Raw genomic sequence first — 267,207 nt, 5'->3', positions numbered from 1 at the left:
TGGGGCCTTCAGCTTAAAGAGGGACAGTTCAATGGTACTAATGGTTTAGTAAAAACATACAGCTCTGTCTGTAAAATATTTATATAAATATATCACATGGAAATGTATTTGTAAGTGGTTCTTACCACTATACATTGTAATTGCCAACGGCATGTTTCTGCCCAATGTACTTATCCAGCAGACTCTCTCTATTTATATATGATTCTGTTTGAGCATGTCACATGGTAAAACAATCTGCGAAGGCAGACAGACGTGTGGACAGATGTCCCACTCATCCACCTTGAAGGGGATCATGTGCAGAGTTTTCTCAGTATTGGGAAGTGGCCAGTGTGGATCGGAGGTTGACTATGCATTCCAGGGACTTCTTTTTTCACTGGGACCCCACATTACTTGCTGGCGGGGCCCACCATCCAGGGGACCCAGGTTGCCTGCAGGCTAATAATGTAGAAGTATGGGGCATCATAATTACTTAAGGTAGATCTGGCTTTAGGAAGCTAGGAGGACTGATCAGGTAGCTTTTACTGGTCTGCTGAGGATAGAAGCAAACAAAACAGTTGCTAGATACTACCAGACCTATAGCTGGGGACACACCTTGGTGCCCCATAAAAACATTTTTGGCTTAGACGATCAAGGAGTCATTGGGGCTCATTTATAAACACTTGGGCACCCATAGGAACCAATCTGTAAGTGGCTTTGTTCAGCCAGCTGCGCTAGAGCAATGAAAGCAGACCTCTGATTGGTTGCCATGGGTTACTGCCCAGGTGCAAATTTGCCCAGTGTAAATGAGCCCCATTGAGATTAATGGAAAGCTTACTGTAGCACAGTCTTATCCCTTCCATAAGCAAAACAGACCATAGAAGGGGAAGCCGTTTACCAAGGTCATCAAATGAACTGCTCTTTGCCTAGTTTGACAACCAATGCAATTGCACCAATACAGTGCCTGGTATAGACTGATCACATGGGTGACTTGTGCAGACCCATCATGCCCAATGCATTCTTTGCCTAATGGACTTTTAAAGCCTCCCCAAGAGATGTATGGCTTTGCCCCATTTAGATATAAATTGAAGAGGTCCATACAGGAGCTAATATTCCACCGCAGGGGAATGAACAAATAAATGCTCATGTGGGGTTTGGGCCATTATGGGCATTTTGATGCTGCACTGGAAAAAAAACATGGCGGCCAAAACAACAGAAACTAAGGAATACTCATTATCACCGTAAAAAGCTGTAAAAAAAGAATCTTTTTTTAAATGAAAAAAAAAGGTCAAATAGAAACATGCCCACAGTGTCGAGGAAATGATACAACAAAATTGGGTTCATAAAAATAGTAGTTGGCAAAAGACTTTGCTCAAATTGGAGAGATTTCCCTTATAAATAGGGCCTAGCGTGCCTTGCTTGTTTAATGGGCTTTTCCCAGAACAAAGGAATCTCTTCAATACAAAGTGAACTTGCCGTCAGCAAACAGCTGCTTGTTCCGTGGAACATCCGCAGACAGAAAATGCCATTAAAGATGGAAAGTTGGACCTGGGATCATCAATTCCATAGAAGGTCACGGGGTTGGGGAGGGTGAGCTTCTCAAGTGCTTAATCAGGGAAACAGAATCACGTACAGGCAACACTTTCCCTTGCCTTAATCACCGAATTAACCACATAATGAGGCAGAAATAATTACCCTCTGCAGTCAGGCCCATTAGTGCTGCAGATCTGCCCAAAGCAATGCGCTTGCATCCTATACAGCTACAGCCTTATACTGTATCTGCTCTCTGCTGGTGAATGGGTTAAATTTGTACCATTGATATTTCTCCCAGCCAGTGGCTCTATGGTGATGCTGGAATCTGAATGATTTTGCCTTTATTTGAGCACTGAGTGTTCCCAAGACTTGGCTGCACCGGCCCCTGCAGGAGAGAACCATTCTCCTCGAGTGCGGACAGTTTACAGCGTTTAATACCAGTGGGTTCAATTGGGAATTGGGCAGTTTGCAGTCTTTGTGCGTCCCCTAACAAGCGGGTCTCCTTTTGAGATAAGGCTCTCATTCATGAGTATTTCTCTGAATAAGTCCAATTAAGAATGCACGGCATTTAGACTGTAACATTTTTAGCCCGTTGCTCAGCAGGACAATTTTAGCTCAGTGCAAGCAGAAGTAAAAGAAATCTGATGCTTTTTTTGGGTCTCAGAGTTGCAGGAACTGGTATTGAACTGAATCAAATCGGGAAGCTGTTCACATGATAACTGTAGTAAGAATAGTCAGCATAGGGGCATAATGGCAGGAGGAATGATAAGTGTCAATAGCAGTGAGCAAGCAACAGTAGGGGGTGGTCTGTGCCAGCCAATCAGTTGAAGGGGGGGTGTCGTGCAGACCAAGCAGTGTGTGTGGGGGGTATCGTAGGTAGTATTGCCTTAAATTGTTACAAAACTATCCCAAGTGCACCTGTCACGTATTCTGGGCTCTCTGCCAAAAGCTAATTAAGTTTTAGAAAATTTGTATCTTTATCTGGCTGTTCAGTGGAGGAGATGAAAGAGAAAGTCGGGACATTTCAGTAACAACCCGGGACTGCGGGCTGAGCTGTCAAAACCGGGACTGTCCCATGAAAAATGGGACAGTTGTAAGGTATGCTTGTAATCCATGTGGACATGTCCCTATCAACTAAATATCTGGCACCATATCAGCCACTGGAGATAGTCTTGCAAACATGCAGTGCTACCGTGATGCTCAGATATGAGACTGAACTGTTAAAGTGGGACAAGATGAAGAAGGTAGGGCAGAACTGCCATCAGAAATCACAGGGCCCCGTAGGACATTTTTTGGGCCCCGTCCACCCAAGGCCCTGTCCCAGATCCTTCACACTCTATAGTAAAAAGGCCACAAAGACACAAAAGTCATAAAAAAGTAAAAACACTTTTGCCTAAAGGATTATCAAGCCTGCCACCACTTAAATGTAGACTAGGGACCTACTCTAACCTAAATTGCACTTAGTATTAGAATTTGTCTGCATTTCTAATGTACAAATAAGAGCCATTAGGTTTAATCCCTTGGTCCCCTAGGGCCCCCTGCACAAGTAACAAATCATTGGTTAAAAATAACCATAGTTTGTCTGTGTCTCCTACAGAAGCTAATAAAAATCATTGGTGTTCAGCCCCCCCCCCCCCCACGTGGTCAAACTGAGTGGCTGGCCCCTCTAAGGCTGCTCAGAGCTTTGTATGGGGATGGCCAGGCTGAAAGTCAATTAGAGACATGTTTAGGAAGAAGGTCCTGTCCTGTCTTAGATACTTCTAAATTGTCCAACTCAAAGGTCTATCAGAGCAAGACTATGGATGAGCACTTCTTTCATGTCGTAGATATTTTCAGGACTATGGTTGGATGGCCATAACCATTGTAACCTTTTTAAGAGCTAAGAGGGCTGTGGCCAAATGTTTGCCTCAAAGGGGGACATGAACTGAATAAGTCAGAAGACCCCTGCTTTGAGTGGTGCAATTGAGCACATGCAGACAATTGGAGACCAGTGCAAACCTGTATATAAGGAACCTAATAAGAGACAGTCTATTCTGCCTCAGTTTTCCATCACTGACTGAGTAAAGAGATTGCTCTGTCTGCTGTGCGCTTGGGTGGCATAATACTCATTTCATGATCGATTTCACAGAGTATAAATGGGATGTACGATATCTTTGAAAAATATGGTTTCACATGTGCTGATCTGTGACTTTCCCCAGTATTATTCCTGGGTTGTTCTGAAAGCCTTAATGAGGAAAATAGCAGAGAGAAATTACAGAGTAAGAATCATCGAAAACAGAGACATTCACCCATAGCTGGGTGTAGGAACTCAGCAAATGACAGGGGTGTGTGGGTTCCAAATTGCTTTTTTAGTGTAAGACCTGAATGGAAATTTTTATATCCATATATCACCCTCCCTATTTAAAGGCACAGTTCGGCCAATACCAGCTTTTCCCTTGGGTTTGATCCTTCCAGTATTCAGGTGTATTCAGGTATTCAGTAAGATGTTGTCTAGAAGATTGGAACTGGATGTGAAATTCAATCAAGCAGCACTTTTAAAGGCAAGATGATATCATAGCACATATGAAACAATATGCTGTAAAGGGCAACAAGGAACTTTAGCTGCATTACATCATAACAATATGGAATCCACTCCATAATGCGCACTGAGGGCTAAACCCTCAAACTGGTGTATTCAGTTCCAATAAAATGACTATATTTCATGACCCTGGTGGAGGGAGATATGGATTCTGCTCCCCAAAAGCTCAAAGAAGAAAATATATAGCAAAATGAATGGATAATACAGTGGGCATAATATGTGCCCAATTCTCGGAGGCATTAATAAATGTGCCCAAAAATTAACTATTAATCTTGCATTTTCTGCTTCATTCAAACATGGATCAAACTCGTTTTCATCATGTTGGTCATTAAGTACAGGGTGTAAGAAATTCTACTCACCCTGTCGGCGTCTCGGCTCCTTCCTGAATAGACCCCTTTGCCTGACCATTCTTTGACCATTCTTTTGCCTAAATCTTGGAAAAGAAGTCAGCACATCGATTATCTCTCCTGTAGAGAATTGGTGCACGTTCCTCAGTGGCCACTTTCCATTGATATCACGACAAACTTTGTTTGCAGAACAGCACCAGACTGTCAATCTTTTTGTTTAAAAAGCCTTTATTTCAGCTTTATGCATCACCGCAACGTTTCAGGCCATGCAGCCTTTTATCATTCTTTTGCCTAAACCCTATTGTTACTGTGTACTGAGTTGGACTAACTGCTTCGTCTTTGGTCCGCTACTCCAAACTGCACCTTCGGTCCTTACACAGGGTCCCTGTAAGGTCTGTAAACCTGGAGCCCTTTTATTGTTGGAGAACCTTCCATTGTGGGATTGGCAGCAAAGCTGAGACACCTCAGAGAAGATTACAATAGTGTGACAAGTTTTAGGCAAAGATGCAGTCAAGAACAGGCAACTGGTCAGGGCAGGTAGTGAGAAGCATAGTCAAGAACAGGCAGGAAACACAAAGACAAGGCATAGGTATGAACTGTAACACAGAACCATCTTGGGTGATGTTTGGGGAATGAAATGACCCAACACAGCAACATGGCATAAGAGCATCCAGGCACTTGCCAGCAACCGGATGTGCCATGCAAATATGCATACGCAGACATGCCCTAGGACCAGTGCACATGAGAATTCCATTTTAGCCTTTGCCTACTTGTACTCCCATGACTGATTGACTCAGAGATCTGCAGAGAGACCTACAGCAATTCTTCAACATACTGTGCAAGACAAAAGTACAAAAACATGGTGTATTTGTTCCCTGCCCTGCACATAGTAAATAACCTCTGCCTGTATTATTTTTTTGTTGTTTTTCATATATTTAAATTTTATTTATAAGTAATTTCCCTTAACCCAACCATTTTTTTTTTTCTGCAGCAAAAAATAAATGAAACTGTGAGTCCCAGACTAAAACCACAGCAGGAGCAATTGCTTGTGCCAAATGAAAATTGATAGAAGGAAGGAAGACTGAAATTGTGCTTGTCTAATAAACTGATTCAATTTACAATGCCTACCCAGGCCCGGACTAGCAATTCAGAAGCTATAGTAAATGCGAAGGGTCTGCAGTAAACTGTCATAGACTGATGCTTAATATTTCTCCTATGTGGAGCTGCCCGGGCCATTGTCATCACTTGTTATCTGGGGGGCAGGGAATACCATTGCACTGGGGGCAGTGGAGATGAGTGGGTGGCATGACAGATAGTTCTAGGGGTAAGGGGTCCAATGCAAAATTGGCTGTTTAGGTTAGGGAGCATCCTAATAAACCATTTAACATTTCAAAAACTATTAGAAAAAAATTGATTTTTTTACCAAATCCATTGCAGTCTGGATGCTTTCTCCTTTGAATACAGTAAAATATAAGACTGTCTAGTGTCCCAATCACCCTCTCTCTATATAACTGTACATTACTATAAAAAGAAAACACTCACCTTCCTACACAGTCCTGCTGACAATACCCTGGTGCCCTGTTGTGGGAGACGGACTTTATAACGCGTCGTTAAAGGAGTTTTTCACCTTCCAACACTTCCTTCAGTTCAATTGGTTTCAGATAGATCACCAGAAATAAAGACTTTTTCCAATTACTTTCTATTTTCTATGTCTGACCATTATAATATTGAACTATAGAGTCTATTTTTTCACCTTCTAAAAGCAGCTCTGGGAGGGGGGTCGCCGACCCTCTAAATTGATACATTTAGTTGATACATTTCTTATCTTAATTCCTGCCGAGCTGCATCCCTAGGTTTCATTACAGGAAGTTACTAGAATTGATACAATAGTTGCTGCTGAATAATATTCAACTAAATGTTGCAAAATTGTCACCGTTTAGTCGGCACCTGAGTTACTGAGCTGCCAGACTGAAACACCAGAGATAGGGACATTACAATTTAAACTTAGATTTTCAAAAAAACTGTAATTAATTTTAAAAAGTCTTTATTTCTGGAGAACTACCTGAAAACAATTGAACTGAAAATAGTGTTTTGGAAGATGAAAAAACCTTTTGAAAAGTTGTAATAAAAGGCCTGGCAAGGAAATAAATACATACACACACACACAATGAATGTGAAAGCTGAATAAATATTTAACACATCTGCAAGCCCTCTTCCTATAGAGAGGTAATGATCCAATAGTCAACAGTTTTGCAACTTCTTTATCTTTCCTACAGATTAAGCTCCGCAGGGGTGGTTCCCTTTATCGATTACGCCTATGGGGTTCCCAATAATTCCCTGGGGTCCTAGAGTCCTCTTTATTCTCATCAGATGCTTTGCAATAGTACCACCCTTGAGCCACATCTTTTTTATCCATACAGAAGTGAGAGACACATCTGCAACCTAGAATTAGCAGCTGCTGGGGGCCCAGAAGTATAAAGGACCCTACAGGGAGCCTACTGACTGTATTTTGACATACCCCAAAAAACAGTGCAACTTGATTAATGGTTCAGGAACCCCAAAAAATTATTTTGCTGTGGGCCCTAATGATTTCTACAGAAAAAAAGTAATACAAATATACTAGATTAGTTCCATGAGTGCTTAGAACTGTTAAATTTTTTTTGGATGATTAAAGGTCCTTTGTAAAATTGCCATCCCTTAAAAATAGCAGTCAGCTTATTTCCCCGGTGTAAGGGATGTGAGAACGCCTCGGATGATGTAGAACTTTTCATTGGAGTTTTGAAAGCTCTGTATATTAAGGCAGGTCTGTCGGCAATATCTTTATTTACCCAGGCTGGGGCCTCATGACAAGAAAAAAAAAATCTGTGCAAAATCTGAAAATCAGCAAAACTCAGTCGCCAGAAAAGTTTGTTCAGCTACATTCTGATTGGATTTATGCTAAAGATTTATATTGCTTTCATTTAAAGGGCAAAATAACCGTTTATTCAGTGTTAGCTAATGAGTATGTCTGTGCTAAGGATACTAGCTATTGTTCAAAGAAGAATGACATGCAAAAACGCTGTGGGTGCCTCCTTGTTGGGCCATGAACAATGAACCAACATGGCAGCACATCCCTCTGCAATAAAGTACCCTAAGGCTAAGGCCACACTAGGCGATAGCGCCGCGATTTGACTCGCGGCGACTTTTCGCCGCGACTTTTAAGCCGCAATCGCTGGGGAAACTTTTGCGCTGGCGTCTATGGGGAATCTCAAAAGATCGCCAGCGTAAAAACACACGCGGCGATCTTTTCTCTACTGTCGCTCGAAATTGCCTCGCTAGGCGATTTCGAGCGGCAAAAAACGTGCAATAAACTACCAGGTATTTATGGAAGTGGTTCCCCGGCCAGCAGTTCCCACTGGGGGATAAGGGGGTGAGCAACAAGTTGGCACTGATCAGTGATTTCATTATTTTATTCCTCCTTTATTTCAGAAATGTCTGTTTTTTGTTAAATCTTTACACTAAATGCAGAACAGTAAACTTGAAAGTATGTACTTGCATTTTCAAAGCAAGGCTTCTATATACAATTCATTTTGAACACAGATGTGCAATATACTGGGGTCCCCAGAAGAAAAGGGATTTAGAGAATAAGACAACAATGCAGTAAAAAGGTAGGCAAAGCAAATCCATAGTAGGCTGTATAGGGTGTTGGTAGAATAAAGGAATTTTAAAGGACACTGATGAGACCTCACTTTGAACATTACATTCAATCGAGGAATCCTGGTTTATAGGAAGGTATTATATAGAAGCTGTCCAGAGAATGTGACTGGATTACATGACAATGCTAATGAGAATAGCCTTAACACATATTAAAGGAGAACTCAAGCTTAATAAAGTAGTAGGCTAGAAATGTTACACACTGGGCCAGATTCAGTTCAGTGAGAAAAACATGAGTCATGGCTTAGCTCATGAAAACTTAACTGAAGTTTGAAATCGAATTAGGAGATAAGTATTTCTCATCTCATGGAATCTGGATTTTTTATGTTTTGTTCTTCTGTACCAGCCCAAGGTGACCAAGGCCTTTTAGCAGAACGATCTGTGCCTTAAAAGATGCCCCCAGTATCTTCCTCTTTTCCGCTGATTCTCATGACATTCCCTGGGCTGCTGCCAGACATCGATTGGAAAGATTTAAAAATCTTGTCAGGTCTGACCACCTGTATCTCTTTCATTGTGATCCGATCATTGGGTCCTAGGGCCTAACGATTGGATAAGCCCAATATCACCCAACTCAATGTGGGCATATCGGAGAAACTGCTGCTCATTTGGTGAAGATCTTCAAGTGTATGGCCAGTTTTAGAAGTCGGCCTAATAAAATCCAAGATGGTAGGTTCCTGTTGACACCTTTGAAGGCCTTAAACATTAAAGGGTTAATGAAGTCTGAAGCTCTGTGCTGTACAGTAGCTTTAATATATAAAATACAGCATTTGTAGCAATATTCCTTTTTAGGTTTTAGTTCTCCTTTCAGTTTTGCTTATGACCCTCCCTTTCTGACTTCATTGGCGGGGTGTTGCAGTGCAACCAAAAATTTGATTTTGAACCTCATTTTAATAAAGATATTTAATTGTAGAACTGTTTCATTGTATTCAGGGGAATCTTGGTGACCCACCTTAAAGGTGGGTCAGGAGCAAAGTTTGGGTGTCATGTGACTTATTAAAGTTATTCAGCTGACACTTTCCCTTAAAAACCTGAAAGATGCTTGTTTTAGAATAGGACCAGACGATAGTTACGATTTCAGACTCTGTGGATTTTGGGGCAAAATGTTGCGTTTTGTCGACAAAATCCACCGCGTATGCCTGCACCCAAAGCTTCTGGCTACAGGCAGGCTTCTCCGCAGTCGTCTGGCCCTAGCCTTATGGAGCATTTTGACTGCTTTTAAGGGATACTGCCATGGGGAAAAAAACGCACCAGTTAATAGTGCTACTCCAGCAGAATTCTGCACTGAAATCCATTTCTCAAAAGAGCAAACAGATTTTTCTATATTCAGTTTTGAAATCTGACATGGGGCTAGACATAATGTCAACTTCCCAGCTGCCCCAAGTCATGTGACTTGTGCTCTGATAAACTTCAATCACTCTTTACTGCTGTACTGCAAGTTGGAGTGATATCATCCCCCTCCCTTTCCCCCCCAGCAGCCAAACAAAAGAACAATAGGAGGGTAACCAGATAACAGCTCCCTAACACAAGATAACAGCTGCCTGGTAGATCTAAGAACAACACTCAATAGTAAAAACCCATGTCCCACTGAGATACATTCTGTTACATTGAGAAAGAAAAACAGCAGCCTGCCAGAAAGCATTTCTCTCCTAAAGTGCAGGCACAAGTCACATGACCAGGGGCAGCTGGGAAATTGACAAAATGTCTAGCCCCATGTCAGATTTCAAAATTGAATATAAAAAAATCTGTTTGCTCTTTTGAGAAATGGATTTCAGTGCACTATTAACTGATGCGTTTTGAAAAAAAACATGTTTTCCGATGACAGGATCCCTTTAATGTTTGCAGGAAAGCAAGGAAAGCTACATCACCAGTCACTGTGCCCCATATGCCATTAGCTTAATAGCATTCATTAGCTGACTGAGAGTAAAAGAAAAGCAAGGCAAAGTGTACAGCTCCATAGGCTTTATGTATTTTTTTTAATATGTGCTATTTACTATAAGAAATCTATTTTAAATGTATTCATAGTTGTATGCCTTTAAACAATAGCAATGATTTAATAGGCCGATAAGCTCAACCAACTGGTTCTTCTCTGCTGTCGGTTTTCGTGTTTCTCTGAGAAAAAAAAAATATATATAATCGCAGTTGGATGACATGAACAATTTATTGCAGGGGTCAGAGAGTACAGGCATGTTGATCCCGTGTTGTGTTCTGTTGTAGTTTATAAATCGCTGCGCATAGCATTTTGTTCCTTCTTTCAGACCCTCTGGGAATAAAATGGCCTTACAGGAAAAAACTGAAAATACAGACATATTTATCATATTTATCGTTAAAGAGACAGTGCCATTGTTTCGTTTTTAATGCAGGTATATAATTATACACATATAAGGGCTCTTTAAAGGGATACTGTCATGGATAACATGTTTTTTTTCAAAACACATCAGTTAACAGTGCTGCTCGTGCAGGTGTCTGCACTGAAATCCAATACTCAAAAGAGCAAACAGATTTTTTTCTATTCAATTTTGAAATCTGACATGGGGCTAGACTTATTGTCAGTTTCCCAGCTGCCCCCAGTCATGTGACTTGTGCCTGCACTTTAGGATGGAACTACTTCCTGGCAGGCTATCTCTCTACTTAATGTAACTGAATCGGTCTCAGTGGGACTTGGCTTTTGAGTGTTGTTCTTAGATCTCCCAGGCAGCTGTTATCTTGTGTTAGGGAGCTGTTATCTGGTTACCTTCCCATTGTTCTTTTGTTTGGCTGCTGAGGGGGGGGTAATATAACTCCAACTTGCAGTACAGCAGTAAAGAGTGACTAAAATTTATCAGAGCACAAGTCACATTAATTACACTAGACCCCTCGAAGGCCATTTCTGATTGGTTACATGGTAATTTAGATTGAAAAACCAAAAATTAAGCTTAGTTGATCCAGATGCAGGTAAGCCATAAACTCAGCTTCAGCATAAGGGTCAGATTGGTTGTTCTAGGGGTTCTGTTGGTTATATATTGTAAAATGCCCCTATTTACAGGACAGGTACCTGAGCCTTTAGGAATGTAAAACAAATATTAGAAAGCATTAAGATGTGACTTTTATTGATAAGGGAGCTTTTCTTGTTACACAGCTTACCATGTTGTGAAGACTCCGCTTCCTTTCTTATCTGTGGCTTGGGGAGCGCAGCCTGGGGAGCGCAGCCTGGGAGGCGACTTTCTCGGAGTTGGAGGCTGGAATGGATGTTGCAGTGAATCGGAACGCTGGGCTGTACGCTTGGGGAATATTGCTTCCTTATCAAAGAACTGCAGATGGTGCTGGCAGTTGGACAAGATTGCAGATAGCGAAGAACCTTCACCCAAGCCGAGAAGCAGAAATAAGATGAAATTATTTGGTTAATAAGTCTGAAAACTGCACACAATGTCCTTTTATTGAGTGGCAGAAAAGCAGCACAATGTAATGTGCCAAAAGGATTCTGTGTGCCTTGTGTATGTGTTTGTATAGAATGTGTGTCTAGAACATCTGTGCATTTGCTTGTACAGGTATGGGACCTGTTATCTAGAGTGATTTCCCTAATAAGGGGTCTTTCCACAATTTGGATCTCCATACATTATGTCTACTAATAAAATAATCAAAACATTAATTAAACCCAATAGCTCTGCCTCCTATAAGGATACATTTTGTCTTAGTTGGGATCAAGTACAAGGTGTTGTTTTATTATTACAAAGTAAAAGGAAATCCTTTTTAACAAATTTAATTATTATTTTAAAATAATGTCTATGGGAGATGGTCTTCTCGTAATTGGAGCATTCTGGATAACGGCTTTCCAGATAATGGACCTCATATCCATACATATTATATGTCCCTGTGCACAGATTATATTTATTGTGTGTGCAGGGCTGCCATCAGAAATCCCAGAGCCCCATATAACAACATTTTCTGGGCACTCTGGTCACTGCCGACCGCAGCGCAGCCCCCCAAGCCCAACTCCAGATCCCGCCCACTCCACACCACATTAAAAAGGCCACACAAACATCAGCGCTAAAAACGATAAACACACACACAGGTTATAAAAAGCCATTGGTGGTCAGGGCCCCCCTACAAGTTAATAAAAATCATAGGTGGTCAGGGCCCCCCTATAAATTAAAAAAAAAAAACTATTGGTACCAGGGCCCCCAATAAAAGTTTTTAAAAAACATTGGAGGTCAGGCCCCCCTACAAGTTAAAAAAAATAATTGGTGGTCAGGGCCCCCTATAAGTAAAAATAATTTTTCAGGCCAGGGTTTCCCATAAAAGTTTTTTAAAAACATTGGTGGCCAAGGTCCACCATAAAAGTTTAAAAAGACCAGCGGTGGCCAGGGTTTAAAAAAAATATGTAAAATTAAAAGACCATTGGTGTTCAGTGAAATTTACCTTTAAAGGTCTTCTTCATTCTCCTCTTCTTTGGGTCCAGTCGGAGGCTTTCGGCTCTATCCTTGGCTTTTGGCCACAATTGATGGTGTTTGGCTCCAATCTGTGACTTTCAGCTCTTTTTTTGGCTTTCGGTTCCAGTTGGAGGCTTTTGGCTGTTTTTGTGGCTTTTCTAGTTCTCCGTCTTACGGAAGCTTCGATGGGTTTTGGAGATACAAGGGCTTGGCTAATTCAGGAAGTTATGTGAGACCAGCCCCCCTTAAAGCACGGGGCCCGATACAGTTGTGCCCCTCTAATGATGGTGGCCCTGTGTGCATATAATATTTATGTTTTATAATAATTGTGTTTTGTATGCCAATATGTGTAATTGTATATGCTCTGTGCTGTAGGCATGTGTGCAAAGTTAAACATGCTTTTTACTAGGGATGCACCGAATCCACTTTTTTGGATTCGGCCGAATACCGAACCGAATCTGAACCCTAATTTGCATATGCAATTAGGGATGGGAAGGGGAAAACATTTTTTACTTCCTTGTTTTCTGACAAAAAGTCACGCAATTTCCCTCCTTGCTCCTAATTTGCATATGCAAATTAGGATTCGGATTCGGTTCGGCCGGACAGAAGGATTCGGCCGAATCCGAATCCTGCTGAAAAAGGCCGAATCCTGGCCGAATCCCGAACCGAATCCTGGATTCGGTGCATCCCTACTTTTTACACATTTCTTATCAGCATATTTACTTATTTATGACAAGACCATAGACACTGAACCTGTGCCTAGCTTTCCTTTTTATAGCCCTTGAGAGTTAAGCTGTATTGATCCCAGTCCTGGTAAAGTCGAAGAAGAATGTAAATCACTGCACCGCGACTGCACGAAAACCATATGAGGGAAATCCACACCTGTGCTCCCATTTAATCTCTGCCATAAAATTCCAGAGCCGGCTGCTGGTGAGCAGTTAACAAATCTGTATCAGTCATAAAAACCTACAAACCCAGAAGGACAAACGTTTGATGCACAGATTTCCCTCCCAACATTTTGGAAAAAGAAAGAGGGACAAAAAGATTTGCCGTGCGGCGATTTTTTGACCACGTCTATTTTTGTCTCCAGACCACCTAATTACCATGTCGATTTTCCAAAATCTGGCAGTTTATGAAAGTTTGAACACATTTCTGTGGTTTTTATGTGTCATTACAGTTTTGCTAAAGAAGGTGAATTGCCCTTTTAAGCTGCAAGTCAGAGTCTCCCCAAGAAACCTGCTTATCTTAAATAGTTACAATTGTTTCTTTGCTTATCTTAAATTGTTACAATTGCTTCTTTACTTTAGTTACTTGTTTTTATTTTTACAAAAGTATCCAAGTACACCTGCCACGTATTCGTTTTAGAAATTTTGTATCTTTTTTTGGCTGTTCAGTGCAGGAAATCAAAGAGAAAGTCGGGACATTTCAGTAAAGAAAAGCAGTTCACCAATGGCTTTGGTCTTCCAGGACAAGCTTCATTTTCCTTATGAAGAAATAAAAACGATAGAATCATTCTTTATTCAGGAGAGCAAGCAGGGATGGAAGAATAGGGGCAGCATTATCACCAGCTACAGGGGGAAGAAGGAAAATACAAAAATAAGCTCATATTTCAAAATGTATGTGCAAACAAAAACATCTCCATGGTTTCCCAAAAAAAGCCTCCATCCTGGACCCAGATTCCTTCATCTCCTAAATGAAACAGCTTTCTATATGCAGCATTTTATAAACCACATTTCCTTGTGCCTGATCCATTTGGAATTTGGGTGAATAATACCCACTGAGATTACCCTGAGCCAAAACAGGAGCATGAATTATCATTAAACATCTTCCCTCCGAATCCAATCACTTAGACCACACATCAGCACCGTGTCCTACACAGATCCTTATTAATTTTATCTGTCGTGCTGCACTGGGATTCAATGAGCCATGCGCTGAATTGTTTTTTACTTGCACACCAATACACTATTTCGATTTTCTCGCAGCTATTTATCTCAATATCCCTCCGTTTCTGTCTGTCCGTTTATTTTTTTCCCCTCCCTCCTCATCTTCCCGCATCTCACTGTAGATACAGGTTTGGCCCTGGCACCACATGTATAATTAGATCACAAGAAATGTTATAAAGAATGATGGACATTGCGATATTCCGCACTGTGCTACATCTGTGTTTTCCATAAATATTTTCAATTCACGTTCCTTTGGCCATGTGATGTAAAGTGAATCCGTCTGTGTATCCGTCTGTTATAGAATTGCTAATCCTAAGTAACTTTTTAATTTTTAAAAAAATATTTTTTTTATATAGTTTTTGAATTATTTGCCTTCTTCTGTTTCTTTTTTTTTTTTTAATTTGAAATTTTTTATTGATTTTCAGATAACAAAGAAAATTTCCAGTGGAGACTGGGGAGTTCTTCTGTTTCTTTCCAGCTTTCAAATGAGGGTCACTGACCCCATCTAAAAAAACAAATGCTCTACAAGGCTACACATTTATTGTCATTGCTACTTTTTATTACTCATCTTTATATTCAGGCCTCTCTTATTCATATTTCAGTCTATCATTAAAATCAGTGCATGGTTGCTAGGGTAATTTGGATCCTACCAACCAGATTGCTGAAATTTTAAACTGGAGAGCTGCTGAATAACTCAAACATAACAAATAATAAAAAATAACCAATTGCAAATTGTCTCAGAATATCACTCTCTACATCATATTAAAAGTGAATTTAATAAATTAATAATGATGATGAACAACCCCTTTAAAAAAAATTCTGATTAGGGTTCATTAAAGCCCACACTGATATAAAGATAAAGTCAGGAAGAATTCATGTGCTTTAATTTACCAGAGGAAATATTCCTGGAAATAATAACTGCTCCCATTTCGGCCTCAGGTTTCTGTCTGCTTACATGAGGGCCAGGCATCAAACATTTAATTTACCAGTATTTAGCCTTAAATTTTCTGATGAAATAAAATGTTTTGACAGCCACAGTGTCTCCTTGTAATGAGCCTGTTTGTAATGAAAACGATACAGTTATATTTTGCATACAGTACATACCAAGCAGTACATATTTAGAATGAGGAGTCTCCATTTAATGCAAAAATGAGAGATTTATTTTATTATTATTGCCCATATAAGTCTAGGGGGAATGTAATAAAAGTCGCAAAGAGCAAAACTATTTGCACAAATAAGAATAAAAATGAGCATTTCGCAATATAATACTCTTCCTGAAAGTGCTTGAAGGGGTCGTAATCTTTTGGAGCAAACATAACGTTTTCAGTAAGAAGTTTTATTACATTCACTGCGCACTGGTGCAAACGATATCATTTGCCAACCTGCTTCCCGTCAGAAGTGTTTGATAAACAGTTTCTGGGTATGTAAGTGCTAGATTAAATTCACTCAAAGGCAAATTTGTTTGCACAAAGGCATAACTTTTCGCATTACGAATATTTTTTCCGTTACCGCCTTTTATTACATTCCCCCATAATCTCCAACACACTTCAGCTTTATGCACAGGCATTCTTACTAACAAGATGCCCGTCCACGCAGGGTCGAACTGGGCCAGCGGGGCACCAGGAAAAAACCTGGTGGACCACCTGCTCTTGTGGGCAGGGTCGGACTTAACCATTGGAGGCCCACCGGGTTCCATACCCCCCAGTCCCACTGCGGCACGCGTGTGCACATGCACAGATGCCTGCTCGGATGCCAGGACGTATGCGCGCTTCTGCGCTGGCCTGCAATTTGTTTTTTTTTAAACAGGCCCAGCCAAGCGGGGAGCATGTCTGGGCCGGCGGGGGCCCATGAGGGCCGGGGCCCATCAGGTTTTTCCCAGTGTCCCGCCGGCCCAGTCAGACCCTGTTTGTGGGCCCTGCCGGCAACCTCCCATGGCAAACACAAAGAGCACACATGTGCATGTGTGGGGGGTGGCTCGGCAGGGGACCCATGGGGGGCCCTTTGAAAGCAGCCCTGGTGGGCCCCGGGCCACCCAATCCAAACCCTGCATACACAGGCTGATAGAAGCTTTCCCTAGGCTTCACTTAAGTCTGCAGCTTATTTATAAGTATACAGTTCCCTCTCAAAAGCCTGAACAATCAATTTCTGCCTGAAAATCATCCAGATATCTATTGGGCAGGTTAATATAGCCTCTATTGTTTTAATTAAGAAATATTTATGGTTGCTGTTAATTCTGACACTAAACAAGAAGCCAGTTTCACTTTTGTACTTGACACTTCTGGTCCAAAAAACTTCAGAGGAGTTGAAATAAACTAATTACCAGTCAACTAAGAAGCCACTGATAATGAGCTGCTAAAAGGATGCTACTTAGATAAGCAAGAGGTTTGTTTGTCAGGGAGCTCTGAACAAATTGCCCTGTTTATAAAGGAAGAGGGAGGTAAGTTTAGTCCAACATTCAGATTAAGCTTTATAATGGCAAATAATATGAAAATATGGATTTTTAAATTAAAACAATAGGCAGAATGTAGTTTAAACAAAAGTCATATTATTGTGCTAATTTTTAGCAAAGGTGTTTTAGGTGTATATTGTTCCTTCAAGCCCAATGTCATATTGCTAGAATTGAAATTGATCCGGCATGTTGGTGGCTTAAATCAGGTACTGATCCACACTCTACAATTTAAACTGGATTTTACCCAGAGTATTGTTGGACAAATAAGGTAAATTTGAGGACCTGGTTTGGTATTCCAATTCTAATTGCATATTTGTGTATTTGAGCAAATATCAAATCCACCACAAAAGATTTTGCTGAAGCACAAACTTAATAGATTCAGTGCATTCCTAAAAAGGAATTAGAATTGGAATTTGAACTGGATTTGGAACTGAATGACGAATTGATTTTAGAATTTGAATTAGATTTGGTGTGATTGAATTCCAAAACAATTTCTAATTTCACCTCAACAATTCCACGTCAAGATAAAATCCCAAAACAAATTCTCATTTGATCTCAACATCAAATTCTAAATTGAATTCTAATTCCACATCAACTTTGAATTGCAATTCCACATCAAGACTTAAAAAACAAATTCTAATTCCACATCAACATGGAATTTCAAATCAAACTCCACGTCAACATCGAATTCCAAACTGAGTTCCAAATCAACGTACACAAAGAAAGTCAAACCAAATCAGAATTCCATGTCAAAGTAGAATTACAAACTGAATTCCAGTTCAACATTGAATTGAATATCAAGATCAAATTCAAAGCAAATTCTAATTTAACGGTAACATTATGGCAGCATCCACTCTTGGTGCACAACCTACATTATATTACCGGTATATGCATTTGTTTTATTAAAAAGAATAATATGAATGTAAACCCCACTCATTTTTGGGAACACAAATGTTACAGTACAGCCGTAACAGGCAACCTGCACCCCTCTAGAAGTTTCGGGAGTAAAAACTCCCAGCAACCCCTTCCTTTAAGAGACTCCTGTAGAGGCACCTATTACTCTTGCCTGATGTACAGAGCCGGCCTCCATATTAGAACTAAAGGTGGCCATACACAGAGAGATCCGTACGTTTGACGATGTCGCCAAATTAGTGGATCTCTCCCCAATATGCCCACCTTGAGATGGGTGATATCGGGCTGATCCGATTGTGGACCCTAGGGCCCAACTATCGGATCATAATGAAGGGTAACGGGTGGTTGGATCACACGGCTGCATCAGCAAACAAATGCGCCGTGATCCGACGGGACTGTTAATCCTGTCCGATCGACATCTGTTCGACTTTCGGCCAGATATCAATCAGGGAAGCCCGTCGGTCATCGGCAGCTTTTATCGGCCTGTGTATGGACACCTTTAACAATAATAATTATACACCGAGTTCATTAAATACGCTGGTGTCACTGGAAAGAAGAAAAAGGGGTTCTGCAGTGAATCCAAACATTTATTTATTTATTTTGAATATACATTTATAGAGTATATTGTACAATGATATTTATTACATAGAAAATTATTACAATTTACAAGATAAATATATTACAAACTATTGGTTGTATGATATTATCCAGACAATGTGGATTTCAGTGGCTGAAGCAGGGAGTTGTGGGATTCCTCACCCCAGTTTCCCTCCCAGCTAAAAATCAACCAGTGATAGATGTGAATTTTCTGTTTATCCATAAGCAACTGAAATATATACTGAGTGGATATATTGAGTGATGTATTGTGTGTATCATGTTCAACCACTTACGACTTCTGTTGAAGTACAACTCCCAACCCCAATATACACACACGTGGGGCCTATTTATTATACCGTGTAAAACGAAATTCGCCCAAACAAAATTGGTAAAAAGCTGTGTAAAATAAATGGCGAATTTATCAAGGGGTGTTTTATTTTACGCCATGTGAACGCCAGATTTTTCACCATTCTGCACTGCTTCAGATCTATGTAAGTAAGTTCTGCCTTTTTTACACGCCGATGCCTGCCGTTTTTTTACACCACATAATAACTATGCCCCTGAGAGTTGTTGCGCCACTACAGAAGCACAGTTTGCAGGACATTGGGGTTTTCATGCATGTGCTGTATGAATTGAGTGGGACATTGTTGTGTCTAAATGTGCAAAGGTGCATAAGGACAGTGTATGCAGGCAGCAACATAAATAATTTGGAATAGATTGCCACAACCTGGCCTCCATGATTTATACTTGTTGCTTTGGTTATTAGGGAGACTCCCTAATTGTCCATTAGATATAGAGAATTCCCAGCACATAAGCTTCTTCCAGTGAGGACTGGCCCCTATGGGAATTCTCTATACCTAAGCAATATAAATAAGTCACATGCAGCTTTAAACCCATTTAAATAAGTAATGCATCTGCAGGATTCAAGGTTTACTGTTGTGATATGAATTCTAATATTTGTTCACTCTTATTTAACAAGTTTAAACGGTGTATAAATATAATATATGTTACACAGAAGATGTACTTTGACCTCCCTTATCTCATCCTCTCTTCTATACTGTTAAGACTTTTGCATGCTGCAGTGCTGCAAACTGTGTAATCCCTGTACCACTTATCTTATCCAGATTCAGCTTTCCTGACTCCTGCTTACGCATACACATATCTACCGCCTATGTCGCAAAGCATGACTGCAGTGCTGTGCTATTGACAGGAAGGAAGCAGGGGTTATTGTGACCAGGAAATAGGCTCAGTGCAATTAAAATAACTAGAAATAAAACATACATGGACTTCTTTTTTTACCATTGCTTTACTGTATTATAAGTAAGTAAAGGCAGCGGAATTGGAATTGAACCCATATTCTGTTTTTTTTTTTTAGAGTTGATGGCCCTAGCAACCAGCACTTCAAATTAGACGATTTACTAATTACTTATCATTCTGTTCAGGTCACCTCTTAAAGTACTTCTCTTCCAATGTAGAATACCAGCTGCTGCCTGGTTAAAAACCATTAAGCAAGGCATATGTTTGTCACGGGCAAACTTAAAGGCAGAGTGCAAACTGCAAATAATGGGTGCAATCCACTATTTTTGTCCACTTTGAACCATGCCTGCTTTCCTACATGAGGTACATCCCCTTGAATACAGCTCTTCCTGCATTTGGCAGCAATGTATTCATTAGAGGCAAGCTGGGGCGTCGCTGGTACCATAACAATGCTGTGTTCTGGAGAAGGCAGCCAGACATGGGCCAGAGCTGCTCCCTGCATAAGCCTTTTAGTGCTCTTTTCTGCCCCGTTTCTTAGTAAATGACCCCTGCAGATGTGCTGTAAAGTATATTTTTTTCTGCAGTGAAATATTCCAAATTCTACTATAGCCTGTCCTAGCGATCAGGCATTATTAAGATTCAAATCAAAAGTCTATGTGCAAAAGTCACAGTGTTGAGTAGATTAAACATGATAATATTACCGTATTAAAGTGCAGTTCTACTCGAAGAACATGATTTATTGTATGTCAGAAGCTCACAACCATTTCATGGTTGTGGCAGAACTCCCAGAATCTCCTTTCATTTCAGCAGGTAGTTTGTCAGGGCTATAGTATATGACTATAAATGATAAAGGTTGTCTATCCCTTGCCTTACAAATAAAGAGGTAGAGAAAATGTTACATATTCATTAGTTCATATATTCCATATGATCACATAGACAGGAAGCAGCCATATTCAATTTGACAGAAAACATTGGGAAAGTATAGATTAGCACAAAAAAAAACCGCATTCAAATACCGTAAAACATTAAATTATAATCAATGTCATTATAAATTATTCGAAATAATGGCTAATAAACAGATGATTTACAGACTTGAGGTCATAATGGCAGCTTGTAGAACCTGGAACTGTCGTGAACAAGAAGATGATACCTTCCAAGCTACACGTGGGGCTCATTTAGAAACACCGGGCAGATTGGCACCTAGGCAGTAACCCATAGCAACCAGTGATTTGTTCTATTTAAAACAGCTGCAAGTTTTGCACAGGTGCAAATTTGCCCAGTGTTTATAAGGACCAATGACCCCGTGGGGTTTAACAACCCATTCTCTAAACACAAACCTGATATTATATCCGTGAATAGTATAAAGAGTGATCATTTGTCCGTTGTGCTCAGATATGCATAGCATATACATTAACCATTGATGATCTTCTGACTGATGTATCCAGGCATGGTGTACAAAATAAGGACCAGGAACACAGACAAGATGGCTATGATTAACAGTGCGATGATATATTTCTTGTATTTCTTCCATATGAAAAAGACAAATGTCTTCAGTGGATTCACAAACCAATTAAATGAGGTTTTGGGACGACTGAAAGAAAAAAAAAGAGAGCAACATCAGATAGGGTGAGGATATTCTGAGATATACATAGGAAATCAAGTAGAAAAGTCCAGCCGTCTCTCTCAGCTTTCAATTAAGACTCTATGGCACTTCAGTTGTTGTACAGATTTACCAATACACAGTTGTGGTACTGTCACTATCCTGCCTCCTGATTGCAGTCGGTCCGCCATGACTACAGTTCCCTCTGCAAATAATCCCTCTCACCATGAGGGCCCACTGGCACCTGGGCCCACCGGGAGTTTTCCTAGTATCCAGGTGGGCCAGTCCAACACTGAGGAGATTATTTACTACACTCCGAATGCAAAAATCCCAAAAAATCACAAATTTTTCGGAATTTATTAAACCCCGAGGATGGAAAAGTCCGAATTAGAAATTCCGGCATCTTAGACCTGTCAAGATTGCATATAAGTCAATGGGAGAAATCCCAATGATTTTTTGATGTGCAATAGGTTTCGTGCAATGCCTCGAAGTTTTCAGGCAAAAAAGCTTAAAAAATCTGGTGAAAAATCTGAAAAATTGAGAAAATTAGTTTTTTCCTGCAAAGCTAATTTTCGGGAAAATTTAATAACAAATAAGCGCAAAAAACCCGAGTGGATTTGTTCAGAGTTTGTAGCAAAAAATACTGAGATAAATTCGGACTTTGATCCCCAGGGTACAACAGTTTCCTCCCTCCAAACACATACAGACAGGTTCATTGGCTCCTGATTAAACGGACCCTAAGGGTAGAACTATATGGACGATTTAGGTCCGATCCAATGCCACGCGACGAAACGCAGTCGTCAAGTCGGATGCGCCGGAAATAAGGTAAGAAATAGAAATGTTGGATGAAGTCAGGCAAAAAAGCTTAAAAAATTTGAGTTTTCGAATGAAAAATCCCAAAAATTTGTTTTTTCCCGCAAAGCAAATTTTCGGGAAAATGTAATAACAAATAAGCGCAAAAAACACGAGTGGATTTGATCAGAGTTTGTAGCAGAAAATGTTGAGATAAAATCAGACTTTGATCCCCAGGGTACAACAGTTTCCTCCCTCCAAACACATACAGACAGGTTCATTGGCTCCTGATTAAACGGACCCTAAGGGTAGAACTATATGGACGATTTAGGTCCGATCCAATGCCACGCGACGAAACGCAGTCGTCAAGTCGGATGCGCCGGAAATAAGGTAAGAAATAGAAATGTTGGATGAAGTCAGGCAAAAAAAGCTTAAAAAATTTGAGTTTTCGAATGAAAAATCCCAAAAAATTGGAAAATTTGTTTTTTCCCGCAAAGCAAATTTTCGGGAAAATGTAATAACAAATAAGCGCAAAAAACACGAGTGGATTTGATCAGAGTTTGTAGCAGAAAATGTTGAGATAAAATCAGACTTTGATCCCCAGGGTACAACAGTTTCCTCCCTCCAAACACATACAGACAGGTTCATTGGCTCCTGATTAAATGGACCCTAAGGGTAGAACTACATGGTCCAATCCAATGCCACGCGACGAAACGATGTCGTAAAGTCGGATGCGCCGGAAATAAAGTAAGAAATAGAAATGTTGGATGAAGTCGCAGCAGCAGCGTCTGCATCCGACAGTTGTGTGGTGTCAGAGGAACGCTGCGACTACATCCGATATTCCTACAACTAACCTTATCTTCGTCACATCCGGCTTGACGCCATCGTTTCGTGGCGTGGCATCGGATCGGACCTAAATCGCCAATTTAGTTCGACCCTAATGTGTGTGAATCTGACCTTAAATTGTAAGCTCCACTGCGACAGGGACTGACGTAAATGATAGTATTTGTATAATATTTATATTGTGCTGCAGAAAGGTGTCCTCCCTATATAAATACAGTGCCACCATACAATCCATGTGGACAGAAAAGTCAATCGATATCAGTTGGATAAAAATAAAAATAAATGGCAGCAAGTCTATGGAGGCCCTTCACTTACAAGCAAAAGGCCATATCCTCACTATCTAACCGTATGTATCATTGCTGTAGTAGCACAGAGTATAGGAAATCAGCTATTTGTGTTTCCCGATGTAGATCAAAACACTGTTATACACACAACAGATGGGATTAAATAAGCAATTAGATGCCAAACACTAATTGATGCAAGTACATGGGAAATAATTCAGAACACCTGACAGATAAATACAGCAGGGTAGAATAACAAAAGGCTTACTTGGAAACATTTCTCTTCATTGTGAGGACCACTAGGTGGGCTTTTGTAGGTCGAAAAGGTAAAAGTAGGACCCCAGAGCCCAATAAATCATGTGAGATGATCAGACACAGACTGCGGTTGGTGGCCCGGGCTGGCCTTGGATAATCGACAGTATTTTTAGGTATATGTAGCCGTGTGTGCCCTTACTCTGCCCATCTGTATGTTGCTGCATGCCAAGCTCGGAGTACCCTTTGGTTATGTTTACAAGATAGGCCTCACTAAGTGTTACAGTAATGTGCTTCCCCATTGCACCAGTACCTAAATAATCTGATGGTTTTGTTACTGATGTTGTTTCCCTTCCCCTTTCTCTTTGGTTGTTGCGCAGAAATTAAAAATAAATCTTTACAAAAACACAGACAGACATAAATAGGCAACAAGCTGACTAACTCATACGTTTTCGGCATGGAACAGGCTGACCCAGATACACACACCTGCACTTACACCGCTGGGGAACAGGCTGAGTTCCGTAAGCATAAGTAACACATAGTGCGTAATGCAAATACTCCATAATAGCCACTCATTACAACTCAAACATCATAATGTACTAATGTGTATTAAAGTGATAGTAAGCTATCAGGTGCATTATATTGATGCAAGGTAAATGCTACCTTGCTGATTGGTTGCTATGGATTAGTAAACCTAGGAATAATTTTGTGACTTTTATTACTCTCCATTGAATTGCAGGCACTACGCCAAGGCTTCACATTGTACTCACTTAGGTTTATCCAGAGGTTCTGGTTCCTTACGTGCCCGGCCAGCTGGGGTCTTCTCCGCCTCTTCAGTTGTGAGCAACTGAAATTCTGCCTCCACTTTCCCCTGAAGACAATAACATGAAGGGAACAGTAAAAAGATTATACAACCCTTGTGGAACTTCTTGTCTTTGCAAACGATAGAATCCCTAAGCCTCATGTGGGTTTGCTTTTGGGCTATAGGATCCATTTGGTTCCTGTTCTAAACATGAGAAATACACCTGAAGTTTGTTGATCAGGGTTTTGCTCCAAAACATTAACTTATATGGTCTCATAAAGTAGTCTATGAATATCTATACAAATAGAGAAATAGCCTAATTATACTGTATTTTGGTAGGTCCTATGTAGCAACTTAATGCTCAGGCTCTTGCTCCCCTACCGCTCGTTCAGAGAGTTGTGCTTCCTGCTTCTGGTATGTTCTTTCTAGTGTTAGAATGTGGACTGACAGGGGTTTTCATTGAAATGTTTTGTGGGACAGGGTAGACCATGCAAAAGTTTGGTGGAGCAGGAGCTCCCAGTAGTGGGTCAATATGTGATGTAATGTAAAATGATTAACTCAATGGAAAAAGTGCTCTGCTTGGCATCTAAGCTAAGAGAGCAACCTTAGGAAATACAGAGACTTAGAACTTTGTGCTGGTGTATTAAAGGAAAACTAAACCCCCCAATAAGAAAAGGCCCTACCTACTACCATAAATAGTCCCCCCCCCACCCTGCTTCCCCCCGCATAGTTCATTACCCCTGAAAGCATCCCAAATATATTGCTCACTTATCGGTGCAGAGTAAGTGCAGCGGAGCTCCTGGCTGCCATCTTCCGGATCTTTGGTCTTCTTCAGGTCCTCTTTCTTCCCTTCGGCAATTCACTGCCCTTTTGGCTCATGCACAGTTGCTATGAACTGGAAGACTGCTCCAACTGTACATGCGCCAATATGTCGTTCCTTACAGATGAAGACCGAAGATCCAGGAGATGGAGCCCATGGTCTCCTCTGCGCTTACTCTGCACCGATACATGTATTGGGGAGTGGGGACACTTTCAGAGGTAATGAACTATGGAGGGGGGACTATCTAGGGTAGCTGGTAGGGGCTTTTGTTATTGGGGTGTTTAGTTCTCGTTTAAGTATAAGCACCTGACAATTAGACAAACCGTGTGATAGAAAGTGTTAGGAAGACTTACCGCTAGTAAGTAAACATTCCCACTTGAATCTGTGTACTGCACGTCCTCTATTCTCACATTCTTCTTCTTCTTTTTCTTCTTTTTCTTTTTATCTTTGGCCTCCCGTTCCTCCCTCTCCTCGTCCTCCTCGGTTTTAAGTTTCACTAAGGGCCACCAACCCCGCATGCGCTTATTTCTAAAGATGGAGAAGCGAGGAGTGGCCCTGTCCTTGGCCATTTTTATGGTGCACTGTTGGGCGGTCTTTGCCCCTCGTACCATGTCACTTAATTTCAACTCTATGGCCCCTATGGAGAGAAAGGGATTTGTTTTACTGTTAAATTGATTTACAACGAAACCTTTTTTGCTTTCGTTTTTACAAATCTCACTGTGAGCGGTCACTAGCTGCAGCCAAACAATGGGCCAGATTCGGTGAGAAAATGGTTTATCATGTGAAAAGCCATGGACAAGATTTACTGTCATTTGAGATGCAATTCAATTCAGAAAAATCTCATGGTTTATCACGGAAAAACTCTATTGAAATCTATGGGAAAAAAACTAGAACTGAATTCGGAGAAAAGTTTTATCTCCTCGAATTGAATCTCGTCCGTGATTTTTCACGTGATAAACCATGAGATAGCTTTTTCTCACTGAATTAAATCTAGCCCAATATCTGGAACGTGAAAGCTTTTACATTACTGCCATAGATATTAGTGTATATATATTAATAAATACAAATATCTAAAAGGTCTGTCCTTAATTTGAATCATGGGGTGTGTGATGGCATTATTTTGTCCTTCATTTTTTTTCTGTTGAAGCTAAAAGCTTTGTGGGAGGAGTATACATTTTTGATCAATAACAAAAGTGATCAAAAAAGTTTATATCTAAACAAAGTTAGTAGCTTATTGGCTAGTGAGCAAACCATTGTCCTGCCTGATGGATATTTGGGTGAAATCAGTCAAATATCTATCGAGGGTTAAAAATCCCAGTTGGTGAGGACTCAACTGACCAGGGGCATTTCTGAGCTCCATGCCAAGCTGATGCCAATCCTACTTTCACCTGCAGGGAATGCATTGCTAGTTCAGAGTGCAATTGTTCTATGTGCACTAGAACAAAATTTGGGGTCTTAAAGGGGTGGCGTTTGGCCCCATAGGGCTCATGCACAGAGCATTTGCAGGTGCAGAGATCTTACCTTTGTGCCTTTGCGTTAACTCCAGCAGGACCTATTTTAGGGGTAGGCCCGGTAGCAGTTGCACCCCCTGCTTTCCAATTAGTTACACCACTGGTTTTACCACCCACCCCTACTGAATTTAGTGATGTATTAATAGCAAGCAGTTATTTATTGCACTATAACTTTATACATTATTTTCTGGGAATAAATGCATTATTTAATAAGCTTTCTTTAATTGAAGCTTTAGATAATAAGATATAAGATAATAAGATATAATTGGTATTAGGTTATTATTCAGCTTTTTTAATTACTTTTTTACATGATAATGCAAAGGGGCAAATTAACCAAAAAACGCTGGCGTGTTTTCTATATTAAGGGTGATAGGCTGAAAAAGATCAAAATTTTTTTGGGGCTCCCCTCCTTCCCCCCTACATTTCCTAACTCATGGCAACTTAACTATACAGTGGGCACATGTGTAGGGCAAAATAAAAAATTTTATTTGATGTTTTGAAGGTTTCCCAGGCATTTGTAGTGATTCTACGTATTCCTCCATTGAAATTTGAATTTGGCGCCGTATGCAAATTAACCATTGCTAGCGTAACTTTGCTTCGCTTAGCGAATCAACGCTAGCGCAACTTCGCAACCTTACGCTACCCCTGTGCGCAACTTCGGATTTTAGTGAATTTGCGGAGCGCTGGCGAAACTACGCCTGGTGAAGTGTGGCGAAGTGCGGCGAAGTTACGCCTGGCGCAACTACGAATCTTAGTGAATTTGCCCCAAAGTCTATTTCAGTTTCATAACTGCCCCATATTTGAAACCTATGCTATTCTGTGCTACCCACCAAGGAAGTCGTTTGCAGAAATTCGATCGTAATCCCAAACTTGCAGGGCCAGCACAGCCGGTTCTCGAAACTCCGATTCCTCCAAAGAGAAAATGGACTCCTTCTTCTTATACGTGATCTCTTTCTCGGTGGGCAGGTAGTCGAAATTGAAAATAAAGCGCCAGTTGAAATTGCCTTCTCCCGTGAGGGAGTTAAAATGTACGTCGGTCTCCTGCTTATCGCTGTCTATGCCCCTAATCCAGCTAAAAAAGAAATATTGATATTTGGTTTGGAAAAAGGGAATTTAATCGTTGCATTGAAAGGTTAATAAACCCAACATATCCAAGAAGTATTTGGACTACTGCAAAGACAGTAAAGTCAGATGATGTAGCTTTTTGTGTGCCCAGAACATTTCATCTCTAGATAACTGGATTTAGATGTATTGATGGGTGCTGCCATATTGTTTTCATTAGTTATAACTTGATATGCGCTTATCATGTGCATAGAACATCAGGCAATATTCACAGATATTAAGAAAGCACCAAGTTCATACTTCTTAGATTCAACTGAAAACTGAATCCTTCACTAAAGCTTAATTTGCATATTCAAAGACTTGAAGGTGTGATATTGGGCACAGCCGCACATGCGGCCATATGGCTGTAGTTAGGTAGGTGCTGCCATATTCTCTTAGGCTGCACAGGCTGTCCATGGGAATCAGTACAGCTGTCTGATGCATTAAATATAGAAAGTATTACATCATCTGGCCAGGCCATTCGTTTACCCCTAAAGGAAAAACAGTGGAAAATAAAGGCTTGCTAGCATCCAATGGTCCAGTTTGGGCCGCATGTGTATATTTCATTATCTGTATACGTGTTCAGCTGCAAACGCTTGATGGATTCTGCTAACAAATCCTCCATACAGTGGATGGATTATGTCATATGTTTCCAGGCTGGATTATAATAAAATGATGTCATACAAAGAAGCCTTCATCGCTCTTGGAAAGGCAGAGGGCCAACATAATCCCTTGGCGTTTTACTCCTGGCCTCAAGTTTGACAGCTGTGTTTTTATCTCAACTCTTAAGTCTAAGATCTGGTCACTTGACCGGGGTAAAAATCTCAATCACTTACCCCTTGACATAGATGTCACTTGAGGGCTCACCGGTAAACGGGTTGACGTCATCGAGAATAACATCATCGGTATTCCAAATGATGACACGCAGTTCATAGCTAGGAGAAAAAAATGAAGTAGAAGTCAGTCCCCGGCTATACAGACATGACAATCATTTCCGAGTTGGGAAGCTAAAGGGATACGGTCATGGGAAAACATTTTTTTCAAAATACATCAGTTAATAATGCTGCTCCAGCAGAATTCTGCACTGAAATCCATTTCTCATAAGAGCAAACAGATTTTTTTATATTCAATTTTGAAATCTGACATGGGGCTAGACATATTGTCAATTTCCCAGCTGCTACAAGTCATGTGACTTGTGCTCTGATAAACTTCACTCACTCTTTACAACTATAGTTTATATAAACAAACTGCTGTGTAGCCATGGGGGCAGCCATTCAACACAGGATACACAGTAGATAACAGATACGTTCTGAAGAATCCCATTGTATACTACAGAGCTTATTTGTTATCTGCTGTGTATCCTGTGCCTTTTCTCCTTTCTCAGCTTTGAATGGCTGCCCCATGGCTACACAGCTGTTAATATAAACTATTGTATTATACTATTGAGTATCTGAAGCAAACAGGTCAGTTTTACCAGTAAAGCACAACAGTATATTATATTTTCATTACGTTAAACAATTTATTTTCTTGGTCCTACTGCTCCTTTAAGTCTCCAATTCAATAGTAGCCTCAGTTCTTCACTAAGCGTATGAGAACCTCAATATGAAAGGGCCATATTTATTTATTAACTTCATATTTGGCATATATAGCGTTTCTATATCTAGTAACCCAATCAGATGTTTGCTTTTATATTGCAGACCAAGCAATGCAACCTGTTAATTCGATGTTATGGGTTACTAAACCAAAACAAACTTTGCAAACAATCTCTGTGTCCATATCTTTCATGCCTTAACCTTATATTTTCACATTAGATCCAAATTAATTCACATAAACATGTGCTCACGAATAGTGATAGCCAATTAATTTCCCCAGGCGCGAATTCCATGCAAATTTCCGAGTTTCACCGCCGGCGAATAAATTCGCGAAACTGTTGCAAAAATTCACTGGCGAAAATTTGCCGGCATCAAACAATTTTGGACGCGCATCGGAAAAGTCGCTCGCGTCGAAACTGTCACGCGTCAACATTATTCGGATGCCTATTGACTTTAACATCGGTGTCAAAATTGACGTGAGTGTCAGAGTTGACGCAGGCGGCGAAATTCAAGTTTTGCTGTTTTGTGAATTTCACATGAAATTCGCAAATTTTTCATTGAAGAAAAATGGGACAAATTCGCCCATTACTACTCACTAATGCTAGCATTTTGCTAGTATTGTCTAGAATCGATCATAAATGTAAAGTTCTGCTGATCTGACCAGGTCCCCAAATAAATGGATCTTCATCCAGTTACCTACATGGAGGGTGGAACCATGGAACCTTTATTTATGAAAACTGGTTGAGAGTAGACGTGGTCTTGCAATCAATATGGATGGATAATAGCTTTGCTGTCATAATGTACCAGGTACTCAATAATTGCTTGTTTAAATAGGACTCTGACTATGGTAAATGGCAATCCAGAGCTTTTTGTGTGACAGGTTTCCAGATAAAAGATCCCACACTTGACTGAAGACTCAGCAGCTTGCATTAGGCTTACCTTACTGGCTCCCGTGGTTTAATATTTACAGGGGGAGGAGCAGGAACATCTGTTGGAAACATGTCGATCCACATGTGCAGCTCACCCTAAAAAAATAAAAAAATACTAACATTAATCTTGTTAGAAAACAAAACAGCCACATTGTGCAAAGCAGGTCCGGACTGAGCATTAAAATAGGCCCTGGCATTTCAGGTACACAGAGGCCCAATTAGCCCACATAGAGGCCCAAACAGCCCCCACCAGCCCACTAAATACTGACTTTCTATGGCACCTTATAGCAGCCCCTCTGGCATTTGCCAGAACCCACAGATTGCCAGTCCGGGCCTGGTGCAAAGTATAACTAGTAAATGATAACCACGGTTCCATTAATGTTTTTCCTGTTTGTTAGGCCCAACAGAACTCAAGTCATATTCAGCCATATTTATAGAAGCACAGTGTCTTTGGGGTAATCATTTTAAATGAAAAGAAGGAACAAATATAGGATTGAGCCTCATCTATTGTCTAGGATCTAGACTCATCTATTGTCTAGTCTTGAGATGGGGTTGGTCTAAAACCTGCTAGACCCACAATTTAGCATGTGAATTGAGCAGGTTTGGACTGAAAGAAAAAGTTTATTGCGTGGGTTAGCGTGGGTTAAAATGGGTAGAGGGCCCATATAAGGTTCACCACCCAGTAACAGATAGTAGAAGTGATTTCTGTTGTATATATCATATATTACTTCTTGGGACGTCATTGTTAGTTTCAGGCTACAAGAATGGCTCCGACACACTTCCAACTGGTTTGAGTTTTGAATTGTGTATTAGTCTTATTTGGGTTACATTTTTGTACACAATCATCGCGAATAGAATTTAAAATCAATCTTTTACCGTACTCTGGCATCTCATCCCAGTGTTGGAGAACATACAGGGCTTTGTGTTCATCATATGCCGACAACCTCTCATCCAACTCTTTGTTCCTGTCCCTCTGGAAAGCCTCTGTAATACAAGTAAAGTGGAATTGCATAACCTGTAAAGCACATCCTTATAATTGAATCGCTTATGTAATGTGTATTATGTAACATAACAAACCCATACTGTATGTATATATATATATATATATATATATATATATATATATATATATATATATATATATATATATATATGGGTTTCTATTCCTTAAATCTACCAATAAACATTCTTTGCCACCAATATGGATTATGTTGCCATGAAGTACAAATAAAAGTCTTAGGGGCAAATTCACTAACCTGTGGAGTTGCGCTAGCGCAGCCTTCGCTGCACTTCGCCAGGGCACCACTAATTCACTAAAATCCGAAGTAGCGCCCAGGGAGGCGAAAGGTAGCGAAGTTGCGCTAGCGTTAATTCGTCAAGCAAATTGCAGTTACACTAGCGATGCCTAATTTGCATACGGCGCCAAGTTAAAGTACAATGGACATATATGTAGCAAATACATTACACTACACAAGCCTGGGAAAGGTTTATAAAGGTTTATAAAATAAAATAGAATTGTTATTTTGCCCTATACATGTGCCCACTGTATAGTTTAGGTGCCATATGTTAGGAAATGTAGGGGAGAAAGAGGGTACTCCCAAAAAAATTTATGATCTTTTTTAGCCTATCACTCTTAAACAAGGAAAAGAAGCCAGCGTTTTTTGGGACTTAGAAAAAATGTCAACTTTTTTTGAAGCAATCCCTATCTACACTATTGCACTTCGCCTGGTCTGAGGTGGCGAAGGCAAGTCTGGCGCAAGAGGTAACTGTCAGTAAAATGCGCAAGTTAGTGAATTAGTGTACTTATGTCCCTTCGCCACAGTGCAACTTCGCCTTGCGTAAGGGTTTGAAGTAGCGCTAGAGTAGGTCCACTTCGCTAGTGAATTTACGCCAGTGCCCGTTAGTAAATTGGCGAAGTAACGAAATGACATCACGCTGGTGAATTTGCGCTAGCGTTAGCTGCAGCGCGCTTTAGTGAATTTGCCCCTTATAATGTTAAAAAATAAATCATTTAAAAGCACTTACTTCCTGTGTAAAATGTACTTTTCTATATAATCTTCCTAAATAACTTGACCCTAACTTTTCGCCCCTATTTGGCCCCCTCCTGACTGCAGTTTCCCCTTGAATACAATGCTATTCAAGATGGGTGGTCTGCACCTAGCCAGTGGCATAACTAGATCATACTGGGCCCCACAGCAAATACATTTTAGGGCCCCCAACATATCCAGAGGTTGTCCTGTTTTACAAATATATGTTAAAATTGCTAATTAATTAGGGCCTCATGGCCCCCCCGGCAGCCACAGGGTCTGCTTCCTCTGTAGTTACACCCCTGCACCTAGGGGTGGATTTGCTTTATCTGGCACAAGGTGCACAAAGCAGCTATTCCCCAGACAGAAACGCTGCTGAATGAGCACTAAGGGGCATGCTCTTTCACTTCTGCACGGGGTGGGAAATGTACACGACCCCTTACCTTGACAAGATTTCTTACCTTCAGGGAATGCTTCATTCGGAATTTTAAAGAGCTTGTTGTTCACCTTGACCTCCTCCCTTCTGTATTCTGCAGCATCAAGAGAGTGCTTCTTACATAAAGAACTTAAAATCTGCGAGGGCTTGAAGGCATCTCTCCATGTATTGTACCCGTCTCTGTATAAAAAAAACGTAGCGCAGGGTAAAGCAACAGAAGAACTATCACAAACCCATCTTGTTAGCTGAATTGAATGAATTGCTTCCTATTGACCTGAATGGGAAGTGCCACAGGGCACAGCCAAGTTTAGCCAAAGCCTTTATATCAATAGCAAGCACTGTACAGCATTTGCACTGCATCTTATTTAACTGCCCGTGTAATTTTTATTAGGGATGCACCAAATCCAGGATTTCACTATTTTCAGCAGGATTTGGATTCGGCCAAATCCTTGTGCCTAGCCGAACCGAATACAAATTTGCATATGCAAATTAGGGCCGGGAAGGGAAATAACATAACTTTTTGCCATAAAACAAGGATGTAAAATACATTTTTTCCACTTTTTCTGTTCCTGTCCCTAATTTGCATATGCAAATTAGGATTTGGATTCGGTTTGGTTTTCGGCCAAATCTTTCATGAATGATTCGGGGATTCAGCCGAATCCCAAATAGTGAATTCGGTGCATCCATAATTTTTATACTAGTAGTGTGAGATGCCATATACCTCTGCTATGGATAAACAAGACATATGCCAATTAAACGTTGCCTCAAAAACCACGTGTCATAAAATAGTATGGAAGAATGCTTGCTTGGATTGCTGAGCATTAAGCAGCAATAACTAATCCCCTTTTGAGACCTGATATATATTCTAACAGAAAATATCTGTGAAACCTACGGGGTCATTTCTGTCCTTATCCCTGTAAAAAAAAATCATACATTGGTCATACGTATATTATTTTTGTTACATTGATTGTTTTATGGAGACTCCAACTCACACCATCCTTTATCTTAAAGGTACAGTAACACCAAAAAATAAAGTTTTTTCAAGTAATTAAAATATAATGTACTGTTTCCCTGTACTGGTATAACTGGTGTGTTTGCTTTAGAAACAGCTGCTGTGTAGCCATGGGGGCAGCCATTCAAGCACAGGTTACATAGCAGATAGATGCAATCTGTAGGATCCCTTTGTATTCTGTTCAAGAGATTATCTGTTATCTGCTAAGTAGCCTGTACTGATGGGCGAATTTCTCCCGAAAAGTTTGTGAAAAATCGTGAAATCAAAAAGTTCACGAAAAAATCGTGCAAATGGGACGTTTTCACGCAAAAATAGTGAAATTAGAAGGATTCCACTCAAATCGTGGAATTTGAAGGATTTCACTCAAAGATCGTGAAATTTGAAGGATTTCACAAAAAAATCGTGAAAATCGTACGTGTCACTCAAAAAACATGAAATTTTAAGGTTTTCACCAAAAAATCGTGAAATTTGAAGGATTTCACTCAAAAATGTGAAAGTGTTAAGGATTTCACTCAAAAATCGTGAAAATCGGAAATTGCCGCCAGTGAGAATTTTCATGGTAGAATTTATTCGCTGGCGGCGAAACGCGGAAATTCGCCACAAATTTGTGCCAGGCTAGTAGCCTGTGCCTTTTCTCCTTTTTTATCTTGAATGGCTGCCCCCATGGCTATAAAATAGTCTATTTACATAAACTATAGTTGTTTTTTACCAAAGCATAACAACACTACATTTTATTTTAATTATTTAAAGCACTTTTATTTTTTGGTGTTCCTTTAACAAGAAGCCTCATCTCCCTTGACTTACGTATCGTATTGGGACGCAAGCCCGCAGTTTGCCCGGTGATTGCTGTAGAAACGATTTTCCAGGTCCAGTTTTGTTTCCCCGATCAAATCGTTTGATCCCACCAGGTCATGGTCGAACACTTGGATGAGGAGCTCTGACTCGATGGGGAAGGAAATGGTCATTTCAAAAATCCTGCACAGCAAAAATATAAATAGAGCTAGTGAGGCTGCTGAGTGAGGAAGTGTTGCCGGGTTTGGCTGGGGATAGTTACTTCTTTATCTATTTGTTTCTCTTACATATGGTTCACATTCCCAAAGTTCCCCGGTGAATAGACAGAGCGAAGGAAAAGGCAGCTGGATGTCATTAGGGAAGTTTTATTGTGCTGGAAACGAGCTGAAGAAATAATAACGTTTATGTGTTTTCCATCATTTCTTGAGTCTCCAACTACTAAAACGTTGCTCCAAAATATTGATTGCATTCAGTGGCACAATTAACAATAAGAATAGTATACATGTTTACAACTAGGTGAGCAGCAAAGAGATTAAAGGACAAGTTACTGCCTAAACAATTGCTCCTGCCGGTCCAATCCTATAGCAGTTCTGTAGGACAGATCCATCAAATGTTTGTAGAAAGATTCTAATATGGCATGACGAGTAACAAATACCTATATTCAGGAAAGTATACGGGATCCAGAAGGCTATTATGCTATAATGGTGATGGTGCTTGTGTCCAAAAACTCCTAGAACATCAGTATATTAGGCGTCAGTATTTGGCAACAGATAAAGGTTAGTCATATGCTGCCATCTTCAGGCCATTGTTTACAGGGGATCTCTATAAATAACCACTGGATTGTTTCATGTTCATTGTAAGTTGCTTAGAATGACATTTTCTTTCATTGTGCAATAAACAGTTTTTTTGGTGGACTTCTCCTTTAATAAGGCACATTACAACGCATAAAGCCGTAGAATGCCCGTGGAGCTAATATGAGCTGTACACAAGGCCGGATTTGCCCTGAGGGCGCCCAGAGGCCGGCGTCCTCCGTCGCCCCCTCCCTCTCTAAAGATAGCGCGCATGCGCATCCGCTCAGAGGCCAGCGTCCTCCGTCACCCCTTCCCTCTCTAGAGATAGCGTGCATGCGCATCCTCTTAGCTTGGTTTCGGAGCATTAGCCGCTCAGCACTAGTGCTCCGACAAAAAACTGCTTGTGGGGCTGGGCAGCATGCCGCCCCTTAATTGATCCCGCCCTAGGCCCGGGCCTATGTGGCCTTGCCGCAAATCCGGGCCTGGCTGTACAACATTTAGTACCTGACTTCTTATTCAACATTTCTAAATGAATAAAACAACTGACTGCAGTGCAGAGAAAAGATTGTGAGACATGGTGGTACTGCCCTCTAGAGCTTGTTTTCTAAATTTGGGAATTGAACCCAGGTTACACTTGTCCTTTATGTGGCTACTGCTCCTCATCTAGACACCATACCTCTTCAGTATTTTCATGTTTCAGTGTGTTCAATTGCCACAGACAATATATTTCTATTACTCTAGAGCAGGAACACACCCAACTCCTTCTTTCCTTGTTCCTAAATAACTTACTCTCCAAACACTGGATTCAGTTGCTTGGGGATGTAACGGTCCTTGCTGTTTTTTTCTTGCTCCCCCACTTTCACCACCACATATGGATCTGCTTTTCCATTTGGGTCTGTCGGGGACAACTGTGTTGCCTACAAAAGGAAAAACATTTACCATAAGCAGTTAATCGTATTGGTATTCAGAGACCCTGTAATGCCATATGGTGCCATGGACTTTAGAGTTTGCCGCAAGTATTCAAGGAGACAATTCAGCAAATCGGATTTCTTTATCCAGGTGAATTCAGCTAAACCTCGCTCTTCTCCATGGACATTATAACTAAAAGCCCTTCTCTAATACATTCATAATGCTATTAATATTGTTGTCAAACATGCTCAGTTCAGTTGCTTGAAGAAAATGATTTATCTCCAGATTTCCCCATAGAATTCAAGAGTACATTCATGAGATAAAACACGACATTGTATACTTGTGAAGTGAAACCTAGGATTAATATTATATCTGACTCTTTTTCTGTCCTTAATTGCTCCTCTTGGACTGCTCTCCTCACATGGTTTTGGCAGTATTAACTCCAAGCTATAAAGAATTAGTAGGATAAATCAGTTTGATTAACTAAGTCTAGGAGGTTACTCGACTGGCCACAGTTGCAAACTATTCAATTTTAAACAACATGGCAGCATGAATGGTTATTCTCCCATGACTATCTTGCACTGTGTAAGTTGTGGTGTGTTCCAAGGCATTTACATACATGCCCTAAGGTTGCTAAACAAAGGACAAGTTCAGTGTATATAATCAGTGTAGTAGAGTGACTACCTACACCTAAGGAAGGACATTTGTCCATGTCTGTTGTGGGTGCTCATTATAACATACCAGAAAGCACCTCAGAGCTAATGGTTTAAAGGAGAAGGAAAGGCTTGGTGCACTTGGGGGTGCAAAATGTTAGGCACCCCGAAGTGATTGTATTGACTTACCTGAAATCCTGGGCTGGTGCTCCTATCAGCATTAAATTGCACTGGCCTGGGGTTACAGTGAGCACCATGGAGTGATCCACTTCTGCCTTCTTCTTTCTTCAAATTTGCCCGGTGCAAACGCAAGCGCAGTTGAACGAAATAGCCGACTTTTTAGTTAAAGCTCGGCTTTTCGTTCTACTGTGCATGCACGGCCGCACGAAGGAAAGAGGGAAGAGGATCACACTGTGGGGTTCACTGGTATTACTCCAGGCCGGTGCAGTTTTCTGCTGATAGGAGCACTGGCTCGCGGTTTCAGGTAAGTAAATACAATCACTTGGGGGTGCCTAACATTCCTTTCCTTCTCCTTTAACTTTATTTTCTACTTCAATAACAATACAAATTGGCTCACTTTAACAATGTAGATTCTAACAAGCACTTTGATCGGCCGGTTCCTTGGTACACCCTTCATTATCTGGTTTTCAGAGGTGGCCTCGGAAGTAGGGTAGATATAAAAGGATCCCTGAAAGAGACAATGATAACATTAATAATTTTTTAATTTTGATAAAGGCTTCCCTTTAAATGCCTAAAGACTGTAGCTGGTATCACGTGACAGAGGATGGACACCTTATATTTTCCCATATAGTTGTCGTCATCATCATCATCATCATCCAGTGCCTTTCCTCGGTGCAAGGGGAATATATACAGCCAATCTTGGAAGTCATCAAACTCTTTCTCCAGCTCTGACTTATAAATCTGCAATACAAAAACATGGGATTCTCTTTAGCATGATAAATATATATATATTTATATCTATATATCAAGATAGTAAATGCTGAGTTGTATTAAAGACAAGGGATACATGTAGAATGCAGATAGCAATACTGTTAAGTCAGGAGAGTATCAGGAATAAACACACATGGAGGAGATCTTTGAATAGAAACCAGGACCCTCGCAGGAACCATTTCCCAACCCTTCAATCCCAACCTCCCCTTGAAGTGATGGATTCTGGGATTCTAGGATTTCAGATCAATCCATAAGAAATTAGGAGGTGGTATATACGAGAAAATCAATTCATACTTACCGAGATTTTCTTTTCCTGGACTGTAACATGGCAGTGGGCACACTATGGGTTAATCCCCCCTGCCTCGTGATTGGACAGGTTTTCCTCAATAAAAACTTACTTCCGCCCCCTGGCCGCCATCTTTGACGTACTGGAGTCTCCCCCAAACAGGGTGGGAAGCTGTGCCCACTGCCATGTTACAGTCCAGGAAAAGAAAATCTCGGTAAGTATGAATTGATTTTCTCGTTTCCTGTTCCTTCCACATGGCAGTGGGCACACTATGGGATGTACAAAAGATCAACACAATTGCTGGGAGGGAATATTTTAATTATCAGGTAGAGCAGACTGCAGAACGGCTGAACCGAAAGCCGAGCATTTTTTCATGAAAACATCAAAGTGATAGTGTTTAGCAAACGTATGAAGGGAGGACCAGACTGCCGCCTTGCAGATGTCCTCCGCCGAATCCCTGGAATGGAATGCCCAGGACGCAGCCAATGCCCTCGTGGAGTGCGCTTTTACATTAGAGGGTACACTGTCTTGTTGAGAGTTATAAGCCAGATGTATGCATTGCTTGATCCAATTGGCTATTGTCGACTTGGAAGGCTGAGTTCCTGCTTTGTTCCCAGAGGGGATTGCCAGGAGGGATTCGGTCTTCCTGAAGGTCTTGACTCTATCTAAATAGATAGACAGGCATCTAATGACATCCAGAGTGTGTAGACGTATTTCCTCATCCGACTTCGGATCTTGGAAGAAGGATGGCAGTATGATATCTTGGGATGTATGAAAGTCGGAGAGTCTTTTAGGTCGAAACTCGTCTGTTGTTCTTAAGATAACTCTGTCTTGTAAGAAAGAAAGTTTGCCTTCTTGTATTGACAGGGCTTGCAGCTCGCACACTCGCCTTGCTGATGTAATCGCTAGAAGGAAGCACATCTTGAGTGTCAGAAACTTGAGGGGTACCGTGTCCAAAGGTTCGAAAGGTTCCTTAGTTAAGGAGTTTAGGACTAAGTTGAGGTCCCAAGGGGGAACGATTGAGCGGACTCTAGGTCTGAGTCTTCTTAACCCTTGGAAAAATCTTTTCACCAGGGCGTGTTGAGCCCAAGGAGTTTCGGAGAAATGAGATATAGCCGAGACCTGGCCTTTAATAGTGGAATTGCTGAGGCCTCTATCAACCCCTTGCTGAAGGAACTCTATTAGCTTGATTTCTGATAGGTTTTGGTGATTCAAGTCATTAGATTTTCCCCAGTCCAGAAATTTCTCCCATACCATGAAATACTTTTGGATGGTGGAAGATTTCCTAGCTGCTAAAAGTGTGGAAATGGAATTAGCAGATAACCCAGATGATCTCAGGTTCCTCCTTTCAAGAGCCATGCCGTCAAGTGTAGTCTCTCGGGATGAGGATGAAAGATTACCCCCTGGCTGAGGAGGTCCGGGATGACCGGAAGGGTGAGAGGTTGTTCGACTGCTAGTCGTAGGAGGAGAGGGAACCATGGTCTCCTTGGCCAGAGTGGGGCTACTAACACCACTTCCGATCGATCCTCTTTGATCTTGTCTAAGATCCGGGGAATCAGGGGAAATGGAGGGAAGATGTATGGTCTGTGGAAGTTCCATGTTATTGAGAATGCATCTTTGAAAGCTGCCCCTTTGTCTAGGCCCCAAGACACAAAGGTTGCCAGTTTCGTGTTTCTGCTCGTTGCCATTAGGTCTAGGGCAAAAGGACCCCATTTTGATTGGATGAGGAGGAATGCTTTTTGGTTTAGTTCCCATTCTCCCGGAATCACATGAGAGCGGCTCAATTTGTCTGCTAGAGAGTTCTGACAGCCTGGGACATGAACTGCTTTTAGGTCTGTCAGGTGGAGTTCCACCCAAGAGTACATATGAGTGGTCAAGGTTAATAGCTCTCGTGATTTTGTTCCACCTTGTTTGTTGACATAAGTCACCGCCGTCATGTTGTCTGACCTGATCTGTACCGCTTTTCCTTGGACAAGGTGTTGGAATTTGAGGAGACTAAGGAAGATGGCTTTCAATTCCTTCCAGTTGGACGATTTGCGTTTCTCTTCCTTGTTCCAGTTCCCCAGTACCCTGTGATTCCCTAGGTGTGCCCCCCATCCTGTCTTGCTGGCATCCGTTGTGATGGTGATCCAATTTTTTGGAAGAAGACAAATGGGTTGTAGGAGATTCACTTCCTGTAGCCACCAATTGAGAGATGCCATGGTAGCTGGGCTTAAACTGATGAGTTGATTGGGGTTCATATAGTCGTGGTCCCAATTCGAGAGAAACTCCTTCTGGAGTGCTCTGGTGTGCATTCTGGCCCACTTGACGCAATCTGATGTGGATCCTAGTTTCCCCAAGATTTGTTGGCATATTCGTGCTGTTGTCATGGGGAATCGAGTGAGGGCTAGGGCCGTTTCTCTGATCTCTGGAATCTTCCTTGTTGGGAGGCTTAAGGATAGAGTCCGAGTGTTTATTAGGACTCCCAGAAATTCTAATTCTTGGGTAGGTTGAGTGTGGCTCTTTTCCCAGTTGATCAACCAGCCCAGGCTCTGAAGATATGTAGAGGTTGTGAGAAGGTGGGCCCTCAGAAGATCCCTGTTGGGGCATATGATTAGGAGATCGTCGAGGTAAGCAAAAATTTGTATTCCTGCTAGTCTCAGATTGGCTATTACTGGTGCCAGGACCTTGGTGAATATTCTTGGGGCCGTCGCGAGTCCAAAAGGTAGGGCACGGTATTGAAAGTGTCGGTTTAGAATGTTGAACCTCAAGTATTTTCTGTGGCGCTTTGTTACTGGGATGTGTAAATAAGCGTCTTTCAGGTCCAGCTTTACTAGCCAGTCCCCTTGTTCTATGCAATGAGATATTAACTTTAGGGTCTCCATTCTGAATGAGGGGATGTGAAGATTGCGGTTGAGCAATTGTAGGTTCAGGATGACTCTGAATTCTCCGTTTGCTTTTCTCCGAAGAAACAAGTGGGAGTACAGACCTTGGTGTCTTTGGTCCCTGGGCACTACAGATATTATCTTTTTCTCTAGTAGTTCTCGTATAATGAAGGTTAGCACTTTCCTTCCTTCCGGGGACATGCGTCTGTCTGAGGACATAAAATTGGTAGGTGGGAAGCTTTTGAATTCCAAGTTGTATCCATTTGATACTATGTCTGTCACCCAAGTGTCTTTTATTTCCCGAGCCCACTCCGTCTTGAAAAGAGAGAGTCTGCCTCCTACAATGGACTGAGGGGCTCCAAGACCTTCATGCCCTTTTTTCCTGTTTTTGAACGCTTTTCCCAGGAAAGGACTGGTCTTTAGATTTCCATTGTCTGGAAAAAGGTTTGCCTGGTTTATATTGTTTGGCATCTTTGAAATTAGGTCTAGAGGTGAATCTGCCTCTGACCTGTCTCCCATCTCGCCTATCCTGAGGGAGAAAGGGTGATTTCCCTGCGGACATTTTGGATATAATTTGATCCAATTCTGGTCCGAACAGTAGGTTACCCCTAAAGGGTAGGGAGCAAAGGTTATGTTTGGATTGTGGATCCGCGTTCCAGTGTCTTAACCAAAGACCTCTCCTCGCGGTTACTGACAGACTCATGGATTTCCCTGCCAGTTTGACCATATCCATGGATGCTTCGGCTACAAAATCGTTTGCCACCTTGATATCTTGTAGCATGTAGGCCAGTTTGCTCCTGTCTTCGCCTTTTTTAATAGCTTCTTCCAGTTCTTGTAGCCAGATATTGTTGGCTCTGGTGACGGAGGTAATGGCCACGGCAGCTTTGCAAGTAGCTCCTCCTGCTACATAAGCTCTTTTGAGTGAGGCATCTTGCCTCCTTTCCATGGGGTCTCGAAGTGAGACCCCTTCGTCCACTGGAAGTGTGGTTCTTCTGGCCACGCGAGTGATCGCCGCGTCCACTTTGGGAGCGAATTCCCAGGCTTTGGATTGGTCTGATGGAAAGGGAAACATCTTTCTGAATCTTCTTGAAATAATGAATTTTCTATCTGGATTTTCCCATTCAGAGTCTACTGTCTTCTGAATAAATTCATGAATAGGAAACAAATGATTTTTCTTTGCTATAGATTTGAACATTTTGTCTTTTTTGGTTGGAGATTGTGATTTTTCTTCCAAATCCAAGGTTTTCCTTAAAGCTTTGATTAAGGGCTCTACTAGATCTGTGTTGAAAGCTGAATCTTCAATGGAACTGGTGGTTGATAGCTCTCCATCTGATTCTGGGCTATCCCTTCTTGGTTCAATACCTCGGCCTTCCAGACTGCTGCCTTGCAGATATCCTCCGCCGATGAATGCTACACCTTCTGGAGCTTCAATAGCACTAGGTGTTGTTTGGTCTAAGCCGCTGAGATGGGGGCTGATATTTTTAAGCACATTATCCGTCACTTGTGTAACCATATTAGCCATGGATTTGTTAAATGACTCCTTCATCCAAGACATGAACTCATTGAATTGGGCCGGATTCCCTTCCGGATTCTGTATGCATTTGGCACAGGAATTGCTGTCTGGCAAAGCTGGATTGTTGCAGGAAGCGCATTGTCTTCTATTGGATTTTCTTCTCTGACTTCCAGGGGAGCTCCTGTCAAGAGAAGAATACAATTAGCCCTGTTTAAGTTAAGCAATGTATATTCCCATGTGAAAAGACATCCAATCTTCGCCTCTCGTAATAACTCACCCCCTTGAGCCCGAATGAGAGCGTCTGGAACTCATGAGAATAATCCTAATTCTGACCCTGGAAGGAGAGGAACACATATATCCAGGGTGTCCTGCTCATTCATGTGGGCTTAACGTAATAAACAGAGGTGTACTTACAGTTGTACCCTCTGAACCGCACAAAGGCACTCAGGCAAACAGTTGTCTTACCAGTCTGGCAGCTTGAGGGGGAAATGGCGCCCAGAATTTAAATTTTTCGCGCCAATCTGCTTCCGTGCGTCATTTCCGCTCGTTTTCGCGCCTTGGCGTCAATATCGAGCGTGCGTCAGCGTCCGCGTCCATGCGGTCGCGCTCCCGCAAAAAAACGCTGGCGTCCGTCGCCATGTTGGCTGTGGAAGCAACGGTGTCTTATTGCGCATGCGCCATTTACACGGCATTGCGTCTGACCGCACCGGGGGCACAATTTGGCCATAAGCCCGTCGGCTTCTCCAAGAGCTCACACAAGGATAAAAAACCTCGGCTCAGGAGCTTCAGCAGGAGAGAGGCAGTCTGCTGGACATCAGGGGGGAGCGACAGGAGGAAAAAAGATGGCGGCCAGGGGGCGGAAGTAAGTTTTTATTGAGGAAAACCTGTCCAATCACGAGGCAGGGGGGATTAACCCATAGTGTGCCCACTGCCATGTGGAAGGAACAGGAAACACACAGACAGTAGGTACATTGCTAGAGTGCAAGTTTAAGGCAGAAAGTGGCAATATTGGTGGACAGCTATGTTTGTTTAAACAAGAATAATGCAGGTGTGCCATACATATTTTAAATATCCATAATGGGAAATGACTGGAAAGAACGCCACATGTCTGTCACCCTTTTACTTTAAAGGAATTGTTCAGTGTAAAAATAAAAACTAGGTAAATAGGCTGTGCAAAATAAAACATGTTTCTAATATAGTTAGTTAACCAAATATGTAATGTATAAAGGCTGAAGTGATTTGATGTATAACAAGTCAGTCAGAAGACTACTTCCTGCTTTTCAGCTCTCTTGGTTTACACTGACGGGTTACCCTGGCTACCAGACAGTGACCAATCAGAGACTTGAGGGGGGGCCACATGGGTCATATCTGTTGCTTTTGAATCTGAACTGAATGCCGAGGGTCAATTACAAACTCACTGAACAGAAATGTACCATGTGGCCCCCCTTCAAGTCGCTGACTAACTCAGAGTTATAGAGCTGAAAAGCAGGAAGTTGGATTCTGGCTGTTTTATTAGACATCTGTTCACTCCAGCCTTTATACATTACATTTTTGGCTAACTAACTATATTAGAAACATTTTTTATTTTGCACAGCCTATCTATTTACACAGTTTTTATTTTCACACTGAACTATTCCTTTAAAGAAAAATTGCAGTAACAAAATACTGGGAAATCTCCTTCAATGACAGCTGGTATTTGTCCCTAGCCTTGTAACTGTACTTATAACGGTACATACATGTTTGTTTTTAATGAAGAACACAATGGCTGCCCTTAGGGTTCATTCAGATGGCCATACCGTTAGAGTAGCAATAGGTTTCCGTTTTGGCTTGACGATCTCCACCACCATGGAAACATCATCACCGTCAGCATCTAAAGCAGCAATGTTTCCCTCTAGGAGCAAAGAATGAATCGGCATTAGGCATTCCAGACAGTGCATGTTTTAATTGGTTTTGTTTCTGTATTGAAATATAAAAAGGCTTACAATGTCAACAAAATCTCCCGTTGATCTAAGGGGCACAAATGAGTATAGGTTTGGGGTACTAAATACCTGTTGTCTTTGTTTTGGCTCTCTGACACTTTGTTTAAAAATTACCCTTGGGAACCATGGGTTAGGTTTATAAACAAATCGAGATAAAGGGGACCTCAGGTTGAAAGAGGATTAAATGGTGGATCCTTCTGAGTATAGATAGGAATGTCCTGGGGATGGGGTAAGCGAGTCGAGTAATAAAATTTGTAATTGGTCCAAGTAACCTTGAAGGTGTAGGAGATGGCCCGCGGGTGTAGCAAGTGAATTTCGGAAGCAAACAGCTACGAGATAGCTTGGGTCTTATATATTCTCAATCTACTCTATTTTATTCTCATTTTCTTTTCATCTTTCTATCTATTTATATCTGTGGTATTGTATTATTTTTGTAAAATCTGTTTAAAAATAAAATAAAATAATAATAATAAAAAAAAAAAAATTACCCTTTTTATCTGACAATTATTTCTCCTGCAGTTTAGTCCCCCTTCCTCCTAGGTTTCCTTTGTTCCGAATGTCTGGCCAGAGGCCCCCTTATCACCTCCCACAGCCCATACCATAGTGTCAAGTAGGGATGCACCGAATACACTATTTTGGATTCGGCCGAACCCCCGAATCCTCCACGAAAGATTTGGCCAAATACCGAACCGAATCCGAACCCTAATTTGCATATGCAAATTAGGGGTGGGAAGGGGAAATCATTTTTTACTTCCTTGTTTTCAGACAAAAAGTCACACAATTTCCCTCCCGCCCCTAATTTGCATATGCAAATTAGGTTTCGGATTCGGTTCGGCCAGGCAGAAGGATTCGGCAGAATCTGAATCCTGCTGAAAAAGGCCGAATCCTGGTCGAATCCAGAACCGAATCCTGGATTCGGTGCATCCCTACTTTTAAGAAGCTGTAAGTTGCTTGTAAATTCTCACCAGCTTGTTCTTCGTTTTCTGCTTCCTCTTCCTCTTCAGCAGCTGCTGCCTGCAAGTAGCATATTTAAACAAAACATTAGACTTAGAAAATACATGAACACTTAATTGGAAATAAAATACACTTTGGGCCAGATTCAATTCAGTGAGAGTTATCTCATGGTTTATCCTGTGAAAACTTGGACAAGATTCAATTCTAGGGAAAAAATCTTTTCTCCAAAATCAGTTCCAGTTTTTTCCCTTAGACTTCAATAAAGTTTCCAAGTGATAAACCATGAGATATGTTTTTCTGAATTGAATTGCATCTCAAATTGAATCTCGTCCATGACTTTTCACGTGATAAAGGTTTATCACGTGAAAAATAATGAACGAGATTCAATTTGAGATGCAATTCAATTCAGAAAAATTATTTCACTGTTTATCACATGAAAACTCTATTTAAGTCTATGGGAAAAAAACTGTAACTGAATTAGGAGAAAAGTTTTTTTCTCCTCAAATTGAATCTCGTCCATGAGTTTTCTTGTGAAAAACAATGAGATAACTTTTTATCAATTAATTGATTCTGGTCCAAAGTATCCATTATTCCCACTGTTACGATAGGTACTATCTCTCCCTATTATACCTGCTATCCCACAGCCACAGTCCCTTCCCAGAGACTATTATCCCACTGTTACTACAGGCACCATCTCTCCCTACTATACCTGCTATCCCACAGCCACAGTCCCTTCCCAGAGACTATTATCTCACTGTTACTATAGACACCATCTCTCCCTACTATACCTGCTATACCACAGTCACACTCCCTTCCCAGAGACTATTATCCCACTGTTACTATAGGCACCATCTCTCCCTACTATACCTGCTATCACACAGTCACAGTCCCTTCCCAGAGACTATTATCCCACTGTTACTATAGGCACCATCTCTCTCCCTACTATACCTGCTATCCCACAGTCACAGTCCCTACCCAGAGACTATTATCCCACTGTTACTATAGGCACCATCTCTCCCTACTATACCTGCTATCCCACAGCCACAGTCCCTTCCCAGAGTCTATTATCCCACTGTTACTCTAGGTACCATTTCTCCCTGCTATACCTGCTATACCACAGCCACAGTCCCTTCCCAGAGACTATTATCCCACTGTTACTATAGGTACCATCTCTCCCTACTATACCTGCTATCCCACAGTCCCTTCCCAGAGACTATTATCCCACTATTACTATAGGCACCATCTCTCCCTACTATACCTGCTATCCCACAGCCACAGTCCCTTCCCAGAGACTATTATCTCACTGTTACTATAGGCACCATCTCTCCCTACTATACCTGCTATCCCACAGCCACAGTCCCTTCCCAGAGACTATTATCCCACTGTTACTACAGGCACCATCTCTCCCTACTATACCTGCTATCCCACAGCCACAGTCCCTTCCCAGAGACTATTATCCCACTGTTACTATAGGCACCATCTCTCCCTACTATACCTGCTATCACACAGTCACAGTCCCTTCCCAGAGACTATTATCCCACTGTTACTATAGGCACCATCTCTCTCCCTACTATACCTGCTATCCCACAGTCACAGTCCCTACCCAGAGACTATTATCCCACTGTTACTATAGGCACCATCTCTCCCTACTATACCTGCTATCCCACAGCCACAGTCCCTTCCCAGAGTCTATTATCCCACTGTTACGCTAGGTACCATTTCTCCCTGCTATACCACAGCCACAGTCCCTTCCCAGAGACTATTATCCCACTGTTACTATAGGTACCATCTCTCCCTACTATACCTGCTATCCCACAGTCCCTTCCCAGAGACTATTATCCCACTATTACTATTGGCACCATCTCTCCCTACTATACCTGCTATCCCACAGTCACAGTCCCTTCCCAGAGACTATTATCACCACTCCTATTATAGGCACTAGGTCTCTCTTATATTCCTGCTATCCTACCGTGAAATTCAGTTCAGTACATAACATATAAATTCTACTGTATACAGATATACCACCCATATAACCCTTGAATTGAAAGCTAGTGATTGAGCTATGAAAGAACCCCTTCTTCTTGTCACAACATACTAGTTCATTTAATTCTCTCAGTGATTCGTAGTACTTTGACCACCAATCTAATTCCTCTTGATCAGGCCTTTCTTCTTCAAGCTCTTCTTCTTTCAATATTTTAGATGACAGCTTACTTAAAGGGTTCTAAAAAGGACAAAAATGTAAGAGGCAAATTTTATGCACTGAAAAAACAAGCAAGCTTTTATAACTCTGCAACCCAAAATACCCACCAAGTGAAAATAAACTTAAAGTAGAACTAATGACCCCACACCGTTGGATCGCATTCACATCACTCACAAGTGCTAGAACTTAACTGTGCCCCTGTAGAGTGAAGGAAAATGGACACGTATTTAAGTTCTGGTGCTAGTAAGTGAGGCTGAGAAGTGGCTGGGATGGAGCACTATAATGGGGTTTATTTAATAAAAGCAAAAGTCTGGGAGGTCTTTCTTCCCCTTGAAAATGAATTTTATTCTGAATATATCACATACCTTTACAATATTGAGAGGGTTGAATTTGCTGTCAGTTCCCTTGTCTTCTGATTCAATGTTTATCACAGTTGACAATGGGTTGAAACGGGTAAGCATCTTCTTTTCTAAACAGAAAGGCAATCAATTTATCTGTAACTATAAGCATAACTGTGCCATCAATTTGTCAGTCAGGAGCCTCTTTATTATTATATCCATTATTATACTTCAGCTCTGTAACATTTCACTTTTCTGACAGCAGCCAGTTTATGCGCCTGGTAATTCTTAAAACACATTGTTTTTGAGTAAGTCTCCCCCCCCCATAATAGATGCCTTATTTAGCTGTACAATGACTTATCCTCCTACTCACTGTACAATGCCCACATAAAACTGACAGGGCTTTATTGGACTTTTCTTCCTTTATTAAAGCAATTAGTGCATGGAAACTAATTTTCAGTCCTTAAATGAGTATAGTTTAGCTGGCCCTATACATATATGTCTGGCTGTATATATCTGCAGGGATTGTTATTAAAAAGCTGTATTTGGCTTAATTGAGGGAGGGTGGGCTTGTTGTCAAGAAAGTAGCATAGCTGACAGGAACCACACATAGGAGTGTACTTAAAAGATAAACATATGGGGGGAAATTTACTAAAGGGCAAAGTGGCTAACGCTGGCGAAAATTCACCAGCGTGACGTCATTTTGACACTTCGCCGATTTACTAACGGTCGTAATTTCGCTGGAGTAATTTCGCCAAGGAGATAGACTCTGGCGCAACTTCGCACTCTAATGCCAGGCGAATTCTCGCAAATTCACTAAGTTTTTGATTTTACTGACTGTTACCTCTATCGCCAGACTCCAGGCGAAGTGCAATAGAGTAGATAGGAGTTCCTCAAAAAAAATTGAAAATTAAGCCTGGTGAAGTCTTGCAATGTGCGCGAAGCCATCGCTGGCGAATTTTCGCCGGTTAGTGAATTTGCACCATGGATGGTTGGTGATCGCTGCAGAGATATCACTCATATGTGAAACAATCTTTTTCACAAAGACTTATTACACATCCTTAAATCCATATGCCTCATCCTCCTCTGTGGATAACACAGCTTCTCGAGCACGGGATTAAACACCTTGGCGACCCCCTAACAAGTTTTCAAATGCTAACAAACCACCACCAGGTTCACCTCCCACCGGCAGAGTAGGGCAGGCAGAGCATGACACAAACAGGCAGAGTATGGCACACACAAGGAGCATAGGGCAGGCAGAGTATGACACACACAGGGAGCATAGGGCAGGCAGAGTATGGCACATACAGGGAGCATAGGGCAGGCAGAGTATGGTACACACAGGGAGCATAGGGCAGGCAGAGTATGGCACATACAGGGAGCATAGGGCAGGTAGAGTATGGCACACACAGGGAGCATAGGGCAGGCACAGCATGACACACACAGGGAGCATAGGGCAGGCAGAGTGACACACACACACACACAAAGCATAGGGCAGGCAGAAGTATGGTACACACAGCAAGCATAGGGCAGGCAGAGTATGGCACATACAGGGAGCATAGGGCAGGCAGAGTATGGTACACACAGGGAGCATAGGGCAGGCAGAGTATGACACACACACACACAAAGCATAGGGCAGGCAGAAGTATGGTACACACAGCAAGCATAGGGCAGGCAGAGTATGGCACATACGGGGAGCATAGGGCAGGCAGAGTATGGTACACACAGGGAGCATAGGGCAGGCAGAGTATGACACACACACACACACAAAGCATAGGGCAGGCAGAAGTATGGTACACACAGCAAGCATAGGGCAGGCAGAGTATGGCACATACAGGGAGCATAGGGCAGGCAGAGTATGGTACACACAGGGAGCATAGGGCAGGCAGAGTATGGCACATACAGGGAGCATAGGGCAGGCAGAGTATGGCACACAAAGAGAGAATAGGACAGGCAGAGTATGGCACACACAGGGAGCATAAAGCAGGCAGAGTATGGCACATACAGGGAGCATAGGGCAGGCAGAGTATGGTACACACAGGGAGCATAAGGCAGGCAGAGTATGGCACACACAGGGAGCATAGGGCAGGCAGAGTATGGGACACACAAAAGGCAGGAGACATTGAAACCTATCAGGACCACACTAAGATGAACAGTTCATATTGTGCTACATATAGTGACACAATGCTGGTGCCCCACCAGCAGTTTGTATAGGGTGTGAACAGATGAACAATATGGGCACTTTCAGTCCTGGTTTGAGGTGTTAAGAGTACAGCGATTTATGGGTGTGAACAATAGAAGTGGCACAGGTGTGAAAAATGCAGGGGTGATTACAGAAGTGAAACTTACATTCTGAATTTGAGGTGTAAACAATGCAGGGGCAAGTTAATATCAATACTGATACCTTTTAAAGCTTACACAAAGGTAACCAGTCACAGCAGGCAGATTTTCATGTACACAAGGTTGGGTCACGGGCTGGATGCCAGTTGTACAGAACTGCGCTAGCTGACAGAAAGAGATGGATTGCCATGGGCTAGCCTCTTGGTGGTCACTAGAACAGCAGGTAGGGCTGAGAAGCCAGAAGCCGATGTAGGCCTCTCTTATGTATTTAGCCAATGAACCAGCACCTCACAATATAGGATTTACCAGGTGATAGTTTAGACCTGGCCATGCCGCAAGGGTGTAAGACAGATCAGAGTTAGTGACTACAGGTAGTCAACACAAAACTGAAGTGTCCATCTGAATGAGGCGAACTCACGTTTTTGTTTAGCCTCATCTTCATTCTTCTCTTCCAGCTCCTTGGGAGAGAACTTCATGAGATGGGACACCACTGTGGAACCAACCATAACAGAGCGCCCAAAGGCCCGCTTTTCCACCACAAAGATGCTGAGGGGTGGGTGAAGGTACACTTGCTCTGGAAGCTCCTGAAATGACATAGGATGAAAAATGTAAATAATCCCCTGGAAATGGAATGTACTAATGACGAAATCTCATTGTAAACAAGCAATACATTTTGTTTGACAGTTAGTACATTTACGGGACCTGGTATTCAAAATGCCTAGGATAAGGGGTCTTTCTGTAATTTGGATCTCCATACCTTAATTCTGTTAAAAAATAATATAACCATTAATTAAACCCAGTAGGATTGTTTTGCCTCGAATAAGGAAATGTACTGTTTTGTTATCACAGAGAAAATGGGGGGATATGTCTTAAAAATTTTTATTATTTAACTAAAATGGAGTCTATGAGAAATGACATTCCTGTAATTTGGAGCTTTCTGGGTAATGGGTTTTTGGATTGAGGATCCACACTTGTACCAGTTTAGATCTTTGTGAGAATGTGGGGTTTGCGTTACTGCACGACTGTTTCAGAGATGATAACAGTGCCAGGAATAGTGATGGGTGAATTTATTCGGCAGGCGTAAATTCGCAGTGAATTTGCGCGTTTCGCCACTGGCAAAAACATTTTCGGTTCTGACGCAGGCTTCAAATTTTTTTCGATGCCAGCAACGGTTCTGTCGTCAACGCCAATTTTGACACCGGCAGAGATTAACGGATGTCCATTGATTTTAATGGGCACCGGCGTCAACTTTGATGCAGGCGCCCATTTCGACGTTTCACTAATTTTTCTGCCAGTTTTGCAAATTTTGTGGGAAATTTGCAAAATTCACGGCGAAGCAAAACGGGATAAATTCGCCCATCACTAGACAGGAACATGTGGAGTTGCTGCCAACTCATGTACTGGTTTTATGCATCCTACATTGATATTCACTGCTATTAGTGTTATCTGTGGGGTAACTATCCACTTACCACATCCACAAATTTAACCAGCTCTGTAAAATTAGGGAAATCTTTGCAGCTTAAAATAACTTCAGACTCCACTTTCTTGCCGGCGCACTCAATGTACACCTGAGGCTGCTCCACCTCGAACAGGTTTATTCTTTTAAGATCTCTCAAGCCCCAGAAAAGAATCTGCCAGGAGAAAACATTGCATAACTATGAATGAAGCAGAATAGAAGGAGGTACAGTATGTTAAGGACACCATGGAAGGCATGTATAGGCAGGCTTCCTCCTATTTGTATTTACGGTATTCTCTCAATATTACTTGGTGAGTGTCCATTTACTATAGCTTGGGGACTTGCTGTAGTGACTACTACCAATAATATCAGGCTTCATTATCTAGCACGCTCAAGAGTGCTCTGTTACTTTAAACTAGCAATGACTTTGAAATGGGGAACACCAAACCTTATCAATGCATATAATATTCTTTATTCATATGGGTGGAAACTGCCATATTCCTTGCTTCTCCCAAGACAACAGAGCTAGCTATTTATGAACTATGGGACTGCTGTTGCTTAGCGAGGCTGTCAAATGAGTGTCTCTGGGCTCAATTCAGCCACCCACATTGTCGGGCAAACCCGGCTGAATTGATCGTTGGTCTCATCCATTAGGGATCTACAGAGACCCCACGTCAAGGAGCCGAGCACTCCTCACCCAATGGGATTTTTAAACCTGCACAACCGATATCTGGTTGATTTTCAGGCAGATATCAATTAGGCAGGCCTCTTAGTGGGCCCTATACAAAGGCAGATAAGCTACCATCTTGGTCTGAAGGGGCCAAATGGGATCTTAAATCTGCTCATGTATTGCCCCTTTCCCTGACTGAATTTCCCTGAATTTAAAATGGAAAATAAAAAGAAGTCAAATCTACTTTTCATATATTTTTTCCATTAAAACCAAGCATGTGTTTTTGGCCAATGACTTAATTATGTGGGTAGGACATTGGAGATGAAGATGGTCCTGATTTGTACATATTTTAAAGACCAGACCATACAGTAACACAATTTTTCAGGGAGCTTTAGGATATTCACCAGCCAATGCAGGGAAATCCTGTGTGTGGATAATTGAGCATCATTAAATATTTACGGCATGCAATATTTATCTTTCTTATTGCATTTCTTTATTACTCTGTAGGCTCCATAAGGATTTACCTCGACTCTGAATTCCTTGAGAGTTGGACGGATCCCAGCAGGGATTATATAACGATCGCTTTCCTCATCCATATACTCTGGGTTGACTGGGTAGACATAATCTGGAATAGTCGGCTAAATAGAACAAATATTTATTCTGTTAGTTATTTCGTGTTCCTTGATGTCACAAACAAGGACAGTTGTGCCAAGAGAATCATCGGTAAATGTCATTTCAACTAAATGCAGTGTCTGTCTCTTGATATTCTCTGCTACGCTGTTCTTGACTTTTGAAACTATGTATCAGAAGCCAGACATTACATTCATTAACATTAATTAATTAACATTAATCATGCATTAACATTACAGTTTATAGAAATTTGGTTCCCTTTAATGAAGATCGTAGATGTCCACCATTTGTCTATCAGTTCTCGTACAAGAGTCTGTGAGTTGCAGCTGGAGTTCCATGATCCATACATTTCTGTCATGTATATGTCCCCTCATCTACATGGTACCTTGTGGCAAATTCCCTAATCTAGATAGTCCCCTGTGGCACGTTCTTAGTTCAATTATTCACTTGTTCTGTTCTATTTAGTCCTGATGTGTTGAGTTCACTGATCTAGATATTGTGACTAGTTCCCTGGTCTAGATGGACCCTCATGGTGAGTTCTCAAATATAGATAGTCCCCTGTGGCAGGTTTTTGATCCAGATATTCACTTTCCTACTTAGTCCCTTGTTTTGAGTTCACCGATTTAGCTATTTTGTGGCAAGTTCATTCATCTAGATCAGTGATCTCCAACCAGTGGATAATGAGCAGGTTGCAGGGCCGGATTAGCCCTGAGGGCGCCAAGAGGTCAGCGTCCTCCGTTGCCCCATCTCACTCTCTAGATAGCGCGCATCCACTAAGAGGCTGGCGTCCTCCGTCACCCCTTCCTTCTCTCAAGATAGCGCACATGCGCATCCTCTTAGCTTGGTTTCGGAGCACTAGCCGATCGGCGCTAGTGCTCCGACAAAAAACTGCTTGTGCGGCTGGGCGGCACGCCGCCCCTTAATTGATGCCGCCCTAGGCCCGGGCCAATGCGGCCTTGCCGCAAATCCGGGCCTGGCAGGTTGCTCTCCACTCCTATTGATGCTGCTCCCAGTAACCTCATAGTAAGTGTCCATTTTGGAATTCCTGTCTTAAATTCAAGTTTTGGAGCCATGAAGACACAGATTTACTCCAACAGATTCTCATACAGGCTAACAGTCCATATGGATCTATTGATTAGCCTATCACAGTCCTTATTTGGCATCCCCAAGGAATTTTTTCTTGCTTGTGTGGCTCCCCAACAGTTTTTATTTTCGAGTGTGGCTCATGGGTAAAAAAAAAAGGTTCGGGACCACTGATCTAGAAAGTCCCTGATGCAGTGTTCTATGATCTAGATCAGGGATCCCCAACCTTTAAAACCCGTGAGCAACGTTCAGAAGTAAAAGGAGTTGGGGAGCAACACTAGCATGAAAAATGTTCCTGGGGTGCCAAATAAGGGCTTTGATTGGTCATTTAGTAGCCCCTATGTGGACTGTCAACCTACATTGAGACTCTGTTTGGCAGTACACCTGGTTTTTATGCAACCAAAACTTCCCTCCAAGCCTGGAATTCAAAAATAAGCTCCTGCTTTGAGACCACTGGGAGCAACATCCAAGGTGTTGGAGAGTAACATGTTGCTCACAAGATACTGGTTGGGGATCACTGATCTAGATAGTTTCTCATTGAGAGTTCTTTGATCTAGGTGCAAATTAGAGTTGCCACCTTTATTTCTCTGTGAAAACGGGCAGGGGGTGTGACAGTGACGTAGGGGGGTGGCTGATGATGTGGCGATCAGGGATTGGCTGATCGCCATGTCATTCACTTCACTTCCTAATTTGGAAATCTGGACAGGTGGCACTGGCAACCAAAATCTAGATACTGCCTAAATGCCGAGTTCCCTGTTCCTGATCTATATACTGCTATGTTCCTTTAGCATCATATAAACAACAGAAAAGAATTTCTGACCAACCCTATTTTCTTTTGGATTGTTGAGTTTATAAACTCACCTCCAAGTACTTCTTGTTATTGAGTTCTATTAATTCAAAAGTTGCAATCAGTTCTCCGGCATCTCTGTTGCCCTTGATAATATCAAAAAACTGCAGGGCAGGCTGTTTGTACTTAGGTTCTGTGTTCTCACTGTCTTCATCATCGTCATCAGTAAGCAGTGTGACAATTGGGGTGGCGAAGGCACGTCCGAGGTACTCAGGAGCTCCCTAAATTATGAACAAGTGATAGAAGAAGGGGCAGTTAGAAAGCATAAACAGGTCAAATTTATTCTCCCAATAATATTATGTCCTTTAATGGTCATGCACTGCTTTTACCATTCATGTAAACCCTTTATAACCCTTAGACATGACTTGTATACCTAAACTTCTAGAATAGCCCAATGCACACCTTAGTACATTTAGAACACCATGATATATGCAAAAGCCCAAAAAAATGCTTTAATACAATGGTGTGTTAAATTTACAAAAATGTGCCTTGAGCTATTCCAGAAGTTATATTATGTTGCGTCTTGGTCATAACTGACCTAATGAAAATGGCAGGTACCTTTGCATTTATAATAATATATTTATATGTTTCTAACATAGACTTTAAAATATTTTTTTTGTATAAGAGTGCCCTCCCTACTAGATGTTGTCAAATTGTTTTACCTTTTTTTTTTTTTACAAACTTTTGGCTTAACTATGGGTTTTTCAACAGCAAACGCCTTCATCAAGATGATCTGGATTGCATATATTGATTGAAACCTGACTGTAACGGGCCCCACTACTGCCATTAACTTTTCTACTCATTTTGTTAAAAGGGTGGTTCACCTTTAAGTTAATTTTATAGCTTACATCTCCTATGGGGGAGACATTAAAGGCAATATTCACCTTTTGAAGCAGGTGTATCATAAAATCCTATATTTTACAGTTATCATGGTTTGCAGAATTTGTATTAACTTCCATGCGTTGTCATTTTATTACCATGGTTGTCTTCAGTGTCAACGGCCCTTCTGTACAGATAAACACTTACCAGACTGAGACTTGCAATAGCTGGTAAGCGACCTCTCCATAAATATAAGTTCATGAGCAGAAGAGGTATAAATGACATGCAATACGACATACCAACTAGTTATTTTGTACTTACAAATTTGTCTTGATCGTATATGTTAACAATGATCATGGGAGGGTCATTCTTAATATCTTCTTTATTCCCATCCAAAACAAGATGGTCAAACAACAGAAGCTCATTCCACAAGGGAGCCAGAGTTTCATTCATCACCTGAAAACAATATGTGTTAGTTAAAATTGATTCCTTTTTTTCCGTCTTTTTGACGGCCTATAAACTTGTGATACCAAAAGGATCCCTTCCTCATCTGATATCTGATCAGGACTCATTCTACTGCAGATGTAGGCAATGACTAAAACATCTGTATTAGCCATGGATACTCTATGGAATATGATTCACGATTTTGAAAGTGAAAAATGGGGGGAAATGTGTGGATCGCGAAGCGAGCAGAAATTTGTTTTCATAGGCCTTGCCCTAATTTTGGCCACACCCACTCATGGTCACAGAATGGTGCCAACTTCCTGCTTTAAGACCTCAGAACAGATACCATAATAAAATCAATGCTGGCCACCTGTTTAACATTCCCACAACACATCAATTCTGGTTAAGAAACAAGGCTGTAGATAATGGATAGCATGTAAGAGTCCTGAGATGGGGAAGCTTATCAAAGTGTTTGCTAATAAATGAAAACACTGTTTTAATTGTAGCTCTAGTAATAAGTCACTATGCTGAACTATCCCCTTGCCGATTCCTTCTCATCCTCCAACAGACTGAAAGACCCCCCTTTCCCTGCTTGCTTTTTCAGCTAGTGTTTCCCACAATACCAATTCCAATACAGTCCTGGGTGAATATTATTTCCCTGTTAAGCATCTGTATTGCCTGTTTCTGCACAATAGAAGTAGAAAACCACTGTGTACCATTTCTACAGTCTTTGCCTTCTCTTACCCATTGCTGAACCATTTATATATTGCCTGGTTTATGCCGTCCCAAGTCTTATCAGAAATCTCACCTGTGTGGTCAGACATTGGTTTCCAAATACAACTCTGGCAAAGGGATCAGACAAGCCATTGTCATCAGCAGGAAGGATCCCTCGGGCCTGGTACAGGTGAGCACGGAGCTGGAAGTAATAGAAATCTACAAACAAAGTAATGATGTCTAAATTAGCATATTTGCTGTGTGCACATGGAGCAGACATTGCGGATGTCTTGCCACCCACCACCCATAGAATCCAACAAAGATACACATAAAGTTAAGATAAATGATCTGAGCTCTCATGCCACTGTCACATACACATTTTGTTATACAATGTAAAGGACAAGTATTTGAAGGTCAAACTGAAAAAATACATTTATTAAGACAAACCACAAAACTGCCACTTTTAAGGATCTTAAAAATCCCTGAGCACTGGGAGAGCTGCATGTAAGTGGTAGTGATGTATGTAGAGGAGCAACATGTGGGTCCCCTAGAGAATCCGCTTAATTTGCACATCATTCAAACACACAGGCTATGGAGCTTCAGGCACCATAATGTGCGGGAGAGTTCTGTACTTAACACTAGGCTAGATGAAAACATTTTTTTGTCATATAGCTGTAATTTGTTAGGAACTAATGTCAGCCTGATGTAATACTGCACATACAAGCAGGGGACTGACCCCATAATATGTGAAAACCTATATAATCAGGATTTCCAAAGCTAACACATATTCTAGCATTTGTCTTTAATGGTTTCCATTTGGCGTCACAGGCCTGCAGTTTATATTTTTTGGCAACAGTTGTGGGAAGTAAAAAGGGTACTTAAACACCCAAGAAATATTGTAGCTGCTGATTCTCGATTGGCACCATTACCCCCAATGTTGTCAGACTACTAAGAAACCTGTGTGTGCTCTCTAATGTCATTGGGAAAAAAAGCCTGCATTAAAGGGATCCTGTCATCGGAAAACATGTTTTTTTCAAAACACATCAGTTAATAGCGCTACTCCAGCAGAATTCTGCACTGAAATCCATTTCACAAAAGAGCAAACAGATTTTTTTATATTCAATTTTGAAATCTGACATGGGGCTAGACATATTGTCAGTTTCCCAGCTGCCCCCAGTCATGTGACTTGTGCCTACACTTTAGGAGAGAAATGCTTTCTGGCAGGCTGCTGTTTTTCCTTCTCAATGTAACTGAATGTGTCTCAGTGGGACATGGGTTTTTACTATTGAGTGTTGTTCTTAGATCTACCAGGCAGCTATTATCTTGTGTTAGGGAGCTGCTATCTGGTTACCTTCCCATTGTTCTTTTGTTTGGCTGCTGGGGGAAAAGGGGAGGGGGTTGATATCACAGAGTCTAACTTATAGTACAGCAGTAAAGAGTGATTGAAGTTTATCAGAGCACAAGTCACATGACTTGGGGCAGAAGCGTCACTAGAGGGGGGCGGGCCCTGGTGCGTGACGCACAGCCGGGCCCAGCCCCCCTCTGAACGGCCGCATTTGGCCGCATTTGCCAGTGGCGCGCGGTCTGCCGGGGGGCCCTGAGGGGGTGCTGGCCCTGGCCCGCTCGCTCCCCCTGCTCCCCCAGTAGTTCCGCCACTGACTTGGGGCAGCTGGGAAATTGACAAAATGTCCAGCCCCATGTCAGATTTCAAAATTGAATATACAAAAATCTGTTTGCTCTTTTCAAAAATGGATTTCAGTGCAGAATTCTGCTGGAGCAGCACTATTAACTGATTCATTTTGAAAAAACATTAACTGGCCTATTTTGCTTTGCCAAAGAAATTTTGGACACTGCCGAAAAATTTGCAAAAATTCGCCAAAATGTATTGGAGTCAGCGGAAAGGTGAAATTACATTGTGGTTAAGGTTTTTTTTCTGGATGGTGTGATGGGTATAGTGCAGGCTTCTTGCTCCCTTCACATGACATTTGGCAGATGTAAACAAAATGCACATGTTGGATGCGCTGATCTTGACACAGGCATGTGACGGGTGAGTCACCATTTTTTTCTCAGCACTATATGTAAAATTTTTAGTTCAGATCAGTGAAAAAAACTGGAAATCAATCGGAGGGAGCACGAAACCTGTGGTCAACACGGCCCACCGTCAAGACTGGCTGACAAAAACACCTTAACCACAATGTCACCTTTGACTCCAATGCATTTCATGGAAATTTTGCGGTTTCCTAAATTTTGTGAACAGGCCTTGTTTCGCTTATCACTACTAAATACTGTATATCATGATCTGGATGAATGAAAACCTTCATAGACATGTCCAGTAGAAGTTGCTGAGTAATCATTGAAGACGTTTCACTACTCAGCCGTGTATTTTGATTTTCTGGTCCTTTATTTAATCTCTAACAAGCTCTGTATTAGAATATACTTACCATCCCGAGTGATTTTGATTGGAGGTGTAAGGGGTAAGGGTGGAGATTCCATTATTTGCCCATTATTGTCATACAGATGTAAGAAATCCTGGGGCAGCTCAGCAGTACTGTTCTTGGCATATTTGGTTACTCCAAGCCACATATAAATTTCAGCCTTTGCAAAGATTTCCCCGTTGTATGACCCTGGGAGCTAAGAACAAGGCAAGAAGTACCACACCATTAAAAATCTGCCATTCGGTAATCCTACTCTTCATCTTAATCCATTTATATATTATTTGCCCTAATATTCAACAAAGGGTAAATTTACCCTGAAATTAACTTCCAGGATGATGTTGTCTGTTGTATTCGATGACAATATGCAATTGGCTTATTTATTTTTAATGTTTTTTCTTAATTAATTAATTAATTAATTAATTAATTAATTAACTTAAAGGGGAAGGAAAGGTTAAAACTAAGTAAACCTTATCAGAAAGGTCTATATAAATATACTAGTAACGTAAAAGTAATGCTGCTCTGAGTCCTCTTTCAAAAGAAACACAGCATTTCTTTCCTTCTATTGTGTACACATGGGCTTCTGTATCAGACTTCCTGCCTTCAGCTTGAACCTCCTTTCCCCGGGCGTGAGCATGCTCAGTTTGCTCCTCCCCCCCCTTCTCTGATGTAATCTGAGCCCAGAGCTATGAGTGAGCAGAGAGAGACTCAGGCAGGAAGTGATGTCACACCAATACTGCAGCTGCTATCCTAAACAAACAGAGGGCTTCTTTTTACTCAGGTATGGTAAAACATTCTACAGAATAAATATAGCATTCTAGCTTGTACTATTGCAGCTAATCTATTGGCAATAAAATGCCTCCGTAGCTTTCCTTCTCCTTTAATTCATGTTTGGGAAACTATTGCAGGTTGAGGTTTTGCTCCTATAAAGAGGTCATCATACCCATTTAGCCCCTACACAATGTTTTTTGAGTAAGAGACCTTAGTAACCAGAAAGCAGTTACCTAAAAACGTAAGCATAACTGTGTTCTAAAAGTTTAACTAACTGCTCCTCTTCCTGTACCTTGAAAAAGACAGTGCTGATCTTTCCACAGTCTTTCCCCTTTTCTTCTTCCACCACTGAGTAGAGGATATTTTGGGCAGGGATTCGCGCATATGCCACCCTCTTCTCATTGCTAAACATCCAAATCAGAACATCTGGAAGAGTGCACTGTGGCTACAAGAGAACAAAGCAATGGTTACTACAAGTTATTCTAACAGCTTCCACACAGCCCAGCAAGATTTGGGAGACTCCAAAGTTTTTACCCACAAAGCAGAACGTTTTCCAGTATTCCTGCTTTGAAAAACAATATTGACCCTACCACGAGGCTAGGTATCAAAATCAATGTTGTCAGAAAATTTCCATGCTGCTAGCATTTTTGTAATTTTGTGAAATGCTCCAAAAGGCAGCGTGATAACTGACTTGGAAGAGATTTTTTGCTCACATATAATGTCGCTCTCATTTCTGATCCAGAGCAGACGAACAAAAAAAATTATTTCTGAAGTAGTGATATCCAGGGTGGGCCAAGAACTTGGCTGACATCGCTTACCCTGCTGTTGGTGGGATAACTGCCCCCCTCTAGTGTCATTGTTGGAATCGGCTAGAGAGGGGGGGCTTGGGACTTTAAATCCCTTTTCAACCTTGAACCGGGTTGTGCCCAATTTGAGAAGTGACGAGTAAAAATGAGTGTGCGTCAGAAAATTTTCAAACCACACATCACCTGAAGTTAACATCAGAAATGAAAAAAAGCATGCAACATTGTACCATAACATCCTTGAGTTTTATTAAAACCCATTCTTGAGACAATTGTATCTGCCAGAATTCTACAGCATTGATGTTCTGCCCCTTTTCTACCTCTTTGGCCAGGAATCTGACTTTGGCGAGGATTTTCTTCCCCTCGTTGAGTTTCTCCTTTACATTGTCTTTAGTTAGCTTTCTGATTGCCCTGCGAGCTTGCCTGGGATAAACAATCTAAACAAATAAATGGAATCAATCAGTCAACATGTACCAATCCAACCAAGATAAATACATCGGACAAAGAAAACATATATCAGGTCTTATAGACATATAGGATAAGTGAAACACCCGTAATCTTGTAGGCAATAATGAATAATATATGGTGCTGGTTTCACTCTGGGCTAAAAATGATCAGTAACTTTAAAAATGTCCCTTATAGATCTGCTACAGTAGCAGTCCAAGTTTCAAATGAGGGGTGGGCGTGGGGTGGAGTATAACCAATCACAGCGCTGCAGTCACACAAGCTTCAGTTCCCTATCAGGTCAGCCTTGTTGCTGATTGGTTCCTATCCTACAGTGCAGTGTGCTTAGTGCTGCTAGATCCCCTGCACAGCCTGGGAAAGGAGGCAGCAGGAAGTGAAATAGGTGGGAGGGATTAGTAGAGTGCTTGTGGATATTTTCAATAAATCGACCCAAAACACTACTTTTTTTAAGTACTTTTCTTCTAGTGCTGTAATTATAATATAATCTTGTGTATAATACACTGGCACATCCTTGTTTTACACACAATATGTCTTGGAATTGGAAAAGTTGTAAGTACTTAATGGAGATGACAACTTGGTGCAGTAAAAAGCTAATGTAGTCACACAGGTTGTTAGGGCTTGGCCTTAACTAATATCTCTACTGACAGACAGAGTACTGGGGAGCTTGGGTTCACTTACCCCGGACAAGTTTGTTAATGAAGTTAATTAAAATATGTTTAGCATTCATTTCAAGTGAACCTACCCTTTCATCATTACCAATGTATATTCACACAGGCAGGACCACCATCAGAAATCGCAGGGCCCCATACAACAAAATTTCCTGGGCCCCCTGGGCTGCACCCACCACAAGCCCCACCTACAGGTCCATCCTCCCCACCCCACAGGTCCGCCCCCCACCACACAGTAAAAAAAACAAAAAAAATATTGGTGGCTAGGGTTCCCACATGTTAATTAAAAATAAAAAAATATTGGTGGCTAGGACCCCACATGAGAAAAAAAAAATTGGTGGCCAAAATTGGTGGCCAGGGCCCCCCCCCCACATTATGAGAAAATTGGTGGCCAGGGCCCCTTAAACGTCCATGCCTTCCCGAAGTCAGCAGCTCTCAGAAAGATGGGGGGCACGGCTAATCAAGTAAGTGATGGCTGTTCCCCCTTGATGGCTGCCCTGCACACAGGCATAAATCTGACCAGCATTTGCACACTGTAAAAACCAGGCTGGCTAATGCCCATCATGGGCAAATATAAAGGAAATCTGATCCATCTGATACAGGATGAGGTTACATCCATATATATGGTTGACTGCACAGTATCCAACTAATCAGCCCATAGGCCCACTGGCTATTCCATGTTTATTCCTTTTGTATACTGCTGTAGTCATTTTTGAGCAATCCTATCACAGAAATCCCACAACACAAATCCAAAGAACTTACAATGTTATAACTGAGTGATTTCATCCTACACTGATCCAGATTATTGGGCCGAGTCATTGTTTTCTTGCCAGCATTGAGAGAGTATTGCCTGCAGGGAGCACAAACAAAGAACTGATCAGTCTATGATATAATGTTATGTCAAATATCTGTATTTGTACTATTGCTCCCTTCCCCCTAAACATGCTTTTGCTGGACATATATACAAGGCCTGCAGAAGTTGCTATTCAGATGTTCTCCTATAGTCTGCCCATGGAACATGCATTTGTCTGGGCCTTTAGCCTGAATAATGTACAAGCATCAAGTTGCATAGAGGAAAATTCTAAGCTACCACTGTGGTATGCTGGCCGTTGAAATGTATTATAAATTGGCGGGACCACCAAAAAAAAAAAAACAGTGTAAATGCAGGAAAATTTAAAATCAGGGTACCTGCAGCCAGCTACAAACTCTTCCAAAACTTGCTTGAGTCGCACCTCTGGTTTGGATTTTGGCCTCCTGATAAGTTTCTCCACCTCTTCCAGGCCACGTTCCTAAAAGAATTACTTTTGTAAGTCTAGAATTCCTAGCTTGTTGCCCCAAGGACTATAAAGAATGTAAGCGTGTTTACTGTGAATAATTTGGTCTGTTCTGTAATTATATATCATCCCCAATATGCTCAGAATCTAGTGAGCCTTGATTAGAGAATGGAGGAGGGATAGAGAGTGTTGCAAAGAAAGGGAGATGTAAAGAAGAGGAAGTAGAAGAAGGTTTACTGGATGGTGCAGAGGTGGGGGTGGTGGGTCCAAGAAGAATATGTAGCATATAAATTATGATGAAGAAGAAGGTGTAGAGGAAGGTGGGATGAAAACATACTAAGCGTTCGGCAATCTTCACAATCCAGTTAGAAACGTTCAGTCTCCAGGTGTGGTCCTCCCAGTAACTCCACACATACACACAGGGCTTGTCATTGACCATGGGAATGCAGTTGTACGATCTATAAATATAAGAGAGAAAGATCTGCTCAACCCCATAGTCAATGTAATCCTTCCATGCCCACAGATTCTCCAATAAAAAAAATCATCTCTTAAAATTGTTCCAAGGACAACAGACCTATGCTGCCTCAACTGTAGAAGATGTGCTTCACCAGCTATACATAATACATAAAAAATTCTATATAATGTACCTTCTGTACTTTTACAGAGGTTAGGATACATGATAATGTATCTGCTGCTGTATATATATATATATATATATATATATATATATATATATATATATATATATATATATATATATATATATATATATATATATATATATATATATATATATATGTTTCTCAGTATTCATTATGGCAGCCAAAAAGCTATGTGAGACTCTATTATATTTTATTACTTTATCTTTCTATATAGGCTCTCTTGTTCATCTTCCAGTCTTTTATTCAAACTACGGCATAGTTGCTAGGGTCAATGGGACCCTAGCATCCAGTTTCTGAAAGTCCAAATTAAAGAACCGCAGAACAAAAAGCAAAATAATTTAAAAAAGCAATAAAATATTAAGACCAATTGCAAATTGTCTTAAAATAGCAATGTCTACATAACACTTAAAGTGAAGGGTGAACCACCACTTTAAGACCTACAAACAATGGAAATCACCTGTATCTGTTGATATACTTACTAATATAAGTAACTTTAATTCTAATTTCTCCACTATAATGCAAAATGCAATTCACAGCAGAGGAACATAAACAGCTGGGGAATCCAGTAAAAATGTATTCTACAACTAGGTGTAAACTCCTGTCATTAAAGAACTGTACCCATCATATTCTGTAGGCTCGGGCCTCTTGCTGGGTGTGATTGATATACCCTCATTTTTGGGAGGGGGCGCTGCCTCTGTTTCCAGCTCATCCTCTGAGGCTGTGTCCAAAAGAGACTGACGGTCTTCAGGTACTGGTTCTAATTTCTCTTTTTTTTCCTTTTTCTTGGAAGATTTTGTTATCACTTCTACAGTTTTTCCATAGTTTCCTAATACATTTAAAAGAAGGAAAGGTTACTATGAACCATACCCCTTGTAGTTGGCTTCCATTGATTTTTATCATTGTTCTTTGTAATGTTCTTTTATTACTTTATCACGCTTCATTGAAAGATTTTAACTCAACATATCATTTATAAACACAAACATGTATGGATATATTAGGCATTAGTAAAAACGAACAGCAAACAACAAATAGCATGGGGATATCCTTGAAAAATGGCATTGCTGCAAAGGTTCCTGACTTAAGATGGCCATAGACGCAAAGATCTCATCGTACGAATCGAGGATTTGTCCGATTTTCGGAACGTGTATGGAGAGTCCCTGCCTAGAGTAGGGTTACCATTACCAGATCACTTGAAAATTCAGGGCATTTCATTTAAATTGCAATCAGTGCTGCCGTTGTAGCTTGATTTACTTGGTGTGTCCCTAAATTATCAGGTAACCTTAGCATAAAGCCCAAATACATCCTGCCTAGGGCAGCATCAAAATCAGACCTGACTGAGTCTATGGCAAGAGAGTGCAGCCAAAAAATACCCACCTGCTGTGATTACAATGTAAAATGTAAACTATATATATATATATATATATATATATATATATATATATATATATATATATATATATATATATATAATGTTCTTGCATGCACATGCAATTGTGGTATTTAATTATCTTAAAATTAATTCTGCTCTGTGACATCACCATTTAGCCCTTGGAATCTGGAAATATTGGCAACAATGAAGCCTTGTTACTTACCTATCGAGACTTCAAATTTTACAGGCTTGGTGCCGATGCTCGGGTCAATCATTGTAACCTCAAATAGAGTCCCAAATAAAAGGAATTCTTCCTTGGTCCCCAAGGCATTCTGCAAGCAAGTGAAATGTAGATGGGGGTTTGTAATTTTGTATGTGTGGTACAGCATACGGGTAGCATAATAGGAGCAGACAGGGGCGATCCTGGCCCCTCCGCCACCCGAGGCAGCAGCAGTTGCTGCTCGTGCCCCCCCTCCTCCAGAAATTCGCTCTTAACGTACCAGGAGCAGCATTTTTGCCGCCCCTGGTACCTAGTGGGGCGCTGCTGCCTGAGGCGACAGCCTCAACTCTCCTCATTGGCGAAGCACCCCTGGGAGCAGATGTGCATTAGTCCCCCACTGACTATTAAAGGACAAATAAACTGAAATCATTGGGGGTTGCTTATTTGTTAGGCACCAACCAGTGACTTAATGGGGGAGCATGTTGGACAGTCATAAAAAAAGACAAAATATAAAATGACCAGAGGCATCTTCAGGCAGCAGTTTAGTAAATGTAAAGTCTTTCAGGTTAAATTAACCTGCTTTGTTTGTAGGCCACTCAAATGGAATGTATATCTAAAATCCCTGCAACAAAGCAGGGACTTCTATTAATTGCAAGAAACAAAAATAATATAGATATAGTCACATAACCACCAGCAAATGGACTCCCCCAATGCAATCATACATATTGCCAATACATTCTTCAGAAATAAAGAACATTTCATTCCATGTGGCCACCACTACACAATATTACATACTGTGACCTTACCTTAAATGATAAGTAAACCTTTAAATAATGTAAAATTGATGAGGGCGCTATTCTATGAACTTTTGCAATGTACATTAATCTTTCCTAAAAAGAAGAAAATCAGACCAGGTCTCTGTCTTTCTCCTGTCAACTTCCTTGACAGTTTGATGGTCAGAATTGTTGGAAAATGACCAGCAGGTGGCGCTGATGTAGCAAAATCCATTCACGTTAACAGTATATGTATCCTTTAATATCTTGGAATTAAAAAAAGAATTAAGGCACATTGCAAACGTTCTTAGAATACCGTATATACTCGTGTATAAGCCGACCCGTGTATAAGCCGAGGTACCTAATTTACCTAAGAAAACTGGAAAAATGTATTGACTCGTGTATAAGCCTAGGGGCTGATTGAAAATCAATCTGTACTTTGTACAGGAACGCTCCTCTAGTCATATAGACAGCCCTGCTGAGAATAAGGATTGCACTTCCCCAAGCAAACAGCGTATAAGAAATTCAAATCCCGTAATATCGGATCCCTCACCTCCCTCTCCCATAGCGCATCAGGACTCTGTGACTGACGATCGCCGCCCGGAGCAGGTCCAGGAGCTCCGGGCGGCGCGTCCTTCCCTGCCGGCGTCCTTCCAAAATGGCGGCGCCCATGGCCGCCACGTGGGTAGAGGGGCGCCGCTACCCACGTGGCGGCCATGGGCGCCGCCATTTTGGGAGCGACGCCGGCAGGGAAGGACGCGCCGCCCGGAGCTCCTGGACCTGCTCCGGGCGGCGATCGTCAGTCACAGAGTCCTGATGCGCTATGGGAGAGGGAGGTGAGGGATCCGATATTACGGGATTTGAATTTCTTATACGCTGTTTGCTTGGGGAAGTGCAATCCTTATTCTCAGCAGGGCTGTCTATATGACAGGGATCCGGTGAGGGATTGGCGTATGACCCGCGTATAAGCCGAGGTCGAGTTTTTCAGCACATTTTGGGTGCTGAAAAACTCGGCTTATACGCGAGTATATACGGTATGTCTCTTATCAATTTTGCTTTCACTTATTTTAAAGGTTTACTTATTTTTTAATTAAGGCATCTCATTATAAATGTGGCGTCTCATTATAAATGTGTTATGACAAAAAGATGAGAAGTAAATGATATATGAATCTCCCATCAAAGGTCCAATCTGAATACCAAGCTTACCCAGTCACAAGAGATAACAGTTATATACTTCTTGAATAGCTTACCTCTGGCATAGGAAGAATGTCATCAACCTCCACAGTGACAGCAGAAGGTTGCTCTTGTTCTCCTTCCCCGCCTTCCCCCTCAGCCTGTTCCGCCGCATTCTCTTTCTCTATCTCCTTGGATTTCTTGCTCTTCTTCTTAATCTTCAGCTTGCCGAGTGCATTCTTTAGAGCCACCAGAGGCTTCTTGTCTTGAATGTTGTTGTTGTTGAAGATATCCACCGAGACAGCCACTAAGATGCGACCTCGGTAGAAGATTCCTTCCCCCAGACCTTCATTCAGATCCTTATGGACATCTCTCAGGGTATAGTTTTGAGGGGACCCATAAAGATTTACCCAGGCAGGACCAAAGGTTGGATTAAAGCCAGCTACAAACATAGGAGGAAAACAATTAAACACGTGAACCACCAGCTTTGGACCCTGTAAATTGGATGGCCCTTAAAATGTTTTCCTTCAACTTCATCTGGGCACCCCAAAATATAATTACAGTTGACATGAATTTGTGCCCTTTTTCCACAAAATCATATATATATATATATAATACACAAATGCCATGAATATCTTGTAAATTATATCCTTATAAATGGTGAGTTCTGATGCCATCAGTTATAAACGGTGAGTTCTGATGTCATTTCTGTCACATGACTCACTGAAACTTGTGTATTATAATAAATAAAGTACCCCCAGTTGCAAAATATGAGGATATTAGAAGTTACCTCTGAGTTCCATGACCTGTATAAAAACACTCGGCCTTCGGCCTCGTGTTTTTATATGGTCATGAAACTCCTCGGTAACTTATAATATCCTTATATTTTACAAGAGGGGGTACTTTATTCACTATATATATTATATAGTGGCAAATAAGCCCTTATTTCAGATCTCATCCTAACAGGCCCCTAAGCTCATAACAAGGTTACAGCAGATATATATAAATATTGGGGTAACAATAACCCTGCTATAGTTCCAGGGGTACCCAGGGCACAAATAAGCACTCACCCCAAATCTCACCCTAACTGGCCCTCAGGCTGGGGTACCCAGGGCACAAATAAACACTCACCCCAAATCTCACCCTAAAAGGCCCTCAGGCTGGGCACCCTTAGCTCATAACAAGGTTCCAGATATATAGAAACATTGGGGTAACAGTCACCCTGCTATAGTTCCAGGGGTACCCAGGAGACAAATAAGCTCTCACCCCAAATCTCACCCTAACTTGCCCTCAGGCTGGGGCCCCTTAGCTCATAAAAAAGGTTACTGATACTGTGTATAGAAACATTGGGGTAACAGTTACCCTACTATTGAAGTACTCAAGCAAATAAGTGCTCAACTTGAACTTGCTTTTACATACCCCCTTTTTCCCAGATTTTACATTTTTATTTTTACAGTCCCTTCATGTTCTAATGCATTTCAGTGGGAGCATTTCCTGGATTTTAAGTTTGTTTCCCCTCATACATGTAATCATTGTTTTCCCACAAACAAAATAATTTTACCCTATTTTCCTTAAAATCATCATGTGACTTTTTGTGCATTTGTTTTTTTTTTTTTTTACAGTTTATGTTGTTTTACAGAAAACTCCCATTTTACGTTTTAAAAGTGATTTAAGGTATTTCTGAGCTTTTTAAGCTATTGGGCTGGAAAGCCTTAGCCTGGAGGCCATTTAGGATTTAGGAAAAAATACAAATATTTTGGCAGACCTATTTAGGCTCAATATGAGTTTGGCCATAATGACTACAAATAAAAAAAAACAATAATGCAGTGTATTCAGGTGAGGATGTTACCATTTTTGCTGGGGTCAGATATCTGTTGCAGATCAATAAAATGAGTGGCCACGGCAACATCTCCAATGTGAGCGTCATCCAAAATCTGGATTTTAATTTTCCGTGACAGTGGTGGAAACAGCTCAATAAAACTGATCTGCTCATTCCATTCTGGAACCGTCGTGTCGTTCTCCACACCCGTTTCACCCTAAATAAAAACCGGTAAAGGGAGAAGTGTTACTACTGTTCAGTTGCACAATTGGATAATTATTGTCAGTGTAGAGATATATATAAGTTCATTTTGCAGGGGGTTTATCTGTGTACTGGTCTAATTATATAACTCGCAAGGACCAAACATGGAGGAACTGTAGTTTCCCTGTTTGCCCTGTTTTGTTCAAGTAATAACAAAAAACACAGATTTTTAACAATTAAAACAATAGGCAACAAGTATCTTCAGCACAAGCCCTATTGATTGTGTAGAATGGAATATAATACTACTTTAAAACAAACTTTGGTACATACAGGTTACATGTATGGGACCTGTTATCCAGAATGCTCTGGACCTTGGCTTTTCCGGATAACTGATCTTTCCATAATTTAGATCTTCATACCTTAAGTCTACTAGAAAATCATATAAACATTAAATAAACCCAATAGGCTGGTTTGGCTTCCAAACAGGATTAACAATACCCTAGTTTGGATCAAGTACAAGGTATTTTGTTATTACTGCAGAGATTTTTTTGATTATTATGATAAAATAGAGTCTATGGGAGACAGCCTTTTCATAATCTGGAGCTTTCCGGATAAGAGGTTTCTGGATAACGGATCCCATACCTGTATATTGTTGTAGAATGATCAAAGAAATGAGTCAAAAGGTGAATTTGTCCGATAATTTCTCCCCAAAAGGAGGTGGAAGCAGCAAAGGAGAATGGTTTCTCTGTTTAAAGGAATTTTGGTGTCTCGTCCTGGAGCTATAGTGTTCTGAAAGGAACAGGTAAGCCAGACAATGCATTTCAGTGGTCCACTTCATATATTGGAACTCACATTGAATTGTAGTGAGAGTGTTAGGAAGGTCTCTGTGAGCAAGGCACAGAGTAGGAAGGTCTGTGTAAGGAACTCCCAGAGGGGCTGAGGGTGCTGCCTGCCACTGAAAGGAGCAGAGGGAGACCTGAGCAGGTGATTAAGTCTAAAGTGATTGAGGAAAGCCAGAAGGTGAGACAGGCCGGATGCTGGTGAGCTGATATCCCTGGAAGGGAAGATTCAGCAGGGCTTAGTGAGAAGCCCAGAATAGACACCCTGTATGTTGAGAACCCCAAAGTGGTGAAAAGTTGTGAATGTTTGATGCTGAAACACTAATGCAGTGTTGGACTGGCCCGGGCCAGACCCCCTCTCCCAACAGTTTTTCCAAAAAAAAATAAAAAGTATGACGAGCTGTGCCTTCACGTCACAGTAGGGGGCGGGGGGCCCTGGACAGCAGTCCCGTTGAGCCCCAGTCCGACCCTGCACTAATGAACCGAGTTCCTGTAACCTTTATGTTGGGAAGAGTTTACCCGAATAACCCTGTGTTTTTGCCTGAAGATGTGGTGTCCCTGTCTTTATACTCCTAATCCTATGCTTACCTGCCTACCATAGCTAATTTCCCCCAAAACTGAGTGTACAGATAGTCAGCTTGTCTCAATATACATTTATATATTCAGTATTTTAGTAGCAATTTTGTTTAAGCTGTTAAAACCTATTGAAATGTATTGATGCTTTATCATTAAGCAATTCCAGTAACGATGAAACAGTCAAAATGTAGTAAATTAGAGGATGTTACTCCTTCAACAATTTACAAAAAGGGCCAGCATGTTTGAAACACGGCTGGTGGACTCCCACCACAAAGATGTTGTTGTTGCTGCTTAGAATAAATAGGAGGGCTTTTATAGAGCGATCTATTTTCCTTTATCCTGCCATTGACTAGACTTTTGGCAGTTATTTTGAATCGGTCAAAGGGGGTCTTCCTCTGTGCCATGCTCCTCATGGTTGGAAAAAACCTAACCAACCAACTCTGCCATAGGGGCTTTTTCTACCTATAGTCTTAAAGTATGAACTACACTTTACTGTGTAGAATAAAACTATATGTCATCTTGTTAGTAGGTACTAGTGATGTGCGGGTCGGGTTTTTCACGACCCTCACCAACCCTAACCTGCCCCCCCTCCACCCACACCTGCCCAAGCCCGACTTCTGGATTCCCTTTATAGACCCGCTGCGACTTGCCCTGCCGATGACGTCACAAAAGGGGCGGGGTGAGCAGGCTGTGGCTATAAAGCTGGAAGTCGGAAGCCGGCAGTTGAAGGTGGCGGGCGAGGAGAGCAAGAGGAAGAGCTCAAACCGGACCGGTTGGGGTGCGAGGTCTGCCCGAACCCAACCGACCTGCGGGTAAACCCTCGGGCCCTGTGGGTATCGGGCCGGCCTGCACATCACTAGTAGGTACAGCTGCTGCCACTAGGATTATATCAAACCTTAGGGGCCTATTTACTAACTTTCGTATTTTTTTTTCACGATCATGATCATTTTTTTTTCAGATTGCTTTTTTGTTATTCTTCTAAGACTATAAAAAATTCAAAATGTATTGAGTGTAAAAAAACCCCCACAAAAACTAATACTAAATCTAATATAGTAAAAGCAGGGGAGGTCCCATAGAAGTCAATGAGAGCTACACTAATCCTACTGGACCTTTTTTTAGCCATTCAAACTTTTAGAGCTTTTCCATTTTTTTTTTTAGCTTGTAATTGTCTGAAAAACATCAACATTTTTATATTTGAATCTTTTCATAAAATTTATGGCATTTGTGATTTTCAAGAGGTAGAGTTTAATTGTGGTGTCAAAAAGTTCTAAGGCCACTAAAATTCAACCTTTAATAAATGGGCCTCCCCATATTAAATTACTTGATTTTACTTTCCTGCAGTTAATATCATTTTTATCTCATCCCATAACAAGGTCAAATGGGTGACTGTGCATTCAGACCCCCCGTTAAGGCAATAAATAAGGCCATCAATGTTTTTACCTGCTGACCGGCAAAGGAGACCTGGACATATGGATCGATGAACACTTTCTTATCCCCAATAATTTTAGAGAAGCTTCCCATAATCCCAGAGCTCATACTTGGCAGACCTTCTGCCTTGAAGACTTTGACACAGATTTTTGACCATGGCCTTTCTGCTGGTATGCGCTTGGGAAGCAGTAGGTTCCTGCAGGAAATAAATGACAGGGAACAATCACTCAACAATCAGTTTAAATCTTATGAAAAAAGTAGTGGCTTATATTATGCACAAGCAATGGAAATTGTTCTTTTTTCCTTTCTGCCAAGTTGCCAAAATATTTAATAATTTTTGCCTACAGCTGCATATAAATCCAAAATAATTTTAATATATGAATAATTATAAGTTATTAATTACTGATTATTGTAGGAATCTGGAAAAGCCTTGTCTATGGACTTATCTAAGGCTTAAGAAATATTGTTATGAATAGAGGCAGTTTTACAAGGAAACTTAAGGTGGCCGATAAGAGATGCCGACATGCCAGGTCCGCAGCTTATTGACCCGTGTGTGGGGCCCTCTGATGGGTTTCCCTGATCAATATCTGGCCAAGAGTCGGCCAGATGACGATCGGGAAGGTGTAAAAATTCCATTGTGCCGCGATCCGACCACTCGTAATCCTTACATTATGATCCGATCATTAGGCCCTAGGGTCTACAATCGGATCAGCCCGATATCGCCCACCTTCAGATGGGCATAACGGGGAGAGATTCACTCGTTTGGCAAAATTGCCAAATGAGCGGATCTCTATGTGTATGGCCACCTTTAGGGTCTAAAAAGAAGACCTCTGGGTATCTTGGGTCATAGCCAAACATGCATGATCCAATCATAAGCTCCATGTTTCCTAGAGCTAATTAGATGGTGCAAATTTTATCCAGCAATGTGCAAAAGTGAACTCAAACTGTAGCATATGTTAATTATGGCATCACACAGTCTCTATGTAAAAAAGCAAAGGATCAGTATGTTCCAGCATAATTAATACAATATAGGAGTGACGTGCTTTGGTGTACTGGTACTTTCTGATCTTATAATACACAAAAGCCATGAATATCTTGTAAATTATATTCTTATAAACGGTGACTAGTGATGTCATGAGTTATAAACGGTGAGTAGCGATGTCAGTTTTGTCACGACTCACTAAACTTGTGTATTATAATAAATAAAGTACCCCTTGTTGGAAAATATGAGGATATTAGAAGTCACCTCTGCGTTCCATGACCTGTATAAAAGCACTCGGCCGAAGTTCATGGAACTCCTCTGTGACTTATAATATCCTTATATTTTACAAGTAGGGGGTACTTTATTCACTATATAATCTTATAATTATAGGTGGGGTGGGATTATATAAATCCCACCAGAATTTTCTGACTGGCGAGCAAATTCTCACATACTTTTCAATATCATCATTCTGGCTACCGGACGGAGGAGCTGTTATGGAGTCGCCTTTGGTAAGGACAGACAGGTTACATTTCACAAATCCCTTTATGCCAGCCCTGGTGTCCTTCGGGTCAGTGATGACAGCCCACTTCTGGGTGAACCTGTGATCTGAAAAACCACAAGGCAGTTTAACATATGAAAACACATTGCTAAACAATGTTGAAACTTTTGACACTTAATAATAGGACTCTGCCAGTATTATATAAGTGATTCTAAAAAAAAGACATAGTCAAACCTTATGGTATTAATTGACAAGAAGAGTCTGGTGTCTGGAAATTCCCAAATCTTTAATCTGATAATTATTGCTCTTGTCTAAAGGTGGCCATCGACGTAGAGATCCGCTCGCCAAATGAGCGGATCTCTCCCTGATATGCCCACATTGAGGTGGGTGATATCGGGCTGATCCGCATCCAATACAGGTGGTCGGATCGTGGGACCACATACAGATGCGGCCGCGAGCCGACAGGATTTTTCAACCTGCCCGATTTAGATCTGGCCAGATATCGATCGGGGAACCCCGTCGGATGGCCCCACACACGGGCCAATAAGTTGCCAACTCGGTCTTTCGATTTACCCATGTGGCAAATGGAAAGCTCTCTCGATTGCCCCTACATAAACAGTGTGGAATACCTGAATTGTTATATACAGTCCCAGCGTCTATCTTAAATGTCCCCAAACGGGTTCCAAAAAATGCGATTTTCTTGGCATGGACCACCTGAAAAAAAATTGTGCAATTCATGAGCTGCGTTCTTCCAACTATAAATAAGTAGTGATTTGAGTAACTTTGTAACAGTTTAATTTTGTAAGGTCAGCTTACACACAGACAAGACTTAAAGGGCCACTAGCATTGCGTAATGAAAATGCATTCAAAGCATTTAGGTGTAATGTACACTGTACATTTTATTGAAACCGTTTTCCTGCAAAATCACAATAAAAATGTAAAATGATGTATGTAAAAAAAGTAAAGAATGTGAAAAAAGTACCCAAGCCCAGTTGTTGTTAGTTAGGTCACAGGAAAAAGAAATGTGGTAAATACCCAATGGCAAGGTATTTTTGGGGCACTTTGTCACCTGCAGAAGAAACAATTTCCCCCTGTGTGCCATCACACTTACATGTACAGATAAAAAGAACTGCCGTTTAAATTCAACTAAATACTTTCTGAATTGACAAGTGAATAAAATACTTACAGATATCTCAATAAGCTTATCAAACAAGATGTCCCGCGGCTCCAAAAATTCGAAAAGAAAGTACTGCAAGAAAAATACATGAATGATACGACCAGCCAGGGCAGCCAATAGAAATCAGGGGGCCCCCCAAGCCCCACCCCAGATCTCGCCCACCCCACAGTTAAAAGACCACACAGACATCAGCGCTAAAAACAGTAATCTCCCCCCCACACACAAGTTATGAAAAGCTATTGATGGTCAGGGCCCCCCTATAAGTTAAAAAAAAACTGTGGTGCCAGGGCCCCCCATAAAAGTTTTTTTTTTTTATTAAAACATTGGCACCAGCACCCCCATAAAAGTTTTTTTTATTATTATTAAAACATTGGCGCCAGGGCCCCTTTTACAAGTTTAAAAAAATTGGGGCCCCAGAGAATGAAGAGAAAAAAAACATTGGTGGCAGAGGCCTGCACAGTTTTAAAATAATACATTGGTTGCTAGGGCTTTAAAAAAAAATAAAAAAACACTGGTGTTCAGTAGAACTGAACTCGTGGCTTCAGGACTTCAACTTCAGCTCCTTTCGTGACTTCGGGTCTTTCCGTGGCTTCTGGACTTCAGCAGTTCAGGACTTCGGCTTTTCGTCGGTTCAGGACTTTCAAAGCGGCTGCCCGATTTAGAGGCCCCCTTTAGACCCGGTACTCTTGTACCCCCCTGTGCCCCGCTGATGGCGGCCCTGCGACCAGCCATTTGATTAGTGTGGCTTTTATCTTTTTTATATATATATATATATATATATATATATAAAGTAGTGTAGAGGCCAGCACAACTCGTCTGAAGGTCGTATTTGCCTGGGTGCAAAAAAGCCCAAAAATTAAGTAGTGAAATAAAGAAGCTTGCACTCACAGGACTTATCAAAATCAAAAAAGGTGTTTATTTGGATCAAAAACGACTAACGTTTCGGCTCACACTCAAGCCTTTCTCAAAGACTTGAGTGTGAGCCGAAACGTTAGTCGTTTTTGATCCAAATAAACACCTTTTTTGATTTTGATAAGTCCTGTGAGTGCAAGCTTCTTTATTTCACTATATATATATATATATATATATATATATATATATATATATATATATATATATATATATTAGAAAGAATAAACTTGGCATCTTACCTGGTTATAATAGGGGCAGTTGGTAGATTTCTGAGTGGAAGTGTGCCGTTTCTCATTTCCGACCCTGATGTGAACTACAGGATCAATATTGACTCCAACAAGCTTTTGCGCCTGTACGATAGTGACTGCAATCTAGTGAGAGAGACCACGCAGAGCGAAGAGAATGGATAATTCAATAAGTGTTGAGTGAGGTTTTCTATCACTTACAATTTTGCACCAGTGACCAATAGTGTAAAAAAATACATATTTTTTCTTGACACTTTGATTTTACCAAAGGGGCAAAATAATTTGGTGAATTACAACAGGTAAATTGCAAGCAAGTTGCAGCACTCACTGTATTGTAGGCACTTGTTATTTTGCCTGAATTCTGGGGAAAATTCTGCATTGTGGGCAGTGGTGTAACTAGATGTTACTGGCCCCCAGCAAATTAATTTAGGATACGCAACATATCCAGAGGTTGTCCTGTTATACAAATATAGATTGAAATTGCTCATTTATTACGGCCTCATGGGGCCCCTATACCCCCTGGGCCCCCTGCAGCCGCAGGGTCTGCTTCCTCTGTAGTTCCGCCCCTGATTGTGGGTAAAAAAAAGCCAATTTGCATTTGTTTGTTTTCACAGCTGTTTTTGAACAGTGAGGGTCTAATATTCTTGTTACCAGCTTAATTATATTGGTAGAACATGATTACCCTTTTGGGAAACCCTTTCCCCACACTGTATTACAGGTAGAGGATCCGTTATCTGGAAACCCATTATCCAGAAAGCTCTGAAGTACGGAAAAGTCATCTCCCATTATACTCCATTATAATCAAATAATTCATTTTATTTAATTATTTCCTTTTTCTCTGTTGTAATGAAACAGTATCTTGTACTTGATCCCAATTAAGGTATAAATTGGATGCAAAACAATCCTGTCGGGTTTAATTAATGCTTAAATGATTTTTTAATAGACTTGGAGACCCAAATTACTGAGACCCCTTGTCTGGAAAACCCCAGGTCCAGAGCATTTTGGATAATAGGTTCCATACCTGTAATTAGCAGTTTGCAGTTATTTTTCAGATGGAAACCCTGTGTAACCTCCTAGTGACATCACAGAATGGGCTGTTTAATAAATGAAAGGAAGCAACAATCTTGCATTCTATATATATGTGAATACTTAGGGGCAGATTTACATAGGGTCAAATATTGAGGGTTAATTAACCCTCGATATTCGACTGCCGAATGTAAATCCTTTGATTTCAAATATTGAAGTCGAAGGATTTAGCCCAATTAGTTTGATCGAAGGATCGAACGAAAAATTGTTCAATCGAACAATAAAATCCTTCGAACCGTTCGATTCAAGGATTTTAATCCATTGATCGAACGATTTTTCTTCGACCTAAAAATTGTTACAAAAAAATGCGGACCTTCCCCATAGGCTAACATTGCACATCGGTAGGTTTTAGGTGGCGAAGTTGGGGGTCGAAGTTTTTTTTAAAGAGACAGTACTTCGACTATCGAATGGTCGAATAGTCGAACGATTTTTAGTTCGAACCGTTCGATTCGAAGTCAAAGGTCGAAGTAGCCAATTAGATGGTCGAAGTAGCCAAAAAAAAATCGAAATTCAAACTTTTTTTTCTTCTATTCCTTCACTCGAACTAAGTAAATGGGCCCCTTACTATATATAGAACATATTTTCAATCCAGCCTGGTCCAATCTTAATCCACAGGTAAAATTATCATCAAGCTTGAAACCACCCAGGTTATCCAATACTGGGGCTGACCAATTTATTGCTGCCTTTATATAAACTATTTCTACTATTTAACCAACCAAACTAACTTGCCTATATTTAGACAAAATACAGATATCGCCCACTTACACGCCCCTAATCTACTGGAATGTGATATATGATTAGACAGACAGCAACGGCAAAAACCTGTAGCTTGGGAAATGTAGTCATACCTGGAAGTTTCTGGGTTTGGGGTTGGAGATGTTTTCTCTTGCCGGAAAAGAGCATCGGCTGCAAATCAAAGTAAAAGTCATTGGTGCACAACATTACACTGTAGGTGCTGCATCAGTTACCTACATCTTATCACTTCTCTTAATGTAGCAGAGGTTATTTTATATGGGTTTTATGGGTTTTATACTTTATACTTAGAAACAAAACCCAAATTCTTTTTTTTATTAAAACACCCGTACTTGTAATAAATGCATTTAAAGATCTCAGCTGTCAATCATATATTGCCTGCCCCTCCTCTCTGCTTTAGACATAGAGGCGGGGCAAGCAATTACTTTCACTTTCCATTCTGCATTTCCTACATGTTGCTGCACTCACCACAGTCCCCCTCCCTGTTCACGTGTATAATTGTGTAACCAATGCAAAGGTATAAGTTACCCGATTCTGGTGCATAAACAAGATTTGGAGGTGTTTTTTTATGGAGGTGTATTTAGGGTTGCCACCTTTATGTCTGGCTGAGACCAGGGGGGGGGGTCTGTGATGTCAGTGGGCATGTCTGTGACATCAGTGGGCGGGGCTATGACGTCAGTGTGCAGACCCGTGACGTCAGTGGTCGGGGCTATGACTCGGTGATCAGCGATTGGCCGATCGCGTGCCAATCAAGGGAATCCCGCCCGGTTTTCCTTATTCCCTGTCTGGGTAAGGTAGCAACCCTAGGTGTATTATGCTTGTCTTAATAAAATGGCTGCTGCCTGCTTGCTGTGATGGTGAATTTGAAGGCTGACTGCAACCAATATTTAAATATTTTATATAGTGTAAGTAAGTTTATTTTGCTATAGATTAACACAAAAGAATGTGGAATTATTTCTTAGGGTGACAGGTCCCCTTTAAAAATGGTGCCAATATGGCTCTGAGAATGTATCCAAACAGCAGAGCAAATACACTAAAATCAGACTTTGTGCACAGAAAGCATTTCACCAAATACTGGATAAGAATAACTGAGCTATCAATGCTAATAGAGTTCATTCCTTAGTGCCATAAGGCAACAAAGGGGAAATAAAAGAGCAGAGCGAAGTTAAAGCTATTGACTATAAGAAGTAATACATGTATGCATCTTTCCAAGGCATGGGAACGGCACGATGGCTGAGACAGAAAAAAAATATTGCGGTTGTTTCTGAAAGGACAACAAAGATAAAATCAATCCAGTTCCCATGCCTCAAAGGGATTTCCTTATCCATTTTCTTCCAGGTAACGCCAGAGAATAGGTGGAATGATGCAGCCTAGAAGCAACCAGTGTAGATAAACAAATTACATGGGAAATAACAATCCCCCACTGTGGTACCTGAACACTGGAGTAAAAGTAATCCCAGAAATCTGTAATTCTGATTCATCAAAATCATCATCGTCATAATCATCTTCATCGTCGTCGTCCCTCTTGACAATAGCCCTTCCCATTCGGATGGCTTCTTTATCTTTCTTCCGAGCTGTCTCACTCTCAGCGCTAAACAGAAATAAATCAAAATAAGAATAACACTTTGCCAATCCCATGTAGAAAATCTTCATTAGAAGAAGAACTCCCACAAAAATACTGGCTGTCACTTTCAGTATGTTATAGAATGGCCAATTCTAAGCAACTTTCCATTTGGTCTTCATTCTTTATATATTTATTTTTTTTGAATGATTTGTTTTTTTCTTTTGACTCTGTAAGGCTACACATGTATTGCCATCACTACTTGTATTATCCATCTTTATATTCGGGGCCTCTCCTATTCATATTCCAGTCTCTTATTCATAGCAATGCATGGTTACTAGGATCATTTGGATCCTAGCAACCAGATTACAGAAACTGCAACCTGGAGAGTTTCTGAATAAAAAGCTAAATAACTCAAAAACAAAGACATTACAGAGGCAGGTCATCGGTCATACTTACTCGTCATCTTCGAACCCAACATTCCGGATAATGATGGCATTACTTCGAAAAGAAAAAGAAAAGATATGTCAGGGTATGGATATGATATGAGCACAATGTAATAGTGCTGGTACATCACAGAGAAAGAACAGGAATTGTGAGATGAATAAATAATGATAGTTAGAGGAAAGGTTGAAATATAAACAAGCAATGGTTCATGCATGTTCTCATTCTATCCTATCTAGACTATTATATCATTGTACTAACTTGCCTCCATAATGCCCATCTCTTCCCTTACAGTCTGTATTAAATACTGCGGCCAGATTTCTCCTCCTTTCATCCAAGAGAGAACAGGACTCTCATCGGTTGAAGTCCTTAACATGGCTTTTTATAAAGCAAAGAATAACTTCTTCTTATAACCTTCAAAGCCCTTCATTCTGCTCCTCACACAGCAGCCACTTAGTCTCACCTCCCATTTTTACTTGCCGTTCTACACCTTAACGCGATACTGTCATGGAAAACATGTTTTTTCTCAAAATGCATCAGTTAATAGTGCTGCTTGAGCAGAATTCTGCACTGAAATACGTTTCTCAAAAGAGCAAACAGATTTTTTTATATTTAATTTTGAAATCTGACATGTGGCTAGACATTTTGTTAATTTCCCAGCTGCCCCCAGACATGTGACGTGTGCTCTGATAAACTTGAGTCACTCTTTACTGCTGTACTGCAAGTTGGAGTGATATCACCCCCCTTCCTCCCCCCCCAGCAGCCTAACAACTGAACAATGGGAAGGTAACCAGATAACAGCTCCCTAACACAAGATAACAGCTGCTTGGTAGATAAAAGAACAACACTCAATAGTAAAATCCAGGTCCCACTGCAACCCATTCATTTACATTGATTAGGAGAAACAACAACCTGCCAGAAAGCAGTTCCATCCTAAAGTGCTGGCTCTTTCTGAAAGCACATGACCAGGCAAAATGACCTGAGATGGCTCCTACACACCAATATAACTTAATAAAATACACTTGCTGGTTCAGGAATTTTATATTGTAGAGTGAATTATTTGCAGTGTAAACAGAAAACATTATAAAAATCATGACAGAATCCCTTCAAACCTTTCTGCATTGAGGCTTTCTACATTTGGAATGCCATCCCTGAATTCCTCCGGAGAGAATCCTCTCTAAGTCTTTTCAAAAATAAGCTCAAAGACTACCTCTTGGGGCACTCACATAACACCTGAACTGGGAACTCACACTTATATTGCAGTGTCACCCCATGAAACCAGCAGCACTTAATATCCTCGTATTTGTATTTGTAAGTTACCCAACCACTTAGACTATAAGCTCTGTGGGCAAGGATCTCCTTCCTCTTGTCTTTTTGACACTTAGCTCTTAATTTTTGATGTAATTGTACTTTGTATTTATTAATGTAATGACCCCTGTTTGTTCTGTTAATGTATTGCACTGCTCTACTGCAGTGTGTTCATAAGTAGCTCTATATAAATAAAAATATACATACATACATAAATACATAAACAATATGAGATCTGCTGTTCTAGAGAGTGGCAAGTGACCGATGAAGACAGAAGGACAATACACTGATCATTCAAATAATATATGATAGCTAGATGATAGACAGACACACAGATGGATAGATAGATAGATAGATGATAGATAGATTTTTATTAATTTGTAGTTGCAGCTACCCTCCTGCTTGGTTAATAACTGCAGTTGTTTACATAAGCACGTTTCTTTATTAACCTGACTCATTTGGTATAAAGAAGCAGATCAAACAGAAGTAGGGTGCTGAGGCAGCGAGGAGGCCTTGGAACATCTGATTTTCTGTCAAAACTGCCCTCACGGTGCCCATTCCTGCTACTGTACTGTGGTCGGGCAGTAGGTTTGAAACTGACAGATAGACAACCCTACTATAAAAAAAAAAGGGAAAATCCTACCTATCTTCAACAGTTGAGTAGAAATCCTCTTCGATCCATGCACCTACAGTCCCATCAGGAGGCTGATAACGGATATCCAACTCAATACAGATCTATAGGATATAGAATAACAGAATATTTATGCCACTGGTTAAAGTATTGCCCCTGCACATGGTATGGACAGTTTTATCAGGTGGTGAAAAGTCTCTTCATAAGTATTATTACATTATACCAATGGGACATTTGGATACTCCTTCTTTGGGTTGGTTGTTTTGGTTCCATACTTTTACTGGGCAGCCACTAATAAACCCCATATTCTAGATGCATCATAGCTAAATTAAATATTCTACATGTGGCTACCGTAATGATTTCTTAAGTTCAATACCTCATTCTCAATCATTTTTTAAGGATTGTCCAAACAAACAATCTTTTGCTTCCTGAAGTGAAATTCCCATTAAAGGGACATGAAGGCTTTCAGAGATACCAAAATATATAAAAGCCAAGGGAAGTCATTTCTAGGGTTGCCACCCGGCCAGTGGTTCAAAACTGCCTGTCTGGGGTTTCAGAGGTCTGAAGCTGGACATACTGCTGCCTGATTGATTGAAAATCCAGCCAAACCCTGCAGGCTATGCTATAACGCATTCCCAATATGTCATTGGCCTGTCCCAACAACTCTGCCCATGACATCATCATCTCTGCCACCAACATTACGCAGCCCATCCACATTCCAGGTAATCTCAAGCTTATATGTGGCAACCACAGGTGTGGCTGATGTGAATCAGGGGGTGGCTGCATGTTAGGGTTACCATGTGTTCCGTTTTCACCTGGAAAGCTACATTTTTGGACTGTCCAGGTGAAAACTGCTCGTCCCCTGGCATCACTGACCTGCCCACTTCCTGATATTACAGACTCGCTTCCCAAAACATTGCGGCCCTGTCCCTCATCCCGACTTCTCATAGTCAAAAGGTGGCAACCCTAGTTTATGTGCAGGGCCACCTGATTCTTGAAGTCAGCTCTGCCCTAAGCAAGTTATGGACAGCCTCTTCTTTAAGGACTTACATAGCTTTGCAAAGGCTTTGATGAAAACATTTCTGGTGTTTTATTGTACCTGTTACTTGGAACTTAAAATATAACTTGGACTAGGAAAGAAACCTATACCCTTTCCTTTAACCCTTTACAACCCCTGACTGTATGGTGTGATATCGAATAATCACAGTCTTTTTTCTGTTGTGACTAAAGCAATGATTGTACCATAAAAAGGACTGAGGGAAAACCACATTCCTGGCATGTTTGGTGACGAGATGAAGACGGGTGCGCCTCTGTGCGAGAGACCAGAACTGGTTTGTGCAGTGACTCACTGAACTTTCTCATTGTTTTTGGAAAGGACAATGGTCAATTACAGCCAATAGAATGAGGTGCTGTTTACAAATGAATTACTGTAATCTGAGCTCTCCAACTCATCAAAAGGGCATATGGTGCATGGGTTACATGTGAATATACATTTTGGGGAAAAGGGATTTGCCAACAGCCACGGGGTTCAGAGACAAGCGCCACTGCTTAAACAAAAGCTCTAAGGCACTCCTGTTCACCATTTTCCACCTATTCAGGGTTTCCCTCAGTGGGTTGTGTCCACAGGTGAAGCAGAGCAGCCACAAAGGTATCACACACTAATGCCTTTTTACTTAATCTGGCCTCTCTGACATTCTTGGAAAAATATGCTGCATTGTGGGAAAACAACATGGCAACTTGTGTCCAAAATTGCACAAGAAACAAAGATTTTCACAGGCAGACAGTCTTTTATACTCTTACCCCCATTTGTAATAAAAGTCACTTAGTTTATTCAGGTGCAGTAACCTATAGCAACCATGTGACCAGTTAATCATACCTGCTAATTGGTTGCTATTGGTGACTGCACCTGGGCAAACTTAGTGTCTTTTATTACATAACACCATCCAATTTACATCATGGTCCAACACAATCTTCAAAGGTAAATATACAGTATGTAATAATAACCTTAACAGCTAGAAAGACACCAGGTGCCTAGAACTGCTGTAGAATAATACACAGTCCAAAAATCGGGTCTTTCTAGACAAGACTTTTTTTACGTTAGGACTTACCCCTGTTATTCTGTGATTTTTGTCCACTAAGTTTTCGGTGAGGAATAGCCGGCCAGTCTTTGTAAGATGCTGAAGACTGATAACCAAAGTGCCTAGTAACCTTAAACAGAAAGTCAAACTGGTCAGTTGGAAGAAGAACACACATTTCATAAAGAATAAAATAAAAATAAAAATAAAGAATAAAAATAATGAAAATATAGAATCATTAACACTCTGATGATAAAGTCTATTCCTGCCATTCACTGTCCCATAAAACCTTCTCCAGAATAAATCTGGCACTAACTTCACCAAACATGCTTCCATTAATTGAGCAGATTTCCTATTTACCCCAATCCCTATCGGACCACTCTCTTGTCTAACTCGTAGTTTGGTGGCTCCCCGCTAACCTAGACAGGCAGTGGCCTGAGCCCTCTATGGCTCAAGCATCCAGACATACTAGAGACACATACAAAGTAATAGCAGGAATACTGGGAAATCAACTCAGGGTCAACCTCCAAGAAATGGTATGGGATGCAGCGGCACGGGGCTCCCTAACAGCCACAGTGGCTCAGGTCAGAACATCGGCTAAAGAGGCTGTCACAGAAGCCAAAAGGAAGTTAGTGCAGGCTCAGCACCAACACTTTAGCAACCCAACTCCAGTCACCTACGAGGAGGTGAGACAAGCTGAAGCAGAGCTGGCTAGGGAGTCCACCACCATGACAAAGAAAGCTCTATTAAATACCTCCCAAAGAATTTTTGACAAAGGGAATAAAAACGGTAAAACACTGGCCTTCCTAGCTACATAAAAGCAATCCTCCGCAGTGCCCCGCATTCTGAGGGAGGCCCAATGCTCTATGAACCCTACTTAATAGCTGAAACATTTGCTAAGCACTAGAACATCCCAGCTGAGCCAATTCCTTGACTCTATATCGATACCAAGTTTATCCCCAGCAGAGAAAGCCTGGCTTGATCTGCCTATAAAAGCAGAGGAGGTAGAAAGCGCCATCCAATCCCTCCCATCTAATAAAACCCCTGGTTTGGACGGGCTTCCCCCAGACTGGTAGAAAACACTAGCTGAACTAATAACCCCCACACCTTCTGGAGACCTTCCAGACACCCTGGGATTCCGAATCACTGTCGCCATCCTTTGCTGAAGCCCCCATAGTGGTCATTCCAAAGGTGGGACAAGATCCATCTCTTTACCGCCCTATATATCACCCAAGCAGTCGAGGACATAATACACCCAGATCTATCTGACTTTATGCCAGGCAGAGCAACAGACTTTAACTTCTGCCATCTTTTTACTAACTTCCAACTCCCACATAAGAACAAAGGCTCTAGGGTGGTGGCCTCACTTGACTCTAAGAAGGCCTTTGACTTGGTAGAGTGGGACTATCTCTGGCAAGTACTGCACAGGTTTGTCCTGGGTACCAAATTTGTTCAGTGGGGCAAACTACTGTACAAATCGCCAATAGCCAAGGTAAGGGTCAATAACTATATTTCTCCCTCCTTTCAACTCTGTAGAGGGACCAGGCAATTTTTGTCCTGTTTCACCAATGCATTCATACATTGGTGATACAGGACAAATATTGCACCCCCAGGATGAATCATCACAGACATAAAATCAACACCAAATCATGTGATACACCAGTGGGGCAACACTTCTGCAGTCAAAATCACTGTCTTCAGGACATGCAGGTCTTAATTCTAAGGGTTAGTTCACACGAGGAGATTCGGGGAGATTTTGTCGCCTGGCGACTAATCGCCTCGTCTTCTTAGCGACTATCTCCCTGAACTGCCTCAGCTTTTTTTCCCATGCGTTTTCTATAGTCGCCCGAAGTTGCCTCACACAGGATTAGACCCCCTAGTTCGCCATCTAAAAGCTACCGAAGTCAATGTTAGCCTATGGGGAAGGTCCCCATAGGCTTGCCTAACTTTAGGATATTCCTTCGATCGTTGGATTTAAATCCTTCGAATCGGTCGATTCGAAGGATTTTATCGTTCGATCGAAGGAATAATCCTTCGATCGTTCGATCGTACTATCTGCGCTAAATCCTTCGACTTCGATATTCGAAGTCGAAGGATTTCAATTCCCAGTCGAATATCGAGGGTTAATTAATATTCGACCCTTAGTGAATCAGCCCCTTAGTGTCTCTCCCCTAACCCCTATAATCCTAACACAGCACTTCAAGCATCTATCCTTCATTTATTAGAGGGCATGGGAACATACCCCTACAGGCACCACTCGGACATGACCACTCTGCCTGACACCCTACTGAACCCACATAAAGCATGGTCCGCAGAACTGAAGACCTTGTACCATGCCTACCACCTTTGGACACAGGCCATTCGTGGTCTTGAATATGAACAATGGGAGGAGGCAACGGCCAATGCCTATAACTTCCTAACATCAATAAATGATAGGTCAATACAAAAAATTGCTCCACCATAACACTCCTCAAGCTGAAGAAATATGGCAGGAGACAGGATGACTCCTGTCCAAGATTAAATCTCCCGGGGCCAACTTTATCCACATGGCCTGGTCCTGCGCCCCCCATACAAGAATTTTGGTTTAAAATAATGGAGACTCTAACAAAAGAACTGGACACACCACAGATAGTAGACCCAACAGTCTGTTTGCTAGGTGTAATAGACGGGGTATTACCCATCAATGCAGCCAGAATTCAGTTACGAGTTCAAATTCTATGCCAAAAAACTGTGAGCATGCACTGTATGGGAGAAACCCTTCCCTCCTTAACCTACTGGAGACGGCTGGTGGATGGAGCTCTTCCCCTTATGAAGCTAACTTACGAGACAAGGGGGGCACAAAACAAGTTTCACAAAATTTGGGGGGATTGGTTTGATCAGGACTCTATTGCCTGTTACCTATAGTCACACACAGACTCCTAACTGCCATAACCAATGAAAAGATTCTTTTCATTGCATAAATCTGTGCTGAACTTGACACCATTTACATGTTGTAATATGAGACATTGCATTGTAATTGTTTGTTTTGTCTTGTTGTTGTAAAATCAATAAAACTTTACCTTTAAAAAAATATAGAATCATTAAAAGAAAAAGTTTGCCCGACTGCACACAACCCACCTCCTTCAGGAGTCCTTTCCCTTCCTGCCCAGTGATTTTGATGGGACATACCACCCACATATAGGATAACTATCTTACCGGTTACTGAAAACTTTGCTGCAGTTGTACACCTTCAATGTCAAAAGTTCTTCGTCCACCGGTTTTCCATAGTGAGGCCATCGATAGAGCTGTGTGGGAACATAGCAAATTTGTTCTGCATTTGCACTTGTTTATATAGAAGAAAGGCTTAGGAGTAGGACTACTGCTGGTGTTTGAATAGGAATTAAAACAGACTGGGGCACTAGAGATATCACCACTACAATATCATTACAGAACTCACTAAAATAGACTACTGTCATCTATTCAAGTACAACTCATCCAAAACCTTATGACCCATTACTATTCTTTCCCATGACTCAGTCAATACACATAAGAAGAAGACAAACACAATGAAAGGACTTGGAAAGGAAAGGAGAGACACACTTTTAAAAGGAGACACACTATTGTTTATCTTTCATATGCATTTTTCACTGGCATAACTTTTTCAATTCATTTCCATACTTGGCATCATTTTAGAATAATAATCCATTGAAAAAAATCCCTAGCCCAGCCCTTGTAAGATTCTATTTTGGATTTCGAGGTGGCCCACTGTGGTCGATTCATGAACCAGACTTGGGGATGCTGGTTCCAAAGGTCATCTAATTGTGGGCTACTCCCAAGAGTATAGTCTGACAATACACAACAGAATATTGTACCGTATTTAGAAATCTACACTATGTGGGTGTGTTGGGGAGGGGGAGAGAGACCATTATATGAGCCCATCATTCAGTCAGTTTGTCAGAACTGAAAATGCAAACTGTGTTGGACTGAGGGGTTCAGGATCCACTGGGGCTTCAGATTCAGTGGCCCCCACCCGCAACCCTCATCTGCACCTCCCTTCCAGCCCATGCACCTTGTTCTCCTCTTGTGGCGCAATCAGGTCCAGGGTTTGAGGTCATTGAGCAGCACTCAAGAGTCTCTGCCAGGGAGCTGCTCTGAGTCAGCGGACTCCACGCTTTTACAATCCAATCAAATCTGTGTAATATTGTCAGATTGCAAGTGATCTGATTGCTCAGGCCATAAGTAAAGAGATGCTTAAATTACTCTGCTACTGGAATGAAGATTATAATAAGCAAAACAACCTTGGGTAAATCTCTCCCCACCCCCAATAAAAAGAATCATGTACAGCAGTAATTCCTATTCATGATTGCATTGCTTGCACTGCTTGATTCCTAGCACCATACAAAGGAATGTGGCTTAGGTCTATTTTAGTAATGACAAGCTGCCTTTCCTGATCCTCCCAATAGGTAAACAGAAAGGAGTGCAATAACATTCTGTTACAAACTGCCCATTTGTAGTTGCATTGGGCTTAGAGAATAATGCTACCCAAGTGGCAGATTAGAAGTAGGATTTTTAAGGCCCAGAAAAACTATTGGATGATCATGGATTGGTATTTACAAATGAGCCCCATATTACCCATGGAACATAGCCATTATTTATTTCGATTTTTCTTGAGTTTTAACAAAAAGTTAAGGAAAGAGAGTGGAAGGGAAAAGGGAAAGTATTAAGGGGTAGTAACGTCTATGTTTTGGCACAAGAATCGATTCTGTCTTGGCTCTTTGTCCATCTGCAGTTCTCAATAATCTCATGTAAGTGCCTGGGTTATAACTCAGTTTTGGGTTCTTGGGTTCTAGAATTTTTTCCCTAAGTCTGATTTGAGCAGTGCCTGTAGTGAAATCACAGGGGTGGTTATTATTTCTAGATTTGCTTCCTCCTTGTTCTTTATACATACGCTTGTTCTTTAGCCAAACTCTTGTTCTCTATCCATGCTGTCGTTCATTATCCCATACACTTGTTCATTATCCCATACTCTTGTTCTTTAGCCAAACTCTTGTTCTCTATCCATGCTGTCGTTCATTATCCCATACACTTGTTCATTATCCCATACTCTTCTTCATTATCCCATACTCTTCTTCATTATCCCATACTCTTCTTCATTATCCCATACTCTTGTTCATTATCCCATACTCTTGTTCATTATCCCATACTCTTGTTTATTATCCATACTCTTGTTCTCTATCCATACTCTTGTTCTCTATCCATACTCTTGTTCATTATCCCATACTCTTGTTCATTATCCCATACTCTTGTTCATTATCCCATACTCTTGTTCATTATCCCATACTCTTGTTCAATATCCATGCTCTTGTTCATTATCCCATACTCTTGTTCATTATCCATGCTCTTGTTCATTATCCCATACTCTTGTTCTTTATCCATACTCTTGTTCATTATCCCATACTCTTGTTCATTATCCATGCTCTTGTTCATTATCCCATACTCTTGTTCATTATCCGTACTCTTGTTCATTATCCGTTCTCTTGTTCATTATCCGTACTCTTGTTCATTATCCGTACTCTTGTTCATTATCCCATACTCTTGTTCATTATCCCATACTCTTGTTCATTATCCGTACTCTTGTTCATTATCCGTACTCTTGTTCATTATCCGTACTCTTGTTCATTATCCGTACTCTTGTTCATTATCCGTACTCTTGTTCATTATCCGTACTCTTGTTCTTTATCCATACTCTTGTTCTTTATCCATACTCTTGTTCTTTATCCATACTCTTGTTCTTTATCCATACTCTTGTTCATTATCCCATACTCTTGTTCATTATCCCATACTCTTGTTCATTATCCCATACTCTTGTTCATTATCCCATACTCTTGTTCATTATCCCATACTCTTGTTCATTATCCATGCTCTTGTTCATTATCCATGCTCTTGTTCATTATCCCATACTCTTGTTCATTATCCATACTCTTGTTCATTATCCATACTCTTGTTCATTATCCATACTCTTGTTCATTATCCGTACTCTTGTTCATTATCCGTACTCTTGTTCATTATCCGTACTCTTGTTCATTATCTGTACTCTTGTTCATTATCTGTACTCTTGTTCTTTATCCATACTCTTGTTCATTATCCCATACTCTTGTTCATTATCCCATACTCTTGTTCATTATCCCATACTCTTGTTCATTATCCCATACTCTTGTTCATTATCCCATACTCTTGTTCATTATCCCATACTCTTGTTCATTATCCCATACTCTTGTTCATTATCCCATACTCTTGTTCATTATCCCATACTCTTGTTCATTATCCCATACTCTTGTTCATTATCCATACTCTTGTTCATTATCCATGCTCTTGTTCATTATCTGTACTCTTGTTCATTATCCATACTTGTTCTTTATCCATACTCTTGTTCATTATCCCATACTCTTGTTCATTATCCATACTCTTGTTCTTTATCCGTACTCTTGTTCAATATCTGTACTCTTGTTCATTATCCATACTCTTGTTCTTTATCCTTACTCTTGTTCATTATCCATACTCTTGTTCATTATCCATACTCTTGTTCTTTATCCATACTCTTGTTCTTTATCCATACTCTTGTTCTTTATCCATATTCTTGTTCATTGTCCCATACTCTTGTTCATTATCCCATACTCTTGTTCATTATCCCATACTCTTGTTCATTATCCCATACTCTTGTTCATTATCCATGCTCTTGTACAGGGATCCCCAACCTTTTGAACCCGTGAGCAACATTCAGAAGTAAAAGGAGTTGGGGAGCAACACTAGCATGAAAAATGTTCCTGGGGTGCCAAATAAGTGCTGTGATTGGCCATTTGGTAGCCCCTATGAGGATTGTCAACCTACCTTGAGGCTCTGTTTGGCAGTACACCTGGTTTTTATACAACCAAAACTTGTCTCTAAACCTGGAATTCAAAAATAAGCTCCTACTTTGAGGCCACTGGGAGCAACATCCAAGGGGTTGGAGAGCAACATGTTGCTCACGAGCTACTGGTTGGGGATCACTGCTCTTGTTCATTATCCTTACTCTTGTTCTTTATCCATACTCTTGTTCATTATCCATACTCTTGTTCATTATCCGTACTCTTGTTCATTATCCATACTCTTGTTCTTTATCCATACTCTTGTTCATTATCCCATACTCTTGTTCATTATCCGTACTCTTGTTCTTTATCCGTACTCTTGTTCTTTATCCGTACTCTTGTTCATTATCCATACTCTTGTTCTTTATCCTTACTCTTGTTCATTATCCATACTCTTGTTCATTATCCATACTCTTGTTCATTATCCATACTCTTGTTCTATATCCATACTCTTGTTCTTTATCCATACTCTTGTTCTTTATCCATATTCTTGTTCATTGTCCCATACTCTTGTTCATTATCCCATACTCTTGTTCATTATCCCATACTCTTGTTCATTATCCCATACTCTTGTTCATTATCCCATACTCTTGTTCATTATCCCATACTCTTGTTCATTATCCCATACTCTTGTTCATTATCCATACTCTCGTTCTTATCCATATTCTTGTTCATTATCCATACTCTTGTTCTCTATCCATGCTGTCATTCATTATCCATACTCTTGTTCATTATCCATACTCTTGTTCATTATCCCATACTCTTGTTCATTATCCCATACTCTTGTTCATTATCCATGCTCTTGTTCATTATCCCATACTCTTGTTCATTATCCCATACTCTTGTTCATTATCCCATACTCTTGTTCATTATCCCATACTCTTGTTCATTATCCCATACTCTTGTTCATTATCCCATACTCTTGTTCATTATCCCATACTCTTGTTCATTATCCCATACTCTTGTTCATTATCCCATACTCTTGTTCATTATCCCATACTCTTGTTCATTATCCCATACTCTTGTTCATTATCCCATACTCTTGTTCATTATCCCATACTCTTGTTCATTTCCCATACTCTTGTTCATTGTCCCATACTCTTGTTCATTATCCCATACTCTTGTTCATTATCCCATACTCTTGTTCATTATCCATACTCTTGTTCATTTCTTTTTATCCGTACTCTTGTTCAATATCTGTACTCTTGTTCATTATCCATACTCTTGTTCTTTATCCTTACTCTTGTTCATTATCCATACTCTTGTTCATTATCCATACTCTTGTTCTTTATCCATACTCTTGTTCTTTATCCATACTCTTGTTCTTTATCCATATTCTTGTTCATTGTCCCATACTCTTGTTCATTATCCCATACTCTTGTTCATTATCCCATACTCTTGTTCATTATCCCATACTCTTGTTCATTATCCCATACTCTTGTTCATTATCCCATACTCTTGTTCATTATCCCATACTCTTGTTCAATATCCATGCTCTTGTTCATTATCCCATACTCTTGTTCATTATCCATGCTCTTGTTCATTATCCCATACTCTTGTTCTTTATCCATACTCTTGTTCATTATCCCATACTCTTGTTCATTATCCATGCTCTTGTTCATTATCCCATACTCTTGTTCATTATCCGTACTCTTGTTCATTATCCGTTCTCTTGTTCATTATCCGTACTCTTGTTCATTATCCGTACTCTTGTTCATTATCCCATACTCTTGTTCATTATCCCATACTCTTGTTCATTATCCGTACTCTTGTTCATTATCCGTACTCTTGTTCATTATCCGTACTCTTGTTCATTATCCGTACTCTTGTTCATTATCCGTACTCTTGTTCATTATCCGTACTCTTGTTCTTTATCCATACTCTTGTTCTTTATCCATACTCTTGTTCTTTATCCATACTCTTGTTCTTTATCCATACTCTTGTTCATTATCCCATACTCTTGTTCATTATCCCATACTCTTGTTCATTATCCCATACTCTTGTTCATTATCCCATACTCTTGTTCATTATCCCATACTCTTGTTCATTATCCATGCTCTTGTTCATTATCCATGCTCTTGTTCATTATCCCATACTCTTGTTCATTATCCATACTCTTGTTCATTATCCATACTCTTGTTCATTATCCATACTCTTGTTCATTATCCGTACTCTTGTTCATTATCCGTACTCTTGTTCATTATCCGTACTCTTGTTCATTATCTGTACTCTTGTTCATTATCTGTACTCTTGTTCTTTATCCATACTCTTGTTCATTATCCCATACTCTTGTTCATTATCCCATACTCTTGTTCATTATCCCATACTCTTGTTCATTATCCCATACTCTTGTTCATTATCCCATACTCTTGTTCATTATCCCATACTCTTGTTCATTATCCCATACTCTTGTTCATTATCCCATACTCTTGTTCATTATCCCATACTCTTGTTCATTATCCCATACTCTTGTTCATTATCCCATACTCTTGTTCATTATCCATGCTCTTGTTCATTATCTGTACTCTTGTTCATTATCCATACTCTTGTTCTTTATCCATACTCTTGTTCATTATCCCATACTCTTGTTCATTATCCATACTCTTGTTCTTTATCCGTACTCTTGTTCAATATCTGTACTCTTGTTCATTATCCATACTCTTGTTCTTTATCCTTACTCTTGTTCATTATCCATACTCTTGTTCATTATCCATACTCTTGTTCTTTATCCATACTCTTGTTCTTTATCCATACTCTTGTTCTTTATCCATATTCTTGTTCATTGTCCCATACTCTTGTTCATTATCCCATACTCTTGTTCATTATCCCATACTCTTGTTCATTATCCCATACTCTTGTTCATTATCCATGCTCTTGTACAGGGATCCCCAACCTTTTGAACCCGTGAGCAACATTCAGAAGTAAAAGGAGTTGGGGAGCAACACTAGCATGAAAAATGTTCCTGGGGTGCCAAATAAGTGCTGTGATTGGCCATTTGGTAGCCCCTATGAGGATTGTCAACCTACCTTGAGGCTCTGTTTGGCAGTACACCTGGTTTTTATACAACCAAAACTTGTCTCTAAACCTGGAATTCAAAAATAAGCTCCTACTTTGAGGCCACTGGGAGCAACATCCAAGGGGTTGGAGAGCAACATGTTGCTCACGAGCTACTGGTTGGGGATCACTGCTCTTGTTCATTATCCTTACTCTTGTTCTTTATCCATACTCTTGTTCATTATCCATACTCTTGTTCATTATCCGTACTCTTGTTCATTATCCATACTCTTGTTCTTTATCCATACTCTTGTTCATTATCCCATACTCTTGTTCATTATCCGTACTCTTGTTTCTTTATCCGTACTCTTGTTCTTTATCCGTACTCTTGTTCATTATCCATACTCTTGTTCTTTATCCTTACTCTTGTTCATTATCCATACTCTTGTTCATTATCCATACTCTTGTTCATTATCCATACTCTTGTTCTATATCCATACTCTTGTTCTTTATCCATACTCTTGTTCTTTATCCATATTCTTGTTCATTGTCCCATACTCTTGTTCATTATCCCATACTCTTGTTCATTATCCCATACTCTTGTTCATTATCCCATACTCTTGTTCATTATCCCATACTCTTGTTCATTATCCCATACTCTTGTTCATTATCCCATACTCTTGTTCATTATCCATACTCTCGTTCTTATCCATATTCTTGTTCATTATCCATACTCTTGTTCTCTATCCATGCTGTCATTCATTATCCATACTCTTGTTCATTATCCATACTCTTGTTCATTATCCCATACTCTTGTTCATTATCCCATACTCTTGTTCATTATCCATGCTCTTGTTCATTATCCCATACTCTTGTTCATTATCCCATACTCTTGTTCATTATCCCATACTCTTGTTCATTATCCCATACTCTTGTTCATTATCCCATACTCTTGTTCATTATCCCATACTCTTGTTCATTATCCATACTCTTGTTCATTATCCCATACTCTTGTTCATTATCCCATACTCTTGTTCATTATCCCATACTCTTGTTCATTATCCCATACTCTTGTTCATTATCCCATACTCTTGTTCATTATCCCATACTCTTGTTCATTATCCCATACTCTTGTTCATTGTCCCATACTCTTGTTCATTATCCCATACTCTTGTTCATTATCCCATACTCTTGTTCATTATCCCATACTCTTGTTCATTATCCATACTCTTGTTCTTTATCCGTACTCTTGTTCAATATCTGTACTCTTGTTCATTATCCATACTCTTGTTCTTTATCCTTACTCTTGTTCATTATCCATACTCTTGTTCATTATCCATACTCTTGTTCTTTATCCATACTCTTGTTCTTTATCCATACTCTTGTTCTTTATCCATATTCTTGTTCATTGTCCCATACTCTTGTTCATTATCCCATACTCTTGTTCATTATCCCATACTCTTGTTCATTATCCCATACTCTTGTTCATTATCCATGCTCTTGTACAGGGATCCCCAACCTTTTGAACCCGTGAGCAACATTCAGAAGTAAAAGGAGTTGGGGAGCAACACTAGCATGAAAAATGTTCCTGGGGTGCCAAATAAGTGCTGTGATTGGCCATTTGGTAGCCCCTATGAGGATTGTCAACCTACCTTGAGGCTCTGTTTGGCAGTACACCTGGTTTTTATACAACCAAAACTTGTCTCTAAACCTGGAATTCAAAAATAAGCTCCTACTTTGAGGCCACTGGGAGCAACATCCAAGGGGTTGGAGAGCAACATGTTGCTCACGAGCTACTGGTTGGGGATCACTGCTCTTGTTCATTATCCTTACTCTTGTTCTTTATCCATACTCTTGTTCATTATCCATACTCTTGTTCATTATCCGTACTCTTGTTCATTATCCATACTCTTGTTCTTTATCCATACTCTTGTTCATTATCCCATACTCTTGTTCATTATCCGTACTCTTGTTCTTTATCCGTACTCTTGTTCTTTATCCGTACTCTTGTTCATTATCCATACTCTTGTTCTTTATCCTTACTCTTGTTCATTATCCATACTCTTGTTCATTATCCATACTCTTGTTCATTATCCATACTCTTGTTCTATATCCATACTCTTGTTCTTTATCCATACTCTTGTTCTTTATCCATATTCTTGTTCATTGTCCCATACTCTTGTTCATTATCCCATACTCTTGTTCATTATCCCATACTCTTGTTCATTATCCCATACTCTTGTTCATTATCCCATACTCTTGTTCATTATCCCATACTCTTGTTCATTATCCCATACTCTTGTTCATTATCCATACTCTCGTTCTTATCCATATTCTTGTTCATTATCCATACTCTTGTTCTCTATCCATGCTGTCATTCATTATCCATACTCTTGTTCATTATCCATACTCTTGTTCATTATCCCATACTCTTGTTCATTTATCCATGCTCTTGTTCATTATCCCATACTCTTGTTCATTATCCCATACTCTTGTTCATTATCCCATACTCTTGTTCATTATCCCCATACTCTTGTTCATTATCCCATACTCTTGTTCATTATCCCATACTCTTGTTCATTATCCCATACTCTTGTTCATTATCCCATACTCTTGTTCATTATCCCATACTCTTGTTCATTATCCCATACTCTTGTTCATTATCCCATACTCTTGTTCATTATCCCATACTCTTGTTCATTATCCCATACTCTTGTTCATTATCCCATACTCTTGTTCATTATCCCATACTCTTGTTCATTATCCCATACTCTTGTTCATTATCCCATACTCTTGTTCATTATCCCATACTCTTGTTCATTATCCCATACTCTTGTTCATTATCCCATACTCTTGTTCATTATCCCATACTCTTGTTCATTATCCCATACTCTTGTTCATTATCCATACTCTTGTTCATTATCCCATATTCTTGTTCATTATCCCATACTCTTGTTCATTAGCCATACTCTTGTTCTCTATCCATGCTGTCGTTCATTATCCATACTCTTGTTCTTATCTATATTCTTGTTCATTTTCCGTACTCTGCAACCTAACCTTGTTCCTAATTTCTCTTACTTGCAGAATACTGGGTGGTTGAACCATTAGGAAAATGGGGGGTGTTATAAAGAAAAAGCCTTCAAACTGAAGAGGGTAGTCAAAGCAAAATGAGTTGCTGTTAAGTTTCTCATTGCACACACTGTCTGATAAACATAGTTCAGAGAATGTTTCCCTTTTAGATAAATAGGCAGAAGCAGTTGTCTGAGAAGGATGTGCCTAAATGACCATGATTATCAAAAACACCTATGTGCCACTGCTCTGATGCCTTCTATAGATTTGGTAACTGTAGTACTATTAGTAACAGCACTGGTTTTTGATACCATCAAAAATCACAACACAATCAAGTTCTTCACAATGAGACAGTGAGGGTTATTTATCAACACTGGGCAAATTTGCCCATGGGCAGTAACCCATGGCAACCAATCAGATTGCTGCATTCATTGTTCTACTTGCAGCTGGCCTTAAAAAGCTAATCGCTGATTGGTTGCTATAGGTGACTGCCCATGGGCAAATTTGCCAATGTGTTGCTGCTATCGCCAAATGCCATCTATTGCTAGAAACCAACAGCACAACAGTTCTACAGAGGAAGAAGCAGGTGACCCTTGTATTGCGTAATCTTTGTAAAAGTAAAAGAAAATGTAAGTCATTTTTTCCATACCCTGTTATGGCCTCTATCCTGGATTACAATCTCCTAATCAGGAAGCAAGGTGTAAAAAATATATCTAGTTCTGGTCATGGCAAAATGTGATGTAAATTTTTGATTTCTTGCTGCATACTTTAAATTATTGCAGATGTTATCTAATGTGCTATTCAAATGTCTTAGTGAGACAGTACATACAGTGGCATTGCTTCCTGATAGCACTTCCCTCTATTGGAGAACAGACCCAATTCATTTTAATCCATTCATGCTTTCTGATTGGCCCAACTCATCTTCTAAAATGATGTCAGTAATGGGTAAGACTCAAAGTCCCAACAGCAATACCAGGCCTAGAATATCTCAAATTAGAAGAAATGGTTAAAAGTGGGCCTTCTAAGCCTCTGCCATTAAAAGAAGAGAAATAGGAAAGTTGGAGTGTAACTAAATATGCCCAATGACAACACATGGCTGAGCCACAAATTGTCTGCAAATCCTTTATAATTGCACTGATGAGAAAGGATTTTTAGAACAGCTAAACTCTCCTGTTGCAGAAAGTCGTAATGGCTAATACCTTCCGTTTCTACATTGGCAACAGACAAACTGCAGTATTTTCAGCCAACAAATTGCCCTAGACATAGGCTTCTGTGGACGATATACAGTATGTACATAATACAGCCTACCTCCCTTCATCCTGACCCCACAAATGGCTGAGGAAGTGTGTGAACACGAAACGCGTCAGACCTCAGACGCTTTCTAGCCTAATGTTCAAATAAAATTTATCTTTTTAACAAGCAACTGTGGTGTTGGTGACTATTGAATGTGGTCTGGAGTGCGCTGCCATACATCAATAATCCCTCCAAATGAAAACCCAGCATCCATACACACACACACTAACCAATTTTAGTAAGGCAAACAAAGTGGGTGCAAGTTCCAATTATTTCGTAAAGTAGGATTGTTTAATCTATGACTGTTCAACCATAATTCTCAGGGTACGTATAATATATATGTGGTATGGTCTCTTTAGCTAATGCCAGCTCCAAACTAGAGGTACTGGAGCCACTCCCAAAAACTAGTACCCAAGTGCCAAGGCCACGAGTAATTACACAAGTAATTAGCTCTCTAACCACAGAAGGAACCAAATATTGTTTAAAAGGGGCAAGTCACAATGTCACATTCAGGTGATATGGTATATGACAGTGATAGCGGGATTAATACATTGGGTGCCATTAATGAAGCAATTGAAACATTAACACCAGACTTGGTGGTTTTTTTTTTGTTTTTTTTTTATAACTCTTTATTTAAGTTGTTTTATGATTTATACACAAATAATAAGTAAGACAAAATAGGAAACATAAGAAAACAGAAAAAATATAAAGGAAAAAGAAAAAATGATACATTTGAGAAACTGAAGTATGCAAGGTTGTGGATATGATTGACTAAATACAATGACATTGAGACGTGGTGTTTTTAATTCCAGGTTTTGATTTGAGGATCTTGCCTAATCAATAGGCCACGTGTCAGTAAATTGCTTGGAATATTTTTGTCAGTTTATACGCTTACTTATCCTTTAATTGTCCAATGCTAATTTACAGATTAGACAGAGGCAAAAGGGGGTTAAGGGGATAGAGAAAAATGTATTATATGATAAAAATCCAGAATCATTTTTGGATTATACCACACTACATTGGTTTTTTCATGCAGTGCCCTTCCATTGGGTCTATTATTGATTCAATCCTTGGGTAAGACCCGTTCATTTGGCGACCTCAGCCTTACTTAAAGGAACATTAACACCAAAAAATTTAAGTGTTTTAAAGTAATGAAAATATCATGTACTGTTGCCCTGCACTGGTAAAACTGATCTGTTTGCTTCAGAAACACTACTATAGTTCATATAAACAAGCTGCTGAGTAGCAATGGTGGAAATTGAAAAAAGGCTATATCACACAGGTTAAATAGTGGATAACAACATTATGTTCTATAGAGCTTTTAATTACTTTAAATCACTTTTATTTTTTTGATGTTACTGTTCCTTTAAGGCTTTTGAGTCTCGAGCTGACTGAGAACAAATTCTTTGACCACTGTAAGACATTCTCAAACCAATGTTACTTTGTCATTGTCGGACTGGCCCACTGGGATACCAGGAAAACTCCCGGTGGGCCCAGGTGTCAGTGGGCCCTCATGCTGCTAAACATTTGGCATATTTCATGGCCATTCTTTATTTCTATGTGAACAAAGAGGCTAAATAGCTGAAATAATAGATTATAGTATTATAGTATGTAAGAAAAGAGACTAGGAGAATAGAGGTTGAGTGAGGAGAGGCAGAATAACAGTACCGAGAGTGGCCTCTGGTCTAAGGTTTTTGGGTGGGCCCCTGGGGTCCCAGTCTGACACTGATTGTGTTTAGCATCATTATTCTTCTGAAATATGATCAGGGTCGGACTGGACATTGGAGGGCCCATCGGTTTCCAAACCTCCGGGGTTCCCGGCACGCATGCGTGAACTCCGGTCCTCCGCATGCATGAACGGTGGCAAGCATTCGCAAACGCCAGCACGTATGCGCACTGCCACAGTTTCGTTTTCTTGGGGGGGGCGGCAGATCGGGGGAGGGGGTCTGGGCCGGCCAGGGCCCACCGGGTTTTTTCCCGGTGTCCCGCCGGCCCAATCTGTCCCTGAATATGATGTTTCACCAAAGCTTATATTTTTAGCAGCATGAAACATTCTTCACCACGTTTGCCTGTATTATGCACCATCTATTCTTCCAAGATGCTATCTGCTGATGAAGTTGATTAAACAACATGAAAATAGTCAACCATGTGGTCTTAGCCCTAGCACCAAATAAACTCTTGTGGTGATCAATGAGCCCTTTCCAGTTTAACATAACGATATCAGATATCAAATAACTTATGGCATGTTGTTGAAGTGTGGGAGCAAACAGAGCAGCTGGTGGAAACCCACAGATACATACAAACACAATGCAGTGTCAGAATTCCCCCAGGCACCCAGCACTGCATGGCAGCAATACTAAGCACAGAGCCACAGTGCTACCCAGAGCTATTACTTTAGGGGAGCACTGTGCTGTAATAAGCCAATGGCAGCTTGGGGTGGGTGATGTGGGAAGGAGACATTGTTTTGCCTATGGGGGGTAACACCCAGGTTCCAAGGTACCACCAAAGGTTTCAATAGTTTACTAGCCCACATCTCATTTATTTCTCTGTAACAGAATTTACCGTTGCTTTTAACAGGTATAGTTATAAAGAATATTCTTACCTCTGAAAATTCTGCTATGGATCCTGTCTTGAGTTTCTTGCTTTTGTGTGTAAAGCCTTAAAAAAACAATGTAATCGTTGTTAGTTCTGTGGCTATTTAAGATGCATTACAATGAAATAAATAGTATATCAAAGCAAAATGCATAGAAAGGACTAAAACACACACATTTGACATTTTGTACAATTTCAGATATTTCTGGACCATTAGTGCATTGCCCCTTCCATTGCCTTAACCCAGTGGTTTTCAAACAATGGCTCAGCCTGAAGGCCACATATGATGAGATCTGGGAAGAATGTCTACCTTCAGTCCTACTTGTATAAATAGATTTCCAATTATAAGAGCCTTATTAATAAATAGACAATAGAGGCATTTGCCTCTTTGAAGTTCACCCCTGCAGCATATGATCTGCCTTATAGGACCCCCAAAATGTAACAACTTCATGCATATTCTATTTAATGACTGAGTATTTGCAGATGACTCACGATAGGTAACAATCATGGAGGCAGAAGACTCTATGTGCTATTGCCCCAAATAATATAGTACAACATATTATAAAAGAACCATAAAAAAATCATATATTGCACTTACACCATAAGAAGTGAATTCAGCTCATCAATTTAATATATTATATTGATGAGCCAAATTCAATTCTGATTAAGTAAGTGCAATATTGTATTTTAATAAAATTGTACATTGATTTTATGCTATGGGAGCCTTGTTTTTTTGTTGTTTACAGATACTGGTAGTTAAGTCAATCTGCATTTGCACACCGCTAAACAACGGTACTTTTAAGCTTATACATTGTTTGTTTGGATCGACTACTGATGTTTCTTCATTTTTTGCCAGTAAAAGACAACTATAAGGACTGTGATTTGTCGCCAATTTTATATACCATTTTAGCGCCCCTTCCTTTTAGTATTTATCATAAAAAATTCATGTTGTGTGTATGGTTTTGCTATTTAATAATACGTACAATCCATATCCGTAATGGTAAAATATACATATTTTTCTTTCATTTCACTGAGGGACGTGTAATTAATAAGCCTTGTGCTACACATGTAAATGATGGAGTTGATTAGGCAACTTATAACTGTACTTGTTGTACACAGGATCCAAAGCCTGAGGCGTTGCTCTGATTTTATATGATGTGTTTCTTGCATGTGTAATAGTAGGGAGGATTCTATTTAAATAAAAGCCTTCAGCTCCTGGCTCTTCCCATGTATAAAAGGGAAAGAATCTAACTGCTCAGAACTTCTTATCCCCTAGGCCAAGCCCCTCTGGATAGAAAGATGAGGAATAAAAAATAGCAATAACAATACATTTGTAGCCTTACAGAGCATTTGTTTATTAGGTGGGGTCAGTGACCCCTATGTGAAAGCTGGAAAGAGTCAGAGGAAGAAGACAACTCATTTAAAAACTATACAAAATAATTAATGAAGACCAATTGAAAAGTCGCTTAGAATAGACCATTCTATAACATACTCAGTGTTAACCTAAAGGTGAACCACCCCTTTAAGTTAATTTTTAGTATGTTCTAGAATGCCCTATTCCTCCCAACTGTGCTATTGGTTGTCATTATAGCACTCGCGAGGGCCGACCTCGCACCGCCATTTGTTTTCCGCCACCTTACACTGACAGCTTCTGACTTCCGGCTTCCGGTTTTATAGCTGATTGCCTGCTTGCTCTCCCCTTTTGTGATGTCATTGGTGGGATGTGTCAGTGCGGGTCTATAAAAGGAACCTGGAAGTGGAGGATGGGTGGGCACGGGTGGAGGGAGGGCGGGTTCAGATCGGGTGCGGGTTGGGTAAAACCCAACCCGTACATCACTATCCTCTATCTCATTCAAATCACTGGCTGGTTGCTAGGGTAAATATGAACAAGCAACCAAGTACCTGCTGAAATAAGAAATCTTAAATAAAGACCAATTGCTAATTGTCTCAGAATATCAATATCTACACCATACCAAAAAGTTAATCTAAAGGTGAACAACCCCTTCAATACTGAAAATTATTCTAACTTGCATTTCAAAAATGAGCACCTTTTATAATAAATAGCTGTACAGGTATAAGATTCTTTAAAAAAAAGAGCAAAAAGCTCTGAATTACATCTGCTATAGATCTGCATTATAACCAAGCAATTCTAATTTTTCCTATAATAATAAAACAGCAGCTTATACTTGATGGTAACTAAGCTGCATGGATCCATATTGGAGACAAAATAATCCTATTGTTTATTAATGGTTAAATGTATTTTAGCAGCCTTAAGGTTTGCTGATCAAAATTATGGAAATTAACATTTCCTGAGAAGTGCTCATGCATCTTTAATATATCACCTGGTATTTATTCTCAGGACACCATAATAAGAACTTGGTTATTTCATTAAGATCAGTGATTACATATATAATTTATAGCTGGAGGCTGGGCAGTACTAGGGATTAGGGGAAAGGGTTTTTAAGCTTTATAATCAATACCAAACTGGGGGCTGCCTCTAGAGGGGCCCAAAGCAGTGGACAAAGTGGACCAGGCTGGGGCACTATTACTGGTCAGTACAACAACAAAAAAGTCTTGTATTTCTCTAACTTTGTTATTGTTTCTTAAAGGGATTCAGTCATGATTTTTATGGTGTCGCTTTTATTTCTAAATTAGACAGCAAATAATTCCACCATATAAAATTAAATTCCTGAACCAGCAAGTGTATTTTTTTAATTGTTATATTGGTGTGTAGGAGCCATCTCAGTTAATTTTGCCTGGTCATGTGCTTTCAGAAAGAGCCAGCACTTTAGGGTGGAACTGCTTTCTGGCAGGCTGTTGTTTCTCCTACTCAATGTAACTGAATTTGTTGCAGTGGGACCTGAATTTATATTATTGAGTGCTGTTCTTAGATCTACCAGGCAGTTGTTATCTTGTCAAATCACGTGACTGCGGGGCTCCTGGGAAAATGACAATATGTCTTTCAAAATTAAATCAGTTTGCTCTTTTGAAAAACAGATTTCAGTGCAGAATTCGGCTAGAGCAGCACTATTAACCGACGTGTTTTGAAATTACCCCTTTAACATTGCTTCCAAAGATGTTACTGGATCAAGCGTCATTGATCGGGTTAAGCTATGTTGGAAGTTCTGCAACATCCAGGGACCCAAGCTTAAGAAATTGTTTATTGTCGAAGAGGCTTAAACTAGCGTGGAAATGAAAATAAAATGAAATTCAAAACAAAAACATTTATCAGAGTAACTTCTAACTGAATAGCACCAGTACCAGGCAGAAGGGGTGGTTTGGGATCTTCTCGAATGGCTGAAACAAGTTGGTGGAGAAAAACAACCCATGTGTTGGAACTCACTCTAATAACTAGTTGGGTTGAAAAATAATGAAGACCAACTGCTAAGTTGTGTAGAATTGATCATTCAATAACTAACAATACTAAAAGTTAACCCAAAATAATTATAAAATAATAGTGGTGAAGTGAGTCAAGAAATTCTGCATGAAATCTTAAGCAAAAAGTAAGACGGTGGCTATGTTAAAGTTAGTATAACTACAAAGCAGGGGGGGAAACAACAGAAACCAGGAGTTTACACACACATTCAGCCTGCTAGTCAAGGTGTGGAAGGTGCATTTACCATAAGTGATTCCTAGTGAATCCCCTTTTGACTTTGTACAATGTCATGTGTTTGTTCCATGGTTACTGTGTGGGCAGCATTAGAGAGCAGCGGGCTGTGCTGTGTACTCAACACCTTTATTAGCTTAAACAAGAGTCCGATATTGGTCTTACAGTTTCAGTACAAAGGCCGTGATTCAACACATAATGCAATGGGCTGTGCCCTTAACATTCACTGTGTGCAGAGGCTGCCAGAGGTTTGGGTGGGGATGGCAAGGCTGAGATTTGTACGTAACCATTTCCCTGTAAGACATGCCTTTCAGTATGGTGACATTTACTTACCCTGTGTACTCCTAATCCTATAAATCACTTATAATATACATCAGGTTAAAACCAATACAGATGAGTATGTGAATTTCTTCCTTCAGTCTACTTTAACATGAAAATAGTTCTATAAATATTTGGCATCCTGATGCATCTTAGGGCAGTCCCTGACTGCCGGTTAATAGGTTCAGGTAAATGGCAGACGGGCTGCTGTTAGCTGCTATAGACAGTGACTGGGCCTGTGTAATTAAAATGCCAGGGCTTATTTTAAATCTCAGTCTGGTCCTGATCAAATCTATAACAACATATAAGCTAATATGGGTTATGTTATATTACCTGGAATGCTTGGGATCTGGCAGATAAGAGGGTTTTCGACTTTGGCTACCTTAAATTCTATCATATATATGGCACTGTCTTATTAAAAAGAGAAAAGCCGAAACAGAACAATTGTTTGTTTAAATAAGATTCAGTGGAAAATGGCAATTCTGGGTTTCATAAACTAGAGCCTATACCTGTACTGTTTATTGCTGCATTACACATACTCTAAAGAGGTCATAAAACAAATGGATCTTAACCCGATATGCCCACTAACGGCTGGGCGATATCGAGTGAATCTGAACGGGTTACAATGCTACGAATGGGCACCGACGGGTCGCAGGACTGCATAAACTAGCCAATGCGGTCCTGGATCGTGGTAAAAATCAAACTTGACCGATCGATATCTGTCCAATTTTTGGCCTGATATTGATCAGGAGAACCCGTCGAGAACCCCCACACACAGGCAGATAAGCTGTCGAATCTCTCTAAAGGACCAATATCGGCAGCTTTCATCTGCCCGTGTATGGCCACCTTAAGACAGAGTTCTATCAATAAGTAGTAATTTAGCAATTCCTAACTTGTCGCTGGGATTAAAAGAGATTTACTACTCAAGCCTATTAGTTATAGCAGTGGAAACAACTTTCTTTTGCACAGCTGATAGGAATATCCCTGTGGGCTTTAAATAAGGAGTACAAAGTGAGTCCAGAAGTAGCTGGGAGATTGTTTTATTGCAAAAAGGAAGGCCGAGGACATTTCTTTCCTGTACAATGTAACTTTTAAAATCTGTATACATAAACAGGCACACAGCGCAAGGCATGTATGTCCTCCGCACCCCCCAATTATTTACCATGATTCAACAACTGACTGGTAGGATAACAGTGGATATAGAGTGCCTGTGAGTTGCCTGATTATCTACTGTGGGCCAAACAAACACATACACATACTGTACATAGCACTTGGATCTTACCTCGAAAATTGAGAGATACCTGTCTCTCATGTCTCCCTGGCAAGTTGGTCACACGCTTCAAGGAAACGCTTAAAGCCATATCCAACCGGTTACTATCCCGTTACTCGCTCCCTTTAGGTTTGCTGCATGCCGATGCAGAGGGGACGTTGGTGTGCTGCCCAGGATTGTTTCCCCACCTGCACTGCTCTTAGTTTCTTCTGGCTCAACAGGTTATTCGTGACACAAGAGACCTGCAGAGCGAGTTCCACACACCTTATTCACTAGTCACCCGCCTCAAACCTTGTCAGATTGCTTCCTTAAACATACAGATCCCCAGGGCCTCTTATCACATCAATGCTGACTGTTTACCAACTGAGAAATTGTTTCTGCTATTGGACTCTCCCGGGAGTCCCCTTTAGTACTGACATTCTGACTATTCCATCATATGAACTAAAATTCTAGTTTTGTTCATGAATAAAAAGAGAGTAGTAAGAGAACTGATCCAAGAGGATCTTTTTAAAAGTCATGGAACTTAAACTGCATGTGTAGGATTTTAAGAGCCTTGACTGAGGGAAGAATATATATTTACACATTACTTCCTGGTCAGAGGAGTGCACTGAAAACTTTTTCCCCCAGGCTTGCCAACAAACTGCACCTGCAATCCTGTATTTGCTGTTAGTATTATTTCCAACACTTATTCATAAAGCACCAACATATTCCATTGCGCTGCACAACAGAAGGGAGCATACATCAAACATACAAGTTCATACACATACTGATAGCACAGGGAAAGAGGTCTCCGCTCAGTAAAGCTTATAATCTAAAACTGCTGAAAACTTGAAAGTAGGTGCTTGTGAAAACTGGTCAGTTTTATGGAAATACTGTCCTATATTAGTTTATTTTACTTTTACGGTGGTAAAGGTGGAACAAAGAATGCATAGTGACACCTTGTGGTGAGAATGAAGCGTCACTACTTTTGTGTAATTTAACTGTGCCGTGCAGTGATGCACTACATCCTTGATAAAGGTATCAAGAGAGAATGGGCACGTACCTCATATGTTTGCCTACACCCTAGTCCAGGACCTTTGTTCCTCCACTCCAGGTAGTTGCCATGCGCTAGAGTCCTGCAGCAGGTCGGGTACCCGCAGCTTACCAGCAAAAATCTGCGGTACCCTTCAGGTTACGGGTAGAATTTCCGGGTGCGGGTATAGACACGGGTCGGCAGTTCTGTGGGTCATGGGTCGGGCCGCGGGTCTTCCCAATAGCGATTTTCACTCCTTTTTTCTGATCACGTCTACTTCTGACAATGTCAATTGCGGTTAACAATGACGGCACTTCCTGTTTTACTCCTTTTTTTCTGATCACGCCTACTTCCGATGATGTCATTTCTGGTCTACAATGACATCACTCCAGCCTTTATACATTACTGATTTATGATGGTCAGTGGGTCCGGGTTGCGAATAAGGTACTTGCAGGTTGGGTCGGCTAGCTGGTCCAAGTGGGTAAGAATGCGGGTTGCGGGTCTGGGTTGCAGATTGCAGGTCGCGGGTACGGGTTCCAAAAAATGGACCCGCGCAGGTCTCTACCATGTGCTCCCACCCATTGCTTGTCTGCACGCACACAGGGGAGGGGGTAAGGGGGACAGTCCCTCTATTTTGAATCTCAGTCCGGACCTGCCTGCAACCCCAAGTTAATTTTGTTTGGATGTGTATACTTGAATCTATCTATCTATCAGTCTATCTATCTTTCATCTATCTACTGTATCTATATATCATCTATCAGTATCTATCTATTATCTAACTATCTTTCTATCTATCTATGATCTATCTATCAGTATCTATCAATCATCTATCTATCTATGATCTATCTATCAGTATATATCAGTATCTATCTATCTGTCTATCTATCAGTATCTATTTATCTATCTATCAGTATCTATCTATCTATCAGTATCTATTTATTTATTTATCTATCAGTATCTATCTATCATCAATCTATCAGTATCTATCTGTCTATCAGTATCTATCTATCTAACTATCATCTATCGGTCTATCAGTATCTATTTATCTATCAATATCTATCTATCAGTATATATTTATCTATATATCTATCAGTATCTATCTATCTATCTATATCTATCTATCTATCAGTATCTATCTATCACTGATTTTTTCCACTGGGTTAATTAGTTGTTGTGAAAACGCCCCTTTTTTACTGATTGGATAATACAAGTGTGATGTACCTATTGGTTCACTACCATGTACTGAGCTTTTCTCCTATTGGATAATATATTGTGTGATGTCATGTCATGAATGTAAATTGTATTGGTCACTGCCCCCTTAAAACGCTCTATCAGTATCTATTATCTAACTATCTTTCTATCTATCTCTGATCTATCAATATCCATCTATTATATATCTATCATCTATCTATATATGAGTATCTATTTATATATCTGTCTATCAGTATCTATCTATCAGTATGTATTTATCTATCGTCTATATATCAGTATCTATCAGTATATATTTATCTATCAGTATCTATTTATCTATCATCTAAATATCAGTATCTATTTACCAATCTATCTATCAGTATCTATTTATATATCTATCAGTATCTATTTATCTATCTATCAGTATCTATTTATCTATCTATCATCTATCAGTATCTATTTATCTATCTATCTATCAGTATGTATTTATCTATCGTCTATATATCAGTATCTATCAGTATATATCTATCTATCAGTATCTATCTATCTATCAGTATCTATCTATCTATCAGTATCTATATATCAATCACTGATTTTTTCCACTGGGTTAATTAGTTGTTGTGAAAACGCCCCTTTTTTTTACTGAATGGATAATACAAGTGTGATGTAATTTATGTAACTCAATCCTATTGGTTCACTACCATGTACTGAGCTTTTCTCCTATTGGATAATGTATTGTGTGTTGTCATGAATGTAAATTTTATTGGTCACTACCCCCTTAAAAGGATCTGTGCAGAGGGGAGACCAACAGCCTATCAGTAAGTGTCGGCATGAAACGCGTTAGGCTAATGTATGTACTAATAAAGATTTTCTACTTTTAAAAAAATATTTGGGCTACTTTTTCACTAAACAGTAGGTCATTCTTGATTTTTTTTGTTTTTGATTTACTCTAACTGAATTGCTGTAAAAGATTTATCATATCACCATGGGTGACGTATACTGATGTAATAATAATTATTTCACAGTAATTCAATAATATAGCGTGCTGGTTCTTTAAATATAAATGCCCTTCCTTTGACTTTGGTAAAAAATGGACTGTACAGCTCCAATCACGAATTAGGCCATTGTTGTCTATGAAAATTCTCATTTAGTCAGGTCATGATATACAGTATTTAGCAGAGTGAAAGGCAACTGGACAAAACGTTCCACCCCTCATCCAGATGACGTCTTCAGTTCAGCTGAAATGGTAGGGAATTCCCCAGGTAGAACAGTTACAGACATCCAATCACAATGGTTCCATTGAACTTCAGTAAAGTGTTGGCAAACTGTAAACGTCTAAAACAGGTTTTTTAACCTCTTAAGGAGTAGTATACCTTTAAGTTAACTGTTATGTTTTAGAACGGCCAATTCTGAGCAACTTTTCAATTGGTCTTCATTATTTATTTTGTATAGTTTTCAAATTATTTGGTCTCTTCTTCTGACTCAAACCACTGCCTGGTTGCTAGGGCAATTAAGAGCCTAGCAACCAGATCAGTGCTGAAATTCTAAACTGGAGAGTTGAACAATATAGTTTGATTTAATATTACATTCCAGTTCCTTTTTTTTTTAAATAAAAATATTAATATTTGCTTGTGGGTGCTACTTTATACTAGGGTGGCTGTGGGCCCTTGAGATGAGGTTTCCTGGTGGGCCGCAGGCACCCCAGGCCGAGACTGGTGGGCACCCTTCAATGCCACTTTCTGACGCATGTAGCAGAGCGTAAGGCAAAGCCCTTGCAAGAGAATAGTCACTAAAAATTCATTGTGATAATTCCTCCTGGTATTGACTATTGGCCTGTTTGTGACTACTCTTTGCATTTTCCCTCTGTGTACTCCTGATCTTGGTTCTGACCTTTGCCTGGCTTGTGGATTTCATCTGAACCTGACTTTATGCTTCTGTTACAGCTAAGTGCTCACAAACTCTATTACCAGCACTTCTGTTACTCTACATTTCTGTAGACTTGGGGGCAGATTCAAAAATTTTCACCAGTGTCAGCTTCGTACCCATCGCACCACTTTGCCAGGTGCAAATGCGCTACGAATACGCTAATTCACTGTTATGCAAAGTTCCGTCGCGTGCGTTACTTCGGCTGTGCACGTATTTCATAGTGAATATGCGCCAGCGTTCATTTGTCCCTAGCGAGAATTCACTAGTGATCTTGCGCTTATGTCAATTCACATACGGCGGGTAATTTAAAGTTGTATGGAGGTCTTTATTATAAATGTTGGTGCAAATGCTTGAAGTTTCCACTTTTTCTTGTACATGTCGAGGGAACCTTAATAAAGACAAGAGAGTCAATATAATTCCCTGCACATGAGCCCACTGTAAAATTAAAGTTCCATATGTTACGAAATGTCTGGAGAAAACATTTTACCCAAAAAAAGTTTGTCCGCCAAAAAAAGTCAGGACTTTTGCAGGCAATTCCGCTTCAAAAAAGGAAAAGTTGGCAGCATTTTTGGAACTTAAATGCATTTTCGGATAGGATACAAGTGACAGAAGATTGAGGAAGATCTAGCTGCTTTTAAGCCCTTCGCCTGGTCTGAGGTGGTGAAGTCCACTCTGGCGAAAGAGATAACGTTCAGTAAAACCTGCATTTTAGTGAATTTGCGGAGTAACGATCGTTCACCAGAGCGAAAAGGCGATAGAGTGCGAATGAACGATAGCTATGGTCCTGTTCGCTAGCGAATTGGCGCCTGTTAGCAAATTGGTGAGGTCCCTGCGGGTGGCAACGCTGGCGAATAGTAGCTAGCGTTAGCCACTTCCCTTTTTAGTAAATCTGCCCCTTGGTCTTGAAGTTCCCAGTTAGAGGCATAGGTAAGGCTATGATTTGTCAAGCCCACATGAAAAGTCTTTGCTTATAACAAGGTTACAGTTATACACATGACTGTATCAGTCATCCAGACAGAATTCCAAGAATATCTAGGTCAGAGGTCCCCAACCTTTTTTTTTTTTCCTGTGAGCCACATTGGTAGCCCCTATGTGGAGAGGCTCTGTTTGGCAGTACACATGGATTTTATGCACAACTTGCCTCCAAACCAGGAATTCAGAAATAAGCACCTGCTTTGAGGCCACTGGGAGCAACATCCAAGGAGTTGGGGAGCAACATGTTGCTCATGAGTCACTGGTTGGGGTTCACTGTTCCAGGTATTCACCACCAGGTCCGGAATGAGAATCAAAATAGGCCCTGGCATTTCAGGTACACAGAGGCCCAATCAGCCCACATAGAGGCCCAAATAGCCCCAACCAGCCCACTAAATACTGACTTTCTATGGGACCTTATAGCAGCCCCTCTGGCAGTTGCCAGAACCCACAGATTGTCAGTCCGGGCCTGTTCACCACAGATCTTTGAGCTGGGTCTTCAGTTGTATCTAGGGAAACAAATAGGGCTTCTTCACCCCATGTGGTCTTCAGGCTAAAACTTCACTATCACTGCTCCAGCCCCAACAAAAAGGGGACAACTTGACAGTTTGGGAGCAACTGGTCTACAATATTATTTTAAGACCAACGCAGAGTAGGTATTTTAGTCCATAGTGCATAACAAACCCCCAGGATATCAGACTCAGTTAACACACTGTTGTATTATATTAACGACCTATAACTTGCAGCCCACCAACAGCCTTGTTAAATCTATATATTTCAGTATTATATTTCAGCAATTACAGCAGCTGTTGTTGAACAACTACTAACCAAGAAATCCTATTTCCCCCAATTCCTCTCCTATCTGCGAAAGCCTAGTGCTGGCTGGAGGGGTCGGCACCTCTCCCAACGATACGAATACTTAGAGATTTGCCAAACACAAAAAGGCAGGTGTAGCGGGGAAATCCCCTGCTTGTTTATTTAGTCATATGACATCATATGACTAATAAACATGCAGGAGATTTCCCCGCTACACCTGCCTTTTTGTGTTTGGCAAATCTCTAAGTATTCGTTCAACAACTGCTCCCAAGGCCTCTGTGAGGTTAGAAGTTAAATTTTTACTCTGTATTTTGACCCACCCAGCATTCTATCTGTAGCACTCTAAGAACCAACATTAAATTCTAATCTTACATATCCTACTATTCTGTATGTTGATTTCCAGCAGCTCTATTGTACCAATTGCCAGCAGTACCCCAACCTTATTCACATGACACTTCCACAATGTGCTCTGCACTGGCATCTGCAGAACAGTTAAACAAAAATACACCAGAATTGGTAATCACAATCACCATTATTCATTTTTCAAGGAAAGAAATATCAAAACAAAAAAACAATGTTTGGTTATATAGGTGTTTATAGCATTAGTTTTATACAGCAGTCACATTGCACCTAAGAGCTAGTATTTGTATAAGCTTATAATGGCAACTCTATGGTTTATATTCTTATTCTATTATTTGTTGGACAACAAACTCCTTTTGGCAGCTTTCAGGAATAGGCAACCAATCCAGGATTTGGAATACAACATGTAAACCATTCAGAAAGCTCTAGTAGCAGCCATAATAGACATGGTCATCTGAAAGGCACAGCAGAAATTATAAAAATAAGGCATTTGGCAAATGCAATAATAAATCCAGCATTCAAGTGCACTAATAAAATCTATTGCAATTCCAAGGCAAGGCAACATAGGCAATTGGGAGGTCCTCGGTATTAGGGGAAGCAGCCAAAAGAGGAAAGTTATACTTCCAGCAGTCTGTGGGCTTAATATACATGCACATCATGCTGAGCAGAACCAGACCCAGGACTGAAAGCAGGAACTAAACTTAGTGACTATGTAGCACAAACCATTCTGCCCCATGTAATCTCTCCTTTATACATGGAAGAATGACCAGACAATCTCATGTCTTCTTTGTACAGTAGCCATTTTTGCAGATTACATTGCTGCTTAAACATGGCCAATAATAACTAGATGATGGTGTGACGCTTGAAGGCACATTGGTAGCCTCTACAATTCCCACTGGCATCAAAATAACTTTAGGAATAGTATAAATCTACTCTACCTATAAATGCACAACTAAGCCTGGCATATTGATTAACAAGAGTGGCTTGTAGGTAGGGATGCACCGGATCCACTATTTGGGATTTAACGGAATCCCCGAATCCTTGGTGAAAGATTTGGCCGAATACTGAATCGAATCCTAATACTTCTTTTTTGATGAAGTCATGTGATTTCCCTACCCACCCCTAATTTACATATGCAAATTAGGATACGGTTCGGCTAGGCACCAGGATTCGGGCAGTGGCATAACTACCGGGGGAGCAGGGTTTGCAACTGGGCCAGGGCCCGCACCCCCGCAGGGCCCCCCGGCAGATCGCGTGTGCTGCAGCCGCAAAGTAAATTCGCACGGACGAGGGTGGGGGGCCCGGCTGCACAACCCGCACCAGGGCCCGCTCCCACCTAGTTCCATTGCTGGATTCGGCCGAATCTGAATCCTGCTGAAAAAGGCAGAATCTTGCCCGAATCCTGGATTCGGTGCATCCCGACTTCTAGGGCAGCTGCATTGAGATAAGGAAATGCTTGTTGCGTCACAATGAACTAGCCTTAATAACAGGAAAAAGATACAAAGAATTCTGTAACATTCAACGTTAAACTCTAAATCTAGGTCACCTAACATTGGAGTAACATGGATAATAACTTCCACAAGGGATCTGCTAATACAGCAAAAGAGGTGGATTTTTACACATTCTACATTCACATAAAATGTACAAAAAACAAATCTACACAAAACTATTAACAACTGCTATATGTGGTTGGCAACAGGTAAAGACACCCGCTAAAAAGGTTTGATTGGCCAATTCCTACTAGCCTCTAACGACAAGGTCCATCCTTTTAAATGTGCCCTAGAATTGTGCAGACTCTTGTATATTCTGGTATGGCAAAGTTACAGTGTCAAATAAGTGTGAACAACGACAGGCTATGGAACGTATATAAAAATTTAAAAAATAGAGAGAAATGGAGGGGAATTCCAGTATTTGCTATTCTTCTGGTTGGGAATGAGAGAAGCACCTAGTCACAGGACACTGACATATCTTCTATGGTTTAGTCTTCTCTGGAAGCTTCACAGGGCCCAGACCAAGTAACTTGAAATAAGAGACCAGTTGCTTGGGAACCTCTGCCAGAACAGCCTGGGATAGAGCTTCCCGAGGTGCCTGCAAAACACAGAAAAGAAGCCCCAGTTAATGAAATGTGCATCAAGAAACACACAGGGTAGTTACAACTACCTGGCTGTACAGAAAATTCTTCATTGAGTCTTTTAAAGGACCATGCCAAACACCCTCTCCTCATTAAACATCTATAATTGTCATGGGTCATTTTTCAAGCTACTATGAAGACTAGAAATGAATACTGTTAATTAAGGATGGGATATATGCTGCACCGGGGAGATAAATCTTCCCATTTTACCATTCGTAGAGTTACCAAAAAAATACGCTCACATTTTGAAACTGGCGGAAAGGCACAAACTGGACAATGTCTCTGGCAGCTGGTTCTCCACTGGAAGACTTCAGAACTCCATTATCCCCATCCAGGAATTCCATGGCCTTGAAGTCTGCATTGCCCACTCCAATGATTATGATGGACATTGGCAGTTTGGAGGCTTGTACGATAGCGTTTCTGGTCTCATTCAGATCTGTGATTTCCCCATCAGTGATGATCAGAAGAACAAAGTATTGCTGGGAAAGGAAGGCAGCGGTTATCAGTTCCGATAGCATATACATAATTTAGTACATAATAATAATAATATTTCATGAAAGCACTTTTTACACTGCTAATATCATCAGAGTGTTACAGAATAGCCCATCTTTGGCTGGATGGGACAACAAATGCTTTTGTTTTTTGTTCATGCTGATGCTGGAAGCATCTTCTTCTGGCGCTTTTAAGGAATTATAAAATTATATTTTCTTTGACGAGTAGGAAGTAAACACACAATTCCAGTTAAGCTTAAAAAGTAACCGTAAGCCATTTATAAGTAGTCCTCTTCTATTTACACAACCAGACATTGTATTCAGGCATAGTACATAATACAAATCTTTTATTTTTATGATCATTTACTTTTAGTTTCCCCAAATCCTGGAACGGCCCACACTGTATACTTACAGAGGCAGTTTTCTGCTGAGCTTCACCTGCCGCAAACCGAGTAACGTGTTTGATGATGGGAGAGAAGTTGGTTGGGCCGTAGAGACGGACTTGAGGCAGAGACTGGCGGTAAGCATCTACTATACCCTGTACACCTAGAAGAGCACATAAACATTGCGTTTAGACATTTTTATTTATATAGATCTACTTATGTACACAGCACTGTACAGCAGATCAATTCATTTAATAGAACAAACAGGAAGTCATTACAAATAGTAAATACAAATAAAGAGGAAGACCGTTCATAGCGGTCTCATATCTAAAGACCTTAAAGGGATACTGTCATGGGAAAAAATGTTTTCAAGCATCAATTAATAGTGCTGCTCCAGTAGCATTTTACACTGAAATCCGTTTCTCAAAATAGCAAACAGATTTTTATATATTTCATTTTGAAATCTGACATGGGGCTAGACATATTGTCTATTTCCCAGCTGCTCCCAGTCATGTGACTTGTGCTCTGATAAACTTCAGTCACTCTTTACTGCTCTACTGCAAGTTGGAGTGATATCACCCCCTCTCTTTCCCCCCCAGCAGTCTCACAACAGAACAATGGGAAGGTAACCAAATAGCAGCTCCCTAACACAAGATAACTGCTTCTTGGTAGAGCTAAGAACAACACTCCATAGTAAAATCCAGGTCCCACTGTGACACATTCAGTTACATTGAGTAGGAGAAACAGCAGCCTGCCAGAAAGCAGTTCCATCCTAAAGTGCTGGCTCTTTCTGAAAGCACATGACCAGGCAAAATGACCCGAGATGGCTCCTACACACCAATATTACAACTAAAAAAATACACTTGCTGGTTCAGGAATTACATTGCAGTGTAAACAGTGTAGTTTAGAAATAAAAACGACATCATAAAAATCATGACAGAATCCCTTTAACACCAATGGGCCCGTAATCCCATGGGTGGAGTCAGTGGACACACCTTAGGGGCATTATGAATGCTGAGACTATTTTAAAAATAATATGTGACGATGCACAGAAATACAATGCATCATGTTTGTGTGTATCAAATTCTGGCATCATATTCTGGCAATTAGTTCACTCATCTATGTATAGACCCTGCTTCACAGCATCCTACCTGGGCAGTAAGGATTGTTGGAGTTGAAGTTCAAGGCAAATTCATGCGATACCTACAAATAAAATAAAAACAATGTTCGAATTGAAGCTCTAGGATCATGCATATTGGATACAACTGTCCATATAGTACATAAAACCCCTTTAGAGCTATGGATTGGTAACTTTTGTCCCTCCAGATCTTGCAGCAACTCAACAGCTACACCACATTCAGTATGTTTATACTACAGTATATACTTTATACTATATGTTTATACTTTATACTATAACTACTTACTTGCCAGTTTGGAGGAATCTGGGCTCCAAACCCAAATGCTGGGAAGAGCTTGTCTCTAAGGAAGAAAGCACAGAAGTGCAATGAGTAACAAGATTCTCAGCCAATGCTCCCTTTGTAGACTGTGTGCATAAAATGTTCATTTTGATCATACTTTTTTTTTTTCAAAACCAAATTTGAGTGCTTTAAAATAAAATAGAGAGGCCAGTTTTCATGTAAGAGATTAAGAGTCTGAATACTTTTCCCAAGCACTTTTTGAGCGGATATAGTAAGACACGGATTACTTCGCAACAACCACTATAAGTATTGGTGAAAAGAAGAAGAAAACTTGAAATGACAGCATCATGGCTAAGACGGTAATAAAGGGATACTTACGCGTCATAATCTTGCACCACGTTGCCCACGCACCAGATTGCTGTCAGATACTCGTTGACTCCATTCGGGCTGATGTGGTGGAGAGAGTCAGGGGACTTAGGATCCCCATTGGAGCCAGTGAAATCTATGCCCACCTGTAGTGACACAAACATACACCATGTAATTGACAGATATTGCTCTTGACAGTTCAGCACAAACTATGGCATACAACCTACTAAGTGGATACAAAATTGGGCATAGGGCTTTGAGATGGCCATACACGAAGGGATCTGCTCGTCTGGCGACATTGCCAAATGAGCGGATCTTTTGCCGATATGCCCACCAACGGCAGGGCTATATCGGGGTAATCTGAACATTGGGCTCAGATGGGTCGGTTGAAGGAAAATGAAAACCTCCCAGTCTATATTGTGGCCAGATATCGATCAGGAAGACCAGTCAGAAGCCCCCATACACATGCAGATAAGCTGCCAAATTGGTCTAAAGGACCAATATCAGCAGGTTCATGTGCCCGTGTATGGCCACCTTTGGTCTAAATCTAGGTTTCCTGTATGTCAGTTTTCTGGCTAACTTATGTGCTCACATTACTCACCGTGAAGTTGATCTGACAGCCTCCCATTATGTAGTCCAGGAAGGAATACTCAACGTCGATCTTAGGGAAACAGCGGTACAATCAGATTAGTCAGACAGGATCAGCACTAACTTTGTATGGAAAGGGTCTAACCAACAAGCAGGGCCAGATTTACATAGTGGGCACCCCTAGGCCAGCCAATGTTCACCTCCCCCGCCCCCCATTTCATTCAAGCAAATTTTCATCGCCGGAACAATTGAGATTGGCACATGAGAAATTTAAAAAACTTTTGTATCTCCTGCGCATCCCCAGTGTTTTTCAACCAATGTAAGTGTGGTTGAGCAGCATGCCGCCCCCTAAAATCCTGCCGCACTAAGCCCTGGGCCTGGTGGCCTTTCCACAAATCTGGCCCTGCCAACAAGCCTCACATTGCTCATGCCTTAACATAAAGGAGACCTGTACTGATGGCAGTTGTCTTGGGCTAATCACAAGGGCATATAACTCTGTGTCTTTAATAGCACCAACATAAAGGAGATATTTTGTTTCTCTGCTTTTATCTTGTAGAACTCTAACTGCCTCTCTTACTAAAAGCAAAATGAGATATGTGATACAATAGGAATATAGGAGATCAGTGTCGGCTACGTTAAATATATAGTATGTATGTGCTACTTTGAGGGCAGATATATAGCAGGTATTGTTCTGGTGAGATTGATAATGAGCCTCTTACTTTGCATGACTTGACCTTCACAATGCCAGAGTTCTTATAGTTTTTCTTCTTTTGTTTCTTCTGTGGATTGATACAGTCAAACTCCACCTGAAGAAGGGAATGTGCAAAATGTAAATTGCAGCAAGACATAAGGCTCTCTTATTCGCTTAGGTACCCATGCATTTCTTACATTTAGATTAAAATTGCAGCCATTACTATGAAAATGAGGAGCCTGTGCACCCTGGAACGCACACGCCTTTATGTAGTGATTGCAAAGTAACTTAATACTCACATGCCAAGATCTGCAAAAGCAGAATCCATTTATGTGAAAGCTGCTGGAAATAATTATTCTACTACCAATTAGGAAATGATGTACGATTTGCTCAAAAATAGGATAAATTAAAATAATAAACCAAGCTCACCGGAGTACCTTCTCCAGCCTTCTGCAGCTGAGACACGTTGGTCTCAAAAATCCCTATTAAGTCATGGGAGCCATCACTATCATAGTCGCTACAGTGAACCTAGAGGGAGAGAGGCAGGTAGTGAGAAGAAGAAGTCATAAGGCTCACCGATTGGTCCTTAGCCTCCAGCAGCTTGGCAGCAGTGCACTCGAATGCTCCTATCAGGTCAGAATCGGAGCTGTCATCGTAATCGCTAACTGAAACCTGACAGTAGAACAGGACACAGAGTCATTCCTTCACTCACCCATTCAGATGCTCAGTCATCCTTTAAAGGGGTCGTTTACCTTCCAACACATTTTTAAGTTCAGTTGATTTCAGATAGTTCAACAGAAATAAAGGCTTTTTCTAATTACTTTCTATTTGTGACTGTTTTTTCTAATATTGAAGTGTAAAGTGTCTTTTCACCTTCTAAAGCAGCTCGGGGGGGGGGGTCGCAGACCCTGTAAACTGTTCTAAATTGAAACATTTATTTAATATATTTCTTATCTTTGTCCCTGCTGAGCAGAATCCCTGAGTTTCATTAAAGGCAGCTGTTAAGGTGGCCATACACTGAGAGATCCGCTCGTTTGGCAATGTCGCCAAACGAGCGGTTCTCTCCCTGATATGCCCACCTTGAGGTGGGCAATATCGGGCTGATCCGATCATGGGCCCTAGGGCTAATGGGAGGTCGGATTGCGGGACCGCATCAACGAACAGATGTGCTGTGATCCAACGGGATTTTTAGTCCCGTCTGACTTTCGGCCAGCTATTGATCGGGGAAGCCCGTCGGAGGGCCCCATACACGGGCCAATAAGCTGCGGACTTGGTCTGTCGGCAGCTTTTATCGGCCAGAGTATGGACACATTTAGAATTGATACAATAGTTGCTAATACGCCAGAGATGTTGCTGAAAAATCCCCTAAATGTTGCAAAATTGTAACAGTTTAGAGTCTGCGCCTGAATTACTGAACTGCCAAGACTGAAACACCAGAGACAGGGACATTAAACTTAAATGGGAACGCCACACAAACATAACTTAAGCTTTCTGAAAAGTAAACATAATTGCAAGCAACTTTGCAATATACATTAATTAAAAAATATGCAGACTTTTCATGATTTTTAATGGTTTGGAACAGTTCCCTAATCCTGGCCCCCTGATCGCCTGATGATCTGTCTGACTACTTTGCTGAGCTGGCTGACTACTGTTACTTTGTATCAACAGCCATCTGTCCTCAGCCTGCATCCTCCAAACCCCACAATTCCCTGCACACATGATTTAAATAAGAAACAGAACATCACAGTGCAATGCATTGTGGGTTATGTAGTTCCTGCATGCTGTCTGTAAGCTGTGGAGAAGTTGTTAGAATTTGTAACATCAGTGTTTAGTCCCTCCTTCCCTGCCAGGATTTTAAATGATGCAGAAAGAGAAGAACTGTTAACCAGCTGGATTTCAGCATAGAAAATGGCATTTATTTATACTTTTTGAAGAAACAGGTAACTGTGATAGATATATTAGGGGTTTCTGTGTTATGTGGGCCTCTTTATTAAATTTTGGTTTGGAAGCCGGAGTTCCCCTTTAAGATTTTGTAAAAACAGTAAAAAATAAAAAATGGAAAGTAATTGTAAGTCTATTTTTGGTAGAAAAAAAATTGAACTGAAAAAAGTATTTGGAAGGTGAACAACCCCTTTAACCCAAGTTTTCGGCATTCATTAATACACACTGCACAGTACAGAGGTTTTTCGGTTCCATTTAGCTTACCTGAAGTTAGATGTGTCCTTACCTTAATAGGCTTGTTCATGTCCCCGCCACAGAAAGTCTGCAGAGGAACACTGAACTTTTTCCAGGTAGGGTTGAGATTGTTCTTGATTACCTGGAAGCATACAGAACACAGAGAAAAACTTGTTAATACACATTTTGTTAAGTAATATATGATATATTGCTATTTGTATCAAAAACAAAGTACACAACTTATTTTGTGGCTAAGGACCATTTCCAATGTCTATTCGTTCAACAACAAATGTTTTCTATTGCAGACCAAGGATTTTTATGTGCAATGCAATTTCACCTCTGAGCGGTAGACTAGCTGCCAGCTTCCACCATCAACTTGCTTAAAGAATTCCAGGAATGGATCAGATTTGCCAAGGAAATCCTAGGAAAAAAGAAATTAAGGTTCACTTGAATTTATACCTTAATTATGAACATGTACCTATATGAGATAACTTTATTGAGCATACCTCCTCCTTCCCTAGCAAGTCAAAGGGGCAAATTCACTAAAGGGCGAATTTTCACCTGAGAAGGTTTTGCCACATTTCGCCAGCCGCAGATTCGCTACCACTAAGCTAATTCACTAAAATGGGAAGTTGCGTCTCTACAGCTAAACGCTGGTGAAGTTTCGATAGCGTTAATACAGCGCGAGCATTCTATAGCAAACCATCGCTTACGTTGGTTTCTGTGTAGCAAAACATCGTTAGTACACTTACGCTTAGGCCAATCTGAATAGGGCGGGTACATCTAGGTCATATATACGTCTGCATTAGAGATGAAGTGGCCACTTATTGTTACAAATGTCCAAGGAAGCAAAATAAAGGCAAAAGAGATCCTCTAGTGAATTTGCGGGGTAATGATTATTCGCCTGGCAAAAGGGTGCGAAAATGCGTTAGCGATGTACTCGAATACTAGCAAATTGTCCTTTACACCTGTTAGTAAATTGGCGATCTCCCTGCGGATTGGATTTCTGGCAAATTTTCTCAAGCGACAGCCACTTCATGCTGTAGTAAATCTGCCCCAATATATATCTGCCAAATATGGACTTAATGAGTAGGAGCTGGACGAACAAACATGGCACGTAGCAATTAATTAATATAAACAATATGACGTGGGTCATCATTCCCTTATGTAGAAGATCAAATGCAAAGATAACTTCTAGGAGCCATAGTGTCTTTTAGTGTAATTATTGGGAAACTGGTCAACCATGTCAAGACCAAATAAAAGCACAGCCAGCGAAACCCTGTGAGAGCAATATGGTTTTATTTTGTGGGATATCCTCTCTATGCCGAGGTTTTACTCAAGTAGGTAAAAAAATAAGCAATGCTGAAGACTGAAACATGTTTGAAAGAAATACACTACATTAAGAAATGCCACCCTCTGTTAGTAACCTTTGGGATTTTTCTTTGCTGCCATACTATCTTGCACATTAAAATAAATTGTCAGTACCAACTGCCCCTTTAAAAAGGCCTGCACCTTTAACAATTGTGTTGTTTTTTTTTTAGGATTTGTCACTCTATAAGAAAAGCCACATTAGGGAGTAGTCCCAACCAATAGAACCAATGCATTAGTGAGACGTCACTTTCCAAGACAATACACCCAAACAGGAAAAAAAAAAAAAAATATCTTATTCCAAACTGTACAGGGATTCCATTGTGAACTTTAGCTTCTTATGACCCTACACCTGGGAAATATAGGGCTTGTGGGATGCTCATTCCCTTGTGAGACTGTACCTTTTTGTCAAGATTTCTGGCTTCCATCTCCAGGTTAATTACCCTGGTGTCCTTAATCTCTTCAGCAATGATCTGAAAAAGAAAGGGATTGTGTGTCATAATAAAATAAATGTGCAAGTCATACACAGAAGCATAGAAAGAGATGCTTCATATTAATACATTAGTAATTGGCAAATCCAAGAAGAGGTCTAGACCATTTTTTGGGTCCCCCATTTGCGGTCATAGATGTGTCTGCGCCCCCTTATAATAAGGCTAGAGATATATTAAAAACATGGTTATTAAATGTTTTAATTCCAGGGATATTTAAATGATTTATCCTTAAATTTCACCTAAACAGCCCATCAGGCTTGGCCTCCCCTCCAGCCCAATAGACTGAATATATTGATCACCCACATTTTTGCAGACAATGATGCGGAAATGAGTATAACTGAAATAAGTTTTTTTCAAACGAAAACTTTTTTAGATATTTCACTTTATTTATAGCTGTAGCTTCAAACAGTAGATTGTGTCTTCCACATAATTTACAGGACCAAACACGCACCTTCAGAACACCCATAATTGACGTTCATTTCAGTTTTCCCTTTAAATTTTAACACTAAGGGGCCGATTCACTATGGGTCGAATATCGAGGGTTAATTAACCCTCGATATTCGACTAGGAACTAAAATCCTTCGACTTCGAATATCGAAGTCGAAGGATTTAACGCAGATAATACGATCAAAGGATTATTCCTTCGATCGAACGATTAAATCCTTCGATTCGAAGGATTTAAATCCAATGATCGAAGGAATATCCTCCGATCAAAAAATGTTAGCCAAGCCTATGGCGACCTTCCCCATAGGCTAACATTGAGTTCGGTAGCTTTTAGATGCCGAACTAGGGGGTCGAAGTTTTTTTTTAAAGAGACAGTACTTCGACTATCGAATGGTCGAATAGTCGAACGATTTTTACTTCGAATAGTTCGATTCGAAGTCGTAGTCGAAGTAGCCCATTCGATGGTTGAAGTAGCCCAAAAAAAACTTCGAAATTCGAAGTTTTTTTTACTTCGAATCCTTCACTCGAAGTTAGTGAATCGGCCCCTTAACATTGGTTGAGAAATAATTACATCAGAAAAATCAAGACAGTGTCCCTCTAAAGCCAAGATGAGTGTATGGGATTGCTGGTGTAACCCAAGAAAAAGAAACATCCTACAGACACTAACAAGTTCATTCTAGTTACTTGGTAAACGTACAGTAACACTTCCTTTCCCAGCAGGCTTCCCTTGCTTCAGCTCCAAGGGCCCCTTTATTTTCTGGCTGGACACAATCTGAAGGGAACACAATAAAAGAGTGATTAAACTAAACAGTATCGTTTTGTTAAAAGGCATCTAATATTGCAAGCATGAAAACAAAATAGTAGCACCCCCACCGTCAAAATGTACCTTTTGTAAATTATTATATTTCCTGTGTTACATAATTTAAATTAATGCATTTAGCAGTTTGTTAATATAGCCAATTTTCTTATGCCGATTAATTATGTTAAAGATAATATCATAATCTTCCATCTTCAGTTTTTTCCCATCTGGATACTAAAATTACTACAAGTAAAAATAAATAAATAAATAAATTTTAAAAAAAAAGTGTCCATACATTGTTTTCAGTTCACAGCAATTTAATTGAGTCATATATATGTCAATTACAGTTGTTTATAATGGGAACGGACTGATCAGAACAGTAAAATTTGGGTTGCCATTAAGTTGCCACAGAAAAGACATGGATGCTAAAGCTACTAAATACTCATATGTCTCCTTGTGACATTAGCTTTAGGGCAGAGACATACGTGGAGATTCGGGTAGATTAGTCGCCCGGTGACAAATCGATTTTCTTCGGGTGACTAATCTCCCTGAACGGCCTTCCCGCCAGCTAGAATCTAATCTCGCCTCACAAGGAAACTTCCGGCGACTTCAGAAAAAGAAGCCATCCCGCCAGAGATTTAGATTATAGCCAGTGGGAAGGCAGTTCGGGGGAGATAAGTCGCCCGAAGAAGAAGCGATTTGTGGGCGGCCGACTGTATCTCCCCGAATCTCCACGTGTGTCTATGCCCTTAGGACACAGACAAGGAGATTAGTAATGTTTTAAATCTCCTCTTCTGTGGCCTACTAATCACCTCCAAATGTTTGGAGAGACTTTGGAAAAACTAAGCACTACATACCACTTTATGTTTTTCGCACCGATAATTTACATTAGGGTCAGGACACTCAGGCAGATTCAGGGAGATAAGTCGCCCAGCAACAAATATCCCCTTCTTCTCCCCGAACTGCCTCCCCTTCCTTCCCACCAGCTAATATGTAAATTGCCAGCGGGATGGCACTTGGAGCATTTCGTTTTCCGAAGTCGCCCGAAATTGCCTCACGAGGAAACTTCGGGCAACTTCAGAAAATGAATCGCTCCGAGTGCCATCCTGCCAGCGATTTACATTTTTAGTTTTGTGACAAAAAGTCACATGATTGCCCTCCCCGTCCTTAATTTACATATGCAAATTAGGATTCGGTTCAGCCGGGCAGAAGGATTCGGCCAAATCTGAATCCTGCTGCAAAAGACCGAATCCTGGCCCAATCCCGAACCGATTCCTGGATTCGGTGCATCCCTAGTTATATGCCTTAGTAAAGTCATTAACACTGTAATATCCTATAGGAATCTTTATCCTGAAGCCATAACATATATAATTATGACAGCAGCTTCATTCTGAAAAGATGCCTGCCTGGGTGAAATACAGAAGTCTAATACAGTAAAATAATAAATGTATATTTTTCTAAGCAGGAGTTTAACACATCTAACATACTTCAGCACCATGATGGCAGAAAGTAAACAGCTATTAATTTCCTGGGTAACAACATGATCTATAAACTGTACATGATCTCTATGTGTGAAGATACACAGACACTGGCCAATCACAACCACCTTACCTGCCCAAGGGTGCACTGGTAGCCTCCAAGAAAATCATCATCAGAAAGGTCAACTGATTTATTATCAATGTCGTAGATCCGAAATGACATGGTTTGCACTTTCTCAAAATAGTAATCCACTATTGGTTTTGTGGAGAATTCTGGGCTCTGGCAGTTCTTGATCCTCTCTGTACGTGCCAGCTAGGGGAGAAATGGCAGATAAATGTGATGAGCAAATGAAGGATGCTTTCAATTACTTTATTCTTCAGATGCGCCCTATTCACAAACAGAATAAGAAAGAATAATAATGCAAAAAGACAGAATGCTGTTGGGAGAATACCTCAAGCTAGTGTAAATCAAACCAAAAGTATAAAAGGGAAATATGATCAGAGCACAGCCATATTTTTATATACCGTATCTGAAAAGCTTTTCTCAATTGTTCAGTGTAAAAATAAAAACTGGGTAAATAGATAGGCTGTGCAAAATAAAAAATGTTTCTAATATAGTTAGTTAGCCAAAAATGTAATGTATAAAGGCTGAAGTGATTTGACGTATAACAAGTCAGTCAGGAAACTACTTCCTGCTTTTCAGCTCTCTTGGTTTACACTGACTGGTTACCCTGGCTACAAGGCAGTAACCAATCAGAGACTTGAAGGGGGGCCACATGGGTTATATCTGTTGCTTTTGAATCTGAGCTGAATGCTGAGGATCAATTACAAACTCACTGAACAGAAATGTACCATGTGGCCCCCCTTCAAGTCGCTGACTAACTCAGAGTTATAGAGCTGAAAAGCAGGAAGTTGGATTCTGGCTGTTTTATTAGACATCTATTCACTCCAGCCTTTATACATTACATTTTTGGCTAACTAACTATTTTAGAAACATTTTTTATTTTGCACAGCCTATCTATTTATCCAGTTTTTATTTTGACACTGAACTATTCCTTTAAAGGGATTCTGTCATGGGAAAACTTTTTTTTTTTTTTTTTTTTTAAATGCATCAGTTCATAGTGTTGCTACAGAAGAATTCTGCACTGAAATCCGTTTTTCAAAAGAGCAAACAGATTTTTTTATATTTCATTTTAAAATCTGACATGGGGCTAAAGATATTGTCTGTTTCCCTGGTGCCCCCAGTCATGTGACTTGTGCTCTGATAAATTCAGTCACTCTTTGCTGCTGTACTACAAGTTAGAGTGATATCACCCCCCTCCCTTAACCCCCACCCCCACAATAGAGCAATGGGAAGGTAACCAAATAACAGCTCCCTGGTAGATCCAAGAACAGTACTTAATAGTAAAAATCTAAGTCCCCCTGCGACTCCTCCAGTTACATTGTGTAGGAGGAACAATTTTAACAATGTAGTTTAAAGGTATTTTCTCTGCAAATCCACCACCATCTTTATAAAGCACCATTTTGTTGGATTCTATCTCCACCATTCTAGCTTGCCCTTAGCACTGCTTTTGTATTTTATAATAAAGCAGTATTTTTCCCTAACATAAGTCAACAGTTCCATTACAAGGACAAGTATCTTCAAGTACTCCATGTCTGCTATACCAGATCCCTCTGTAGTCAATGAATCTATAAAATGTACACCTTAAAGAGAACCAAACCAAACCCCCAACATTATAACGGAAACCTCTCCTTGTCTCTAACTGAACCACATAGTTGCCTACCCTGAAAGGTCCCTGGTAGCAGCGCAGAGTTGAGCAACAAGGTTGGCGGTCACCACCACTGACCAGGATAGATCAGATTTTTGGCACCAGGACAGATCAGTGACCTTAGGGCTTCCAGCCATGACAAGATCAACTTCAACTGTGCATGTTTCAGGCTAAGGATCACCAACCAGCCAGAAACTGCTGAATTGTTCTAATAGTGGTTTCCAATCCAAACTAAGAGCTGGCCCACAGATAGAATGGAAATTAGGGTGATATTTTTGGTGAAACCGTTTTTGCTTTTGTAGATATTGTTCAAACTCTGGCTAAAAACAATAGAGTCAAGACCAACAAGCAACAAATGTAGAGAGGAGGTTCAATGATTAAAGAGAATTCATCTGCATTTATTTTAATTCAATTCATTTGAAATGAATCCGATTTTGAGGGCTTCCCATAAATCTGAGTTAAACTATAGGTAATGCTTTAAGCTCACACCCTAGTGCCAGGAAAATAAGATGGTACATAGGTCTCTTCAAGCAACTACTAAAACGTAGTTACACATTTGTATGGAATGCCATAAAAATTTTATCACTCGAAGGGGCCATTACTATATAGTAATTTTCCACAAGCATCTGTAAAGCATTGTTGAGGGCAAAGAGTTTATCAGGGGTTCCTACAAGTACTCTGGCTTTTCCTAATATTTGATTTGTCTGCTAATAGGGATGCACCGAATCCACTATTTTGGATTCGGCAGAACCCCTGAATCTTTTATGAAAGATTCGGCTGAATACCGAACCCGAATTTGCATATGCAAAAAAAATTTTTGACTTCCTTGTTTTGTGACAAAAAGTCACGCGATTTCCCTCCCCACTTCTAATTTGCATATGCAAATTAGGATTCGGCAGGGCAGAAGGATTCCCAAACCGAATCCTGGATTCGGTGCATCCCTAGCTGCTCATAAAATTGTCTAATGTTTATTTAAATGTGATTTAAACTCCTCTGGCACTGGAATGACCAACAATCTTTGCAATGCCCTGTGGAATATATCTGTGGAATATATCAGTGCTATATAAAGGATAATTATGACAAAGGTGTTATTTATAATAGTCTCACTACCCTCCACTTTTAAATAAATAGACATGAACTAACCATTTAATTCCATTGACACAAAAGTTAGAGTACAGATACCTGAACCCTTAGGGCAATGGCTGACGAGGCGATTTGTTGCCCCCGATTACCAACGACATATTTCCCGAAAATGTGTTTCCATTGGAAATAACTGAAATTGCTGGAGGTAGAACCAACATATCGCGAAGTAACCCAGAAGTTTCCTCCAGAAGCAACTTTGGGCAACTTAGCGAAATGTTGGTTTTACTGCCAGTGATTTCGGTTATTTCCGATGGAGATGCATTTTCTTCTGGAGATTTGTTGCTCGTACTTGGGGTGACAAATCTCCCTGATGGCCACTGCCCTTCCAGAGTGCTTTATCGTTAATAAGTTGAGCAGTGGGTGGATGTGTGCGCAAAATAAAATGAGATTTACCTCCATCCATTTCCCGTCTCCAGTGCTTTGCATGACCACACACAGGGGGTCTGATTTGGAACCCACATCTTTGTCCAGAAGATCTGAACAGGAGATGGACAGCTGAATCTTGGTCACACACTGAGCCATCTACATAAGAAAGAAAAGAGTTTTTAATCAATACGTCTGCTGTCATTACAAAGTGAATTGTGCCTTTGTCATTAAACAGAATGTGTCCAACCCTGCATAGAGAGACTTCAGAGAAATTAGTTATTTCATTTGCTGGCGCATTCCATGAAAATGAATCATTCTAACACAATGTGGAAAATCTGCTTTTTGTTTTTAATCGGAACAGCACAGACCAAGTTTTTGTAAACTGGGGTTAACAGACTAGAATTAGGAGGGGTGCCGACTGTGTCAGCGAGGCTGGATCTCACACTAGATTGGTTGGCATTTTGTAGCCCTGAAAGATAATAGAGACAAAACACACGGACACCACCCAGCAGCAACTCAGTATTAGAAGTTGGATCCAGGGTGAAACTGACCTGCCAGAGTAGCAGAGAGTCTTTTAATTATCATGAGAGCATCAGCCACCATAAATATCCTAGTTGAACGGGTGCTTGAACAGCTTGAAACCCTTACCAGGGGTTATGCGTCATGTAAAACAGAACACACTGCGGCACTTCCAATGGCAAAAATTGAAATTAACGTTTATAAAAGGCAACGTTTTAGGTTCTCTTTTAAATAAAAGGGAAAAGAGAGACCAAAATGTTGCCTGGTCTTTGACCTCAATAAACATTAATTTCTCTATTTGCAATTGGAAGTGCCGCAGCAAGTTCTGTTTTACAGAGTACCAGAGCAGGACCAAGTTAAGGACAATTTCCATCAACCTTTATTTCCCCTTTATGGCATCTAATACATGTAAACCAATGAAAAAAGAGGGGCACAGGACACAGAATATGTCTATCACTCACAATGTAGAACAGGTGGTCCAGGTGCACCAGCCCCAGCCCCTCAGCTTGGGGAGCAGATAAACCAGCAGCATACAAAAAGAGGGGTATTGGGCAATCTAGGGCCACCAAAATGAAAGTTAAAAATATATTTATTGTGGATTCATTAATAAAGGAACAGTATCTAAGTTGGCCCTATGCGTTTCATGTCCCTCCCAGGAAGTAGAAAAGCAATTATTTGTACCGATAACACAATATATCGCCTGTGCCATGGCCTCTGTCCCTAGAGGCAAATGCAAATTCTTTGTCCACAACTCTAACGACTTTGCACCTCCCAGGAAGTAAGTATTTATAGGAGACAATCTCAGAAAACATATATTCATACATACAGATACAAAATACTCAATGTAAAAACAGCATATTATCTATATACATCATATACACATGTATATGTTTTCTGAGATTGTACATCTTTAAGAGACATTAAGAGATGATACCCCTTTAAGAGACATTCCCCTTTTTTTGCTTTGAATTAAAAATATGTTTTGTATCTTGTTTCCTATTGGTCATGTCTTGTATTAATACCTACTTCTGGGAGGTAAAGACAGCACGAAACGTGTAGGGCCAATGGAGATACTGTTCCTTTTTTTAATGAATTTACAATAATTATTATATTTTTAACTTTAATTTTGGCGGCCTTTGTGGAATCTTTCTCAGTGCCCAATAGCCCACTTTTTGTATGCAGTAATCTATGTCTATGTGTAATCTTTGTGAGATTGGGCCCTCCATGTCAGGTCCTAGGAGTCCCAGTCTGACTCTGGTTGGATTTACTTATTTTTCAATTGTATGGCACACCTTCACAACTGTCATCTGAAATACTGTTGTCCTGTAATTGTATGACATAGGGTCACTGTGCTGCTTTCCATGACAGCCCTGGCCCCTTACATGTTTGGCGTTGCTATGCTCTGGGTTCGGTAGAAGGGAAGGAGCCTGGCTGAAGAATAGAGTTCTCTAGTACTGTGAACTGCACACTGAGAGATCTAGCTCCAAAATGAATCAACTTTTTGAGACAAGAGACAAAGACAAAAAAAAAAAAAACCAATTTCCCATTTTATATTGAAACATCCACAAGTAAAATTTCAACATTTGTCAGAATATTGCTGTTTGCGTCCGGCTGAAAGTAAATAGAAGCTGGAATGTCCAGAGGTGCTGGGCATAGGGAGTGGCACAGTAGTCCGATGCCCTGATTATAATTTAACAATCCTGCATTTACATGGGCTTTTGATTGCCCTGTATACATTCACTGCAGTTGTTTATTTTTTTATATCACAGATAAGAGAATCTTCGTACCTACACAATGCCTGAATTCTAGGGCATTCATAAAGATAAGAAGGAATTGTAACTGCTGTGGTGAACCAGGCAATCCTTCCAGCACTGCAGTTATGGGGCCTGGGCTCCTAAACCCTCTAGTTACACCCCAGGGAACTATTACCTGCATATCAACATGGTGGAGCTGAATGAAAAACATATTGTATTTTATCATTCATCAAAAGGCAAATTATAAAGTGATCACAGGTTCCTTACACGACTCTCGCTTCAGAAGAATTACGTATCTGACATATACTAAAAAAGCAGAGCTAAATCCTCTTTGTAAACTCAAAGGCCCACACACACCCTGCCACTAGCTTTGGGCTCCCATGAAACCTCTGATTTTGTATGTTTGCTGTCTGAGCATGTTCAAACAATGCCTGCCCCCTATTCACTGAATAGGACTTGCCCAGCAGGTCTATCAGGATCATTCTCACTCTCAGTAATACCAGATCAGAAAAGGGAAGAGAAGCTTTAATTGTTTAATCAGATTCCAATGAGATACCTGCTCTAGAGCAATCCCTTCCTACAGTCACTGGCTAGGTCTGCTTCTTCTCTAGTTATACCCCTGATAATGACTTTCTAAGCCCCAAAAAGAAGGAGAAAGATTGCAAGTGCACGGTTTGCCTTTAGAAATAATTATTAGAAAAAATGAGTTGTTAGTACAGGTATGGGACCTGTTATCCAGAATGGTCGGGACTAGGGTTGCCACCTTTTCAGGAAAAAAATACCGGTCTTCCTATAGTCTTGATGTTTTTCCCTATTAATAACATTGGCACCAAGCATCATTTTTACCAGCCAGACCGGTAAAATACCGGCCAGGTGGCAACCCTAGTCGGGACCTGGGGTTTTCCGGATAACGGATTTTCTGTAATTTGGATCTTCATACCTTAACTCTACTTGATAAACAAATAGGCTGGTTTTGCTTCCAATAAGGATTAATTATATCTTAGTTGGGATCAAGTACAACATATTGTTTTCTTATTACAGAGAAAAAGGAAATCATTTTAAAAAATTTGGATTATTTGGATAAAATGAGAGATGGCCTTTCCATAATTCGGATCTTTCTGGATAAGGGATCCTATACCTGTACCACACTTTGTGCAAAATATGTAAACTCACATATTCTATTAGCAATAGAAGTATGAAGTGTATTTAAAATCAAGTCCGCCAGCAAATAGTAGTAAGGCCATGTTGCACTTACCCTTAAGCTCTAGTGAGAAAGCCTAGAATTTTGACTGCCATTTGGTAGCTAGGCTGACTGACCCTAGCAACCAGGCATACATGTAAATACCAAAGAAAAAATGAGGGACACGGAAAAGAAGAATTTAGTAATTACATTTAGGAACATCAGTAACAATCTAGTGCACACTTCCACTTTATGGATAATGAATGTTACTTTATATATTAAATTTGGGACAATATTGATAAGCAGAGATTACTGGAGTTGCTGCCCCAACCATGAGGATAATAACCCTGGGCATTAAAGGAGAAGGAAAGGTTAAAACTAAGTAAGCCTTATCAGAAAGATCCATCTAAATATACCAGTAAACCCTCAAAGTAATGCTGCTCTGAGTCCCCTGTCAAAAGAAACACTGCATTTCTTTCCTTCTATTGTGTACTCATGGGCTTCTGTATCAGACTTCCTGTTTTCAGCTTAAACCTCATTGCCCTGGGCAAGAGCATGCTCAGTTTGCTCCTCTTCCCCACCCCCTCCCTTCTCTACTGTAATCTGAGCCCAGAGCAGGGAGAGACTCAGGCAGGAAGTGATGTCACACCACATTAATACTGCAGCTCCTATTCTAAACAAACAGAGAGAGAGAGAGAGAGAGAGAGAGAGAGAGAGAGAGAGAGAGAGAGAGAGAGAGAGAGAATGGGAATACTTGGGATGGATTCTCTCACATAACATAGGAAGAGGAGTGGCACGGCAGAGCTGTCATACTGGTTTGATGTGACCTTAGGCTAAATACTTGACTTGTATTAAGGTGTTTGAAAGAATCTGTGCATTTGTACAGTCAGGAACTTGCTATTATGGGAAGGGAGACTATTTTAAAGATAAAACAAACATTTAAAGACCAGCACATTCTATCAGGATTGTGGGTGGAAACTGAGCAAACAGCACTGTACAGTCTCAGGGCTTTCTACATGTTAATGTACAGTCTCACACCTATTCATGACCAATGACAAGGGACCCCAAACTTTTATACCCATGAGCCACATGCAAATTTAAAAAGAGTTGAGGGGCAACACCAGCATGAAAAAAGTCCCGTAGGTGCCAATTATGGGCAGTGATTGGCTATTTGGTAGCCCCAATGTGAACTGGCAGTCAGTCTACAGGAGACTCTGTTTGGGAGTAGATTTTGTTTTTATACAACCAAAACTTGCCTTCAAGCCAGGAATTCAAAAAGAAGCACCTGCTTTGAGGCCAATGGGAGCAACATCCAAGGGGTTAGTGAGCAACATGTTGCACGTTGGGGATCACTGACTTATGACATACCTTGGTGTGACTGTCACGGTGCTCTTGTTCGAGCATTTTGACTGCCAGTATCAGCCATAGGTAGAGGGTTTCCCATTATTTCACGGACACACATTTTGACTATTGCTTCCCTGCCTGAAAGAACCTCAGGAATAAAGATGCCAAAGGAGTAGTTCATCTTAAAAGTTTTTGTTTAGAATAGCACAGACTAATTTGTTTTAAATATGTTACCATTTTCCTAAAATTGACACACTTTCGTTACCCTGCAACGTTTTAGCAATCCTGGTCACAGATTCTACAAACGGATGGAAGTGCCCAACAGTGCAAGTGGCATCAAGAGGGGGTGCTTACTAGTGGTTTTGTGAGGTCCCACGGATCAGTTTAGGGCAATGCAGTGATGCTACAGCAGCCAGGGCTAAATTAATGGTCTGGGGGGCCTGGGTGGTGTCTTGTTCCTGGGTCGTCCCCTTGTATGAAAATCAAGTCTTCAGGAAGGCCTACGGGGTGGATATCCCTCAAGTATCCTCAAATATATCCCCAATGCCTGGTGCATATGTCTTGTCTGCAGGGCAGCCATCAGGGGGGCGAGTTGTAGGGGGCCCAGAGGGTAAGGGAGGCCCCCCTGCTTTCTGAGAGCTGCTGACTTCGGGAAGGCAGGGCGGGAGCACAGGGGGCGGTATCTTCCCCTTATTGGTCACTGAGTTTAAGTCCCGGTTGAGCTGCTCAGGGATTGGATAACTGAGGTTTGAACTTCTTCTCCAGCTCATCCAATCACCATGCAGCTTTACCAGGACTTGAAATTCTGTGACCAATAAGGGAAGAAAATGCTGACACTGGAAGAAGATGCAGCCACCTGTGCTCCCCTCCTCACTTCTGTAGTTGGCAGCTCACTGACAGCAGGTGGGCCACACTAATGAAGTAAGTGTAACATGGCAGGGCCCCCCTAAAGGTAACCCTTTGTGGTCCCTGTTGTGTAGTGGGGCCCTGGGCACCAAATTTTTTTAAACTTCTGGGGATGCAAGTTTTTTTACATTGACGTTTAAGGGGGGCCCTGGCCAACAATTTTCTTATAACATGGGGGGGCCCTGCCACCAATTGTTTTTCCCCACATGGGGTCCTAGCCACCAATATTTTTTAATGGGGGCCCTGACTACAAATGTTTTTTTCATTGGGGGGGTCCTGACCACCAATATTTTTTTACTAACATGTGGGAACCATAGCCACCAATGTTTTTTTTTTTTAGTGTGTGGTGGACCTGTGGGGTGGGAAGGGAGGACCTGTAGGTGGGGCTTGTGGTTGGCGCAGCCCAGGGGGCCCAGGAAATTTTTTCGTATGGGGCCCTGCTATTTCTGATGGCGGCCCTACCTGTCTGCCCAAGCCCTAGCACACAGTATGAGATTTGTATATAATGTGAACACTGCTGCTTGAATGTCCGTAGTAACGAGGAGACAGTTTTAATCACAGTGGGGTTATACAGTCTAATAGCAATAAGTTTGGCAAAATTAATTAGAGCAGGCCTCAAACTAACGAGTAAAAACGGGCCTGTACTTTTGGCAATTCTATAAAGAAAAGGCAATTGGGATAACACAGGAACCCTAGAATAGAAGGGAAGCTAGAACTAAAAACATGGGGTTAATAAGAGTGTCTCACTAGTGTTTAGCTCTCGTGAGCAGGAATCTCCCCCCTTCTTGCAGCTGCGAATTTTACACATTACAAAATACAGCTAGATCATTCTTAATATGTGCCAGACTTTATATGAAGAAAATCATTTATATATGTACAATAAGCACAGAGTGTATATAAACAACAGAGGTTGATCAATGGCTTTGATCACAATGAATAAGAGTATTAGAAATTAGCTACCAGCTAGGAATACCTTCCCATCCAGCTCACAGCACACTGCATTGATAGTAGTAGTAATAATAATGATAATAATAATAATATTAATAATAATAAAACAAGTTTGAAAGTTAGTGATACAATTTAAAGACAAATTATCGAGAAAATGAAAATTGTAATATAAGCTTCTTCATACTAAAATAAGAAACTTTGTAAATACAACCATTTAAATATTCTGCATCTTTTCCGAAGTAAGTTTATCTTCACTATTCCTCTCTCAGCATCTATTTCTCTTCATTCTGTCTTCATGCAGCAGTTGGGTGTCAGATATTTATTGACAGTTAGAGCCAATATATCTTATAGGGGGGCTCCCTTTCCTAACAGATGTGTTAGAGCTCGCTCAAATAACTGATTCCAGTACAGACAAAATCAATGCCTTTTGCACAAATTCTGCATGTAGAGAGACAGGATTTCTGGTGATTTTAATAGAGGCAAAAGAAGCCCCCCTATAAGATATATTGGATCTAACTGTCGATGAACACACCCAACTGCTGCATGAAGAGACTTGATTATTTCAGAAATGATGCAAAATATTTAATTCATTGTATTTAGTAAGTTTCTTATATCTGTATTATGAAGCTTACACTAAATTTTCATTTTTGCGATAGTTCCCCTTTAACATTTGGCAGGACAGTCAGTGTACATTACATGGTAGGCAAGTTGAAGGGCAATGGCTGGCGGGGAGATTTGTCTCCTGCATTTATTTATGCACGACTGCCAGCGACTAATCTCCTGAAAATGTGTCTCCATTGGAAATAACTGAAATGGCCGGCTGTAAAACCAACATATCGCGAAGATGCTCAAAGTTTCACGCCAGAATCATGCAAGGCTAGCTTACGATGGCTTGTTTCAAGTAACCGAAGCAGCAGTGCAGAAAGGGGCCCACTACTATTTAATACCTTTAAGTTAAGTTTTAGTATGTTATCGAATATCTAATTCTAAGCAACATTTCAGTTGGCCATCATTTTTTCTTTTTATAGTTTTTTTTAATTATTTGCCTTATTCTTCTGACTCTTTCATACGTTCAAATAGGGGTCACTGACCCCCATCTAACAACCAAAGGCTCTGTAAGGCTACACATGTATTATTATTACGACTTTCCATTCAGGCCTCTCCTATTCATAATACAGTCTCTTAAGGTGGCCATACACAGGGAGATCCGCTCGTTCGTCAAAGTCACCAAACGAGCGGATCTCTCCCCAATGTGTCCACATTGAAGTGGGGCAATATCGTGCTGATCCAGTGTGGGCCCTAGGGCCCAATGATTGGTTCATAATGGAGGCCAAAAGGGCGGTCGGATCACTGGACTGCATCAACGAAAAGATGCGCCAGTGATCCAACAGGATTTTTTTATCCTGCCCAATTGGGATCTGGGCGACTTTCGGGCCAGATATTGATCGGGGACGCCCGTCGGATGGCCCCACACACGGGCCAATAAGCAGCTGACTTGCTCTGTCGGCAGCTTTTATCTGCCCTTGTATGGGGGCCTTTATTCACATCAATGCATGGTTGTTAAGGTAATTTGGACCTTAGCAACCACATTGCTGAAACTGCAAACTGCTAAATAAAAAGCTAAATAATTCAAAAACCACAAAATGTTAAAAAAACAATTGCAAATTGTGTTAGAATATCACTCACAACATCATACTAAAACTTAATTTAAAGGCGAATAACTCCGCTGAAATGTGCATAGTTTCTTAATTTTATTTTCAGGTTTACATCCCCTTTCAAGCTCTTTGCTGACAGATGCAGATTCTACCCTCCCTGGCTGTGAGAAGTGATGCAGTGAAGGTAGGATACTACAGACAGATTTGTGCAAAGCAATAAAGAGCAGATCTTGTGACCCCTCCCGCACCAGAACAGTAAAAAAAAAAAAAAAAAAGCACAGGCCGTAAAGTGCCGCCTGCTCGTGCAAATCATTACTAAATGGCATTTGGTTATAGCAGAATCTGCCACAGAATCTTATAAGCAAAGCTTGGGAGCTACTGGAGAGGAAACTGCAGGGAATGTGCTTCTTATCTACTGCAATTCTGTTTTGGCACAGGCTACTCAGCAGAGTTAGGGAGCAGCACAAACAGATGGGAATGATCTGCCCTACATACTCAGCATTCCTCTGAAAACAAATAGTGCAGTGTTACTCTGTCTGAGATATACATGCACTATTTGCTCTAACCACTATTAATGGACAGAGTCTGGTGTACTTACCTGGGAAGTGTCCGGCACAGCAGAATGTACTCGCTAGTGTGTCACCCAAGGTACTTCTGTTATGGGTGGGGCACCTTCCTTTCTGGAAGAGGCAGTTCTCAGAGTACAAACATCACTGGATGACTCTGCTGTCAGTCACTAGCCGGGTGCAGCCCTCTATTCAGCTCATACACACAGGAAACAAACATGGCACTGAGAAATGACAGATCTTAGAGCTATAAAACTCAATTTCTATATATATATTAGTGCAGCCAGCTTTCTGGAGGGGCTGCCTCGGGCTGTATGGAGTACCAACACGCTCCTGCTATTTATACATATGGGCTCCTATGGATAAGTTTGTATTCTCCCCTCTTTAAAAGGGCGGTTCACCTAGTTGTTATCAGATAGATTACCAGAAATAATGACTTTTTCCAATGACTTTCTATTTTATATGTGACCGTTTTTCTAATATTATCTAATAATAAGTGTAAAGTGTCATTTTTCACCTTCTAAAGCAGCTCTGGGAGGGGGGTCGCCGACCCTGTAAACTGTTCTAAATGGATACATTTAGTTGATCCATTTCTTATCTTTGTCCCTGCTGAGCAGAATCTCTGGGTTTCATTACAGGCAGCTGTTAGAATTGATACAATAGTTGCTAATAATCCAGAGATGCTGCTGAGAAATGTATCAACTAAATGTTACAAAATTGTAGCAGTTTAGAGTCTGGTCACACCGGCAGATTCGGGGAGATTAGTCGCCAGGCGACAAATCTCTAGTCGCGGTGACTAATCTCCCAGATCTGCCTTCCGCCGGCTAAAATGTAAATCGCCTGGGGGCAGGCACACGGAGCGCTTAGTTTTCCGAAGTCGCCCAAAGTTTCCTCATTAGGCAATTACGGGCGACTTTGGAAAACGAATCGTTCCGTGTGCCTGCCCCCAGGCGATTTACATTTTAGCTGGCGGAAGGCAGATCAGGGAGATTAGTCACCGCGAAGAAGAGGAGATTAGCAATTAATTTAGATGCATGATGTAGACTGAACTGATTAATGTGCAGCCATGCAGGATGTGGATTCAATATGTGGCCATATTAAAGAGGTGAGGTGTAGGGTTGCCACCTCTCCAGTTTTGACTGGTATTTTAAAGGGCTGCCCTGGTCAAAACTGCCTGGCCAGTTTCCAAATTAGGAAAACCAGGCAGGATTCCCTATGATTGACACAGCGATCAACCAATAGCAGATCGCCGCATCGTAGCTCCACCCCTAACATCACTTCCCATCCCCATCACGGCCCTGCCCGGTCTCCACCCATGGACAATACAACACAGGGGACATCCCTTTAGACTGTAAGCTCATGTGAGTAGAGCCCTCTCAAACTTGAAACTTTTAATCTTTAAGCCTTGTTTCTTAAGCATGAGTTCTTGGACTTTATACATAAATGCTGACATGAGTTGTAGATGTAGATGTCTTGTATTTATACATATGGGGAGTACTGCCAAAAAAAGAAAAAGAGGTCAATGCACATTCTCTGATCTTATTTCACTAGTAATTCAGTATCTATGCAATTGTTTATACTTTTAAAAACTGACAAGCCATCATACCACGTCAAGATAAACCCCCACATGGTGGTCCCTAACTATTTACCTCTGGACATTTTTCATAGACTGGCCCCTCCTGTATCGTAGCATTTCTTGAGACAAGTGTCTCCTGACCAAGGGACTGGTCTCACATATCTTAGTTCTCACACCCATTAGCTTTTAAAAGAGAGATTGCCAAGAGCAAAACACTGGTTCCACTGGCTTAATCCTCCCCCACTTTCTGCTTTTAGATAGATTGTCCGGATCAGTCCTTTTAGGGTCTGGCCACACGAGCAGATTTGGGGAGAGTCTCCTCTTCTTCAGGGCTACTATCTCCCCGAACTGCCTTCCCCCTGCCCTCGGCTGGCTAAAATGAAAATCACCTGCGGCAATGCACACATGGCGCTTCGTCTTCCGAAGTCACCGGAGAATTGAAATCGCTGGTTGTCAGGGTGACTGACCCCAGAAACAAAAAACCGTATGCTCTGTGAGGCATAATTTTTTGATATTGTTGATTTTAATTGGATATTCTTGCGCATGCATGCTGAGCAGTAATTTGCACATGCGCATGTACAGCCGGCGCCGGCCAGGTTGCCTAGGGTGCCCAGCTGGCCTGGCCGACTGTAGCTGTTTACATGATAATCCTTTGATAACCCCTTAAATCCTGTTATTATGAGGCATTATGTTAACCATACTGCAACCGTAATTGCTTCCATACCAGATAATTAGTTAGATCAATGCTTGGGCAACAAACTATTTTCAGTATTTATTTTTTAAGGTAGAGCTCAATTAGCAACATTACCTCCATCATGCCAGAGAAAGAGGAGCAGGACAAAGGGGAAGAATAAGCAGACAGTAACCAGACAATAGCCCTAGTTCAGGGGTGTCCAAACTTTTTGCAGATTTGGTGAGGTGAAAATGTATAGGGGCCGACCATTCAGCCTGACATTCTTTGAACCATTGACATCATTTAACTCATTTAAACAAGGAATAGCGTAGCTGTAGTAGTAATATTTGGGCACATTAGTGAAATGATCTGCCACTTGGTCTATACTGCTGCCTGTGTGCTGAAGGTGTTAGTAATAGACACGTACTGGAACGTAAGGAAGTGCTGCTCTCGCATACATCTTTCGTTACTGTACTGGCACGTCAGTACGTCTATTGCACCTTCAGCCCTAAAAAAGTATGTGAGAGTGGTGCGTCACTACGTTCCAGTACGTGTCTATTAGTAACACCTTCAGCACACAGGCAGCAGTATAGACCAAGTGGCTCATCATTTCACTAATGTGTCCAAATATTACTGCTATGGCTACCCTTGCTATGGCGATTCCTGATCGCACTGTGCTGGCGGGCCACATTATTATTAATTTCATGGTGGAGGCTGAGGGCCGGTGTAAATTTGAAAACGGGCCGCATTTGGACATGCCTGCCCTAGTTTAAATGTATCTTCTCACACATTTTCCTCTGCAATAACATTGCTGCTACAGAAAGGATTGTCCATACTTTAAGGATAAATCAGCTCTTTTTCGGGGCGACTATTCTCCCCTAACTGCCTCCCTTCGGCTAGAATATAAATTGCTGGTGGATGGCACTCGGAGCAATTCGTTTTCCGAAGTTGCTCAAATTTCCTCGTGAGGCGACTTCGGAAAATGAAGCACACCCATTGCCATCCTGCCGGCAATTTACGCATTCTAGCCGGCGGGAGGCAATTTGGGGAGATTAGTCGCCCTGAAGAAGATTTGTCCCCAAATCTGAACGTGTCTCTGCCTTTAGGGTAGTGACATGGGGAGATATGTCGCCTGCGATTTTTTTAAAAAACGAGTTTCGTTGACAAGGTGTTCTTTTTGCAAACAAAGATTTCAGGCAACTTCGGCTTCCGATCGATTTGCATCCCATAGTGTATCACCGTGCTTTCTCCGCCCACATATTGATGGGTGAATTGAAAAGTGTTTGTCTGTAAGTAGGCACTTTGGCTACACAAGGGGGGAAATGCACTTAAGGGCAAAGTGACTAACGTTAGCGAAAATTCGCCACCATGACGTCATTTCGGGACTTCACCGATTTACTAACAGGCTCTCCATTAGCGAAGGAGATAGACTCTAGCGCTACTTACGCCAGGCGAAGTTTAGATCTGTCGAAAGAGTGTTACTTTGCAAATTCAATAAGATGCGCCTTTTACTCAATGTTACCTGTTCCGCCATACTTACCTTTGCCAGTTCAGACCAGGCGAGGTGCAATAGAACGTATAGGGCTTTTTCAATTTTTAGTTGAAAAAGTTTTTTGGGTACCCGGGCTCCCCCATACATTTCCTAACATATGGCACATAAACTATACACTGGGCTCATGTGTAGGGCAATATAACTTTATTTTATTAAGGTTTCCCAGGCTTGTGTAGTGTAAGGTATTTCCTGCAACATATACGTCCATTCAACTTTAACTTCCCACCGTATGCAAATTAGCCAGCGCTAGCACAACTTCGCTTTGCTTGGCACAGTAACGCTAGCGCAACTTCGGCAGAGTTCAGTACCCTAAACGCAACTTCAGATTTTAGTGAATTAGCGTTGTCCTGGCGAATCTATACCTGGCGAAGTGTTGTGATGTGAGCGAAGCCGGCACTGGCGAATTTCTGCAGGTTAGTGAATTTGCCCCGAGGTGTTGGAGGAAGCACTTTTAACACGTGAGGATACAAACATTCAGCACTGTTTCCTACACAATGCATAGGATTCTCCTGTTTTTGAACTCAATGCCAATTGAAAGGACAACTAAATCTAAACTTATTGAACACAGAGTAAAAATTGACGCTGGGTGCAGAACGAGTTTAACCAGAAGTAATGCACTATATGCTCCTAATCTTTCGGTCTTGTTGTTTATTTCTCCGTTAGCTTTGTAGCCCCGATCATATTCAGATGTGCATTGTGAACCATAGTACAGAGTGTGTAAGATCGGCAGGGCAAAGGCCTGTGAAAGCGAATTCATCCCATTTGTGGCTACTTGATTGGTTTACAGTTTCAGCTGTAGCTACAAGAATGATTGCATTGAGAGACAGTGGGGGATCCAATGGTCCCTTTGAAAATGCACCAGTCCAAAAGGAGACATTCTACAAAAATATGAAGATACATCAATTATATATTTTTGGTATGGGGACCAGTCTTCATTCCATTCCATTATGCTTAACAGCACAGTGTGACCCCTGTAATGAGTAAAATTTTTGGATGTGGAGGTCTTGAAAGGTGGGAATTAACATTACAAGAGTTCTGGAACACAATGAACAAAACAAGAATATATGTCCATCAGCTAAGGAATACGTAGCAGTGAGGCTTTGGGAACAGGATTTAATGTTGCTTCCAAAGTTTTCCCAGATGCATGCATCCCTTAAGTGGCCATATACGGGCCGATAAAAGCTGCCGACAGACCGAGTCGGCAGCTTATTGGCCCGTGTATGGGGCCCCCCGTCGACCAGATCTTGATCGGATGGGACTAAAAATCCCATCGGATCGCGGCCGCATCTGTTCGTTGATGCGGTCCCGCGATCCGACCGCCCGTTACCCAGTGGCGGAACTACCGGGGGTGCGAGCGGGCCAGGGCCCGCACCCCCTCAGGGCCCCCCGGCAGTCCGTTCGCCATTGAAAATGTGGCCAAATGCGGCCGCACGGAGGGGGGGCCGGGCCCGGCAACGCGTCACGCACCAGGGCCCGCCCCCGAAACGAACGCTACTGCCGTTACCCATTGTTAGGATCCCATCATTGTGCCCTAGGGCCCATGATCGGATCAGCCCGATATTGCCCACCTCAAGGGGGGCATATCGGGGAGAGATCCGCTCGTTTGGTGACATCACCAAAGGATCTCTCTGTGTATGGCCACCTTTACACAGCAACTTCTGTTTTGGTAATTGTCATTACCCTGGTGAAAAACCAACAAGGTTTGTGAGTTTTCCAAAAATAATAAACCAAAAAGCAGTTAAAATTTTAAATACATTTCTAAGGTCAATACAGATGAAGGCCTAAATCGTTTTGTACCGGTTGGGGCACTTACTCATAGGCTCTGAGTAACAGTCTATAAGTAAGTGCCCCAACAGGCACAAAACGCATTAGGCCTTCATCTGCATTGTCCTCATAAATGTATTTAAATTTTTAACCGCTTTTTGGTTTATTATTTTTGGAAAAACTCACAAACCTTGTGGTTCTTTCTGCATATATGTGTTTTTCTTCACTTTATTATATTATTTTTGTTCATTATTGCTTTGGCATTTATCACATTTTGGTAGAGCTAAAAACTGGCTATTTGCACCTTCTCCTCACTGTACCATTACCCTGGTGGGGCTGCAGTTCTCAGATGCAATGGCCACATTTGATCCACATTGCATGATGGGTAATGCCTTCTGGCGATGTTTAAAAGGCGGCATATTGTTTGGGACTATTTTGTCTCGAGAAAGTCTCTGCAACTTTGACACTTGTATGGTATAGTAAAGTGTGGAGTACACTGTGTGTATAATAAAACACAATGAAGATAATATAAAATATACTGCCTATTGTATGGGCAGATATGTCTTTATTTTGAAATAAATATTCAATAGGCAATATGAATAGTATAACTAAAACATCAAAATGAAACAAACAACAACAGAAACCAAGGAGGGCCCAGCCAAAGGTTGAGTGTGATAGACAGGAGTCTTAGCAAATGGGTAAGATGATGTAACTAGATGATTGAGCTTAGTCTTGTAATTACAGGTGAGACAGTAGAGGTGTAGAACAGAAAACCATTGAAGTGAACATATTTGCTTTATCAGTCAAATCCAGGAAAGTAACTCAGCAAGGAAAGCCTTACTTAATTAACATGGATCATTTCCTAAATTCATACTAGAGAATCTACAGTACGGCTGGTGGGAAGCATTTTGGAGAGATGTTGCTTTAGAATAAAGTGGTTTCAATGGGTCATGTGACATCACTTAGCACCATCAATAATAGTATAATCAACAGTATATTTATGGCTGATGTTTATCATATTAGATAACAAAACTAGCACTTTTTGTGCTTTCCAGATTGTAAATAAATATAGTGCTTCTGGGCCTGACATGAAATGTATCTGTCCAAAAGATATGTAATTAGCACCGTCCTGACACTTCTAGCAGATACAGTTCTGAGCATAGGCATGACTTGATAAAAGGTCAGACAGAACAGTCTGATTTGTAAGATTAAAAATCTGTGTTCAAATGAAGTGCAGGGAGATGTTAAAGGAGAAGGAATGCTACCGAAGCAGTTTATTGGCAATAGCCACAATAGTGAAAGCTATGACACTATATTTATTGTGCAGAATGCTTTACCATACCCGAGTAAACCACTCTATAAGCTCTGTTTGTTTAGGATAGCAGCTGCCATATTAGCTTGGTGTGACATCACTTCCTGCCTGAGTCTCTCCCTGCTCACTTACAGCTCCGGTTACAGCAGGGGAGGAGGGATGGGGAAAAGGGAGGAGCAAATTGAGCATGTTTAAAGGGGAACTCTGGCTTCCAAACTAAAATTTGATAAAGAGGCCCACATAACACAGAAACCCCTAATTTACCCATCACAGTTACCCATTTCTTCAAAAAGTATGAATAAACACCATTTTCTATGCTGAAATCCAGCTGTTTAACAGTTTTTCTCTTTCTGCATCATTTGAAATCCTGGCAGGGAAGGAGGGACTAAACAACTTCTCCACATCTTACAGAGAGCATGCAGGAACTACATAACCCACAATGCATTGCACTGTGCTGTTCCTTTCCTTATTGAAATCACATGTGCAGGGAATTGTGGGGTTTGGAGGATGCAGACTGAGGACAGATGGCTGCTGATACAAAGTAACAGTAGTCAGCCAGCTCAGCAAAGTAGTCAGGTAGATCATCAGGAGTCTAGGCTTAGGGAACAGTCAGAACCCATTAAAAATCATGAAAAGTCTGCATATTTTTTAATTGAAGTATATTGCAAAGTTGCTTGAAATTTTGTTTACTTTTCAAAAAGCTTAAGTTGATGTTTGTGTGGAGTTCCCCTTTAAGCCCTAGCTCGGGAGGTTTAAGCTGAAAACAGGAAGTCTAATACAGAAGCCCATGTGTACACAATAGAAGGAAAGAAATGCTGTGTTTGTTCTGACAGAGGACTCAGAGCAACATTATTTTGAGGGTTTACTGGTGTATTTATATAGACCTTTCTGATAAAGCTTACTTAATTGTAGCCTTTCCTTCTCCTTTAATAGATACTGTTTTTGGCCACTTCAAATGGATTTTTCCAGTAGTATTACCATAAAACGTACCAGCATTACTGTTTGGATACATATACCAGACAAAGGCTGGGGCATGTTCTGATCGTGTAAAAGTAGGACTGTATTATTTGATTCAGAAAACAACTGCACCATTGCACAGCCTGCAGAATTTATATCCCTCTACATTAGAACATCATCCTGGGAAAAGCCCTTTCCAATATAGGTATGGCATCAATTATTTGCAAATGACTTTCAGAAATGCCATTCACAAAAATGTTTTGACTGATTCGCTATTTCTCTATAACACAAAAGGTACTTTGTACAGTGTTTAATAACCCAGGATAACCTGTGTGGTTCACAACATGTTCACATGTTGTTTTTAGCAGCAATAAGGTTAATAAGATTGCTTACCTGTAATAATGAGTTCATTAAAATGCAATACATCCTTAAATTTACATCTAATTTAAAAACAGCATTCATGAGCATATGCTTCTTATAAAAGCACTGAGACTTAACTGATTCTACAGTAGAATAAAAACAGATGAATATAACTGATATTACTAAGGATGCACTGAATCCATCATTATTGGATTCATCAGATTGCTTTACATAATATTTGGCTAAATACCAATGCAAATGGTAACATGCAGATACAAATTTGAGAAAAATGTTAAAAATCGCACCATCAATGAACAAAAAAACAAAATCAGAGCTTTAATGTTTAAGGGCAGAGACGCACTCAGATTCGGGGAGATAAATCTCCTCTTTGGGGCGACTAATCTCCCTGAGCTGCCTCTGCCGGCTAGAATCTAAATCGCCGGCGGGATGGCAATCTGTGCTCTTCATTTTCGAAGTCGCCCGATGTTGCCTCAAGAGGAAACTTCAGACGACTTCGGAAATTGAAGCGATCTTATTGCTATCCCGTCGCCGATTTAGATTCTAGCTGGTGGGAGGCAGTTCGGGGAGATTAGTCGCCCCAAAAAAAGGTGATTTATTGCCGGGCGACTAAATCTTCCCGAATCTGAGTGTGTGTCTTCAGCCTAAGGGTTTCACCAAACCAAATCTGAGCTCTAAAGATTACAAATTGTGCAAAAATGGTAAACAAAACGATATGGATATTAAATATGTAACATGTATTTTGCCAAGACATTAAATAAACTTTAAAGGAGAAGGAAAGGCCTTTTAACTTGGGGGTGCCAAAAGTTAAGACACCCCCACCAAGTGATCGTTTTCCGGCTTCTTTTTTCTTGCGGCTGCGCATGCACAGTAGCGTAAAAAGCCGTACTTGAACAAAAAACTTGGTTATTTAGTTCGTAATTACTGTGACCCTCTTGTGACAATGACTAATAAAAACAAATGCCCAAAAGCTGGGTGGGGGGGGTGAGGCGGAGGATTTGTCTGCCTTATGTCAGGAGGGGTGACTTTTATCCCCTGGATATACTTCCTTGCTCAGCATATTTCTTACAGTACAATATTTGTTTTCTGGCCCAGTCTGTGCCCAATGCATGTGGAAGACATGTCACTAGAAATGCAGGGATGGCTTGAGGCCGGTAGTTAGTAACAGACGAACAATAGTGCCATACTGAAATAACCTAAAGCAATAGTCTGGTGGTTAGCTATGTAAGCTTCAGTGCAGTAAGAACTTTGGAAGTGAACGTCTGGTTACCGTTCAACCCACTTGGCATTTTAAAGTTGTGGATGCCACTTACTCTAGCAGGAGGGCAACAAATTCCAGTTCTCGCTCCTATGGCATAAAGTTTTCTGCATTACTTTTACATTTCAATTACCTATAACAGCTAACCTATCAGAGATATCTCAGACTGGCTTAGTGTATTTGGAATACTGGAAGCTAATGTTTGATTGGTTACTACACAACCCACTTGGCATTTAAGAGGTAATGTAGAGGCCAATCTCTTCTAACATTCTGGGTAACAAACTCCATTTTGTTCTCTTATGGCAGAAAATGTCCTCTTAGGCTTTCTGCCTCTCTCAGTCCTCTTTCCTCTTGGTTTTTTTGGCTTTCTTTGCACTCGGCATGAGGCTACAGAACAGTTCATAACAGAAGAACGTGAGGCCAGTGGAGACAGCAGCCTTCAATAGACTCGGAGTCAGTCCTTTAAAGAATCCACGGAAACCCTCTTCTTTCCATACACAGCATGCACAATCCACAAGGCCATGGTAGGTTCTTACCTGCAGGGAAGGAAGAACATTTATCAATGAAGATTAATCACCACACAGTCTGCTTTACTGACCTTGGATGCAAAAGCTGACAAATGATATAAAGGATAAATTAATCTGAACTCTAAGGGGCATATTTAAGGTTCGAATTGAAAATTAAAATTTTCTCTTTTTTGGTCAAAACTCTCAAAATTCTAATTGTGAATTATCCAAACTTGATTCGCAATTTAATTTGAATTTCGAGATTTATCATACTCTGGCCCTTTAAAACTCAAATCTGACTATTTGCCACCTGCTGAATTGCTGTATAAGTCAATGGGAGAGTTAAGTCAATTAGTTGGTTTGCAGTCTTCCTGACATTCACGGTTTTTTTTGGAGAAAAAGATTAGAATGGAGTATTTTTAACTCGAATTGATTAGAGTATTCGGGTCGATTCAATTAGTCCGAGCAGAAAAAAATTGTTTTAAAAATCTTGCATGAATTCGAAATCAGCCTTGATAAATGTGCTCCTACGCATGTTGGACACATTTTTTTTTTGTTTCTATATTTTAGGGATGAACCAAATCCACTATTTAGGATTCGGCCAAATACCGAACCGAATCCGAATATGCAAATTAGGGGTGGGAAGGAGCAAACATTTTTACTTCCTTGTTTTGCGATACAGAAGTCACGCAATTTCCCTTCCGCCTTTGGGATTCGGATTCAGTTCGGCCGGGCAGAAGGATTTGGCCAAATCCGAATTCTGCTGCAAAAGGCCAAATCCCGAACCGAATCCTGGATTAGGTGCATCCCTATATATATTTTTATGCATGTTTATTAAAATCATATAGACAACAGGGTGACCAGTTAAATGCAATTTTCATTTTGGTGTACCCTATATAAAAATACATACCTCTCCAAAATGTGCTCTTGCCTGCTCAAAGCCACCAACCTGGAGTCTCTTTTTAAAAAGATCAAAGGGGTAGGTGATGGTTTTACTGATCACTCCAGCACCGCTGCCACAGAGGAGGTTCCTGAGGCTGTCTGTGAGAGAACAAGGCACAGCAAATTAAAGAGAATCACAGATATTGCTAGGGTTGCCACCTTTTAATAAAATTTCCACCGGCCGGTGGTGGGGGCGGGAACAAAAGGGTGGGTCGTGAGTCAAAGGGGGCGGAGCCACATTGCACAATTGGCCAGAAGCCGGCACAAAAAGACCAGACTTGGGGCCGGCCAAGGGCTTTTGTTTGGCGTATTACAAATTTACCGGCAGCTACATTGCTGGTAAATTTGTAATACCGGCCCCGGCAGGTGTTTTACAGGCAAGGCCAGTAAAATACCGCCAGGTGGCTACCCTAGATATTGCCCATGAAGAACATGATGGGACCACCCAAGATCATCTCAAATATCCCCTCATCTTTTTTTTTATCACTTCTCTCAGTAGGAAAGTTCCACAACTAGCTTTCCAATATCTTTCTCCATAGTCTCTCTCATGTACCTGGTCATACCCGAGTCTGTCTACTGGAAGACCCAACAGTGTAGGCCAGTAACATGTACTTAACATCTGTACTTATGAACTTGGACTCCCCATTTATTGGGAGCAACAGAACTGTGTCCTCAATATCAATCGCCTCCGAATCCCAGACAATATGGTAACACCATCCAAGATCCTGTTCATACCTTTTTGTTTCTGATCAGTAAGCAACACTAGGTCCCAGGTCCTTTTCAGAAGGTTGTATGAGGAGAACTGGAGGCCGGCATATGGGAACACGGCAAGCAGGGTGGGGAAAAGGCCACGATAGAATGCGAGAGGCCCCTCAGTCCTAAACATAGTAAAGATCGCATTACGCAGGTTCCTATAAACCTGAGGAACAGACAGGGATTAATCAACTCTGTAAATGGTTTTATCTGGATGTCAGCTGTTTTAAAGTTTGCAAGCTGAGCTTTAATAGCATTAATGTGTATGTTTGAATTATAATGAGCATTTATGCGTGGCAACGACAGTTGGAGCATATTGTAGCATCGTCTCCCAAAGCAAGCTGTACTGGCAGATACACGAAAACATTTCACAAAAGGGTTAAATGCCTTATTAGTTAGAAAATACAGGAATATTGCAATTTTTACTTAGAATTAAAAAAATGTATTCAGGTTAATCCTATTCCCATTCTGGAGTCCAGAGGAACTGTTCCGACTGTAGAAAGATTCAGCGTGTGTTTTTATTTTACCTTCCTCTGGATCAAGTTAGAACTAGGTAGAAACGTACTGCTCGGGTCTCATCATACAAACGCAACTACTATGGAACAATTAAAGGGGTTGTTCACCTTCAAACAACTAGTTGTTATCAGATAGATCACCAGAAATAACGACTTTTTCCAATGACTTTCTATTTTCTATGTGTCACGGTTTTTCTAATATTGAAGTATAAAGTGTCATTTCTCTCCTTCTGAAGCAGCTCTGGGAGGGGGGTCGCCGATCCTGTAAACTGTTCTAAATTGATACATTTAGTTGATACATTTCTTATCTTTGTCCCTGCTGAGCAGAATCTCTGGGTTTCATTACAGGCAGCTGTTAGAATTGATACAATTGTTGCTAATACTCCAGAGATGCTGCTGAGAAAGGTATCAACTAAATGTTGCAAAATTGTAACAGTTCAGAATCTGCACCAGAATTACTGAGCTGTCAGACTCAAACACCAGAGACAGGAACATTCAACTTTAAACTTAGATTTTGGAAAAAACGTAAAAAATAAATAATGGAAAGTAATTGGAAAAAGTCATTATTTCTAGGGAACAATCTAAAAACAGCTAAATTGAAAAAAGTGTTTGGAAGGTGAACAACCCCTTTAAAGGGTTTGTTCACCTTCAAACACTTTTTTCAGTTCAGTTGGTTTCAGACAATTCACCAGAAATATATACTTTTTCCAATGACTTTATATTTTCTGTGTGACCGTCTTTCTAAAATTGAAGTGCTTAATTTTTATTTTTCACCTTCTAAAGCAGCTCTGGGAAGGAGGGGGGGGTCGCCGACCCTGTAAACTGTTTTAAATTGATACATTTAGTTGATACATTTCTTATCCTTGTCTGAGCTGAGCTGAATCCCGGAGTTTCATTACAGGCAGCTGTTAGAATTGATACAATCGTTTCCAATACATTTCTCAGCAGCATCTCTGGTATATCAACTAAATGTTGCAAAAACAGTTTAAAGTCTGCACCTGAATTACTGAGCTGCCAGAGATAGGGACATTAAAGGGGTGGTTCACCTTTAAACTTTTATTATGTTATAGAACGATCAATTCTAAGGAACTTTTCAATTGGTTTTTATAGTTATTTGTCTTTTTCTTCTGATTCTTTAGAGCTTTCAAATGGTCGTCGCTGACTCCCTTCTAAAAAAACGAATGTTCTGTAAGGCGACAAATGTATTGTTGTTGTTACTTTTTATTACTGATCCTTCTATTCAGACTCTCTCAAATCAATGCATGGTTGCTAGGGTAATTTGGACCCTATTTACCAGATTGCTTAAAATACAAATTGAAGAGCTGCTGGATAAAAAGCTAAATAAATCAAAAACCATATATAATAAAAAATTAAAACCAATTGCAAACTGTCTCAGAATATCACTCTCTACATCATACTAAAAGTTATCTCAAAGGTTAACAACCCCTTTACCTTTAAACTTGGATTCTGAAAAACGATAAAAAATAAAAAATGGAAGGTAATTGAAAAAAGTCTTTATTCCTGGGTAACAATCTGAAAACAACTGAACTGAAAAAAAAAGCGTTTGGAAGGTGAAAAACCCCTTTAAGGGTCAGTCCACACGAGGAGATTCGGGGAGATTAGTCAGTCGCCCCAGCGACAAATGCCTCTTCTTCGGGGCGACAATCTCCCCGAACTGCCTTCCCCCTGCCGGTTAAAAGGAAAATTGCCTGCGGCAATTCACATGCAGCTCTTCGTTTTCATTGTGAGGCACCTTCGGGCGACTTCGGAGAACAAAGTGCCACGTGTGCATTGCCGCAGGCGATTTTCATGTTAGCCGGCAGAGGACAGGCAGTTCGGGGAGATTGTCGCCCTGAAGAAGAGGCGATTTGTCGCTGGGGCGACTAATCTCCCCGAATCTGCTTGTGTGGACTCACCCTAATACTACATCGACATTGACCACCAATTTATCCTAAGGGAAGGGACCTTGGAATAATCCAATATGCAAAATTGAGGTGATTCAGTCAATTGCAAGTGGCAGTCTCTTTTACCTTGGGCTCTCCTTGAGCAGCAAATCGTGTTCTTAGCGTGTCCAGAGGCTGCACAGTCAGGGTCGCTGAGCAGGCAGCCAACCCTCCACACAGAAAATGCACTGCGGGTGCACGAGGATCCAGCGAAGTGGAGACATGAAACAGTTCTGTCAACATTTCAAAGCTTACAAACTGCAGCACAGAAAAGGCAAAATGTTAAATACTGATGTATACTGTTACCATATAGTTTCAATTTTCTTCTTTTAGTTGCAATTTCATGTAATGAAAGCGAAAGAGTTTTTAATAACTATGTCATTAAAAATAACTTTTTTTTTAAAACACTTTCATTTTTTGGTGTTACGGGTTCATATTTTTCATGTTTGGCCTAACCTTTGAACACATCACCTCTTAGTTCAGGGGACCTTTTAAACCCATGAGCCAAATTCAATTGTAAAAAGAGTTGGGGAGTAACACAAGCATTAAAAAAAAAAAGTTCTAAAATTGAAGAAGCAGGAACAGGAAGTAACGAGCTGCTTAGTGTTTTATTGGCACATGTTTCGAGCACAATGCTCTTTGTCAAGAGAAGATCAGGATATAATTTCCTCCACTGTGGGAGACTTTCTTTTTTCTCTATTAAAAAAAGTTCATAGGGGTTCCAATTATGGGCTGTTATTGGCGAGCCGATGGACGGGGATAGAAAACTATCAGGGCATCTCTTATTCATGCAAGTAGGAAATGTTGCAAAAGTAAATGTAAGGCACATGCCACGCCAGGTGTTTGCTCTGCCAACACAAAAACACCACTCAGTCCGACTGCCACAGATTTAAACTGCATCCATTAGTCCTCACAGTTGACAGGCAAAGCCAAGCAGCCCAAGTAGTGACATTTCCCCACCAGCAGAAAAAAAACACCTTAAAGTGATACTGACACTAAAAAACGACTTTTTAAAATATGAATGTACATTAAAAGTCATCTATAGGTCATGTTGATCGTTTTTTTGCGGATAGGTTTGTTTCTGTAAGTTATTGTTAGCTGAAGTTCCTAAACCTGACTGTTTTGCCAACCTGACTATCCCATCTCAGCCTGTCAGTTAAAGTTTCTACTGCTAATGGACTCCTGCTGCACAAATATGGCAGCCCCCTCATAGCGGAACATCGGGGAGTCAGATGGGTAATGTAAATGCTTTGAACGAATACTTTATGGAAAAATTATAAGTAGCATGCAAAGTAAATTTTTTTTAAAAAGGGTTAATTTCTGGTGTCAGTATCTCTAAACGCTGAATTAGCGCTAGCGTCCGCTTTGCTCACATAGCAACAATTCGCCAGGTGTAAATTCGCCCAGACAACACTAATTCACTAACGTACGTCCAGGGCGACAAACGCTGGCGAAGTTGTGCTAGCGTTAATTCGGCAAGCAAACCCTGGTACCCAAAAATAATTTTACGGACTTTTGCAGCCTATCACCCTGAAAAAGTGAAAAGACTTCGGCATTTTTTGGGACTTAGAAAATTTTTCAACAAAAAAAATTGAGGAAGTCCTTTACACTCCATTGCACTTCGCCTGGTCTGAGGTGGTGAAGGCAAGTCTGGCGGAACAGCTAATGTTCAGTAAAATCCGCATATTAGTGAATTTGCGCAGTTACATCTGTTCACCAGAGCGAAAATTCACCTGGCGTTAGAGAGTAAAGTTGCGCTAGTGTCTATCTCCTTCAATAAAGAAGTTAAGCCTGCGCCAGTTAGTAAATCTTCAAACTACCGAAATTTTCGCCAGCGTTAAGTCACTTTGCCTTTTAGTAAATTTACCCCCAAGTGTCTTGGGCCTAGATGCTTATGTTTGGTGTTGACTATATGTGACAATGCAAGAGTGCTCTGTCCAGTGCTAAGCTTCCTTTCCTTGCCAAGTTATAAAAAACACAAAACTGGTGGGGAGGTTTGAGGGACAATCATATTTTAGGGCAGCCTCAGCTTACCCTTCACTATATTTTCCCATGCTGAATCTTACCTGAACAGCTCCATAGGATACAGACAGGAGTTGGGCTGGAACATGTCCCTTCCAGAATCCAGGTAGACCCTCCTCTCTAAAGATGAGCCCGACCGCCTGTGTGATACCATGATACTTTCCCTTTGTGCCACGGCTGGAGAGGCTCTCAATCTGTAACTGAGAATGGGGTGACCGGAATAAGACAAAAAGTAGAATCTCCTCCCACCTCCAGGCCAGGATTTGTGGCGAGGCTGCAAAGGCCCGGGCCTAGGGCGGCATGCCACTCAGTTTAATTCCGGAGCACTAGCCACTATCCTTTGGTAGGGAGGCGCGACAGAGAACTCTGGGCGCTCTCCTTGTAAATTCAGCCTTGCCCACCTCCCGCTTCCCTTGCCAATCTGTGTTTCCTTTCCTCTCTCTCACCCATCTACTCCCCATATTTGCTTCTCCGATGATTTAGAGCAGGGATCCCCAACCTTTTGAACCCGTGAGCAACATTCAGAAGTAAAGGGAGTTGGGGAGCAACACATGAATGAAAAATGTTATTGGGCTGCCAAGTAAGGGCTGTGATTGGCCATTTGATAGCCCCTATTTGGATTGTCAACCTACATTGAGTCTCTGTTTGGCAGTGCACCTGGTTTTTATACAACCAAACTTGCCTCCAAACCAGGAATTCAAAAATAAGCTCCTGCTTTGAGGCCACTGAGAGCAAAATCCAAGGGGTTGGAGAGCAACATGTTGCTCACGAGCTACTGGTTGGGGATCACTGATTTAGAGGCACAAAATCTCCCTTGTTACATGACCCATGACAAATAATACATGATCCTAATTAACTGCCACACCACTGGAGGCTTAGAAAGAGTATAGCGAGGCTGGATACAGACAAAAACAGGACTGTCTGGCATCCTACAGTATAAAGAGTGGAGCCAGCTCTCCTTAAAGGAACAGTACCATCAAAGTGTTTTAAAGTAATATAATGCAGTGTTGCCCTGCACTGGTAAAACTGGTGCGTTTGCTTCAGAAACAATACTATTGTTTATATAAATAAGCTGCTGTGTAGCAATAGGGGCAGCCATTCAAAGGAGAAAAGGCTCAGGTTACACAGCAGATAGCAGATAAGCTCTGTAGAACATAATAGTGTTTTCTGTTATCCACTATTTAACCTGTGCCATGTAGCCTTTTTTTCAATTTCTGCCATTGCTATAGTTCATATAAACAAGCTGCTGTGCAGTAGTGTTTCTGAAACAAACACACCAGTTGTACCAGTACAGAGCAACACTATATGATATTTTCATTACATTCAAACACTTCAATATTTTAATGTTACTGTTCCTTCAAAAGAGAACAAAAGGCTATTAGGTTTCTGGTTTTCGCTTTGATCTTGGCCATGCCATGTATTGTCTGGTAAAACGCGACATGGAAAGGTGAAAGAGTTAAAGGGGATGCCTTGCTTTAAAAAAAAGGTTCATTATTTCATTTCATAATGCACATCGTCATTACCTTGCAATTGCAAATATAAAATTGTATCGACTACAAGTGTTAAAGGGGTGGTTCATCTTCAAACAACTCCCCATTTTCAGATAGATCTCCAGAAAGAACGACTTTTTCCAATGACTTTCTATTTTCTATGTGTGACCATTTTTCTAATATTGAAAAGTAATATAGTAGTATATTGAAGTGTAAAGTGTAATTTTTCAACTTTTGAAGCAGCCCTGGGAGGGGGGGGGGTCGCCAACCCTGTAAACTGTTCTAAATTTAATTGATACATTTCTTATCTTTGTCACTGCTGAGCAGAATCTCTGGGTTTTATTACAGGCAGTTGATACAATAGTTGCTAATACTCCAGAGATGCTGCTGAGAAATGTATCAACTCAATGTTGCAAAATTGTAACAGTTTAGAGCAGGGATCCCCAACCTTTTGGACCCATGAGCAACATTCAGAAGTAAAAGGAGCAACAATAGCATTAAAAATGTTCTTGGGGTGCCAAATAAGTGCTGTAATTGGTCATTTGGTAACCCTGTTTGGCAGTCCACCTGCGTTTTATACAACCAAAACTTGCCTCCAAGCCTGGAATTCAAAAATAATCATCTGCTTTGAGGCCACTGGGAGCAACATGTTGATCATGAGCTACTGGTTGGGGATCACTGGTTTAGAGTCTGCACCTGAATTACTGAGCTGCCAGACAAACACCAGAGACACAAACATTTAACTTTAAACTTAGATTTTGGAAAAACAGTAAAAAAGTAAATAATGGAAAGTAACTGAAAAAAGTCTTTATTTCTGGGGACAACCTGAAAACAACTGAACTGAAAAAAGTGTTTGGAAGGTGAACAACTAGTAGTACAGCATATCACTTCAGGCTACCTAATACCTAGATGAATCTGCTATATGTGGCCCTAGGGGAAACACGTAATTTAGGACAAGAAACTACAGCTCCTATAACTAAAACTTTTGCAGAACCACAACTCCCAGGGGCACAAATCCAACACCTCAGCATCCATGATAGTTACTTGGAAGCGAATCTTTATGACGTCCAGTGGGCTGATCAGGGCTCTAGTGACCAATCCGGAGAGGGATCCTGCCATCGCTACCTCTGTGCTGGAGAGAAGCCGACCATCTGTGCTGGGGTCATAACCTACCATTCTACGGACAGGCCTGGAAAAAAAATAGAATGAATAACTATGTGCAAACCTAACTGTTTTTAGTACAGGGGAATACCAAAACTAGTATAACTTGATAGTGTATCTCTATACAGGCAATGGTCTAAATGAAAATTGCCTGCGGCAATGCACACGTGACGCTTCGTTTTCCGAAGTCGCCCGAAGTTTTCTTGTGAGCCAACTTCGTACAACCAATAGTTGTTTGTGAGCAAACCTTGGTGGCTGTACCCAAAGAGTAGCACTTAGTGCAGCAGTGCCACACAAATCATATACAGGTATGGGACCGGTTATCCAGAATGCTCGGGACCTGGGCTTTTCAGGATAACGGAACTTTCTGTAATTTGGATCTTCATCAGTCTACTAGAAAACCATGTAATTATTAAGTAAACCCAATAGGCTGGTTTTGCTTCCAATAAGGATTAATTGTATCTTAGTTTGGATCAAGTACAAGGAACTGTTTTATTATTACAGAGAAAATGGAAATCATTTTTAAAAATTTCGATTTTTTGGATAAAATTTAGTCTATGGGAGATGGCCTTTTCTGTAATTCAGAGCTTTTTTGGATAACAGGTTTCCTTATAACAGATCCCATACCTGTACTTCATAAGCACCGAATCCACTATTTTGGATTCGGCAACCCGACTCCTTTCTGAAAGATTTGACCGAATACCGAACCGAATCTTAATTTGCAAATGTAAATTAGAGGTGTAGGGGAAAATATTTTTTAATTTCCTTCTGTGACAAAAAGTCATGCAATTTCCCTCCCTGCCCCTAATTTGCATATGAAAATTAGTATTACTGCAAAGCTTTAAAGGACAAGGACACCCTAATTCACTTGGAGTGCCAAAATGTTAGAGGCCCCAGAGTGAATTAAGTTGCTAGATTTCTTCGCCAGGTCGCCTGTATATTCCCAAAATGATAACAGTGTTGCATATGTATTTTCATGGCTACTGCAAAAATCAAAACACACCGTAGCAGACAGCACCATCAAGAATATTAGTTTAAAAAGACTTTATTTTGCTATTTTTTGGCTTTGTGATCAGGACAGTTACAACGTTTCAAGCCTAACAATGGCCCTTTATCAAGCTGCAAAATCAACAACCTGCTGGAATTTTATGTAGTTAAAGCCACATAAAGTAAGTTGACCCCATAAAAGCATATATTTGTGTAAGTACACACTGCCAAATCCATAATGAGTAAATATTACTTTCTACTCTGCAAAATATCCTAAACATGAACACATTTTTCTGAATAAATTGATACACAATACGAATAGGAATGCAAAACTATGCGGCAAGCAGAGTTCCCAAAATTAAAATACTGCACACAATCAAGTACAAAATCAAGTTTTCAAGAGCAATGCAGAATGCATTAAGGTATACAGTAAATCCCGTCTCCACTTGTCTTGCTGTGGAATGAATGTTTCATATAAAAACAGACCGCAGCAATACGGAACTGAAATGCACTAAAATTGGTAAAAATGCATTAAAACCACTGAAATAAAACAAAAATTAAGTACACAGTGGAATAAGCTTTTAGGCCAGTCACATTGGCAAAGAAACATATTTAAACACAACAAACACTTGATACTGTAAGTAAAAAACACAATGTATGTGTTTATATGTGCAGGTAGTCTGTCTAGAGAAACTTATAATAAGACACAACGTACACAAAACGTACATAGATTAGTCAGCTCACTGTCAAACGAAAGAGCATTCAGATGAGGTTTTCTTGAGTGACCAAAGCAATCCAAACGATATTTCTTAGAGGTCAAAACAGCTGAGCTAAATAAAGACAATGGAACGCAAACCTAGCCTCTTTTATGCAGTCACATGGCTGGCTAGTAACCAATTACAACGGAGTGTTGTCTTACTTGAAAAACAGGTTTACTAGGAATAAAAAGTCCCAGTTGCGGCACCAGATAGCAAGAGTATTTTGTAGTATGCTAAAACAGTTCATGATTGTAAAACTGTAAGACCACAATATGAAAAATCTAAAAAAAAAAATGATAATTGTTTAGTGGAGCAGCATAGGTAGTGTATGTGTATTCTATGTTTTCACATGTCCCTATCCATAAAAAGTCTTCGCTTAAAGGGGATGTTCACCTTTTTTCAGTTTTATTTTCAGATAGTACACCAGTTTTAAAGATTAAACTTTGCTGAGCCTGTGTTTCATTGTGACAGCTCTGTAATTTAGGTGCAAATTCTGAACAGTTACAATTTACAATACATTTCTCAGCAGCATGTGTGAAATGTTAGCAACTGTCATGTAGCCGTTTATGCTGAAACCCATGAGTCTGCATCAGGCTTGGCTGGTTTCCAGACAAATTGGGCTACTAATTTGAAAGTACAAAGTAGCCAAGGTACGGATGTGGGCTACTTTTTGGGCTTTTGGCTGGTTTTTACATTGGAAACCAGCCAAAGTTTTCTCTTGCCCTAATGTGCCAAGCCTGCACAATGCATGTTGGGTAATGTCGTTTTTGTTTAACAATTTGCTGACTGCCAAGTTTAATATAAGACTACAATACCCAGCATGCAATGAGATTGGCTTGCGTAGAAGGCGGGAGTTACCAGATTTTGGCTTCTGTATTCTGACATTTCCCGCTGACTTTCCTCAATTTCGGACAAATTTGGGGCAAAAATCTGCTGGTCACCAAAATATCTAGAGGTTGAATAGTTTTACTAATATTTATTGAAAAGTATTCGGGCCTCATGACCATAGTTAATATAAACAAGCTACTGTGTAGCCATGGGGGCAGCCATTGAAGCACAGGATAAACAGTAGATAACAGATAAGTACTGAAGAATCCCATTGTATACTACAGAGCTTCTGTTATCTGCTGTGTATCCTGAGCCTTTTCTCCTTTTTCAGCTTTGAATGGCTGCGCCCATGTCTACAAAGCAACACAATGGAATAAAGGCAGCGCACTCCTGGGTTTCAAAAATTGATCGCTTGTCTCCAGGTTGGTTAAAAAAATGTTATACTTTATTTAAACATAGTATTAATCTAGTAAACATAGCGTCTGAGGTCTGACAATACAACACTTCCTCAGACACTTGTCTACACAGCAGCTTGTTTATATTAACTATGGTTGTGTTTCTGAAGCAAACACACCAGTTGTACTAGTGCAGGAAACAGTACATTATATTGTCAAACACGTTTTTGGTGTTACTGTTCCTTTAAAGAAACTCAGTGATTGTGCTCAGCAGGGCCAAAAACAAGAAATGTATCAATTAATTTTGTTGTTGTTGTTAAGCCTCATCCCAGAGCTTTTCCAGGGAGACACGAGAATGTGAAAAATGTAACTTTCAGTATTAGAAAAACAGTCAAAAGTAAAATAGAAACACACTGGAAAGCTGTTATTTTTGGCGTACTATCGAAGAACAACCAATGTAAAAAATGTGTTTGGAAGGTGAATAAGTGGGTGTAGCCCTTACTTGGATGCAGGGAGACAGAACTGGAGGGTAATAAGGGCTGAAGGAAGGTCTCTATGTGGCCAAATAACTAATGGGGGTTGTGCTGGAGGTGGGGCAGGAAACGTGTCTGTGGCCCCTAAAGTGACCTGGGGCCACTCATTTCCCCAACTGCTTGTTGCCTAGAGGTAAGGGAACAAAGAAGCTGTCCCAACACATAATGCTGTGGCTCGAGTTGTTACTATGTACAGGATTAATACAAAGAATTGTAGTGCCCATATGATATATATTGTAGAAAATATAAGCAAATCGATTTATTGCAAAGGAAATGTATGTATAAGCAAGGTGTTGAGTGGTATTAACACAAAGGAAGGCTCTGGCAGGTATACCAGTAACCATCATGGATACAGCTGCTGCACGGAGAAACATGTGGATGTCTTCCAGAACAAAGTCTGCCCAATATTCTGTGACTGAGGCCAGTAAGAAGACATTGCTTACTATTGCAGGGCCTGGGATGTAGGGGAGCTAAAAAATGCAGAGGACAGGAGCAGAATGAAAGCTGGAACACACAAATCAATATAGAAAAGCAGTGTCAGCGGTATGGATGGTTTTCATTTCGCGGAAACGTCCGTTACTTCTTGCAGGAGGGGAAAATTGGTGCAACTCAATGCTGGGAATGAGGGGGTCATCACTTGTATCATATGGAGTGAATACAATTTTATAAATCCCACAGCCCACTACTTATATTGGGAGTGGTCTTGTTTTTTTAAAAAAATGTACAAATCTGGCTCTGATCATTAAAGGGATTCCATCATGATTTTTATGATGTAGTTTTTATCTACCAGGCAGCTTTAACTTGTGTTAGGGAGCTGCTATCTGGTTAACTTCCCATTGTTCTGTTAGACTGCTGGGGGGAGAGGGAGGGGCGATATCACTCCAACTTGCAGTACAGCAGTAGAGAGTGACTGAAATGTATAAGTCACATGACTGGGGGCAGCTGGGAAACTGACAATATGTCTAGCCCCATGCAAGTTTTAAAAATTAATTAATTTTAAAAAAAAAATCTGTTTGCTCTGTTGCGAAACTGATTTCAGAGCAGAATTATGCTGGAGCAGCACTATTTACTGATGTGTTTTGAAAAAAAAACATTTTTTTCCCATGACAGTATCTCTTTAAGGTCTATTACTCCATACAGTTTGATTTATAATGGTTACTAACTGGCCCATTGTTCATTTTTTGCTTGCACTATATTTTAGGCCCTACACCAATGATCATAAAGTTCTCCCAGAAACAATTGTGCATTATTTAACGTGAGGGTGCTTTCCGGTTATCCTTTCTGACATTTGAAATAACTCCTGTGAAAGAATTTATTCTGATTACACTCTGGTAGTTGATTTCCATGGATCAGAGTATGCCATCATTAATTGGCAGTAGCATTTCCCTAGCATTCTGGGACCCACACACACTCTCTAAGCATTACATGGCCAGCATTTCTTCTAGCATTGAGTCTCCCCCAAAATTAGGAGGATCAGGTTTTCCCCCCACCCCAACATTCATATTGACAGTGTCTCCAACCAGAATCTGGGCATTTGTGCAGCACAGAAATGGGTGACGTGGCTGTGTACTGTGCATACACTCAGCAAAGTAAACACAGGGAATACCTGGGAAGGTGGAAGATGATGTGCACACTGCTGCAAAGTACTCTAGGGAGTTTCTTGAAGAAAATAAATCACCAGTCTAGAGTATGGGCTAAACTACTAGAATCATTGGGGTTTGACCCCCGTGATTGTATGTTTTGTTCTCCTGCAAGCAGCCCTTCCAACCCAGACAGTCTCAGACCCCTGTATCAGTCTTCCATTGTTCTCCGTATGTCTCGGCTCCTCCCCTAAGGTGCACTTACTGGCCACAGTCACTTGAGAGAATGTTTTGGGCAGGCAAATACATGTTGCTAAATGCATCAGCCGCAGCCGATCCAAATTTTTTTTTTAAAAAAAAGAACAAAGCTAAACAGCAACTGGACCTATTTCTGACATTAGGATCCCCCATGTTCGTTAAAGGGATGGTTCACTTTTGAGTTAGCTATTAGTATGTTATAGAATGGCCAGTTCTAAGCAATTGTTCTTCACTATTTATTTATTTTTTATTTGCTTTTCTCTCTGTGCAGCTTTCAAAAGAGGGTCACTGACGGCATCTAAAAACAAATGCTCTGTAAGGGTATTGGGAGACGGGGGAGATAAGTTGCCCCGTGACAAATCTCCCCTACTTCAGGCGACTAATCTCCCCGAAATGCCTTCCAGCCGGCAAGAATAAGAATGCTAGCAGGATGGCATACAAAGTGATTCGGATTTCTGAAGTCACCTGAAGCTTCCTCGTGAGGCAACTTCAGAAATGTATGCCATCCCACCGGTGATTCGTATTCTTTCCTGCGGGAAGGCATTTCGGGGAGATTAATCTCCCTGTCTGCCACTACCTTAAGGCTACAAAGTTGTTGCTATTGCTAGTTCTTATTACTCATCTGTCAATGCAGGCCTCTCCTATTCATATTCCAGTCTCTTATTCAAATCACTGCATGGTTGCTAGGGTAATTAGGACCCTAGGAACCAGATTGCTGAAATTGCAAACTGGAGAGCTGATGAAAAAAAAGCTAAATAACTCAAACCACAAATAATAAAGACCTATTGTCTCAGTATATCACTCTCTACATCATACTAAAAGTTAACTCAAAGGTGAACAACCCCTTTAATGTAACCCTGTTTATGGGCACACGCACCCATCCCAAATAATGTAACCAGAGGGGGACAACAGTAATGTGTTTGCAATTCACAATGGAACAAACCACAGGCCTCTAAATGCTTATAAATGTAAATTCCCATCCCCACCTAGGCCAGCCTTTAGTAACATGTGAGTAATTAAAACTGTGGTTTACCTTTACGTTAACTTTTAGAATGTTATAAAATGACCAACTCTAAGCAACTTTTCAATTGGTCTTCATTATTTCTGTTTTATAGTTTTTAAATTATTTGCCTTCTTCTTACTCTTTCCATCTTTCATTGACAAATGTATTGTTATTGCTGCTTTTCTATTCAGACCCTCTCCCATTCATATTTCAGTCTCTTATTCAAATCAATGTATGGTTGCTAGGGTAATTTGGACCCTAGCAATGGGATTGCTGAAATCGCAAACTGGAGAGCTGCTGAATAAAAAACTTAAACAATTCAAACCCACAAATAATAAAAAATGAAACCCTATTGCAAATGGTCTCAGAATATAAAAGTTAACTCAAAGGAGAGCAATCCATTTAAGAGACATGATGCAGAAATGACTGAAAAGCTGTAGTTTATTATTTAGAAACACACAGGCACACAAATCTGCTTTATTAGCAGGCATTGTGTTTGTAACCCTAAATGTGTAACCGTAAATCCCTCACACTAATTAAACAGGAGATTCAGAGTAAAATAAAGTAATTTATTCAAATGTATTTACCATTAAAAGGGTTGTTCACTTTTAGTATGATGCAGGGAGCGATGTTCTGAGACAATTTGCAGTTGGTTTTGATTTTTTATTATTTGTGGTATTTTGCTTTTTATTCAGCAGCTCTCCAGTTTGAAGTGTCAGCAATTTGGTTGCTAGGGTCCAAATTACCCTAGCAACCATGCACTGATTTGAATAAGAATATGGAATATTAATAGGGTAGGGTCGGAACAGAAAGAAGAGTAATAAAAAGCAATAACAGTAAATTTGTAGCTTTACAGAGCTTTTGTTTTTAAACGGGGTCAGTGACTAAGAGTCAGGAGAAAAGGCAAATAATTCATAAACTATAAAAAATAAATATTGAAAACAACTAATAAGTTTCTTAGAATTGGCCATTCTATAACATACTAAAAGTTAACCACCCCTTTTAGAATGCAATAGATCACTAACACTAGCTCTGCTTTGGAAACAAAAAATGGGCAAAGTTGGAGGAGGAGCGGTGAAACCAAATCTAGCAATCCTTAATAGGCTTATGATATCAAGTCCAATACATTCCAGCTTCTATGGATTAATCACCATGGAGTCCCTGCTCATGTCATGTAACACACAGGTTCATGCACACTCCCATACATAAGCCTGAGAACCACAACGGAGATTTACCAGCCAGAGGAAATAACGCACAATCCATAAACAAATTACGGAACAAATTTGGGGATGGGGGGGAGGGCACAGAGCTCAGAGTTTTGCATGCACTTACAGAATGGTGCTTTAATAAATAACAAAAAAAAAAAAAGAGGGAACATTGTATCTATGAAAACTAGGTTAATTTTATATTGGGCACAAAGCTCTCTGCAAGAAATTTCCAGCAGGTGGCAGCATTGGTGCTGTGCTGTGTCCTTGTTTATTATCCTGTAATAAAACTCAGTGCAAGAACTCATTGCGTCGTCATTATATCTTTGCTGAATATGTTGTGTGCAAGGACAAGTCTTGTGTCTGTATGTAATAGAGAGATGACAGAGAGGTACTGCTGCAGAATCAGTGGTATTAAAGGGAAAGCCAACAACTAACAAAGTTTGATAAAAAAATTTGTCCCAATCAGGCTTAGTAACTGCTCATACTGTATCCCATTAGGCTTGTGCCTCACCGGGGCTGATATCAGCCAGATGAAATAAGCAGGTTGAATATCAGCCCCTATACAGGCATTGGCCTCTTCTCCTGCTTGCGTTCGGAACTGTGTGTTGGCTCAGGTGCAGACACATGCAGCTGATTTCGACGCAAGAGTTTGCTTTCTCGACTAGGTGCTTATTTTTAGTCTGCTTATTTCATCAGGACGATTTTATCCCCAGTGTGGCATAAACCCAAGGAAAATCTCTCTATATTTATGCTGTTATAAAAATATATATTTATGTCATATTAAAATACAGATCAATTACCCCTCATTGAACCCAACGCGTTTCATGCTTACCCAGCCCTCAAAAAGACTGAATTACTAGCTCAATAAAAGCATGTCTGTAAAAGAACAGTTCTGTTTCAAAATATGCCACTTTTACATCTCTAACCCACAATCAGGGGTCGCATCACCCCTGCCCACAATCCCCGGGAGCGGAAATATTTCCATATTTTGAAGCACTATGTCCATTTTGTATTTAAACACATTAATTACAGGCATGAATGTATTTTGGAATAGTAGATATTGGCTACAAAGCATTGTATTTAGAAACAGAGAATTGCAGAGAAATTTGATTTATTTTAACAATTAAATGCTGTTCTTAAGCATGTCAGGGTTTCTAGATAACAGATTTCAAACCTGTATAAGAACCCCAAGCAAATCCTTAGTAAAAAAAAACACGTAATATCCAACAGATAAATGCATACTTGATAAGTACAGAATTAAATTACGTACACAACGTGAATCAGGCAGGAATATAGGTAACATTATCCTTCCCTTGTCATTGCCACACACATACACAATATGTTTAGAAGTATCCAGACACATTACGCTAAAATGACGTCCTCGGTGGTCTCTGGAAAGAAAAACTATTGTGCGCCAAAACCGGGAGCTTCAGGATTAACTCAACGGGTATATTTATCAAAGAGTGAAGTTAGAGATCGCCACAGTCTGCTAAAGTGAAATTCCGACACTCTCTGTTCATTTCTACGGTATTTTAAAAGGCGTATTTATCAAAGGATGAACTTTCACCCTTTGATAAATACACTTTTAAAAATACCGTAGAAATGAATTGAGAGTGGCTGAATTTTACTCTAGTGGCGATCTCTAACTTCACTCTTTGATAAAGCTACCCCCAACATCTCTATGTGCAATACCAAGGGGTAGATTTATCAAAGAGTGAAGTTAGAATGTGCAGAGTGAAAACCCCCCTCTCTCCATTCATTTCTATGGGATTTTTAAAGGTGTGTTTATCAAATGGTAAACTTTCACCATCACCTTTTGATAAATACGCCATTAAAAATCCCATAGAAATGAATGCAGAGAGGCGGTATTTCACTCTGCAGACTGTGGAGATCTCTAACTTCACTCTTTGATAAATCTACCCCCCAAGCGTTAACTGGAGTGGATATTCAGCTCTGGAACAGTGGAAACACCTCCTCTGGAGTGATAAATGGCCCCTGGCAGTTTGATAGTGTTTTCCTGGCATCTGCCAAGTCCAGACTCCTCTACCTGCCTGAATGTACAATAGTGATAAAGTTTAAAGGTGGTGGAATAACAGTCCTGGCCCGTGGTACCTGTGAAAGCAAACCTCAAGGCTACAGAGTATAGTGACCAACCTCCCTAATGCTCTAGTGGCTGAATTGAAACAAATCCCAGCAACAGTATTCCAACATCTAGTGGGACTCTTCCCAGATAAGTAGAGGCGGTTATAGCAGCAACAGGAGGGGCAACTCCTTGGTTTGGGAATAAAATTTTGGACAGGCAGGCGAGGGGATATTTTTAGCCATTTAAACATGTATAATATTTCTGGCGTAATTTAACAAGATACAGTGATTATTCTAACATAACTGAAGATATTCCAGACATTTTTGATCTAGAAAAATTGGTTTTGGGGTATATGCTATCTTAATAGCAAGAACCTGTGCATGGGTCCACTAACACATATTACATATAAATTAAAACATGCACAGTTTCTAACATAAAACATTTGTTTGTGCATATCCTCCACAGTAAAAAAATCATATTAATACATCCAAACAAAGCTTTTAGCAAAACACACCACAATGCAGTGTCTCCCCCCCAGTCTGCCTACCTCATGTCAGCCACTCCCTCCTGACGCGTTTCACGCTATTGGGCGCTTCATCAGAGGAGGTGTGGCTTGTGCTGGTCATGTCCCTTAAATACCCATGAGCTTATTTTATACATTTTGCAGGGCTGACCACCTGGCAACCTTTATTGAGCCATCATTACCCAGTCACTAACACTTTCTAAGCCCATCAACCTGGAATATGAATAAATCAGTTCACTACTACAGCCCTCTATGGGGAGATTTAAAAGCGACATGCCCTGGGAATAGGGAACACGACCGTGATAAAAACATTTTTGCCCTTACAATTAAACAAATCTGGTTGTGCATAATAGAAAAGTGCTTATGTACCTTCTACATATTACCCTACACAATAAAGTGCCAGTGTGCAACCAATTTCATAAATATAAACAGGACTTTTTCCAAATGTATAAAATATTTAAAAAAATATTTTTAGCTCCATAATGATCTAAGAGTTTCAATTCAAAGTGGCTAGAGTCCTGCCCGGGTCCATTTTTTGCAACCAGTACCCGCAACCCGCATTCTTAACTGCTTGGACCCAACTACCCAACTCGCAAGTACCTCATCCGCAACCTGACCCCTCTGACCATCAAGAATCAGGAAGTGCTGTCACTGTAAACCAGAAGTGACATCATCGGAAGTAGGCGTGGTCAGAAAAAAGGGAGTAAAACAGGAAGTGCTGTTATTGTAAACCGGAAGTGAAATCATCGGAAGTAGAGGTGATCAGAAAAAAGGAGTAGAAATCGCTATTGAGAAGACCCGCGTATACCCACAACCGGAACTTCTATCCGCAACCCGCAGAGTACCACAGGTTTTTGCGGGTAACCCGCGGGTACCCAACCTGCTGCAGGACTCTAAAAGTGACTATTTATTCCCTCATGTCACGGTCGGCACCCAACACCAGAACAAATGCCAAGCACCCTGGTCTCGGCTCGTGCTTCACTTGTAGTGTGACCGCCTTTGGCCTCGGGAGGAACCCTCAGCTACTTGGATGCCACCAGGACTTAAACGAGAGGTGCAAGGCAAGAGGTTCTGGATAGACAGAGGGGCACGACTTTTATCTAGAGTCTTTAGGCTGAGGGTCACGGTACAAAACAGGAAACCAGAATCGTCGTCAGAACAGGCCGGGTTGAGGCAGGCAGATGTCAATTGTAATCAGGCAGGTAAAGGTCAAAACCGGGTAATCAATCAGACAGGAGGGTACAGCAGAAGAGGTAGTCGATATTCCGGCAAGGGTCAATTATAGAGGTCAGGATAGTCGATTAGCCAGGCAGGGGTCACCATAATCAGAATACAGAAGCTCACAAAGCACCAGGAACAAGAGCCTATCACGGGCAAGGTCCCACAGCCCTAATGAGCTTTAAACACTTTTAAATTTCACAAGAGCGCGCCCTAAGACACAGGCGCCTGTGGCCTTACAGAGACTGCTCGATGCGGCGGGCGTCCCGCCATCCCCCCACTAGACCACCAGGTACATTCTTCACATTACCCCCCTCTCTGGCCACTGGACCCCCAGGTCTCCAGGAAACTTTTGATGAAACTGTCTCCTGAGACGGTCAGCCCTGATGTCACTAACTGAGACCCAAGAGTTCTCCTCGAGACAATAGCCCTTCCACTTTACTAAATACTGGAGCTTACCACGTACAAAGTGGGAGTCGAGGAGCTCTTGTACCTCAAATTCAGACTGACCTTCAACCAACACTGGGGGAGGAACAGATAGTTGATGGACATGTGCAGCTGGTGTCAGGAGGGAAATGTGAAAGGAATTAGATATCTTAAAGTTGACTGGTAATTTAAGACGGACAGAGAATGGATTAATTATTTCTGAGATGGGATATGGACCAATAAACTTGGGTCCCAACTTGAGAGAGTGGACCTTAAGCTTAATGTTTTAGTAGATAACCAAACAGAGTCACCAACTTTATATTTGGGTGCCTGCCTACGGGATCTATCAGCTACTTTTTTTATGGGCGGAAGTAGCTGCAGAAAGAGAGTCATGCACCTGAGACCAAATTTTCGCAAACTGTTTGACAGAGGAGTTAACAGAGGGTACGGGAGACAAAGAACCAGAAAAGGAAAATGCTTTGGGATGTAAACCATAAACAATAAAGGAGACTCCCCAGTGGAGGAATGAGTAGCATTATTGTAGGCAAACTCTGCCCAGGGTAACAGCTCAGCCCATGAGGTTTGGTTGTCAGATACATAACACCTCAGATACTGTTCAAGGGACTGATTAACCCTTTCAGTTTGACCGTTGGTTTGAGGGTGGTAAGCGGTAGAGAAAGATAAATCAACCCCAACCAAAGAGCAGAAGGCTCGCCAAACCTATCCACCACCACCCAAATCACAGTTTTTCAACAATAAAATCCATTGATAGATGTGACCAAGGTTTGTCAGGAATGGGTCTTAATCCGAGACAGATTCCTAGAATGGGGAATATTTGGACCTCTGACAAACTGGACAGGAATTAAAAACTTTAGCATCCCGTTTATAGGAGGGCCACCATACATTGCGGGACAATAGTGACACAGTTTTAGCAATGCCAGGATGTCCTGCCATTTTAGAATTGAGGACTTCCCTCAAAACTTGCTCCCTTAAATCTTCTGGTACAAATAATCTCCCAGAGGGAGTCTCTACCGGAGCAGAAAATTGAACAGGAGATTACAAGGAAGTTAGATCAGATTCCAGAGCTGCCACAATGAATGCACCAGGAATGATGGGGTACACTCACTAGATTCAGAGGGGTTGGATTCAAAACTCCTAGAGAGTGTGTCTGCTTTAGTGTTCTTAGAACCAGGTCTAAAGGTTAGAGAGAAATTAAACCTGGTGAAACACAACGCCCATCTAGCCTGCCTAGGATTTAGTCGCTTGGCCGACTCTATATACAGGAGATTTTTATGGTCAGTAAAGACCGTTAGCAAATGTTTTGCTCTCTCCAACAGATGCCGCCATTCCTCAAAGGCCCATTTGATAGCCAGCAATTCTCTATTACCGATGTCATAGTTTGCCTCAGCAGGCAAAAATTTCTTAGAGAAAAATGCACAGGGGTGCACTTTATTGATTATCGGATGCCTTTGGGAAAGGACTGCTCCTGTCCCAACCTCTGAGGCATCCACCTCAACAATAAAAGAAGTACAGTATCAGGGTGCCGCGGAATAGCGGCTGAACTGAACTCTTTTTTGAGGAATTCGAAAGCTTGGATAGCTCCGGGGAACCAAATGCTTGGATCAGCACCTTTCTTAGTCAAGTTTGTAACGGGAGCCACTATCAGGGAGAAGTTCTTTATAAATTGACGATAGTAATTGGCGAAACCTAGGAAGGGTTGGGTCCAATCCAGTACTGCTTTCACCTTTCCTGGATCCATCTCTAGACCCCTGCTGGAAATATTGAAACCCAAAAACTGAACAGAAGTAACCTCAAAAGTACACTTTTCAAGTTTCGCATAAAGATTATTTTCTCTTAAACTACGTAAGACTTCACGAACATGGTTTTGATGTTCACATAGGTTAGAAGAGAAAGTTAAAATATCGTCATGATAGACCACTACGAATATCCCCAGCAGGTCACGGAAGATGTCATTGACAAATTCCTGGAACACTGCGGGGGTGCTACAGAGACCAAATGGCATTACTAAGTATTCGTAGTGGCCGTCCCTGGTGTTAAATGCTGTTTTACACTCATCCCCTTCCCTGATACGAATGAGGTTATAAGCACCTCTAAGATCAAGCTTGGAATAGATCTTGGCATCTTTAACATGGTCGAATAATTCAGAAATCAGGAAGGGGATAGCGATTCTTTACGGTGATCTTGTTAAGACCCCTATAATCAATACAAGGGCGAAGACCAACATCTTTTTTTCCAACAAAAACAGAAGCCTGCCCCTGCGGGAGAATTAGAAGGCCTAATGAACCCTCTATCAAGGTTTTCCCTGATATACTCTTTCATTGCCTGGGCTTTCGGCAAGGAAAGAGGATAAGTTCGAGGGGGAGTAGAACCAGGGATTAGATCTATTGGGCAGTATGACTGGGGGTAAGGTTTCTGCAGCTTTTTTAGAAAACATGTCAGCATATTCAGCATATGCTGCAGGTAACCCTTCTAAAGAGGTAGTTGCCACCACCTGAGGAATACAGGAACCACCACACAAAACCCCATTGAAGAATTTTCCCCGATACCCAGTCAATGAGGATTATGGGTATGAAGCCAAGGTAGCCCCAAAATAAGAGGAGAAAAAGCACCATCAATAATATAAAGGGCTAACTTCTCACTGTGTAGGCTATTAGTGCACATGGAAAGGAACACCGATTTTTTAGTTACCAGACCTGTCCCTAGGGGTTTTTTATCGAGCGCCAAAATCCTCATAGGAGGAATTAGAGGGGTTAAAGGAATACCAAATTATGCCACAATTTTGGTAGCATCCAAAAAATTTCACTCCGCCCCTGAATCCACAAAAGCGGACACCTTGACTGAGCCCGTAGGCCAGGTTAACTTAACCGGTATCAAAATCTTAGAGGTAGACTGGGGAGAGGAAACCTCTGCACCCAAATGGAGTTCCCCTTCTCCATTTAGGCTTGGAAGTTTCCCGGCCTCTTAGGACATGAACGCCTGCGTGCCTTTTCCTCAGGGGTTAGATGGGAAATGCCCAATTGCATGGGTTCCTCCTGAGATTGAAGCATGGAAGGATTAGGGGACTTAACATTGGACACCACATTAGAAAAGTTAGACTTAGTATTGGTAAACCCAAAATGCAAAGAAGAACCCCTTTCACCCCTTCTTTCCCTCTGCCTCCTATTTACCTGGATGGCAAGTGACATAAGATCATCCAGGTTAAGAGGATAGAGGGTAATTAACTAAGCTGTTTTTGACAGAATCAGAATCCCCAATACGGAACTGGCTGCTAAGAGCCATGTCGTTCCACCCAGTTTCAACTGCCCACCAGTGGAATTCAGTGCAATACACCTCCGCATCCCGTTTCCCCTGGTGCAATTTACGAATCACGGAATCGGCAGAAGATGCACAATCCGGGTCATCGTAAAGTACAGCCATGGTTATAAAGAATGTCTAGGGAAAAATGGGCAGGATCAGAGATGGGCAATCTGAGAGCCCAAATTTGGGGGTCACCCTGTAACAGGGTCATTACAAACCTCACTTTTTCTTCGCCAGTAGCAAAAGAGTGGGGGGAAAAGCTGAGGCATAATTTGAATGCCTCTTGGAACACAAATAATTTAGATCTGTCCCCATCGAGCTTATTGGGGAACACAATCTTGGGTTCATGGGACTTAGAACCCACAGGAATGGCCATAGGAGGAGCAACAGGGCTTGGCGACTGAGGTGTGGTCTCCAGTCGGCAGGTCCGGTTGTGGAAGCCCTGCATGAGATAATCTTGCTTTCGCTGGTGATCCTCCAAGGGCTAAAGTAAGGTGGTTAGAAGCGCTTCAGTAGTAGATGGAGGAACGGCAGCAGTGGCGTGACGGTCTTGTCACGGTCGGCACCCAACACCAGAACAAATGCCAAGCACCCTGGTCTCGGCTCATGCTTTACCTGTAGCGTGACCGCCTTTGGCCTCGGGAGGAGCCCTCAGCTACTTGGATGCCACCAGGACTTAAATGAGAGGTGCAAGGCAAGAGGTTCTGGATAGACAGAGGGGCACGACTGTTATCTAGAGTCTTTAGGCCGAGGGTCACGGTACAAAACAGGAAACCAGAATCGTGATCAGAACAGGTCGGGTCGAGGCAGGCAAGATGTCAATTGTAATCAGGCAGGCAAAGGTCAAAACCGGGTAATCAATCAGACAGGAGGGTACAGCAGAAGAGGTAGTCGATATTCAGGCAAGGGTCAAATATAGAGGTCAGGATAGTCGATTAGCCAGGCAGGGGTCAAAACCAGAATCAGAATACAGAAGCTCACAAAGCACCAGGAACAAGATCCTATCACATGAAAGGTCCCACAGCCCTAATGAGCTTTAAATACTGTTTAAATTTCGCGCCATTGCACGTTGGCGTCATCACGCCTTTAAATCTCACAAGAGCGTGCCACACGCGCCCTAAGACACAGGCGCCTGCGGCCTTATAGAGACGCGGCAGGCGTCCCTGCCGTCCCCCACTAGACCACCAGGTACGTTCTTCACACCTCAGGTATAATTGTCCCTAATTTAAAAATCCAATTTGATTCCAGTCTTAGTAGCTTTCAAAGCTAAGCTTTGTAGTTAGATTATCCCCACTATTTTCATTAATGCTGTCAATACCAAACATTTAACATTTTTGGATGGATCCTCCATGAACAGCCTAAAGATGTTTAAATATTGGGTTGTCATTATCCTTATTATCAATACCTCTTAAGTGTTCTCCTAATCAATCAATATACTTGATTTTCCTTTTTTTTATTTCTCTTGCCTTTATCCTTTAATTTCTCTAATTTCATTGCTTCCACTACACCACTCTTACTATAACCTCTGCATTTTAAATAGGGCAAACCCTGAGCTTTACAGTTAAAGGGTTTGCCTAAAATCCTTATAACCTGCCCTACAATGCAAATACATTATGAAAAACCATTAAGGATCAGCTGTGCAAGGCAACCATGCTTTCAATATTCAGCCAAAGGTAACACATTTCAGTTCATTTTATGCTCATTCATGGAAACTTGTCAAACGTATCACCAGACATTTACAGTTCATTACAAAGTAACTTTTTTTCTAATTTTGGTTCTGTACATTACCACAATGAATTTTAAAAAAACAACTCAGATGCAGTTAACTGCAGACTTTCAGCTTTAATTCAGTGGGTTGAACAAAAAGATTGCATGAAAATGTAAAGAACTAAAGCCTTTTTTTAACCCAATCACTTAATTTCAGGGGCTCACAAGTAATTGGACCATTGACTCAAAGGCTATTTCATGGGCAGGTGTGGGCAATTCCTTCGTTATGTCATTATTAATGAAGCAGATAAAAGCCCTGGATTTGATTTGAGGGGGGTGCTTGTATGTGGAAGATTTTGCTGTGAACAGACAACATGTGGTCAAAGGAGCTCTCCATGCAGGTGAAACAAGCCATCCTTAAGCTGCAAAAACAGAAAAACCCATCTGAGAAATTGCTACAATATTAGGAGTGGCAAAAATCTACAGTTTGGTACATCCTGAGAAAGAAAGAAATCACTGGTGAACTCAGCAACGCAAAAAGACCTGGACGTCCACTGAAGACAACAGTGGTGGATGATCGCAGAATCCTTTCCATGGTGAAGAGAAACCTCTTCACAACAGCCAAACAAGTGAACAAAACTCTCCAGGAGGCAGGTGTAATGATATCCAAGTCTACCATAAAGAGAAGATTGCATGAATGTACATACAGAGGGTGCACTGCAAGGTGCAAGCCACTCATAAGCATCAAGAATAGAAAGGCTAGATTGGACTTTGCTAAAAAAAAAAAAAAAAAAAAAATCTATAAAAGTCAGCACAGTTCTGGAAAAACATTCTTAGGACAGATGAAACCAAGATCAACCTCTACCAGAATGACGGCAAGAAAAAAGTATGGAGAAGGTGTGGAACAGCTCATGATCCAAAGCATACGATATCATTTATAAAACATGGCGGAGGCAGTGTGATGGCTTGGGTGTGCATGGCTGCCAGTGGCACTGGGACACTAGTGTTTATCCATGATGTGACACAGGACAGAAGCAGCCGAATTAATTCTGAGGTGTTCAGAGACACTGTCTGCTCAAATCCAGCTAAATGCAGTCACATTGATTGGGAGGCGTTTCATAATGACCCAAAACATACAGCCAAAGCAACCCAGGAGTTTATTAAAGCAAAGCAGTGGAATATTCTTGAATGGCCAAGTGAGTCACCTGATCTGAACCCAATTGAGCTGCATTTCACTTGTGGAAGACTAAACTTCGGACAGAAAGGTCCACAAACAAACATCAACTGAAAGCTGCTGCAGTAAAGGACTGGCAGAGCATTAAAAAGGAGGACACCCAGAATCTGGTGATGTCCATTAATTCAAGACTTCAGGCTGTCACTGCCAGCAAAGGGTTTTCAACCAAGTATTAGAAATGAACATTTTATTTTCAGTTTTTTTATTTGTCCAATTACTGAAATGAAGTGATTGTGTTTAAAAAAGGCTTTAATTATGGCTACTGAACTGGAACTTCCCCAAATACTTAGCCCTGCTACCTGTCTTCTGGGTCTCCGGGACTCTGTGATACCCAGGGTAAATACTAGATGTCTGATGAGGCTGCACCTCTTCTACGCAAAAAAAGTGGTTGCCCAGCACTGGATGGGCCCAATGCCACAGACATTGAGTAGATGGATTGGACTAATCAATTCGCAACTGGAACTGTACAAACTCACGTATTTAGCCCGAGGATGCCCAAAGAAATTTGATAGTATATGGAAACCTTGGCTCGAGTCGCCAGCCACATCAACTAACCAATGAATATCAATTTCCAGCCATACTTCCCCCCCCTTCTTTTCCTTTTTTATCTAGCTTTTCTTCCCTCTATCTTCTTTAAGTTGTAAAATTCAATAAAAATGTATCTTTAAAAAAAAAAAAAAAAGGCTTTAATTCCTCACATTTTCATGCAATCTTATTGTTCAACCCACTGAATTAAAGCTGAAAGTCTGCAGTTCAACTGCATCAGAAAAATGTTAAATTAATTTAAAATTCATTGTGGTAATGTACAGATCAAAAATGAGAAAAAAGTTGTCTGTCCAAATATTTATTGACCTGTGTATGTATGTATGTATGTATGTACAGTATGTATATATATATATATATATATATATATATATATATATATACACACACACACACAACCGCTGAACTCACCTCACTGAAGATGTATTATGCCTTTTTTCAGTGTTTATGTTCCTTGGCCCTCAGCCATAACATGTACGCTTGTTAGATGAAAGGCATGTTTGTAAGCAGGTATGCAGTAAGCATTCCATGGATGCAGAGCAATATTAAGAATAGCTTTGGAAGTAAACCTCTCTCTTTGTAGAGATTTCAGCTGTGCCACCAAGTTAGCTTACATGTGACATATGGGAAGTGTCAGCCCAGTAACTGTTGCACATGGGCATTCCAGTGTGTATGTTAAGGTGACCCTAGATCCACAGATAATATTGTACAAAATAATTTTCATACGATATTTGGTGCATGTATGGTGGAAAAAGAGCCGACCAATAATCGGCAGAAGACTATCGGTCGGCTCGTCAATCAGGCTGGATGGAAAATTTTGATCGGGTGCCTTTAATGGCACCCAAACATCGGCCATTGTTAGTGTTGAATCGTCCGATACAGGTAGAATTCTATGGTTTCTTCCTTTATATCGGACAATTCAGCTCTACACGTGTGTATTGAAACAAACAATTTTTTTTCCCCAAGAAAGATCATTATTGTTACGTCTATGGCAACCTTAAGTGCAGCTGAGCTGCATAGAAGTGTATGTGAGCACCATCAGAAAGATGCAATAAAGGTTTCAAGTGATTCCTACTTGTGTTTTCTCACTATGAATCAGCTTGGAAATTAACAGAAGACTTAAATACATCTAAATATTTATTCTACTGTATTCAGCATTCCTCTCTGTCATTGTGGGTCCAGCCGCAGCAGTCAACTATGTGCCTGAGGTACACCGCCCAAACTAACGAGATTCAAATATTCCAGCATACTCATGTGCACATTCCCTTACATCATGGAAACTTTGAGGGGCTGATGGGCCCCTGCACAAACCTGTGTGTAATACTTCCCTCTATATAAAGAACTGTCTGCTAGAAATATTGGTCCTGCTAATGACAGCCTTTTCCAAAAAAACACTTAGCATTTTGTTTTGCCAGCAGAACATTATTAAAAAGCAATCAAGTAATAAAATGGTCACATTGTTTAGTGCTTCTAGCTAACTGAAACAATGGGTCATTTGGGGGGGGGTAGGTTCAAGGTATAGCAGACTTAAGTGGTCCCTAGGTAAATTCCCCAATTGCCTAGTTATTAAGGTGCCCTACCCTATATAGCCCTTGTACATCGAGAAGCAAAAGTGTACAATAGCATCTGACCTGTGTCAATCCGGCTCCATGTTCTTTGTTCCTGCAGTTGGAATTGGAAGCATTAAGCAGAGTTTCCAAGCACTTTTCCCCCCATGTTTAATTCCAGTGTAATATAATGGGATAAAAAATGGCATAATCTCAGTGTATCAGATAAGAGCAAGATGGATGACACATTGCTCGGAATCTGCATTTTTATTGGTTGGGTTTAGTGTCCCTTTTAATCAAGCGATTTATATTACAGTAGCCTATATAGTTAGGGAAATTTTCTGCTCTATGCAGAATACATATTGAGAGGCAGCCTTTGACCTAGTAAAACATTACTAAACCCCCCCCCCATCATAAAAACCAAAGCAATGATTTCATATTTTCTTATTCTGTGACCAAAACAGCACAAGCATTAAAGCAGGATCATTCATCCTTTCTACCCTACATTTGTCTTAGGTTACATTTATTTCAATTAACATTATATTTATATGTCACTGCATTTAAAAGAATTATGGAGGCCTACGCGCCTATATTCAATAGGAGCACAGCAAATAGTTGTGCTGCAAATATATTCTGCCTATTATTTTATTAACAAACATATATATATATAAAATTAATATGATAAAGCAATAATGGAAAACTGCACTTGACTGTGAACTGAGGCTTGTAAAGACAAACTACCCCATCCCTCAGCTGCAGCCTTTGTTGCTTTAAGATAAGCAGCAGCTCATTATCAAGTGGCCTTATCTGTGGACTGGTCATGGTTTTTACTAGTTAAGTTCTACTGGGCAGGAGCCTCTTTATCTCTTGTATTGATCAGTTTTTGATCTGTATGTTCAATGCATACATCCATCTATGTAGTGGAATACGTTGGCACAAAGGCTAACCCTTCATGGAGAAACGTGCTCTATTATTGTATCCAGTGTAATTATACAAGAAGCAGATGACAACTAGAATAGCATACATAAGCAGTTTCAATGTTTCTTAAAATGTCTTATTCCCATAGTTTAGTGGCCCAGAAGCAAGACACTCACTGAATATCGGAATGCACATGACCCAGGTGAATAGATTTTCCAAACGTCCTGGCTCTGGGACCCTATGTTTAAGCATGTACCCCAGTATGACTGCCTACATAGGGAATAGGCAGCAGAGCCAATTAATCCTCTGTAAGGGAATGCTTTTTTTTCAAGCAACAGTCTGCTCAAATGGGAAATAAATGTAGAGCAAGTTCCCATGCTGCTTAGACCAAGCCCCCTAAGCATCTAATACTTTTCAACCTGAAAACTTCTATTGCTTTAATTCTAAAATGTGTTTTTTTCTGGCATTTAACAAGAAAATGACACCAGTTTCTCTGTAGCATATCCTTGTTCTGCTGAGCAGAAGAGAAGCTCATAAAACAAACTGCTAATTCACTGAGAACCCCTCTGAAAATGAGCTGTTCAAACACCACAGATTAGTGAAGGTACTGATTTGTTTGTTAAAAGGGAGTTAAAGGGGTTTTTCACCTTTGAGATAACTTTTAGTATGATGTAGAGTGTTATTCTGAGACAAAATGCAATTGGTTTTAATTTTTTTATTATTGAAGGGTTTTTGAGTTATTTAGCTTTTTATTCAGCAGCTCTTCAATTTGCATCTTAAGCAATCTGGTAACTAGTGTCCAAATTACCCTAACAACCATGCATTGATTTGAATAAGAGACTTGAATACGAATGAGATGGCCATGAATAGAAGATCAGTAATAAAAGCAATAAAAGTAACAATACATTAGTAACCTTACAGAGCATTTGTTTTTTAGAAGGGAGTCAGCAACGTCCATTTAAAAGCTGCAAAGACTTGGAAGAAAACGGCAAATAACTAAAAAAAAACCAATTGAAATGTTACTCAGAATTGTCCGTTCTATAACATAATAAAAGTTACCTTAAAGGTGAACCATCCCTTTAAAGAACTTTGGACTGATTCATTTATTTATAAAGGCAGAGGGAGGAGAATGAAAAAAAAACCCAATTCATTAGTTAATAATGGCATACATTTAGCAAACTATGGATTTTTTATTAAAAGAGTTGGCAGAATGCATTTTCAGCACAAGAGTTTACTATTGTGCTCATATTTGGGTATAGAGGTTTTAGGTCTCTACAGTCCATTAATACAATAAGATTTCCTGCACTAGATAAGATATTAATACAAGGTTAGTAAGGTCGTGAAGCAGATTCAAAAAATTTATTTGGGTCCCCGAAGCTAAAAAAAACCCTTCTGCTTTATACAATTATGGAGCTCCTCGCTAACATATGTTAGTAGGATTATTATTCTATATCACAGTTGCCTAGGGGCAAACTTAAATTTGTTAAAAGCCTTGAAAACTGGCATTGCTGTGAATGCTCCACACATCGCCAGAACCAGCCTTTGCAGAATTCTTATATCACCTCTAGATAAACCACAATACCATGAAATTCCAATCCATTTCAGTAGCAATGAAAATGCCATGTGAGCTATAGCCCTTCAATGAGACCTGATGGGTTTTTCAATTTATGCTTTAAGTATAAATGAGGGTGGAATTCAATAAGAACTCACCTGTAATAGTGTGGGATGCCTCCAAGACAGTCGAGAGGCTCGCTCTTTCAGGCGATTACCCAGGCAAGAAAAACAGCAAGAACCAACCAGTCCATGCAGCCAAGAAACAATTCCTGGAGTTCCAAGAGCAACAATTTGCCAACTCATCCCCACTTACCTATGAAGCACTACTAGTAGTAAGAGCAGCACTAGATTGCAAAAAACCATAACCAGAAAACGGGAAAAGAACAACAAACTGCTGGCTTTACTAGCCAAACACCAGCAGGCATCTATGTCTATACCTAGAATACAGAAACCGGAGAGTGGGATAAAAAAAAGTGTCCCCCCAAATCTCGCCTCCACCTTTGCCAAGCCTTATTAAACATTATATGACTAGACTGCCGCATATTAAATTGCCAACTTCAACAGTTCCTAGATCACATTCCTATCCCTTCCTTTTATCCTCAGAACCCATTAACACTTTACCCATTACCATTTGAAATGGCCTTATCCCCCAAACAAGACAACTAGTTTTGACCTGAATAGTCCTGCTTCACCTATTAGCTACTTTCCAGGGTGCTTGGGATACCGTTGCCCTGCTCCTAACATTCACAGTTATCTTAAAACCCAATGCTATGTGGTTCTTACCACTCAATATTAATTAACTCAGATGCCAAAATTCTTGCAAAGATTTTGGCAAAAAGTTTGGTATAGGTGCTGAAAAATCTTGTCCATCCGGACCAGTCCGGTTTTACGCCAGGCTCGGCAACTTTAACCTCCATCGCCTATTTACCAACCTGCAAATCCCCATTGAGGAGACCGGGTCCTGGGTGATTGCCGAACGCTGGAGGAGGTCCTCAAGAGGTTTGGGCTGGGGCAACGGTTTATCTAATTGGTTCAACTTCTCTATGAGAACCCCTCTGTCAAAGTCAGGCTCAATGGCACGATTTACCAGACCTTTCTCCTGCACTGAGGAATCAGACAAGTTTGCCTCCTTTCCGCCATTCTCACAGTCCTTTCTCCTGCACTGAGGAACCAGACAAGGCTGCCTCCTTTCCCCCACCCTGGTAAGCAACTCTTCCTCTATTTAGACCATTACATACTCCAATACAGTGGAGAAGGTGTCTTTATTCGTAGAGTGCATATTCTTGACTAACCCTGCCCAATCTCTCCCAGCTCTTCTCCAAATGGTTCATGGCTTTGGAGGATACTCTGGTCTGAAAGTCAACTGGACCAAATCTCTACTATATGCCACCAACCCCACCTCTATAGTCCTACTTCCTCTTGGTATGAGCCTACAATTTGTTCAGTCCTCTAAATAACTTAATATTCTGGTTGGCCATACCCCTCATGATTCACACAGCTCAACCACCATAATTGGTGGACCAACTTGCTCTTGTGCCATGTTGCTACGCTAGTAGCAAATTAAATATCACCCAGAATGCTCTATGAGACACAGCATAGAAGGGTAATAGAGGCTGGGTGTAATCACCTTGTAACTAGTGCAGCTGCTATGAAGTCAGAAGTCTGTGTGAGAATGTCTGTTGTCCCTATTTCTAGAGGCACAAAGACATGTCAGGACCCCGCCCAGTCTGCCACACTAAGACTATTGGGTCATCCACTCCCCCACATGTCCATAGGGAGAAATCCCTTTTACCACATTTTAAGAACCTCCATGTTCATGATCTGGCCAAAGCTGACCCTAACTCTGGTCTCAAAGAAGAAATTTGCCAAACAAAATTGGGAGAGGTGCCGACCCCTCCAGCCAACACCAGGCAATTATCGACAGGAGAGAATCTAGGAGAAATATGAAGTGTTTCGCAGCCTAACTCTGGTCTCCCTAGACCTAGAGGAAACACTTCACTTACCCATCTTTTATCTAGGATTAATGGGAACCTACTTGAGGTGAACATTAAAAGCCTTTTAAGGGGGGGGGGTCTACCAATTATGAAACGTGTTCATCCCTAATTTGTTCCCAGACCTAAAGGAGGAGGCAGCTGACAACAGCTACAATTTTCTCTTTTCCCTTTGGGGTGCACCGAATCCACTATTTTGGATTCAGCCGAACTCTCGAATCCTTCGTGAAAGATCCGGCTGAATACCGAACATATGCAAATTAGGGTTGGGAAGGGGGAAAACATTTTTTACTTCCTTGTTTTCTGACAAAAAGTCATGCGTTTTCCCTCCCGCCCCTAATTTGCATATGCAAATTAGGGTTGCATATGCAAATTACGGTTCGGTTCGACTGGGCAGAAGGATTAGGCCAAATCCAAATCCTGCTGAAAAAAGGCCAAATCCTGAACTGAATCCTGGATTCGGTGCATCCCTACTAGAAATGCACTGAATATCAGATTTGGCTGGGATTCAGCCAGAACGGAGCAATTTTAGCAGGATTCAGCCAAATACAAGAGTCTGGCCGAATCAAATCCAAACCCTATAGAACTGAAAAAAATTTGGCATGAGAGAAAAGCATTTTGTGTGCACATCAGGTATTTCCTGGACCTGCTGCATGGGCACAAGGGTTTGGATTTGGTACAGTATTTGCCCTGGATTTCAGGGGGTTTGGTGCATCTCTAGTACAAGCACCAACTATAGATCATGCTCCAAAAACTTAAAAAATTTCAGTAGGGTGCAGGATGACCATTGACCAAAGTGTAATTTTCCCAGGGCTGATTTCTTCCATATCAACAATACCCTAGTGATAAAGGTTGGGGCTTATGGTGAGACTCAAGAATAGGGATCTGACCATGGAGCATGGCAAGACTAGAAGACATGGCTCAGGGAACTTATTGTTCTACGCAGATATCCTCTTATTGCTGGTCAGAAGCCCATGTGTACACAAGAGAAGGAAAGAAATGCAGTGTTTCTTTTGACAGGGGACTCAGAGCAGCACTACTTTGGGGGTTTATTGGTATATTTAGATGGACCTTTCTGATAAGGCTTACTTAGTTTTAACCTTTCCTTCTCCTTTAACTGCATGTGGCAAGTAGAATATCTATAATGTTGCAAGTAACTGTAAAATTGACCTTGTACCTGAGGCATTGTTTCTATGACACTGCATAGAATAAACCACAATAGTAAATTATGGATTATATAGCCATCATCAATCAGGCCTGTGATCTACCCATTACATGTGAACCTCAGATTTTCTTCCGTGGCTGACTGAATAAACTATTAGTGTATCCATATACCTGCTAAAATAGAAGTAAAATGACTCATCAATGCTGAGACAATAGAAGCTTACCTTCATCCTCCCAGTATTCAAAATTTATAAAGCATGTGTATGCCATCACAAGTTTTCTAAAAAAAAAAAAAAAAAAATAGAGCCCCTGGATCCCGAAGTCCCCAGATTCATGTACAGGTATGGGATCCATTATCCAAAAACCCATTATCCAGAAAGCTACAAATTACAGAAAGCTTGTCTCCCATAGACTACATTATAATCAAATAATCCAAATTCTTAAAAGCAATTTCATTTTTCTCTGTAATAATAAAATAGCAGCTTCTACTTGATCCCAACTAAGATTTAATTAATCCTCATTGGAAGCAAAACCAGCCTATTGGGTTTATTTAATGTTTGCCTGGTTTTTCTAGTAGACAAGCAAATTAAGGAAAGATTCATCTTCCGTAAAACCCCAGGTCCTGGGCATTCTGAATAACATGTCCCATACCTGTACTAAACTAGGACTCAAATGTTAATAAAGACTCTGCTTTATGACGTTATATAATTCTCGCGAATATTCTTACATATTGGTTTTGGACCTCTAATGCAACTTTACCTGACTGACCAGAACTCCTTTTCCTTTCGTATTCACAATGTTTTCGGTTTACGCTTCAATATTTTGTTTATGGGTACAAACAGAATAATATAATGGTGGTATCCAAAGAAAAAAAAATAACAGCCATGTGCTTGTTTGTAGAAAAGCTTGCTGTAGTGCCAGCAGGACATTCTGCAATGCCGACTGAACAAATTGTTGAAGCCACACTGTTGTATCCCTAGAGTGGATATGACACAGAGCTAAAGCAACTTATTACCTTGCATGTACATAATCTGTCTCCATGTCAAATCACATTTATTTTTCTCCATTTCAGAGAGAAATACATTAAATTACCATTGCATGGTATCATTCCCAATATCACACCAACTGCAACCGATGACCAAAGACAAACAAGTGCCCAGAAATAGCTGTACGTTGCAATATTGGTGTTTTTGTCATCTTTTTTAATCCAAACATTGTCTTTTGAGACTGACGGACACCCGACATTAAACTGCAGGTGCATCAAAATGCCATAATTCAAGAATAATTGATGCAGCTTAATGGGGTCAGTGTCAATTATTATATTCATAATATTAGGGCAACAAAATGTAATTGTTTTCCCCATCAATGTTCGATTTTATCCCATGTGTAAGTAAAAATTCAAAACTTGATGCAAATTTGCTTTGATAATATAAACCTTGATGATCTCAATGATGATCTCAATGATAAAAAGCCCAATATAAAACAGAATGAAGAAGTAGTGCATCCCAATAGCTCATACCATCATCAAGTTCAGATTTTAAATCCCAGAATTACATACTTGGTTGGGAAGCATAAAGGTTTATACACATCAAGGGCAACATTGTCCAATATAAAGCATTTGCAATCGCCTACTCAAGCATATTCAATCTGTTATGTCTTTAAGGACATTTCTTAAGCCAGCATGAATAACTTTCTAGTATTTACCACATGATCTAATGAATACTGGCGCAATGAAAATGTATATGAATTAATCATACTGCAAACACAAGTTTTTGTTCAGTTTGGCAAATGCATGTATTAGCTTGTGTGTCCATAGCTTAAAAAAAGCAGCTTAGTAGCTAGAAATGTTGTACATTATGTTTTGGGATTCTGTACCAGCCCAAGGCAACCACAGCCCTTTATCAGTAAAGATCTGTCTCTCCAAAGATGCCCCAGTAGCTCATCTTCTTTTCTGCTGATTCACTGCACATGCTCTGTGCTGCTGTCCCTTACTGAGCTAAGGGTCTGAATCACAATATACAGTACACATTGAATAAAAATGTGTAGCTTATATTACAGGCCAACCTCATTTTCTACTTGATCATGTGCAACTACTCCTAAGCTTAGCTTCTCAACAGCTGCTCAGATCCCACTGAGAATGTGAGTGTCGCAGACACTTTCCAAGATGGTGACCCCCTGTGACAAGTTTTGAAGTCTTGGATCATTGATGCTATTGAGAAGCTGAAACTTTAGGCTGGTGCAATAAGTTCAGTATATAAAATGACATTTTTAGCCATATTCATTTTCAGTTCTCCATTTATGACATGTAAAAGAGAGATGATTTATAGTAGTAGTAGTAGTAGTAGTAGTAGTAGTGGTATTATAGTTTCCTGACCCTAGACCACTGGCATTGTTCATGGTGTGCTTGTGAATTAGACAGAAGGGTTGTGTAGCACAAAAGCATAGACATGGGTTGCTATTATGTTAAAGTAGTAGCTACCTAAAGTCACCATACACAACTCCAAAGCATATCTACACTAGAAAGGAAGATGGCAATGAATATCAAAGAGCATTTATCTTCACTAGACAATGCAAGAGCATCTTCTATATATTAAAGGGGACCCGTCGCCCAAAAAAAAAAAAATAATCAAAATCCTGTTTTATCATATTAGTCAAGCAAAATTAACTTTAATTCCACTATATAAATTATTTGAATCCTGTTTCCTTCAGTCTGGGAATTCATAATTGTAGCAAGCAGGCAGGAGACATTTTGTGGACATTTATTAAGGCAAGCCTTGTATCATCTCAGAATCTTGTTTGTGCACCAGAACGTCCATCCCCATGCCCTGGCTACACAATTAAACGGTGAAGGGAATGGGGGAATGTGTGGAGAGCAGTGACATCTAGGAAGTGCTGAATCGAAAGTGAAAGTAATTGTCTGCCCCGCCTCTATGCCTAAGGCATAGAGGTGGGGCAGACAATATTTGATTGACAGCTGAGATTTTTAAATGCTGTTACAACAGCCACGAATGCTTTAATAAAAAATAGAAATTGGATTTCATGTTTAATTTGAAAAGGACTTATTATACAGCTTTTTGTATCTTGGTGACAGGTCTACTTTAAGAGGGATATGGTTACCCCAAAGTTGTGTGTTGGGGCTAATGTAAATCTAAGCATTAGCTTGCGGTGACCAAAAGCACATTTCTACTTTGTACCTTGCTATGAGGCTGCTCTTCTCTCCATTCACTTAATGAGTGACGATGAGATGTTCACAAACTGTTTGCCAAGTCAGCACTACACTTTTAAACCACAGCCCTTGTCTGCTTTACTATTATATTTGTGCTGCTATTGGAAAACCATTTTTGTCTTTGATCGTAACTTTCACAAATGTTATGTGCAAGATAATGAGTTTATTTTATCTGAATTCTTGGGTGTACTTGTAGTTAATAGTACAAGTTATCATTATTGAACATCAGTGCATCAACTAGGTTGTGATGTAAGTGCCACTATCAGGCACTAAACGATGAGAAATGTAAGAATAGACAAAAGCTATACAGGTATGGGACCCGTTATCTAGAATGCTCGAGACCTGGGGCTTTTCGGATAACAGATCTTTCCATAATTTGTATCTCCATACAATAAGTCTACTAGTACACCAAGTAAACATTAAATAAAACCAGACTAGTTCTGCTTCCAATTATGATTAAGGTACTGTTTTATTAGTACAATAAAATTTGAATTATTTGGATAAAATGGTGTCTATGGGTGATGGCCTTCCCAATATTTGGAACTTTCTGGATAATCAATCCCATACCTGTACTTGCATGAAAGTTTTTAAGTAAGCTTGTAAAAAGCAATGAAACAGTAGTCACATTTCAAGACCTTTAAATAATTTGAAACAAATGAAAGCATAAAGACAGATGTCCGCAGATTTCAGCATATGAAAAAAATGACAGTCAGTAGAAAAACTTCTCATGAACATCAATGCAAATTTAAACCCACACACACACACAATATAATCAATGCATGGTGACAAGATACATTTTCTAAATACCATTGAAAATGCTTATTCCAGGATCATTTGTGTAGTATTAAAAAAAAAACAAAAAAAAACGATCATGCACAATTCAGACCTGAGAATTTCCCATAAATGTGCAGATATTTTGAATCTACAATGAACAGACTTCATTGTAACATGATATTCACTTGTGTCCAAATAGGTTACCCACCATCAAGAAACAGATTCCCAATGACATTACACATTAGCGTTCGAAGTGAAAACTTTAGATGAGAGTTCAGTTTTATTAACAAGAGATTGAACAATATGTACAATAGAGCAAGTTTCAGAACTTGGAGAAACAATCCACTCTGCACTGCAACCACTTTTAGCTTTGAATAATCTTCTCAAATGCAAACAGCCTGCACTGAGATGCCTTCAACTCATACACAGGGAACAGAAATTTACTGTACAGACTACACGAATAAAAGTTTTGCCGCTTACAATTTTTCACTACACAAGTTAGTGTTTTAACATGGGCTCATCAAAAAAAAAAAAAACGCTAAATGTACATTCTGCTACAAATGAGAAAAATTAGGAAACCATGGTGGATTTGCACAAGATATCGCTTCCACCCATAACAGACAGCTGGAATTAACATATAGCAACTTTAATCTTAAACACATTTTTCAAGCAATACATTTAAACAAAAATTCAATTGTTAGATTCGTGTGAAGCGATTTGTCTATTATAGCAAGATGAATGGTTTTCCTGGGAACTCTAGTGATTTTCAACACAAGCCCCAGTGACATCTTAAAGAAATGTGTTATTCCAATTTATCTAATGAATAACAGTAAACATGTACATATTCACACCATAACAATCCGGTTGACCTTGGTGACTACAGAGGTGAACGTCTGAGCCAACCTTTTATCGTGAATTTTAATTAAAACAGATGGACAACATTTTCAATACAAGCCATATTTACAGGCATAATGTAGATTTGTTCAGTTCCCAGATCAGTTTCTCTGAATAAAAGGTTTAAAGAAGGCTGTTTGATCTAGAAGCAGCTTCTGTATACTGAGGCAGCGGCAAAAATCTTATTCCACATACACATTTGACAATATAAATAATTCAGAAGTTTTTGTCAGCATATAAAAGCATTCCAAACTGCAACAAATCACTGTTATAAATGTTCTTGTGATCAGCTGCACTGTTAAGTGTTTATATACGTAAAACAGTTTGAGAAGAGATCAGCACACAGCAAGGTTGAAGAGCTTTGGCATTAAACGCGCTTCTGCTAACTTGTACCCAAAATTGTTCAGCAAATGAAGAAACAACAAAGCAGGTCATATTGTTGTGCAACAATTATAAACCAAATAATTCAAAAGTGAAAGACATCAAAATGAGTTTTAATAGGAATATACAAACGTAGCCAAGGCATTTCTGAACTAGATCATCATATAATGAAACCGACTGCAAATATTTAGTGCAGTGATTTATTCTGTAAGCGGTCAAGCTCTGTCCCAGCATCTTTAACAAAGCTATTTACAGTTTTAAGCAGCCTACTCAAACTAAGCATTCTGCTTATGTTAGTCAACATAAAAAGAAGGATGTACATAGGAAAAAGAAAAAAAAGTTATCCCAAAGTGAGTTTCACTTTTCTTGAGCCAATGGGTCTTTCATTTAGATCAACTACAGCAGCCATAGCCTCATCACGGGACTCAAAAGCAACCATGGCTTCCCCTGTGGGCATCCCCTTATCACTGAACTTCAAGCATACAGACCCAGGGATTAATTGGTAGCCATAAAAGAAGTCTAGTATTTCATCTACAGTAACAGTAAATGGCATATTCTGCACTCTGATTACCGTTGGCCCTGATTTTGCAGACCCAGCTACAAAGCCAGGTGGCCCGCTAACTGCCATGTTTCCTGGGCCAAATCCTGGAGGTGCATTCAATATTGCTGGTCCACTTCCTATATTCGGAGGGGCTGGGTTGAAGTTAGGTGGTATATTTGCATTTGGAGGTCCACTGCCAAATGGAGGGGGACCACCACTTCCAAATGGAGATGGAGGGGCACCAAAACTATTAGGGCTGTTTCCAAAGCCTTGAGGATCAACTGGAGCACTCGATACATTTGCTGGCATTGGAGGAGGTGGTCTGGGCTCTACAAAGGTGCTTCCTAGAACAGGAGGTGGGAGTCCAAAATTATTTGGCCCTGGGAAGTTACCAGGAAAGTTAAAATTTGGGCCATTAGCATCCTTAATGCCACTACCAGGAAAGGAAAACTCATCACTAACAGAATTGGTCTCCACAGATGGGGGGTTCACATATACAGGCATTTTGGAGCTTCTCCTACCATGTAACGGTGGATTAAGCTCTATATCATTTCTCTCCTCTGCATTAACTATATGTAAGAAAACATCTCTCCCATTCAACTTTTTTCGGTGCAGACGCTCAGATTTCCGAGCATCATCCTCACTCCTAAACTGAACCAGTGCCTGTCCTATACATTGCCCATTGTTATCTGTAAGGAGCTGTACAAAGTTCTCATCAATTGCAAAACCTTCAGAGATGAAGAAGTGACTTATATCCTTTCTCATAATACTATACGGTAAATTGGACAGGTGACCCCACAGTCTAGGGCCATGTTTATCAAACTCTGCATCCAAGGGTGCATCTTTATGCTCACCGTAATTGTAGCTTTGCATTTTCTTATGAATCATGTCTATCTTTTCTAGCATTGCCTTTTTCGTTATGGGATGGACTTGCACAAAACGATTTCCCATGTATTGCTTGTGGCGGCATAAGGCTGATTTATAGTCCTCTTCATTCCTAAACTCAAGAAAACCTTCACCTGTTGCTTTGCCATTGGAACCATAGGCTATGTATATACTGTCTTCAACAATGTTTAATTTTTTAAAGAAATCTATGACATGTTTATTTTCTGCCTCATAGGGCAAACCTTTCAGATACACACAGAAGCCATGTTCATGTGGGGATCTGGACCTAGGGCGAGACTGTGGATTGGGCGATTTAGATCTGGTTATTAGTTGCTGCATCAAAGGAGGAGGTCCGTGATGACCAACATTTTGTTGTTTTAACATATGACCACCATTAACTATCCACTGTCTCTCTGTAGCAGGACTGACTTCTATGAAACGCTGGCCCATCAGCATTCGGTTACGCTTCAGAGCTTCAAATGTGTCATGAGGGGTAATTAGTTTCACCAATGCACTACCATTATGCCGGCCCATAGGATCTGTTAGAATCACAATACCATCTATCCGTAACCCGTGGAAAAGCTCCTTAATATCAGCTTCTGATACAGGAAGGGGCAGACCATGAAGACACACATATGGATCATCATGATTTAAAGGAGGTGGCTTCATAGCATTTGGAGAACTTAATGACATTGTATGTACAGGGCCTAAAAATAGTGGGTTGATGTTATTGCTCATTGAGGAACCTGAGCCATTCATACCAGCAGGCACTGGGCCTACAGGAGGGGGGTTTATGGGTGGTATGCCAGACATTGGTGGAAGTGGAGCCATGGATGGCACTGGAGGAACAGGGGGTATTGGTGGAACAGGGGGGACTGGAGGCAGTGTTGGTACTGGTGGGGGAACTGGCATAGGGGGAATTGAGGGAATAGCAGGCAAGGGTGGCAAAGCGGGAATTGTCGGCATTGGAGGTGGTGGTACTGCAGTCAAAGGGGAGGGTGTACTAGGCACTGTAGAAGCATAGGTTTGGTTACCATAAGGAGTACTAAGGGTTTGTGGAGCAGATCCAATGTTGGATGTTGAAAACGTAGTTATGTTTTTACTGCTTTCAATTGCAGAAGTAACTGTGGAAACAGCGCTAGTTGAAGGGCTGCTAAAACTGGGTACAGTTGTTGGCAAATTTACCCTGCTCAGCACAGTGGTACTGCCCATTCCAGGGGTAGGCGTCAGTACAGCTCTGCTAGGGTTTGCAGGCGGCAGATCTGCATTTGCGGTTTCAAACCGCCTACGGCTAAGCTCAATCATGTTTTGCATTTCCGTTTTGCTGCTCAGCAATAAGGACACTTTTGACCCTTTGATTGTACCGCCTGTACGCATCATACCAAGCCGTGCATCTTCATCAGTGGCAAAAACGATGAATGCCTCACCCAGTTCACCCCCTACAATATGCACACCACCATCAGGAATGGTTAATCCAGAGAAGAAATGGCGAATGTCCATGGTCCCCGCCACAATGGGCAAACCTTGCAAGCGTATGACCACAGCCATGCTGAGCAGTCACAAAACACACCTGTAGATAAAAAAAGGCAACGTCCACATCAGACTCAAGAACATCAGATAATGATTTTTTTTTTTTTTTAAAGATAAAAATTATACACATACAAACAAACACAAGGAAATGTCAGCAAATATAAATAAAACATTCAGAAGTATAAGTAGGGCTATGTAATGGCAAAAATACTAACTGAAGTGTGCCATATTTTTTTTTTCATATTTACGGTACTATATTTTTAAAGAAAGTAACATTCAGAGTCATCTTTTAGGATCACACTCTCTCCCCTAAGAAACAATCTGTACACAAAAGAACACAAAATAAACAGCTCTATAACTGGGGGTAATATGGACACAAGCTGCACTAGATACGCTGATATCTTAGGCTCAGTGATTCAAGTCTTGCACCCATGAAGTCAATTTAAAACAGTCAATATCTATGGTGGATATGAAATGGAGAGAAACTATTTTTTATTAAGTATACAGTGCCATTGGTGACAAATTCAAAATGAGAGGTCAAAGAAATCAACATCATTGTATCAGAATAGCCTAGCCTTAAAGGAACAGTAATAGCAAAAAATGAAAGTGTTTTAAAGTAATGAAAATATAATGTAGTGTTGCCCTGCACTGGTACAACTGATGTGTTTGCTTCAGAAACACTACTATAGTTCATATAAACAAGCTGCGGAGTAGCAATGGCAGGAATAAAAAAAAAAAAAAAGGCTATATGGCACAGGTTAAATAGTGGATAACAGATAACATTATGTTATACAGAGTTTATCTGCTGTGTAATCCTAGCCTTTTCTCCTTTGAATGGCTGCCCCATTGCTACAAGGCAGCTTATTTATATTACCAATAGTAGTGTTTTTGAAGCAAACACAGCCCTTTTGGCATTGCAGGTCAACACTGCATTACATTTGTATTACTTTAATGTTACTGTTCCTTTAAAGGACCATTTAAAGGACCATTAACATAAACAAATGTTTTAAAGTAATAAATATATAGTGCAGTGTTGCCTTGCACTAGTAAAACTGGTGCGTTTGCTTCAGAAACACTACTATTGTTTATATAAATCTGCTGTGTAGCAATAAGGGCAGCCATTCAAAGGAGAAAAGGCTCAGGTTACACAGCAGATAAGCTCTGTAAAACATAATGGTGTTATCTGTTATCCACTATTTAACCTGTGCCATATAGTCTTATATTCCAATTTCTGCTATTGCTATACAGCAGCTTGTTTATATGAACTATAGTAGTGTTTCTAAAGCAAACACGTCAGTTTTACCAGTGCAGGGCAACACTACATGATATTTTCGTTACATTAAAACACTAATTTCTTTTGGTGTTACTGTTCCTTTAAGCTTCTGCCTCACTAACATGAAATTCAGAGAGACATTGTTAGTGAAAACATTAGGAAACAGCTTGGAGTCAGATGAAATCAGACCAACTGGCACTGGGTATTAGTCAAGAATCAACTGTATATAAAATATTGATAACTGAATGTGAATATGTGCCAAAATACATATGAGAGTCATCCGTCATATCTGTAAATTTCCAATTTAGTTTACTAAGTTAGCAGTGGGCTGCTCATGGGTACCCCCCACTAGATGCTAACTAATAGAGCTGTCCGATCAGGCCCATCACTTGTGTGTCTAAGGGAGGCAATAAATATATTTATATATTATATAGATTTATAGCCCTTAGGAGGATACTGGAAGATATGCCCTTTATGAATAATAATTGTGGTTTACCAAAAAGTGAGCCCTTTCCACACACACTTTATAAATAACCTTATGACATTTAGACTGACAGAAAAACGACGCCCCTTGTAAACTATATGGGACTACATGCACAAAAGTATAAAACATGCACAAAACTCTGCTTGAGCTTTTCATTACGGCCCCATGCAGCCAAAGGGCCAATTAAGAACAACCCCATGCTCCAGTACTGACATATCAATCTGTGATTCAGAATCTACAAGAAACAGTGTGGCCCTTAAAGGAGAAAAAACCCGTAACATAAAAAAACCCCTACCCCGTCCGCTACCCTTTGTAGACTTCCCTGCCTCCCCCCCCAGCCTAGGTGGTACGCCCCTAACTTTTTACTTACACCTCGGTGTAGATTCTGTCTTCCGTAGTTCACGGCAGCCATCTTCTTTTCTTCATTAAACTTCGGAAGCAGACCTTTGTTTTCGAGGGATGCACAGTTTGACTAATTTTCAGGTCCCGAACAACTGCGCATTTGCTGAAAGTCATGAAAATTTCTGTAACTGCCATTTGCCCCGGGTACCATCTAGGCTGGGGGGGGGGAGGGGGGCCTAGGGTTTTTTTACTTTACAGATTTGTTTCTCCTTTAAGGGCCACACTGTTACCTGTAGATTCTGAATCACCGATTGACAGGTCGGTACTGGAGAATGGGGTCCGAAATGGAAATTTTCGTGACTTTCGGCACATGCGCAGTTGTTTGGGACCACAATATTACTCCAACTGTGCATGTGCTGAAAACGAAGGTCTGCTTCAGAAGTTTAACGAAGAAAAGAAGATGGCTGCTGTGAACTGCGGGGGTCAGAATCTGCAACGAGGGGTAAGTAAAAAGTTAGGGGGCATTTGCCCCGGGTAGAACCTAGGCTGGGGAGTGGGAGGAGGTCTACAAAGGGTAGGGGATTTTTATGTATTGTGGGTTTTTTTCTCCTTTAAGATATTGAGTCTGCAGTTGAATCGGTACGGCTGTTACGGCCATGAGTCATAAAGGTTAGCTAGTATATTTAATCGCATGGTCCATACCATTTTGACTTCAATTTCTGAACTGTGGAATGTGACAAGATTCCAGGCTGAAAGAAAGACTAACTGCTTTCAAATATGGCATCAGTTAGAACTGAAAATAAGTTATATAACAAGTGTAATTCCCCTTATGTGATCATGGATTTCCTGACTCTCTTTAGCCTGTAGCTCATAAATGCAAAGATGGATTTCACTAGCTTCAGATCACACAAAGATAACCCAATAACATATTGTTTCAATTGCTTACCTGTGATATTTTGCAGATATTCGTAACCAGTAGGAGGTCACTCAATCCTGTAGGTTACCAATTAAAAAATCTTTGACTGCAAGAAAATGAATCAGGGCAAAATAATCAAAAAATAATCACTATGACATGATTTAAAGGAAAAATGCATTATTAAAAAAAAAAACACATGAGACCTGAACTTCACAGTGGGCAAATTCAGTGCAGTGATACAACCAATTTCCTCATCCATACTCAATGTAACTCAAACAAAATTTATAATTTACAGGTGGCTCTTTAAATAACAAATGTATAAAAAGTCAATCCAGTGATAGAAATGGTTATGGCTCTGAATATTTCTGCAAGTTATCTAAAAAAGCCCACATGCACACACAAACACAAGTTCATTTATTAAATGAATATCGCATATCCGAAAGACAACAAGACTTCTCCACCAGGTGAAAACCTGAACTGCAAAAAAATCTAGCATACAGAGATTCAAGCGGCAACCTTAGCACTAGATGTACAACTTTCATTTTATTTCTTAACATCAGGCATTTGTAGTAATGAAACTCATTTATCTTTCTGGGTTATAATGCATGGTAAATTCAGACACACCAGAGGATGAAATGCAAAGAGCACACATTTTGAGTAAAACCCCTGGCAAATACCCCGCTACATCAATTGTAAACATTGTCATCAAGCCTATTCACTATGAACAGCCGTTTCTGGGGACTTATGGTTTCAACGGAGAGTCATTTATCTCTCATACAAAGGACACAATAAATTGGTTATTATTCACACCAATGTACACAAGTACATTACAGGTATGGGATCCATTATTCAAAACCCATTATCCAGAAAGCTCCAAATTACAGAAAGGCCATCTCCCATAGACTCCATTTTAAGAAACTTTTAAAAATAATTTCCTTTTTCTCTGTAATTATAAAACATTAGCTTCAACTAACTAAGATATAATTAATCCTTATTGGAGGCAAAACCAGCCTATTGGGTTTATTTAAGGTTTACATGATTTTCTAGTAGACTTAAGGTATGAAGGTCCAAATTGTGGAAATATCCATTATCCGGAAAACCCTAGGTCCACGAGCATTCTGGATAGCAGGTGCCATACCTGTACTAGATACATAATGAACATGTACTCCCAGTAGTTACAACTCGGATGACAGTACAGCATTTGCTTATGAAATCCTCCAATGCCTATTGATTCATACTGTTTTAGCATACTGTAAGAATGCCACAAATAATAGACTCTATTGACGTCTATAGAGCTGCCCTGCGGTCTATTAAAAAATTATATACATGGCAAATGACGCTGTCATATTGCAATTCAAAATATAAAAAGGTTACATTATAAGAACAACATTTCTGGTGTGAACAATCCTTTATGCACCGTTAAAATTATAAAACTTATGCAAGCAAGGGGCCATAAAAACACTGGGTCTCCGGCTCAACAGCCTAAATGCAGAATATCAGATACAAAAAATCCAGAAGAGAGAAAGTGTTTGGAGCAAGTACACATGCTGGCAGCATGTTGTCTTAAAAGAGGTGATTTACATAGTAAATATACAGCAGAAGCTTGTGAACGATAAGATAATTTCCACTAAACAAATTAATAGGACATACAGTCATATGGAAAAATTTGGGAACCCCTCTCAGCCTGCATAATAATTTACTCCCCTTTTAACAAAAAAAGGTAACGGTGGTATGTCTTTCATTTCCTAGGAACATCGGAGTACTGGGTGTTTTCTGAACAAAGATTTTTAGTGAAGCAGCATTCAGTTGAATGAAATTAAATCAAATGTGAAAAACTGGCTGTGCAAAAATGTGGGTACCCTTGTGATTTTGCTAATTTGAAAGAACAACTGCTTAATACTGATTACTTGCAACACCAAATTGGTTGGATTAGCTTGGTAAACCTTGAACTTCATAGGCAGGTATGTCCAATCATGAGAAAAGGTATTTAAGGTGGCCAATTGCAAGTTGTGCTTTTGTTTGACTCTCCTCTGAAGAGTGACAGCATGGGATCCTCAAAGTAACTCTCAAAAGATCTGAAAACAACGATTGTTCAGTATCATGGTTTAGGGGAAGGCTAGATTTGCAAAAGGAGGCTCTACGAAGTATTGATGTAATATCTCTGTTGGGGTGCCCAAATGTATGCACCTGTCTAACTTTATGATTCATATTGCATATTTTCTGCTGAAATACTGCTGTTTCCATAAGGCATGTTATATATTAAAAGGAAGTTGCTACTTTGAAAGCTCAGCCAACGATAAACTAAACTCCAAAGAATGAAAAGGGGTTCCCAAACTTTTTCATACGACTGTATAAAAGCACAGGATACTGACATTTAGTATCTGCTATAATGGAATGTGCAGATCTGATTTTTGTAGGTTACCAATCATGCTATATTGTATTACCGTATCTCAAACATTACCGAGTGAGGGGCAACCTGCTGGACCATGTAAAGGCAACAAAGCAAGAAAAAGTAATATGTGGAATGCACAGAAATTAAACTGATTGTAGCGTTTTGTGTTGTAACTGGAAAAGTATTGAATTCAGTTTGAATAGTTGTTACTATTCCCATAATTCATGCTGAACAAAGCAAGCAAAAACACAACTTCTTTTAATCGGACATTCAGCTCCACAGAGTGGATTCATCTTTGCTTTTAAAGACTTTTATGGAAACGGTAAAAAAAAAGTATGTAGCCTCTATATTGTAGATATAATAAACTACATGTTGGAAAGAGCAAATAGTATAGATCACATAATGCTTTGGGTAGATATATATATATATATAATATATATGTATATTTTTATAAGAGTGCATAAAAACTGTCTTCTCTGTTTCTACCCACCTGACCCAATTATTTACAGCTATGGGTTTGGCTGACAATGCACCGAAGAAAAGGCTGCAGAGCATATACTGCTAATGTAGATCTAAATAATTTGTTCAGCAGAAACGATCAAAACAATAAGAACATTTGGAACATTACATATACAACAGAGTGATTTTAAAAAAAGTAAGCCATTACTAGCCTGGTCATTCATAAGAGCATAATGAAACATGTTACATCAAACCAGAATTATACAGCAATAATGAGAACACAACCTCAGCATTTTGCAACAGCAGCTACTCAAGGGAAACCAATGCAAAAATAATACAACTAAATGCACTGGTAAAAAGAGAGCAAAATAAATTCGGATAATGAATGTGTCTAGCCATTCTATACACATTTATTTATACATGAATGAGGAAAAGATATGGTTATATTGGAATGCAAAGCTGCAAATATGAACTGCCCGAGCAATTCAGCTTAGAACACAAAGAAAACAAGTCTTGTAAAGCAAAAGATCTGCAACAGTAGTATCCATCACTGGATACAAACATCTGGTTTACACACAAAAATACACATTTTGAAACATGAGATTTCTGCACATCTAATTCCAATGCTGTACATAACTTAGTCAGTCACATGTGCCAAATGTTACTTGCTTTGGGGAGGGAATACACATACAGGTACATAAGTCTGTTCCCCGGCTGCAGTGGATATGAAACGACCCACTGGATGTGTTAAAGACCACTCAGGCTCCAGCACAAAATTTATATTCACTATACATCAAAAACATGTGTTACTTTGCAAATTACTTTGCATCCATCTGAATTAGACATGCATGCTAATAGATAACTGATTTTCCACTTATTAAGCACATGTCCGCATACTTGTCTCTATGACGAAAGGCAGATGTGATTAAAAAGCACAGACTCATGCAATGTGCCCAACAAATCTGGCCAGTTTATCGAAAATATATATAACCAGCATCCTGACCAGCAACCATATCAGATTATTCCTTTTAATTGATAGTCAAAACAGAACAATGTGGGTATGTACCAAGCAGAGAGAGGGTAACACCCTAATTTAAGGGGATCTCATCCCACAACATATTTTTTTTGCGTAATGAAAGAAAATATAACGCTGGCCAACTTTACAATATACATTCATTAAAATAACACTAGATTTAAACTTAAATACAATTGCAACTGAAAGCAATACCTCTTCCTCACTTTCTGTTCTATTGTTCTGACTATTAAATCAACATAGTAGAATATTGTTATTTTAGTTAATTACTACTTCATTAGACTACTGCTTGCCAGCTGATCAATGGGTGAATTCTATTTTCACTGACTAAACACTGTCTTCTATAGCTAGCCTTCACCACATTGCCTAATAACAGGTAATGTCATGGCAATATATTAACTTAGGTGCATTGCATACACTTGGTATTTAGTTTATCAGCAGTAAATGGAGAGAGAGAGAGAGGGGGGGGAGAGAGAGGGAGAGAGAGAGAGAGGGAGAGAGAGAGAGAGGGAGAGAGAGGGAGAGGGAGAGAGAGGGAGAGGGAGAGAGAGAGAGAGAGAGAGAGAGAGAGAGAGAGAGAGAGAGGGAGAGAGAGAGAGGGGGAGAGAGAGAGGGGGAGATAGAGAGGGGGAGAGAGAGGGAGAGAGAGGGAGAGAGAATATATATATTCCCCAAGATTGACGCACACTACAGGGCTTCATAATGCAGTTTCGAAAAGAAAATTTATTATCAACTTTCGGTCCCGTTCTGGGCCTTTCTCAAGACATTACACATCTTGCTGAGAAAGGTCAATGACAGGACCGAAACGTTGACAATAAATTTTCTTTTCGAAACTGCATTATGAAGCCCTGCAGTGTGTGTCAATCTTGGGGAACTACTATCTATAATACATATACACATATATAGAGCAGGTTCCTATCTGCAACTTTCACCCGGGAATACAATCTTTTGTATTCCCTGATGAAAGTTCCAGATAGGAACTGAAACGTTGTATTCTAATAAACCTGCTCTTTCTTCACCTTTGAACTTTGTTTAAAAGCCTTGGAGTGAATGCTGTTTTTTGCCTATATATCCTCATTTTGGTTCAAGCAGCCAGGTTTTGTTTCGGGCTCATGGTGTGCGCGTGTGTGTGCGCATATATATATATATTCGCTAAAGTACTCGCTCTCTCAGGACTTATGGTGAAGAAAAGATTTTTATTAAAGGTGAAAAAGGCTTGTGTTCCAGCCAAAACGTCAGTTTTTTAACCTTTCATAAAAATCTTTTCTTCGCCATAAGTCCTGAGAGTGCGACTACTTCAGTGAATTTACATGCAACCATGACTTATTTTTCGTGAGTGCCGACATCCTCTTCACACATATATATACTAGCTGATCTTTCAATAAAAAATATGTATTGAAATAAAAGAAAAAAAAAAAGAATGTAGTTGAAATCACTGCTCCTCCAGGTCTGTTAATCAGCTGGCTTCCACCACACAGTCAGAACCAGCAGTTCAGAGAACACAGACAAGCAGGCGGATAGCAATTCCAAAAGCAGTTACATGTACAAATAACATTTAATTAGTGTACATTAGAAAGCAGCTCAGAATTACTTTCTTTCCTTAGGCAAGTTCCCCTGGATATTGTGAGCTGTAGCAGCACCTACACACAAACAGCCAACAGGGTTATTAAGAGTACACACACCAACAACACGAACTACAGAGATATCCTATGGTGGTCCCTAGTAGGTTATGAACTACTGCTCCCAGCATCCTCAGTCGATCATTTAGCAAGGCCTAGTAAAAAAAATAACCACGGGTTCCATCTGTGATAAAGCTATTGCTTAGCATTACGCCATACAAACAACAGCAGACTCTCCCAAATCCCCCCACTGCCAGGCCTTCCCCTCACAGACACACTGCGCCTACACGCTGAGGTGGGGTTTGGGGGGTTTCTCTTACCGCTCGTATCTGTTCTACTGAAAGAAAACAAGTAAGACAACACTAAGGGAGGTGTCCTCTCCCCCCTTCCGTTCTTTCGCTTCTCCAGCGGCTGAGGCGGGGGACGATATTTTGGGTTTATCGCCACCCTCCTTTCTTCTCCACAGCCGCACAAAAATGGCGGCCACTCCGCTCGGTGACGTCAGTGGCGCACCACTCCTCCCGCTCGCTCGAGCGCACGCTACAGGGAAGGGGAGGGGCGGAAAGCGACTCAGACGCTGTTGTGAGCTAGAAGGGGCGGGGCGTGTCAGACAACAGGAAAGCGTACGTACGCTCTGGTGTTTATCATGACGAACGTAACGCTTTTAGGGAAAATAAAGAAAGAGATGCAATATTTTTATCACACACACACTTGCTCTCTCTCATATGAACAAGTTTGGGAACCCCTCTTAATTCTTTGGAGTTTTGTTTATCATTGGCTGAGCTTTTAAAGTAACAACTTCCTTTTAATATAGAACATGCCTTATGGAAACTGTAGTATTTCAGCGGTGACAAAGTTTATTGGATTAATAGAAAATATGTATCATAACAAAATTAAACAGGTGCATAAATGTGGGCACCCCAACAGAGATATTACATCAATACTTAGTTGAGCTCCTTTTGCAAATGTAACAGCCTCTAGACGCCTCCTATAGCCTTTGATGAGTGTCTGGATTCTGGATGGTGGTATTTTTGACCATTCGTCCATACAAAATCTCTCCAGTTCAGTTAAATTTGATGGCTGCCGAACATGGACAGTCTGCTTCAAATCATCCCGTAGATTTTACATGATATTCAAGTCGGTGGACTGTGACGGCCATTCCAGAATATTGTACTTCTCCCTCTGCATAAATGCCTTTGTAGATTTCCAAGTGTGTTTAGGGTCATGGTCTTGTTGGAATATCCAACCCCTGCGTAACTTCAACTTTGTGACTGATGCTTGAACATTATCCTGAAGAATTTGTTGATATTGGGTTGAATTCATCCGACCCTCGACTTTAACAAGGGCCCCAGTCCCTGAACTTGCCCCACAGCCCCACAGCATGATGGAACCTCCAGCAAATTCGACAGTAGGTAGCAGGTGTTTTTCCATTTTCTTGGAATGCAATATTCTACTTCTGCCATGCAAAGCGCTTTTTTGTTATGACCAAATAACTAAATTTTTATCTCATCAGTCCAAAGCACTTTGTTCCAAAATGACTGTGACCTTTTGCATACAACAAGTGACTGTTTGTGGCGTAAGTGCAGAAAGGGCTTCTTTCTCATCACCCTGCCATACAGAAGTTCTTTGTGCAAATTGCTCTGGATTGTAGAACGATGTACAGATACACATCTGCAGCAAGATGTTCTTGCAGGTCTTTGGATGTGATCTTTGGGTTGTCCGTAACCATTCTCACAATCCTCCACATATGCTGTTCCTGTATTTTTCTTGGCCTGCCAGACCTGGATTTTACAGCAACTGTGCCCGTGGCCTTCCATTTCCTAATTCCATTCCTTATAGTTGAAACAGACAGTTTAAACCTCTGAGATAGCTTTTTGTAGCCTTCCCCTAAACCATGATACTGAACAATTTTTGTTTTCAGATCTTTTGAGAGTTGCTTTAAGGATCCCATGCTGTCACTCTTCAGAGGAGAGTCAAACAGAAGCACAACTTGTACCTTTTCTCATGATTAGACACATCTGCCTATGAAGTTTAAGGTTTAACGAGCTAACTCAACCAATTTGTTGTTGCCAGTAATCAGTATTGAGTAGTTACATGGATTCAAATTAGCAAAATTACAGGGATGCCCACAATTTTGCACAGCCAGTTTTTCACATTTGATTTAATTTCATACAACTGAATACTGCTTCAAAATCTTTGATCAGAAAACACCCCAGTACTCAGATGTTCTTGGGAATTGAAAGACATACCACTGATATCTTTTTTGTTGAAAGTGGAGTCTATTAAACAGTCTGAGAGGGGTTCCCAAAGTTTTTCATTTGACTGTAAATATCTATATATATCTATATATATTCAGTGGTAAGCAGCCACACTCAGATCCGGGTCTATTTTAAGCGATTGTGGGTGCAGGGTCATATATTGCACAAAATTGTTCACATGGACCCACACTCTAGCTTTGCAGTGAATCAAATCATTTTTATCACATCTTATATATCCAATGTTTCAGCCCACATCAGGGCCTTTTTCAGGATAAGTGCATAAAGTGTTTAGGTGCATTTATACCCCTACTTCCCCAAAAATTTGGCGCCAATTTTTAGGGAAGTGGGAGTATAAATGCACAATTTTTTATATCCATAGAAAAATTCTGAAGCACACCAGGATTTCTCAATCAAAAAGCTTATTTATTGGATTGACGTTTCGCTCCTCAAAGGATGCTAAAGCACAGGCTATAGTTCTTCATACCTTTAGTTGATAAAATCAGAAGGAAACTCAAGAAGTCATTGTCAGAAACACGTTTATTTTCTCACCAGATAGAGTACATTAAAGTCAGTAAATACCAGCCACAATTATTATTTCTATACAGAAAACTGGTCACTTGCAGAGTGACTAAAAATGTGTACAAGTCTGACTGCACACAGGCATACCTATCAATCCTCAGTAAATGCACAGATTTTCCCTTCTTCATATAAACTTTGAAGATAATGACACTCTCAGTCAGTTTACATGAAGCAGCAATCAGAGAACAATGTCCGTTTCACTTTAGATAGAGAACCAATAGAAAAGGCAAACAATGCGAAACCAAAGAAAAAATAAAATAAAACCGCCCAAATTCCTTAAAGCTTAAGGTGAAATATCCCCTACTCCTGCTAAGATCAAACCAATGTAACCAAGCCTCAGACAATACAGAGACCATAATGTATCAATAGGCTGGCTGTTGCACTCCCAAGAACACTTACACATTATTAATACTGCATAAAGTTGGAGGACACAGCTAGGCGCCTCCTTGTGCGTATAGAGAATGCAATACATAATGTGTGTGGATTTTGGGTTAAGGACTGGTCTCATATCTTACTACCAACAAGAACGAAATCGGTAAATTATTACATTTCAGATAATTGTAGTTTTTTTGAATTTCGCTAGTATACACTTTCCTGTAAATAGGCAAAGTCCAGCAAAGAACGGCAGGAAAGAATCAAGTTTTAAACAGACTAGAAAAATAGATTAATACTATTATGCTCTATATGGCCCTATCTACCAAGGCAGCACAGATTATGGAGGGGAAAATGTGTTGTTATATAAATAAGGCTTGAAAAGAAGCTACATATTATATTTTCCATTAAATTGGCAAGTAAGCCATGTTGTTTTTCTTATCACCCTTACTTCCCCCACTCCCATCTGTTGAAATGAGGGATGTACCAAATCCAGATTTTGGTTCAGTACTCTTTTTCAGCAGGATTTGAATTCAGACGAATCCTTGTGCATGTCCGAACTTAATCCTAATTTGCATATGTAAATTAGGGATGGAAAACTGCTGAGTTGGCAGCTTACTGGTTCATGTATGGGGCCCTTTCGACAGCCTGCTCAAGATTATTATCACACGGGTTTGAAAATCACATTGGCCAAGGACCACATCGAAGCATCCATGTGGTCCTCTCCTGACCACTCTCTATAATTTGATTGCTGGCCTGGGGGGGGGCCCTGAACGATTTGGATCTGACAGACTATTCGAAAAAATATGTGCTTGTGTTTAGTAACCTCTGCAAACAAGCAGATCTTTAGGTGTATGGCCAATTTAAAGCAAATTACAATAGGAAAAGTTCATTACATAGGGAGTTTAACTCGGAGAGTGAATTTTTACCGGAATGTAAATTAAAAAAGTATTGGCACTAATTTAATATGTTAAATCTAATATATTGCCTCTCCAGTGATGTTGGGTTTGGGGGTCAAGAAAAAAAAGACTTCCATAGGCTGAAACACTTATGAATAACCCACTTTTTGCCCTGCCTTCAAGCCCAAGATCACTGCTGCAGCCATGATGGAGTTGGGGGAGGCAAAGATAGGCATATCTCTGGCACGATCCTAAAAAGAAACTCTTAAACATATCAGTATCACCAAGTGCAAATATATGTTTTCAGATAGTTTGTCTGTAGTCTGAGTGTTCTAATTAACCAACACATGGAGTTCACAGGTTGCCGAAGCCAAGTTTAAGGTCACCCAGAGGACCACACTTGCCTTTTGTAAAATTAGGGTTAAACAGAGCATTTTAACAAGCAAATCCCCTTTATAAAGAAACTATTTAAACACTAACCAGAACAATCAAACATGTTTTCTTTTTTTGTTTAAGCTAGATTTGGTTTTTCACCAGGCTCTGCATACCCCTCCATTGTACCGTAGTACAGATGTTTCACATCAGAGCTGGAGTATTATGAAGGCAACAACTGTGTTTATTACTCAAGCCTTGTTCTACTAGTTAAACACTATAAGGAGAGGATCAGACAGTGCCATCTCCTGAAGCAAAAGGCTGGTAACTAAGGTAACAAGAGTCTGTGTAACAGAGGCCATAGGACTGAGCTATATGGGAAAGAATCCAGCTGGAACCGATCCCCTGAAGTGCTGCAAGGTCAGTGCTGAGTCCACTTTATGCTCTTTATGTCAATTCCATCTTGGACCATCTCCCATAATGGGCTGCAAAGAGAATGGAAAAGGTGACAAAATCACGCTATATAAAATTGAAAACATAATTAAACCTACAGGTGGGGGGGGGGGGAGATTTTGTGTTGCTTTCTGTATTATTAAAGGAAAAAAGGCACAATTTGCAGATTGTCAAGGAATATAAATGTCTACATCACATTATGGATGTCCACTTTAAATCCTCACTTAGTAACTACTTTATTCTTGCAGCAGTCCTCTCATTACAGTTGCTCAGACAGTATTCCTATAAATATATGTCTATTTCTAATCACAACGTATATCTTCCTCACCTCATCTCCCGTAGCCGTTTCACTTCTTCAACACATTTATTGACCGTATAATCAACCTCTTCCTCAGTAGTAAAGCGTCCAATACCGAATCTAATCAGCAGAAAATGTGACATGCAATTTTGAAAATACACAATATTCCACAGTCTCCAACAGACTGCACTGGGCTATACAGTAGAGAAGCATAATACAGCTTACATACAAATATCCCAATCTAGTCAATAATGGTTCTGGACCTGTAGTTGCTTTAAAGTATGGTGCTCCACATTCCCATTTGAGCACAAAACCTTTGTGATAAAAACAAATCACAGATTACTATATAGTGAGTAAAAACAGACCTTATAGATGAATGTGCCAAGTCCTCATCTGCACCAATAGCACGCAAGACGTAAGATGGCTCAAGAGAAGCTGATGTGCAGGCACTAGAGTCAGAGTGAAAACCTAGTTAATCAAAGTTTTTTTTTTGTTTTTTTTTTATAGAGCATTTTGTTGTCGTCCCCCTCTCCTGCAAAATAGACTGCCCAGACCGTATACTAAATTGGTAGTATTTGTTAACCTGCATAAAATGTATTATTGTGTGCAGCCGATTCAGGAACAATCAAAAAGACACAATTTTGTTGAATTAAAAGGAGGGCAAAACCAGTTGAACTCAGAAGTTCTGTATGAATTGGGGCTGTAACTTGACAGGCTTTGGGAGTTCTGAAGTGCAAACCCCAGCCTTACAGTGGATATTATTAAAATAGATATTATCTTAAATTCATTTTTTCCAATAGTGAGGTTGCACTGCTAAGGATGACCAGGAGCAGAAGCTGGGTGAGATCTTTGTCAGTGTCTATTTTGCTGAATGACTAAATCTGTAACCTTGTTATGAGCCAAGAGGGCCCTGTCTGAAAGCTGCATCTTAGAAAGGGGCTTGAGTCTAAGAAAGGAACAGTAAACCCAAAAACTGAGTGTATCAATGTAATTAAAATATAATGTACGGTTGCTCTGCACTGGTAAAAGTTGTGTTTGCTTGAGAAACACTACTATAGTTTATAGAAATAAACTGCTGTGTAGACATGGGGGCAGCCATTCAAGCTGGGAAAAAAAGGCTCAGGTTACATAGCAGATAACAGATAAAAAAACATTTTATTGGACAGGGCTTATCAGTTATGGGCTATGTAACATGTGCCTTTTATCCTTTTTTTTTCAAGCTTGAATGGCTGCCCCTATGGCTACACTACAGCTTATTTATATAAAGTATAGTAGTCTTTCTGAAGCAAACACACAATGTTTACCAGTGCATGCTAACAGTATATTATATGTTAATTACTTCAAAACACAATTCTTTTGGTGTTACTGTTCCTTTATGTTGCCCATCAATTACAAAAGAGGATACCAATACATGCTTCATACCTTCCGGATGATAAGGCCACATCTTTAAGGGCCATCAGTAAGCTTTCCCCTTCCACATAAGCAAAAGAAAGGTTTATGCAGCCTGAGGGGCAAGAAAGTTCAATTATTTTCCAGTTATATATGGCCACTCTGTACTTGATATATCCCTCGTCTAAAAGCTACAGTTCCATCATTCATAAAAGCACTAAATTCTGTCATTCCACCTTACACTCCCACCCACATTATTCTGCAAGAAAATCAGAAATAATCCGTGAATGATGCAAACTATAGGTAATACGGAAATACAGATGTAGGACTGTGATCAGACCACACAACCCTTTCAGTTCTGTCCCAGTGGCACATGCGGTGTTTTACCCACGACTACCCTCTACAGGAAAACAGCAGCAGTCAAAACCTCCTCTTTGCCTGTTACAGTTCCCAACATGATGTGGCAGATACGTTCTGGCTCTAAAGCAAAGGATTTTTGCAGAAAGTTAGATTTGAGCTTTACCTACTCCAACTTTACAGTCCTTTACAGCCATTTTTAATGGCCACCATACAAAGTAGAGTATTAGTCAGGCACAAATAACAGTGTCCCAATCTAACAAATGCACTTGGGGAGGGCAGGTTATTACCTGGATACCGCTGCACTGCATCTCCATTTAAAACAACTTCAGGAATTTGCCTCATGATATTCTGGGTGAGTCTTTTGGCCAGAGCGCTGATTCTTTTGTGATCATACTGCAAAACAGATTTATAGTCATTCTCATTTGTGCCTGTAACTCACATTACATTTGTATGTGTAATAACAAAGCTTTAATACTTTAAAGGGGTGGCTCATTTTTAGTATTTTACAGAATGGTCAATTATAAGCAACTTTTCAATTGGTCTTCATTTTTTTTTCATTGTTTTGTAATAAGTTGCCTTCTTCTTTCCAGCTTTCGAATGGGGGTCACTTAAACAAATGATCTTTAAGGCTATACATTTATTGTTATTGCTACTTTTTATTACTTGTCTTTCTATTTATTATTATTAGGGATGCACCGAATTCAGGATTCAGTTCGAGATTCAGCCTTTTTCAGCAGGATTCGGCCGAATCCTTCTGCCTGGCTAAAGCAAACCTGAATCCTAATATGCACATGCAAATTAGGGGCGGGGAGGGAAATTGCTTGACTTTTTATCACAAAACAAGGAAGTAAAAAATGTTTTCTTCTTCCAACCCCTAATTTGCATATGCAGATTCGGTTCGGTATTCGGTTGAATCTTTCACAAAGGATTCGGGGGTTCGGCCGAATCCAAAATAGTGGATTCGGTGCATCCCTAATAATTATTAATATTTATTTATATTATTTATTTTGCAGCCCTTCACATTTGTATCCTAGTCTCTTATTCATATCAGTGCATGGTTGCTAGGGGGATTTGGACCCTAGCAACCAGCTTGCTTAAATTGCAAACTGGAGATCTGCTGAATAAAAAGCTAAATAACTCAAAAACCACAAATAAAAACAAATTGCAAATGATCTCAGAATAGATCACTCTCTACATCGCACTAAAAGTTAACTGAAAGGTGAATCATGGCAAGCAAAAGAAATGAAAAGCCTGAATTATCATTTGTACTGATTTTATTTTAAAATACGAGGACTGAGAACTCCAGCCCCCTTGGGGTATAGGGCCTGCAAATGAAGTAGTATGGGGCCCTGTGATTTCTCATGGAGGTCCTGGTAATATCAATTAAACACAAAGTATTGTTTTTTCATTCTTGCATTATACATATATGGGGGCAGGGTTTCATTTGTTAGGCACCCCCACATACAGTCAGGTAATTTGGTGGGTCAGAGTGGTGTTTAGAATGTGTGTGCTTACTTCCAGCTCTTCCTGAGACACTTCACAGGCTGCTCCTAGCCCAACAGTAAGAGGTGCTGGCAAAGTCCCAGATCGCAGGCCACGTTCTTGTCCCCCACCACTGATCAAAGCCTCCAATCGGACTCTGGGTCTACGCCGGACATAGATTGCTCCGATTCCTGAATATAAGAAAATATCATCAGCATAAAGCTTTATATCAGACCTATATAAAGGCATTCACTTAAAGAAGAAGATCGCAGTTAAATTAACCTTTAGTATATTTCAAATGTCTTCATATTTAACTTTTTGAAATAATTCTAATTCTGCTGCTGTTCAGCCTGTAAATGACAAGGCTCTCTGGTCATTGGGGTAACTGTCCCTAGTCACAGAACTCCTTAGTGACTTCTAATGTCCTTATAATTTACAGTATGGGGTACATTATCCCTTTTAATACATAATCGATACTTAAAGTTCCCTGTATAACTCAGCCTGCAGCCTTGTGCCTTTATATGGTCAGAGAACCCCTCAGTGACTTCTACTATCCTCATCATTTACAGTAGGGGGTACATTATCTCTTATAATACATGAGTGATACACAGAGTTCCCTGTATAACTCAGCCTGCAGCCTTGTGCCTTTATATGGTCACATAACTCAGTGGGCTCAGACACTGCAGGCGCTCAGCCGGAAATTAATAGGGAACGTTGCAGTGTCTGAGCTCATCTTGTATCGTAAGAGTTTGGATTGTTTGCACCTGTTGAGCTCTCGCGGGATGCCGCTGGAGGGGAGACGTGTATCTTAGACGCCGAGTTGGTGAGCTCCGCTTATTTTTCCTTACAAACTGACTTTGTTCACATAACTCAGTGGCTCAGAATATTCTTATACTTTAGAGTAGGGGTACATTATATGTTTTAACGAGTGATACTCAGAATTCCCTGTATAACACAGCTTTGTGCTTTTATATAGTCACAGACCCCCTTAGTGAAGTCTAATATCCTTATAATTTACAGTAGGGGGTACATTATCCCTGAGAATACTCAGAGTTCCCTGTATAACTCAGCCTGCAACCATGTGCCTTTATATGGTCACAGAACTGAGTGGCTCCCAATATCCTTATAATTTACAGTAGGGCATACATTATCAGTATAATAGATCATGCTATTGCTAAGTACACACAATCCAACAGAAGTGCCACTCTCTTAATATCAGTACACAATCTAGTGTAAGGAAAGATAATAACATTTTCTATCGCCTATTTCCAATTATTGAAGTGATGTATTTTTTTCATTTTAATAGCAATATAACAGCTTTGCAAGCATGCTGCCCTCTAAATTTTACAGTTTAAGAAAACCGATAAATGGATGAAGACTGGAGAACTGCAGAGGTCCAGTACCTTTGGGTCCGTAGATTTTATGACCACTGATACTCATCAGGTCTATCTTCATTTGGTTGACATTAAGGGGAATTTTGCCAACAGCCTGCGCTGCATCCGTGTGGAAGAAGATCTTGCGTGAGCTGCAGATCTGTCCTGTGGGAAAAGGGGAGGGACAGGCGTATAGAAAGGGCAACTGAAAACAACTGATTAGATGAGGCTTTCTGGTTAAAGAACTGCAGTTCAGAACCACAGAAGTACATATTGATAGAAGGTGCAATTACCTATCTCTTCTATGGGCTGCTTTACACCTATCTCATTATTTACAGCCATTACAGATACCAGGCTTGTGTCTGGTCGGAGAGAATCTTCCAACACCTATACAAAAAGGTTGGATGAGTTAGTGCGCAATAGGACACATGCAACTGAAGGAACGCTGCACACTTTCACTGCCTCACCTTTAAATCCACAAGGCCATTCCTCTGCACAGGAAGGTACGTTATTTGGAATCCCTCGGCCTCAAGGGAGCGGCACGAATCCAGTACGCACTTGTGTTCTGTCTGGGTTGTTAAAATGTGCCTCTTACGTGATTTGTAGAATCTGGCAACACCCTTGACGTAATGCAGAGACCTTAATGAGATGTGTGGCATTTGCTTCTTAACATACAAAATTATATTTAAAGGTATTACTGCCATGGGAAAACGCAAATACTGATCAACTGTATTAATCTGTCACAATGAGATTCAATCCCGATACCCATAAGCAACAGCCCTGCTTTATGGCCGATACCTATCTCTACAACAGAACATTCTGTCCTGCGTGGAACCAATTTTTAAGACCCGGACCCGACCCCACAGCCAGAACTGCAACCCGCTTTGATCCACTACCCGACCCGGACCCGCAACTGCCTTATCCACAACCCCACCCGCAACCACCATCAAACAGGAAGTGATGGTGTTGCAAACCGACATCATCAAAAGTGGGCAGGGACAGAAATAAGTAATGTAAAACTTTAAAAAGAGTAAATTATAGACAATATTACATAAGATAAGAAATTTAGATGAGACCCGCAACCCGACCATCAGACCCGCAGGGAATACCTGCTCCAGAAAATCCTCCCCTCATTCCGCAGAGAGCCCGACCTTTTTTTGCGGGTAACCCTATCTGATACCCAATGTAAGCAGTCCTGCCATGCTTTATGGCTGAGATTCTAGCTATCTTTATATCAGAACATTCTGTCACAGTGACACATATCATATCTGATACCCATTGTAAGCAGCAATCTTGTCCTGCTTTATGGCTGAGATTCTAGCTATCTTTATAACAGAGCATTCTGTCACAGTGGCACAGATCCTATCTGATTCCCATTGTAAGCAACAGTCCTGTCCTGGTTTATGGCTGAGATTCTAGTTATCTTTATAACGGAGCATTTTGTCACAGTGGCACCGATCCTATCTCCCCCCTCTATTCACTATGGACTCAAGTACAGGCAAAACTTGTATAAAAGCTTCCTGCTTCAGCTGCCCATCTGGAAGGCAGCGGTTTTCAGTCATGTGCCTACTGCAACCTGTTGCCATTGTTACCTTAATTGCGAGATTGTTGGATTCTGTAGCTCCGCTTGTAAAAATGATCTCCCTAGGATCCGCTCCAATCAGAGAGGCAACTTGCTGCAGAAACAAGGGAAACTTAGAATAAACAGGAACTCCATAAAAGCCAACTGCACTTCTCCATTTCATCCATATGAACAAAATCCCTTTCATAACTGGCCCAGGCCACAGTATCTTGTAAATTTTCAGGCCCTTTACCAAGCTGCTAATACAGATCAACTGTCACTATATGTAGCTTGTGAAATCCTGCCATCTAGTGGTGAACACCACAAATGAAAGTTTTTTTGAAGACTAAAGAGCTTTTTTGGCCTTTATCATGATAAATATCTCCACAGGATCTTCTGTCTAACATCACTGTTTTATAATAATTTGACCCTCCTACAAGAAAGAACAGATAACTGGCACTCAGCATGTGACATCTTGGGCAGTATTCTAAGCTAAACAGTATTATACTTCCCACACTTATGTATTATCGGACACAGAACTCTACTAGATTAACCTACTTTACTGAGACGATAAATCACTTACAACAAATTAGGTCAAAGCAAAATCATTATACACACATATTATACCAAACATATTACCTCACGAGCTTTCTCTATGGCTTTTTCAGTCTCCCAGCCATATGCGTGGGTCCTTGAGTGGGGGTTTCCATAATAGTTCACCATATAAGGCAACATTTGATCTAATACCCTAGGATCCTGCAAGCAGAAAGATCACTGAAGAATGCACTGGATAATCCCAGACTTTGATTTCTGGGTGTGATGTTAACTTTTGGAAATTGTTGATTAATTGAGTTTATCTAATAACCATTGTAAGCAGTAGTCCTGACCTGCCTTATGACTGAGATTCTAGCTATCTTTATAACAGATTATTCTGTCACAGTGACACAGATCCTATCTGATACCCATTGTAAGCAGCAGTCCTGTCCTGCTTTATGGCTGAGATTCTATCTATCTTTATAACAGAGCATTCTGTCACAGTGACGCAGATCCTATATTGATACCCATTGTAAGCAGCAGTCATGTCCTGCTTTATGGCTGAGATTCTAGCTATCTTTATAACAGAACATTCTGTCACAGTGACACAGATCCTATCTGATACCCATTGTAAGCAGCAGTCCTGTCCTGCTTTATGGTTGAGATTCTAGCTATCTTTATAACAGATTATTCTGTCACAGTGACACAGATCCTATCTGATACCCATTGTAAGCAGCAGTCCTGCCCTGCTTTATGGCTGAGATTCTAGCTATCTTTATAACAGATTATTCTGTCACAGTGACACAGATCCTATCTGATGCCCATTGTAAGAAGCAGTCCAATCCTGCTTTATGGCTGAGATTCTAGCTATCTTTATAACAGAACATTCTGTCACAGTGACACAGATCCTATCTGATCCCCATTGTAAGCAGCAGTCCTGTCCTGCTTTATGGTTGAGATTCTAGCTATCTTTATAACAGAGCATTCTGTCACAGTGACACATATCCTATATGATAGCCATTGTAAGCAACAGTCCTATCCTGCTTTATGGCTTAGATTCTAGCTATCTTTATAACAAAGCATTCGGTCACAGATCCTATCTGATACCCATTGTAAGCAGCAGTCCTGTCCTGCTTTATGGCTGAGATTCTATACTTCTAGAGAGTATTCAGAGCCCATAATTCAAAGTGTTACTTGGAACCCATTAATTACGTCACTGCAAGATTTTGAGCTATAAATTAGTGTAGTAATTGCATCTCAGCAGCTTTATAATATATCTGTTTATAATAAACAACAGCATGCAGGAAGATTTCAGATGTTTTGCAAAAATACCAGAATTGCCCTTCTATGCTTGACATGTGATGTTTATGAAAAGAAACCACCAATATTGCCCATTGCTCCAATGCCATACAAAAAACGCCCCTATATGTATAGAAGCTCTTAATAATGAAACAGAAAAAAGTGTGGTATGACAGTAAATCAAAGTAATGCATTCACTTTTCACAGGGATTGTAGTATTTAACAATAGTCTTAGATTGAAAAAGGGACTGGCAGTTACAAACCAATGAGGTTGTCGCTTGAACATCCATATACAAAGGGCGGAGATGTGACTCTTCCGACTGCTTCTGAACCCTCCATTCTGCAGAAAAATTACCAATAGAAATGTTTAAAAAGTGTCCTAAAAAATCATTTTATTAAACTGATTGGCTTATAAATATATCAGGTCTGCCACCCGCAGACCTGTAGCCTCCCACGTTTTCATACTGCAATAACCATCATCGCTTATTTATTTATTTGAAATACTTTTTATTGATTTTCGCACCAAGCATTTACGCAATAACATTAATAAATAACATCCATAGGTTCACAGTTAGTTTTGGAGGAGGAGCCACAGCATTGCCATTTCCGATCTATTAACCATCATTTATAGTTCAGCAACATTGTTCTTCTTACATACCTTAAAGGAGATGTAAAGTCAAAAAAATAAAATCCCATTTTCACTTTCTTAAATGAAAAATAAATCTATCTCCAATATACTTTAATTTTTATAAGAAAACTGACTATGCAGTGGAATTCCCCCTTTGTTTTACTTGTTCTGCTGCGGATAGGAAACTTCAGATGGTCCATGACTGCTCTGCAGGGAAATGATATTACTTTCAAATGGCAGGGGCCTTACTTCCCAGAACTTGAGCAGCTCAGTTTGTTTCCCTGTAGAGCAGCCAGTGAATCCACAGACCCAGTACAGTCTGTATATTCTGTTTATTAATCTGTCTTGTTGTATCAGCTTCTATGGCAGATCATTTTTAACTTGTGCTGTTTTGATCATTTATGACGACCCCTAACCATAACCTCCCAACTGAAGCCCAGACCACACTGAGCATGTGCACAGTCTTACAAAGACGTTTAACAAAGTTACAAGATGATGACCCTGTGGCCAACTTTGAAAGCATTTGTTTTATTAGGCTTCTGGTACAGTAAGTACATGTTTATGTTTAGTATACAAAATAGAGCATTTCTAGCATTATTCTGTTTTAGACTTTAGTTCCCCTTGAATGGTGTTTGCTTCAAAGTCACCTGTACTGGGCTAGATGTCCAATGAATAATGAGGAAGCTCAGTCCCTCAATTTCACCCTATTAGCGTGTGGTCTACCTCATTGCAATGGATTGCCTCGGCTAAGCACGACTTCCGTCTCCAGGTCACATATAGATCAGCTCATGACATTGTTTCAACATAAACAACCCTACCCATCTATATCGTTCACTTAACCCATACATTATGCTGCTCTCTCCACGTCTGTGCGTCCACATTTCCACCCAAGTCTACCTAAATACCTCACTATGCGTACAGCCCTACCTGTCAGTGCAGGACGTATGGGGTTAAGTTCTTTCTGGAGGCAGGACAAACTAAGTTTTTCTTAGGCTTTTCCTCTTCCGGTGTCTCCTTCCACCCTCAGTTTTTTGTTTGTCCTGCTCTGAGGTGGACACAATCAACAATGAGGCTTCATTAGAAGCAATATGTCAAGCAGCTACCTGGGCATCCTCACACACATTTTCCAAGTTCTACAAGTTTGATGTTTTCCATGCTAATCATTCTCAGTTTGGCAGGAAGGTGGTACAAGCAATGTTAAAAAAACATTAGAAAATCCCCTTAAAGCGCCTAACGCGTTTCATGCTTATCTAGCAGTTAGTCATAGGCAAAAATCTGATTAGTCTCTCCTTTTTTGTTCCTTAAATACTAGCTCTCATAGTCCCTCCCCTCAATAAAACCAATTACAATCTTCCACATGTGTTACAACTGCCATATATCATCCACAGGGCTAATGGGTTTGTTCAACTTCTAAAGAACTGAATTCAACTGTGACCAAAAAATGTATACAAAATTAAACAATACATCAATTGTTGCAGCAAAGGTATTGTTTATCTCATTACTTGTACTAAGTGTGGTAAGCAATACGTGGGCTGTACAATTAGATCATTAAAAGAACGTATCAGAGAACACATTAACCAAGTGAGTAATACTAAACTAAGTAACAAAACCAATGTCACTAGGCATTTTCATCAATGCAATGGTAGTAATTTACAGTATCTTTCTATACAGGGGATAGAACAAATCAAGACTGGTATTAGAGGGGGAGATCTTCTAATGAAATTAAAGAAAAGGGAGGTTTATTGGATTTTTCATTTACAAACCAGGTTGCCACTTGGACTCAATTATACTTTCGATGTTACTTGTTATATCCAATTATATTTATATTATTTTATACTGTGTTAATTATACTTTTAAATGCCCCGCAACATGGATTATTTAACACATAGATCATTTCAAGTTGAACAAAGCCATTAGCCCTGTGGATGATATATGGCAGTTGTAACACATGTGGAAGATTGTAATTGGTTTTATTGAGGGGAGGGACTATGAGAGCTAGTATTTAATTAACAAAAAAGGAGAGACTAATCAGATTTTTGCCTATGACTAAGTGCTAGGTAAGCATGAAACGCGTTAGGTGCTTTAATGGGATTTTCTAATGTTTATTTAACATCTTGATGTAGTAAACTATATTTTTTAACTTATAAACATGCTTTGGAGAATTATTTAAGTATATATGGTTGTACCTCTGTTTGGTCACTAGAGGGCATGCTTAAGACTGATGTTTACTGACCTCTACTTCCAAGTTGATTGATATAGTCCGGCACTGCAATTCCCTACCCTGTTTTTGGACGGCTTTGGGACATCCCCATACGTCCTGCACTGACAGGTAGGGTCGTACGCATAAAAGGAGATTTGTTTACCTGGTAAATCTCTTTTGCGTAGGCCCTACTGTCAGTGCAGCATCCCGGCCTAGGTGTGGATGCCGGTTGCTGCTGTTCCGTAGTTAGATAGGGAGTTAGTTGCAGGCCTGGACTGGGAGTCAAAATAGGCCCTGCCATTCCAAGTCCACAGAGGCCCTAAGGGCAAGGCCAGACTTGGCGTTTTTACGTTGCGTTTTTAAAAATGAACAGCCAGGCGTAAATACGCATAAACTGCGCTACCACTGAAACTAATGGAAAACGCACTATGGCAATTCACACAGGGCGCTTGCAAGCTGAAATCCGCCACAGGAAGCCAGTATTGGCGTTTTTTAGCAGAAACACCAATACGTCAAGAAACTACCACATCAATAAACTCTATGGAATCTGCATGTTTGAAACCACACTGTACGTAAATACGCAGCGTATTTTAAATATGGCGTCCTAATTCAATGAGAAGAGAAGTGCATGTTGGGAAAATAATCGTACGTGCTGAAAAACGCATGAAAAACACATGTTGACGGTCGCGTGTGTTTTCAGTAGCGTATTTACGCCTGGCTGTTCTTTTTTAAAAACGCAACCTAAAAACGCCACGTCTGGCCTTACCCTTACAGCCCTCAACCAGCCCACTATGGCTATATGGTGACTTTCTATGGAACCATACAGCAGCCCCTCTGGCATTTGCCAGAACCCACAGATTGCAAGTCCGGGCCTAGTTAGTTGTATATACTCTGTGCATCTCCATTCATAGACTTTACAATCAACGGAGGGTGGAAGGAGACACAGGAACAGGAGGAGCCTAAAAAACTGCCTCCAGAAAGGAGAACTTAACCCCATACATCCTGCACTAACAGTACGGGCCTACGGCAAAAGAGATTGACCAGGTAAGCAAATCTCCTTTTTACGCCAATCACAATAACCTCCAGCCCTAGTATTTTCATGTGACTGGCCCCCAACACCTTATTGACGTCACATTGCGTAACTTTCGCCCCATTACGTCACACCACTTGCACTGCACTAAAGGTGGACACACAAGGGCCAATAAAAGCTGCCACAGACCGAGTCTAGAAACAGACCAGTGAGTGTCTGTAAAGCACCTCGTTACCCCTACACATGACATTCAGACAACTCTACAGCTACATCTGCTATCTCCACACCGCGGCCTTCTCTCCCCCGCGTACCTTTCCTCTCCCCATGACAAGCCCTCGCAGTGCGACTTTGCCCGCAACTTCCCGCTGTCAGTAGGCTCCGAAGGGCTCCCCTGTACATCATCTCTCACAACCGTATTCCTGCGCTGTGACTTGTGTAACAAACAGGACCGGATACACACAGGTAGGCGGGGGCGCTGGTAGGCGGGGCAGGTGGCCAACTTCCGGAAGGGGAGGAGCGAAAAGGCGTCACTGGGAAGGACGCGGCCCTGTTGTACTGGGAGCCGCCAGGGACATTGCAGAGGTGAGTGCGCCAGCGTGGGTCGGAGGTAATGCTAGCGCCATGATATGTTTAGAGAAACAGCGGCATAACGGTGCTACAGGGAGGGGAAGAGTGAGGGAGTGGCTCGGGCTATTATAATAGCGGGGAAGTGTGTGTAGGGATGAGTTACAGTGACAGCACCGAGGGACAGCACTGCTACTCAGTAAGGGGAGCCAATATTGACAGTGGCTCTGGGCAATAACATGGAGTAAGGGAGTTGGGGTGTACCATGGGCTTTGGGAACAACGGGGGAGTCCAGATTACACCATGCAGTGAAGGGGTCAATAAGGGGAAGGGGATTTATTAGGAGGGGGTTCTATCATGGGATCTTGGTACTGCAGGGGGGAGGTCACTAAGGGGGAGGCTATTTATTGGGATGGGGTTCATATCCTGCAGAGAGAGAGAGAGATGGTTATATATATATATATATATATATATATATATATATATATAGTTAGTGGTTTGAGCGCATAAGCCCATTGATCCATTGTGTTGCAATATCACTTGTAGGATCCTCAGAGCCAACTTGGTTTGAATGTAATGTGCGCAGTTGGCTGCTTTTATGTTTCATGAGTCATTTCATATTTGTGCAAATGCATCAAATTTACATAAACAGGTTTTTAGTTGCAAGTTTATGTTCATAGACTGGCCAAATCCACATTAAAGGAAAACTATACCCCCAAAATGAATACTTAAGCAACAGATAGTTGATATCAAATTGAATGACGTATTAAAGAATCTTACCAAACTGGAATATATATTTAAGTAAATATTGCCTTTTTACATCTCTTGCCTTGAACCACCATTTCGTGACTCTATCTGTGCTGCCTCAGAGATCACCTGACCAGAAATACTACAACACTAACTGTAACAGGAAGAAGTGAGGAAGCAAAAGGCAGAACTCTGTCTGTTAATTGGCTCATGTGACCTTCCATGTGGTTTGTATGTGTGTACAGTGAATTGTACGATCTCAGGGGACGGCCCTTATTTTTTAAAATGGCAATATTCTATTTATGATTATCCAAGGCACATACTACTAAAAAAGTATATTATTATGATAATGGTTCATTTACATGAAGCAGGGTTTTACACATGAGCTGTTTTACTCAGTATCTTTTAATAGAGGCCTACATTGTTTGGGGGGTATAGTCTTCCTTTAAGGGGAACCCCACACGATGAGGGGCAGTGTCTCCAGACTGAGCATTGGTCTGACCAGCTATAGCTTTTATACTGGCCAAATCTCCAAGATCAACGCCTAGTCTTAAAAACATAAGGCCACCGTTAAAGGGACGGATGTGGGGTGCCTGAACCATGTGGCAGTTTGACTATTCTCCATGCAAAGGGAGAGTGGGGGCTGGGTTTCAGGGCACATCATTTATGTGGAAGGAAAGAAGCAAAGGGAATTGTAAGAGGGGTTGAACTCTGGCAATGTGGTATAGAACCAAGGGGTAACAAAGCCAGTTGTTTAAACATTGTATTGGGGTGGTGGTTAACTGGAAAGCCAGTAAGGATGATCACCTGTTACTAGAATGGATGTGGAAAGAACTGGCCCCTTTCCCCTTCAAAAATGGAGCACCATCCATGGGCAGAGCAGCTAATAAGGCACTTGTTTAGAATAGATGTACGTTGTAAGACTGCATAGAAACCAGTAGGATGCAATTTTAAAGGAGAAATTAATTCAATCAAGATATATCTCACTCTCTTGTAGATGCCGGTGGCCGTAGGACCATATGGGCAGTCACAGCCCAATTGCTTTGATAGAGTAAAGATGGGCTTCATGATGGGATTTGCCGTGGGCATGGCAGCTGGCGCTCTGTTTGGCACCTTCTCCTGTCTGCGGTGAGTAAATAAGGGGGAAGATGTAGGGAATGTTCATTTTTAAAGGACCAGCAGCCCCATGAAATGTACTTTTGGCTCTAAATCTGTCCTAATACTTTAGAGCAGTGATCCCCCAACCAGTAGCTCATGAGCAAAATGTTGCTCACCAACCCCTTGGATGTTGCTCCCAGTGGCCTCAAAGAGGGGCTTTTTTTTCCAATTCCTGGCTTGGAGGCAAGTTTTGGTTGCATAAAAACCATATGTACTGCCTCCTGCTGCCAATTCACACAGGGGTTACCAAATAGCCAACCACAGCCTGTATTTGGTACCCTTTGAATGCTTATGTTACTTTCCAATTTGAATGTGGCTCATGGGTAAAAAGGTTGGGTACCCCTAGTTTAGACCATATACAGTAGAACCCTGATTTTATATTGTCCTAGGATTGATGCTGTTTTTTCGCAGTCCCATACACGCACGACCATCTTTTTTTTCCCCCCACTCAATTTTATGTTTTACCAGAATGTATGCCATTTTGACACCATCCCCTGGGGAACCTAAAACCAGGGTTCTACTGTAGTTAATTTTGATAGTTCTAAAGGGCACACATGGGTACCATTGAAGGCTAACACCGTAATACAGGTATGGGACCTGTTATCCAGACTACTCAAGATCAGATAATGGATCCTCATAGTTTGTCTACTAGAAAATCATGTAAGCATTAAATAAACCCAATAGGCTGGCTTTGCTTCCAATAAGGATTCATTATATCTTAGTTCGGATCAAGTACAACATATTATTTTATTATGTAGAAAAAGGAAATTGTTTTTAAAAAATATGGATTATTTGATTATAATGGAGTCTATGGGAGACGGCCTTTCCATAATTCGTAGCTTTTTCGATAATGGCTTTTCTGGATAATGGATCCCACAACTGTATACTTAAATGCATAGAAAGCCATTTTATTTTTTTTTTGTATTACTGGCCCTTTTATAGTGTGCCATTGCTTAGATATGAAGATATGAAGTGTATAACATTACTTAGCTGGTTATATGCAGTCAGGTATTAGAATCAAATTGGGAGCAGAATCAGTAAATACTATTAGTGAGCATGTCGGAGACCTCTAGTGACCAAACAGAGGTAAAATCACAGTTTCAATAATTTCTCCAAAACATGCTATTAAGTAAAAAAATATATTTTATTCACATCAGTAGTTAAAAAACATGTATAGTATTCCCTCTAACGCCCAACGCGTTTCATGCTTACCCAGCACTTAGTCATAGGCAGAATATGCAGTCAGGTAAACAGGGCTTTTCAGAAGATGCGTACAAGGATATAAGCAGTATGGCAGCTCTATAGTGGAATTATGTTCTGTGTGCATAAAATAAGGTAAACCCTAGGGATGCACCAAATCCACTATTTTGGATTCGGCCAAACCCCCGAATCCTTTGCGAAGATTCGGCCGAATACCGAACCGAATCCGAACCCTAATTTGCATGTGCAAATTAGGGGTTGGAAGGGGAAAACATTCTTTACTTCCTTGTTTTCTGACAAAAAGTCACGCAATTTCCCTCCCTGCCCATAATTTGCTTATGCAAATTAGGATTCGGTTTGGCTGGGCAGAAGGATTTGGCCGAATCCTGCTGAAAAAGGCCAAATCCTGGCTGAATCCTGAACCGAATCCTGGATTCGGTGCATCCCTAGTAAACACTACTCAGAGTTGTAGCACAGGGCTGTCCAACTGCAGGCCCATGGGCCGGATGTGGCCCTCTAAAGGATTTTTATGACCCTATGTTTGCTTAAAGGCTCCATAGACTTCACTGTATCATTTTGATTTAATCCAGGCCCCCTAACATGCTATTTGACAATTGGCCAACCACGTTAGACAGCACAGTTGTAGCACATACAGATGTACACAATTCACTGTAAGAAAGCTACCTACAACAGTCATTGATGATCGGAAATAGAGTGTGAGCCTTTCAGCCTTTTCAAGCCTCGTTTCCTTTCCATACGTGGGACTGCGGTAATGGAATATTTGCTGCTGTTTTGCAGATTTGGAATGAGGGGACGGGAGCTAATGGGCGGAGTTGGGAAGACCATGATGCAAAGTGGCGGCACCTTCGGAACGTTTATGGCCATTGGGATGGGAATTCGATGTTAATCTATCTTGTTTTGTTTTTTTGTCTGTTCATTAATGATCTGCACAATGAAGCTATGAATAAATTCACTGTGTATTGTGTCTGTTCTCTTGTGGTTCAGTCAGTAAGAACTGCTTCCCTGGGGATGCTTGAAAGCATTTATTCGTCAGTATACGTGGGGGCCCCACATAAATGACAGACTTGGTTGTATTTACCTTTTATAGAAAGCAACTGCTTAAAGGATAAGTAAACCATTAAAATAAGTGAATGTAAAATTGATTAGGGTGCTATTCTAAGAACTTTTCCAATGTACACCAATTAGTCAAGGAAGTTGTCAGGAGAAAGAAAGAGGCTGCTTTAATGTTCTTCTGGTTAGGAAAGATTTGAGAAAGGGTTCTAATTGTTTTGGTAACCAGAAGAACATCAGACCAGACCTCATTCTTTCTCCTGACAATTTCCTTGAATACTTTGTGGTCAGACTGGTTGGAAAATGACAGACAGGTGGCTCTGTTGTAACATATTAACAATACATGTATCCTTTAATACCTTGGAATTAAAAGAAAATTTTGTACATTGCAAAAGTGCTTAGAATAGTACCCTCATCAAATGTATTCACTGGTTTACTTGTCCTTTAACTTGGCATTGCCTTAGTCTGCTCATAGGTTGTCAGTCAAAGGTCAAAAAACTCTTCCAGCACCTGTGGGCAGGATCTACTGCTGAAGAGAAAGTAAGTATTGGGAAAAGGTAAATGATCAACTCAACCTGGCACAAGGAATTATGGGCTGTGGGGAGGATTGTGCATGAGTGGGAGGGCTGTTGCTATTAACAAGTTCCATAGATCCCAGTGATGCTGCAAGCCTATGCGTTGCCTAGGGTAGTGCCAGATCATACATCAACACCACTAGCAGGACTACCCACAATGGCAGCCAGTAAATCAACCATCTTTTAAATCTTCTTTCTACTGACATGGGGGGCATCCTGGAGGGGGATCATCCTGTGATCCAGATACATTTCATGTGATTGTACAAGTATAGGCCCTATTATCCAGAATACTCAGGAGCTGGGATTTTCCAGATTAGGTATGGGGATCCAAACTACAGAAAAATCGCCAAAGTCTGCTAAAAATCATAGACATTAAAGAAAACCCAATAGGGTTGAGGGTAGAGAGGATTGAAATCCTGGGCCACGAAAAAAATCTTCCACGGTTTTGTCCTATATTTGATCGGGTCTTTGGCTGGGGCAGAAACGTGCTTTTCTCACCGGTTGCTTGTGCTATCATCTCCAACTGTTCACCAAATAGACTTTGCCCTTGAAGGCCATAGCCGTCAGAGCCTTCTTAGAGCTGAGGTCAGTCCAGTGTTTTACCAGAGCACTTTGCGACTCTGGTGGCTGATGCCTACTATGAATGGAGGAAGGCATCTCCCAGAAGGGCATTTGCATCCACAATTTTGGCAGCTGGTTAAGATAAATCAACGTGAGGTGTGTTCTCCCATCAGCTCCTGCTCCAATCATCCATGGCCCAGCTAACCCATGCCGCTGCAATGACATGCCTAAATGAACCAGATCCAGCTTTAAAAGAGAACTAAAGCCCCTACCTACTACCCTAGATAGTCCCCTGCACAGTAAATTACCCCTGAAAGTGCCCCTAACACAGTACTTGCGTATCTGTGTAGAGTAAGTGCAGCAGAGCTCATGGGCGCCATCTTCTGGCTTTTTGGTATTCTTCTGGTCCTCTGTTCCCTTCTGCAATTTCCAGCACATGCACCAATAAGGTGTTCATTTAAAGGACCAGTAACACAAATTTTTTTTTTAAGTTCAAAATACACACTACCCTTTTCCACCTGCAGATCCATCTCTCAGAAATGGTACTATGATCAATGCTTAATAAAAAAAAACCATTATAAAACGCTGCTTCCGGATGTACTCTGTCTTTCCCAAAAGGCGACTGCAAGATCCAATGTGCATTGCTCAACATCTCCTCCTTGGCAGCCTTCTAAACCAGAAGTTTGTTTTGGCGGCAGGCAGTGTAACTTCTTCGGCATCATTTATTTCTGTAAAAGCAGGGGGAGAGCTGAATTAATGCACGCAGGGATTTAGGAGGGTTCTTCATTAGTTTTTAGATTTATTGCTGACCAGTGTGCTGCTGTAGTCCGTCACTCGCCTGCTTTTACAGAAATAAATGACGCCAAAGAAGTTACACTGCCCGCAGTCAAAACAAACTTCAGGTTTAGAAGGCTGCCAAGGAGGAGATGTCGAGCAACGCACATCGGATCTTGCAGTCGCCTTTTGGTAAAGACCAAAAGTACATCCGGAAGCTGTTTTTTATAATGGTAATTTTTTTTATTAAGCATTATTAATAGTACCATTTCTGAGAGATTGATCTGCAGGTTTGAATCTGAGCTGAATGTTGAGGATCCGTTTCAAACTCACTGAACAGTTATGTCCCATGTGGCCCCCCTTATAGTCACTGACTAACTCAGAGTTGAGAGCTGAAAAGCAGGAAGTCCTGTTCGACATCCAGTCACTCCAGGCTTTATATGTTACATTTTGGTTAATTAACTATATTAGAAACCTGTGTGAACAGGTGAACAATGGGGCAGTTTCAGTCTGGGTTTTAGGTGTGAACAGTACAGGGCTTTAGGGTGTGAACTAGTGATGTGCGGGCCGACCCCTGGACAAAATATCTAGTATAGGTAAATTTTAAAAAAACTGAAGAAGCTGCTCGGATGAAAATCTTCATTGATTACTCAGCAAGTCCAGTTGTTTTAAAATTTACCTATACTAGATATACCATGACCTGGATGAATGAAAATCCTCATAGCCCTGGACAAAATGCACGGGTCGCGACCTAGTACTTACGGCGCTGGAATTTATAGATTTCCGCCTGCCCCGCCCCTTTTGAGATGTCACGGCGGGGGCAGGTAGGGAGCGGGCGGGTTAGGGTCGAGAAACTCTCGACCCGCACATCACTAGTGTGAACAATAGAGGCGTCACAAGTGTGAACAATACAGGAGGATCACAGGTGTGAACAAAACAGAGGATTAGTTTGAATTTGATTAAACAATGCAGGGGACAGTTAATCTCTGTAGTGATACCTTTTAGGGAGCTAGCACACGGGGAGATTTAGTCGCCTGGCGACTAATCGTTTCTTCTGCGGGGTGACCATATCCCTGCCTTCCGCCTGCTATAATGAGAAAACGCCAGCGTCAATGCACTCAACGGCTCATCAATTTCTGAAGTGGCACAAAGTTTCCTCATAAGGCAATTTCGGAAATCAAAGCACCGTGAGTGCATTGGCGCTGGCATTTTCTCATTATAGCAGGCGGAAGGCAGTTCGGGAAGATTGTCACCCCGCAGAAGAGGCGATTAGTTGCCAGGCGACTAAATCTCCCCGAATCTGCCTGTGTGCTAGCTCCGTTAAAGTTTACACATGGTAAGCGGACACAGCAGGCAGACTTGATGCGGGGGTGGACAGCCCTGATCTAGGGTAGTACGTAGGGTCTTATCTTATTGGGGGAGTTTAGTTCTCCTTTAAGGAGTTGTTAATGGCACAGATAATTCCCGTCTACATCATGGGGTACGTCCCGGTCAGGATCAGTGATATCCTCAGATGAGGCTAAGGAAATCTCTCCCTCACTGAGCTCAGAGTCCCTGATATCCTCAGCAGATGCTGCCTTTCTCTTGCCTGATGAGAGGCTGGGCAGACAGTTGGTTAACAAACTTGTCCAATGATGAGGAGAGATTTGCAATTGCCTGCAGTAGAGTCCTGCAGCGGGTCGGGTACCGGGTTACCTGCGGGTTGCGGGTAGAAGTCCGGGTGTGGGTCGGCGGTTCTGCGGGGCGGCCCGTGGATCTTCTCAATAGTGAGTTTTACTCCTTTTTGCTGATCACGTCTAATTCTGATGATGTCACTTCCGGTTTACGACAGCACTTCCTGATTCTTGATGGTCAGCGGGTCCAGGTTGCGGATAAGGTACTTGCGGGTCAGAATGCGGGCCTTTGATCCCTATTTTAGCTTGCAATAAAGACTTTTTTCCTCTTCAAGTGGAGTGCCGTCCATTCCTTTGGCACAGTTTGAGTTAAACGGTGGGGACGCTGCGGACTGAGCACCCCTGAAGAGGAGCAGAAGCTGCTATAGGAGGGGAAGCTGAGCGGTCTCCTAGGAGAGACAGTTGGTTGGCCTGCAGCCTACTTTCTCAGAGGGGTCCCGGAAATGAGTTAGTCAAAAGAGCCGCTCTGTCTGGCCAATCACTGGTCCCGGCAGCGTCTGTGGGACGTCAGCTTGTGTCTAAGGATTATGGACCCCAGCAGAAGCATCCAGTGCTGGTGCTATCCTCCGAGTACAGGAGCGGTCCTGACTCTGGTCTCATCTGGGGTGTCAACGCTAGTCATTGACCGAAGACTCCTTTTGTGGGGCCTCCTAGAGGCAAAGCTTCTACCTCCTTGTATGCAGGACAAAAAAAAACCCCAGACATATGGAGTTAAGCAGGAGGGAGATGGTGGAGTTCAGCCTTTTTGGCATCAGTGTCCTGCCTTCTGGATGGAGGAGCTTTACCCCTTGGTTCCTGTGCCCCCCCTCCCAAGGTCATAAGAGAAATAATTCTAAATGGCTCATTTTTATTCTATGCCAGCAGAAAGCCAACAACTTGCTGTCATATGGCCCCTGTGCATGTCGTTTCTAACACAGTAGCTATTGCTACGACAAGAGAAAAAATTCCACATGTGCCATTAGCTTTTGTATGCCATTCTTGTGCTGCTGTCTAAAGGCAGCCATATTTGTGCAAATTCTGCATGGTTCCTGACTGATCAGATAGTGTACAATTGGCTGCCTTTCTGTTGCATCCCACCAAATATGGCTGCCTGCACTGGGACCTCCTTTTCATCTACGCACCTTTTAAACGTTTAGTCCAGTGACATCAATTACATTCTAAAACACATTCTGATCTCTCTGTGGTCAGTGGTCTACATAATGCAAAAGGGTCCTACAATGAGACTCCTGCCTGTTTAGTTTTTTTTTTTTTCTTGCTTTGGCATTAACTTCCACCCCACTGAGAAATTAGGAAACTATTTTGCTAGGAACAACATGACATAACCGGTTAAAAGGATCCATTATTTGCAGGATGTAATCTGCCTTGCACCTGACAGTGCTAAACTTTGCATTTCCCCAAATTTGGTGCAACTTGCACTTTGAAGCCTGTAGGGTTTGTGAACGAGCCATATTGGTTATGCGACTGCCCGTATAATTGATAAAGGCCTTAGGTCTGCCCCCACCCCTCCATATGCAGCAGTTGTACCATAGCTTTTACAAAATAACCTATTTCAGAGACATCACAAAAGAAAGGCAGAAGGTGACAATTTTTCTAAAGACCTTTATTTTAGAGCTTCTTTACAAAGATTGTTGAAATATGAAAGTTTCATAGAAATATCAAGCCGTCTTGTCAAACACACCAAATTAACAAAAAAAAAAACTATATATTTCAGAGCTCACAGAGCTTAAAGAGCAAAGGATTATATGCGGCCAGCCAAAATACCCCTTGTATTCCCTGGCAGCCATGTAAATCTGCTGCGTTTTGTCCAACTCATTTGCCTGGAAACACAGTGGAGATTTTGTTTGGTACTTCAACACCATGACACTATGTACAAAAGAAAAGTTAGAGTACAGAAATCTACTACTGAACTGAGGTTCCAACTGTTTTGTTGTTGGCGGATATCACAGATTAAACTGTTTGATGGACATAATTAACGCACAAGTATTACCATAGAATCAAACATTTTAAGCCATTTAACAGGGATTAAGGATTGAAATGCTCTTGCCGAACATTTCCCCATGTGCTGGACCTGAAGTGAAAGATGTTTCTACATCTGTCCTTTTTCAAGCTGCCGTACATTATCTATTCTAGAGGGACAGCGAGGCAGCATAGGCAATGAATGGGTTTAAAAGCAAATTTGCCGGTACAAGCATTCACTCTTCTTATTTCAAGATCTTATGCACCGATGACATTCTCTCTGTACCCCATCTAAATAAAAAGACCATTCTCTCTCTCTCTCAAAAAAAAAAAAAAGAAGTATATATATATACACAAAATGGTATTCATGTCCATTCATCGACGAGAAGGAAACAGAGGCTGAGTTGAGGTCATGGAATCAGGGAACAAGCTGTGGTAAGTGGGGAGAGGTACATAGGCAGCTGTGATCATCTTACCTATTGGAAAGCAAAAATGGGGCTTTAAGATGTATGCTAATTACATGCAGACGAGACAAAAGAAATAGAAATCACACTCACCAGCAAACCACCTTCCGTGCAGAGCATTAACAGCAGCAATCGCAGATGCAATGGTTGGACATTTGACATAGACATTGCCCTGTTGGCAAAGAATTACACGTAAGAAGTTGCAACTTGAACATAGTATCCTGAGGTAGCTAATGAACAGATGATTACATGTTAAACAGAAACACTCCTTACCTGAGCTGAATTTTTGTCTACATAAAGATGAACGACTCCCCCGTGTTTATTGCATTCTTCAATGACGTCCTCTTTAATTTCAGAGTCCCAACCTAGCTCATCCTCACTGTAAAAGATTTAGAACACAGACTCTAAAAAAGCTCAATGTTAACCTGTATTTAACCACTTTGGTTATGGCGGGAAATACAAACATTTTTAGAATCAGATAGACAAAAATATTCTACTGTTCAAGGTTTGGTCAACCACTACTTGCGATGAGTAAACAAAGCAATGGTCTCCACTTATAAAACCAAATATTTTTTGCTACATTGAACCCATTAAACTGCACAGAGGCTGTGCGACTATAGGCCTGCAAGACAAATGATTTTAACAGCCCCAGTCTGTTTCATTGTACGATTTTAAAATAATCCGCCCGTCAAATAGGCCATGAGACGAAATCGTCCAATGACAAGTATTAAGCTGGATAGCACACTAGCTTAGAAAAAAAAATGTTGGTATAAAGCAATCACAAAATGTTGCATGTACTTACGTTTGTGGGTTAAACATGTTGGAAAGCTGGAAGCATTGTGTAGCAATGGGCTGAGTAGTTGCGGGGATAGGTAGCGTGGCTGATGCCAAAGTAATTGAAGCTGCAGATGCGGCTGCAGCAGCAGCAGCCAGTGCTAGAATCAAGAAAAGGAATTATTTAGTAGATTGTGCTGTTGTTGCAAAGGCCCATTCAAATCCTATTCTTATGAAAACTTAAACATTACAGATTCAAATGGACCCTAATTGGACAGTGCATGGGGACCCATCCCTGGTTAGAGCAGAGAGCGATACAAACAGGGCTGACTACAGTATATACTGCATGAAAGGTGCATAATTGCTTAGTTCCACATACCCATACTCTACTTGAATATAATTAGTGAATAAAATATTGTTCCTTTCACTGCTGCCTTACAAAGATCTTAAGGATTGTTTTTTTTTATTTCAGTGTCATTATGAAGTCGGAGATTCATTTTGTACAATGTTAAAAAAGGGGGGGTGAGTATTATACTAACCTTCACTCTGCTGGGAAATTCTTGTCTGGAGGTCTGTTAACAGTAAGAACAGAAAGTTACCACAAGGTAATGAAATCGCACCACCGTGCTTCAAAGCAACAAGTTCAAAATCAGTATTTACAGAGATTAGTAAAAGCTATTCTCACCTGCTACTGCTCCAAAAGCTAACGAGCCACTCATCTGTAGAGCTTGTTGTGCTGCTGGAGGGATCTGCAAGCCAGTGCCTGGGACAGCAATATATATTAGCAATTAGTGTAACACATCAACACCATTTTTCACACATTTGTGACTAGCCACCCACTATATATCAATACTGGTATGGTGCAGTTAATTGGCTGCCTTGTATAGGAACACTACAAATAAGCAAATTAGGAAAATTCCATTTACGAACCAGATATAGTGGGTACAAATAAATGAAAATCCACTGCAGAGACAATGCCACAAATACCAGTCTTAAGCTGGCTATAGACGCAAAGATCAGATCGTACGAATTGAGGAATCATGCGATTTTCAGACCGTGTGTGGAGAGTCTGGACATTTTTCGTCCGGTGGAGATCGGTTGTTTGGTCGATCGGACAGGTTAAAAGATTTGTCGGCTGCCAATAAGATCTCTGCAAGTTTTGCCGATTGTACGATTTTCAGAGGGAAACTGTCACTAGCTTTGGTTGAACATGACTTTCGTGTGATTGTTGTCAGGGGCAGAACATCGGCTGATCTGTTCTTTTACTACTTTATTTGATCTGAATGGTTAGTGGCAGGTCTGGAGATGGGGGAAGTCTGATCGTACGATGATTCATATGATTGGATCTTTGGCCAGCTTAAGCTAAATCCTCCTACTATTTAATCTGCTGCTTGCCAACAACATATGTGCTGCATTATAGGCAATCAAAGTTTCAGCCTGCAGATGTAGCACATACAATTCCAGGTTTACAGTTACATTATAGAAAAGTGTCATTAACCTGGCAAAGTGCTGGCAGTTTAAAGGAGAAGGAAAGTTGTTTAGCACTTGGGGGTGCCAAATGTTAGGCACCCCCAAGTGATTGTATTTAATTAATTGAAACCCTGTGCTCCCATCAGCAGAAAACTGCACCGGTGATCCTCTTCTGGCTTACTTTGTTTGCGCAGCTGCGCATTAAGAGTGAAAAGCCGAACTTTTACTAAAAAGTCGGCTTTTTCATTCTATTGCGCATGCGTCTGCCCCATGAAATTTGAAGAAAGAAGGCGGAAGAGGATCACTCGGTGGTGTTCACTGGTATAACCCCAGGCCGGTTTTCTGCTCATAGGGGGCACCGGCACTGTGTTCACTTGGGGGGTGCCTAACATTTGGCTAAGTGCTAATCTACTTTCCTTCTCCTTTAATGGGTAAATATATTTACTTAATTGTTCCATTAAAAAAAAAAACTACAGGTATAGAATACGTTATCCAGACACCAGTTTTCCAAAAAGTTCTGAACCACGGAAAAATCAATTTTAACCAAATAATTCAAAATGATATACATTTTTTCTATACCCTTTTTGTCGAATAGCGAAACAGTACCTTGTACTTGATCCTGACTAAGATACAACTCATCCTTATTGGAGGCAAAACAATCACATTGGGTTTATTTAATGTTTAAAAGAGAACTGAAATATGCAAAGATGACGTATCTAGAAAACTCTTGGTCCCAAACATTTTGGATAACCGGTCCTATACCTGTATTGTTATATAAAAACACCAATAGGTTCTCTGGTATTCAAATTTAGCTTTATGTTCCATCGTAACATCGACAAAATGACATGGCAATGGCTTTTTAGCATGTACCAAATAGAATACTCTATTACTCATTTATGACAAAAAATGAATATGCACTTTTTTTTAAAAAAAAATAAATAATTAAATACGCAGTATTTTAAGCATAAATATAAACTGCCTAACAGCACAATGTACAGCACAAATGCAGCCTTCTATATACATAGCAGTCAGATGGTGTTATGCAAAATGCAGCTGCCACTAAATACATTAAGGCTGAACACTGAAGTAACAAATTGTACCAAGTTGCCATGATGATGAAAAGCCTTACCCTCTGCAAGCCTAGCCATTAGCTGAAGGCGGCCAGTAGTTCCAAGGTCAATTCCTGTCCTTTCCAGCTCATCACTGTCAAGAAATGAGCTTGCATTGGACGCATCAGTTCGCTCTGTGACATGGCCAACTTTCATTGGCCGACCAGCCAGCTCAAACCCATTCAACTGCTCCAAAGCTTTTTTGGCACATTCAGAATCTGAGAACTGCAACACATGAAGTCAAGACATCACTGCAGGACAAAATATTAACAGATCTACTTTCGTACTTTATCTACTGATTCGAAAGGCTGAATGAGAGATAATTCAAGACTAAGCAAAGACACTTACAGTAATAAAACCATATCCTTTAGAGCGACCAGTCTCACTGTCCATCATAAGCTGAATACTTTCAATCTAGTAGAAAAAAAAAACAAAAAAAAAAACAGTTTAATCTTTTTTCAGCCAATGAGGTCAGCATTTGCTTAAGTACAAGTACTGCTGCTACTCACTCTGCCAAAAGGCTCAAATATCCCACGAAGCATGTCTTCTGTTATGTTAAAGTGTAATGATCCTACATACAAGCGCATGGGCCCAGCAGTGCCTTTCTGGAGATTATTGGCCAATGCAGCTGCTCTGTTTTTTTCTGCCTGCAGGAATGAAAATGATGTTATGGAAGTTTAATAATAAGGTTAATGCCAAAACAAAACTACACTGTGCACTACATTTGCATAAACTTAAATAGGAACATGTTCTCACTGGTTTAACATGACATACATTTAGTTTTGTTGAGTTGGCTTGCTGAAGTAAACTTAAGGCCTCACTTAAGGATGCTGCTGTGTAATGGAATTTTTACCTTTTGGATATGGTAAATTGTCAACTTATAATAAATAAATGCCATGTCACATCACTAAAAAAAAAAAAGGAATAAGGAAACAGACTTTGGCAGATTATACATTGTGTACAAATAATAAAATAAAGGTTCAGCAGCATGTCTTGCAATTTGCGCGGAAAGATTAAGCAAATTAATCCCACCGGTACATACCTGTGAAGCCTGTACTATTATTGGGACTCCTAAAACTTTCTGGCCTGTAAGGCCGATCGCAAGAGGCACAGAGCTCTGATCCAGAAATTCCACATAAGCAATGCCTTTAGAGCGTCTGGAATTTCTGTCTGAAATCATTCGCACGTCACGGACCTACAATAGGCGAAAATGTTAAATGTATGCATGGACACAACAAAAAAATCCTAACATTCAAGATTAATGACCAAAATACTACACACAATACAATACACAAAATATAATGTACCGTTAAAAGTTGTGCTTCAGAAAGACCACTATACTTTATATAAATAAGCTGCTGTGTAGCCATGGGGGCAGACATTCAAGCTGGGGAAAAACGAGAAATTGCACAGCATACATAGCAGATAACACACCTTTGTATTGGACAGGGCTTGTCTGTTATCTGCTATGTAACCTGTGCCTTTTTTTCCCCGGCTTGAATGGCTGCCCCCATGGCCAAAACATAATTCTAATCAACTTTCTAATATACAGTTATTAAAAATTTTCAAATACTCCTATAAGTCTGAGGGGTAGCTGCTGTGTGAAGACACGTGGAGCTGATGGAAGACCAAGTGTTGGTTGGCGAAGGCGAACTGGAAGTATTGGTGAGGATGTGACCATATTGGGACATGCAAGTCTTCATTCCCCAGAAAAGACAGGTCTGTTAATCAGCTACTTGTCTTCCATTGTATAAACAGTCTGAGCCACCAGGACACAGAATAGAAGAGACAAACGCTGCTTTCAATTAGGGATGCACTGAATCCACAATTTGGGATTTGGCCGAATCATATGCAAATTAGAATTTAGTTCGGCCAGGCACAAGTTTTCAGCCAAATCGCGCTCGAATTCCAAACCACATCCTGAATTTGGTGCATCCCTACTTTCAATAGCATAACATACATATAACTTAAACCACAGAAAATTGGTAATGCATGTATATTACAAAGTTGCTTAGAATTATGCCCTTTTATTAGACATTTTATTTTGGGGCTGACTTGCCTTTTAAACTGTTCTTTTACTTACTTTGCCTACTGTTGAGAAGAATTCTTCCAAATCTCTTGGACGAATCCTAGCAGCCAGCTGCATACAGAACACAGTGCGTGAATCTCTTTCTTCAGGAGACAGATTATCTATCGGACCCCTGGAATAAAAAGCCAAATTAATGCTTCTGCTAATTTGTCTTACAACATTTGGCCTCTATACATAGAACAGTTTCCTGCTACTCAGTGCAAGGAAATGGCTATACTGAAAGAATTCTGCACACCAACTTTTTTTAAAATTACAAAAATCTTTGTATATCGCACTATCCCTCACCAATCAGTGTTTTGTGGATATTGGCAAAGTTGCCTGATCTATCCAGATACTAAAAACTCCTACTCGTACTAAACCTAGATATTTCCTTCTAGCTTCTTAAGGGGTTATAACAACAGGAGGGCTAAAGGAATATAAATGCAAGTTCCACATTTTTTGGTTGTTGTCATCAGGGTAATATTCCAATAATTGGTGGGAGTGACCTCAAAGCCAAGTTACCAGGCCCCTTAAACTTGCCATTGTATTTGTGTCCCCTTTTTAGCCATGGCAGCCACTACACCTTACAGAAGTAAATAAAACTGCAGGTTGATGGTGATAAATTCAGGAAGCAACTTTGGGACCACTAGGCCTGATAATTTATGCCAAAATGGACCATGCCATTTAGCTCACAAATTTTCGATCTCCCGAATACAGATTCAGTCATTACTGTATTTGGTGGTTATTTTGGGCAACAAGTCTGATATCTGCAGAAATGTGACAATCTGCAGATCAGGTTTTCTGAGACGCTGAAGGCATCAGGACCAATAATTACAATCCTAGAAAGTGAGTAGTAGATAGTAGGCAAACAGTGGGTTTATTCTCTTCACAGCAACAGGAGTTTAACGTTGTTGCACAACGGTTTCCAATGAAAAGTCTTTAAAAAAAACAACTCCATTATAAATATGATACTTTCAAGGTTCCTCTGTATATTTTTGTTTATAAAACACAAGCCAAAGCCTAACAATCAAACTTGCTCTAAGAATCAATTTGCAGATAAGCTCTGCCTTCACACAGACTAGTTTTCAGATTTGTTAGCACATGTCACTTATTGTGAACTTTTAAACTCTTACCTTACAGGGCTTTTCTCTTTCTTCGGAGGACTTTTGCTCTTTGACCTTCTCCTAGAGAGAGCATATTTACTTCACTGTTTTGTTCAGATTGTTTTACACAAGAAATTCTATTTATTATTGCGTTTTATTACAGCACTGTGACACTTTGCCTATTATCACCCCCCACCCTTTATTAGGTCTGTAGTAATTGCAACAGCTAAGCCAGTGGTGCTCTCAGGAAGAACCTGGTAAAGAAAAAAAATCCACCCCCTACCGATGAGTTTTGTTCAATTGCTTTGGAAACAAGTGCCATCTTTGGGTAGGTATGCGAGTATAGTTTAGGCACTTAAGAATCCGTCATTCACATTTATATGTTTAAACCAATACACCATGTAAAAAAAAATCTACCATTGACTGCAAAAATCTTATTTAAATTGGCCGGAAGCATTTTGTCACAATCATAATAAAATCACAAACGCCCAAGTACCATACAGTGTAATTAATGCATTAAGTTTTGTAGATTAATATATGAATAACTTAACAAACCTTAACTTCACGCCATGAGGTATTCCTATCTTGCCACGCCCAGAGCCACCAAACTTTGGTCCAGAACTGTAAATTTAAATGGGAAAATATTATATGCAAATCCATACGAACATGAATAGAGAGAAACCCTGACATTTCCCTAAACACAACGGGATGCTGAAAACCAACTTAAACAGATGTAGGGGATAAAGCTACATTATCATAATAATTCACTGGAAGGGATTGTGCTGAATAAGTGCTGCCAAATGGTTGAAACTTTAACAATTCTAATATTGACAGCAGAAATGACCTTCTCTTCTTTTAAGCTATCAAATTCTGGGGTGCCAGTATTCCTAAAAATAATGGCAAATATTTGTCTAACTGTATATAACAGCTGTACAATAGCAAATACAAAAAAAATTATAGCCCAAAGCACTTTTAGTAAACATTTTGGCAGTTGCACTGCAGGTCGTGCCAGTTAACTATACTACCTTTCCTTAGTCAGAATCAGTTACATCTTTCCAATAAAACAACCCTGTTTTTATACTCAACACCAAAATATATCTGAATGCCCTTATTCCCAGGAGGGTCACAATGAAGACATTTCTCTAAAAGTCTTCTTATAATGTTCCCAGGAATAAGAGCATACTGGTATTGCAGGTTACGTTTTGAAACTGTGCAATCAGGTTTGTCAGAAATTGTATATGCTCGAAGAACAAAACTCATTTGTCTTAACATATTGCTAAGCTGAGCACATGCGATGTACATTTCTTTCTGTCTAAAATAAATGATGTGGTCACACAATACATCACTACTTTACAATTAAAAGCTGGTAAGCACAATTTTCCTTAGTTCATATAGAACAGTGTCTGTTGTGTGGCTCCCATCATTCTCTACCATTCAGGTGATCCTTTGGTTAGGCAAAGAGTAGACCAATGATTTTTGTATGTGTAACCTTAGTAAAGCAAGGGTCAAACAAGATTTCCTTTAAATATGCATAGTAAACTCGACATTATGAACACAAGTGTCTGACAGACCAGCGATACGTGGCACAGTTGTCATTGCAATATATGGAGAAAATATGGTTTCTTTAAAACGAGGCATTTAAAACTTTGTGTCTACTGCTTTAATTGAAGATCTATAGGTTTTGTTCTTTGCTGCACTAAACCCATCACAACAGTGAAACTCAAGTGTGTTCTGACTCCACCTCCTTGGTTACTCAAAGCGACTGTTGGAAAATGAGAAGTTTATCAAGCTATCCTATGCCATTTAAGCTCTTGTATAATAAACACTTCATCTGTAAACCTGAGACACCGGTGGAAATAAGGGGAATGGAGGAGCCCAACATACATTCCCAGTGGTAGAGAGGGGCTGAAATATCCCTTAATGCAATACATTAACAGTAAACATACTAAGAGCTCCTGTAGTGGCCTCTGAACCGTCGATCTCTGCTTCTGGAACGGCTTTTTCGCCGTTCCCTACTCCGGCTGCGTTTCTTTTCACGGCTTTTACTTCTCTTTCTTTCCCGATCACGGCTGCGTTTACGTTCCTTACTCTTGCTGCGTTTCCTTTCACGACTGCGGCTCCTACTTTTACTTTTTTTTCTCCTATGAAATAAAATTAGACACAAATACACATGTATGAAGAGCCCAGCAAGGCACAATTTAGAAATCCCATAAAATTTGTATTAGGAGAAAGACAACCGTCACAATTTAAACAAAAACAGGCTGAGCCCCCATTTTTATCATATAGCTAAGACAAACCAAGCAACTAAGATAGTATGTAGGCATCACAAACCAGCAGGAGGTATTTAAAGGGCAAGTCAACCCCAAAATAAAAATTTGCCTAATTAAAAAAAACGTATTCTAAGCATTTTCTAATGCAACTTTACAAATGTTCCATGGTTTTTAAGTTATTTGTAGATGTGTTACAATTAAAAGCAGCGTTTGTCTGTCCCTTTCTATTCTCTGCCAGGATGTCTAAAGGTCCCCATACACGCAAAGATTTTTTTTTTGCCGAACGACCGATTTTAGCTAAATCGAATCAATCCGTCAAATTATTGTGAAGTTAGCGGGATTCGAACGATCGTACATGTTACAATTTTTCTTTCGACAGAAAATTGATCGGCCAGGTTAAAAAATCTTTATCGGCCCCAATGCAATCTATGTTTGCAGGGCCAAGCAGGCAGCTACCCTTCAGTTTTGCTGCCAATATCGCCTGAAATGGTCTTTTTAGTTGGACACATAGTACATTTAAATGATCGTTTCAAAATAATCTTGGAATCACAATACAGTTAAGATCTTTTAAAGATATTTACATCCATGGCCACATTAAGAATGTTGATACAATGTAAGACAAGGCAGCCGATTAACAGACCTTTCACTGTTGCAACATTGTTTAAAAAGTAACAACCGGGAGTTAAGCAAATGCTTCTTTCAATATAATTTTTTTTTTTTTTTTTTTACAAATAACTTTAAAAGAACTGAAAATTTGTAATAAATGTATATTTGAAAGTTGCTTAGAATTAGGTTATTTTATTAGGCAAATTTTTATTTTGGGGTTGCAAATAAAGTTAATTATAAAAGTGTAAAACAACCTGGGCAGCAGTAGTATTTCCTTTAACACTTGCCTTACCTCAATACAATAGTGCTCTGCCTCCTCATTTCTCTACCATTGTCCCTACTCCCATCCCCAACTCCTCACCAAATCTGCTATATTTTTGCCTTTTCTTTCCCTTCCCCACAACCACCAGTTTTCCCTGCCCTGTACAACATACATTTAAATTATATTATTAAAAGTAATTTTCCATTGCCTCCTTGGCAAGCAACAAATTGATACTCAAAAGAAAGAAGCAGGGCTTGGACATAAAAGCTACAATACAGTAGAGTATTACAAAAATACAAAGCTGTGAACTGAAACGGATAGTAACAATTTCAGCTACTGCTCCGTTTTACCATACATAGGGACAAGCATTTCTTTCTTTTAGTGAACGGAAGGAGAAGGGCTAAGACAGGCTCAATGTGAAGCTAATGTGTTTGCAACTCCTATCCTGCTACAAATGCTGTACTCTTAGTCTGCAAGTTGCACTATTTGGCACGAGCATGACATACATATATATTTTTTCCTCTGACTTGTTAGCAAACAGGATGCCCAGTGTATACAGGTGTAAAAAACTGCTTACAAACTTAGAAAAGAATGGAAGGATGGTTAATGGCAAGAAAGCGAATGCTTAGATTTACTGCAGTGTGTTTGCCATCAACTCTGCTGCAGAATAGATAGAACTGCCCTCAAAAGACTTACCAAACAAAACCAAAAACATTACATTTTATTTTTAAATATTAATTTAATCATAATAAAAAATTATTTTAACTAAAAATGTCACTTTCTAGAATGATTTATGTGTATTAGATAGCACTATATAATTATATATGTGCTAAAGGGGGGGGTAAGGGGGTCCTTGTCCTGTACCATTTACAATGCAGAGAATATGTGCAGGCTAAGTAAATTATATAGTGCAAATTAATTTAGAACAAATACATTATAAGGCTGTGCATGACATTAATAAGCAAGAAAAGGCCTCGATACTGAGGGCAGTGCTGATTTCTTGTGCACCCTCAAATGTCTAATGGAGGAGATTTGTGCAGGGCAAGCCACCATCTCTCTCAAGTTCAGACTTGGCGAATGTGCGGTACAGAACTGAAAGCTTTCTATAATGTACGTGCACCAAGCCTCAATTCACAAAGGGGCTGCCCAAAAAGATGGAGGCAACCCCCACCCTGCAGAAAACTAACCCAGACATGCCAAGGGTAAGAGGTAAAAGTCCCAGGAGCATCCATTAGACCTTCCAAGGAATAAAACAGCTGTTGATCTAATGCCTAGAAATACAAATCTGGTTTGTTTACCCTTTAGATTTCCCCCCCCCCAATAAACAAGTATTTTAAAGACATGCTGACATGGACCTATGAAAATCAATGTGTCAGTATTACTAGAAGGGCAGAAACATCTTTCTGCTCAAAATACCACCAAATTTTCCCCAGTCCAGCAGTACCCTTAGATAAAGAAGCAGCCCCATTTCCTTTTTTCCACACTCGATGGGGGGTGCTCATCTCATGAGGGATCAGCAGCCTCCAATCGGAGCAGAAATGAATACTGGCACAACATGGCTATTCAAAGTGGGATACAGCCTGTGTGTTTATTTAGTGCAAAACATGTTAACGTTTTGGTTCACGCCCTTCGTCAGACATCATGCCAGTGTGTCAATATTTACATGCCCCCCCCTTCCGAGCAGCCTAACAGAACAATGGGAAGGTAACCAGATAGCAGCTCCCTAACACAAGATAACAGCTGCCTGGTATATCTAAGAACAGCACTCAATAGTAAAATCCAGGTCCCACTGAGACACATTCAGTTACATTGATTAGGAGAAACAACAGCCTGTCAGAAAGCAGTTCTATCCTAAAGTGCTGGCTCTGAAAGCACATGTCCAGGCAAGATGGCTGCCTACACACTAAAACTTAAAAAAAAATACACTTGCTGATTCAGGAATGAAATTTTATATTGTAGAGTGAATTATTTGCACTGTAAACAAAAAAATTTGCACTTACTTCTTGCTGCGTTCTTCGTGTCCATTGGCACTGCTCAACTTGTTCTCATCCTAAGCAAGGTTGATAGAAGAACATCATGAGGGCGAGGTGGAAATATTTCAAGTGGTCATAAAGGTAAAGGGAATTGGAATGAGAGAGTACAAAAGAAAATTTAATGGCTAAGTAATTATTGGAACTTATGTGGAAAGCTACAAAATATATAAATATTCACGCAAGTGAATAAAAAAAACTTTAATGTAAAAGTTATCTGAAGAAATTAAATGAATCAAGTTATTTGGGTTTATATACATTACAATTTGTGTAGCTCTGGCTTGGTCTAAAGCCAACCGATGCCTTTAGCATGGATTTGTAAAATGCTACGGTTTTAACTACATGTAGAAAAAAAAAATTTGCATTGGTTTAAACTTTAAACTGTTTCAGTGTTCCCTATCATCAGTACCAAGGCTACTGTTTGACTAAGGCCCAAGAGGCCTTGCTAGCAGCCAGCCACTATCCATTTCCTGTGACCGATGCCAATCCTGTGATCTTCGCCCATTTTCGTTGGAGGGTTGGGACTGTAAGAGCTTGATGCCACCTCTGTCACACATCTCGCCCTGAAGCAAACAGGGATTCACACTGCTTTAGTAACGTCGACTCCCAAGAAATGTCAGCAAATATGTACCTGTCCAGCCTATAAATTTTCCTAATGCCATACCTGTACATGGAAGTAACCATCTTACGTAGGGGCAGAGGTATTATATATCACTATAAAGTTTGGGCTAACAAATGATGGGGTAAAAATTCCACATAGGGATATGAAGTCTTTTAAAAGACATACTATCCTAGGCTTTTCTGTGCTACTGCATGCAAAAAGACAATCCCCAGGTGTGGTGAAAGGGTATATAGGGTCATTTTTCAACTCCCAAAGAGGAGATTTGCAGCAATGAAAGCAGTTACACTATACAACCGACACATCCAGCCCAACATTATGTTTTTATTTAAAAGCCGAGCTGCACTCATGGCTCCTGACAGCATGGAAGCTATCACAGGTTACTGCATTTAAACTGGAGTATTTTGTTATAAGGGAGATTACTCGCTTTAAAGAAAAGGCTGAATGCTTTTTGTTCTAATATGAGGTCTTCATATCTCAAATTACTGGAAAAAAATAAAGAAAATTATCTTTTACGATGCATAAGATGAGCCAACTGGTATCTGCTGAGAAGTGGTGAAAGTGGATATTCTTGGAGCCCCATTTATCCCAAAAACCACTGCATTCACCTTGTTGCTATGCCAAACCGGAGCTCGGCAGTTCATTGGCAAGTCTTTTTACCTAGGGGACCACGGTACAGCGATACGTCACTCAATTACTACCTTATGATTGACAGTTCACACTGGAATCAAAGGTGAATTCATGGGAGTAGAGGTGATATATCGTTAGGCAAGTCTACAAAAAGAGATAGATGGGCATTTATTTATCATGCTGAAGTCAAACTACTACACAAAATAATCACATCAACAGTAAATATGAATTTTGCAAGTCAAGAAATATTTCCAAGGCCTCCAGGGGTGTTTCGTTTATATTTCAGCAGCAGTTTTATGAATAAACAACGGTCAAACTAAATTTACTGAAAGAGGTTTCTCACCTTTTGGTAAGGAGCTTCCAGCATCGCTTCTATGTCAATGTCATCAGCCATTTTTTGATAGTTCTAAAAGAGGGAGAAAGAGAAAAGGTATATTGGTACAGAAAAGAAACAAAAAATTTTACTCCATGCCTGTTATTAACGAGATATGGCTGGTCAGCATTCCTGCAGAAAACTCAATTTGATAAGCTTGCTGGACTGAGTCTTAACAATTGGATCAGGCAAAGTTCCTTTCATCTGTGGACCCAGTCATTTTAACAGCTCTAGTAGTAACAAGAATACCAATGGTATGTGAAAGAGTAGAAGCTAGCATGTTTCCAGTAAAGGTGCCAACCCTTGTTCAAAATGGACAAAAGGAATATTTTGATAGAACCAAAACTTGACACCAATAAAATATGCTGAATTAATCAGCACATATACACACAAAACAAGCACTGTATGAATTACCTAAAACATTGCTTGACCTACTAGATACAATTAAAATTATTTTTATATTGTATACAAGACTATCAAAAAAGCCAGCTACAGGCCATGTGTCGGGCTTAGCCATAAAAATGTGATCTTGTAGCATGAGGTGGTATTGGAATTTTCCCAGCCTAAAACCTATTTGCTACATAGTTAAAATGTGCACTATATAGCTCCATAAAAACAGTAAGGTCTACAGTAAGTGTATTAATCAGGGATGCACCGAATTCAGGATTTTGGTTCGGCCGAACTGAATCCTAATTTGCATATGCAAATAAGGGCAGGAGGGACTTTTTGTCACAAAACGAGTAAAAAATGTTTTCCTGTTCCCACCCCCAATTTGCATATGCAATTTAGGATTTGGTTCGGTATTCGGCCGAATCTTTCGTGAAGGATTTGGGGGTTCGGCCAAATCCAAAATAGTGGATTGGGTGCATCCCTAGTATTAATTATTAATGGGGATTTAGAGTATCCACCTTACAAATTAACATATACTTAACACATTTTAGGAATTTTTTAAAAACCACTGAGGTCTCCTCCAATTTCCTAAGAGCAGGCCCTTTTTCCCCAGATATTCATGGCACCACAAAAACTCTTGCTCTGTAATCGAAGTGAAATGGCAAACTGTCTCAGAATATCACTTGCTTACATCATACTTGAAAGTTACTTACTGAAAAGGCACACAATTATCATAGACGTTTGCAACATCCAGCATGACATTCGGGTAAAACTTAAATTGTTTGTATCAAATTCTAAGTGATGCAGGCATATTAACAGATCAAAGATGTTTTCTTATTCTGGCGAGCTAGATATGACAACCATAGCTTTATTTTTCTTTGCTCATGTTTTAATGATTCTATAACATAGTTTTAGCTATGAAGCCTTTCCCAATACAGTAACTGATACAAAGTATAATGCTGGCCCAGGCTGTGACAAACTTACAAACTGGTTAGTTAGAGAACGGTAACTTACGCAACAAACCCATGAAACGGTTTATATAACAGTGTTATACTTTCAACGTTTCTAAAATAATAAGCAGGTATGAATACATCTTAAGGTTAGATCACACATTCAGTTCATGCCGTGTGCAACATTTGCTCAAGGCTACCCCCGCCCAAATTTGGTTAGGCAATTTGACCAATTTCTACCATACTGCTAAACTTATCTTTACAAGTATGCCAGGGAGAGGTTATCAACCAATCATTCAGCCATTCTATCAGGCCACAGATTAAATACGTCATCGGCTGAACCACAATTTAGGAGAGAGCATCAGCACATAAGGAAGTGGAGCTGTAGCGATTTCTGTTTCAATTTTCAGACTATTTCTACACAACACAATAAGTGGCCATGTGTATAGTCACTCTTATGGTATCTGCCCAAACAGTAATGATTTGTAAAAACAGTGTTGTAAAGTAATGAAAATATTATGTAATGTCCTGCATTGGATCCATTTGCTTCAGAAACAATAATATAGTTCATATAAACAAGCTGCTGTGTAGCAATGGTAGAAATTGAAAAAAAGTCTATATGGCACAGGTTAAACAGTGGATAACAGATAACACCATTATATTCTACAGAGCTTATCTGCGGTAAAACATGAGCCTTTGCCCATTTAAATGGCTGCCCCCATTGCTACACAGCGGCTTATTTATATAAATAGTAGTGTTTCTGAAGCAAACAGCAGTTTTAACAGTGCAGGGCAACACTATATTATATATTTATTACTTTAAAATACTTTAATTTTTTGATGTTACTGCTGCTTTAATGGCTCAATACACTGCCAACAAGCGGCTTATCTAAATCACCCTCTTGTTTCACAATTTTCACTCAGATATTTATTATATTAAACTTGCATAATAAATAAATGTTTGTTAAATCTTTTCATGGGTTGGTGGGAGGAGGTACACATTTTTGGCAATGAAGCACATGGGGTAGAGCACAAAACTGTACAAATGATGTGTACGATAACCTGTTTATATGGCAGGGAACCAATTCCATTTTTTTTTTGATTTTGTACAGTGTTTAAATAATAAGGATTATTATTTATACTTTTGATCACACAAATATGGATTTTTTTTTTTTAGATTTTAAGTTAACAGGTGAAGACCGCTCAATAGCAAGCAGTGTATTTAGGAAGAAAGCAGCAGGCAACTCTCTTTTGAGAGCAGACTCTTGCCATCCGAATCATGTGTTTAGGTCTGTGCCTATTGGCCAGTTACAGCGTCTTAAGGTGGCCATACACGGGCCGATAAAAGTTGCCGACAGACCGTGTCGGCAGCTTATTGGCCCGTGTATGGGGCCCCCCCCCGACGGGCTTCACCGATCGAGGGCCAGATCTCGATCGGATGGGACAAAAAATCCCGTTGGATCGCGGCCGCATCTATTCGTTGATGCGGTTCCGCGATCAGACCGCCCATTACTATTCGTTAGGATCCGATAGTTGAGCCCTAGGGCCCACGATCGGATCAGCCCGATATTGCCCACTTCAAGGTGGGCATATCGGGGAGAGATCCGCTCGTTTGGCGACATCGCCAAACAAGTGGATCTCTCCATGTATGGCCACCTTTAGGCAGGCAGAGTTGCAGTACTGACAAAGAATTCATGACACAGGCAATTGATTTGAGAGATTGTTTTTTAGTTCGGGGTTACCCTGTACTATTTTTGGAAGTGGCTTTTGTCAGAGCTTTTAAAGAAAATCACATTTGCTTAAAGAACCAAAAGAGGAAAATAAATTTGTGCAGTATGATATCCCCATGTTTATTACTGCATATAGCAAGCAATATCATAAGGTTACACAAATAGTTAATAAATCTCCCTATTTAGAATGGAGGTGACAAGCTGCGGGAAATCTTACAGCATGGATGCAAGTTTGTCACACGTAGAATCAAGACAATAGGAAACATCTCATCGCCTAGTGATGTCTGTGTAAAGTCCAATGCAACCACTTGGTTGAGCACATCAGGGATTAAGAGCTTCATCATTTGTAATACTCCTTTTGTTATCTACTTACTCACCTGCGTGAAATGTAATATTCAATACGTGGGTTGCACTTCGCGAAAGCTAAAATGCCGATTACATATTAGTCAAGTCACCTCCCGCAGGGACACCAGTTGTGTCAAGACATTTTTTCCAAGGGATTGAAAAGATATTTCCTACATCAAGAGGGGGTGATCTAATGCTAAGACTTTTATATATAGAGAAGCTTATTGGATTTTTACATTAGAGACGAGACAACCCAAAGGCTTAAATCTGCGTTTTGGTGTTTCATTTAAAAAAAGACCTTCTGAATGTTTTATAGCTATATGATATTCATTCACCCTCCAAAGTAAGAGATATTTAGTTTTGACTAATTTGATTAGTTCATTATTTGACCATTTGGTTAGTCAGTTTATTCATTAGTTTGGTTATTTTATGAAATGGAGTAAACATTCATTGAATTATTAGTTTACTAATTCATTTAACCATTGAATAGAATTGATTTAATAAAATGTATCTAACGGAATTCATCTAATAATTGTTTAATTACACTATATAATTGGTTTAATTTACAGTAAATTCAATTTCATAACTTTAATTTTATGGTGTTTTTACGATTCTTTATGACTGGCATCTGTATTTGATTACATTTTGTGTATACTCTGCATACATTTGTCATTTCTTCTTCCTAAACAATCGTTTCACTTTATTTTATTGTATCAATGTAAATTGTAACATATTGAAATTATTTTATTACATTGTAAAATGTTTCACTATGTTTGTAATATAACAGTATCCATTCCACATTAGCTACTTTGTGACTTTTAGGGTTAATTCTAAGAAAGATTGATGTATACAAAATCTTTTTTAGTGGTTTAAATTCTCAGTAAAGGTTTGAAAATGTACCTATGATAACGCATCTCTAGATACGAAACGCGTTAGGACTCCTTGTTTTAGCTAAACTGGAAAAAAATAACGTTTTATCGGCACATTTCAGGTTGTTGTTATTACTCCCAAAGCTACGGGTTTGGGGTGCTGCAGCTGATCCATCAGACGTCATTGGTGCATGTGTTACATTTATTGCCTAATTCCAACACAACATTCACCGTCGTTGTGTAGGGGGTCAAGCCTGAATGCGATAGACCTGGGGTCTTTACACCCAGGTTCCTTTGCGCACCAGTGAGCGGCACTTTTGAAACTAATTATTATTTTTTTTTTAAAAACACTGAAATGTTTTATTGGTGTTCAAAAAAAAATTTCAAGTAATGTTGCTTGAGTTTTCCAAGCATATAAACATAAAATGCTATAAATTAAAATGTAATCAAATACAATAAAGCATTATAAATAAAATAAGATAAAATAAAGTAAAGTAGGGCGGCTGGGTTGAACATAACAGGTAAATACATTTAGGAGAACTGGGATCTGATATATGACATTTGTTTTGCAAGTTACTCTACTAACCCACTCATACATGTATCGCTGAAAAATAGCTGAGGGTCATTCTCATATGCTAACCAAGGTAGTTAAATTCTATCATAAGCTTCCATATCATTTTGTAGCACGTACGTCATTTTGAAACTAATTTTTACAGCTGGGATTGAGCCACAGTTTCATTTTTTTAATACACATTTTCTCATAAATCAATATAAGTAACATTTTCCATGGAACAAAATGCGAATGCTTTTACGGATGTAGATCATAATGGGACAACCTCACATTAGTATAGTATGGGCACTCAGGTGGCCATAGACGCAAAGATCTGCTCGTTTGGCAACATCGCCAAATGAGCGGATCTTTCCCCGATATGCCATTAACAAACAGTGCTATATCGGGGGTAATCCGATTGTTCGCCATATGGCCAAACGATCCGATTACGATTTGCCATGGCCTCTGGCGGGATCAGTCGGGTCAAACCTGACTGATCTCCGCCGGACGAAAGATGTCGGCACACGCCACACACGATCCGAAAATCGTACGAATCCTCGATTCATACGATAGGATCTGTGTGCCTATGGCCACCTTAAAGCTGGTCAGAGAAGCAAAGATCTGATCGTACAAATTGAGGATTCGTACGATTTTTGGACCGTGTGTGGAGAGTCCAGACATTCATCCGGCGGAGATCGGTCGTTCACACAGGTTAAAAGATTTGTCTGCTGCGGGTAATATCACTGCATGTATTGCCGATCGTATGATTTTCAGAGGGAGACTGTTACTAGCTTTGGTCGGACATAACTTTCGTACGATTGCTGTCAGGGGCAGAACATCGGCTGATCTGTTCTTTTACTACTTTATCTGATCTGAATGGTTAGTGGCAGGTCGGGAGATGGGGGAAGTCCGATCGGATCTTTGCGTCTGTGGAAAGCTTAAGTCAGTAAACAAAGTTTGATTCAAAATTCCGCACTTAAATATGGCTACATATGACAGCAACCATTTCCAGCTTCACACCGCCCCCCACCCTCCCTCTCCTCACCAGAAGGGCAAGCATCACAATTTAGGGAGCTATGCCACCTTTAAGTACCCACGATGTACACTCCAAAAAAGGGCTCCAGGCTGGACAAAATACAATAATAAAAAAGTTATTTGCATGATCAAATCTGACCCACAAATTTCCATTTGGACAGCCTTGCCTTATGTTATTTCCCCAAGTACTTTGCTAGGTGCTGCAGGCTTGAAATATAATTTCATGGTTTCTTTCACTTGCCCAAACTCTACCTACTACTCTATAGGAGCCAAGGCAACTGCCCCTCTGTAAAGAGCACTAATAATACAAGTCAGTCCTGTTTAACATTCCACAAACCTTTAACACGTGACAGATAAAGCCACATGGAATTCTCAATGCACCCTGCTATAAATACATCTGTCTATAGACAGGGATCGAAGTACAGACTCAAGGGCACGTGTAATACACATACAGGCCTCTCCCAACGACTACAAATAATAATGGTTTCCTATTAATTTGGGGAGGTGGAACTTATATATATATATTTATATATAGGCCATGACCATGTGATAAAGTAGCCAGCAATTAATGTACAACTCCCAGTCAGCTAAACTGTGGCAAATAAGAGCACGATGGATACAATAAAAGCATCTGTGGATACACAATGGCAAGAATGCAGAGGTCTCTGTGAGAGGAGGAATGGCACTGCTAGTGAGGAGGCCGCAGACCAGGGCCTTGAGTGTCGCCAGGCTGCACTAGGCCTGAGCCAGTTAAAGAGTAGAGAAATAGCTCAGAGTAAGACTTACCAGGGGGTCCCCCGTGCGGCTCGAGTGGGGACGTCGGTGCTCGTCGGCGGAGAAGAGCCGGGGCTTGGTTAGAGAGAAAAAGAACAATTGGGGCGGATTATCTATAAAGAGAACAAGGCGTTACTGAGCGGAGTAAGAGCGGCCGGTCGGAGGAGGCAGACAGGGAATGGAAATGGAAATGGAGAGAGAGAGGAAAAGGGAAGTTTCGGGGCGGGAAGCGTAACAGGGCCGTGTAATGGCCAAGTCCTGTGACTCTCTGAAATGGCGGCCGCCAACCTCCTCACTGAAACACACGCAAGCCGACAGGGTTTCCGGGGCAACGTCTCAGGGGCTGTAGAACGTCACAGGGTGGGGCGGGAGGCGAGGGAGGGCGCCTGTGAGCTTATCACGTGACGGGTTTGTCGTAAACTCCCGCTTATTGTGAGGCGGCACGCACGGTTGCCGGGTTGGATGGTTTCCAGCCAAATTGGGCTAATTATTTAAAGCCCAGGCGGATTTTGATAGTAAAAACTAGCCAAAGTACGGATTTGGGCCTTTGGCTGGTTTGTACTTTGGTTTGTACTTTTTTTTATTGCCCTAATGTGGCCAAGCCTGCAACTTGCCAATTGCAAAGTTTAATGTAAGACTACAATACCCAGCATGCAATGGCAGGACCAGGCCAAGGGGTAGGGAGAGTAGGCATGTGCCTAGGGTTACCACTCTGCCGGTATTTTACCCAGGGGAGCTTTGCCAATGAGGCGAGTTGAGGCTGTCGCCTCAGGCGGCAGCACCCCACTAGGTACCAGGGGCAGCAAAAATTGTACTTTAAGAGCGAATTTCCGGCGGCAGAGGGGCCAGGGTCGCCCCTGATTTTACCATCCTAGCCGGTAAAACTCCTGTCAAGGCCGGGGCCGGTATTACAAATTTACCGGCAACGGTAATTTGTAATATCCTTTAAAAAAAGCCCTTGGCCTGCCCCCATTTGTGCAGAACTTACCTTTTTTGTGACACACAATGTAGCCCCGCCTTTTTTTGCATCATGGACCGCCTCCTTTTTGTACCCGCCCCCCACCGGCCGGTTATTTTTTTCACTAAAGGTGGCAACCCTACACGTGCCTAGGGCGAAAAGCTGGGGCACTTAACTGCTCCGTTGCCTAACCAAGCTCCTTGCGCAATATCCATCTTTTTGAGTCCTGCGCAAGCGTGCCCGCTAACGCCAACTCGCGCAGGTGTTCCGCGCATGCACACCGTGCACGCCACCATCAGTCTGCACATGTGCGCACAAACTCCAGTTCGCACTCTCAGCTGGCGCCGCCACTGGCCAGTTTGCCTAGGGCACCTGGCCGGCTTGGCCCGGCTCTGTGCAATGGCATACCTCCCAACATTTTGGAAATAAAAAGAGGGACAAAAAAAGTTGCCATGCATATCACGCTCATTTTTGTGGCCACATCCCCTAATTACCATGTTCATTTGACAAAATTTGGCAGGTTATAAAAGTTTGAACATATTTCTGTGTTTTTTTTTAGTTATTACAGTTTTGCTAATGAAGGTGAATTTCCCTTTAAGCTGTGAGTCTTAACTTCTCCCAATGGACCTGTTATCTTATATTGTTACAATTACTTATTTGCTTATCTGAAATTGTTAGAAAAGTTTCCAAGTGCACCTTGTGGCTGTTCTGGGCTCTCTGCCAAAAGCCAATTAAGTTATTAAGTTGTTTCTTTTTCTGGCTGTTCAGTGCAGAGAAAAACAGGACTTTCCAGTACAAACAAGGGACTGCGGGTTGAGCTGTCAAAAGAGGGACTGTCCCTCTGAAATGGGACAGTTGGGAGGTATGCTATATTAGAAACATTTTTTATTTTGCACAGCCTATCTATTTACCCAGTTTTTATTTTTATATTGAACAATTCCTTTGAGCATTCCCGCATATTCCAGTGACTTTCCTCAATTTCAGACAATGTTGAGGCAAAAATATGCTGGCCACCAAAATGTCTAGAGGTTGACCTGTTTTACCAACATTTATTGAAATTGTATATGTATTAGGGCTTTCTGGGACCCCTATACCTTCTGGGCCCCGTCTGTAGTTACACACTTGGTGACGGGCAATTCGGTCCCATTTTGCTTCATGGAAACATTTGCGAAACAGTGAAAATTTTAAAAAGGCAGATTTTCACATATCATTTTTGTAGACTTTTTCACTGCACATATCTTGCTATTTGTTGGCTACTTTTGAAGTGCCTCTTGGCTAGTTTTGGGCTGGTTTTGTAGCTGACTTTGGCTGGTTTTGAAAATCAATCCTGGCAACCCTGGGAGGTAGCAGCTGGGGATATAACTGAGGAGGAGGAGAAAAAAAGTAATACGTTGATGATTCTGGTGTTGGCAAGAGTACTTTATACCCGTTATTAAAGGAATAGTTCCATGTAAAAATAAAAACTGGGTAAATAGAAAGTATGTGGAACAGAGCCGGGCCAATCCAGCCAGGCGCCCTAGGCAACCTGGCTGGCCAGGGTGCCGGCTGAGTGCGTGCTCTGGTGCGAATGTGCGTAACAGCATTATAGTGCACATGCGCGAAACTGCGCTATGGCGCGCATGCACGAAGTTGCGCTATGGCGCGCAAAACTACGTGCGCGCATGCGCAAAAGCGCAATTAAGAAAATATCCACGGCAGTCGGGATAGACAGGACCGGACAATGGGGTAGGCGACAGAGCAGGTACGTGCCTGGCGCCCCCCCAGCTTTGCGCCCTAGGCACGTGCCTACTCTGCCTTTATACATTACATTTTCAACTAGCTAACTATATTAGAAACATTTTTTATTTTTCACAGCCTAGCTATCTTACTTTACATTGAACAATTCCTTTAAAAAATGATAAAAAGTGATTTAATTGTTTCTGTTTTGGTGAAAGTGTTTTAAAGTAATAAAAATATAATGCAGTATTGCCCACTGTGTTTACTTCAGAAACACTATTTTTTAAAAAAAATAAATAAATAAGCTGCTGTGTAGCAACGGGGTAGCCATTCTAAGGAGAAAAGGCTCAGGTTACACGGCAGATAAGCTCTGTAGAACATAAGGGTAGGGACACACTGGGCGATTTGGAGAGTTTTAGTCGCCTGGCGACTAATCGCCGCGACTTTTCTCCCCGAATGCCTCCCCTCGCTCTGCGCCTGGCTAAAATGAAAAATCGCCTGCGCTAATCACACGCGGCGATTCGTTTTCCGAAATCGCCCGAAATTGCCTCACTAGGAAACTTCGGGCGACTTCAGAAAACGAATTGCCGCGTGTGATTAGCGCAGGCGATTTTTCATTTTAGCCAGGCGCAGAGCGAGGGGAGGCATTCGGGGAGAAAAGTCGCGGCGATTAGTCGCCAGGCGACTAAAACTCTCCAAATCGCCCAGTGTGTCCCTACCCTTATGGTGTTATCTGTTATCCATTATTTAACCTGTGCCATTTAGCCTTTTTTCAATTTCCTCCATTGCTACAAAGCAGCTTGTTTATATGAACTATAATAGTGTTTATGAAGCAAACACATCAGTGTTACCAGTGCAGGGCAACACTGCATTATATTTGTATTACTTTAACACACTTTCATTTTTTGGTGTTACTGTTCCTTATACTCATGAGTATTTATACAAATTGCAACACTGGGGTGTGCTGTGCCAGGCCTGGACTGGAAATCAGTAGATTCAGGGGCTATTGTATGATGCCATAGGCAGCTACAATTAATCAGACCTATTTGGACCTCATTCAGGCCCGGACTGGCAATCTGTCGGTTCTGGCAAATGCCAGAGGGGCTGCTATAAAGTGCCATAGAAATTCAGTATTTAGTGGGCTGGTGAGGGCTGATTGGGCCTCTGTGTACCTGAAATGCAGGGCCTATTTTAATTCTCAGTCCAGACCTGACCTCAGTACTTGAAATACCTGGGGCTATCCTGAATCTCAGTCAATGTATTCATTGTGCAGGCCTGGCTAGTCTCATGCACAGTAACAAATTCAAAGTTCATGCACGCTCTGTCTGTGACCTGATTAAAAATGGCGGTGATGTTCTTCCCAGACAGGTATCCAGGCTAGGGACAGTCAGTGTTTTTAGAGAAGAGGAGCCATGTCTTGGAGCAAAAGGATAGTATTGGCATTTATGTTCAAAGCCAGGCACTCTTTCTTTGTACTCAAAGCTTGCTGCACATACAGATAACAGTTTATGATTTTCTGTTCGTGTATGACATCCCGCACAGACTATGTACTATGTCGATCAGTTGTGGGATTGGGCCTGCTTGAAAATGTAATCTGCAGATGCACATTATTAGTAAGTATATATTGTGCACTGGCAGATAAGGAAGTGGAAAGGAGCCACAGCTCTTCTTTACTTCACTGCCACAATAAAAAAGCGGCCACAGGGCCGGAACTAGGGGTAGGCAGAAGAGGCACCTGACAGCTGCAGGGAGGGTGCCAGGCAATACCTCTTCTGCCACCTACCCCTGTTCCAGGAATTGTCCCCTCACTGCTTGCTGCTTATTCTTCACTGTGCATCCGTCAGTTTGTCAATGCGTGCGTTTGTTCTTGTGTGCATGCACATTATGCAAGTTGGCAGTGTGTGCGAGCCCAATCGTGCATGCGCATGTGCATGAGGCGGGGACTGAGAGCTGGCTGGCTGGGTTGCCTAGGGCGCCTGACCAGCTTGGCTCTCCTCTGGGCATACGGGACGCATTTTAGGACATCATCAGGAGAACACACGCTCCTGCATGCGCTCTCCCACAGAAGAAGTATGCAGACTCATCTCTTATTGGAGAGGGGGTCTGGCCTAGCGGGGCCCATGAAGGTCAGGACACACCGGGTTATTTCGCGGTGTCCCGCCGGGCCAGTCTGACACTGCAGGCCACTAAATCTGGCGTTGGTTGCAGTAGGGTGTAGCAACTGATTGATGAGTTGTGGCAGTCAGGCCCACACTGGCTGTAGATCTGGCAAATGTCAGAGTGACTGCTGTAAAATGCCAGAGATAGTCACTATTTAGTGGGCTGGTGCGGGGGGGGGGGACTTTTGGGACCTCTGTATACTTAAAGGGCCTATTTTGAATTTCTGTACGGACGTGGTAGGGATGGGAAAAAGGGTCGGAGTGTAAACAGGCAGGAATTGGGCTTGCAGGGCCTTGGGTACCAATAATACTTGGCCCGGATCTTGATATATGATTGGGGGCTCTAGTATAAAGCTTAAAAAAAATTCTAACACTCAAGTATATGTTTCTGTAGTACTTACTAAAAGGTAATCCAAGTAGGAAAATGTTACTGAAATTTAGGGATGCACCGAATCCAGGATTCGGTTCGGAATTCGGCCAGGATTAGGCCTTTTTCAGCAGGATTCGGATTCAGCCGAATCCTTCTGCCCGGCGGAACTGAATCCAAATCCAAATTAGGGGTGGGGAGGGAAATCGTGTGACTTTTTGTCACAAAACAAGGTAGTAAAAAATGTTTCCCCTTCCCCTAATTTGCATATGCTAATTAGGGTTCGGATATGGTTCGGTATTCGTCCGAATCTTTCACAAAGGATTCAGGGGTTCGGCCGAATCCAAAATAGTGGATTCCGTGCATCCCTACTAAAATTCAATTATTTTAGAAAAAGTATATTTGCCTAAAAGAAATATTCAAAAATTCTGGCCATAGACGCAAAGATATAGTCGCACAAAATTAAGTAGTACGATTTCCGGACCATGTGTTGACTCGTCCCAAGCTTTTTCTTAGTATTGCAATCGGATATATAGTAGATCGGAAAGGTTAGAAAAATTCCGCTAACAATAATATATTTGCATGCATTGCCTATCTGACAATATCAATATGCGACTGTCACTGCTATTTCTTGGACATAACTTTCGTATGATTGCTGTCAGTCAATTAATGGCCAGAATATCATCTGATTTGTTATTTTTCCTACTTATTTAATTTGAATGGTTAGTTGTAGATCGTTACATTGAATGCACGATCTTTCATCATACAAAAAATATAATCCTCATATCTATAGCCAGCTTTAGGCTAGTTTCAACAATGACCCTGAGGCAGTGCAAAGGTTTTCTGCAATTTTGCGCCTGCCTAACATGGAAGTAATGCTACTACCCTCCCCTGGCAATGCTAATAGTTCATGTATTTTGCCCAAAGTCCAAATCAGTGGGATTACAAAGGTAGTAGGGGATGTTTCATTTCACATAAGAAAGCACTCGGGCGTGTAACACATTTGTTAATGAGTGCATTTCGATGCTCTACTGCTTTGTTAAACAGTGACCGAGTTGAGTTGCAAACCAATGGTCAGGTGCATCATAGTGATAAAAGAATTCTGACAGGAACTAGTTTTATTTTATTTGTTTAAGGGTATTGGCATAGGGGGTGATTTTGGGCGCTTGGTCGGCAGTTTTTGTTTAAGAGACTTATTATGTCCTGAAGCTGCAAAAAGCTCCAGCTAAAACCTGTCTAGGTCATGTAGAAATCAATGGCAGAGCTTCCTTGAGCCATTTGGAAATGTTTTAGCCTTCATGATTTTCAGGTTTTTTTCAGTGGTTTCAGCTTCAAAACACAATCAATTTGAGTATTCAGGTTTTTCACCCCGATTGCATTCATTCGAGTTTCTTGCATTCAAGTTTTTTCCTAAATAAGCAAGCATTTGAGTTGTGGGTTTACTTGAGGTTAAGAAAAAACCTCACAAACTCGACCTTTGAGCTATGTTTGTGTTACTTAAAGGGTAACGCCACAAAAACATAACTTAAGGTTTTTAAAAAGTAAAGATCATTATAAGCAACTTTGCAATATACATTAATTAAAAAATATGCCTAGCCTCCTGCTCTTCTGCTGATCTCTCTGACTACTTTGCTGAGCTGGCTGACTACTGTTACTTTGTATCAGCAGCCATGTTGCATCCTCCAAACCCCACAATTCCCTGCAATAAGGAAAGGAACATCACAGTGCAATGCATTGTGGGTTATGTAGTTCCTGCATGCTGTCTGTAAACAGTGGAGAAGTTGTTACAATTTGTAACATCAGTTTTTTAGTCCCTCCTTCCCTGCCAGGATTTCAAAAGATGCAGAAAAAGAACTGTTAAACGGCTGGATTGCACGCATTTATTCATACTTTTTTAAGAAACAGGTAACTGTGATGGATATATTAGGGGTTTCTGTGTTATGTTCGCCTCTTTATCAAATTTCGGTTTGGAAGCCGGAGTTTCCCTTTAAAAACTCCCCAAGTGCCAATGCTCTTGCAGTTGTCTGGTCACACTTATAAAGAAAAGGCATTGGTAGAATGCTCTAAAAGCACTACACCATATAATAATTCATACTCTGCAAAATCATGGCTTTGTGATCTGCACTGCTAAACAGCAATAAGCCTCTTTAGTAATAAGGACCTAATTTGTCTGATTCTTTAGACTTTCTTTTGACCGTGCGGGAATCACTTCAAGTCTTTGTAATAGCATGGTATTTTGTTTCTTGCATAATGAGAGAAAATGTCATTTTAAGCAAAACAAACATGTTATTTGTAGACATTAGCAACAACCACACCCAGGTAACCTCAAGCAGGTATTTGCCTGTTTATTTACAACACGGTTTTTCACAAAACAAATTAAAGCATATTCTTCTAAAACCAGAACAGACTGGTCCATTGGAAGATTGTGTTTTTAGGGTAAATTAATGCAGGAAAATTACAGCTATTTAACAGGGGTTTTTTTTTATAGCTTTTCTCCTTAGCCCTCTTAAACATGTACAAGCTCATTCCTCACTACTTCCTGGACAGAGAGATCACTCCTAGCCCCTCTCATTTATAATAGGTGACTAATTAATTCCAGGGTCTGCAATGGCCTTTCAGTCCAGGTGAATACAGTTCATATTACACTCCTCATCTGCTCTGTCTGAAGAGCACTCTGGAACATATATACCTTCCCACCAGGGCCTTTACAGTTAGGGGCACATTTACTAAGCTCGAGTGAAGGATTCGAATTAAAAAAACTTTGAATTTCGAATTTTTTTTTGGGTACTTCGACCATCGAATAGGCTACTACAACTTCAAAGTACTGTCTCTTTAAAAAAAACTTTGACTACATACTTCGCCACTTTAAACTTTGATCGAAGAAAAATCGTTCGATCGATCGATTAAAATCCTTAGAATCGTTCGATTTGAAGGAACGATTTTTACTTCGATCGATCGATCAAAGTATTTGCAGTAAATCCTTCGACTTCGATATTCGAAGTCAAAGGATTTTACTTTGAGGGTTAATTAACCCTCAATATTCGACCCTTAGTAAATGTGCATAGTAGTAAGTAGTCAGCACAACGATTGTCGAATTCAATCAAGGCAGTGCACGTTACTTCAATGGCCACTTTCCATTGGAATCATCTTGGGTAGAAGAAATTTGAAACAGCACCACTGTATTTTTCTTATTTCTTAAAAGCCTTTAATTGTGCATAGGGGCATCGCAGCAACGTTTCAGGCCTTGCGGCCTTGAAGCTTGATAAAAGGCCGCAAGGCCTGAAACGTTGCTGTGATGCCCCTATGCACAATTAAAGGCTTTTAAGAAATAAGAAAAATACAGTGGTGCTGTTTCAAATTTCTTCTACCTTAGTAAATGTGCCCCCAACTGTGCCATGACACATATATTGGTATTGAGCAGGCCCAGACTGAGATTCAAAATAGGCCTTGGCATTTCAAGTACACAGATGCCCAAGCATCAGAAATGACATAAATGACATAAATGAAAAGAGTAAAGAAATTATGTAACACTGCTGTCTGTTTGTGTGATATATGGTGGTCAGAGCCCCTTGCTGGTCACTTCTCCAGTTATTAATTCACATATACAGTGGCACCTGCTCAGTGATGTATGCCATAAATATTACATGCTCTGTATAATGCAATGTATATATATAGAACGCTGAGTATTCCCTTTACGTTCTCCATAGAGGGAAATGTAATCTTCAAGGGAGATGTTAGTAAACAGAGAATGTCTTCTGTTTAAAGGATTTTTCTGTATGGCCCTGGAAGCTAAGTTATTCTGGAAGGAACAGGTTGGCCAGTTCTATTCCTCCATTCCTTTGATCCAGTTCACATATTGGAGCTCACCTTCCATAGGAAGACTGACCTGTGGAAAGGTATTTTATTCTAGGGAGACTGTTAGGAAGGTCTTTTTGATAAAATTTCTACCGGCTGTTGGGAACAAAAGGGGTGGGCCGTGTTGTAAAAGGGATGGGGCCACATTGCACAATGGCCAGAAAGTGGGTTGAGGAGTCATCCTGGCAGAGAAAAGTTAAGTTTCAAGCAGATTGGGGCAGGCCAAGGCTTTTGATAAGGGTATTACAAATTTACCGGCAACTATATTGCTGGTAAATTTGTAATACTGGCCCCAGCCTTGGCAGGTGTTTTAGCATCTAGGCCGGTAAAATACAAGCCGGGTGGCAACCCTACGCTGAGCAGAGCACAGAGTAAGGAGGCTATCTGCCTGTGTGGGGCCCAGTTTATTGAGGGAACTCATCAAATTTGTGAAAGTAGCGCCCAGTGGACAGGAGTTATTTTGATGATTTATGTTTTGTATGCTGAAATGGCCACCCCTGTGTGTTAAAAACTGCCTTAAAGAGAAGGAAGTGTCTGTTGTGGATCCCACAAGCTTACACTCTAAATTACTTCCCAATTCCCATTTGTTCCTCATTATGACTGGGTTTATAGACATATGTTTCAGTAACAGTAGGGTGTGGCTGTGGGATAGCAGGTATAGTAGGGAGAGATGGTGTCTATAGTAACAGTGGGATAATAGTCTCTGGGAAGGGACTGTGACTGTGGGATAGCAGGTATAGTAGGGAGAGATGGTGCCTATAGTAGCAGTGGGGATAATAGTCTCTGGGAAGGGGCTGTGGGATAACAGGTATAGTAGGGAGAGATGGTGCCTATAGTGACAGTGGGATAATAGTCTTTGGGAAGGGACTGTGACTGTGAGATAGCAGGTATAGTAGGGAGAGATGGTGTCAATAGTAGCAGTGGGATAATAGTCTCTGGGAAGGGACTGTGACTGTTGGATAGCAGGTATAGTAGGGAGAGATGGTGTCTATAGTAACAGTGGGATAATAGTCTCTGGGAAGGGACTGTGACTGTGGGATAGCAGGTATAGTAGGGAGAGATGGTGTCTATAGTAACAGTGGGATAATAGTCTCTGGGAAGGGAGTGTGACTGTGGGATAGCAGGTATAGTAGGGAGAGATGGTGCCTATAGTGACAGTGGGATAATAGTCTCTGGGAAGGGAGTGTGACTGTGGGACAGGGCTGGACTGAGAGTCAAAATAGGCCCTGGCATTTCAGGTACAAAGAGGCCCAATCAGCCTACACAGAGGCCCAAACAGACCCCACCAGCCCACTAAATACTGACTTTCTATGGTACTTTATAGCAGCCCCTCTGGCATTTGCCAGAACCCACATAATAGTCTCTGGGAAGGGACTGTGACTGTGGGATAGCAGGTATAGTAGGGAGAGATGGTGCCTATAGTAACAGTGGGATAATAGTCTCTGGGAAGGGAGTGTGACTGTGGGATAGCAGGTATAGTAGGGAGAGATGGTGCCTATAGTAACAGTGGGATAATAGTCTCTGGGAAGGGACTGTGACTGTGAGATAGCAGGTATAGTAGGGAGAGATGGTGTCTATAGTAACAGTGGGATAATAGTCTCTGGGAAGGGACTGTGACTGTGGGATAGCAGGTATAGTAGGGAGAGATGGTGCCTATAGTAACAGTGGAATAATAGTCTCTGGGAAGGGACTGTGACTGTGGGATAGCAGGTATAGTAGGGAGAGATGGTGCCTATAGTAACAGTGGGGATAAGTCTCTGGGAAGGGAGTGTGACTGTGGAATAGCAGGTATAGTAGGGAGAGATGGTGCCTATAGTAACAGTGGGATAATAGTCTCTGGGAAGGGAGTGTGATTGTAGGATAGCAGGTATAGTAGGGAGAGATGGTGCCTATAGTGACAGTGGGATAATAGTCTCTGGGAAGGGAGTGTGACTGTGAGATAGCAGGTATAGTAGGGAGAGATGGTGTCTATAGTAACAGTGGGATAATAGTCTCTGGGAAGGGACTGTGACTGTGGGATAGCAGGTATAGTAGGGAGAGATGGTGCCTATAGTAACAGTGGAATAATAGTCTCTGGGAAGGGACTGTGACTGTGGGATAGCAGATATAGTAGGGAGAGATGGTGCCTATAGTAACAGTGGGGATAAGTCTCTGGGAAGGGAGTGTGACTGTGGAATAGCAGGTATAGTAGGGAGAGATGGTGCCTATAGTAACAGTGGGATAATAGTCTCTGGGAAGGGAGTGTGATTGTAGGATAGCAGGTATAGTAGGGAGAGATGGTGCCTATAGTGACAGTGGGATAATAGTCTCTGGGAAGGGAGTGTGACTGTGGGACAGGGCTGGACTGAGAGTCAAAATAGGCCCTGGCATTTCAGGTACAAAGAGGCCCAATCAGCCTACACAGAGGCCCAAACAGACCCCACCAGCCCACTAAATACTGACTTTCTATGGTACTTTATAGCAGCCCCTCTGGCATTTGCCAGAACCCACATAATAGTCTCTGGGAAGGGACTGTGACTGTGGGATAGCAGGTATAGTAGGGAGAGATGGTGCCTATATTAGCAGTGGGATAATAGTCTCTGGGAAGGGAGTGTGACTGTGGGATAGCAGGTATAGTAGGGAGAGATGGTACCTATAGTAACAGTGGGATAATAGTCTCTGGGAAGGGAGTGTGACTGTGGGATAGCAGGTATAGTAGGGAGAGATGGTGTCTATAGTAACAGTGGGATAATAGTCTCTGGGAAGGGACTGTGACTGTGGGATAGCAGGTATAGTAGGGAGAGATGGTGTCTATAGTAACAGTGGGATAATAGTCTCTGGGAAGGGAGTGTGACTGTGGGATAGCAGGTATAGTAGGGAGAGATGGTGTCTATAGTAACAGTGGGATAATAGTCTCTGGGAAGGGACTGTGACTGTGGGATAGCAGGTATAGTAGGGAGAGATGGTGTCTATAGTAACAGTGGGATAATAGTCTCTGGGAAGGGAGTGTGACTGTGGGATAGCAGGTATAGTAGGGAGAGATGGTGTCTATAGTAACAGTGGGATAATAGTCTCTGGGAAGGGACTGTGACTGTGGGATAGCAGGTATAGTAGGGAGAGATGGTGTCTATAGTAACAGTGGGATAATAGTCTCTGGGAAGGGACTGTGACTGTGGGATAGCACGATTCCCCCAGGCAGGGCTGCCGTTAGAAATCACAGTGCCCCGTACAACAACATTTTTGGGGCCCCCTGGGCCTTGCCCCAGACCCCGCCCACTCGCCATCACAGCTAAAAGACCACACAGACATCAGCACTAAAAAAGGTAACCCCACACATAAGTTATAAAAAGCTATTTGGGACCATGGTCCCCTATAAGTTAAAAAAAAAAAACATTGGCTCCAGGGCCCCTCATAAAAGTTTTTTAAAAGCATTGGCACCAGGCTCCCCCTTACAAAGTTAAAAAAAAGAATTGGGGCCCCAAAGAATATTTTTTAAAAAAACATTGGTGGCAGGGGCCTATAGAGTATTAAAATAATACATTGGTGGCCAGGGGATTAAAAAAAAAAAACACACACACAGTGGTGTTCAGTAGAATTGAACTCATGGCTTCAGGACTTCAACTTCGCCTCCTTTTGTGACTTTGTGTCTTTTCACGCGTCGGGACTTCCGCTGTTCGGGACTTCGAAAGGAGGCAGCATGGCTTTGGCGCTGTTAAGTGGGGCCCCCTTCAGGCCTAAGCCCGGTACAATTGTACCCCCTGTGCCCCCCTGATTGCGGCCCTGCCCCCAGGCAATTATAACCCCTTGATAATGAAATACCCACCCTAATCTGTTATAACCTGCAGCCTTCACTGTATGCGACAGCTATAAATCAGCAGATCTTGAGTTTCTTAGCTTTGCATCCCTAGCAGACTTTTTTGTGTATAAAGTCCAGTATAAGACTGAATTTGTGTATGATATTTCTGGAGCGGGAGCAGGTGGCTAGCAATCACATTAGTACACCTGGGAGAGTGCAATGCTTTTTTTGTAAACAAGGATCTTGTCTCATTCTCTTGTAAGGATTGTGTTTTATTACTGCTTAATTATACTTCTGGGTATGCATAGATTCCTAGGGAACACATCTAATAAAGCATATCTGCACCCTAGAAACAAACACTTCCATCACAGCAATATCATTCATAATATTTTTATGGTTACAATGGAAGTCTCTGTATTTACAGTAACCCTTTAGCACAGGGTTTTTGAGGAAGTGGTAATTGGCCGCGAAACGCGTCAAGCTTATGGTTTTGTGACACGCAGAAAGTTTTTCTACACCACACAGAATTACTTTCCTTCGGAGGTCATTTTCCACTATTGGTGCTTACTTTGAGTTTATTGTTATTATATGAAGGGATGGGAAAGCAGGGAAGGGGCATGTCAATAAATCTCAGCTGTGCAAATGAACATCATATCTGAAAACTGGATGTTCCTCATCAATAAGATCACTCTTCAATTGTGCTCTCCATGTGGCTGGACCAGATTACAATGTTATATCGTATGTGGCTAGAGGAATTCTTGAGCAATGTGGGCGCTTAAAAATCTGTTGGAGGGCTACATCCAGCCAGTAGAAATCCCCTAGCAGTGCCTTTGGCATAAGGAGTTGGTCAGGAGGCACAGCTCTTAAACCATCTTTAATGACAGGGCTTGCTGCTAACATTGTATTTTTGAAGAAAACGGATCCGCACACACAGATTGTTGCAGTCGGGGAGTATCCCCTTTTATTTGCCACCAAACATTCAACGTTTCGGGGGGGCACACCCTCCCTTCATCAGGATACATTTTTTGTGCAGTGACCCTTTTTTAAATCCAACTTCCCCCACCTTCTTTTCCCATGATGCCATTTACCAAGCAATTAACCCTTCAGTGCAATAAATAAATAAATAAATACATTACCATTCATATTCAATTCTATTTTGAAATAACAATTGACATCATGTTGTCATATATATTACAGTGTCCATGTGCAATTCTTATTAAAACAATAAATACTGTGTAAATATATGGTGTATAGTTAAAATTCATTATTACATAATAAGATCCATTAGGTTATACATAGATTTTACTACCTTACTGTCTTTGGGATTTCTAGTTACCCTTTAACACTCTATGTTATCACTGAAGTTGTTATCTGTAAAAAAATATAAAAACATGTAAGAAGATTAAAAAGTTATCTTTCACAAGAAACACGTATAACTGAAATTTTCATTCAGGCCTTTCGGTGCAAGTGTTTTTAACTGCCATATCCAAAAGGCCTCACGTCTCAATAAAGCCCTTTGATCTGTCTCTCCTTCCTGCCTATGTACTACCTCCAGTATTTGCCACCTAAGTTGTGAAATGTTGTGTTTTGTCTCAAAAAAATGCTTCGCCAGCAAGGTTTCTTTTTTAAATCTCTCTTTCTCTTTCTCTTTTTTCTGGCCTATGGTACCTCCTTTCTCCTCTGGTTTATAATTTCTTATTGTACTTTTATGCTCATTCATTCGGGTTTTAAATGCCCTAGAGGTCTGACCAACATAACATAACCCACATGGGCACTTTAGTAGATACACCACCCCCTCTGTATCGCAAGTTGCAAATTGTTTCAGTTTGATGTCATGTCCTAGAGTGGGGTGCTGACAAACTTCCCCTTTAATCACCCCATTGCAATGCCCACATCGATAGCACGGATATGTACCTTTTCTACTTGATACGGATTTCCTATCATTTCTTCTAAAATCAGTTCTAATGATTCCATTGGCTATACATTTTCCTTTCTTGTAACTAAACAGGGGTTTGTTATTAAACAATTTCCCAAAGGTTTTATCCCTCTGTAAAATAGGCCAATGTTGTAATATAGTTTTTTTAATAAAAGCAGAATGCGGGCCATAGGTGGTGACACAAACTGTATTCTGTTTTATATTATTTTCTTTCTTCCTAGTCCCCAAAAGATCTTTCCTATCGATACCTTTCACTTCATTTTTGATCGCCTGTAATTCTTGCCTCCTATAACCCCTCTCATAAAACTGGTGTATCAGCCCTTCAGCCTGGCTTTCATATAACTCATTAGTGGAGGTGATTCTTCTAGCACGTATAAATTGGCTTTTGGGTAACCCCTTTGTAACCCCTATTGGATGGAAGCTGTCCTTCCGTAGCACATTAAAATAATGAATTTTAACTATACACCATATATTTACACAGTATTTATTGTTTTAATAAGAATTGCACATGGACACTGTAATATATATGACAACATGATGTCAATTGTTATTTCAAAATAGAATTGAATATGAATGGTAATGTATTTATTTATTTATTGCACTGAAGGGTTAATTGCTTGGTAAATGGCATCATGGGAAAAGAAGGTGGGGGAAGTTGGATTTAAAAAAGGGTCACTGCACAAAAAATGTATCCTGATGAAGGGAGGGTGTGCCCCCCCGAAACGTTGAATGTTTGGTGGCAAATAAAAGGGGATACTCCCCGACTGCAACAATCTGTGTGTGCGGATCCGTTTTCTTCAAAAATACACGTTGTTTGGGTGGCCCGGCCGGGTCAACGGAAGGACGCACCACTACTGCAGGATTGGTGAATTGGAGGTGTGCGGTAGGAATCTAAAATCATTGCTGCTAACATTAACATCTGGAGAAACTGGGTAGAGAAAGGTCTCCACGTTAGCATTGCTTTTATGTACCCACTAGATGGCAGTATTTTTGCACATGTAAAAGGTTGGTCAGCGTTTAGGAAAAGGTTCTAAAAGGAGAGTTCTTCCTACTTTGTAAAGAACAAATTATATTTGCATGTTTAAAGCCACATGAGAGCCAATGTTTCTCCCTAGAATAACTTAAGAGTGTGGGTTATGGGCAGAAAGTTGATACTTTATACAGCCGCTTTTAATCACCCAGAACATATTGCACACGGAAAGCCAACCCAGAAGGCAAGTTAACATGAGCTGACAATGTACCAGCAAAAATATTTCACCAATTATATCTTCCATATTGCCTTGTTTATGAGCAGCATTTCCTTTCATTCTCATTTGCACAGTAACGTGTGCCAGCAGCTGTCCATAAACCGGGGGAGACTCCAGGGTGTCTGCTGGTGTAGGCAAAGAAATGCAAATTGGCCCTAATGTTTTACCGAGAAAGAGTTTTTGCAAGTGAATTTATGTCTGCATTGTAACACAGGTAATACAGTTTGCACATCCCTCCAGATCCAGAACTTATAGCAGCCAATCCAGCTCCATTCAGTTTGTTGGCCCAGTCATACAATAGTCTTTTAATACATTATATCTTTACTATGCACTCCTGTTTTTATTATTTTTTAGATCTTTTTCCTCATTGGGATTTTTAGGGTGTAGTGGACCCATTAGGGTTCTGCCCTGTATCCCCAGGGAAGGACTGTGTGGCTGTTAGGCTCTAGTCCTCCCTGAAGACTTAGCTCCGAAGAAACCATTAGGGAAGCTTTAGTGCAGGGGTGTTCAACCTGCGGCCCAGGATGGATATGAATGCGGCCCAGCTTGAAACTCTCAATACCCAAGGAAACGTCATAATAATATAATAGTAAGTCTATTTAATATCCAGTTGTCCCATATTCCAGTGTATAGCTCCATCTGGTTATCCTACTGGTATTGTAGTTCTTTTCTGTGTATTTTCTTTACTGTTACAAATCAAAAGTGTTTGTGTATTTCATGTGTGGCCCCAGACAATTTTTCTTTTCCAATGTGGCCCAGGGAAGCCAAAAGGTTGCCCCCCCCGCTTTAGTGGAACCCAGGGCAAAGGGCCCTCCCTAGCCATGAGGTGATGACCCTTGTCCCTTTGTGTCCTGTGGCCAGAAGGTTGGGCACAGAGAAGCCTATCCTAGCTTGGGAGTTTTCTCAGAACCTTCGGCTGCTGGACTTGGGAATGTGGGAGCCTTTCCCTTTTCTGTTTTGCATCCTTGTACACCTGTGATCACTTTGCACTTTAACGGAACCCCCCCCGTGCGCATGCGCGAACTCCGCTACCCCCCCTCCCCGTGAGCATGCTCCAACTCCAGTTTGTTTTTTTGGTGGGCCCAGCAGATCCCACCAAACGCACAACCTCAGGCTTTACACCACTATACCTTAAAATGTAAACCCTATAATACTAAATATAAACATGTACTTTTATAAGGGCTATCCATAATGGCTTAGTTTAAGGGATACTGTCACAGGAAAAAATGTTTTTATTTCATTTTTATTTAAAACACATTCGTTAATAGTGCTGCTCCAGCAGAATTCTGCACTGAAATTTGTTTTTCAAAAGAGCAAACTCATTTTATTATATTTTGTTTTGAAATCCGACATGGGGCTAGACATATTGTCAGTTTCCTAGGCCTAACAACATAACAATGGGAAGATAACCAGACAGCAGCTCCCTAACACAAGATTGCAGCTCCCTGGTAGATCTAAGAACAGCACTCAATAGTAAATCCAGGTCCCACTGCGACACATTCAGTTACATTGAGTAGGAGAAACAATAGCCTTCCAGAAAGCAGTTCCATAGTGCAGCATTGGATCTGAAAGCACATGACCAGGCAAAATTACCTCATATGGCTGCCTACACACCAATATTACAACTAAAAAAATGCATTTGTTCGTTCAGGAATGAAATTTTATATGGTAGCGTGAATTATTTGCAGTGTAATCTGTAATTTAGAGATAAAAGCTACACCATAAAAATCATGACAGAATCCCTTTAATTTTGAAATCAGACATGGGCCTAGACATGTTGTTAGTTTCCCAGGTGCCCTCAGTCATGTCACTTGTTCTCTGATAGTTCAAGTTCAATCATTAAACACTGCTACATAGCAAGTTGGACTTATATCACCCCTCCCTTTTCCCCCAACAGCCTATCGATAGAACAATAGGAAGACAACCAGATAACAGCTCCCTAACACAAGATAACAACTCTTTGGTAGATATGAGAATAGCATTCAATTTTAAAAATCCAAGTCCAACTTGACTCCTTCAGTTCCATTGAGTAAGAGAAACAATAGCTTTGCTGAAAACAGATCCATCATGAAGTGCTGGCTCTTTCTGAAAGCACATGGCCCGGTAAAATAGTATATGGTAGAATTAATTATTTTTAATGTAAAAAGTGTAATTTATGAATAAAAACACCAGCATAAAGATCATGACAGAATCCCTTTAAAGTCATGCCTAACAAACCCCTGAGACTATCTGTCCCCAGTCAAGGCTGCACTTGTTATTCTTGTTTTGACACTTCCTAAATGATAACTGCGCTGACAGCTCATCTAACTGGTTTACAAGGTAACAGGTCAGAGACGTCTGTCATCGTCTGGCTGCTTGCTGGCCTTGTTCTGTATACTCTACCTGTTGGATTGTGGTTTTGCTCAAAGCAATTGCCATCACGTTTTAAGGGCCTCCATCAATAAAGAGTCGATCACAATGGAACATTTTGTTACGGTTTTGTTTTTAAATCCCATAGAAAAATAAGATTATATTGTAATTTAGAGACAAACAAACAAAATGTATACAGTAAATGGGCGTTGTGTTATCATCTGCTTTGTCTATTGCCTGACATTATTCCTTTTATGTGATGGCTTTTGTCTTCGGTTTGAATTTTTTTAAATGGCTCAATACTCCAGCTTTTCTGCTGAATTAGGCTTAATAGGGGGTTACACCCATGCTGGCACATATTTCAGGTATCTCTCTGTACAGGCTGTGAGGCTGTTCCTACTGAATTGTACAGGGGAACAGTTCTGGACTGGCAATATGTGAATTCTGGTCAATGCCAGAGGGGCTGCTATGAGTTGCCATAAACAGTCACTATTTATTCAGGCCGTGGGAGGCTGCTTGTGCCTCTGTGTACTTGAAATGCCAGGGTTTATTATGATTCCCAGACTGGACATGAAGGGGTATCTACATCGTGGCACAGTTTTATGGTATCTCTCTACACAGGCTCAATTATAGTTAGTACAGGGGAATAATGATGCTGGTATAGCAAGGCATTGATCTATTAGATTTTGAATAGAGCAGGGATTGTATTATAGACCTATACAAAGGCCAATAAGCTGCTGACAAGATTGCCAGAATTCAGTATCTGCCCTGACTGGAGTAAAGCTATTTTACTAGAAGCCATATGTAGGCATGGATTTATATGCCTAGGGTTGACACCCGGCCAGTAACTCGCCAGCTAATACCAGGGCTGGTTTTACATATTTACTGACAATTACTTGCTGGCGAATCAATAATTCCCTGTCTTTCTCCCCAAAGAAAAGAATAAGTACACTGTGTATATGGAACATATGTTGCATTACTTTGCAGCTAGCTGGGGAAATCATTTCTCCTGCTTACAGGAGATTATACTAGAAATACTACAAATACTTTGTATTTTGTTGTCACAGTATAATCTCCAATCTCTGAGACAGGTACCAGTTTCATATGTACAAAGAGAGTGCAACAGGATTTAGTTTCATTCAGCACATTCAACAATTTGTCACATTCTGTAAACTTTACTGAAATACTATCCTGGGTGTGGGGAAACTATTTACTTTGTTTTTGAAGTTGTTATTTTAACTTAAAGGGCCAGTAAGGCCCCTGATGCTCCCCCCCCCCCCGCTTTTCTGCACCTGCCTTCAGGTCCAGATTTGTGAGCAGACTACAAATCCCTGTACCTCTGGAGGCAGAGTTTTGGGGTCTGGACTGCACAGTTAGTAGCCACATGGAGGACTGCGTGAAATATTCAAGCTACTGTCAGATCCATTACCATCCCGATCCCCAATATGGGTAGAGCAGAGAGTGGTCTAGAAGTGAAGGGGGTGGCAAACAGAAATATGTTCCTATCTGCCATTCCAGGGGATGCCCACATGCCAACCTTCCCACTAAATGCACTACTTTTTGAGCTCTATTTTTGGTGTCCAAACAACTGCGCATTAGGGTGCAAGAAGCAGGTTCACATTTAAAGTGCAAAAGACATGGAGCTTTGCCTCACTGTTCATTTAGTCCTCGTCTTTAAAAGTTCAATACCATTTGAAGAAATACTTGTGTTTTGAAATATCTGTAGTTTTTCTGGCAGCGATTTGGGGGCAGTTCATGAATGTAATTTACTTGAGGTGATTCTAATATTAGGGGAGATGATGGCATTTTCGGGGTAGCACAGATTTAACAATGGCGATAAATCTTACGTGTGCCATCAGGGCCGCCATTAGAAATCACCGGGCCCCACCCACCCTTGGCCCACCCACCCTTGGCCCACCCACCCTTGGCCCACCCACCCTTGGCCCACCCACCCTGGTGCCCAAGCCCCGCCCCAGACCTGCCCACTCCACATCACAGTTAAAAGACCACACAGACATCAGCGCTAAAATTAACCCCCCCACACACACATGTTATACAAGTTATAAAAAGCTATTGATGTTCAGAGCCCCCTTATAAGTTTAAAAAAAAAACATTGGTGCCAGGGCCCCCCCTTCCAAATAAAAAAAATTGGGGCCCCAAAATATATTTTTTAAAAAAACATTGGTGGCAGGGGCCTATGGAATATTAATATAATACATTGGTGGCCAGGGGATTAATACAAAAACACAAAATGGTGTTCAGTAGAATTGAACTCATGGCTTCAGGACTTCAACTTCGCCTCCTTTTATGACTTTTGGTCTTTTCGCTGCTTCAGAACTTAAATTTTGTCTGTTTTCGTGACTTCGGGTCTTTTCGCCACTTCGGGA

The 267,207-nt window shown here is 40.7% G+C and overlaps 7 protein-coding genes across 27 annotated transcripts; 1 reads left to right on the top strand and 6 right to left on the bottom strand.

Moving 5' to 3' along the window:
- Positions 1-30,236: 30,236 nt before the first annotated feature.
- LOC108701805 (fer-1-like protein 4) lies at positions 30,237-106,380 on the bottom strand. Of its 2 annotated transcripts, XM_041577585.1 has the most exons (40): positions 106,108-106,377; positions 100,911-100,966; positions 87,264-87,352; positions 84,102-84,201; positions 82,006-82,097; positions 80,070-80,111; positions 79,482-79,640; positions 78,145-78,202; positions 76,205-76,336; positions 75,063-75,125; positions 74,506-74,590; positions 73,830-73,983; positions 72,408-72,591; positions 69,382-69,568; positions 67,610-67,974; positions 65,590-65,698; positions 64,616-64,823; positions 63,673-63,793; positions 63,250-63,350; positions 62,824-62,911; positions 61,249-61,365; positions 60,418-60,570; positions 59,364-59,553; positions 57,017-57,141; positions 56,086-56,220; positions 54,960-55,166; positions 52,910-53,023; positions 51,729-51,890; positions 50,678-50,843; positions 47,947-48,050; positions 47,477-47,602; positions 45,393-45,441; positions 44,245-44,339; positions 37,627-37,755; positions 37,412-37,522; positions 36,062-36,189; positions 34,494-34,664; positions 32,703-32,857; positions 31,091-31,198; positions 30,237-30,310 (listed from the first exon to the last, which is right to left on the bottom strand). In XM_041577585.1, the coding sequence occupies exons 1-40, from the start codon at positions 106,184-106,186 to the stop codon at positions 30,306-30,308; spliced, it is 5,022 nt and encodes a 1,673-aa protein (XP_041433519.1). In that variant the 5' UTR covers positions 106,187-106,377; the 3' UTR covers positions 30,237-30,305. The 2 variants fall into 2 exon arrangements, with proteins under 2 accessions (XP_041433519.1, XP_041433518.1); XM_041577584.1 differs by lacking the exon at positions 30,237-30,310 and having other exon boundaries at positions 30,951-31,198; positions 106,108-106,380.
- A 6,209-nt stretch (positions 106,381-112,589) lies between these two features.
- Positions 112,590-137,521, bottom strand: cpne1.L (copine I L homeolog). Of its 2 annotated transcripts, none has more exons than XM_018234197.2 (16): positions 137,378-137,521; positions 128,501-128,629; positions 125,329-125,508; positions 123,616-123,690; positions 122,385-122,456; positions 120,953-121,036; positions 120,668-120,757; positions 118,870-118,968; positions 118,469-118,555; positions 117,763-117,822; positions 117,174-117,307; positions 116,802-116,856; positions 116,529-116,580; positions 115,407-115,540; positions 114,746-114,982; positions 112,590-114,460 (listed from the first exon to the last, which is right to left on the bottom strand). In XM_018234197.2, the coding sequence occupies exons 2-16, from the start codon at positions 128,627-128,629 to the stop codon at positions 114,344-114,346; spliced, it is 1,605 nt and encodes a 534-aa protein (XP_018089686.1). In that variant the 5' UTR covers positions 137,378-137,521; the 3' UTR covers positions 112,590-114,343.
- Positions 137,522-146,364: 8,843 nt separating this feature from the next.
- slc25a19.L (solute carrier family 25 (mitochondrial thiamine pyrophosphate carrier), member 19 L homeolog) lies at positions 146,365-199,125 on the bottom strand. Of its 3 annotated transcripts, XM_041576356.1 has the most exons (8): positions 198,993-199,049; positions 193,200-193,275; positions 156,031-156,175; positions 153,541-153,696; positions 151,562-151,732; positions 148,999-149,182; positions 148,232-148,362; positions 146,365-147,351 (listed from the first exon to the last, which is right to left on the bottom strand). In XM_041576356.1, the coding sequence occupies exons 3-8, from the start codon at positions 156,160-156,162 to the stop codon at positions 147,151-147,153; spliced, it is 975 nt and encodes a 324-aa protein (XP_041432290.1). In that variant the 5' UTR covers positions 156,163-156,175; positions 193,200-193,275; positions 198,993-199,049; the 3' UTR covers positions 146,365-147,150. The 3 variants fall into 3 exon arrangements, with proteins under 3 accessions (XP_041432290.1, XP_018090726.1, XP_018090724.1); XM_018235237.2 differs by lacking the exon at positions 193,200-193,275 and having other exon boundaries at positions 198,993-199,125; XM_018235235.2 differs by lacking the exons at positions 193,200-193,275; positions 198,993-199,049 and adding an exon at positions 157,861-158,625.
- On the bottom strand, positions 185,771-199,059 carry rbm12.L (RNA binding motif protein 12 L homeolog). 3 transcript variants are annotated; one of them, XM_018234048.2, is made up of 4 exons: positions 198,993-199,059; positions 193,200-193,275; positions 192,282-192,416; positions 185,771-190,194 (listed from the first exon to the last, which is right to left on the bottom strand). In XM_018234048.2, exon 4 carries the CDS (start codon positions 190,170-190,172, stop codon positions 187,539-187,541), a length of 2,634 nt encoding a protein of 877 aa, XP_018089537.1. In that variant the 5' UTR covers positions 190,173-190,194; positions 192,282-192,416; positions 193,200-193,275; positions 198,993-199,059; the 3' UTR covers positions 185,771-187,538.
- A 2,324-nt stretch (positions 199,126-201,449) lies between the features above and the next one.
- Positions 201,450-216,210, bottom strand: nfs1.L (NFS1 cysteine desulfurase L homeolog). Its single transcript, XM_018235234.1, has 13 exons — positions 216,071-216,210; positions 212,165-212,241; positions 210,708-210,824; positions 210,100-210,183; positions 208,975-209,127; positions 208,801-208,894; positions 208,538-208,672; positions 207,168-207,325; positions 205,940-206,045; positions 205,326-205,407; positions 204,269-204,352; positions 203,934-204,023; positions 201,450-203,637 (listed from the first exon to the last, which is right to left on the bottom strand). The coding sequence occupies exons 1-13, from the start codon at positions 216,159-216,161 to the stop codon at positions 203,574-203,576; spliced, it is 1,335 nt and encodes a 444-aa protein (XP_018090723.1). The 5' UTR covers positions 216,162-216,210; the 3' UTR covers positions 201,450-203,573.
- Positions 215,992-220,413, top strand: romo1.L (reactive oxygen species modulator 1 L homeolog). 4 transcript variants are annotated; one of them, NM_001171647.2, is made up of 3 exons: positions 215,992-216,221; positions 218,068-218,198; positions 220,227-220,404. In NM_001171647.2, exons 2-3 carry the CDS (start codon positions 218,068-218,070, stop codon positions 220,333-220,335), a joined length of 240 nt encoding a protein of 79 aa, NP_001165118.1. In that variant the 5' UTR covers positions 215,992-216,221; the 3' UTR covers positions 220,336-220,404. The 4 variants fall into 4 exon arrangements, with proteins under 4 accessions (NP_001165118.1, XP_018090079.1, XP_018090080.1 ...); XM_018234590.2 differs by having other exon boundaries at positions 216,215-216,341; positions 220,227-220,413; XM_018234591.2 differs by lacking the exon at positions 215,992-216,221 and adding an exon at positions 216,323-216,366 and having other exon boundaries at positions 220,227-220,413.
- A 5,248-nt stretch (positions 220,414-225,661) lies between these two features.
- On the bottom strand, positions 225,662-246,792 carry rbm39.L (RNA binding motif protein 39 L homeolog). 12 transcript variants are annotated; one of them, XM_018234454.2, is made up of 19 exons: positions 246,471-246,792; positions 239,787-239,849; positions 239,515-239,587; positions 238,604-238,757; positions 238,161-238,214; positions 234,973-235,164; positions 233,582-233,647; positions 233,057-233,107; positions 231,939-232,056; positions 230,898-231,050; positions 230,365-230,502; positions 230,204-230,269; positions 229,876-230,080; positions 227,962-228,039; positions 227,816-227,848; positions 227,305-227,437; positions 226,776-226,881; positions 226,596-226,674; positions 225,662-226,514 (listed from the first exon to the last, which is right to left on the bottom strand). In XM_018234454.2, exons 5-19 carry the CDS (start codon positions 238,187-238,189, stop codon positions 226,414-226,416), a joined length of 1,548 nt encoding a protein of 515 aa, XP_018089943.1. In that variant the 5' UTR covers positions 238,190-238,214; positions 238,604-238,757; positions 239,515-239,587; positions 239,787-239,849; positions 246,471-246,792; the 3' UTR covers positions 225,662-226,413.
- Positions 246,793-267,207: the final 20,415 nt, after the last annotated feature.

Source organism: Xenopus laevis, chromosome 9_10L (assembly GCF_017654675.1).
Source record: "Xenopus laevis strain J_2021 chromosome 9_10L, Xenopus_laevis_v10.1, whole genome shotgun sequence".
NCBI classification, from domain to species: domain Eukaryota; kingdom Metazoa; phylum Chordata; class Amphibia; order Anura; family Pipidae; genus Xenopus; species Xenopus laevis.
Note: the sequence above shows the minus strand (reverse complement) of the source record. Positions and strands in the feature narration are given on the sequence as shown.

Coding starts and splice junctions, on each gene's coding strand:
- LOC108701805 (XM_041577584.1), bottom strand. CDS start 106,186: ATGGCTTTAAGCGTTTCCTTGAAGCGTGTGACCAACTTGCCAGGGAGA. Junction 62,912..63,249: donor GAGTTTGTAGCTGGCTGCAG/GTACCCTGATTT, acceptor TGCTCCCTGCAG/GCAATACTCTCTCAATGCTG. Junction 61,366..62,823: donor AATCACTCAGTTATAACATT/GTAAGTTCTTTG, acceptor TTATTTGTTTAG/ATTGTTTATCCCAGGCAAGC.
- cpne1.L (XM_018234197.2), bottom strand. CDS start 128,629: ATGGCTCAGTGTGTGACCAAGATTCAGCTGTCCATCTCCTGTTCAGAT. Junction 117,308..117,762: donor GCTGTCAGATCAACTTCACG/GTGAGTAATGTG, acceptor GTGTCACTACAG/GTGGGCATAGATTTCACTGG. Junction 116,581..116,801: donor AGATTCCTCCAAACTGGCAA/GTAAGTAGTTAT, acceptor TTTTATTTGTAG/GTATCGCATGAATTTGCCTT.
- slc25a19.L (XM_018235235.2), bottom strand. Junction 149,183..151,561: donor CTGCTCAAGGAGAGCCCAAG/GTAAAAGAGACT, acceptor TCTGTTCCTCAG/GTTTATAGGAACCTGCGTAA. Junction 147,352..148,231: donor CAAGAGCACATTTTGGAGAG/GTATGTATTTTT, acceptor CCTTCCCTGCAG/GTAAGAACCTACCATGGCCT.
- rbm12.L (XM_018234048.2), bottom strand. CDS start 190,172: ATGGCTGTGGTCATACGCTTGCAAGGTTTGCCCATTGTGGCGGGGACC.
- nfs1.L (XM_018235234.1), bottom strand. CDS start 216,161: ATGATGTACAGGGGAGCCCTTCGGAGCCTACTGACAGCGGGAAGTTGC. Junction 206,046..207,167: donor TGTCTCAGGAAGAGCTGGAA/GTAAGCACACAC, acceptor TCTGTTTTGCAG/TATGATCACAAAAGAATCAG. Junction 204,024..204,268: donor TTGGCACATTCATCTATAAG/GTCTGTTTTTAC, acceptor TCTGCTGATTAG/ATTCGGTATTGGACGCTTTA.
- romo1.L (XM_041575747.1), top strand. Junction 218,199..220,226: donor GGCACCTTCTCCTGTCTGCG/GTGAGTAAATAA, acceptor GCTGTTTTGCAG/ATTTGGAATGAGGGGACGGG.
- rbm39.L (XM_018234449.2), bottom strand. Junction 238,215..239,786: donor TGGAAGCTCCTTACCAAAAG/GTGAGAAACCTC, acceptor AACCTTGCTTAG/GATGAGAACAAGTTGAGCAG. Junction 231,051..231,938: donor TCTTCTCAACAGTAGGCAAA/GTAAGTAAAAGA, acceptor CGCCTATTGTAG/GTCCGTGACGTGCGAATGAT.